The sequence below is a fragment of the Mobula hypostoma genome, chromosome 7 (genome assembly GCF_963921235.1).
Source record: "Mobula hypostoma chromosome 7, sMobHyp1.1, whole genome shotgun sequence".
Classification (NCBI taxonomy): domain Eukaryota; kingdom Metazoa; phylum Chordata; class Chondrichthyes; order Myliobatiformes; family Myliobatidae; genus Mobula; species Mobula hypostoma.
Window position 1 is genome coordinate 84,732,589 of NC_086103.1, and position 288,358 is coordinate 85,020,946.

Genomic DNA, 288,358 nt, shown 5'->3' on the forward strand with positions numbered 1-288,358 from the left:
AGTTTATATCCTGAAAACTGACCAAAGCAGGAGAGTAAAGAAAGTAGAGAAGGTAAAGAAGACTCCACATTAGAAATGTAGAGCAAAAGGTCATCAGCGTAAAGTGAAACTTCGTGGGTAATACCCCTCCTTAAAATACCAGTGATATCATTAGATTCCCGGAAAGCAATAGCTAAAGGTTTTGAGACCAAATCAAAAAGCAAAGGACAACCTAGTCTAGTTCCACGATAAAGTTTAAATGGTTTAGTGTACTGAGAGTAAGAACCTGAGCGGAGGGAGATAAGCAAAGTAATTTAATCCATTGAATAAAATCGGGCCCAAATTTAAATTTTTCTAAAGTTTTAAATAAATAATTACATTCAACCCAATCAAAAGCTTTCTCAGCATCTAAGGATATCACACTTTCTGAAATCTCTTTAGAAGGAGAATAAATAACATTCAATAAATGATAAATATTAAAGTGGGAGTATCAATTTTTCCAGTCTGATCATCAGTGATAATAGATGGCAAAATATTTTCAATCCTACGAGCCAAAAGTTTAGATAAAATTTTAGTATCAACATTAAGTAAGGGTTTCTGCACACCATTTTTCTGAACGATTCTAAGATGTGCAGGGAAGCGAAGGGAGGGCTTAAACCTTTTATAATAAAGCAGCGACATGACCTCTTTATACTTAGCACGTTCAGCCATAACCTCTGGTGTACAATCTTCCATGAATCTGATCATCTTCCCGTTGTAATTGATCATTCCTACCCGACAGGTGTGATGGATTAAAAGCTCCTTAGTGTGAAATTCATGAAAACATAAAATAACCGACCTAGGTCGCTCTCCTGACTTTGGTTTGGGGGCCCGGTGGGTGTGGTCCAATTTAGGCACAGGCGGCAATAAATCAGGGAATAGCTGCTTCAGGAAGCTTGCAAAGAACTCCATGGGGTGGGCACCTTGAATTAATTCTTCAAGACCCAGAATACGTAGGTTGTTCCTTCTGTTTCTGCTTTCCAGGTTGGTAATCTTCTTTGTTAATTTTTCATTAGATAATGATAATTTTTTGCAGAGCTTACTCATGTCTTCTAAGTCCGCTTCCAGTATCGACAAAGTTTCTTTATTCTCCTTAATTCGCTTTTCATGTTTGATTAGAGTTTGTTGAATAGTGTCCAACTTGACATTAAGATGTTGAAATTGTTCTTTGCTTTTTAAGGAACTGTCCAATTGATTCCAAAGTGGTTGGAGAATCATCTTCTTTTTCTTTTGCAGAGGCTTTAGTCTTTCTCATAGACATAATAGAGCAATGTTGAGATTTAAAATAAGGTTTCAAAAAACTGGTAGGAAGCAAAAAGATATATAAGGTAGGAGCAAGTTAAAAAAAATGTTACCCCATCGGCTGCCAGCAGGGCTCTCCCTGAATTCTCTAAAAGCATCGTATATTTCGAAATGATCAGATGTTTTATTACCATTAGCTTTGCAAATTTCTTTAATTTGACGTTTAACTATAAAGGTCTTTTATTGGTTAGCTAATAGTTTACCCGTTTTATCTCCATGAACATAAAACTGACTTTTATCTTTTAAAAATTGCATTTCAATTGGATAAGTTAAGAGCAGACCGTGTTTAGTTTTAATTTCAACACGTTTTTTAATATAGAACAGGATCTGAAGCCAAAACATATTTTTGGTCTAATTGTTTCAACTGATTGGCTAATTCAATTCTCTCCTTATTAGCTTTTTTCTTAACACTTGTGGTAAAAGAAATAATTTGACCTCTAATATAAGCCTTAAAAGCATCCCATAAAATAAGACTAGAAATCTCCTCTAGCATATTCTCTTCAAAAAAAGGAATAATTTGTCTCTCCAAAAATTTTTAAAAATCTTTATCTGATGACCAAGTTTGATTAAAACGCCAGAATCTGTTTACATGGGAGATATCCAGAAGATTTAAAGATGAAAACACAGAAGCATGGTCTGAAACAGGATTGAACTAATGGAATCAATTAGCTATCAACAACAAAAAATCAATCCTGGAATACGTATGATGAATATGAGAAAAAAATGAGTATTCTTTATCTGTTGGATACAAAAAACGCCAAACATCAACAATATCACATTTCATTAGAAAAGATTGGATAAAGGAGGCAGATCTACTACAAGTCAATCGTTTAGAAGAGGAATGCTCTAAAACAGGATCTAAACAACAGTTGAAGTCTCCTCCTAAAACCAAAGAATATACACTCAAATCTGGTAAAAGCAAAAAAAAGTTCAAAAAAGCCTGGATCATCTATATTCAAGGCATACAAATTAGCAAAAACCATTAATTTATTATCTAATTTCCCTGAGACTATAACAAAATACCCATTGGTATCAGACACTACATTATGTTGAACAAAAGAAACTGAATTGTCTATAAGAATCGAAACTCCTCTTGCCTTAGCCTGAAAAGAGGAATGGAAAGATAAACCCTTCCAATGGCTGAAAAGACGTAAATTATCACATTTACGAACATGTGTTTCTTGTAAAAAAAAATTGAGACATTCAATTTCTTAATATAATTAAATATCTTATTACATTTCACAGGATGGTTTAATACTTTCACATTAAAACTAAGTAACTTAAAAATATGGTCCATTTTAAATATTGCTTAAAGGAGATGTTTGAATTAAAACTGCTGGAATATATATTAAATCCAAACAATGAGCTTTAAGAAAAGGTAACCAAGCAACAAACGAAGCTAAGAGAGCCAAACAGTTGATAGAAAAAAAGAAAACCACCCCCACCCCCGCCCAAAGAGAGAAAATCGACCAAAGGGCAGTGGACAGCTAAACCTACCATTTTCTCCCAAAACAATCAGCTGGCTGATCTCCAAAAAAAAATTTTTCAAGACAAAACTGCATTCCAACAAGACACAACAAAAAAAAGAGCAAAATTAAACATATCTTAAAAAACTCATAAAAATGTCTAGTATAAAAATATAAGAAATATGAAAGTTCAAAACATATTAACTTAGAAAGTATTAATTAAGAAAACTTACTGATATTAAATCCTTTATTTTCTAAATAAGGAAAGAAAAATACAAAAAAAAATTAGATACGAAGGTATACCAAAAGTAAAAAAAAACAATTGTTCATTAAAGAAAGTAATGAACAGTTAGACTGCTGATTCTAAAAAAAAGGATCCATCAGGCAGACTCTTCCACAATTCTGAACTTCTAGTCTTCAGAATCAATCATACCTTTCCCACGAGATTCACAAATTAAAAATTCCTTTGTTTGAAAGTCGTGGAGACGAATTATCACTGAACAGGGTCGTCCTCTGAAGGAGGTCTTGGTACAGGTGATCTGTGAGCTCGGTCTATTTTAGGTGGAGACTTTAAAATATTTAGAAATAAATTCGCCAAGAGGGTTGCAAAAAATTCCAAAGGCTGATTGCCTTCCAATGACTCTTTAAAACCCAGAATACGTAGATTATTTCTTGTTTCTATTTTCTAAGTCAATAATCTTCTGTCTTAATGTTTCATTAACCTTTAACTGTTTATCATAGATCTGTTCCAGGTTGTCAAACTTCGCGTTGAAAGTCATCAAAGTGACTTCGTTCTCTTTTATTCATTTATCATATTCACTTAAAGTTTTTTGAATAGAGTCCAATTTTTCATCCATCCATTTAAATTCAGTGCTGAGTTGCTGGAACTCCTCCAAAAGTTCATTTTTATTCTTCCGAAGTGTCACCATAATAGATTCCAAATTTACAGAAGGGTCCTCTTCTTTTTTAGTAGCTTTAGCACGACTCATCATAAAGCAATATTGCGTTTAAAAGTAAGTTTTCAAAACAAGTTGGAAGCAATAAATTTAAAAAGTAGGAGCACCTATAAAAGTACTGCTACTCCATCAACAGCCAGTAGGATCTCCCTATGATTCACCTTTGATGAAGTTTTAAGGGAATTGGGATAGTAAGGGGTTAATGATTTCTGCAAAAATGTACTCCTGTCAGCATGACTGAGTGGTGTCTGCCTGGCAGAATTGTCTGGTAAACTGCTTCTCTGTTTTAATCAAGGATGGAGCTGTCTGATTCTGTAAAGTAATGGATGTGTGTGTGTCTGATAAACACTCCAAGGCTGACTACTCCTTTCTCTCATCCTCTGTACCTTGTAGTTCCACAGCTAAGAACCGGAAATACCGACCCTGTTTGAGGATGGTGGCCACAATGAGGATTGGGCACCCACCATATCCCCCACCTTACCAGGGGCCGAGTGCACCCAGTGCTCCCGAACCCCAATCCTCCCAGTACTCAGATACGGTGGCCGCTTGGGTAAAACAGCGGCGGCAGGGAAGGGGAGACTCTCTATACCCTGAGATCCAGGAAGGGAATACCGAGGATTATTCTGAGACAGGAAGAGAAGAATCCAATAAAACCCCAGCGTTAATGGCTCCACAAAGACAATTGCCCACCTGAATGCTGCCCAGTCTATGAGCAGCCGAGGAGGGACAGCCCTCAGTAATTCCTGTGTATGCACCCTGGAAGCCTCAGGAAATGATAATGATCATGTATCAGGCCCCAGACAGAAAAGAAAAACCAGCAGAGTTTGCTCAGTATGTCCGCAGTACTATACAAATGCGACACCGCAAGATTTATTCGGTCTCTGCTCCATGATTCTCTCAGATGATGAGGGGTGAAAATGGAAGGCAGAATTAAGATACCAAACCTATCAGGAGTTACAGGTGGGAATCCATTAGGAGAATGAACAGACAGACCAGATTACTCAAGCCCTGGAGAGGGCTCTCCAACAACCTGTAAATATCACTAAAGTACTAGAATGCAAACCTGTTCCCATCCAGGGGGTCAGTGCGGACATGGTGGAGGATTACAAATACCTGGGGATATGAATTGACAGTAAACTGGACTGGTCAAAGAACACAGGCTGTCTACAAGAAGGGTCAGAGCCGTCTCTATTTCCTGAGGAGACTGAGGTCCTTTAACATCTGCCGGACAATGCTGAGGATGTTCTACGAGTCTGTGGTGGCCAGTGCTATCACGTTTGCTGTTGTGTGCTGGGGCAGCAGGCTGAGGGTAGCAGACACCAACAGAATCAACAAACTCATCCGTAAGGCCAGTGATGTTGTGGGGATGGAACTGGACTCTCTCACGGTGGTGTCTGAAAAGAGGATGCTGTCTAAGTTCCATCTTGGTCAAGGTTTCCCATCTACTACATAATGTACTGGGTGGGCACAGGAGTACATTCAGCCAGAGACTCATTCCACCGAGATGCAGCACAGAGCGTCATAGGAAGTCATTCCTGCCTGTGGCCATCAAACTTTACAACTCCTCCCTTGGAGTGTCAGACACCCTGAGCCAATAGGCTGGTCCTGGACTTATTTCATAATTTACTGGCATAATTTACCTATTACTATTTAACTATTTATGGTTCTATTACTATTTATTATTTATGGTGCAACTGTAACGAAACCATTTCCCCCGGGACCAATAAAGTATGACTATAACTATGCCTGGGAAATCGGGACCAGACTATCGGGAGCGATTTGTGGCCTACTATGAGACATTTGCAGGCGATTCTGCTTTTAAATGGTGGCCAAAGGGTCCCCATTGTTTAATACAGTGTATACCTTCTGACATTGTGGACATGGTCAGAACGAATAATATGAGCTGGTCCAATAACTAGACCACAGATGAGGCGTGCCGTGGTATACTACTGGAACCGACATAGTGAGCCGAAAGTCTGCCTGAAGGGGGGACCCTGAAGGCCCTGATCAACGTTATCCAAATCGGCCATATCCTCCCTACCCTAACCCTGACGATGTAAAACCTTGGTGGCAACCACCTGGCCGTGATATGGTGCAGGGATTTCCGAGGAGGCCCCAGAGAGGTACGTGCTCATCAGAAAGACCCTGGACCAGTGAGGGGCAACGTAGGGAACCTGAAAGAAACCCTAGGCCTAGTCCCGTATCTGGAGCCTGCTTTAATTGCGGCCGCTATGGGCATTGGAGGGCCAACTGCCCACGGAAATCTGAATGTGGACAACCACCTCAGGGGCCCTCACAAGCTCCATTCTCAACAAACAACCCCTTCAGTGCCTGACCCACAGGAAGAAAACTCCCGATGGTAAGCACGTCCCCGAGTCAGGAGCCTCACGTCACCCTACAAGTGGCCGGAATCCCGATTCCATTTATGATTGATACAGGGACAACCACTTCCAACCTCCATCAGGAGACAGTGAAGGATAAGGGATTCCAGCTATTGGGTACTACCATTATCCTGTCGGGATTTGAAGGACTTGAGTGTCCCTACCCGCAAACTCAGCCGTTACCGGTCAAATATTGTGGATATTGCTGCAACGTCTCCTTTACTGTGACCAGTAATCTAGGATGCAACCTGGCTGGGAGAGATCTGCTCTGTCCTTTGGGAGTTGAAATAATCTGCACTGATGAAGGCATTACCTTGGGACTGCTTGGCTGCCGACAATACCCCCAGTTTGCAGTCCCTTTATGGTGGGGTTTGAGCATTGACCAAATGATATTTGACCTGACACTAGACTCCCATGTGACCGTATGCTATGATCCTACTGAATGCTCTGTTGAAGATAGCCAACATTATGCCCCCCTTGAGGGACAGAAGTTCTCAGTCACGGTGATTGGAGAGGTTAAAGGAAGGGAGGGCAATGCATTCCTGGCCAAAGTTCCGGATTTCCTTTGACGACAGACAGGACTGGTGGCTCCCCACACCACCATTAGGGTTTGCATTGGGTTCAAGCTAAAGAGCCTAGGGTTCCTTACCTACACCTTGATGAAACAAGCCTCCCGCATCGAGGGAGACTGGCAAGACTTGGCCGCTGGACAACTTTGATATTGGAAGGAGTCGGAGGTGAAGACGGGATATCTGGTAAGACACTCTTTTAATATTGACCGAACCCAAAACGTTGTTCCCCATCTCTGGGCAATTTCAGGCCATGAAGTCGGCCACACCAATTGCCCCCCTGTCCAGATCACCATGAAGGAAGAACAGACTCTCCCATCCCTTCCGCAATACCCCCTCAAGCCTGAGGCAACGTTTTATGAGGATGGAAGCTATTTTTGTGGATCCAGCAGGAAAACAATGTTCTGGCTATGCGATAGTGATGGACAATGAAGTAATTGAGCAACCCTCTTTTGAAATAGCTGTCTCTGCCCAGAAGGGTGAACTGTTTGCTCTGACTTGTGCCTGTATCCTAGCAACAGTCTCCCGTATGCACGGACTACGGGGCTCTCTGGGAACTTTGGGGATTCCTGACTTGCTCTGGCCACCCTATTAGTAACGCTACCTCTGTAAACAACTTACTCACCGCTCTACAGCTATCTCGAGTTTTGGCTATTATTAAATGTGCAGCCTATACTGGGGAATCTGATGAGATATTTAAGGGTAATGCTAGGGCTGATACAACGGTCAAACAGACAGCTTTGAACCCCACACTTTCGAACCCCTCGGGAAATAAGCAGGCCTCTATTAGATGTGACCCACGGACGGGTATGCCAAATGTGGGGGAAATGCGTACATTCCAGGGGACGCCCCTGAAGGAGAGCGCAATCTATGATCTCAAATGGGTTGCCACCTTGAACCTCAGGCCAATTTGTGGGTGACCCTTGAGGGATAGGTCTGTGTTCCCTCTAAGTTCTTAACTATTTTGATCCTAGAGTACATTGTTATAAGTATTGCTTAGTGATAGTAGATAGATTGAAGCTGTTCCTACAACTAATAACACAGCTATAACTGTTGTGAAAATATTGCTAAAAGAAGTAATTCCTTGCTATGGACTTCCAGAAATGATAAGCTCAGACAATAGGCAACATTTTGTTGCCAAAATAAATGAGGAAGTTTGTAAAGAACTTGCTATAAAACAGCAGTTCCACTGCACCCATCATCCGAAAGCAGCCAGCATAGTGGAACAAGCCAGGGGTACTTTGAAAGATAAGTTGGCCAAACTTACAAGAAACTGGATTGACCTGGTTGAAGGTTTTACCCTTAGCCCTATTCCATATGAGAATCATGCCATCAAGACAGGGTTATCACCTGCAGAAATTATCTACGGGAAGCCTATGAGAACCCCATTGGGGACCCCGACCTTGTTTGCCGCTCCTCCGAGAGCTTACCTGAAAAATTAAATATGCATACCTTGGGGGAGGAGATGGGAAAATATTTACGCAAATTAACTAAAATTCTCCAAAGCTTGCATTCGCAGATGCGGCAGGCCTATCGGGAAGACGAAACCCAGCCTAAAGGTGACTATCCCACGATTGAGCCTGGAGATTTTGTCCTGATCAAGAACTGGGATCGAGGGAAACTCTGACCTTGGTGGAGAGGACCATAACGGGTGTTACTGACCACTCCCACGGCTGTGAAACTGAAGGGGCAATCTCGGTAGATACATCCAACAGACTGCAAACGTGTTACTGAAGGAACTGAGTAGGACTCTCTTGGACTAAAGGAAAATGTATTGGTTGATAGTGCTGTTTGTGCTTATGTCTTTGAAAGGGCACCCCAGCATCTGGAGGACCCGATGTCAACACCCTTCTGTCTCTCTGTCACACCTATGCCATACAGGTAGAACTAAGGGCCTGCTGGGTTTGTGCCTAAAATCCACAGCATGGTAAAACTATGATTCCAATGTCAGTAATCCCACTCAACCAGAGTGAGGAACTCTCAGCCTGGGCTTTCTCAAATAACACCCAGGGAAGTGAGGTGAGGAACTGTAGTCCAGTCAGAGACTACTGTGGCTGTATTTTGAGGGATGGTATCTCAGGCCCCCACCAAACGGAACTTCATATACTGGGAGACATGCATCCTGGCCATACCTGCAGATGCCCAGCAACAGAGCGGTAAATACCACCTGCTACTGTAACTTCCAGGGAGGGGAAGATAGTTTTTCTGGGGAATAGCAGCTGTACCACTGTAGACCCTCCCCAACCATTAAATAGCACTCACTGAGTGTGTGGAAATCAGGCCTATATATGACTCTCAAGGGAAACTGCCAGTAGATGGGACCCACAAAGTTCCAGCAAAGGGCGGACTGGCTATTCTTACCTAGCATATTTAGTACCCCATCTGAGAGTCATGGCCCAGTCTCAGGATCACCCTTATTGGAATAAGCAACGAAGAGACATAATGGAAACTGAGTGATTTTGGATGATCATTTTCCCTTCCTACGGGGCAGCTAGAAATTCTAGTGAAATAATTAACTTAACAACAGCTCTAGAAGAGTTAGCCAACAATACAGCCCGTACACTGACTGATACACAAGCACAGGTAACTGAAATATCCACCGAGTGATTGCTATCCGGCAGACAGTCTTACATAACTGGATGGCCCTTGATTTTATTCTAGCAGAAAAAGAAGGGACCTGTGCTATCATAGGTAAGGAATGCTGTACTTGTATCCCTGACGAATCTTCTAATATTACTGACTTGTCTAAACACATAACCCAAGAGATTCACAAAATTTAAGATGTTGGTAGTAAACTACATGATTTTGGGACTAATGAGGAAGGGGGATGGCCCTGGCCCTTTAATACATTTGGGGACTTCTGGGGGTTGTTTTTGCATTCCGTAAGTCTAATTGTATAATTTTGATTATTGTCTGTATCTTACCGTGCCTTTGGCCATGTTTTATGTCATGCCGTGAAAGTAATAGTCTGTTATAACATGTTATCATAAAATGATAAAGGAGGGGATGAAGACGTTTTAAGGGAATTGGGATAGTAAGGGGTTAATGATTTCTGCAAAAATGTACTCTGTCAGGGTGACTGAGTGGTGTCTGCCAGGCAGATTTGTCTGGTAAACTGCTTCTCTGTTTTAATCAAGGACGGAGCTGTCTGATTCTGTAAAGTAACAGATGTGTGTGTGTCTGATTAAAAACTCCAAGGCTGACTACTCCTTTCTCTCACCCTCTGTACCTTGTAGTTCCACAACTAAGAACCAGAAAACAACTCCATATATGGATAATGATGGTTGCTTTGAACTGTATAAATGTTGCTCTATATAACCTGCTGCTAGGGGTTCGACACGAGCCCCCACAGGGAGAGAAACCCTGTCCCTCTGTTGTGTGTGGCTCCCAACTTTTCACTGACTGAGTTTGAACAAATAAACTGGTGAAAAGAATAAAGTAAAGAACTGTTTGTGGTGTGGTTATTGGTCCAGCAAACTTAAGTTTACACCTTGCATTATCATCATACATTATTCTTCAGTAGTGAGTGTACCAAGCAACAGATAATTTGTCCTTTTCCTAGAGTTTTCTATTGTGGTATACAAATGCCACTTTGGAAGTGGAAGTCCGTGTGGCAACTAAAAAAGTAATTCATTGTGTTACTTCCCACATAAAACTAAAACTTACAACTAGATTCTCCACACATTTAGTGTGCTGAACATCTGGCACATGGATCACATCTCCAGCAGCCAGAATGAGACACTAAAATAAGACCTGCACAATTCCCATCAGGAACAATATGGAAGGTTCACAACACAGAATTGTTAACAGGTTGAGCACAGGGAAGTTAAAGTACACTACATGACAAAGAAAGCATGAGGTTCAATGGGTTGTAAGGGGACTTAGGTTCTCCCCTCTGAAATGAAGCTCTGATCCAGTTGACTGCTGATATTATTGCCACACTAATCACAATGAGATAAAGGCTTGGGGATCAGTGATTGCAGGCTGCAGCTGATTTGTATTGTACTAAAAGGTTGAAGAGAAAATGAACCACCCTAGAATCAAACAGGCTAAAGAGGAATCATTTTCACACTGCACACACTTTAACTGAAGTCTTGTGGCTGGCCCCTGTGCACCATGCTTCTGCATTGTGCATGATCAACATCAGCTTCTTTCTGCCTGCAGTAAAGGATGACCGACAACAGATAAACACAGCAGAGCATTAGCTGGATTGGAACACTTCATTCAGATTCAATTGTATATACATGAAAAAAAATGATTGTTTCTTTTAAAATCAGTATTTAAACAATGACATGTACTTTATTAACCTTGAATGGAATGCTGCGGCAGTCTACCTACAATATAACTTTACATGGGGGAAGAAAAATTGAAGTCTAGTATTAAAAATGATGTAGCTAAAATTCCTCAAAGTAGGAATGACTTGCCAAGTGATGCCTATTCTCTACTGCAGTGTTGCCTTGGAATGTTTTACATCCAAAAATGCTTCTCAGTTTAACATCAAATCAAAATTCATACCAATTATAATTTCACCTTTCCTGAGTCAGATGGTTATGGACCCCAGGTTCTACATTCTACTCCACAACACCAACTTAAAACTCTTGCCCGGTTCCCCAGTGACCTGACCTTTGCCAATCTCTCAAGTGGATACTATTCCTCCACATTATTCTGAAGAGCTATGAGTGATGATAACTCTTCAACCAATATGACAAGATATTATCTAATACAATTGCTGCTCAGAGAACTTTTGCTGAATGGTAGCTAATTTCCAAATGTACCCTCACTACTGCAAAGTGCTTTGCCATAATAGAAATAGAATACTTTTATAGGAAGATAACTTAAACTATTCTCCTGTTTTGACCATCAGCTACAGAGGGATGTTAACTTTACAGATTCTAAAGTTCTTATTTGGATTAAATATTCCTTGAAATAATAGAAAAATTACATATCTGTGGTAACCCATGGACTGTACAGTTATCCCCAACACCAAAAACACAATATTCAAATCCTAACAACAGGAATTCTGCAGATGCTGGAAATTCAAGCAACACACATCAAAGTTGCTGGTGAACGCAGCAGGCCAAGCAGCATCTGTAGGAAGAGGTGCAGTCGACGTTTCAGGCCGAGACCCTTCGTCAGGATCCTACATGCTTTTGCTGTGCAAATCAAACCTTACTATACTACATATAGCTTTCAATAGTATTTGAGGAGTTCTTAATTTAAATCAAATGACATTTCACTGTTAATATTTCATTAAACTGGATAACAAATTTTTTTGAAAGTGTTACTTCCTTGGAATTTTTTTGCAGTTATGATAGACTGCTTGAAGCTGAACACAAATATAATTACAGACTACTTATATTACAGGAGAGACAAGCAATCAACTTTTATGGAATACAATATGCTTAATTGCATAATGATGCTGACGCTTTGCAATAGTTCAACTAAACTAAAATGTTTTGTTGACGACTTCTATTTATACTCTTGAGTCTGAGGCTTCTCACTTAAGAGTCCAACAAAGATCAACCAGCATTGAATGGATTCCAGTTGCCCTGATACTGTTTCTCAATGATCACAATGTCCTGGTGAAACCTTTTACCATGCTTGTCACTGACAGTGCCAAGATTTGCAGAGAAATCTAAATGGAAATACAACAAACATGTGGAGCCCAGGCTTTGTCTTGGTCGCCAATCTTTTACACCGAAAGTAGAGCTTTCTTAATCAGTCATGCTCTGTCTTTGAGATTGAAGCATATAAAAAAAAATTGTAGCTGTTGCATTATTGGCAAGACATTTTGCTATCATAAATACTCCTGAGAATACAGTTACTTTATCATAATGACTACACATAATATTCTTTGTGCAGAGAACACGTGCATCTATGTGACTGCGAACCAATTTTCATCTAAATCCAATGCAGCATCTACCCTGCCTAGCATGCCTAGACAAGACAGAAAACTTTTCAGCTTACATTGTGGGCAACATTTTAGTTGAAGAGTTATGAATTGAAAAAAACAATTACAAAAAAAATGGTGCATGATAGGGAAATTTCATCATCAGCAGCCGAAAATCTATAAGATGCACCCAAAAGTATTCAGGAAACAAAATCTTTGTTGTCCAATGTTTATTTAACTAATTGGGTCATTCTTCCACTAATACATCTGAAAACCTGAGACTCGGCAGCCATTTGCTGCCTAACACACTTGAAATTTAAGATATGGAGCATCCTCATTTCCAGGCTGGCAGACTTCTCCAACATAGGACTATAATATCCAACTCTAATTGACATGCAGCCTTTATGTATTGTCCCTGAGATTTCAGCAAATGTTTGCGATATTTACAGTCTATCTATATCTATGTAAAAAAGAGAGGGTAATTGAACTACTGCTCCAGATGCCACTATTTGAATAAAGCAACTGTGGACCTTACAATTTTGCCAAGTCCATCACCTGTTACTCAAGTACATGATGGTTCCACTGCATAAAGTAGCACTAATTTAAGTTTTTATTAATTTATTAACCCAGCTAATGCAAGTGGATTTGTTCAGTTGGGATGGAGGGCTGTGATTCAAAGGCCATGTGAGCGTTAGGAACTTAAGTGTTCAGTAGAACTGTTCAGTTGGTGATAGTTGTACTGGTACTGGTGAGCTACAGCCGAGGGAGGGATAGGAACACTTGTGTTAGAGTAACTGCAGCTTTGACTGAACTGTACTCATGGGTGGTGATTGAAAAAACCTTGCCTGATTAGGTCACTAAACAAGCCAGAAACAATTAATTTCCCCTAAAACTTGTAATTCACTAATTTGGTTCAGCTTGAAGCGATGATTTACAAATCAACTCCAATCGTAATGGCCAATGATTTTTCCTATAGGCACTAGATTATTAATAAAGTAGTTCCATTGATTAGACGCGTGCTTACTAGATTGCTAGCTGCAAGGATACCAGATGGTATCTGTAGCTATTCAGCTTCTTACAACATACTTGTATTTCTGAGAACCATGCCCACTATGGCATTCAATTTAAAAGCTGGTTAAGAGTTTCATACAGTATGACAGGGCTTTTAAAAATCTCATTTCTCAGCAACTGTGGCCCAAATGCATCTTTAACATTTAAAACATAAAGTATGTCATCTCAGTATTTCTCCAGACTGTAGTGTTATAAAGATCTTGCTTTTCACAAATGTCTGAAGTGCACTTGGAAAAGAACATCAAAAATGCACAAGTCAGCCCTTGAATGAAATTAACTGGTAGAACACAAATGTGCAGATTGCTCTGTGTTGGAAAGAGAATTGCACCTCAAGTAAAGGGTCTTAGGTATCATTTGTTTTATTTTTGACTCAAAGTATAATTTCAAAATGTTACATTGGTTTATGCAAAAGCATGTTTCTGATTCAAGGATGGGATTTATTAAAAGATCAGCATTTCATATTATTCCTCTTCCCCCCCACCCCCACCCCAACCAAGGTGAAAGATCACAGTTCATCTGGTGCAAAATAAACAATTCAGAGCACTGGCATAAGAATGGTATTGACAAAGATCATTCTTCCAGCAGACAGCAAGAGGTATAGACACTCCATCAAAATTCTCTTTCTATAGAACATTCGTGGTTTTACCCAGTATTATTTCCAGACTCAAATACAACTTGAGAACCAGGAGTAGCAGATGCTGGCGAATACTTATTTTAAATAATTCTTTTCAGTACTTTTGGTTTTCTATCACTTTGCTTGTAAAGTTGACATCTGGATTCTATTAGAGATACAGAGAATTCTTCATGGTTAATGACATTACATTAAAGAGAGAATGTGTTTTGTATAATCAAACTCACACAAGCCTTACTCATGGGATTAGGCACAAATGTTTTGTTAAATAAAAACCACTGATGGAAAAATATCATTGCATTTTAAAAGCCATGATAAACTACTAAACCATTAAAACATCTTAAGTTTAAAATCAGTTATGCCATTTATTTTGAGTATCAAAATTTAAAGGAAGGGAGAAATGCAGCAAAAACAAACATGGGTGACTACCTGTATGTAATGGAGGAAAGTGGTAACATCAGAAATAAACTACAATACTGATCAAGTTCTTTCTATGACTCCTTGCTGTGGCACTGCAGGAAACAGTGCACTGGTTTGTAGAAGAGCCCTTGAAATATTTGATTCATTCATGTACTGTTTCTGTAACTTGTGCAAATTGAACAACTGTGACCTACTCCCAAACAACCTCTAACCTGTAGCAGACAGAAATAAAATAAAATCATCTCCAAACCCAGCCCAATTTTAAGAGATAAAACCTAGTCGCATTATTTGCTGCTTTTCTCTGCGCCTTTGCTTTCCTTCCCCACCAATATATGGACACTGTGATGATTTCACTTTCCTCAATTTTAGTGAGCAGAAAACACAGAACTATGTGTTACTGATTTCTTCCATGCAGTATGTTTAATTGGCTCTTCACTCAACCCCGGAACATCTGAACAGCAGAGATGCATACATCAGAATGCTCTTTATTGACAACACAGCATTCAATACCATCATACCCTCAAAACTAATCAATAAGCTCAAAGACCTTTGCTCTACTTGCTTTACCCCTATGACTGTGTGGCTAAGCATAGCTTCAATGCCATATTCAAATTCACTGTCGTGGGATGGCAGCATCAATCTTCAGAGATCACTACCAGCCAAGTCATGTTGTTGCCATCAGGTACAAGAGCCTCAGGACTCACACCACCAGATTCAAGGACAGTTACTTCCCCTCAACCATCAGCCTCTTGAATAAAAGGGGATAACTACATTCAGCTTCTTTTGCTCCATCATTGAGATGTTCCTACAACCAATGAGTACTGCTGAATGGTTTTGGCCCAAAACGTCGCCTGTATTTTTTTCCATAAATGCTGCCTGGCCTGCTGAGTTCCTCCAGTATCTTGTCTGTGTTGCTACAACCAATGATCTCACTTCAAAGACTCTATCTCATTATTGCTATTTATTTATATTTACATTTTTGCAGATTAGTGTCTTCCACACTCGGGTTGGTCTTTCATCGATCCTGCTACAGTTACTATTCTATAGATTTGCCAAGTAGGCCCACAAGAAAATGAATCTCAGGGTTGTATATGGTGACATATATGTACTTTGATAATAAAATATTCTTTGAACTTTGAAATTCTCAGGGTAAAATATTGTTACTGCAGAAACATCTGTTGCCAGACCAGAAGATAAATCGAACACTAGCAAAAATCTCACACTATTCTAGAATTCTGCTCCTGACAAACACAAGCTTGAATTAGTATTAAAAGTAACAATATTGAAAATGACTTGTACCTCAATCAACATGAAAGGTGGCCTCTTCTCTGGAATAGTTTCATGGAAATTATTTAGCAACTAAAGAATAAAGAAACTACTGACAGCCTTAAAGCTGCTGAAACATGCACTGTTTATTTTGATGTAACTGTACATGAACGCTTTTATTCTCTGATCCCATTGAATTGCTGAATGTTTAAAAAGTGGAGTCTGTTAATTACACCCTTCATTGCTTAGTTAGGAAACAAATAACTTTTCATTATAGTAAATTTGATGAGCATTAATTTATGTCTAAATGTAAATGTTGCAGATGGGAGAATTAGGTTTGGACTAGGTCAAAGCATCTCTCCTCTTTAAATTTTGAATGCTGAATCTCTTTCATTGAAAAAGGGACAAAAGCAAAATATCATTAAGGCAATATGAATTATTCATTAAAATTACTTCCATATGATTTTTCCATCAATATCTCAATACAAAGTCATAAAAGGGCATAAAAGATTTTAAGTAGAAGGTTTTAATGAATCGTTGTCATAATACAATTGAAACATTTCTTTTACTCCTCTGTAGGTTGGGAAGCCTGAAATTTAACATCACTGGTGATTAGTGATTCCCATTCAACTAACAGAAAACATAGCTTTGCATTGTAGACTACCACGTCATAATTCAGCAGTGATCAAGGCCAAAAAATATTTGCAAACCAGAGAAAGAAAAAGGAAAATTATAGTGTCCACATTTCTCTTTTGTGTCATTGTGGAAACAAGCGTGAGTTTAGCAGAGAGGAATGTCTTGGGTACACAGCTTGCTTATGTAGCTAAGGGGATGGAAAGATTTCTGGGTGTAGGGTGCTCTTGTGGAAAATGGGAACATTAATTTGACCACGATCTGTGCATATAACCACTGCTTGAGTTGTTCTTCCCCTTCCTCTATCCTATGTTATGAAACTGTTAACATCACCATTAAAGAAAGGGGAAAAACAAACTAGATTAAAAGCTGCAACTACCACCATTTATTAATTATTAATAAAGACATTTGTATGATAAAGGATTTGATTTCATCTATTAAGACTGGAACATACCTCCAAACTATTTACATTCCAGTAATCAGGTTTATTATTTTTGGTACCTTAGGTAGACCTTTTTAATAGGTTTGCATTCATTTGTAAAGTAAAGGATATATACACAAATTGATTATCGAGTTGCTGAAGTTTGATTGTGTTCAGGTAAAGAGGTAAAGAACAACAAAACTTAATGATTCTAGTCTGGTATTTAATGGTTTTGTTGGGAACCTGAATCAAAGGCCATTTAGATAGGTACAATTTTTTTTGATATGAACTGCTTTTCCTAATCCATGTAATCCTGCCTGGCCTTTGATTTCAATAAAGATAAAATTCAATAAGATTTAAAAAGGCTTTCAAGGTGTATCTCACAAACAAGATGCCAATGAAAGGGATTTTACTTCAATAACCGCTGATAGGAACAGACATACACATTTCATAGCACAGATCTTGCCAACTACTAGATTCCTCCCCATACAAAATATGCCATTTTCTTCACAAAACTTGTTCTTTATAGCTATAAAAATTTAAGACAGCCTATCTTCATGTGTTTCAAGTACTATTTTGTGCAGCCTTCACACCTTTATCTAGATATTGGAGTCTTTCCAGCCTTTTCATTTGCTAAAGTTGGCAAAATTGGCAAAGGCATCTTGCTTGGATTGCACCACTGCAGGCGTCATACTGGCACTGAGACCCATGGCAGGAACACCCATGCCCATGGAACCCGTCATGGTCATGCCAACTGGAGCCATTCCCATGTTCATTCCCATCATTCCTTGGTTCATCATACTGCTCTGAGGAACACCCATTGGATTCATCCCTACAGTACCAGTCCCCATCATATTTTGCATCCCCATGCCCACAGGCACATTGTTAGCCATCAAAGATGATGTTCCTGGAGGTCGTGGAGGCATCACACTGGTTGGTGAGTTAATGGATATGGAGGAAAAGCTCTGGGTCATAAGGTTCACAGGTTGCTGTGCGCCTGCAAAAAGAAGTACAGATTAGATGTTTTTTTTTAAAAAAGCTTCTCTTTTAATATTCTTTTCTAAATGGATCAGTTAAACTAATTTGACAGGGGATTGGAACAGGAGTGAAGGGACTCAGGATAGGACAAATGGTAAAAAAGTAAAGGTAGCATGCAGTCAGACTGTCAGGAAGGACAGGCAGGTGATGGGACTTAGTTGCAGCCAACAGGCTAAGTATCTGTACATTAGGGATGCAGAATCAGAAAGGCTAGCAAATACAGTACTTAAGGTGTTGCACCGAAGTGCACATAGTATAAGAAATAAGGTGGATGATCTTGTTGCACTATTACAGATCGCCAGGAATGATGTTGTGGACATCACTGAATCATGGCTGAAGGATGGTTGTAGTTGGGAGTTGACTGTCCAAGGTTACATGTTATATCAGAGGGATAGGAAGGTAAGCAGATGTAATAGAGGATTGGAAGATGTTGAATCTTGTAGGTCGAGTTAAGAAACTGCAAGGGTAAAAGGATCCCGATGGCAGTTATATACAGGCCTCCCAGCAGTGGCTGGGAGGTGGAACACAGGTTACAACAGGAAATAGAAAAGGCAAGTCAAAAGGGCAATGTTATGGTAGTCATGGGAGATTTTAACATGCAAGTCAATTGGGTAAATCAAGTTGGTGATGGATCTCAAGAGACAGAGTTTGTTGAATGCCTAAGAGATGGCTTTTTAGAGCACTTTGTCGTTGAGCTGACTATGGGATCAAGAGGTCTAGAATACAAGATGCTGAGATTTTATAAGGCACTGGTGAGGCCTAACTTTGAGTATTGTGAACAGTTTTGGGCCCCTCATCTTAGAAAAGATGTGCTGGCATTGGAGAGAGTCTAGGGGAGGTTCACAAGGATGATTCCAGGAACGAAAGGGTTATCATACCAGGAACGTTTGATGGTTCTGCGTCTGTACTCAATGGAATTCAAAAGGATGAGGAGGGAATCTCATTGAAGCCTTTCGAATGTTGAAAGGCCTAGACAGGGTAGATGTGGAAAGGATGTTTCCCATGGTGGGAGAGTCTAGGACAAGAGGGCACAGCCTCAAGATAGAGGGATGCCCTTTCAAAACTGAGATGCAGAGAAATTTCTTTAGTCAAAGGGTGGAGAATTTGTGGAATTTGTTGCCACATGCAGCTGTGCAGGCCAGGTCTTTGGGAGTATTTAAGGCAGAGATTGATAGGTTCTTGATTGGACATGGCATCAACGGTTACGGGGAGGCGGCCAGGAACTGGGGTTGAGGAGGAGAACAAAAATAAGGATCGGCCACGACTGAATGGTGCAGCAGACTCGATGGGCCAGATGGCCTAATTCCGCTCCTATGTCATATGATCTTATAATGGAAAACAATTAATCTGATTGCAGGTGCTAGTATTACCTCTATTCAACTCGCAAAGTACTGCATTTGTCTCTTGTAATTTTAAAAAAGTGGTTTTGGAATACAGACATTGTCAATATTTATTGACCAAACTCAATTGCTCCTGAACTGAATAATTTTAGTTTTTCATAGCAAATTGGGAAAGGGTAGCAGATATTCTTTCCTGAAGAAAATTAATGAAGCAAAAAGGTTTTTGCAATAAATTAGTGTCTAGGTCACCATTACAGAGCAGAGCTAGTTTTAAGTATTAACTAAAAGGGCTTTTGCATGCTACTTTTCATTTAGCCTATTGAATGCACAGCTTCTGATCAATGTCAGGAAGAATTTTTTTAAATTTTACGGCATCCATTAGTCTTGCAAGACCATGGATCTGTGCCTGGAAAGTCTTCACTCTCCAGGGCACAGACCTGGGCAAGATTGTATGGAAGACCGGCAGTTGCCCATGCTGCAAGTCTCCCCTCTCCATGACACCGATGTTGTCCAAGGGAAGGGCAAGGGCCAATACGGCTTAGCACCAGTGCTGTCGCAGAGCACTGTGTGGTTAAGTGCCTTGCTCAAGGACACAACACGCCACCTTGGCTGGGGGCTCGAACCCACAACCTTCAGATCGTTAATCCAATGCCTTAACTACTCGACCACGTGCCCAAGAATTATATCGAGAAATATAACCACAATATACAGCATATTCGATACCAGCTGAAAGAATCAACTTCATGGCTTCAATTTATCTTTGAAATGTGAGTATCCTTCAATGCATTTTATATGCCTGTTATGTCACTTGCAGTGCAGCACAATCACTTAATCATTTTTCAATAATTAAGGATGCAAAATTTGTCATTGGACCAGGAATTTTTGAGGGCAGCCACTGAAGTCAATGGATGATGCAGGCCACCACTCAGCTGGCCCTGGCAATATGTTAGGTAAACAAAGAATCCTAATGGAACTAGGAATTCTTAAAGCAGCAAAAAGCAGCATTACATTCCCAGCCTCAACAGGCAATAACAAAAACATTATAAAGCATGCAAAGAAGATTGATAGCTATAATTAGAGCCCCAACTGAGACCTTAGTAAATGTTTCCCTTTGTCGTTATAAATGATTTACAAAAGAATGACTCCCAGTGATGCAAGGAGTAGAATGGTAAGTTTGACATTACTTTTGGAATATTTTTGCATTTTAATAAATAGCAACTTACAGCCACCATGTTAGATCAAGTTATATCACTGCAATGAATTATTTTTCAGTTAGTAACAGAAATATGAATAATATTCTGACAGAGAGGCTTATCCACTATAGCCACCAACCCCATATTACTGTGAGAAGCTCATCCCATCCTTTCCATTAACAGCTCCACACTGTTTCAATGTCATTAGGCTTGTGGTTAAGAATATCATTTCAACGCAGCAATGTTTGATCAGAATGCAAAACCCAAAAGAACGACACAATCAGTTTTAATTGTAACCTTCTAAAGAGAACTGGTTCAACGGCTGCAGAAAAGGAGGAAGTCATGGAGGGGTTGTCTACCGAGTCTCTGTGGGTGGAAGATGGAAACAGGAAGGGGTCAATAACTCTACTGGTTGTTTTTTTTTATATAGACCACTCAGTAGTAACAGGGACATCGAGCAGCAGATAGGGAGACAGATTCTGGAAAGGAGTAATAATAACATGGTTGTCATGGTGGGAGATTTTAATTTCCTAAATATTAATTGGCATGTCCCCAGAGTGAGGGGTTTAGATGGGGTGGAGTTTGTTAGGTGTGTTCAGGAAGGTTTCTTGACACAATATGTAGATAATCCTATAAGAGGAGAGGCTGTACTTGCTTTGGTATTGGGAAATGAACCTGGTCAGGTGTCAGATCTCTCGGTGGTAGAGCATTTTGGAGAGAGTGATCACAATTCTATCTCCTTTACCATAGCATTCGAGAAGGATAGGAACAGACAAGTTAGAAAAAACACTTAATGGAGTAAGGGGAAATATGAGGCTATCAGGCAGGAACTTGGAAGCATAAATTGGAAAAAGATGTTCTCAGGGAAACGTATGGAACAAATGTGGCAAATATTCAGGGGATATTTGCGTGGAGTTCTGCATTGGTACATTCCAATGAGACAGGGAAAGGATGGTAGGGTACAGAACTGTGGTGTACAAAGGCTGTTGTAAATCTAGTCGAGAAGAAAAGAAGAGCTTACGAAAGGTTCAAAAAACTAGGTAATGATAGATCTAGAAGACTATAAGGCGAGCAGGAAGGAACTTAATAATGAAATTAGGAGAGCCAGAAGGGGCCATGAGAAGGCCTTGGCAGGCAGGATTAAGGAAAACCCCAAGGCATTCTACAAGTATGTGAAGAGCAAGAGGATAAGACACGAGAGAATAGGACCAATCAAGTGCGACAGTGGAAAAGTGTGTATGGAACCGGAGGAGATAGCAGAGGTAATTAATGAATACTTTGCTTCAATATCCACTACAGAAAAAGATCTTGGCGATTGTAGGAATAATTTGCAGCGGACTGAAAAGCTTGAGCATGTAGATATTAAGGAAGAGGATGTGCTGGAGCTTTTGGAAAGCATCAAGGTGGATATGTCACCGGGACTGGACTGGATGTACCCAGGGCTACTTGTGGGAAGCGAGGGAGGAGATTGCTGAGCCTCTGGCAATCATCCTTGCATCATCAATGAGGACAGGAGAGGTTCCGGAGGATTGGAGGGTTGCGGATGTTGCTCCCTTATTCAAGAAAGGGAGTAGAGATAGCCCAGGAAATTATAGACCAGTGAGTCTTACTTCAGTGGTTGGCAAGTTGATGGAGAAGATCCTGAGCGGCAGGATTTATGAACACTTGGAGAGGCATAATATGATTAGGAATAGTCAGCATGGCTTTGTCAAAGGCAGGTTGTGCCTTATGAGCCTGATTGAATATTTTGAGGATGTGACTAAACACATTGATGAAGATAGAGCATTAGATGTAGTGTATATGGATTTTAGCAAGGCAATTGATAAGGTACCCCATGCAAGGCTTATCGAGAAAGTAAGGAGACATGGGATTCAAGGGGACATTGCTTTGTGGATCCAGAACTGGCTTGCCCACAGAAGGCAGAGTGGTTGTAGACAGGTCATTTTCTGCATGGAGGTCAGTGACCAGTGGTGCGCCTCAGGGATCTGTTCTGGGACCCCTACTCATTGTGGATTTTTATAAATGACCTGGATGAGGAAGTGGAGGGATGGGTCTGTAAATTTGATGATGACACAAAGGTTGGGTGTGTTGTTGTTAGTGTGGAGGGCTGTCAGAGGTTACAGCGGGACACTGACAGGATGCAAAACTGGGCTGAGAAGTGGCAGATGGAGCTCAACCCAGATAAGTGTGAGGTGGTTCACTTTGGTAGGTCAAATATGTTGGCAGAATATAGCATGAATAGTAAGACTCTTGGCAGTGTGGAGGATCAGAGGGATCTCGGAGTCCAAGTCCATAGGGCACTCAAAGCTGCTATGCAGGTTGACTCTGTGGTTAAGAAGGCATACTGTGCATTGGCCTTCATCAATCGTGGGACTGAGTTTAAGAGCCAAGAGGTAATGTTGCAGGTGACTCTGGTCAGACCCCACTTGGAGTACTGTGCTCAGTTCTGGTTCCCTCTCTACAGGAAGGATGTGGAAACCATAGACAGGGTGCAGAGGAGATTTACAAGGATGTTGCCTGGATGGGAGAGCATGCCTTATGAGAATAGGTTGAGTGAACTTGGCCTTTTCTCCTTGGAGCGATGGAGGATGAGAGGTGACCTGATTGAGGTGTTCAAGATAATGAGAGGCATTGATCGTGTGGATAGTCAGAGGCTTTTCCCCAGGGATGAAATGGCTAGCATGAGAGAGCATAGTTTTAAGGTGCTTGGAAGTAGGTACAGAGGAGATGTCAGGAGTAAGCTTTTTTATGCAGAGAGTGGTGAGTGCATTGAATGGGCCGCCAGGGCAGTGGTGGAGGCGGAAACAATAGGGTCTTTTAAGAGACTCCTAGATGGGTACCTGGAGCTTAGAAAAATAGAGGGCTATGAGTAAAGCCTAGGTAGTTCTAAGGTAAGGACACATTGGGCACAGCTTTGTGGGCCAAAGGGCCTGTATTGTGCTGTAGGTTTTCTATGTTTCTAACATCTTCTATCAGTGACAACACTTTAACAAATGTTCTTCAGTGGCTGTAGATCATTTGGAGATATTCTGGGATCAAAGGCCCAAATTATGCTGGACCTGGCCCATTTCCTGAAGCCGACAGCCACAGTGACTTCCTGCACTATTCTTATCCAATACATTGGATTGGCTAAGCTGATCATCCATAGCAAAGACACATTCACAAAATAGATTACACTACAAGTAGGCTTCAGGTAGCACATCCTGAGGCCTTTCCTTCAGAACACCAAAGTAGCCTTTTCATAGCGTGGAGTCCAGTGACAGAAATGAAAGGTTAGATGTGTTAGTATCCAATCTGTAGCTTGTATGACTTTTAAATGGAGCAGAAATTAGTACAAGCTAAAATGCAGGTGGTAGTTAGCCAACAATCCCTTACAAAACAGCTGACTAAAAGCAAGTACAAATTGTTTATCAAATGAATGCAAGTCTTTCTTCTGATTTTTTAATATATTTTAAAATGCATTACCTTGCTGCTGCATCATGGTGTTTAGTGATGGTTGCTGGGGTTTGGGAGGTTGCATGCCAGGTGTGAGAAAGTCCAGACTGATATTAACACTTGGATCTGACCAGGTGGAAGGCAAAGATGGCTTGACTACTTTCTGGTTCTCCTGCATATTTTGTGTGGGGATTGCATTAGGCCTTGTCAAAGGTGTGGGTAACATCTGCAAAGGCTGAGAAAGAACATTAGTTTGTTAACTACCATAGAACACTGAAAATTGGACGCATCCTTCCTCATCTTTTCTCTCTGATCTCCTCAACACTGCTAAGTGTCCTGGAATATGCAGTACAAAGCACCACAGGGTAGAAGAACCTAGGGTTAACATCTGATGCACTAGATAGCCAGTCATGCAGCCCTTGTTGAAGCTAACTGAAATATGATCCTCACTTTCCCATTCTATCCCATGGGCTGTACCTGGAAGGAAATGTTGGTCAAGAACAATTTTGAATTGTTTCTCACTATTGCTTAAACATAACCATGAAAAGGAGTGATACAAAGGCGGCTACAGATATTTGGTGAAATATAAGCCATCTAAAGTCCACCTTAGCGAGAGGGGAAGAAGAACATTAAAAAATAAAACAATGCACAAATTAATGGCTGAAATTATTTTAAATCCTTCACAAGTGTAGTACCAAATTGTTTACGTGGCGATTCCAATGTCATTACTTATCTTCTCTCAGGTGTGTAAAACTCTCTTCATTAAATTCTACCTTCTAGCTTCTCTCTCTTCCAAGTCACTTACCAGTATATACAGAATATATTTTAAGTCCTAGTTTTTCATGCAAAAATTAAATCACAAGAACAAGTTATAATTGCAACATTACTAACACAGATAAAACGCTGGAGGAACTCAGTAGGTAAGGCAGCACCTATGGAAGGAAACAGATGGCACAGACACTGCCTGACCTGCTGAGCTCTGTTGCATTGTGTGTGTTTTGTTCAAGATTTCCAGCATCTGCAGAATCTCATGTCTATTATTAACAGTTCAACATTATTTCAATCTAGTCCTTTGTGCCCAGTATTAATAGAGCTCAAGTTGTCAGCTCAGCTACAATTCAATTCTGTTACGTGTATCACCCCATATGGTATTAAACAATGCAATCTACCAGGTCCTGTATTGAGAAGAGCAAAATCTGAGAAAATTTAAAACATCAGAAATTTGTTTGTAAATTCACCATAGTAGAGGAAAAATGAACCATTCAGGTAGAATCTCAGAACAGAGTAATATCTAAAACCAAGGCTTGAATTGTCTTCTCTATCTATGTTTCCTGATTGATCTGAGTGTTATATTTTATTTTGGCAGCGCTGTCATAGTTGAATTGGCACATGAGGCTTCACGCAGGTCAGGGCATGGGAAATTTTAAAAAAGGATTTGGCATTTTTTGGCAGTGCAATTGCAATTCATTAGCAAGGGCAGATAAAAATAAGGTAGGGACAAATGAAGTGGCCATTCTGTGAGTGGACCAGTGTTAGAGTGGGAAGGCTTTGGCTCATCAAGCTTAGGTAAGGTAAGTACCTGGTGAGTTTCTTCTTCATTCTTAGTCTGTTAGTACACAGAGCTGGCTCTGGGGCTGTGTTGTGTTCTTCGTGTAAGATGTGGGAATTCTGGGAGACCTCCAGCCTCCTGGATAACCACACCTGCACAAGGCACACTGAACTGCATCTCCTCAGAGAACATGTTAAGGAACTGGAGCTGCAGCTTGATGACCTTCGGCTCATACGGGGAATTGAGATGCTACATAGGAGTTATAGGGAGGTAGTCACCCTTAAGCTGCAGAGGCAGAAAATGAGTGACTGACAGGAGAGGAAAGGAAAATTGGCAGCTGGTACAGAGTACCCCTGTGGTTGTTCCACTCAATAATATGCACGTTGCTTAAGATACTGTTGAGGGGGTCAATCTGTCAGAGGGAAGCCACAGCAACCAGGTCTCTGGCATTGAGTCTGGTGCTGTGGCTCATAACAGAAGGGGAGCGACGAGGACTACAATAGTGATAGGGGATTCCTTAGGTAGAGAAGTAAATATGCTATAGAGACACCTGTATGTTGCCTCCCAGGTGCCAGGGTTGGAGACATCTCGGATCAGGTCCACAATATTCTAAAGAGGGAGAATGAACATTAAGCCTAGCTACGTATTAGCACTAATTACATAAGTGGAAAAAGTGGAGAGGTCCTGAAGAAATAATTTAGGGAGCTAGGTAGAAAGCTGAAAAGCAAGACCTCCCGGCAAACTGTACCCAAGGGATGCCAATATCCTTGTGGGCAGTGATATTGCTAGAGCATTTGGGGAGGGTATAAACTAATTTAATGAGGGGGTGGGAACTGGTGTGATAGTATAGGGCTGTTGGTTTACAAGCAGAAGCAACATGTAGTGAGACTGTCAGGAAGGGATGAGTTGCAGTGTAAAGGGGGGACAAAATCAAGAAGTATGTTGGATACAGGACTGAAGGTAGTATATCTGAATGCAAGCAGTATACAGAATAAAGTAGATGATTTTGTAGTGCACTTAGAAATTGGCAGGTATAACATTGGGCATCACTGGGTCATGGCTGAAACACTGAAAGAAGATTATAGTTGGGAGCTCAACATCCAAGGATACACATTGCATCGACAGGACAGGCAGGTAGGCAGAGGGGTTGGTGTGGCTCTGTTGGTAAAGAAAAAAATAACATCCTTAGAAAGAGGTGACATAAGCTCAAAAAATGTGAATCTTTGTTGTTACAGTTAAGGAATTGCAAGGGTAAAAAGACCTTGATAGGAGATATATACAGATGTCCAAACAGTAAACAGGATGTGGTCCACAAATTACATTGGGAGATAGAAAAGGCATGTCAAAAGGGCAATGCTAGGATAGTTATGGGTGATTTCAAAATGCATGTAGATTGGGAAAATCAGGTTGATGCTGGATCCCAAGAGGAGGAACCTGTAGAATGCTTGTAAGATAGCTATTTAAAAGTAGCTTGTGGTTGAGCCCATTAAGGGATCAGCTATTCTGGATTAGGGGTTATGTAATGAACGCTGACTTTCTGACACACCACTCCATGAAGATGTCCTGGGTACTTTGTAGGCTAGTACCCAAGATGGAGCCGACTAAATTTACAACCCTCTGCAGCTTCTTTTGGTCCTGTGCAGTAGCCCCCACTCCCATAACAGACAGTGATGCATTCTGTCAGAATGCCCTCCGCGGTACATCTATAGAAGTTTTTGAATGTATTTGTTGACATACCAAATCTCTTCAAACTCCTAATGAAGTATAGTTGCTGTCTTGCCTTCTTTATAACTGCATCGATGTGTTGGGACCAGGTTAGATCCTCAAAGATCTTGACACCCAGGAACTTGAAACTGCTCACTCTCTCCACTTCTGATCCCTCTGTGAGGATTGGTACATGTTCCTTCGTCTTACCCTTCCTGAAGTCCACAATCAGCTCTTTCGTCTTACTGACGCAGACTGGTGCCGCAGCAACAACCTGGCACTTAACTAGTTGGCATATCTCACTCCTGTACGCCCTCTTGTTGCCACCTGAAATTCTGCCAACAATGGTTGTATCGTCAGCAAATTTATAGATGGTATTTGAGCTATGCCTAGTCACACAGTCAAGTGTATATAGAGAGTAGAGCAGTGGGCTAAGCACACCCCTGAGGTGCACCAGTGTTGATCGTCAGTAAGGAGGATATGTTAACACCAACCTACACACATTGTGGTCTTCCGGTTAGGAAGTCAAGGATCCAATTGCAGAGGGAGGTACAGAGGCTCAAGTTCTGCACCTTTTCAATCAGGATTGTGGGAATGATGGTATTAAATGCTGAGCTATAGTCGGTGAACAGCATCCTGATGTAGGTGTTTGTGTTGTCCAGGTGGTCTAAAGCTGTGTGGAGAGCCATTGAGATTGCGTCTGCCATTGACCTATTGTGGTGATAGGCAAATTGCAATGGGTCCAGGTCCTTGCTGAGGCAGGTGTTCAGTCCAGTCATGACCAACCTCTCAAAACATTTCATCAATGTTGATGTGGACTACTACCGTAGTCAATAAAGCAGCCCACATTATTCTTCTTAGGCAGCAGTCCCCGACCACCGGGCCGCGAGGAAGCGATATGAGTCAGCTGCACCTTTCCTCATTCTCTGTCACAGCCACTGATCAGCCATTACGCATGCGAGGTCGTGACCCACGCGTCAACTGTGTCAGGGTGGGAAGGAGATCAACTCCTCGAGCTTGTAAATGACGATGGGCTGAAAAGTATGTTTGACATAATATCTTTGTCGGCATTTTGGATCAAAGTCAAGGCTAAATATCCTGAGATAGCTACGAAAGCACTGAAAACGTTGCTTGCATTTCCATCATTTTTCTGCGAAGCGGAGTTTTCTGCAATGAATGCAACGAAAACTAAACTGCGGAACAGACTGGACATAAGGAACTCCCTTCGAGTATCGCTGTCTCCCATCACCCCTCGATAGGACCGTCTTGTTGCAGGAAAACAAGCCCAGGGCTCCCACTGATTCAGCAATATTGGTGTGTTGCAATGATTTTATATATTTATACAGGGAATTATGTGCTGTGTGTTTAATATTCAAATGTTACTTAAAATGTTATGATGCTATTGACTTATAAGTGACCCTATAAAAATACAGCATGGAAACAGGCTATCTCGGCCCTTCTAGTCCGTGCCGAACGCTACTCTCACCTAGTCCCGCCAACCTGCACACAGCCCATAACCTTCCATTCCTTTCCTATCCATATACCTTTCCAATTTTTCTTTAAATGATAATATCGAACCTGCCTCTACCACTTCTATTGGAAGTTCGTTCAACACTTCAAGCTCCCCTGTCCTCCCCTGATAATTGACTTATCACTGTATTCATGCGAAGAAAACATGCGTTGTGTGTTTAATATTAAATTCGTTAGATAAACCCTTTTAGAAACAAAACTGAGTGTATTACCCACTTACCGCCTATATTTCAGTAGTGATTAAAACCCACCCCGATGAACAGAATCGCCAAAAAGGATTTGCTGGGGGGGTGGGTGGGCAGGGCGGGAATCGGCAGGTCACGACGCGCATGTGCACTGGTGCCCGCGCAAGGCTTCATGGCCATTGTAGTCTTTCTGGGTAAACAACGCATTTGACTGCTACTCTTGTCCGTTGGCAACCCTACCCCCACCCTCCCGGTTGGCCGGTCCGCAAGAATATTGTCAATAGTAAACCGGTCCACAATGCAAAAAAGGTTGGGGACCTCTGTTCTTAGGTACTGGTATAATTGTTGCCTTTTTGAAGCAAGTGGGTTGCTGTGAGAGGTTGAAAATGTCCTTGAAAATTCCTGTTAGTTGGTTGGCACAGGTTTTCAGAGCCCTACCAGGTATTCCATCAGGACTTGCCGCCTTTGCAAGGGTTCACTTTCTTTAAAGACAGCCTAATGTCGGCCTCTGAGACTGAGATCACGGTATCATCAGATGCAGCAGGGATCTTCACAGCGTGCATAGAAGACACTGAGTTCATCTGGTAGAGAAGCATCGCTGCCATTCTTGCTATTGGGTTTCGCTTTGTAGGAAGTAATGTTTTGCAGACCTTGCCAGAGTTGCCGTGCATCCGATGTCACCTCCAACCTCATTCGAAAGTGTCTCTTTGCCCTTGAAATAGTCCTCCACAAATCATACTTGGTTTTCTGGTACATCCCTGGGTCGCCAGACTTGAATGCCAAAGATCTAGCCTTCAGCAGACAATGTACCTCCTGGTTCATCAACGGCTTTTGATTTGGGAATGTACAGTAAGTCTTTGTGGGCACACACACATCCACACAGGTTTTAATGAAGTCGATAACAACTGCAGCACATCCGGGTTTGAAGACGAATCCCTGAGTACAGTCCAGATTCAAAGCAGTCCTGTAGGCACTCCTGTGCTTCTCTGGTCCTCACTGCTGGTGCTGCAGTCTTCAGTCCCTGCCTACACTCAGGGCGTAGAAGTACAGCTAGGTGATCAAATTTCCCAAAGTGAGGGTGTGGAGTAGCACAGTAGGCATTCTTGATGGTGGTGTAGCAATGGTCCAGTGTGTTTCCTCTGGTATTGCAAGTGATCTGTGGATGGTAGTTGCTTAGTGATTTTTTTCAGACTGGCCTGGTTAAAATCTCCCAAAACCACAGTGAAGGTGTTAAGAGTGCGCTGTTTTGTGCAAGTTGATCCCATTGCTCAAATCATCTAAAGCCTGATTGGCATTGGCCTGAGGTGGAATGTAAACTGCTACCAAAATGACCCCAGAGAACTCCTGTGATGGGTAAAAAGGATGGCACTTTACTGCTAGATATTCCAGGTCTGATGAGCAGAATTGGGACAGCACTGATATATTTTTGCACCAAGAAGAGTTGATCATGAGGCATGCTTCTCCACCTCTGCTTTTGAGAGTCTACAGATCTGTCCTGGCAGTGTATAGCAAACCCAACGAACTGAATCGCTGCATCCAGTAAGGAAGGGGTTAACCAGGATTCCGTGAAACCAAGGACGCACGCGGTCCTAATGTCACTGACTCCGCACCCTAGCTCTGAGTTCGACTTTATTCACTAGAGACTGCATGCTCGCCAGTAAGATAGTTGGTATAGGGAGTTTAAAACCCCATTTCCTTAATCACACTTGTTAACCCCGCTCTACACCCGGGCTTCCTCCGAAGTGTCCTACGTGGGCGTTTCCGACCACAATCAGTGTTGTTTCCGTCACACAATAATGTGGGGAACAAAGAAATGGCAGATGAACTGAGCAAGTATTTTGCATCAGTCTTTACTCTGGAAGACACGAGCAGTATGCCAGCATCTATAGATTTGTTGATGATACAAACATTGTTGGCAGAATTTCAGATGGTGATGAAAAAGCAAACAGGAGTGAGATATACCAGTTACTTGACTGGTGTCACAGCAACAACTTTGCCCTCAACATCAGTAAGACCAAAGACCTGACTGTGGACATCAAGGGTAAGACAAGGGAACACAAACCAATGCTCAAGGTGGGATCGGAAGTGGGGAATGTGCAATTTCAAGTTCCTGGGTGTCAATATAACTGAGGACCTAACCTCGATGCAATATATTCATGCAACTATAAAGAAGGCAAGACAGCGACTATATTTCATTAGGAGTTTGAGGAGATTCAGTTTTTCAACTAATACACTTGAAAACTTCAACAAATGTACCATGGAGAGCATTGTGCCTGGCTACGTCACCGGTGGGGGGCACTGCACAAAATCAAAATAAGTTGCAGAAAACTATAAAATTAGTCAGTTCTATCATGGGTACCAGCCTCCATAGTATCCAAGATGCCTTCAAGGAGCAGTGCCTTAGGAAGGTGACGTCCATCATTAAGGATCCCCATCACCCAGGACACGCTCTTTTCACACTGTTAGCGTTGGAAAGGAGGACAGAAGTCTGAAGGCACATGCTCAGCAATTCAGGAATAGCTTCTTTGCCTCTGCCATCGGACTTCTAAATCGACACTGAACCCATGAACATGATCTCACTACTTGTTTTTGTTTGTTATGTAAGGGGTTTCTTCTTTTATGTTACTGTGAAGGCTTACAAAATGGCTTCTTTGTTATGTTATAATTAAAATGGCTTTTCTGTAATAATAACTGCGATGTAGAAAGTTCTCTCTCTTTCTCTGCTTGTTTGGGTCATATTATTGATAAGAGACGGAACGTACCAATTGGGATAGATGTTATTCTTTCTTGTGTGTCTGTAAGCTATTCTTTTCGCGGGCTTTGAGGGAGAGGAGACTCGATGTTGTAAGCTGGGCAGCGGAACGGACCTCAAGCTGGAGTCCAAGGCCCAAGGTCTTCGACGAGGAGAGGAGACGAAGACAGACTCATGTGGAGCCTCTGGCCGACCACCATGGTTGGTCCCAGGTGGCGGGTCGAGGGGTTCAGAGGGGATCAAATGGTGGAAAGAAGACCCCGTTAATTGAGCTCCAACTGTTGTGCACAAAGTGGTAGAACTTTGATAAGTTTGGCACCTTTTATTTTCCTTTTATATTTTATCTCTATTAATTACACAGTTCCAGTAAAATCTGTAAAGTGTAATTATTTAATTGCATATGGTGTATTGTCTGTTATTTGGCAGGGTGGGGTACATCACACAGCATCTACACAAACTTGATTACCCAATTTGGAGGGGCCAAAGGCTGCTCCCCCTAGACGACAGCGAGCTGAGCGAGCCTGAGGATTACCAGGGGACTACATTTGGGGGTTTCATCTGAGATTTGATTTAGTGGGTGCTGTGTAATTGCCCTGTTTAAATGAGCGCTGCTGTGTCTCTGTGGGATTGCGGTTAGTAATGCGTGTCTCTGTGGAATTGCTGATTATTACTGCATGCGTGTTGGGTGGGGTAGCTGTTAGTACCCCGGAGGTCTTTGTTCGAGTTCAGACTAGCGCTGATGAGTTGGTGGTGGGACTGCCAGTGTCCCGGGTGCCCCGGGTGAGGCGGGACCATGGGCTGTCCATACAGTTAGGAGAGAGAGGAAAGAGTGGTCTGATTCGGAGGCAGTGTCTGCAAATAAATGTTCCAGCTATGGAAGGCTCCGCCTGGCTTTTGGGATATTGTCCACCCCTAAAGGGGCGAAGGCGTACGAGATGTGGGCGGAGCGGATCTCTCAGTTGTTAGATGAGTGGCAGTGCTCAGTTGAGGGAGAGCGACAGGGATTGGTTGAAAGTTTGAGTTGGCGGGCTGTTGACGGTGTTAGAACTGTCAAGTTCAATTACCCTGTAGTGACAGCTGCCAGTGATCTGAAAGCGGGGGAAAATGCGTCTGGATCAACTGGAAGTAAAATGCAGTGCCTTGGGGGCTTTCCATACCTGTGTCAGGAGATTGGGGAAAAGCTTTCAGTGTATCTTCTCTGGCTAGGAGGGCAGCTAAATTGCTTGCAGTGCCAGGGGGATCATTAAAGGGGATCAGCCCCTCCCTCAGTTGTTCAGCTGACCAGAGAGGTGTCAGAAAATTTAGTGGAGGCCCAGTGGGGGAACGGCTTGGGGTCTCTGGGAGAGCACGTTCCCAGCAACGTACCGAGGAACTTCCGAAAGGAAAAGACCCTATTCCTGAAGGCTTAGAGGGACCACGCCCCCGTGTGTCGTTACAGGTAGATGGAAACTATGCTAAAGCCACCCTGACACCAAGGCGCAGGTCAAGTTGATGTACAGTTCGTTTTACAACCGGTTTCTAAAGCATTTACCCTTGACAACATTAAGGGCACTGGAGATTTGGAGTACCAGTGCCAGTGATTATCCAGAAGACGATTATTGGTCAGTGAAACTGGAGTTCATGGGGGCATTGTCTCTGCACCCAGTGTTTCGAGCTGCTTGTGAGGACGTGTGTAGCAGCCTTGGGCCAGTAACAAATTTAAACGAGAGCCGATTGTAGTACAGCCTGGGGGACGTATCTGAGGGGGAAGTATCTCTTAGTAGACGCTCTGAAATACCACAAGGGAGGGGAGTTGACCGCTGAAGACACCTCGGTGAGAAAGGTCGTGGCAACTGGACCCTGTAGCTGTGGAAGACATAGCGAGCGTGTATGTGGATTATAGGACTTCGAACAGGCGCAGTGTCATTGACCAGAACATAGCCCTGAGGGCTGAAGACGCTATGGTCTGTTTGTATGGTGCGACGTGGTTTAATGTGCTGGATCTGGGATCTGAGGAGTGGATGTTGCCAGATCCTGATGAGTGAGGCCAACAAGGAGAAGATAGCCATTATAGGTCTCCTAAATTTTTCAGGTCAGAAAAGATGCCATAGGGCATATCTGGAGCCCCTGCAACCTTCCCGCAGGGCATGAGGAAGACCATGGGGGATGTGGAGGTGTTTGGAGTTTTGGCGTATGTGGATGATCGCCTAGGGTTTGGATTCGCCTTGGGGAGGATGATGTGAGGTAAGTGCCGGAGCCCCAGACAACCATTGAAGAATTGGAGTTCACGCTCGTCAAAGTGGAGACGGGGAAACAGGATTCCGAGCTGAAACTGTGGTCATTTACTGATGAATTAATCCAGAGAGACGAAACAATGACCAACCATCGAAAGGATCAGCAGAAACTCAAGAAATCGATCCAGAACAGATTGGAAGACGCTGGTGGTGTAATTGCATCCCAGATGGAGATGGACATGAAGCGTGGGTCAGAACTGCTGAGACTGGGACAAGAGTTGGAGGAGTCGGAGAAGAAGCTGACGTCTCGATTGCAGGAGGCTGAAGAGGCTGCCCAGGCAGCCCAGGCTAAGTGCTTCAGTTTGGAGAAAATCAAACAGCAGCTACCGATCGAGGGAATGAGGAAGAATACGGATTCGAAAGATGATGTGCTGGATGTGAGGTACATGCTGCCTTTTGCTAACTTCTCCTTGGTTGAGGCCCTTCTCCTACTGAGTCAGATGTAGTGGGGAGGGCTAGCTGTGGGCAGCCTGGGTTACAGCAGGACCCTGAAGGAAAAGAAGCGGGGCCTTGGACACGGGACAGGGGGCTCCGAGTTGCAGTGGGGGCATGAGTGAGAGATTGAGAGAGGATTTGGCAAGCAGTCCCGAGGTATCCCCAGTAGTGTCCAAGTCTGAAGGGTTTAGGTGAGGGGGTACGGAGGTCTCGGCGGATGAGGAAACTCCCAGATAGGTTGGCCTATGTAGCGCCTGAGGAAGAGGGTGTAAGGTCTACTGTTTGGGGAGCAATGTGACTGTTTATACCTGGATTGGGTTTTTGTGTCCGCAGCAATGGTTGGCGAATTATTTAGACATCATGAGGACATGACTTTATTTGGTGGGGGGAAGAGTGGAAGGGTTTCTTCTTTTACATTACTGCGAAGGCCAACAAAATGGCTTCTTTGTTATGTTATAATTGAAATGGCTTTTCTGTAATAAAACTGTGATGTAAGGAGTTCTCTCTCTGCTGGTTTGGGTTATATTATTGATAAGAGATGGAACGAACCAATTGGGATAGACGCTATTCTTTCTTGTGTGTCTGTAAGCAATTATTTATTCACGGTCTTTGAGGGAGAGGAGACGTGATGCTGTAAGCTGGGTGGTGGAACAGACCCTGAGTGGGAGTCCAAGGCCCAGGTTCTGCGGCGAGGAGAGGAGACAAAGACAGACTCGTGTAGAGCATCTGGTTGACCACCGTGGTCGAGGGGTTCAGAGGGGATCGAATGGTGGAAAGAAGACTCCGTTAATTGAGCTCCACCTGTTGTGCACGAAGTAGTAGAACTTCGATAAGTTTGGCACCTTTTATTTTCCTTTTATATGTTATCTCTATTAATTACGTAGTTCCAGTAAGATCTATGAAGTGTAATCATTTAATCACATATGGTGTATTGTCTGTTATTTGGCAGGGTGGGGTACATAACACAGCATCCACACAAACTTGATTACCCAATCTGGTGGGGCCGAAGGCTGCTCCCCCTAGACGAAAGTGAGTCGAGCGAGCCCGAGGCTTACCAGGGGCTACAGTTATTTTGCACTACTTATTTTAACTTAACTATTTAATAGACACAGATATTCTTTAGTGTATTTGTTTTTTTTCCTACATTTATCACGTATTTCCTTGTACTGCTGCCATAAAGTTAACAAATTTCACAGCATACGCTGGTGACATTAAATCTGATTTTGAAGCCTGAGAGTGTCAGGGGGTAGAAATGAGTTCAGTTGCTATTACTAGGGAGAAGGTGCTTGGAAACTTAAAGGTCAGAAGGTACTTAAGTCACCTAGATCAAATGGACTACACCTCAGGGTTCTGAAAGAGGCAGCTGAAGAAAATGTGGAGGCATTAGTAATGATCTTTCAAGAATTTTGGAGTGGTTCCAGACGAACTTGCAGATTGCAAGGTCACTCCACTCTTCAAAAATGGAGGAAGGCAGAAGAACAGGAATTACAGGCCAGTTAGCCTGACTTCAGTGGTTGGGAAGATCTTGGTGGCAATTGTTAAGTATTGTGATTTCAGGATACTTGGAGGCACATGGTAAAATAGCCCAAGGTCAGCATGGCTTCCTTAAGGGAAGCTCTTGCCTGACAAACCTGCTAGAATCCTTTGTGTTAGTAAGCAAGATAAACATAGGAAAATCAGTGGGTGCTGTACGTTTGGATCTTCAGAAGACAAAGTCCTGCATGAGGCCGCTTAACAAGATAAGAGCTCAGAGGTGGGAATAAAGGGAACCTTTTCTGGTAGCAGCTGATGTTGACACAGTTTCTTTTTACATATGTATCAATGATTTGGATGAGGGAATAGATAGTTCTGTGGCAAAGTTTGCGGACTATACGAAGATAGGCGAAGAGGAAGAAAGCAGAAGCAGGGAGGCTGCAGAATGACTTGGACAGATTATGAGAATGGGCAAAGAAGTGGCAAATGGAATACAGTGTCGGGAAGTGTATGGTCACACATTTCAGTAGAAGGAATAAGGAAGTATAAACTATTTTTTAAATGGAGAAAACATTCAAAAATCTAAAGTGGAAAGGGCTTGGGAGTCCTTGTGCAGGATCCCGTCAAGGTTAGCTTGTAGGTTGAGTCAGTGGTGAGGAAGCCAAATGCAATGTGCATTTATTTCCAAGGACTAGAATATAAAAACAACCTGGAGCATTATAAGGCACTGATGAGGCCTCGTTTGGAGTATTTAGAGCAGTTTTGAGGCCCTTGTTGAAAGGATGTGCTGATATTTGACAGAGTTCAGAGGAGGTACATGAGAATGCTTCTGGGAATGAAAGGCTTATTGGATGAGGGGCAATTGATGGCTCTTAGCCTTTACTTAATGGAATCTAGAACAATGACAGGGTTGGAGGGGGCGGGGGGCAGTGAAATCTCATTGAAACTTATCAAATCTTGAAAGGCCTATATAGAGTGGATGTGGAGAGGATGTTTCCTATGGTGAGAGAATCTAGAACTAGAGGACACAGCCTTGAGAGAGAGATGGTGAATCTGTGGAATCTGTTGCAACATGTAATGTGGCTGTGGAGGCCAGGTCATTGAGTGCATTTAAGGCAGAGGCTGACAGGCTCTTGATTCAACAAGGCATGAAAGGTTATGGGGAGAATATAGGAGAATGGGTTTAAGAGGGAAATGGATTTGCCATGATGTAATGGCAGAGTATATTAGATGGGCCAAATGGCACAATTCTGCTCCTATGTCTTATTGTCTATGAGATCCCTGCATTTTTTACCTCCAAGTATTCCAAGCATTTTTAACAACTCTTAACAATAATATGGCCGCCATTACACTTCGTGGAAATCCAAATGCTAGCACTTCAGAACTAGCAATAAACACTTCCGGACATGACCTTTCATATTTATTTATTCATAAGGAGTTGGATCAGACAGATGAATTCCAACCTACATAACTCTAACAACTGATCACAAGCTTGTACTCACCTGGGATCTGGACATGGGCATGCCAGTGATAGGTAAGGTGTTGTTAGCTGACATTGCAAAGTTCATGCTCTGGGATGAGGTCATGGTTGACTGCATACCAATATTCAGATCAAACAGCTCCATGGTAGCTGCAGGAGGTTGGGCAACAGCATGCTGCATGTTATTGTAAAGGTCCCCACTTGACTTATTGGCCTGACCGGACTGGGCTTGGTTGAAGGCACTCCATTCACCAAAATCAGCACTGCTACTAGCTGATGTGCCTACAACAAAAAAGGTAATATTGAGCAAGCTTGGCAGATCAAAGAACTAAAGTCAATTCAGACTTGACATGCTCGCGTCTCCAGATCAGATCTCTTACAGCCCATATGCTCCTGCATAGTTTATTTGCTTTTATCAAGGTAGCACAGTATTGTGTCAAAGCTATAAATTAACTTTTCACACCCAGACTTAACTTCACAAAAATATTTGATTTTTTTTCCCTTCTTAATAGAGCCAATAAATGAAAAACTGTTTTAAAATTTTAGGTGTATTAGTTTCTTGCGGGTGGTGAGATGGAGACAAGTCTTTACCAAAGGGAATGTAAGACGCTGCTTCCCTCCACTAGCCTGCAGGTCACCCTTGGGCAAGGTGTATCACCTGCTTCGCTCCCCAATCAAGATTACGTCAAGCTAGGGGAGCAAGTGATGGACGGTTCTTTGAGCAGCTGGTGCATATCACAAACCCTGGTTATGTGACCACTGACACCAGACAGACAATCTGAAGGGTATTGATAATGGCTGGGGTCACCCGTCTTGTAAAGACACTGTACAGAAGACGACAATTGCAAACCACTCCTGTAGAAAAGATGGTCAAGAACAATCATGGTTCTGATTGCCTACTTCACTCAACATGGCACATAACGAACGACTAGTTTCCACTTGTATTTTTTCCCATTTTATATTACAAGTGAATAGTTATACTTTCAGAACAATGGATGACTCCTTTTTGGAGTAGGCTGTGACAGGGAATGAATGCCACTCTAAATTCCATTTGCCAAATGGCATATTAAATTGAAACCCTGCTTGATCTTATAAGCATTATCTCAAGGTACTAATTTTAAACTTGAAGAAACTCTCCAGGTATGTAAACATTTCTCACTCATACACACAGCCATGTACAGATTATTAATCCTTATTTCTAGTGGAAAGTTTCTCTGCATCAAATACCTAGTGACTAGCGAAACAGCAACTGTAAAACATATTAGTGGAGGGAGATGGAAGTGAGGAGATTGTGAGGGAGTTCAAACATACGTGGCGTCAGTATTACAGTAACAAAAACCAAGTTGGTTTGAGTGGGAAATTTCCATAAATCTCTATTGAAGGATCTTAAACAAAATTTGGACTGAACTGTTTTGGCAGTAAAGCTGCCCTAACTGCAAACTACCAACTCGCAGGATTCCAAAGCTAAGTAAAGCAAAACTCTTTTTTGCCAGTATTTGTCAGAATCACTTTGCTTCAAATCCAGAGTGTTTGTTTCCAAGTAATTACAGGTTATATTGCTATTAATTTTAACAATTGCAGAAACAGTTGACCTGCACCATCGACCCATTTAATAAAATCTGAGTGCAAAACGAGTAAATTAATCATGAATGAAATAGCATCTGCTACTCATCATTTTCTGACAGTATATTTCAGATGGAATTAAAGACCAAATGTCCTCACCCCTCAAAATAATTGCCCAGGTTAGATACTGCCCTTTCCAGCAATGCTCCTATGTGAAGTATCAGCTACATACACTGGGACAATCCGAATTAGTCTCCACCAACTATCTTCAGCACATAAAATTCAAAAACATCCATCCAACAGGAGAGGTTGACAGATAATTTGCTTTACTCTCCTCAATCCAAAAAAAAAACACATCTGGGTCAATTGTAACACCCAATGTTGCTTGATTGCTATTGGAGCTTGATTTAGTGAGGCTGAGGTATCATGTGTAGGATTTTTTCAGTATTTCTGTATAACCACCAGAGATATATTTTAAATGGAGTTATGTGGGTGCAGAGTGAGTGAAGGGGAGAAGGGATGAAAATCAAATGACCCTAAACTATAACATTTCTATGAGTCCCTTAGGAAGTAAACATAAACAGGTACCTATAAAAGCATGCAACAAATGATCAAGTGGAACTTACGCTACATATGCTTCGATTAGCCTTTGACCTGAATATGCACAGGTTTTGCACATTGAAGATTTGTATACTTTTATTATTTGTATTTTTGTTTTATTTTTCATGCCCAATCTTGTACTAGTCAAGCAAGAGTTAAAAACGTGAACTGATTATTTGTTATTTCCCATCATTGGAGGTATGCCAAACTTCAAATGACAAAAAAGCTGCATGGTGATGAATGGAATCGAATAACGCTCAATTGTGGATGCATTAGCTAGCTTCCACAGCTGTTTGTTTGAAAACAAAATTCAAATGCTTCAAGTAGTTTCATATTTTAAACCTGAAAGCTTCAAATTTTGCACAACATTCTTGTCTGGAAAATGTCATGGTACTACTATGATTCAGTGATTTTTTTGTTGCTGTTTAGGCCAGTATTAAAGACACATTTATGTTACGGGGGAATTTTCAGCTCCCAGCATAAAGCAACCTTTTCCAACAGCAGTCCCCCATATCCCTTTGCTTTAAATACATCTGCATAAAACATCCAACTGCCTCTATTCAGTGTACCCCAAGGTAAAGCTTTTCTAGATTTCATTACAGGCTGAGTACATCTTATCTGAAATACGTGGAGATAGAAGTGTTTCAGATTTTGGAATATAGATTTGCAAGAGTTTACGGACCCTTTGTAATTACCCGGTTTTCTGCATTAATTACTCAAAATGTGGTTTGATCTTCACCTAGGTTACAATAGTACACAAGCACAATCTGCCTAAACTAATAACACGCAAGCAATTGTACTTTTCATGTCATATTGAATGCATTGTTCAATCATTCACTGTTCAGGCTGGGAAAAGTATGTGAACCCTTGTATATAATGACTGGTAGAACCTCCTTTAGCAGCAATAACCTCCACCAAACATCTCCTGTAGCTGCTGATCAGACTTGCACAATAGTGAGGAGGAATCTTAGACCATTCCTCTATACAAAACTGCTTCAGTTTATCAATATTTCCGGGATACCTTGCATGAACCTCCCTCTTCAGGTCATGCCACAGCATCTCAATTGGATTAAGGACTCTGACTTGGCCATTTCAAAACAGGAATCATCGTCTTTTTTCTTTTAAAAAAAATTCTGTTGTTGATTTACTCTTGTGTTTCAGATTCGTCTTATTGCATCATCCAACTTCTATTAAGCTTAAGGTGATGCACTGCTACCTTGACGTTCTCCTGTAAATTGTCTTGATACAATTTTGAATTCATTGTTCCCTCAACAATTGCAAGTTGTGCAGTCTCCAAGGCAGCAAAGCACCCCAAACCATGATGCTCCTTCCACCATGCTCCATAGTTGGGACGAGGTTTTGGTGTTGGTGTGCAGTACCCTTTTTCCTCCGAACATAGCAGCCTGCATTTCTGCCAAGAAGTTCAACTTTTGTCTCATCTGTCCACAGAATGTTGTCCCAGAAGCATTGTGGAACATCCAGGTGATCTTTTGCAAACTTGAGATGTGCGGCAATATTATTTTTGGAAAGCAGTGGTTTTCTTTCGTGTCCTTCCATGAACACTATTCTCGTTATCTTTCTTACAGAGGACAAATACACAGAGACATCATCAAGTTCTAGAAGCTTCTGCAAATCCTTTGCTGTTACCCTTGGGTTCTTTTTCACCTCCTTCAGTATTGCATGTTGTGCTCTTCGTGTCATCTTTGCAGGAGGCCTACTCCTAGGGAGAGTAGCTACTGAATTTCCTCCATTTGTAGGTAAATTTCTCTTACTGTGGACTAACACTCAGTTCTTTATAAATGCTTTTGTAGCCTTTTCCAGCTTCATGCAGCTCTACAATGTTTCTTTTAAAGTCCTTAGAAAGTTGCTTTGATCGAGGTATGGTGCACATAAACAGATTGCTCTTGAGAAGAGCAGTCTCCACCAGTAACTTTACAATTACTTGGTTTTCTGCATTAATTATTTATAAAATGTGGTATGATCTTCATCTAGGTCACAATAATAGACAAACACAATCTGCCTAAACTAACAACACACAGACAATTGTATTTCTTCTCGTCAATATTGAGTACACCATTTAAACAATGATAGTCTAGGTTCAAAAAAGTATGAGAACCTCTGGGGTCATGCCTTCTACAAAAGTTATTTGGAGTCAGATGATCAGAGATGAGATCAGAGGTATGAATTGTAGAGGTGCCCTGCCCAATAAAAAAGACACACAAAGTCAGGTTACTGACAAAGCCTGCTCTTCTCAAGAAAGATCTGTTTACGTACACTATTCCTCGATCAATGCAAATTTCACAGGACCTTAGAAGAATAATTGTGGAGCTGCATCAAGCTCAAAAAGGCTACAAAAGCAGTTCTAAAGATCCGAGTGATCATCAGTGCTCAGTAAGAGAAACTGTCAGCAAATGGAGGAAATTCAGTACTGTTGGTACTCTCCATAGAAGTGGGCTTCCTGCAAAGATCACACCAAAAGTACGACTTGCAATATTGAATGAGGTGTAAAAGAACCCAAGGGTAATAGCAAAAGACCTGCAGAAATCTCTAGAACTTGCTAAAGTTTCTGTTCGTGTGTCCACTAGATGGAAAACACTGAACAAGAATGGTGTTCATGGAAGGGCACCATGGAGGAAAATACTGCTCTCCACAAAAAAAAATCATTGCTGCATGTCTCAAGTTTGCATTAGACCACCTGGATGTTCCACACCGCTTCTGGGACAAGATTCCGTGGACAGAAAGTTGAACTTTTTGGCAGAAATACACACCGCTACGTCTGAAGGAAAAAAGGGCATTGAACACCAACAACAAAACCTTATCCCACCTGTGAAGCATAGTGGAAGGAGTATCATTGTTTGGGGCTGCTTCGCTGCTTCAGGACCTAGACAGCTAGCAATCGTTAAAGGAACAATGAATTCAAAATTGCATCAAGAAAGACATCTTACAGGAGAATGTCAACGGAGTGGTCCGACACCTGACGCTTAATACAAGTTGGATGATGCAAAACAATGACCTTAAACACAAGAGTTAATCAATGGCTTAAAAAGAAGAAAATTTGTGTTTTGGAATGGCCAAGTTAGAGTCCAGTCCTTAACCGAATTATGATGCTGTGGTATGACCTGAAGAGGGCTGTTCATGCAATGAATCCCAGAAACACTGAAGAATGGAAACAGTTTTGTGTGATCAGTAACTACAGGAAACATTTGGTGGAGGTTATTGCTGCTAAGGATGTTCTACCAGTTATTAAATACAAGGGTTCACGTACCTTTCCCAGCCTGGACTGTGAATATTAAACAACGTGTTCAATGAAGACATGAGAAGTACAATTATTTGTGTGTTATTAGCTTAGGCAGATTATGTTTATTTATTATTGTGACTTAGATGAAGATCAGACCACATTTTATGAGTAACTAAACAACCAGGTGACCCATTGGGGCACCCTTTGAGAGAAAGGTAGTGCAGTTTGATGTGATGTGCTTTCGAAATTAAAGAAGAAAAACTCAGTTTATTAAAGAAGAAAGACGCGTAGCAAGACAAATATAGCTCCTCCTCATTTAACGAAGGACACTTTTGATGACAACATTTCTGGCTGATCTGCCACCCTTCAAGAATACTCTAACATTTTCATTTTTTTCCCCCGCTTAAAGCCACATATGGCTGACCATGCTGGAACACTGGTTTCTCCAAATAAATCAACACATTCTCCATGATTTGGCCTTGCGCCTTATCTATAGTCATAGCAAAGTATGACTGTATTGGGAACTGGCTCCGCTGAAGAGGGACATCTTCCCCTTCTGATAAACTGAGAGTAATTCTTGGGATCATGGCAATGTCATTTTTGAACACACCAATGTTTATCTTTGCTACAATGAGATTGCCGTGCAGTTCTTCCACCATCATTCGCATGCCATTGCAAAGCCTTGGTGGATCCAAGTTCTTCATTGAAATGATGGGAGATCCCCTCTTCAATTCAAGTTTATGTGGTGGCAATCCAGAGAGTTTGACCGAATCAAGGAATTCTGTTGGAAAATGAGTGGTGTTAGCTCCTTCACTTCCGGCATTGAAGGAACAATATTCTTTCATGATTCCAGGGAAGCGTCTAATGCATGTGAAGTTTATTTTTCCCATCATTTCATTGAGAGGAACCAAGATAGAGAATTCCTCGAGAACAGTTCTGCAGGATTGTCGGGTAGATGAAATCAATGCATTCTTCCATAGTTTTTGCTGGTGGAATCATATCTTCAGGTAATTCGATTTCATAGTTTTCATTTTTCTCAATCTTGTCTTCTCCAACATCCAATAAGAACTCAGAATATCGTCCTTCTCCCTCACTCAATCGCATGTTTCTCTTCAATTGAAACTTGAAGCTTCTCCATAAGTAGGATTTCTTTTATGCATGAATTCTCCACATTAGCATCATTTCCGCATTTCAAAACTGCTAGAAGCTGACGGAAATTGCCACAGCAAATGGTTAAAATACTCCCGAAGGCCTCATTCATGCTGCATACATCACAAAGGGTTCAGTCCACGGCTTCGAAGCTCTTCCTCCTAATCACGGGGCACTCATCCCAGACAATAAGCCTCGTATTTTGAAGTAAATTTGCAGTATTGGTGTTTTTATTATGTTACAAAGGGCATCTTCATTGACTTTGAGGGGTATTTTCAATCTTGAATGCGCTGTCCTACCACCAGGCATCAATGTTGCTGCAATACCTGATGACGCTACAGCAACAGCAACACCTCCATCTCCTCTAACTTTAGCAAGGATCAAGTTGATGATAAATGTCTTGCCCGTTCCTCCTGGTACATCAATGAAAAACATTGAAGACAGATTCCTTTCCAAGCAGTTGCACACACATTCATATACTTATACCCATATCTCGGGTAATGATGAGTTTGAGTACAGAGAGGAAATTAAGAACCTGGTGGCATGGTGCGAAGACAATAACCTATCCCTCAACGTCAGCAAGATGAAGGAATTGGTTGTTGACTTCAGAAGGAGTAGCGGACTGCACGACCCAATTTACATCAGTGGTGTGCAAGTGGAACAGGTCAAAAGTTTTAAGTTCCTTGGGGTCAATATCACAAATGACCTGACTGGGTCCAAACAAGCAGAGTTCACTGCCAAGAAGGCCCACCAGTGCCTTTACTTCCTGAGAAAACTAAAGAAATTTGGCCTGTTCCCTAAAATCCTCACTAATTTTTATAGATGCACCATAGAAAGCATTCTTCTAGGGTGTATCACAACTTGGTATGGAAGTTGTCCTGTCCAAGACCGAAAGAAGCTGCAGTAGATCGTGAACACGGCGCAGCACATCACACCACACAAACCAATCTTCCATCCGTGGACTCACTTTACACTGCACGCTGTCGGAGCAATGCTGCCAGGATAATCAAGGACACAACTCACCAGCCAACACACTTTTTGTCCCTCTTCCCTCCGGGAGAAGGCTCAGGAGCTTGAAGACTCATACGGCCAGATTTGGGAACCGCTTCTTTCCAACAATGATAAGACTGCTGAACGGATCCTGACCCAGATCTGGGCCGTACCCTCCAAATATCTGGACCTGCCTCTCTGTTTTTTTGCACTACCTTACTTACCATTTTTCTATTTTCTATGATTTATAATTAAAAATTTTAATATTAATTTTAACTATTTTTAATATTTAATATTTGTAATCCAGGGAGTGGGAAGTGCAGAATCAAATATCGCTGTGATGATTGTACGTTCTAGTACCAATTGTTTGGTGACAATAAGGTATGAAGTACTTCTCTTTGCTCATTATTCAATAGGGTACTCTTTGCTGCATATTCTCGAGTTGATCGTTCCTTTTCTCCTCTGTCTCTTCCTCTTTCCTCTTTTTCTATCTGTTTTTGTCATTCTGGAGACGTGCAGCCCTTTCATCCTTCGTCTCTTCATCTCTTCTACCATTTGTTCTTTCTCTCTGATCCTGGAGTCGTGCGGCACTGGCCTGATCCGATTCTTGTTCTCTCCTTCTTCTGTGCCTATTGTTGTCATTTTGGAGACGTATATGCCTCTCCTCTTTTTTGTCCTGACTCTTTGATCCTGGAGTTGTGCGGCCCTGGCCGTATCTGATTGTTGTTCTCTCCCTCTCCTTGAGGCTGAGGCTGGCCGTGCGCATGCTTCGCGGTGTCGCGTCGCGGTTTCCATGGAAGGTGGAATCGGCTCTGTGAGCACCGTGAGGCGCTGCTGAGGCTGACCGTGCGCATGCGTCGTGGTGTCGCGTCATGGTTTCCATTAAAGCTGGAATCGGCTCGGGTTGTGGAAAGCAGGGCCTGCAGATTGACAAGTGAGCAATTTTATATGAATATGTAACCCTGAACTTTGCATGCATTCTGTAAGTTAGCGCATTTTAAGTCGATTTAGTCAAAAAAAGTGCCGCTGTAATGCACCGTTTGGGCTAATTGGAGGACACAAACAGAAAAACAGAGCATGAGAATTTTAGTAGTACATAGATTAACGCAGAAAACAGTAATTGCAAAAGGTTCACAAACTTTTTTTCTTGCAACCGTACATCTGCAAATACACCATTCCAAACAATTTTGAAATCCCTCTTGGATCTCAGCTCTTCAGCTGCACATGGATTTGCTATCAAAGGAAAATACAATAGTAATGATGTCACAGAGCCAAAGAACGCTACAGCATAGAAACAAGCTCTTTGGCCCATCTACATGCCAAACTATTATTCAATCTTGTTCCGCTGACCTGCACCTGGCCATATCTCTCCTTACCTTTCTCATTCATGTATTTATCCAAATTTCTCTTAAATGTTGAAATTGAACTCCCATTCATCACTTCCACTGACAGCTTGTTCCACACTCTCAACATGCTCTGAGTGAAGTTTCCCTTCATGTTGTCCTTAAGCATTTCATCATTCACGTTTAACCCATGACCTCTAGCTCCAGGCGCACAACACCAATGGAAAATGTCTGCTGGCATTTACCCGATCTATACCTCTCATAATTTTGCATATATAATAGCCCAAAACAATTCAAACTTTCCCTGTAACTCAGGCCCTCAAGTATGGCAACATCCTTGTACATTTCACCTGCATTCTTTCAATCTTATTGATATCTTTCCTGTCGGTAGGTGACCAGAACTGCATACAATACTCCAAATTAGGCCTTAATGTCTTATACAACTTTAGTATACAGCTCGAACTCCAATACTTAATACTTTGATTTATGCAGGCCAATCTGTCAAAAGGTCTCTTTACAATCCTACCTACCAGAGATGCCAATTTCAAGGAATTAAGGATCTCTATTCCCAAATTCCTTTGTTCTACTCTATTCCTTAGTGACTTACCCTTAAAGTGCACAACCTTACAGGTCTGCATTAAATTTCATCTGCCATTTTTCATCTCAGTTTTTCAGATGGTCCAGATCTTGCTGCAAACTTTGATAGCCTTTCTCACTGTCCACTACACCCCCAATCTTGGTGTCATCTGCAAATCTGCTGATCCAATTTATCACATTATCACCCCAATCCTCGTAAGTGTTGTCTTGCATTTCTTGTCATCCTCAAGTATGCTATGCACCTCCTTCTTCTTAACCAGGGTCCTCATTATCTTTCGAAAACCACGGTTCCTTAAATACATTAAGCTTTTCCAACAGGATCATACAAATTCTGAACTCTGAAAATTTCACTTTTGAAGCCTTCCTGCTTACCAAGCACACCTTTGTCAGACTTGCCAGATCCTTTCTGATACCATGAAAATTGTCTTTTCTCCAATTTAGAATCTCAACCCTAGGACCAGACCTATCCTTCATTACAATTATATTGAAACTAATGGAATTATGACCACTAGATCCAAAGTGTTGCCTTATGCACACTTTTATCATCTCCTCTGTCTCATTCCTTAACAGGAACATTTTCCCTGACCAGCAAAACCACCACTCCCTCTTTAATCCCACATGCTCTATCATGTCTAAAACAACAGATCCTTGGAACATTGTGCTGTCAGTTCTGTCCTTCCTGCAACCAAGTCTCACTAGCAGCTACAATGTTCTAATTTCACAAGACAAAGGAGCAGAAGTAGGCCATTCAGCCCATCGAGTCTGCTCTGCCACTCCAATTTCACGTGCTGATTCGTGGAGTCAAATTCAATATCACTGATATATGTTGTGAAATTTATTATTTAGTGGGAGCAGTTCTTTGCAAAACATAATAAAATCTATAAATTATATATAAAATAAGTAGGTCAAAAAGAAAGGGAAAAGAAAAAATACTGAGGTAGTATTTATGTATTCATTGTCCATTCAGAAATCTAATTTACAAATAGCAGAGTTTAAAATTCAAGCTTTTTTTTTAAAAACATAAATATTACCATCAACACCAAGAAATTGTTTTACAAAATTATACAGATAACTGGGTTATTCAACTTTACACTTCTGCTGTGCTAAGGTATTCATTAGGTACAGCTGGAGAAATAATTTTTTTAAGTTCAAAAGTAATAGGAATTTATCATTTACATAATTCACTATAACCTTCCCAATCTAGGATTTTAAAATTCTTAATCTTATTTCCTCATCTTTCCATGGCTTTACTACTCCCTAGGTTTGAAACTTCCTCCAGTCTTCAATTCACTGAGGAATCCAGGGTTTTCCAGATATGACTTTACGTACCCGTTTCGTCATTCCATTATTCACAGTGGTGTCTCCATTAAACCTCAATGCATCTTAAAATGTTCCTTATTAACTTTTTCAATAATATTTGGACATCTATTCCATGCTCACCACCATTCCAATGAAGTGCCATCTAATTTTCCACTACGACTACACTGATTGTTCTGAACAAAAGGAAATTGGTTCTTTTGATGAGGAAGATGCAGATATTCCCTTACTTGCTTTTCCCTTCCCATTAATATTACTTTTCTCTCTCATTCAATGATTTCACAAGAGATATTTATTGCTTTGTCTGCAAGACCTTCCTTACCGTGAATGTCAGAGTGTTCGACCAAAGCAGTAATTGTAAGTTTCACAAGGTGTCAATGAAAAGGATTGTTCCAGGATATTTCCCAGTTCCTACCTCCATTACTGCCGACAACAGCAGCATCCTCACTCTAGGCAGTAGACAACCTAATCCAGTTCAGAGATCAAACCCGGTCTCATTGTTCAACAAGGCTTAGGACCACTGAGTAGTACTCGCAATGATTATTAAGGGAGGGGTAGAACAGAGCAGGAGGAAAGATGCAAAGATAAACAGAATTCAGATTACCTCTTTTGCAGTTCTGCAAAATCAATTGTTGCTCAAGTCAAATACACTCATTTTACCAGAATGAAACTCACAACTCAAGACACTTGCTGGACAAATAATCAGCTGTCTTTTCCTGTATTAATTTAGAGACCGCACAGCACTAGCAATAGCCCCTTCGGAAATCATTTCTCAAAGAAGATTAATCATTGCTGAACACTTTCAGTCCCTTTAGAAATCATTTTTCAAATTTGATTAATCCTTTTGTAACACTCTTGGTCCCTCTAGAAATAACATTCAACCTAGATTAATCATTTTTGAATGGTTATGAGACCTTAAAAGCATTTAGGTTATATAAACCTATTATAAGTATATGCATCAAGCAGCATTTAAAACTATGTATGTAGAATAGCACAAAATGAGCACATGTAAATCATCTTCCCGAGACTAATTATTACATATATTAAAAATTATTAACACTGGATTCTTAATAAGCACAATATTCAAGATTAGTCATGGACTTATGAATTATAAGTTTCTCTCCTTAGCAACTCCCCACACCCCACCAACTCACTTTCTTTCTCTTCATCAATTTCAACATTAAGTATTTCTGAATGGTTGCTGCCAAATTAAATTTTTTTTTAAAGAAATGTTGTACTTAAAAGGTATGAGTAACTAGTCAAATTCAGGATTTAACATTTTTAAATGAGATAAGCTTCATTAATCTTTTACTGTGTGCTGCCAGTGTCTACTCAATAGGCCTATGCACAGAATTACTACCTGGAAGCAAACTGATAGGCTATAACCTAACGCTGTAGAATGAATTAGATGCCGCATACTAGGTTCCCCCAGCATCTGGATTTACTGCTCTTTTTCACAAATACACGATGCACTGTAAGAACTAAAGCTGTGGAAAAGCAGGCTATATTGCTGCTGTGTGCAGTGAATGCATTCAGAGGAATGACACTGATATTTTTATAGTTGGTTTCTAAGGATGGTTTTATTTTGAAGAGCCGAGTAAAATTCTAGCTCAAAACTGGCACAAAATCTCAGTGATTGCAGTGCCAACAGAATCTCAAATTTAAGACCGTGTTTTGGTGATAATTTCAGCAAAACCTTTTAGAGCAACAATGAATCAGAATCAGAATTAGAATCAGGTTTATTATCACTGGCATGCGTCATGAAATTTGTTAACTTAGCAGCAGCAGTCCAATGCAATACATAATATAGAAGAAAAAACAGTAAGAGATAAGTAAATCAATTACAGTATACATATATCCAAGAGATTAAAAATCGTGCAAAAAACAGAAATATATATTTTAAAAGTGAGGTAGGGTTCACGGGTTCATGTCCATTTAGAAATCTGATGGCAGAGGGGAAGAAGCTGTTCCTGAATCGCTGAGTCTATGCCTTCGGGCTTCAGTACCTCTTATTTGATGGTAACAGTGAGAAAAGGGCATGCCCTGGTTGCTGGAGGTCCTTAATAATGAACGCTGACTTTCTGACACACCACTCCATGAAGATGTCCTGGGTACTTTGTAGGCTAGTACCCAAGATGGAGCCGACTAAATTTACAACCCTCTGCAGCTTCTTTTGGTCCTGTGCAGTAGCCCCCACTCCCATAACAGACAGTGATGCATCCTGTCAGAATGCCCTCCACGGTACATCTATAGAAGTTTTTGAATGTATTTGTTGACATACCAAATCTCTTCAAACTCCTAATGAAGTATAGTTGCTGTCTTGCCTTCTTTATAACTGCATCGATGTGTTGGGACCAGGTTAGATCCTCAAAGATCTTGACACCCAGGAACTTGAAACTGCTCACTCTCTCCACTTCTGATCCCTCTATGAGGATTGGTATGTGTTCCTTTGTCTTACCTTTCCTGAAGTCCACAATCAGCTCTTTCATGCTACTGACGCTGAGTCCAAGGCTGTTGCTGTGACACCACTCTACTAGTTAGCATATCTCACTCCTGTAATCCATCTGAGATTCTACCAACAATGGTTGTATCATCAGCAAATTTATAGATGGTATTTGAGCTATGCCTAGCCACACAGTCATGGGTATAGAGAGAGTAGAACGGTGGGCTAAGCACACACCCCTGAGGTGCACCAGTCTTGATCGTCAGCGAGGAGGAGATGTTATCATTAACCCTCACAGATTGTAGTCTTCTGGTTAGGAAGTCAAAGATCCAATTGCAGAGGGTGGTACAGAGGCCCAGGTTCTATAACTTTTCAATCAGAATTGTGGGAATGATGGCATTAAATGCTGAGTTATAGTCGATGAACAGCATCCTGACATAGGTGCTTGTACCAGGTGGTGTAAGGCCATGTTAAGAGCCAATGAGATTGCATTTGGCATTGACCTATTGTGGTGATAGGCAAATTGCAATGGGTCCAGGTCCTTGCTGAGGCAGGAGCTCAGTCTAGTCGTGACCAACCTCTCAAAACATTTCATCACTGTGGATGTGAGTGCTACCAGGTGATAGTCATTAAGGCAGCCCACATTATTCTTCTTAGGCACTGGTATAATTGTTGCCTTTTTGAAGCAAGGAGATTACTGACACACAACAATGTTCATTGTGCAGTACTAATGAGGGGTCAACATGCAAGATAGACTGACTCTTATCAGTTTTGCTGAGATGGTTGATAATGCTCCCAAGCCACAAGAACTATTGCATCCCTAATCCTTTTACTTACCATAAAGGGAGAGAGTTCATGATAGCGATGGGCAAAAGGACCATGATCAGAGGTACAGATGGAGGGACAGACAAAAATATAATATATAAAATATAATATCATACATCAAATACAAATAAAATAGTTATAATGCTGCCCAAATGCAAGGACTTTACTGACTGCACATAACCACTTGTAAATAAAACAACCATGAGTGAGATAGAGGATCTGTTCAGTGCTTGCTTATGTAACCATGTATTCAAAAAAGCACGAGCTAAAGAATGTGGGGAAACATAGATAGAAAACAAACTAGTGAATAATCCAGATATGAAAATACACACACTCTCGTACTCTAGTACTAGACTCTAGTACTGATTTAAAAGAGTAATTAATGGAGCTGGGAAACTGCCTAAAGAAGTAGATTTATATACTTCTGTGAAGTAATGGTCCAGAATGATATACCATTCTTCAGATCATGTTGAACTAGGATCCACTTTCCTATTTCCATTGTTACCAAAAATCTCAAATTCTTCCAAAGTCCACTCCTACATTCTTCCCTTAACACTAACACAAATTATACAACCCAATTATATATTCACTTTACTGGCATTTACAGTACAATTCTCAATATGACATATCTTCATATTGTATTTCAGTGTATGAAGTTTTATTACCAGAATTAAAATGAGTTATACAAAACAACAAAATGGCATTCAGATTTGAAATCTGAAATCTGTTTTGTAGTATGACAGAATACTCTTGTGTGCCAGTAAGCTTATTTCACCTTCACACTCGTATACAACAACCTTAAGGCTATTTGGGTAGTGGAAATTTGCCTTTACAGAATTCACAAATTACTACTCAAAATTTGTAATATGAAATCAAATTCACTCTCATGGAATGTGTGTGAAAAGAAGGGAAGAAAATGAATAATTTTCTTTCAACACGTGTAAATGATGAGTTGTCATGTCATGGAAAATCATGATATAGACTATTTTCCAGCAAGTACACACCCCATCCCTGCCGACGAAACGTGGGGGTTGACTGTATTCAATTTGACAACAAAATATTTGCTATAACATCAACAGGCATTTTCACAATTAAAATGAGTACCATGATGAAACAAACTTGCAGCATAACTGGAGAAGTATCAAGTATATCCAGCTACAGGGCTGTTACAGGGTGCAGCTTTCAGATGACAGCATACATTGTTACTCTTGCATTCCTATGACCAGAAAAAGTGTTGCCAATTTGTTTCATAATTGCTCTGAAGAGCAGAACAGGAAGGAGCCTTGATGTTCTCAAAACATCCAAACTTCCAGTTTAATTTTACTGGATTTTAACCAAGGGAGCTTCTGGAGCAGCTTCAGAAATTTTTGGGTAACACTATAATGTAGTGGTTGTCAACCCGTCGATCGCGATCCACTGGTCGATCTTTTTAGACTTTCCCAGTAGACCCCGAAAAAAATCAAAAATAAATACACAAATCATCAAAGTTGCTGGTGAACGCAGCAGGCCAAGCAGCATCCAGAATGGGAAGAGGAATTTCTATTTACCTTGGTGAAAGACAAGTGTGTATGTATGTTGTGCCACCAAACACAAACACTGACTAAAAGAGGGAATCTGGAGCGGCACAACACCAACCACCAGGAATTTAAAGACACCTACCCCCAAAGAGCGCAATTCATGCCAGGAAAGTTGAGGAGCTGAAATCTGGGTTGAAGGCCCAGCAATCGTGCAAAACATGCTGCTCAAAATATGGCTGCTGTTGAAGCATCATTTCGTGTAAGTCACCTTTTGGCTAAACACAAGAAGCCTTTTACAGGTGGCGATTTATTCAAGGAAGCAACGGCCATTACCACAGAGACTGTTTTTAATGACTTTAAAAACAAAAACGGCATCACAACCGCAATACATAATATACCGCTTGGCCCTGCAACAGTGACAAGGAGGGTAGAGTCACTGTCAGAGTTCCTGAAGCGACTTGTCACACAGTGAATATTTTTCACTACAGTTCAATGAATCCCTGGATGTAATGCAAACAGCTCAGCTTGTTGTATTTGTCGGAATGGCTTTCCAGGATCTTACGACAAAGGAGAATTTCCTCACTCTTTTGCAATTAAAGGAGAGAACGAGAGGCGAGGATATTTACAATGAGTTTAAAAAATATGTCCATGAAAATGACATCCCCATTCATAAACTGGTGGCAAATACAACTGATGGGGCCCCAGCAATGCACGGTGTGCGCAGTGGTTTTATAGCACTAAAAGTCAGTGCCTACTTCGGGTCAACTTATCTATGTGAAATTGCATTTTCCCAGATGAAAATTATTAAATCTAAGTACAGGAGCTGTCTTACTGACAGACACCTCACAGACTGTCTCAGACTGGCTGTCTGTAGTTATGAGCCAAATTTCAGGGAACTAGCAGAAAGTATTCAGCCCCAGTCATCACACTGAGTGCAACATTCAATTTTTATTCATTTATTTTTTGTGTTGAAATAAAATTAAATAATGAAACTTAGAATTAAAGGTGTGAAGTATTGTAATATTCTTAAAGAAAGACAGCTATGGCCTGTTTGATATGCTAGTTACAGTGCTTTCTTGTTTGAATTAATTTAAAAGTTTGACAAATGTATTTTGTGTGATTCAAATACAATTAGCCCAAATAAAAGGCCTCAAATTGGAAGAACAATCTGAGCTGGTTTTTTCTCTAAACGATTTAAGTAGGTAGATCTTGCCTTTCACTAAGGTCGAGGTAGGGGATCTTGGGCTTAAAAAGGTTGGTGACCACTACTATAATGGATGTAATCCACACTTCGCAAACGCATTTCCTGAGAGAGGAAATGCATCAGGCTTTCACTTTCCAGAGTTAAATCTGACTGGAAATGTCAATTTTATACCAAAAAGCATGATTTTAAAACACAAAGTTTTAAAAATAAAGTAAATATTCTCAAAATAAATAAAAACACTTAAAATCATGTAAATACAGGAAATAGGAGAGCCAATTTTCTCACAGCAGGGTGCTCTGAAGATAATTACTGCCAGAATACTTGGGATAACATTATTCCATGAGTACTATTCAAAGAATTTTGCATAACCACTGTTGGCCAGAAGGAACTACATTCTACAAGTCAGTGAATTTGAATGAATCAAGGACAGTGGAAGTAAATAGAGCAATTCTCTTTGGTGTTGTCCTGAGGTCGAAGGAATGGAGGTTGCCACTTTATGAAACTGCTCTGCATCCTCCATTTTGTGAAATGGTTTTGCCTGGCTGAATCAAAGTTTTAAAGCTGACACAATGATGCTCCAAGTAATCTACTGGACTAACAATCATTTCCAAATAAGAAGTTATCTGTGAGGTGTTCTTTGGTATGATATAACATGCAGGTTTTGAATGGTGGCATGTGTGTCTGCCCTGAGTGATTCAAGGTAGTTATTGGCTTGGTAACTGATTTAGAACAAAGAGCCATAAATTATCAGTTGTTACTTGTAGAAGAGAGCAATAAATGGATGCTGGTTTAGACCAGAACATACAAAAAGGTGACAAGTCAGTCAGATGACCTTGAGCCAACGAGATTGTAACACAACATTTGAACTGTTAAGGAGTGTTTAAAAGTAAGGAACTTCAAATGCAAAGCAGCGACAACCTGCCGGAGACCAACGTGGATGTGGAGGACACTATGTCAGAGCATAGACTCCTCTGAATCAGGTTTATTATCACCAGCATGTGTCGTGAAATTTGTTAACTTAGCAGCAGGAGCACATAATGTAGAAGAAAAATAATAATAATAAATAAGTAAATCGTTCACAGTATATGAATACTGAATAGATTATGTGACCAGAATACACATAGATTAAGATGTTAGCTGTCCTGTGCTGGCACCAGTGGGATCAGCAGTTGGTCTGCCACCTGTCTTCAGGAGAGAGAGAGATAAGGAAAACAATGGAGCAGCATTTGGAGATGTTAATGAAGGGACGGGAGAGAGTAACGGAAGGAGAGAGCTGTCAAGATCGGCTCCCCCTTTGAACCCTGAACTGTTTGAAGTGATGGACAGGCGATACCCCAGCAGGGGGATAAAAAGGGACAGGTTCGCTAAGGCAGGACACACACGACACCCAAGGTAACGAGACCCTGGAAGCGGCGCGTCTCTCACAAGTCGGTGGGAAGTTTTGGACGGCTGATCGCGGGATCAAGCCATAGACGCTCAGGGTGGAAAGGCACGATCGGCGGGAACCTGGTGTGTGTCCACCCTTGCCTGGGTGCCAGGTTCACTGCAGAGAAACGATCGTATTGGGAAACGGAGGGGTCACGGTCTGTGACCTCAAATGACATCACAAAGGACTCGCCCGAAAGCTGACTGCGAAGGTCTGTGTGGAAGCCGTTTTGAATATTCATTCGTTTTGCTCTCTCTCTCCCTCCTTCCCCCCCACTGTCCATCGCCACGACAGCAATTACTGCGAACTGAACTGAACTAAATTGAACTAAACTTTGCGTCACTTTGAAACTGGTCATTTACCCCTAGACAACGATAGAGCTTGATTGATCCTGTTATCTTAATTCTGTGTACATGTGTGTTTAACATTGCTGAACTGTTGCATTTATTATCCTTTTGATTAGAGTACTGTGTTGCTTGTTTCTTTAATAAAACTTTCTTAGTTCTAGTAATCCAGACTCCAACTGAGTGATCCATTTCTGCTGGTTTGGCAACCCAGTTACGGGGTACGTAACAATTAAAAATCATGCAAGAACAGAAATTATATTAAAAAAGTGAGGTAGTGTTCATGGGTTCAATGTCCACTTAGGAATCGGATGGTAAAGGGGAAGAAGCTGTTCCTGAATCGCTGAGTGTGTGCCCTCAGGCTTCTGCACCTCCTACCTGATGGTAACAACGAGAAAAAGACATGTCCTGGGTGCTGGGGGTCCTTAATGATGAACACTGCTGTTCTGAGACACCGCTCCCTGAAGATGTCCTGGGTACCTTGTAGGCTAGTATCCAAGATAGAGCCGACTAAATTTACAACCCTCTGCAGCTTCTTTCGGTCCTGTGCAGTAATGATTGTCTGTCAAAATGCTCTCCACTGTATATCTATAGTCTTTTGAGTATATTTGTTGACATATCAAATCTCTTCAAACTCCTAATGAAGTATAGTTGCTGTCTTGCCTTTTTTATAGCTGCATCAATATGTTGGGACCAGGTTAGGTCCTCAGAGATCTTGACATGTAGGACTTGTACTGCTCATTCTCTCCACTTCATATTCCTCCATGAGATTGGTGTGTGTTCCTTCGTCTTACCCTTCCTGAAGTCTAGAATCAGCTCTTTCGTCTGACTGAATACCCTTTCCCAGGTATTACCATCTCTATTCTCAGACTGTTCATGGAGAATCAGGCAAACTTGGGTGTGCACACAGGTATGACAATAAAGGTATTTGCCAGTAAATACACATTCTCTCTGTGTCTAACTGATCATTATTAAGGGGTAATCCTTATAAAACCACACAAAAGAACAGTTGGAGCCCTGGCTTAATGAATCCACTGAAAGGCAGCATCTTTGTTATCGCAGTAAAGTACCTGGTTAACCAGCTTCACAAACACATAACTGCATGTGTCAGGATCATATACATCTTGAATAGCTATTCATGTTTGGGTTGGGCCAAGTTGATCTGGCTCAGTACTTTATCGGGATATTTTGCTTAGTATTAACACGTGACCTACTTTCTTGTACAAAGTAATGCATGTGCAATGACCAAGTCATTTACACATTTTTCTGCAAATGCAAGTAGCTGGATGAGTGGTGTGACAACAACAACCTTGCACTCAATGTCAGAAAAAACAAGGAATTAATTGTGGATTCAGGAGGGGGAAGACAGGAGAACATACACCAGTCCTCATCAAGAGGTTAGCAGTGGAAAGAGTGAGCAGCTTCAATTTCCTGGGTGTCAACATCTCTGATGATCTATCACCTGTCCAACATATGGATGAAATTATGAAGACATGCCAGTGACTATACTTCATTAGGAGTTTGAGGAGATTTTAGCAAATTTCTATAGATGTACCAGGGAGAGTATTCTGACTGGTGTCATCACTGTCTGGTATGGAGGCTTCAATGCACAAGAGCAAAAAATGCTGCAGAGGGTTGTAAATTCATCCAGCTCCACCGTGGGTAATAGCCTCCTCACCATTGAGAACATGTACAAAAGATGATGCCTCAAGAAGGTGCAGCCTGAACATCCAAGATATGCCCTCTTATTACTATCAGCAGGGAAAACACAGACACAAACTCTATGTTTTAGGAACAGCTGCTTTCCCTCCACAATCAGATTTCTGAATGGTCCATGAAACCAATGAATACTACCTGACCATTTTGCTCTCTTGTTGCACTGCTTATTTTTAAATACATTTTTATATTTTGCAGCATTTTTATGTACAGTACAGCATGCTGCTGCAAAACAACTTTTACAATATATGTCAGTGATAATAAATCTGATTTTGACAGAGTGACTTTCAGAAACAAATATTTAGGCTCTGATAGAATATGGTTAGATTTTAATTTTGTAATAATTTTATATCTGAGCACTTCCAGTTCAACATTACATTAGAATGTTAGCAAAATTGTTTCATGTCCAAGCCATGTAACCACATTTGTGTAATATCAACATTTTGCGCCAAGACCCTTCATCAGGACTCATGAGTCTTTACTCTTTTCCATAGATGCTGCCTGGCCTGCTGAGTTCCTCAAGCATTTTATATGTTGGTTTGGATTTTAAGCATCTGCAGACTTTGTGTTTTTGATAACTTTAACTTGACTTAGCTTTCTGCATTGAAGATAATGTCAAGGTAATTGAAAGGGGTATTAGCAACTTCCGCATTAAGCAACCGAAGAAAATATCAGGAGAAAGGTCTTTCAGGTGGTCAAAACAATACCACAAAGCATAATGGCACAATTCAGTAACAAATCTTTGGGAGCCCAGAGGGGTTTCTATCTTAGGCTTATGAAGGAAACTGGTGAGAATACTTGAAATACTCAAGCTCTATAGGTTCGGGAATCATGCTTTAATTAAAAACTAGGCACACAACTCTGCTAGAGCGGAAAGATGACGGGGGGTGGGGGAGAGAAATCAGGGAATTGCAGGTCTATTAATTTGACATTGAATGATGGAAAAATACAAGAGACAATAATTACAGACCTTAAAAATTTTCAACTGATCAGTGAACCAGTATGGATTTGGAAAACTAAGATGGAGTAACCTTTTTGGAGGGGTCTCTGAAGTAGTGGATTGGGAATTGCTATGGATGTTATTTATATGTTATTTTGTAAAGGCATTATAGGGAAAGATTACATAAACAAGGGTGATGGAACTTGGAAGGAAGCTTTGCAAAATATAAAAGGAAAATGATATGACAGACAGAAAATGATTCAATTCCTCTGAGGGCATAACTAAGAAATTAAAGGTTCTGAATGATAGGGCACTGAGTTGTGGAGATGAATAAAAAGACCTGGGAATATAGATCCTTTGAAAGTAGCACCACAGGTAGATAAGGTTTTAAAGAAAGCTTTTGGTATATTCAGCTTCATAAATCAGGATAATCAGGATACTGAATACAGGAGTTGGGATGCTACATTGAAGTTGTATACGATGTTGGTGAGGTGAAATTCAGAGTACTGTGTGGAGTTCTGGCCACCCACCTACAGGAAAGATATCAATAACCTTACAGAGTGCAGAGAAAGCTTACATAGATGTTGCCAGGATTTGAGGATCTGAGTTACAGGGACAAGTTGAATAGGTTAGGATTTTATTCTCCGGTGTGCAAGAGAATGAGGAGAAAAAATATGAGAGTTATAGATAGGGAGAATGTATTCAGGCTTTTTCCCTTCAAGTTGGGTGAGACTAGAACTAGAGGTCATTGGTTTAAGGTGAAAGATGAATTATATAAGGAAAATCTGAGGAGAAACTTCTTCACTCAGAGGGTAGTGTAGGCTGTCAGCAGAAGTGGGTTCAATTGCAACACTTGAGAGGTTTGGTTAGGTACATGGATGAGAGAGATACGAAGGGCTATGAGCTGGGTACAGATTGATAGGAATAGGTAGAAAACCAGACTAGCATGGACAAAATAGGCCAAAGGGCCTGGTTCCATGTTGTAGTGCTCTCTGACTCTATGAAGTAAAAGTAACACACAAGAGAGCTAGTTATCAGGAATGCAAGAAAAAGACAGGTATGCAGTTATGACAGAGGAGGTACAATTCTATTGAATGAGAAGATTCAGCATTGGGTCTAAGATAATGTTATGACGCAACTTAAAGCAGAACTGGTAGAGGTAAATGCTTAGGCAATAATTCCAGAGATTTGGAGCCAAACAGCTGCAGGCACAAAACTTTACAGTAAAGCTATTAAAAATATTGGGAAGGTTTAAGATGCTAGAACTGAAGAAGTATAGAGGATGGCAAAAGTTTAAGGGCTGTGAGGACATAACTATGAATTTCAAAATGAGGATAATTTTGAAAACTAAAGCTTTGGGAACTAGCGTTAATTCAAACAGTTCAGAAGCAATGGATGAACAAGATGGTGCAAAATATAGAGATATTTGGATGCGCACGTGTCTATGGGGGGGGGGGGGGAAGAAGCCAATCAAGAAAACACTGGAATAGATAAATGAAAAGATTCAAAAGTACTTTTAAGGTCTCTAGCATATGAACTGAATTTCAAGCAATTGTTACAAATGTGGGAGGGCCAGTCTTGAAGGTGGACTAAATAGAAAGGTGGAAGCTTATTCCAGGGGCAAATAATACCATGACTGCAAACAATCTCACAGCTTCAAATCACTGACTACTCCAAGTATGACAAGAGTAGTCCAACAGAGCTTATTACAGGAACTAAAGAGAATGACTTTATGCTCACTAATACTCTTGACGTCCCAAAACTTAATAAACCATTTTTCTGTCCAAAAGTTGATGCCCACAAGTCAGATCTTCCATAACATGGGGAACCCACATATCTTTCAAACTAAATTTCACATCCAACATTAAATTACTTTTCTTTTACTTTCTCCTTAACACAAATTACATTCGTAAAAACATCCGCTAGAGGGCTTAAAATGGATTAAGTTGTATCCTTATTTTTCAAATCAATGTTGAATGGAGCATCAGGAGCACAATGGGATACAGAATGAAGGCACTGCTGAATGTGTGTTCAGCCATATTGGCTGAAAGCCATGGGATTCACAGAACTTCAGTAGATTAATGTGTGTTCTATATTGTGCATGTCCGGTTTTCACTACATAATGAATTATGCTTCTTAATTAAAACATTTTATTTTAAAATAATTGACTCATAATATACCATTTTAACACTAGATAAACTGAGAGAAAGTTGATGTGAAGCTCTGAAATTTAACACCACTTTCATATTGAAACATGTCAAATGGCCTCAAGACCCAAGTACAAGACATGAAAATCAATTAAGTCAGCATTCATTATTAGCTTCTAAAAGCTTACACCTCTATACATCCTGGTCCTCATTCTTCACCACCTTAGGCTCTGCTGCAATACCAGTAATTTACCAGTGATCTTAGCTAATTACCATTTTAGAACAATTTCACCTCATATGATAAGAGCCTTGGAAAAGCAAAGGAAGTTTTTTTTTGTCTTTAACAACTGTTTCTTGTCAACTGTAATGGTCTTTAACACTCCGATGGATCATCTCTTTGATCCATAAGCCTCTAACTGCAGCTACTGCCTGATTACATTAACATTATATCATTTCAGACACGCATAGCATTTTGCATCTCTGATACAAGCTCATGGCAGCAATAATGTACAGTACCTGGTGTCAAAGGGAAGTTACTTGGTGTGGTATTTGCTGAGGAGAAGTCTGCAAATCCTCCAAATTGTTCACCTTTCCCACCTGTAAGTCAAACAAAAGTCTTACATTGCCAAGTGCCAACTAGTCTTTTCTTATAAAAAAAAGGAAGGCCATTACAAATACCAATAAAATGAATTGCAGGGTATGGTCACTTCTTTGTCATGTGCCTTTGTGGCTCAAATGATTGGCTGGTAATCAGAAATGTCCACTCTTGGGGTAATTAACACATGTTGGTTGGGTAATACAGTACACTGAAAATGGCTACATATCGGAAAAAGGGTTTTCATTTTTGAAAATAAATATTTCTAGTTTCAAGCCATTTGTTTCCATACCAAAACGTGCATTATTTGCCAATGGAAGTCTATTTTAGTCAGGGTGTCTTAGTTCTCTTCCAAGTGTCTATTATTAACTACAACCAACAGACTGTGAACTGCAGTCTTTAAGCTCATACCACAGAGACCAAGTAATAACTTAAGAGTGCAAGCCCAAAAGCCAAGAGCCTGGAATGATAATTGGAAGATAGCTTACACTATATACCTGAATTTAACTTTAGTTTGCTATTCCTGATCAAGAAAATATTCAGCACTTGGTTCTGAAAATGAACTTAGTGTACAGAATCAATCAATATGTTCATTTTCATTTATTTATGGGACATATACATTTGTGGCAATGTCAGCATTTATTATCCCCTCTAACTGGCTTTTGTGCTACACTGCTTGCTAATCAACCTTAAAAGGCAGTGTGAAGCAATCACGTCAACAGGTCTGAAGACCAAACAAAGCCCACAAATTCCTATTCTGAAGACATATTGAACTAATCTAATATTGATGTGGCTGGTGTTTGACATGAACTTCGAGTACGATGGGATTCAAGTTTATGTCTCTGGATCAATGGTCCAGGTTTCGAGGTTGCTACACTGTTAATCACTGTACTACACTTGTATCTAATCAAAACCTATATATGACAAAATAAATAGCAGGAACCAAACAATACACAATGGATTATTGTATTAACTGACCAGCCTTTACCCTTTGGACAACAACCTCCATTAAGTGTTAAAATCCTCAGTTCCAGAGGAGCATAATAAATTGACAAGTTTTAGTGCCATTGAAATAAAGACTAGTATTTTCAATAATAAAACTGGATATATAATAGACAGCTCTATTGCTCAAATATTAAATGTAAAAAATAATTAAAAACTAGAAATAGGGTAAAATAAGAAAGTAAGAGAATGAATTGGAAGAGAAGCAACCAAAATCTTTTTTAAAAATCTTATGCTAATTTTAAAAAATTTAATCAAAGGACAATTAAATCCCCACACTCCATTTAATACCTCAAAGTCTAACTATTCATTTTAGAAACTGGAGCTTTTTAAAAATAAACAGTTCTGATTGGTTCCAGAAACATAATTTCATCATACAAAACGCAAGTATCCCAGTAACCCTGAAGTTGGGCCAGCAAAACAGTATACTTTCTGAGAAACTGAATAGTACATAGATCAGTAAATAGATCTGTGAAATGTTAATATGTTGAACAGGAAGCCTACCATCTTTTTATCATTAAGATTGCATACACTTAAAATGTGAAGTTCACTTCTGAAAATACAACAATGGCTAAATAGGGGATTTATCCCAGCTTTAATTGCCTCAAGACATCAAAGACCTCCTCCTCTGCAATTTCTATAGCACCCAGGACTTCACTGCTGCACTGCTTCACAGCTATAGACTGTCTCCTGAGTAAATAGTTGAAAAAAAATCCATCTCTTTCAGCTCTGCATAGATCTCAACTCTGATCTTCCAGAGGATCAATTTTCTCCCTTGATATCATTTTACTTTTAACATTTCTGTAGAAGTGCCTGGAACAGAACATGACGTTATACTCTGTCTTCATTGATCTGATGAAGGCATTTGACACGGTCAACAGAAACGTGCTGTGGATCATCCTTAGAAAGCTTGGCTGCCTGCAGAAATTCACTACACTCATCCGCTTGCTCCACGATGGTAAGACAGAAGTGTTCTCAGATGGTTCCCCATCTGAGACTTTCAACATCTCAAATGGCGTGAAGCAAGGGTGCGTTCTAGCACCAGTGCTCTTCAATCTCTTGTTCACCGAAGTGCTGAAGCATGCTGTTAAGGACCTAGACGTGGGTATTTACATATCGCCTAGACAGATGGATGTTTGACCTGTGACGGGGTCCCGAATTACCCCTATGAACTGTGCTCGTTTACCCCTGTTAACTGTGCTTTTGGGGAGGGAGGGGTAGAGGGGGGAAAAGAGAGAGAGAGAGAGAGAGACACACACACACACACAGAGACAGACACTTTAAGGCACGAGAAAGAACTGGCTCACTTTTGGATATCTGCTGAGTTGGAGATAGCACCGAGCAGCTCGTAAGTTGCTATGGTGACCGAAGGCAGCGTTATTTATTGGACACTCGAAGTTATGATTTTTCGGCAGCGTGTTGATACTTCCCAAGGACATTTCCTGCTTACATTTCTTACACAGACAAAGGAAGGAGGAGTTATTTGAGTGACAGTTAATGCTCAGCATGGGAAGATAAAATAGAAACACGTCCTAACGAAGGGTCTCGGCCTGAAATGTTGACTGTACCGGATGCTACCTGGCTTGCTGCGCTCACCAGCAACTTTGATGTGTGTTGCCTGAAATAAACTAGGTCAGATGACTGAATGAGCTTTGTCGTGCCCACAGAAAAAGTGGGTTTTTGGAGGATCGATCAGTGGCTCTTGCAGTGAAAAGGAAAGGGGTTGACTGGTGGGGAGTTGCCCATGTGTCCACCCTTGCCTGGGTGATAGCTCCATCACAGAAAACCGGTCCCCTTTGTTGTGGTCACAGTCGGTAACTTATAAAGGATTTCGGAGGAAAACAAGAAGATCACCTGAAGACTCAAACCTCTCCCTCTCTCTCCATCACTACTCAACTCAATACCACGAACTGAACTGGACTTTACTCATCATCATAAGACTATCTTTTTACCCCTAGACTTGAAGAAGCTTGATTTTCATATATATTCCACACTTACTTTTATATAATCATTGCTAACCTGTTTGATTTATCTACATTTATATTACTGTATTGTGTAGTTACTAATAAATATTAGTTAATAGCAATACTGGACACCAAAGTGTTTTCTATTTCTGCTGGTTCTTTATTCCCGTCACGGGATACGTGACAGACCTGAGACGCCATGCTGCAAAGACCAAAACTTTGAGGAGGCTCATCACTGTTTGCTGATGACTGTGTCCTCATGGCCCACCAGGAGAACCACCTGAAGACGATTGTTGACAAGTTCTCTGCAGCCTCAAAGCTGTTCAGCCTGACAATCAGCCTCGGTAAGACAGAAGTTCTCCTACAGCCTGCACCAAACAGTTACCCTCCTCAGCCATGCATCACCATTGACGGCACTGTCCTGAAGAATGTGGAGAGCTTCAAGTATTTAGGAAGCACCATCTCCAGTGACGGATCCCTTGACAAAGAGATCATAGCAAGGATCCAGAAAGCCAGCCAGGCACTTGGGAAACTCCCGTGTCAAAGTTCTGGAGCACAAGGACATTCAGCTTTCAACCAAGCTCAAGGTGTACAAGGCTGTGGTCCTCACCTTTCTCCTGTATGACTGCGAAACCTGGACCCTGTACCGCAGGCACATCAAACAGCTGGAGCAGTTTCACATGTGCTCTCTGCGGTCGATCATGAGGATTCGATGGCAGGACCGTATCACCAACCAGGAAGTCCTTGACAGAGCCAACAGCACAAGCATTGAGGCATGGATCCTCCAGGCCCAGCTACGCTGGACTGGCCATGTAATCCGCATGGGTGAAACAAGAATCCCTAGGCAGCTGCTCTACGGTGAGCTTGAGCATGGCAGTCGCAATCAGGGCCGCCCCAAGAAAAGATTCAAAGACAATCTGAAATCGTACATCAAATGGGCAGACCTCCAGCCTCAACAACTTGAGGTGTCCGCAGCCGACAGAGCTGCATGGTGCGCCCTGACCAGAAAAGCTGCATCTGACTTTGAGGATGACCGAAATTAGCGCCTTGCAGCAGCACAAGACCAACACCACAAAGCTATGTATGCACCTGTTCTAACAACCGCCATTCCATGTCCAACCTGCAACCGCATGTGTGCTTTGGCATTCTGCCTCCAAAACCATATGCGTATCCACAGATGACTGCATGTTTAGTCCGACCCTGAGAGACAACCACCACCAGAAGCCCTTAGTATTCTCCTTCGTCTTGACTGCCAGATCAACCTTATGCTTTCATTTAACCTTTCTGTGTTCCCTGTTAAGTATTCTCTTGCATTTCTTAAACTCAAGTATCTCATTTGTTCCTGCCTGCCTATATGTGCTATGCACCTCATTCTTTTTCTTAACCAGCACCACAATATCTCTTGAAAACCAAGGTCACGTAATCCTGTTATCCTTCCCCTTTATTCTGACAGGAACATACAAACCCTGTGCTCTCAAAATTTCACTTTTGAAGGTCTCCCACTTACTAAGTATACTTTGCCAGAAATCAACCTGTCCAAATCCACACTTGCCAGATCCTTTCTGATACCATCAAAATTGGTCTTTCTCCAATTTACGAACTCAACCCAAGGACCAGACCATTCCTTTTCCATAATTACTTTGAAACTAATGGTATTATAATCACTAGATATACAGTTTTCCCCTACAGGAACCTCTGTCACCTGCCCTGTCTCATTCCCTAATAGATCTAGTACCATACTCTAATTGGGACTTCTAAGTACTGATTGAGGAAACTTCCCTGAAAACTTTCCCTCTCCCATACTGCTGATCTTTGTTAGGCAAGTTTTCCATTAATTTGCCTAACAACCATTGACACAGCATAAACTTTGGTGTTGAGTACAAACCAAAGCATCACAGTATACCCAAATAATGTTGCTGCAACTATACTGGCACGAGTGATTGCTGAACAAATGACCATGATTACATTGAATAGTGGGATAGACTTGAGAGGCTTGAGGGGCTGAGTGGCCTCCTACTGATCATATTTTCTTGTGTTCTTAGAATATAAGATTTGAGTTGAATTAAGCACTAATTTGCCAAGATCTGTAAACTCATTAACCCAGGAATTAAATTTTGATTATTTAAGAGCTGATCACTGGACAATATATAATCCCAATTAGTCCCATCTGAGGCTTTGAATCGGCAGTTGAAACTTGGGAGTAGCATTGCATCTCACATCTGTGATGCCAAAACTTGCAAATAATTTACATAAATTCTACACCTTTTAAAAAAAGTTATGTTTAAATGCTGTAAGAAATGATCCTGTGCACACCTCAGCCACTCCTCCCTCCCCAAACCCAGAGCTTCAATACTGAAATCCAACTATTTTCAATTCTCAGGCGCTAATTAGAAACAATTTAAAATATCCAGAGATAACAATTGAACTACATTTTTTCCTCACGCATATTATAATTTACCTTAAAAAGTGGGAAGATATAAATTATATTCAGGACTTAATATCCAGGTTTTCCCCAAACTATAATATCCAGTTTCGATGAATAGTGACACATCATCTTTGCCTGCAGTGCTTATGAACCACTCAGGTGGGAAAGAAACATCTGTACACCCATCATGTGCACAGGGGGACAATGTCCAACATCTGGTACATTTTCTAAAAAGCCATCAGATAGCTGCAAGATACCCAGCCCATCTGCCACACTTTAACACATTAGTTATTTCAATAGAATATGACTCTTGTATGAATAGCTCAGGAGCAATGATATGTCAAATCAGAATGTCTTTTCAAGTGCATGTGTGGTATAATGAGTTGATTAGTCTTAAAGAGTCTTCCATTGTTTCTTACACAATTTGTCATCTCACTACAAATGTAAATGCTTTATATGATGCCTTGCTGGCTGATTATGCAAGAGTCAGCTGCATTGGCAGGTGAAAGGGATACTATAATTTTAACTAATTCTGCACTTTTATTTAGTTTTGACTCTGAACAATATTTTGCTTACCTCAAAACTGATTACAGAATCCCATTACCAGCCTTACTCAATCTATCTATAACAATAGATTGTAAGATGAATTAGATGTTTTAAAATAGTGATTATCTTCTTGTGTGACGCTCATCATTTTGTAAATGCTCCACTACAAAATTTCCCACAGCTTGCCTTTCCCTCTACTCCACCATATTTCACTTCCAGCCGAGCAGCCTCAAGCCACATCCTTAGGGATTCAGCAAAGCCTTTAAGATATTATAGTACCAAATACGGCGCTGGACCACTCATCCAGAGACTATATCCTGCAAAGTCTACTTTGATGGACAGTCATCAAACTTTAACCCTTTCTGTCTCCACAAATCCTGTCCAGTCTGCTGAATATTTCCTATGTTTATTTCAGATTTCCAACATTTGCCATACTTTACCTCTAAGATTTACTGAACAATTAATGGATTTAACCTTCCACAAGCTAATACAGTATAAAAAATTGAGCAGCTAAGTAGGAATTCAACCTGTTATCATAGAAGGTCATAAATTGTTGCTAAGTGTTTTTGTTTAAAAATTGGAAGTCTACAAAATATCTGGACTTCATAGAAAAAAAAACTTGGCTATAAAAAAAAGACCAATTCAAAAGATTAGTTTTAATCCCCAGTTTATACTAAGTCAGAAGACCTTCACACACAGCAGCAGTTAAGATATATATTTCCTCTACTGTGAAACAGGAGGTAGTGAAAGGTTTGCATAGTTGTTATCATAACAATGCAGACTTTTAAAAAATATATATATGCACAACTGTGATCCATATAAATGAAATAGGAAATAGCTTTCAAAATAGCACACTTGTTAGGAAGTTAGCAGTCATAATGCAGATTTTGTGTATGTCTAATTAATTTCTCGTTTTGGCTGGATACCTGTTTTTTTCAGGGGACAAATGATCCTTAGGTAACAAGTTTTAATTAAAAACAGGGTAGAATTGTTAGAAACATGCAGCAGGTGCAGTGGCCCAATCAATATGATGATTGGAAACTGGCACATGTGCCAATAGCTTCTGGATAAGAAATAGTCAGATGCCTCAAGAAAATGTCTCTGATAACTTAATTGGTCATTGTTGCTATTCAAGGCAGGCTCAGGTACAAAAAGAAGAGTCAAACATTACCTGTGGAGGTAATCTGATTAGATTCAAATCCTGTGTCGAATAGTAGGTCCACTAGGTTATTTGATGACTTGCTGTTAACTGTGCTTGGTGCTGAGACCTAAGAGGAGGAGGAGGTGGAAACAAACCAGAGACAGTAAGACACAAACCCATCAAAGTCAAAACAATTAGATTCTAAAGTGTAGGAACATGTTTTCTGTTATTGTACACCAAGAGAAATACTTATTTGTTTTCAGGGTATCATCAGCAAGATCAGCATTAATTGTCCTGCTATAAACGCCCCTAAACAGAGTGGTTGGACTATGATGCCATTATAAAATCATATTGCTGTAGGTCTGGAGTTACATACATACCAAACCACAAAGGGATGGCACAGACACCTTTCTCAGAAGGGCACTGATATCATTAAAGCCCATCTTGTTCTTTAATGATGACTAGAAAACTAAGTTTTTTTTAAATTGAAAAACAGTTCCCAGATTATTAACAAAGTTAAATGCCACAGGATAATATGAACTCAGATCACCGACTTAACACTGCCTCACCCAAAAAATTAAGTGATGTTGCTTTCCTTTTGAGTAGCTATCACTGTTAAAAGGTTAAGGATAATATTTCTTGCATAAGATTCCTGATTCTCAAAATATTAAGGACCATTCTGCATGACATTATATAGTAAAACTGGCAAGTAGTATTATTTCAGGGACTACACAGTATCAGAAAAGACAATAATTTCTCTAGTTCCAATTACTTGGTATTTGTTGAATACCATTAAAATACAATGGACCTCCATGGCATTGTGGTATCTACCATAAAGGCCCTCCGCCATTTTTATTCAGTTCCAGAACTCTAAGTTCTTGAAATGCTAACAAAATAGCCCCAGTTACATCTTCCTAGTTTGCTACTTTGGAAAATAATTCAAGAATCCAAACTATAGGTTAATGTAGTGCATAAAAGGCAAGAAGTTTGTGCACTCCTGCTTTAAGATCACAATATAACCAATAAGTTTCCCTTGAGTTCAATACTAGGTTAATTTCTCTGTGAAGATCCTTGTGAATTACTACTATAAATTACCAAATTATTTTAAAATGAACTCAACATTTCATTATCTGTTGGCAAATGAAGTCCTCATTTAGATTGGAAATGTGCATAAAGGATCATTGAAAATTCTTCACTAGTTTAAACAACAGTATAAGTCAGCAGAAAAGGCTAAACCATTGGGGTACAATTATAAATTTGATGCACATTTTCTAGCTTCCTTTGTTTTTAAACTTCAACACGAAAATAAGTCTAATACTATTGTAAAATGAATGCAAGACAAGTCATCTGACAAGAAGCAACAGCAAAAACCCTTATGAATTTCAACTGAAGGTGATATACTGCACAAATTCTGCACCATGACATAAAAAGCCCTGGAGGCCTTACTGATTGCTTGCCCTGCATATGCCCAACAGATTGAGACCAAACCAATCCAAATAATTTTACGAGCTTAGTGGACTTTCCATTATAAAACGCTGTTATAGAAAAAAAGTCCTTAAATTCACATTCACAGCACACAACAGTCTTATGAGCATCTCCTGTACTAGTGAAATGGTCCTCACTACCTCTTCTCTAATTTCTGGACAGTAGGCAAAATGGGGGAAAAGCTATACTTTCAAAGAACCACAGATTTGTGTGGATTATTCCATTTTTTCATTTCAAACACATTTGCTGAATGCCTTCATGGATTGTAAGTATTTTGCGAACTATCCCTATTTAATAGAGAATAGTGTTTTGGGTAAAAACAAATACAGAAAATTCCAATATTGCTTAAATTCATTATGATGCAAAATCTAGTGTAAACACTACTAAAGTGTTCAGAAACAACATGCTTCTAATTACAATTTGTGGTGATGCATCTTAAAACATCCAGCAGGTAGCAGTAGAGACCCACATTTCAGCAAAAGGAAAACACCACAGATCACAAGAATCTTAAAACAAAAATACCAGAAATACTGAGGTGAGGCAGTAGAGATCAGTGACATAAAACATTGACTGCTTTTCTCCCTGCAAAGATTTTCTCTAATCTAAATACTTCAAACATTTTCTGTTTTTTATTTCATAACAGACAATCAAAGCATCTCAGTTCTCTGATTATGTATCCTATTGTGCATAGTAGATTTCTTCGGCAGGAGATTGCTTGCATGAAGAAAGATTACAGAATATTTCTGCAGAAAGTTAGCATGCTGATATAGCAAGTAGTTAGCAACTTTGACCATTACTACAAGACAATTAAGATGTAAAAGGGAAATCTTGCTACAACTGTACAGGGCATTAATAAGACCATGCTTGGAACAATGGACTTCCAAAGTTAAAGAAATATATATTAATATTGAAAATGCAGGAAGCTCAAAGAAAATTCACTAGAATTTCTAGGATGAAGGTATTTTAATGGGGAATAGTGGAGCTGGTTAGGCTGATATTAATTTGAGTTAAGAAGAATGATAGGTGACATTATTGAAACACAAGTTTCTGAGGAAGCTTGACAGGGTAATCTTTCAAAGGAGATCTACATCTAGGAGAGAAAATTACAGAAAATGCCATCATGCATTTATGATAGAAATTGTTTTTTTGTGAATCACAAAAAACTTTGGAATTCTCTACCTGAAAAGCTATGGCACCTGAATAAAATAATATACGCAAGGCTGGATGGTCATATTTTTGGACCACGAGCCTGGAGATATGGGGCAACCTCTGACTCAGTCCAAAACTGGAAAAATCAAATTAGCCATCATTTTCTTGAAACCGTGGCAGGTAGTTTTGGCTAAATGGCCTATACCTGTTTCCACATTTCCTATAACAGCCATAGTTGAGAAGTACAAAAGCAGGCAATGATGGTAAATGTCTTGTAATCACCAATTAATTTTGGCTAAGGCAATACAAGAATCAAGATTACTTCATATTGATTCCTATCTTATGTTCTTCCCCCGACTGAATTCAGTTTTCACAAATGTGGAATTTATTGGCAGTCATTTGCATCTGTTTTCCTTTTAACGAGCTACATTTTATGGGGAAAATAATCAGCTTCAATAAAAGAAGCTTTCCATTTGACGAGATTCAACGAATTCATGGTGAGATTGCCAGAAAGATGATAATGGATGTAAAAAGAATAACCCTACCCCTTGGGAGAAGGAGTAAATTTGCAATCATCTTATCTGGAAGAAATGATTGAGAAACAAAACATTATCTATTAGATCTGCAAAGTCAAACAGCACAAGAGAAGCTAAAGATGGCAAAAGCAGTTTTATGACTAACAATGCACAATCATTTCTGTATGTGAAGCTCATGACTCATTTTACTTCAAGTGACTCCTACCACTTATACCACTGAACAAAGCAAAATGTTCTCATCTAACACAAAAGTTTAAGACAAAATCAGTTTAGTTCCACAAATACCTGAGTGGATGCAGCATAAAAATTTCATTCAGCTACAATTACTATTTACCATGATTGTATTAATTCATAAATTACACTTGCAGAACTAAGATGAATAGAAATACTAAAAGAAAGCTAAACAAATAAAATTCATTAGCAAAGACAACCCATGTCATACAACAAATCTCCCAATCATAGGAATATTGATTTGATTTAATGAATGAGAGACTTAAAGTAATTCTTGCAGAAAGAACTGTGGATAAACAGTCTGCAATGCCAATCAGTAATATTTACCCAAATCACTCACACATTAAGTAATGAGCCAACACAAATCTAGCACTCATGGCGAATCACTAGGGCTTACTGCAATTATTTATGCACAAAATTTAAATATTGCATTAATATTGAAAAGAACTTCCTTTTGAAAATTTGGCTTAAAATCATAATTAGCAATCCACAAGCTGAAAGTTCAACCCATGGCAAATTGGGAAATGAAATTTAGTAAATCCAATCATTCACATGGAAATAATCACAAAAGCTGCCGACGTATTGTAATAATCCAACAGTTTTTTTTAAATGACCTTCTGAATGCTTTCAGGGCAATAATGCAATAAATACAGGACAGGTGGTGCTGTTCACATTCCAATCTATTATAGTTTTTAAAAAAAGTGACACAGGATGATGAAGAATTGAACTGGAAGATGCATTGCACAAACTGTAAAGGCAGTCTCAGGCATAGTGGCAGACACATGTTAAACAAAGTGAAAACGAAAATGTTTTAACATTCCCCACACCCATCTCTAATCCTGAAGTACATTAGCAAAACAACTGGGCGGGGGTAGGGAGGAGTGACACTGATGTACCTGTCCCTTTAGTGGTGGATGAAACAGCAAGTCCAGAAGCACAGGATACAGAGAAAAAAAATTACCACCTACACAAAACAACCTTTGTTAAAAGACCCTCATGCTGAGAATCATGATGCAGACACTCTAAAGGCACAACAAAATACACATTTCTGCACTCACAGCTACTGTTACAGTAGGTTAGCCCAAGAATGTCCCAACTTGCAAGTGACCTCATTTAGCTCAAGGTTGTACTCCTGAGGCAGTGGTACTGGTTATCAACACACTGAGACATTGACACGTGAAGACTGAAAAGCTGAAAAAGGTCGAGAAGACTATTATCCCACCATTATGACTTGGCAGATATTAGAGGAGAGTAATAATATTCAACTTATCTCCAATGAATGGAGGTACAATTTACATAAATATAATTATTTCAGTTTAGCCAACAGTATCTTTACAGTGGTGCTAGAAACTTTCTCTATTTCTGCATAAATATGACCAAAAATGCAATCAGATCTTCACACAAGTCATAAAGCAAGGTAAAGGGAACCCAATTAAATAACACAAAAACTTTATACTCGTTCATGTATTTATTGAGAAAAGTGATCCAATATTTACATGTATTTGTTGGAAAAAAGTATGTGAACCTTTGTTTTCAGTAACTGCTGTGACCACCCTCACCCCCTTATACAGCAATAACTTCAACCAAATGTTTCTAGTAACTGTTGATCAGTTCTGCACATCAGTTTGAAGGAATTTTAGACCTCCTTACAAAACTGATTTCAACTATGGAATGTTGGTGGGCTTCCCTGCAGGAACTGCTTGCTTCAGGTCTTTTCACAATGTTTCTATAAGATTAAGGTCACGAAGATTAAACACGAATTTTCTTCTTCTTAAACTATTTTGTTGTTGATTTACTCTTGTCCTTAGGATCATTATCTTGCATTCTCCAACTTCTATTAATCTTCTGGTATCAGCCTGCTGCCCTGACATTCTCCTGTAAAACGCCTTGATACAATTTTGAATTCATTGTTCCCTCAATGATCACAAGCGTTCAGGCCCTGAAGCAGCAAAGCAGCCCCAAAGCATGATGCTTCACAGTTGGGATGAGGTTTCGGTATTGGTGTACAGTGCACTTTTCCTCCAAACATAGCAATGCCAAGAAGTTTAAGTTTTGTCTCATCTGTCCATAGAACCTTGTCCCAGAAGTGTTGTAGAACATCCAGGTGGTCTTCTGCAAACTTGAGACAGGCAGTAATGTTTTTTTTGGAGAACAGTGGTTTCCTCTGTGGTGTCCTTCCAGGAACACCATTCCTGTTCAGTGCTTTTCTTATAATAGACACATAAACAAAGACATTAACACGGTCTAGAGATTTCTGTAGGTCTTCTGCTGTTACCCTTGGGTTCTTTTTCACCTGCTTCAGCATTGCACGTTGTGCTCTTGGTGTGATCTTTGCATGATACCCACTCTTAAGGAGAGAAGCAACAGTACTGAATTTCCTCCATTTGTGTGCAATTTCTCTTACTGCAGACTGATGAACACTCAGGTCTTTATAAATGCTTTTGTAGCCTTATCCAGCTTGAAGTATCTCTACAATTCTTCTTCTAAGGTCCTCTGAAAGTTGTTTTGATCATGGCATGGTGCACATAAACACATCTTTCTTGAGAAGAGCAGGCTCTGTCAATAACCTGACTTTGTATGTTTTTTTTTAAAAGAAAAGTAGGGCAGTCACCTCTACAACCCACACCTCCAATCTCATCTCATTGACTGGAACCAGTAATTCCACATAACTTTTGTAGAAGGCGTTACCCCAGCGGTTCATGCATTTTTCCCAACAAATATTTGATCATTTTTCTCAATACGTAAATGAACAAGTATAATTTTTTGTGTAACACACATCAAAGTTGCTGGTGATGCAGCAGGCCAGGCAGCATCTCTAGGAAGAGGTACAGTCGACGTTTCCGGCCGAGACCCTTCGTCAGGACTAACTGAAGGAAGAGCTAGTAAGAGATTTGAAAGTGGGAGGGGGAGAGGGAGATCCAAAATGATAGGAGAAGACACAAGGGGGAGGGATGGAGCCAAGAGCTGGACAGGTGATAGGCAAAAGGGATATGAGAGGATCATGGGACAGGAGGCCCAGGGAGAAGGAAAAGGGGAAGGGGGGAAAACCCAGAGGATGGGCAAGGGGTACATTCAGAGGGAGAAAAAGGAGAGAGAGAGAAAGAATGTGTGTATATAAATAAATAACGGATGGGGTACGATAGGGAGGTGGGGCATTAGCAGAAGTTAGAGAAGTCAATGTTCATGCCATCAGGTTGGAGGCTACCCAGACTCAACACACTCAGGTTGGAGGAACAACACCTTATATTCCGTCTGGGTAGCCTCCAACCTCATGGCATGGACATTGACTTCTCAAACTTCCACTAATGCCCCACCTCCCTCTCGTACCCCATCCGTTATTTATTTATATACACACATTCTTTCTCTCTCTCTCCTTTTTCTCCCTCTGTCCCTCTCACTATACCCCTTGCCCATCCTCTGGGTTTTTCTCCCCCCTCCCACTTTTCCTTCTCCCTGGGCCTCGTGTCCCATGATCCTCTCATATCCCTTCTGCCAATCACTTGTCCAGCTCTTGGCTCCATCCCTCCCCCTCCTGTCTTCTCCTATCATTTTGGATCTCCCCCTCCCACTTTCAAATCTCTTACTAGCTCTTCCTTCAGTTAGTCTTGACGAAGGGTCTCAGCCTGAAACGTCGACTGTACCTCTTCCTAGAGATGCTGCCTGGCCTGCTGCGTTCACCAGTAACTTTGATGTCTGTTGCTTGAATTTCCAGCATCTGCAGAATTCCTCGTGTTTATAATTTTTCGTGTTATTTAATTGGGTTCTGTTTTTCTAGTTTTAGGACAATGTGAAGATCTGATCAAATTTTAGGTCACATTTCTGCAGAAATAGAGAAAAATCTGCAGGGTTCACAAACCTTCTAGTACCACTGCATATATTTCAAAGTAATAACTAGTTATTGCAGAGAAAATTGATATATTTCATTATGGTAAATTCTAAGAGAATTGAGCAGAAACTTTAAACCTGTTGTAGTGCCTTAAATCATAGGAAGTGAGAAGCAATGAGTAACATGATGTGCAAACAGACTGCCTTGGGTGAAAGGAGGTTCTATTACAGGCACTAAATAAACAATTTAGCAAGAATCAAAGCACAAATACCCAGACCTTGTAAGGTGAAGTTTCTAGATTTGCAGCTCCCCACCTTTGCAGCAGAATTTACTGCTGAACTGGGACTGTCTCCTGTGTAATGGGCCGCCGCACCAAGGTCAACAGTTTTGGAAGGCACCCCTGAACGTTTATGCCGAGTGGTTATGGTTTCTGTTGCTTGGGTGATATGGACTGATTTGGTCGTCACTGTCTCTTCGTTATCCTTGTATTCAGATTTCCCAATTTTGCCATTGTTCCTGGATTTTCTTTCTTCCTCACTATCACTGAAATACATAACAAATGCAGCAACAAAAGCACATTGAAATTAGTAAAACAACTGATTACAACAGAAGAATGACAAGTCAGATCAGTAACAAAAAATGAAATACATGTACCATTAAATATAAAAATAAAATAGTATTCCATAATACTGCACATTCCACTACCAGCAGACACTCCCATTGTTTTATCCACCATTCAATATGCTGAAAAAGTTACCACAGGTTGGCAAATCCTTCTATATGGAAAGAAACCTTTCAAGATTACTCAGTCTCAGGACCATATAAATCTGTAATATAAGGTGACCCTGCCCAATCTCAAAGTTCCAAGTAAATTTATTATCAAAGTTCATATAATGTTACTATATGCGAAGAAAAAGCATTTCAGGATGATAGCACTGATGCCAGTGCTATCATATCTGCTGTTGTGTGCTGGGGCAGCAGGCTGAGGGTAGCAGACACCAACAGAATCAATAAACTCATTCGTAAGGCCAGTGATGTTGTAGGGATGGAACTGGACTCTCTCATGGTGGTGTCTGAAAAGAGGATGCTGTCTAAGTTGCATGCCATCTTGGTCAATGTCTCCCATCTAGTACATAATGTACTGGGTGGGCACAGGAGTACATTCAGCCAGAGACTCATTCCTCCAAGATACAGCACAGAGCATCATAGGAAGTCATTCCTGCCTGTGGCCATCAAACTTTACAACTCCTCCCTTGGAGGGTCAGACACCCTGAGCCGATAGGCTGGTCTTGGACTTATTTCATAATTTACTGGCATAATTTACACATTACTATTTAACTATTTGTGGTTCTATTACTATTTATTATTTATGGTGCAACTGTAACGAAAACCAATTACCCCCGGGATCAATAAAGTATGACTATGACTATTATATACATTTCTCTGATGTTAAATATACCTTTGAAACCTATATACTGAATGTTCCAAGATTCATTTTCTTGCATAGTCATTTTACAGGGGGAAAAAAAAGCGCAATGGAATTTTATCAAAAACTAACTAGATAAAAACTGACAAACACCAATGGAAAAAGACAAACTGTGTAAATAAAATAATAGTGTGAACATGAGTTGTAAAGAATCCTTGAAAGTGAATCTGTAGGTTGTAGAATCAGTTCAAAACAGTGGTGAATGAAGTTATCACGTTGGTTCAGGAGCCTAATGTTTATAGGGTAATAACTGTTCCTGAAACTGGCGGTTTGGGACCTAAGGCTTCTGCACCTCCTCCCCGATGGTAGTAGTGAGCAGAGGGACTGATGGTGGTTGTCTCTGATGATAGATGCTGCTTTCTTGTGGCAGCGCTCCATGTACAGAAAATATATTCAATGTTGGGGAGGGCTTTGCCTGTGATGTATCCACCACTTAGGAAGTCTCTTCCACCGTAGGGCATTGGTGGCTCCATACCAGGGCATGTTGCAAACAGTTAGGATTCTCAGCATTGTGCATCTAGAAATGTTCATCGCAGTTTTTAGTGACATGCCAAGTCTACACAAACTTCAAAGAAAGTGGAGGTGCTGTCATTCCATCTTTGTGATGACACAAGTGTTGGACCCATGACATCCGATTCTCTGATATGCTGATGCCAAGGAAGTTGAAGATACTGATCCTCTCTACCTCTGTTCCCTTAATGATGACTAGCTCAAAGACCTCCGGCTTAGTCCTCCTATAGTCGATAATCAGCTCTTTCATTTTGCTGACATTGTGTGACAGGTTCTTGCTGTGGCAACACTCAACCAGATGTTCAATCTCCCTTCTATATTCTAACTTGTAACTTCATTTGATTCAGCCAACAACAGTGGTGTCATCAGCAAAGTTAAAGACAGGATTGGAGCTGTATTTGGCCACACAATCACAAGTATAAAGTGAGTACAGCTGGGCACCAAGCACATAGCCGTGGTGCACCTCTGCTAGTGGTAAGTGTGGTGGAGATACTATTGTCAGTCTGTACTAACTGGGGTCAGCCAGCAAAGAAATAGAGGATCCAGTTGCACATGAATGTATCAAGCCCCAGGTTTTGTTGCTGTCGAGGGAATGATGGTGTTCAATGTTGAGCTGTAGTCAATGAAGAGCATCATAATCTATGCATCTTCTTTAACCAAGTGTTCCAAAGCTGAATGAAGAGCCAAGAAAATGGCATTGCTGTCACCCTGTTGTGATGGTCAAGATGGACTGAGATGCACATAAGGTGTATCCGTTGCATCTTTGAAAAAGGAATCAAAGCTGCAAGTTTCTCATTCTCAAGCTTCTGTCCCTTTTAAAGTACAAGGTTCCTGATCTAGCAATTCCAAAAGGGAAAGACTTCCTCTCCCCACTACATCTTTTACCAATTCTATTAAATGGGCAAATTTGGGGAGGCACAGTAGTATAGTGGTTAGCACAACGCTTTACAGTACAGGCAATGCAAGCTCAGCTCCCGCCACTGCCTGTAAGGAGCTTGTACTTGCCCCATGGGATCCAAAGGGACACTGCTTTGGGGATCCAGAACTGGCTTGCCCACAGAAGGCAAAGAGTTGTAGATGGGTCATATTCTGCATGGAGGTTGGTCACTAGTGGAGTGCCTCAGAGATCTGTTCTGGGACCCTTACTCTTCGTGATTTTTATAAATGACCTGGATGAAGAAGTGGAGGGATGGGTTTGTAAATTTGATGATGACACAAAGGTTGGGTGTGTTGTTGTTAGTGTGGAGGGCTGTCAGAGGTTACAGCAGGACACTGACAGGATGCAAAACTGGGCTGAGAAGTGTCAGATGGAGTTCAACCCAGATAAGTGTGAGGTGGTTCATCTTGGTAGGTCAAATATGACGACAGAATATAGCATTAATGGTAAGACTCTTGGCAGTGTGGAGGATCTGAGTCTATAGGACACTCAAGGCTGCTGCGCAGGTTAACTGTGTGGTTAAGAAAGCATACGGTGCACTGACCTTCATCGATCGTGGGATTGAATTTAGGAGCCGAGAGGTAATGCTGCAGCTATATAGGACCCTGGTCAGACCCCACTTAGAGTACTGTGCTCAGTTCTGGTCGCCTCACTATCGAAAGGATGTGAAACCATAGAAACGGTGCAAAGGAGATTTACAAGGATGTTGCCTGGATTGGGAAGCATGTCTTATAAGAATATTTTGAGTGAACTCAGCCTTTTCTTCAACATGTGAATAATGAAGCAAAGTACTCGTTAAGTACCTCTGCTATCTCTTCCGGTTCCATACACACTTTTCCAGTGTCACACTTGATTGGTCCTATTCTCTCACATCTTATCCTCTTGCTCTTCACATACTTGTAGAATGCCTTGGGGACTTCCTTAATCCTGTCTGCCAAGGCCTTCTCATGGCCCCTTACGGCTCTCCTAATCTCTTTCTTGAGCTCCTTCCTGCTAGCTTTATAATCTTCTAGTACTCTATCATTACCTAACTTTTTGAATCTTTCGAAAGCTCTTCCTTTATTCTTGACTAGAATTATAACAGCCTTTGTACACCATGGTTTCTGTACCCTACCATCCTTTCCATCTCATTGGAACATACCTATGCAGAACTCCACGCAAATATCCCCTAAACATTTGCCACATTTCTTCCGTACATTTCCCTGAGAACATCTGTCTCCAATTTATGCTTCCAAGTTCCTGCCTGATAGCCTCATATTCCCCCTTACTCCAATTAAACGCTTTCCTAACTTGTCTGTTCCTATCCCTCTCCAATGCTATGGTAAAGGAGATAACAGTTGTGATTACTATCTCCAAAATGCTCTCCCACTGAGAGATCTGACACCGGACCAGGTTCATTTCCCAATACCAGATCAAGTACAGCCTCTCCGCTTGTAGGCTTATCTACATATTGTGTCAAGAAACCTTCTTGAACACACCTAACAAATTCCACCCCATCTAAACCCCTCACTATAGCGACATGCCAATCGATATTTGGGAAATTAAAATCTCCCACCACAACAACCCTGTTATTATTACATCTTCCCAGAATCTGTCTCCCTATCTGCTCCTCGATGTCCAGGTTACTATTGGGTGGTCTATAAAAAAAAACCCAGTCGAGTTATTGACCCCTTCCTGTTCCTAATTTCCACCCACAGAGACTACGTAGACAATCCCTCCATATCTTCCTCCTTTTCTATGGCCTGACACCATCTCTTGATCAATCACTCAAGAGAACCCTTATTATGAAGTTCTTTTTTAAATTACAGAACTGTGTTTTCAGGTGCACTCGAAGTAACGCAGAACATTAAGTAAAAAAAAAAGACATTCTCTTTGTGCCATACTCTTGATCTGTTAGATCAAGAGTACTGCAGCTGGTGTTGAGTAAGCTCATCGAGTGTGAGATTGAAATTGTATTAGCAATAATCACAGATAATGCCACACCAAGATGTAGCCTCTTCATTTTATGAGATTGTAACCAGTAATTCAAGAACATGACCCACCTTCATCTCACAGAAATTAAAATATATGCAAAGAATTCTGGAAAATCCAGAAACCTCCATCTTATACCCTGAAAATTATTTTCAATTCCTACATGCAAGGGTAGATTTTAGAATAGTAAGCAAGTAACTGATTTGCTTCAGCATTTTGTGCTGAAAAATTGCCATTAGGATCTTTTGACTTCAATTGTCCAGATTCATAAGGATTTTTCCCAAGTAAAATTAGTTTTAAACACAACTCATTGCAGGGTATAGTCATTGTTCTTTGACGTTGAAATTTCAAAAATTTTGTTCTGCCTTTCTTAAATTTCTAAGGTGTCTCATTCCAAGTTTTATTTCATTACAATTCACTTTAATCCCTATTTATAGTTGACACAACCGTAATCTGTGGTGAAAATATATGACCATAAGGCATACTGTAGTAGCAGAATTAGGCTGTTCAGCCCACCGAGTCTGCTCCACCATTTGATAATGGCTGACTTATTTATCTCATCAATCCCACACTCCTGCCTTCTCCCTGTAACATCTGATACCAATACTAATCAAAGCTATAAATCTCTGCTTTAAATACACTCAATGATTTTTCCCTCTCCAGATGTCTGGAATTAATCAATTCCACAAATTCACCACCTTCAAGCTGAAGAATTTCCACATCTCAGTTCTACACAAACTTCCATCTACTCTGAGGCATGCCCTCTGGTCCAAGACTCTCCCACTATTGGAAACATTCTTTCCACATCCACTCTATTCAGGCATTTTAATATTCAATAGGTTTCAATGAGTCCTTCCACCCTCCTCTCATTCTTCTACACTCCAGTGAGTACAGGCCCAGAGCCATCAAAACATTCTTGATGCATTAACCCTTTCATTTCTAAGATCAATCTCATGAATCTCCGCTGGACCTTCTGCATTGCCAGCACATTCCTTCTTAGATATGAGGCCCAAAACTGCTCAGAAAACTCCAAATGTAGTCTGACTAGTACCTTATAAAGCTTGAGCATTACATTCTTGTTTTTTTTTAAATATTCTAGTCCTCTTGAAATGATTACTAACATTTCATTTGTCTTCCTTACTATCTACTCAACCTACAAGTTAAACTTTAGGAAATGCAGCAGTAGGGCTCCCAATTCCCTTTGCACCTCCAATTTCTGAATTCACTCCCCATTTACAAAATGGTTTAAGCCTTTATTCCTTTTACCAAAGTAGCCAGTGTTACTTTTATTGGTTGGTCTCAAGCAACCCAGGACATTTGATCATTTTTTCCCTAGAAAACATTGGATTTTAATTGCATTTGAAGAGCTCAAGTGTATTACAATTGTGAATACTCAGCAAAAAGCTACAAGGCCTCAAATAATATTGTATGTATTTTAGTGGAGGATGATTACTAAAGAGTAATATTTTTTTGCCCTGACCGGGTCGACAACAGACAAATGGCAGACTGGACCTGCAGCAAGTGATGAGAGAATCAGGAGGGGAAAACTTATTTGACCCCACACTCAATAAGTTGGCAATCACAGATGCATAAATTCACAACTCAAAACTGAACATTATGGGGGCAAATCAAATATATAATTATTCATTAACAACAGGAATTCTGCAGATGCTGGAAATTCAAGCAACATACATCAAAGTTGCTGGTGAACGCAGCAGGCCAAGCAGCATCTATAGGAAGAGGCGCAGTCGACGTTTCAGGCCGAGACCCTTCGTCAGGACTAACTGAAGGAAGAGTGAGTAAGGGATTTGAAAGCTGGAGGGGGAGGGGGAGATGCAAAATGATAGGAGAAGACAGGAGGGGGAGGGACAGAGCCGAGAGCTGGACAGGTGATAGGCAAAAGGGGATACGAGAGGATCATGGGACAGGAGGTCCGGGAAGAAAGACGGGGGGGGGGTGACCCAGAGGATGGGCAAGAGGTATATTCAGAGGGACAGAGGGAGAAAAAGGAGAGTGAGAGAAAGAATGTGTGCATAAAAATGAGTAACAGCTGGGGTACGAGGGGGAGGTGGGGCCTAGCGGAAGTTAGAGAAGTTAATGTTCATGCCATCAGGTTGGAGGCTACCCAGACTGAATATAAGGTGTTGTTCCTCCAACCTGAGTGTGGCTTCATCTTTACAGTAGAGGAGGCCGTGGATAGACATGTCAGAATGGGAATGGGATGTGGAATTAAAATGTGTGGCCACTGGGAGATCCTGCTTTCTCTGGCGGACAGAGCGTAGATGTTCAGCAAAGCGATCTCCCAGTCTGCGTCGGGTCTCACCAATATATAAAAGGCCACATCGGGAGCACCGGACGCAGTATATCACCCCAGTCGACTCACAGGTGAAGTGATGCCTCACCTGGAAGGACTGTTTGGGGCCCTGAATGGTGGTAAGGGAGGAAGTGTAAGGGCATGTGTAGCACTTGTTCCGCTTACATGGATAAGTGCCAGGAGGGAGGTCAGTGGGGAGGGATGGGGGGACGAATGGACAAGGAAGTTGTGTCGGGAGCGATCCCTGCGGAATGCAGAGAGAGGGGGGGAGGGAAAGATGTGCTTAGTGGGAAGTGTTGCAGCCTCACAGTTCTAGCAAACAGGATTCAATGCTTTGCTTCTGTGTGAGATTGTACATTCTTTCTGTGGCTGTGCAATTTCCCCCAGGTACTCCATTTAATAAGAAGTGTTTTTAGTAGATTGGTATATTAATTAACGACACTAGTGTAGGTGGGAGGATAAAATGTGGCTGAGAGGGTGGGAAGGCAAGAGAGAATAATGAATGTGATCAAAATAAGTTAAGGGGAAGTGGGTGGGAATTATGTTGGTCTGAGAGTTGACATATTTGATGGGCTGAATGGTCTACTATATTGTAAAGAAACATGAAATCACACAGGACTACATGCATGCCAAAAAACAAAAGCTACACACTCAACAGTACTGAGTGATACTAAGATCAAAGCTCTGTCAGTTGTGAAATATTAATGATCAACACCTGGAGGTCATTCTAGACAGATTATGACAGATCAGAACACAAGCTCTAAAGACTCAGCTCAAAAATTGTTAACCTATTTTAAAGTGCCAGAGTATAATCTTAGACACTACCCAAGATTCACATGATGATATAGTCATATGCTAATTAATTAGATCCAGATTAACAACAGACCACATTCAAAATAGCAAAGGTTTTGGGCCTTAACACCCCAGCTGTGGCATTGCACATTTGGGTTCTAGAAGTAGCTGCCCCAACCTAACCACTTCAGTCAATGGTTTCTACCCAATGATGTGTAAAGTTGCCTGGTTATATCCAACCAACTGAAAGCAACCCATCTTACTTCACTGAAACATCAGGGTCCGTGTTGGAAGGTTGCATCAAGCACCAAGTTCACTACTATACTTCACACTGATCCTTAAATTGTGATCCATCAGGAAGTCCACCAAACATCATTACATACTACATCTAAAATGGTGACTTCTGGAAGTGATACAAGAACCACTGTTCTGCATGTCAAGGCAACATTTGGCTGAACACAGCATTAAGACGTTCAAGTTCAATTATCATTCAACCATGCATGAATAACCATGAATACAACCAAATGAAATAGCTTTCCTCTGGGGCAAAGGTGCAAAACATAGTATCAGCAGTCATACACAGCACAAGGCACACGTTGCACATATAAGATAGCACTAAACATACAGTCATACAGAAAATAATATAGCCAAAATTCCTGAGTCCATGAATGTTATCGGCAAGCCACAGCTGTCGCAGACTAATGCAATCCAGCTCGTCTTCCACCAGGAGAACAATGCAGGGCAGCACCAACAGGAGGGACTGGCACTTAATCTAGTATGGACACCATGCCACACTGCCTCCAGCGTCACCTCTTCTGGGCAGTTGCAACAGGTGACAACTCAGCACAAGGCCAAGTCTACATTACAATCAAGATCACTCACTCAGCTCCCCCAGTGTCTGTACCAGTGAACTGGCTGCAGTATTTGGCATCAACAATGTCCAACAGGGTCCTGAGGTTCCAAGAAAAATGTCCAAGACAATCACTTGCTGTTGGACTGCACATAGCCTTCATGCACCGACTCCAAGGCCTTCCTGCAGCAAGCAGCAAAACAGTCCACACCAAGTCCAGCTCCTCCATTAGTGAACAACTCACTAATGGGGTAAACCTGTAGTACTAGGAAGTTCTTAATGTAAAGCAATGTCTTGCTATTGTAAGAAAATACATTAAAAAAAAAGACAATAACACCTTTGGTTGGAACCATAGAGGCCATGGTTTCCAAGTGTGCCGCCATCTTACCTGAAAATACCACGGCAAGACTGAAGTCAATGGAAACTTGTCAATGATTGGAATCATAAAATCAAAAAAGAAGTTTAATTCCCCTCAAATACCACATCCAACAAGACTTAGATAATATTTAGGCCTGAGCTGATAAGTGACTTTCCCAACACAGATAATGCCGAGATTAGTAGGCTGAGATATGTATTAAGATTAGAAATAGAAAACAAAACTTAAGTTCTCTTTATAAATCAGAAAATGATGGAAACATTCAGCAAGTCAGGCAGTAACCATGGAAAGGGAAACAGAGTTAATGGTTTTCTTTCCACAGATGCTGCATGACCCGTGAGTGTTTCCAGAATTTTTATTCAGAATCTATATTTCTTGTGAGAAAATTCTTTAGTTTTCTTTTTACAAATTAAATGATGTGAACACACAACAGTAATTTCACTTTACACATCTTCAACTCATTGGACTACGGAGAAACACAGCCCAGAAGAAAAATCTGCACATGAAATATTAATATTTAGTTTACCTTTCTGGTGAGTCATCTTTGTCTTTTTTTCTGAATTTGTTGATCGTATCGTCAATTGTGGTCCCAATTTTATCGCTTATTTCGCCTAACTTTTCACTGAATGGAAAAACACCTTTGTTGCCTTTGTCCCAGTCATCATCCCACTTGGACTTTGGCTCTGAATCGTACCTGTCACCTGGATAACACAATGGAATACAGTAACAAAAAATTAGCAACCATTTTCAGCCTGTTTCAGCATTCCACAATTGTTAGCTTTGATTAGATGAACCATAAACTTCTGAAATAATGCTTAAACTGGTCTCTGAGGATTGCAGGTAGTCTATAAGTCTTTTAACAAGAAAAACAAAATAAAAAATGTTTTTATAGCCTTAACTGAGAAGTTAGTCATGTTACTGGCAACATAGATACATAGCCTGTTTGTCCCTGTGCTTTTTAAAATGAAATATTACCATGTTTATTTTAAATATGTTCTTCTTCATCATTCTACTGGGATTGAAAAGGACTTGCTTTCACTCCTGTTCTACACATTCTGCATCACTCACTCACAACAGATGGGATGTGCAGCTTGTGTGGTGTTGTGCTCTTTCTGCCATTTACACAAGTAACCCTTTCACCAGGCTCATATGCAAACTTAGCTCATTAGCAGGCTCTGCTAACAGCTACATGACTCAGTGGTGAGATGGCCACCTTTCACAAACAATATACGTCTAGAGTTGATATGATTTGGGGTTTAACCAAACGGGAATGCTGTGATGTTCTGATTAAAGAAACCTTGATTGGAGCGGATGCTGTGTAAATACTGCCCATACAAAATTGTTGGTCAGCAAGAAATAACAGATTGTACACCACAAAATTATAAAGTGTATTTGCAAATTTCAGCTTTGTCAGTTAATAGGAAAGAGGAATGAATAAAAGGGCCATTACAGTTAAACAAGTCCAACGTGCACATAAAGTTGTATCTCATCCTGGAGTTGCCTTTATTCGCGTGCTGGGCCCACAGTCTGCGTGAAAGCACACACCACATTCCAAACTTCGCTCAAAATCAATCTCAAAGAAACAGGCTCTCTCTTGGGAGTGTTGGCCCTTCTTCCTTGGAGCCATTCATCTGCACAAAGCACTTTGGTGCAATGGGCAGTTGCCTTCCAACGGCATTCTGCAGTATCTTCCTTTCTCTGCAGCTCCCACCATAAGCCCCGTGAACCAGATGCCTATCCTTCAGAAAACCCTTTCCCGCAGGTCTCTGGAACCTTCTCTCACATCCCACAAACCTGATTAGCTGACTCACGTTCCCAAGTTGGACAACATATCTTTGCCTTTAGCCGAAGCCAAAATACAGTTTCCAGCAAAGCAGTTTTCACAGAAAGCTGCTGATACAAACTACCCCACAGCATAGCAGTAGAAATCTTAACCAGGGTATTACACACAAGCTTCATGTCATACGGACTCAAGGCTCTCAGGACCATCCTAAATGCTCCTTTCCTACACCAGGCCATGACAATTCAGTAATTCACTGGATTACAGGAATGCTGCATTTCCTCCCAAAGGAGACTTTAAGGGCATCCTTGCATCTTTTTTTTTTGCCCACCCCTGTGGTAATCTGTTCCCCAAGTTTAGAAATGTGTACATGGTTCAGGATCTGATACTAGATGCACATAAAATGAGGCCTGCCCAAAAGAGTCCACCAAGCATGAAGGACATTGTGCTGGTTCAGGATGCTGATGATAGTTTCCCTTATCCTTTCAATAGACTTTGGAAAGCTTTCACCAATACTCTCTCTGTCCTCTACTGTGAAAGCAGATAGGGTTACTTAGGGATCATCCAATGTGTTCACAGTTAATCTTTACCAGAGGCAGTACATTGCTCTGTACATTCAGATAGACATGAACCAAATGTCACTGGGGCTATTTTTTTCTTTAAATATTAATCTACACTTCATTTAATGAAAAAAAAATGACAAGACTTCTCAGGACAAGCAGCAACAATGGACAATGAAAAAGAGGTGATGTTTCATGTCATTAACTACTTCAATTAATAGATTTAGAGACTTCCAAGTCACTGATAATCCATTGAGATGCAGGAGACTGCAGACGATAATTCTTCAGATTTAACTTCTGATATTATAGTTATTTTATCTGTGAGGATAGTAGAATTCATATTGAGACCACAGAGTATTTTAAAACTCCTTTTGATATTTTAACCTATGCAGAGGGTCACCCTCCTAACATTAATATTTGAAAGGAGGGTTTTAAACTGTTAAAGCTAAGAATTTTTTTTTCCTTACAAGGGCAATAGCAGTCTGGCAAAACCACTAGGATCTCAGTCAAAGCCGCAAGAATGGTATGACACTGATGGAATAATAACAGAGATGATAGTCAGATGGTTGCGACCTTGAGGTCATAAAAGTGGAAATGATGAGTGGTTAAGATGTCAATAAACCGAACAATGGCAATAAGGAGCTTGTGAGCAACAATTTACCCTTGTAAATAGTTCTTGTGTCCAGACTGTAGTGAGGACTGTAGTATAGTTTTATGAAATTATGAGGGGCCTAGAGAGTAGGAATCATTTTCCCTTGGTAAGGCTGTCTAGAATTAGAGGTACTAGGTTTAAGGTGAGAGGAGAGAAATTTACTTGTTTTTCCACACATTTACTTGTTTTTCTGGAATGAGCTGCCAGAGGAAAAGCTGGAGACAGATACTATCAAATATTTAAAAGGCATTTGAACAGGAAAGAAAAGTAGAGGGATGTGGGCAAATAGGATTAGCACAGATAGGCATCATGTTCAGCACAGACGAGGTAGTTACAAGGCTCCATTTCGATGGTGTACCTTTAAGTTCACATTCAATTCTTCATAACTTCTGATAAGAAACCAACTGGGCAATCTGCACTATTGAAATTCATAGAGCACTTCATATACAATTAAACCTTTTTAAAAACTGCAGAAAATGTTGTTTATTCAAAGACATTTCTACAGGGATTATTTCTGAACTTACAGATGTCAATCCTTTTTATATACAGAGCTGTGGCGAGAAAAAAAAAACAAAATCTGGACAAACAACCTCGATTTTTAGTATTGCTGACTTACTGGCAGATGATTCCTGAACTAGAACTTCAAAATCCATTAGCATGCAAACCAGAATTATCACAGACATATGATATGAAATGTATTGTTTTGTAGCAGCAGTACAGTGCAAAACAAAGATTTAAAAATTTTAAAATAAATAGTGTAAAAAAAGGGAATAAATGTGGTAATGTTCATGGTTTCATGAACCGTTCAGAAATCTGATGGCAGAGGAGAAAAGGCTGTTCCAGAATCAATGAGCAGGGGCCTTCAGACTCCTGTACAACCTCCTTGACAGTGGTAATGAAAAAAATATGTTGAAACGAGTAATGTGCTGTACGAATTGGAAGGAACATTCACTTAACAGTTATAAACACCTCTCAAGCTTCAGCAAAACATAGTTTGAACAACTTACATTTAGAACTAGGAAAATATCATGTTTCTAAAATAATAAGATGAAAGAAGAAATGGACTACAAATAAAATTTACAACTTTAAATGTCATTGTTAGATTTGATAATAGTCTCATAGTATCAGGTATAAAGCCATGGGGACATGTAAACAAGCCACCTGATATTATAACGTTATTCAATCTTTCAATCAATTACCAAAAGGTGCATACTCACCCAATGAAAAATATTCAGTTCCCCCCCCCCTTTTGTTTCTTTCTCAATCTTAAATTTCTCGGATATAGTGTAATGGTCTAATGCAGTGCACCCCATATGTAAAATGGAAAAAAATACTGGAGTTTAGACCCCAAACTACATGAGCACCCTAAGTGTAACGTCCCAACCATTGGAAGCAGCAGGGCTGGGTCCAAAAACCTGGCAAACTGAGGAAAAGAGGATCAAGTTCTGAGACCAGACTGAGCACCCAACCTGTGAGGGCGCCTGATGCCAAGCCTCCTCCAGATCAGAGGCCCGACCCAACAGAGCAATAGGGGTAGAGTCCTAACTCCTAGGCCACCTTGAACAACCCCACTTACCTGCTGCAGCAACCTACTTACTCTTCTGGATTTTCAGACCTGTAGGGGAACAGTTTAGCTTACAAGGCCTGCTGAATCCACTCCAGGTCTTTCCAAAAGAATTCACTTGTGTCCTAGTACAGATGAATTCACTCCAAGACCAACCAGATACAGTCCACTTACCAGAGAAACATGGTCAGAAGGCTGGGGCTGCAGGTAAGGCTGAAAAGTGTGGGTTCAGGTACCATCTCCCCAGCATACTAATATCTAACGTTCAAGTGACTGAGATCAAAGCTGAACTAAAATCAAGACTAATCCACCAGAGAACTGTGCGCTATGTCTAACCAAAACATGACTTACCTGCTTTGCCTGACTGCGCCATACAGCCCGAGAGCTGCTCAATTCGATGTACAGCATCGTTGGTTAAAGTTAGAGGAAGAGGGTTTCCTTCCTAATCAACACCTAATAGTTTCCAGATGTGACAGTCCTAGCAAGTTAGTGTATTATTGTCACATATACCAAGATACAGTGTAAAGCTCGTCTTTGCACACCATTTAAATAGATAACGTTATCAGTGTATTAAACAAGGTAAAACAATAAAAATGCATAATATAATGCAAAAGCTACAGAAAAAGTGCAGCACAGGTGAACAAAGTTTACAGAAGAGTTCCTGCTCACCCAGTCTGGAATATGTAATGGAGAAGTGTTGCCCATATTAGCTATGTAGACAGGGTATTTCAGCTCGCAAACATCAGAAATTCTGCAGATGCTGGAAATTCAAGCAACACACATCAAAGTTGCTGGTGAACGCAGCAGGCCAGGCAGCATCTCTAGGAAGAGGTGCAGTCGACGTTCAAGGCCGAGACCCTTCGTCAGGACTAACTCAGTTAGTCTCGGCCTGAAACGTCGACTGCACCTCTTCCCAGAGATGCTGCTGGCCTGCTGCGTTCACCAGCAACTTTGATGTGTTTTGAGGGTATTTCAGCTATCCTGATGGCAGTTTACATCTCATGTCAAGCAGATGTGATGCCTGCACTCAAAGAGCTATACTCTTTGGTCAACAGTCTTCAAATGGAATACCCTGAGGTCCTCTTCATCATTGCCATTGACTTCAAGTAGGCCAACTTGAAGAGTATGTAACTAAAATACTACCAGCATGTAGGATCTGTAAAAGCTGCACAAGCTCTAAACTCAGCCAGCTCCATCATGGGCACTAGCCTCCCTAGCATTGAGTATATCTTCAAAAAACAACGTCTCAAAAAGGCAGCATTCATCATTAAGGACTGCTACCACCCAGGAGCCTGTTTAATTTGTACACCGAACAAAGATGCGACTTGTGCAGGTCATGGTGTTCTCTCTGGCTGAAGAAATTCCTCATCTCCATTCTAAAAGGACTCTCCTCCATTTTGAGACTTCCCCTCTGGTCTTAAACTCCCCCACCATAAGAAACACCCTCTCCACATACACTCTATTGAGGCCTTTCAACATTCGATAGGTTTCAATGAGGTCACCCCTCATTTTTCTGAATTGAGTGTAATGCGCTGTAAGGATTCACTGCTAATGTAATGGCTTCTTTGTAATGTTCACTGCTGAGGTAACGGTTTCTCTGTAGCAGCAATGTTTGGGTTATGGCTGGAGATAACAGGATTATGGTATGCATGTTAGCCAATAAGAGATTGTTGCTCTGTCTTGTGAATCTGGAAGGATGCTTTCTCACGGTCTTTGTCAAGGAGAGATGAAGAGGGAAGGTGTTTGTGGAGAGAGCTGGTAGACCACCGGACGAAGTGGACTGGGATCTGAGGATCCGAAGGTCGGCGATGCTCGGAGATCCATGGTGGAAGAATGACTACGGAGTGAGCTCCAATGTGAACTTTTCACTTTTCCTTGAATTGGGCCCTTTTTTAATTTTCATTACTAACCCTATATTCAGCTTAAGATTCATCAAGTTCAATCATTTAATTGCATATGGTATACTGTCTGATATTTTGCGTTGTGGGTTTGTAACTGGGTGGTACATTACACAGCATCCACACAAACATGATTTCCCAGTTTGGCGAGGCTAGAGGCTGTTTCCCTTAGATGAACACGAGCTGGGCGAGCCTGAGGGTTACATGAATATAGGCCCTGAGCCATCAAAATACTCCTCATATCACAAGCTTTTCAATCCCAGAATCATTTTCATGAACCTCCTTTGAACCCTCTCCAATGTCAGCACATCCTTTCTAAGATAAGCAGCCCAAAACTGCTCACGATGCTCTAAGTGAGTCCTCACATTATAAAGCCTCAACATTACATTCTTGCTTTTATATTCTCGTCTTCTTGAAATGACTGCTACTATTGCATTTCCCTTCTTCACCACCAACTCAACCTGCAAATTAACCTTTGGGGAATCCTGCACAAGGACTCCCAGGTCCATTTGCTGCTCAGGTTTTTGAATTTTCTTCCCATTTAGAAACTAGCCTACCTTTTACTTCTTCTACCAAAGAGCATGACCATATACTTCCTGACACTGCATTCCATCTGCCCCTTCTTTGCCCCTTCTTCTAATCTGTCTAAGTCCATCTATAGCCTCTCTACTTCCTCAAAACTGCCTGCCCCTCCACTTGTCTTTGTATCATCTACAAACTTTGCCACAAAGCCATCAATTCTGTCATCCAAGTCATTGAAACAAAGTAAAAAAGCAGCGGTCCCAACACAGATTGCTGTGGAATATAACTAGCAATTGGCAGCCAACCAGAAAAGGATCCCTTTATTCCCACTCTTTGCCTCCTGCCAATTAGTCATTGCTCTATTAGCTTTAATTAACTTTTAGTCCATGTTAGCGTCTTTCCCAAAATACCATGGGCTCTTAACTTGTTTAGCAGCCTCATGTGTGGCATCTGGTCAAAGGCTTTCTGAAAATACAAGCACACAACATCCACCAATTCTCCTTCATCTATCCTGCTTGTTATTTCTTCAAAGAATTCCAACAGATTTGTCAGGCAAGACTCTCCCTTAAGGAAACCATACTGACTGTGGCTTACTTTATCACGTGCCTCTAAGCATTCCGAAACCATGTCTTTAACAATCAACTCCAACGTCTGCCCAACCACTGAGGTCAGACTAACTGGCCTACAATTTCCTTTCGTGTGACCCTCCCCCTTTTTGAAGAGTGGAGTGACATTTGCAATTTTTCAGTCCTCCAGAACCATGACAGAATCCATTGATTCTCGAAAGATCATTGCTAATGCCTTCACAATCTTTTCAGCTACCTCTTTCAAAATCCTGGGATGCATACAATCTAGTCTAGGTGACTTATCTACCTTCCCGACCTTTCAGTTTCCCAAGCATCTTTTCCCTAGTAATTGGAATTTCACATACTTCCGTCCATTGACACTCTGGAACTTGTGGGATTCTGCTAATGTGTTCCAGAGTAAAGATTGATGCAAAACATTTATTCAGCTCATCCTCCATTTCCTTGCCACCATTAACATCTCTCCAGCATCATTTTCCATCTGTTCAATATCTACTGTCGTCTCTTTTACACTTTATATATCTGAAGAAGCTTTTGGTATCTTCTTTAATATTATTGACGAGCTTACCTTCCTATTCAATCTTTTCCTTCTTAATGACTTTTTTTTTGTTGCCTTTTGTTAGTTTATAAAAGATTCCCAATCCTCAAACTTCCCATGAATTTTTGCTTTATTTTATGCCCACTCTTCGGCTTCTCTTGTTATCCACGGTTGTGCCATTTTTGCCTTTTGAATACTTCTTCCTCTTTGAGATGTACATCTCATGTGCCTTCCGAATTGCTTCCAGAAATTCCAGCTATTGCTACTCTGCCATCATCCCTGCCAGTGTTCTTCTCCAATCAATTTAGGCCCGTTCCTCTCTCATGCCTCTATAATTCCCTTTACTCCACTGTATACTGATACATTTCAGCTTCTCCTTCTCAAATAGCAGGGTGAATTCTATCATATTATGATCACAACCCAAAGCAACAGTGGCACCAGCCTATCTTCCATTAAGTACCAGAAAAGGGCGAGCAATATCATGAAGGATCCCACCCACCCTGCTCATGACCGTTTGTCTCACTCCCAACAACATCCACATCAGGACTACTAGACTCAAAAATGGTTACTTACCACAAGCCGTCAGACTGATCAACACCTCTACTCATTAACCCACCCCATCAACACCACATGCACATCAGTCACACCTCTCCTTTCCTATCAGATTCCATAACCTGTAGCACCCTTTTGCTGTTTCCACATCTTCTTCTAGCCTCTAGCTATCACTTTCCTAACTTGGTTCCACCTATCACCTTTCTCACTTCTCCCTGTCACCATTTTATAACAGGAATCTCCGCTCCACAGTTTCAGTACTTGTGCAAAGTCTCAACCAGAAATGTTTGTCATCCCTCTGCCTCCACGGATGCTGCCAGGTCTTTCAAACTCCTCCAGCTCTTTTTCACTTCAGAAACTAGTAAGTTTCATCTTGTAAGTTTCAACTTGTCAAACCTACTTGCATTTTTCATCCCTAGTGATCCCTATCCTGGCTCCAACTTCATACCCACTTTATACTTCGACAATACTCAGCTGACTCTCACGTGCAAATCTGGATACCCGCAAGTCCACAGTTTATGAGGACTTGGCGTACTTATGAGTCAGCAAGAAGCCTGACTCATTCTGGCAGCAGAGAAGACCAAGGACAGACAGGTCAGTGTGGAAATGGGAAGGGGAGTTTAAATGGACTGCAACTGGGAGTTCAAGATGGCCATTGTATTCTGAGTGTACAGAAACAGTCACCGAGTTTGTGCTTGGTCTGGCCGACATGGACAAAGCTATATGGGGAGCACCAAATGCAGTAGATAAGGCTGGAGATAATGGGATAGAAGTTCACATTTTCGTGTTTCGCAAATATAATGATTGGCGTTTTAATTTAAATCTGCTGTTTACAAACACAAAAATTAAATAAATAGTCTAACATGTGGCAAATTATATTATTTAGAAAACAATCTGATCCATTCTTTAAATTCAAGACATTTAGATAGCAAAGTACATAAATCATTACAATGTCATCTATGGAAAGTAAGTCAAATGGCAACTAGAATATTTCCTTCCTATCTAGAGAAAGATAATGCAATGGGATGGAGTTACTTACAACAGCTTATACAAAGCCTCGCTTTGACCACAGTTGGTTACTGGGAATAGTTGTGGACAGGAGGAATGGAGCATGGATTTACAAGAATTATAAGGAAATATCATACAAATTAAATTTAATTCTCCAGAATTTGTAATAAGGATATTTTAATGAAACCTTTCAACTATTGAAAGGAATTGATAACAAGATGGGAGAAGGTACTTTTGCTGAGTAGGGAGTTAATAGAAGGCATATCTAAAAATAATTTTTCCACAAATGAAGTTCAGAAACACTTTGGAATCCTCTTTCATAGAAGGCAAATAATGATAAATGAGTTATCAAATCTCAGTCGTTTTTTTTTGCCAACGATAGTATGGAATTGAGGGTAACTGGGTACATGGAGTCAAGTCATAAACCTGCCATGAATATAGAACGAGGCTGTAGAATTGAATGGCCAGTCCTCTGTGCTTTTAAATGTAGATTGTAAATCCAAAGCCAAATCAACAAATCTCTAATGTTTTTGCTTCACCTAGATGTAAACCTAGAAGGTATCAAAAGATTAATAAGCTTTCTAGATTAAGCACAGCCAAGCACAATCCTGTTCACATACCATAACCAGCTAAATGCATTAAAAAACACTAAATAACACCATTGTTTTAGTATGATGACTCCCTGCTAGAAGTATGAGTGCATTGCAAATAACAACCAAATGACCCAACAATTCTAGCATCTGAAGAACAAGCACATGGGATCTCAAAAGGTCAAAGAATGGACACAGAATATAGCACAATTGTCTTGACAATTAGGACCATTCCTAGGCAGACTGTATAGCAAAATATGCTTTAGTACAAAGTTTTCATAATTTTATAGTTACTCTGGTATTATCCATTAAATTATTCAGGTATAAATATGTGGGAATGCATGTCAGAGACAATTACAAGGATAGATTTGAAATCTTTGTTTCCAAATGTACAATAGCTCTGTTTCACTTTTGTTCCTTTTCAGAATTCTAAAGGATTCTTCAAAATAAAACCTTGAAAGTCAGATGCTTAACATTATTCCTCTTTTTTTATTTCACAAACATCTCAATACTCACTGTATCTAAAGCCTCCCAAACTGTCTGAAGAAACACCAATATATTTGTCTTTGTTCCGCTTGGCTTTTTTCCGTTCTTCTCGCAAACGGTCATCATCCTGTATAAATTCGACCATTTCTTTCACTTTCTGTCGCACATTTACTCCTTGGTCCTTGCCATTTTCATCTGAAAATAGCCAGGTAAACAGACAGTGAATAAATCAACAATCAGACAACATAAATTGTACTCTGCAGGAATTAAAATTATGGGATCAAAGGTTTCCAGCCAACTGTGTAGAAAATATAAAATATGTAATTGTATATGTATGATAAATGTATTAATTATCAAAAAGATGTTCCAGCAATAGTAACATGGTGTTAGGCACAGCTTAAAAGATCAATACTGAAAAACAACAGTGTGAAGCTGACATGCAGCTGGCTAGAGGCAAGTTTCATATTGTTAACACATTTTTAAATTATCAAGTCAATTCTTTGCTGTTCTAACTATTGTTATTTTTTCATCCAGGGGTCACATTACAAGTCCAGGTAGGTCATCCACTCTCCTGTGCTTCTCTTACATTTTTGTTAAAGTCCACACTTTGCAATTATTCGATTTTCCCCAATGTCTTCAAATGAACACTTAAATCACAATTACTAGACACTGATAGGAAACAATAACTACTGACAAAGTCTTCATTTCCTTAATCTAGGTCAAAACCATTTGTAATACTTTCACTGCCTGCCTCAAAATACCCATTTTACACCTGCCATGCCTTAATGCTAATTTTGTTTAAAAAAATGCAGCGTATAAACTTTAATTTCAAGCTTAGTGTCATGGTGGATATACCAATTAGATTTTTGCAGCATGTGCCTTTCTAATATTGGCAGAATGCATGAGGCTGCACTGCTAATTATTGTAAGCAATAAATGACAATATTTTGATAAGGCATTGTTCCCAAATATAGCTATTAGACTTGCAATTGCAGAGCTCTGACAATCTAGCAGAATTTACCCACATAAAAAAGGCACCTAGATTATTATTAGGTTGTACATTTAAATCTGACAAAGTACATCAGTTTTATTTCAATCTCCAAGTTTTAACTTTAATGTCAAAACAATAAAAACATGGCCTTATTGCCATTGCATTGTAAATATTATTTGCAGATATTCTTGCTTCTTCAAACAGATTAGTCTGTGTTGGTGTCTAACCTTTCCTTCCTATGTAATTAAGGCAATTTCTTTATGAGCATCACAAGGGAGTCATAGCTGTTGTGTTTTTTTTATATAAAGAAAAACCTGAGCACTCATGTTGTGCTAGTTGTGTTGTTATTACCATGTCCTTTCTGCGAGTTCTTGTCTTCACTAATTAATACTCTAGGGCCCCCAAATCTCAGATTCTGTACACTTCAGATAGTGCCACCAGTCACATTCTAATTAGTGAAGGAAGCTGATCTACTGGCTCAAGTGACTGACAACTCTGCTTGCTGTTATAATTTGCTCAAAGCTTTTTTTATTTTGCTCCCTAGCACCAGAGGTGTGCTTACCTACGAAGTGATAGTTTTCCATCGAACGCAAATCGTAAATGTGTTCTCGGGCGCTGGTAACTACTCGCTCTGACCCATTCCTTATGAGATAAGCCAAAAGAAGCAAGGACTGTAAAAAGGAGAAGAAGACAATGAAAGGAAACGGACCAAAGTGTTTTATGTTTGTGAGAACAAAGTCACATACTGGCACATTGTAATGATTGCTTTCTACTTTAATAAAATACTATGAACATCAGTCTGTGGGAATTCCCAGCACAAATCAAAATTGACAGCGGCAATATTAGTTTACCAAATAAACAGAACATAAATAAAACTGACCTTCCACACTGGTAAAAATTAGAGATGCCTGTTCACAATGAACTAATCACATGCTCATAAAACCCCATCCCGATTTCCCAATGAGTTGATGTACAGAGAAAACATTTTCACTGTTATTTACATTAACTTAATATATCTTTCCACTTGACAGTGGCCTTGCACAATTATGGCTATACAATTCAAGATCCTTTAATTATAAAGAGTAAACCATCAAAACAGTAATATTTAATTATCAAATTCAGAAACTGCACACCAAATTACAGGACGTGTTTAAACTTTAAAATTTAAACACAATCCTACAAATCAATACCACTTTGGGGAAGATATTCTTTACACTTTCCCCTTTAATAAATGCTCCTAACCCCTTCTAAACAAAAGAAAGCAAAGCTCTCCATCAAACAATGTGTCAAATCTGCCACATCATATAAACCAACAAATTATTTTTTGAATTATGAAGCACAAGATCAGCAGCCAACTAGTCATTAGGGAGTTTCTCTTCAAGTATAGAACTTCCTCCCAATCTAAAATTTCATTACAGCTGACACCAAAAGGAAGAGGCAAGTGGGTATTAAGAGAAAAATCTACACAATGATATAATATACAATATTTTGCACTTCTGCTACAACCTGTAACTAATGCAGCTTGTCAAAGGCTACGCAATAACAAAGTAGGAGGTTAAGGAAATGCACACACACAACTTTTTCTGATCCAATTCTATCAAAAAGGTCCACTGAATAGAACATGAAAACAGACCCTTTAGCCCAAGTGCTACATGTCAAATAAGATGCCTCATTTACCATTGTTTGACCTATAACCATCTAAACCTCTCCAATCCATGTAACTATTAGACAGTCTTCAAAGTTGCTGTTGTACCTGTCTTAACACATCCTCTAGCAACCAATCTCACATAGATACCTCCTTTTGTGGGAAAAAAAGGTTGGCCCTCAAATTCTGATTAAATTTTTCCCCCTCACACCTTAAACCTGTGCCCTCTAGTTCTTGATTTCCCAATCCTGATGAAAAGACAGAGTGCACTCACCCTATTTAAGCTGATTTTATACACCTCTATAAGATTACCCTTCAATCTCTTACACTCCTAAGGAATAAAGTCCTTAGCCTGTCCAATCTCTCTCTATAACTCAATTCAAGCCCTGGCAGCATCCTTCTAAATCTTTTCTATACTTTTTCCAGTTTAACAATATCTTTCCCACAGCAGAGCACCTAAACTGAACACAACACTCCAAGTGTGGTCTCACGAGCATCCTGTACAACTGCACTATGACCGCTCAACTTTTACACTCATATCCCTGACGTACAAAGGGCAATGTGCCAAACCCCGTGTCTGCCTGTGACTCCACTTTCAGTGAACCATGAACTTGTACTCAGAGGTCACTCTGTCTACAACACTTCTCAGGAACCTGCCATTCACTGTGAAAGTCTTATTTGGATTTGACTTCCCAAAATGCAACATCACATTTATTTGAATTGAACTCCATTTATTATTCCTCAGTCCAACTACTCAGGATCTCCATAATTTCTGATAACCTTCTTCATTGTCCACTACACTATCATCTGCAATCACATCAACCATGCTATATACATACTTATCCAAACTGTTTATATAGATGGCAAACAAGAATGGGCTGAGCATCAGCCCCAAACACACCACTAGTCACGAGCATCTAAATGGCAAAACAAACTTCCATCACCCTGATTTTTTTTTTATCTTCAAGCCAATTTCAACTTCCTTTGTCGCTTCATCAAAAATCAAGTTCATAAGACAAAATTTCCCATGCACAAATTCATGCTAACTACCCCAAATCAAGCCCTGTAATCAATACCTGTCTTTCTGGAAGTATACCTTATCCCTCAGAATCCTCTCCAGTAACTTACCTACCACAGACGCTCTCATTGGCCAACAGATCCCATGTTTTTTTCTGACCACCTTTCTTTAATAAAAATACAACATTGCTACCTTCCACTGGCACTTTGCCTATGGCTAAGGATGATGCAAATATCTCAGCCAGGGCTCCCACAATTTCTTCTCTAGCCTCCCACAGTGCTCTTGTTAAGCTTGTTAAGCCCTGGAAATTTATCTACCTTCATACCTTTTCAGACATTCAGCTCCTATTCTTCTGTAACGTGGATTACCACCAACACCTTCCCATTTACTTTTCTTACTTTTGATGTGTTCATGTCTTTCTCCACAGTTATTAGAGGGGAAGTATTCTTTAAGAAACTTCATCTCGTTTAGTTCCACACTAAAGGTGTCCCCTTTGGTCTTTGAGAGGCCTTATTCTCTCTATTCTTTCTAAAATACAATGGCAAGCAAATGTTTGGGCACCCCAAAAGATTTAAGCTCTCAGATAACTTTTACCAAGGTCTCAGACCTTAGTTAGCCTGTTAGGGCTATGGCTTGTTCACAGTCATCGTTAGGAAAGGCCAGATGATGCAAATTTCAAAGCTTTATAAATACCCTGACTCCTCAAACCTTGTCCCAACAATCAACAGCCTAGCACTCTGAAAATTAAAATAAATTATGCCCTCAAAGCCGGAGAAGACTATAAGAAGATAGCAATGAGTTTTCAGGTAGCTGTTTCCTCAGTTCGTAACGTAGTTAAGAAATGGCAGTTAACAGGAATGGTGGAGGTCAAGTTGAGGTCTGGAAGACCAAGAAAACTTTGAGAGAACTGCTCGCAGGATTGCTGGAAAGGCAAATCAAAACCCCCATTTGACTGCAAAAGACCTTCGGGAAGATTTAGCAGACTCTGGAGTGGTGGTGCACTATTCTACTGTGCAGCAACACCTGCACAAATATGGCCTTCATGGAAGAGTCATCAGAAGAAAACCTTTTCTGTGTCCTCACCACAAAATTCAGCGTCAGAAGTTTGCAAAGGAACAAGCCTGATGCATTTTTGGAAACAAGTCCTGTGGACTGATGAAGTTAAAATAGAACTTTTTGGCCAAAATGAGCAAAGGGTGCAGAATTTCATGAAAGGATACCTCTCCAACTGTTAGCCACAGGGGTGGATCGATCATGCTTTGGGCTTGTGTTGCAGCCAGTGGCATGGTGAACATTTCACTGGCAGAGGGAAGAATTAATTCAATTAAATAACAGCAAATTCTGGAAGCAGACATCACACCGTCTGTAAAAAAGCTGAAGATGAAAAGAGGATGGCTTCTACAACAGGATAATGATCCTAAACACACCACAAAATCCACAATAGACTATCTCAAGAGGCACAAGCTGAAGGTTTTACCATGGCCCTCACAGTCTCCTGACCTAAACATCATCAAAAATCTGTGGATAGACCTCAAAAGAGCAGTGCATGCAAGACGGCCCAAGAATCTCACAGAACTAGAAGCCTTTTGCAAGGAAGAATGGGTGAAAATCCCCCAAACAAGAATTGAAAGACTCTTAGCTGGCTACAGAAAGCGTTTACAAGCTGTGATACTTGCCAAAGGGGGTGTTACTAAGTACTGACCATGCAGGGCGCCCAAACTTTTGCTTTGGGCCCTTTTCCTTTATTGTTATTTTGAAACTGTAAAGATGGAAATAAAAAGTAATCTTGCTTAAAATATTAAAGAACTGTGTCATCTTTAACTTTATGCCTTTTGGAAATCAAGTCATCTTTTACTCGCTTAGCTAATCACAGTAACAGAAATTTTGACCGGGGGTGCCCAAACTTTTGCATGCCACTGTATACAATCTCTTTGGATTTTAAACTTCATTGGCAAAGTTATCACATGCCCCCTTTTGTCCACCTGACTTTCTTCTTGAGTACTGTCTTCCATCCCATATACTCTTCCAGAAATTTGCTCGATCCCAGCAGCCCATATCTCACCCATGCCTCTTATTTCCTGTCCAGGGCATTTCTCTCATTATTCAGGGTTCCCTATACCTATCAGCTCTGGATTTCACTCAGGAACATACAGACCTTGAACTCTTAACTACTATTAAAAAAAACCATCCACTTGCCCATGGTCTATATTGCAGTTCTATAAAACTCTGGTTAGGCCACACTTGGAGTACTGTATCCAGTTCTGGTCGCTGCACTATAGGAAGGATGTGGAAGCATTGGAAAGGGTACAGAGGAGATTTACCAAGATGCTGCCTGGTTTAGAGAGTATGGATTATGATCAGAGATTAAGGGAACTAGGTTTTACTCTTTGGAGAGAAAAAGGATGAAAGGAGACGTGATATAGAGGTATACAAGATATTAAGAGGAATAGATAGAGTGGATAGCCAGCGCCTCTTTCCCAGGGCACCACTGCTCAATACAAGAGGACATGGCTTTAAGGTAAGGGGTGGGAAGTTCAAGGAGGATATTAGAGGAAGGTTTTTTACTCAGAGAGTGGTTGGTGCGCGGAATGCACTGCCTGGGTCAGTGGTGGATGCAGATACACTAGTGAAATTTAAGAGACTACTAGGAAATGGAGGAATTTAAGATGGGGGAGTTATATGGGAGGCAGGGTTTGAGGGTCGGCACAACATTGTGGGTTGAAGGGCCTGTACTGTGCTGTACTATTTTATGTTCTATGTTGTTCCATGTCCCTTCCCCTGTAAACCGCCTACTCCAATCTACCTTTGCAGGCTCATATAATCTCATGCCATCAAAGGATGGACCAGCTATAATCTTGAATATAGCTGAATGTAGTAGCAAGCTTGAGGGGCTAAAGTCTACTTGTGTTCCCATGTCTAAAGGCTTTAATGAATGCTACCCCATTGGTGCCTTAAAAACGGCAACTGGAAGGAAAGTACTACATCTACTCAATTACATTCTCTGGAGTACTGTGCCATTATTTTCGTCTAGGAATGACTCACGGATTAGAAGAAATGTGTTACTACAGCAATGTGAGGCAAATGCTTTAAATATCCTGGAACTGACCCATTAATTGATGTTCAACATAATCTAAACCATTTACTGTTGCCTTCCAGCAAATTAGTTTCTCTGGTGAAACATCTCTGAATGCTGTAACGTTTTCACAGCATTGCTAAACACCAAGCTCTAGCTTACTAAATCCACACAGTCTCAGGAATACTTCAGACTTCAAATTAATCTATTGTTATTTTAAATTCAGCTCCTCAGATTGTGATGGCCATCAAATGTCTTATTTCTTAAAAAAATATCAAAACTTAAGAATATAAGAAGGTCCTCCGACTTTCATGCCATCTAGCAATCTAGAGCATGGACTACAAAAATATTAGTAACAACATGAACACGAGGAAATCTGCAGGTGCTGGAATTTCAAGCAACACACATAAAGATAGCTGGTGAACGCAGCAGGCCAGGCAGCATCTCTAGAAAGAGGTACAGTCGACGTTTCGGGAAGAGACCCTTCGTCAGGACTAACTGAAAGAAGAGCTAGTAAGAGATCTGAAAGGGGGAGGGGAAGATCCGAAATGATAGGAGAAGACAGGAGGGGGAGGGATGGAGCCAAGAGCTGGACAGTTGATTGGCAAAAGGGATATGAGAGAATCATGGGACGGGAGGCCTCAGGAGAAAGAAAAGGGGAGGGGGAATTTGATATTGCTACATCTGATTGCAGTTACTTTTAAAATGTAATACCATTTTCATGACTGCCAGACTTTCACAGTGGACAATACTAACTAATGTTGAGGGATATAGATATATAGATATATAGAGAGAGAGAGAGATATATATATATATATATATATATATATATATATATATATGTGTGTGTGTGTGTTTGTGTTTTTAAAGATTTAAAAATGATAAGTACTGTGGCATGTATGATATCAAAGCATCAAATCATATGGTTGAAGCAACAGCGTTTCTCTATAAAGGCAAAACCAAAGTTGAGCTTATTGCCATACGCAAAAGTACAAGACACATTCACAAGAAAAGCAAATTAAACATAAATATACTTTTTTTAAATACAAGAAACACAATTAGAACAAGAAGTTCATTTTACAAACGTAGTACCAAGTCATTATTGTGTTGCTAAACTGCAGTGCTCATTGTTGTACTGCTTTTTTAACAACAAAATATACTTTATTCAAAAATAAAATTATGTACAATAAACCATTCAATGACTCTCCATCCTTTACAGATGTTTCCATTACGGTCTATACATTTCCACACTTTCAGCCACCCACATGGCACTCTGTTGGTTCATCGTTCCACACCATTGTTGAGAGGTATACTCCCCACCACCCAACAGAACTGAATGGTGGTTAGGGCAAAACAGCTGTTCTTGAACCTGCTGGTGTGGGACTTCACACTTTGCTCATAAACAGGTCATTGTAAGCTCGTCTCAACCAAGTATACACAATGTATAAGGTATTTTCGAAGTACTAAGTTTGCAGATTGGTCCTTTGTAAATGGGTATTTGAAAGTTATTTTAGTTATTACAAAAAAGTTACCTATGAAGTTCAATGTTACAGATCAAATTCAAAATTTCAGTTTGCATACTAAACAGCATGTCAGCCAATCAGCATCAGAAAAAGAGCAAGACTTCACACGTTAGAAGATAAATAATGAAAGTGCTACATTCTCTTCAACACAGGTGTGCAGCATTTGAACATCATTAATTACATCTGTGGCTGTTTATCATCAAATCTCTGCCGTGAAACACAATAGGATTACTGCAGCTGTCCACTGCACTTAAAATATGGAATTACTATTCCTGTATGTTACTATGCAATCGGCAATCGCCTCTGATCTGGGCTGACGTTTACGTGCCAGGCGGCACCTAATCAATTAGCTTGTTATTTCGGCTTTTTTCTTAAAGGTGTGCCAGGTGCGTTCCGACTACCGCTGCATTCTTCGCGGCTCGGAGGCTTAGGACCACTGTTACAATTGACATCACTATATTCATGCGAGGAATATATGCGCTAGGTGTTTAATATTAAATTCGTTAGATAAGCCCCTTTAGAAACGAAATTGAGTGTATTAGCCACTTGTAAGTGACTTATAGTTGACTTATCACCTATATTCCGGTCGTGTTTAACACCCACCCCCCCGCCGTCGGCCGGTCCGCAAGAATATTGTCAATATTAAACCGGTCCGCGGTCAAAAAAGGTTGGGGACCCCTGCTCTAGAGAATAAAATTCCTAACCAATTCAACCTTTCCCTATAACTTATGTTATTAAGTCCCAGCAATATCCTTGCAAATTTTCTCTGCACTTTCAATCTTATTTACATCTTTCCTGTAGGTAGGTGACCAATACTGCACACAATACTCCAAATTAGGCCTCAACAACATCTTAGACAATTTCAACATAACATCCCAACTCCTGTATTCAAAACATTAACTTATGAAAGCCAAAGTCCCAAAAGCTTTCTTTACAACATTATCTACCAGTGATGGCACTTTCAATGAACTAGGGATGTATTCCCAGATCCCTCTATTCTACCACACTTCTCAGTGACCTACTCCCAAAGTGCAACACCTTGGACTTGTCGGCATTAAATTCCATCCGCCATTTTTCAGCTGATTATTACAGAAGGTGCAGATCCTGCTGCAGGCTTTGATACCCTTCCTCGCTGTCCGCTATGCCCCCAATCTTGGTGTCATCTGCAAATCTGCTGATCCAATTTATCACATTATCATCCAGATGGTTGATATAGATGACAAAAAACAATGGACCCAGCACCGATTCCTGCGCCACACCACTAGTCACAGGCCCCCAGTCAGAGAGACTACCATGTACTATCACTCTCTGGCTTCTCCCATGAAGCCAATATCTAATCCAATTTACTACCTTATCCTGAACTCCAAGTGAACAGACCTTGGTCACTAGCCTCTCGTAACGGACCTAGTCCAAGGCCTTCTTAAAGTCCATGTAGACAACATCCACTGTCACCGTCTTTCCTTCATCGACATTTCTGGTAATTTTCTGGACATGACCTACCGTGCAGAAGTCCATGTTGACTATCCCTATCCTTCTCTGTCTATCCAAATATTTATATATCCGGTGCCTTAGAATATTTTCCAATAACTTTCCATTACTGATATCAGGCTCACTACACTATAATTTCCTGGCTTATTCTTAGAGCCTTTCTTAAATAAGTGAACAACATTAGCTATCCTCCAAACCTCCAGCACACCAATAGCAAAGAATGTTGTAAATATCTCTGGCAGGGCCCCTGCAATTTCTGCATTAGCCTCCCATAGGATCCAGGATACACTTTGTCATGCCCTAATCTGCCTCAACACTTCGTCCTCTGTAATCTATATAGGGTCCATGACTTCACCAAAGTTGCTGGTGAACGCAGCAGGCCAAGCAGCATCTATAGGAAGAGGCGCAGTCGACGTTTCAGGCCGAGACCCTTCGTCAGGACTAACTGAAGGAAGAGTGAGTAAGGGATTTGAAAGCTTTCAGTTAGTCCTGACGAAGGGTCTCGGCCTGAAACGTCGACTGCGCCTCTTCCTATAGATGCTGCTTGGCCTGCTGAGTTCACCAGCAACTTTGATGTATGTTGCTTGAATTTCCAGCATCTGCAGAATTCCTGTTGTTTCCATGACTTCACTGCTGCATTGCCTTACATCTACAGACTCTGTGTCTGTCTCCCAAGTAAATACAGATGCAATAAAATGCATTTAAGATCCCTCCCCATCTCTTTTTGCTCCATGCATAAATTCTGATCTTCCAGAGGACCAGTTTCATCCCTTGCTATTCTTTCGCTCTTAATATATCTGCAAAAGCCCTGGGAATTCATCTTCACCTTGTTTGTCTTCTTTTAGCTATCCTGATTTCCATCTTAAGTTTTCTATTGCATTTCCTATACTCTTCAAGAACCCTTGTTCCTACCCTCCGATACCTGCTATGCACCTCTTTCTTCTTCTTAACTAGCGTCTCAATATCTCTCAAAAACCAAGGTTCTTTAAACCTGTTATCCTTGCTTTTATTCTGACAGCAACAAACAAATTCTGTACTCTCAAAATTTCACTTTTGAAGGGCTGCCATTTACCAAGTACACCTTTCTCAGAAAACCACTTGTTCTAATCCATACTTGGCAGATCATTTCTGATAGTATCAAATTCGGCCTCTCTTGAATTAGAACCTTAACCAGAAGACCAGACCTAACCTCTTCCATAATTACCTTGACACTAATAGTATTATGATCACGAGATGCAAACTGCTCACCTGCACAAACTTCTGACACTTCCCACCTCCATACTTTGATGTAATAATTTTCTTCTTATATATTTAGATACTTGTTTTTAAAATCTTCCTCATTTCTTTAAAGCCCATACTCAGCCAACTGTGACTTGCAAAATGTTGCCAAGATGCACTTAAATACAGGTGTCCCCCGCTTTTCAAACGTTCGCTTTATGAAACCTCACTGTTACAAAAGACCTACATTCGTACCCTGTTTTTGCTTTCAAAAGGTGTTTTCACCGTTACGAAAAAAAAAGCAGCAAGCGATAAAAAATCAGCACATGATAAAAGGCAGCGCGCGCCCCAAGCAGTCGCTCTCCCCGGGAACGGCATTCTAGCCGGCATTGCTTAAGCACGTGTCTGTGAGCAGCCGTTTGCAATTTGAGCTCCATGGTATCAGAAAAGCCTAAAAGAGCTCGTAAGAGTGTGATACTTAGAGTAAAACGAGACATAATTAAGCGTTTCAATCGTGGTGAACAAAGTAGGGACAAAGTGAGTTTGGCTTGTGCAAGTTGATGAAGATGATGTTGAAGAGGCTTTGGCATCCCATGACCAAGAACTGATAGATGAAGAGCTGATGCAATTGGAAGAAGAAAGGATAACAATCGAAACCGAATACAGTAGCGAACTGAACGTGAAGCAATTATAAAGTACGACTTTAATTTTGAAAGGGTACATAGGTTTAGGGAATATTTTCAGGGATGGTTTGAGTGCTTACAAAGAACTGTATGATAGAAAAATGTGCGAGGCTCAGCAGTCAAGCAAGCCTTCCACATCAGCCACAGCAGACGACGAACCTCGACCTTTGACATCGAGGCGGGCCGTCATAGGAGAAGATGAGCTGCCCGTCCTAATGGAAACAGACGACGAGATGACACCCCAGTGTCCCACCACCCCAACCCCCGGGCCACGGACAGATACCAATTCGCAGAGAATGCAGCAGTAGCTGGGAGGCACACAGCACATCTTTAAGAAAAAAGCCGAAATAAACATGCTAATTAATTAGGTACCACCTGACACGTAATTGTCGACCCAGGTCAGCGACGACGCAATCGGAATGCTTCGCGGCAATGTATTGGTTGGCGGCCTAGAGGGTGGGGGCCACTGCACCACCCCAGCCTGAGACGACTCAGTCTAACACACCACCATCAGTGTGTTCGGCGCTGTCTTCCCAATTCCAGTAAGTGATACTACACTGTACATACATTATTTCTACTTTATATAGGCCGTGTATTTTTATGTGTTATTTGGTATGATTTGGCAGTTTCATAGCTTAAAGGTTACTGGAGAGTGCTTGCACCGTGTTTTTGCCAGCAGCGCTTGCGTGAGATGTTCGCTACGGAGAAGGGTAGTAATGATTGTGGAAATGTATTTCTACTTTATATAGGCTGTGTATTTATCATATCATTCCTGCTTTTACTATATGTTACTGTTATTTTAGGTTTTGTGTGTTGTTTGGCATGATTTGGTAGGTTATTTTGGGTCTGCGAACGCTCACAAAATTTTCCCATATAAATAAATGGTAATTGCTTCTTCACTTTACAACATTTCGGCTTACGAACCGTTTCATAGGAACACTCTACCTTCGGATGGCGGGGGAAACCTGTACACCACTTGCAGCAATCAAGTCATAAACACAAAATCTGCTTTTTATATACATTGTAGCGCTTGGGGTGGGGGGGATGATCGACAACCCCCCCCCAACTTTCCTAGTGGCCAGCATTTATAGTTCTTGTTTTAAAAATGTTTTTGTGGGATTATAGTGGGATGATCAGGTTCATTTATTATTTCATTTTAGTTTGGGTTATACAGATATTCACATGTTTGTGGGTCACCCTGAATGTAACTGGTGTGTGTAATAATCATCCCCCCACCCCCACCTGTATGCAACTGAGTGAGCTCTCTCCCCAGGACATAGCGCCTGTTCTATTTTTGTGCTTGTTTCAATAACACTAGCAGTTGAGATAAACGAGTTTTTCTTGTCTGTCATCATGGGCCAATTGCTCGCCATGATATATAAAAAGTTGACATGATAATTTTTGCAAATTTTAAATGAATAGCAGTAATAGTGTGTTCCCATACAAAACAATTCCACAAAGTGTTTAACATAATTAGTATTTTTAAGTCACTTCTGTTATGTTAAGACATGTGACAGACAGTCTGTGACAGCAAGCCCCACAAACAGCATTTGGTTTGTGTATAATTGAAGTCAAACAAACCATCTGAATAGCCTTCATGCAAACAGCTTACTTCAAAACAAATGTACATTATACTCAGAAAGGAAGTTGTAAAAAAATTCTTCCCCGATCTATGAACAAGCTTAAACAAGAAAGTGGAAAGAAAAAATGAAATGATATTTTAACTTTCCAGCATTCATAAAAGAAAATTTCCATAAGCTAACATGTGAAAGTAGTTTAAAATAAAAAATGCAGAGAACACAAAACACAGACACTGATGCAAGGGAACAATCATACACTGAGAACAGTCACCCTTTAGACAATGGTGCAGACATAGTAGAAGTGCTCCCACTCAGGTCTAGAGCAGAGCTTAAAATATCCAGTCCCATAAAAGAGAGGTACCATTTTGCGGAGCAGTCATTGTGGGAGTGATCGAGTTAGAGTGGCAAGGCTTTGGCTCAACAGGCTTCGGCGAGAACAGGCAGAAGTGAGGTAAGTAGCTTAGTTCATTTCTTAATTCTTTTTCTTATTTAACTCCTGAAAGAATAGGGAGAATGTCTGCAGGGCCAGCATTCTGTTCTGTTCTGGGTGTCAGATGTGGGATTTCCAGGAGACTTCTAGTCTCCCCGATGGCCACATCTGCACCAGGTGTATTGAGATGCAGCTCCTTAGAGACCGTGTTGGGAAACTGGATTGATTTTCGGCTTGCTAGGGAAAGTGAGGTGGTGATAGGAGTTACAGGGAAGTAGTCACCCCAAGGCTACAAAAGACAGATAAATGGATGACTGTCAAGAGAGGGAAGAGAAAACATCAGATAGCAGAGGGCCCTCCTGTGGTCATCCTCAAGAATAAGTACTCCATTTTGGGTACTGTTGAGGGGGGGGCGGGGAGAACGACCTCCCTGGGGGAAGTAACAGCAGCTGCGCCTCTGACACGGAGTCTGGCCCCGTGGCTCAAAAGGGTAGGGAACTGGCAGCAGTAATAGGTGACTCAATAATTAGGGGACAGATAGGTCATTCTGTGGATGCAAAAAAATCACAAGTATGTTTATTTGCCTCACATGTGCCACAGTTCGCAATGTTTCGGAATGCATCCACAATATCCTCAGCAGCCAGAGGTTGTGGTACATATTGGTACCAATGACATAGGCAGAATAAGGGAGGAGGTCCTTAGAACAGAATCCAGGGAGTTAGGAAAGAAGTTGAAAAGCAGGACCTCAAGGGTAATAATCTCAGGATTGCTGCCTCTGTCATGTGACTATGCAGATAGGAATAGAATGAGGTGGCAGATAAATGCGTAGCTGAAGAATTGGAGCAGGGGGCAGTTGTGACCTCTACAGAAGGGATGGGTTGCACTTGAATTCAAAGGAGACCAATATCCCTGCGGGTAATTTGCTAGAGCTATTGGCAGTGTTTTAAATTAACATGGCAGGGGATGGGAACCAGTATGAAAGAGCCGAGGATGAGCCAGCAGGTTTATAGGCAGATGATGTAATACGTAATATGAAAGTAAGGAAGGACAAGCCAATGATTGGGTACAAATGCAGACAGTACAGAGTTAAACTGTACCATAGAGGCAAAATTCAAAAGCAGGAATGGAGGATTGAAGGTGCTATATTTAAATGCACGTAGTATTCAGAAAAAGGTGTATGGACTCATGACGCAGTTAGAGATTGGTTGGTAAGACGGTGTGGACATCACTGAGTCGTGGCTGAAAGAAGGTCATAGTTGGGAGTTTAATATCAAAAGATAAACTTTGTATTGTAAGGACAGGAAGGCATAGGCGATGGTGTGGCTCTGTTGATGAGATAGAATTACATCTTTAGAAAGAGGTGACATAGGGTCAGAGAATGTAGAATCTTTTTGGGTAGAGTTAAGAAACTGCAAGTGTAAAAAAACCATTATGGAAATCATATATAGGCCTCCAAATAGCCAAGATGTGGGGCTGAGATTGCAAAGCCAGCTGAAAAGGGCATGTAATAAGGGTAATGTCACAATTGTAATGAGGGACTTCAATTTGCAAGGGGATTGGGAAAATCAGGTTGGTGTCGAATCACAAGAGAGGGAATTTGTTGAATGCCAAAAGATGGCTTTTTAGAGCAGCTTGTGCTTGAGCCTACTCAGAGAAAGGCTATATTAGATTGGGTATTGTGTAATAATCCAGAATTTATTAGGAAGTTTAAGATAAAGGAACCCTTGGGAGGTAATGATCATAATATGATTGAATTCATACTGCAATTTGAGAGGGAGAAGCACAAGTCAGATGGAATAAAGGGAGTTACAAAGACATGAGAGGGGAACTTACCCAGGTAGATTGGAGGGAGATACTGGTGGGGATGACGGCAGAGCAAAGTTGGCCGAAATTTCTGGGAATAGTTCATAAGATACAAGATAGATATGTCACACAGAAGCTCTCAAATGGCAGGGGTAGGCAACTGCTGTTGACGAGGACTGCATAAAAGCCAGGGAAAGGGCACATAATGCAGCAAAAGTTAGTGGGAAGTTGGTTGATTGGGAAGTTTTTAAAATCCAACAAAAAGCAACTAAGAAAGCTCTAAGAAGGGGAAAAAGATGAAATAGGAGGGCAAACTAGCTAATGTTATAAAGCAGGATACCAATTTTTTTTAGTTATATAAAGAGTAAAAAGGTGAGAGTTGATATTGGACCACTGGAAAAAGATTTTAATGAGATAGTAATGGGGGACAATGAAATGTCGGATGAACTTAGGTACTTTGCATCAGTCTTCACTGTGGAAGACACTAGCAGTGTGCCAGGGGTCCATGAGTGTCAGGGAGCAGGAGTAAGTGCCACTGCTATTACAAAGGAAAAACTGCAAGGCAAACTCAAAGATCTTAAGGTGGATAAGTCACCTGGAGCAAATGGACTACATCCCAGAGTTCTGAAAGAGGTTGCTGAAAAGATAGCAGATGCATTGGTTATGCTCTTTCAAGAATCTGGCATGGTTCCAGAGGACTCAAAATTACAAATGCCACTCCACTCTTTAAGGGAGGATGGCAAAAGAAAAGAAATTATGGGCCAGTTAGCATAACCTCCATGGTTGGGGAAGTGTTGGAGTTCATTATTAAGAATGAGGTTTCGGGGTACTTGGAGATAATGATAAAATAAGTCAAAGTCAGAATGGTTTCTGTAAAGTGAGATCTTGTCTGACAAATCTGTTACAGATCTTCTAGGAAGTAAAAAGCAGGGTGGACAAAGGAGAGGCTGTGGATATCATTTACTTGGATTTTCAGAAGGCATTAGATAAGATGCCACACATGAGGCTGCTTAAGCTAAAAACCCTATGTCATACAGAGAAAGGTTGAACAAGTTAGGTCTTTATTCTTTGGAGCGTAGAAGGTTGAGGGGGGACTTGATAGAGGTATTTAAAATTATGAGGGGGATTGATAGAGTTGGCGCTGATAGGGTTTTTCCATTGAGAATGGGGGAGATTCAAACAAGAAGACATGAGTTCAGAGATAAAGGGGAAAAGTTTAGGGGTAACATGAAGAGGAACTTCTTTACTCAGAGAGTGGTAGCTGTGTGGAATGAGCTTCCAGCAGAAGTGGTTGAGGCAGGTTCGATGTTGTTGTTTAAAGTTAAATTGGATAGATATATGGACAGAAAAGGAATGGAAGGTTACGAACTGAATGCAGGTCGGTGGGACTAGGTGAGAGTAAGAGCTCGGCACGGACTAGAAGGGCCAAAATGGTCTGCTTCCGTGCTGTAATTGTTATACGGTTATATGGTTATTACAGTAAAAATACTGGCATGGAATGAGGAATGGCTGACAGGCAGGAGGCAGTGAGTGGGAATAAAGGAGGCCTTTTCTAGTTGGCTGTCAGTGTCTAGCGTGTTCCTCAGGGGGCAGAATTGGGACTACTGCTTTTCACATCGTTTGCCAATGATTTAGATAATGGAATTGGTGGCTTTGTGGCAAAGTTTGTGAATGATACGAAGATAGGTGGAGGGGTAAGTTGTGTTGAGGAAGCAATGCGATTGCAGAGGACTTAGACAAATTGGAAGAATGGGCAAAAAAGTGGCAGATGGAATATAGTGTTGGCAAATGTATGAAAATGCAGTTTGGTAAAAAGGAACAAAAGTGCATACTATTATTTAAATGGGGAGAAAATTCAAACATCAGAGATTACAAAGGGATTTCGAAGTTCTTGTGCAAGATTCCCAGAAGGTTCATTTACAGGTTGAGTCAGTGGTAAAGGAGGCAAATGTAATGTTGGCATTCATTTCAAGGGGAATAGAATATAAAAGTAAAGAGATACAGGTGTCCCCCGCTTTTCGAACATTCGCTTTACGAAACCTCACTGTTACGAAAGACCTACATTAGTTCCCTGTTTTTGCTTTCAGAAGGTGGTTTCACTGTTACAGAAAAAATCAGCGCGCAAAAAAAAAATCAGTGCGCGCCCCGAGCAGCTGCTCTCCCCAGATTCAGAACGGCATTGCTGAAACACGTGCCTGTGAGCAGCCGTTTGCAAGATGAGTTTTAAGGTGTCGGAAAAGCCTTAAAGAGCTCGTAAGGGTGTTACTTAGCGTAAAACGAGACATAATTCAGCGTTTCGATCGTGGTAAACGAAGTAAGGACAACGTTAGTTTGGCTTGTGGAAGCTGACGAAGATTATGTTGAAGAGGTTTTGGCATCCCATGACCAAGAACTGATAGATGAAGAGCTGATTCAATTAGAAGAGGAAAGGATAACAATCAAAACCGAATGCAGTAGCAAAATGAACGTGAAGCAACTGCGTGAGATTTTCGCTGCAAAGATAAAGTACGACTTTAATTTTGAAAGGGTACATCGGTTTAGGGGATATTTGCAGGATGGTTTGAGTGCTTACAAAGAACTGTATGATAGAAAAATGCGCGAAGCTCAGCAGTCAAGCAAGCCTTCCACATCAGCCACAGCAGACGACGAACCTCGACCTTTGACATCGAGGCGGGCAGTTATAGCAGAAGATGAGCTGCCTGCTCTGATGGAAACAGACGACACCCCAGTGTCCCACCACCCCAACACCCAGGCCGCGGACAGATACCGATTCGCAGAGAATGCAGCGGTAGCCGGGAAACACACATCTTTAAGAAAAAAGCCGAAATAAACATGCTAATTAATTAGGTGTCGCCCAACATGTAATTGTCGGCCCAGATCAGAGGCGATGCAATCAGCAATCGGCACTGATCTGGGCAGACAACTATGTGCCGGGTGGCACCTAATTAATTAGCATGTTTATTTCGGCTTTTTTCTTAAGGATGTGCTGTGTGCCTCCTGGCTACCACTGGACCCCTGCATGCTTCGCGGATCAGTATCAGTCAGCAGCCCGGAGGGTGGGGGTCACTGCACCAGCCAAACTCCGACAACTCAGCCTAACACACCACCTCGGTGCTGTCCCAATTCCGGTAAGTGATACATTATTTCTACTTTATATAGGCTGTGTATTTTTACGTGTTATTTGGTATGATTTGGCAGCTTCATAGCTTAAACGTTACTGGGGACAGTGTTTTTTCCAACAGCCCCTGTGAGATTTTCTGCCGAGAGCGCTTGCGTGAGATTTTCACTTCGGAGACCAGTACCGGCAATGATTGTGGAAAAGTATTTCTACTTTATATAGGCTGTGTATTTATCATATCATTCCTGCTTTTACTATATGTTACTGTTATTTTAGGTTTATGTATTATTTGGCATGATTTGGTAGGTTATTTTTGGGTCTGCGAACACTCACAAAATTTTCCCATATAAATAAACGGTAATTGCTTCTTTGCTTCATAAGACGACATGTCGGCTTATGAACCGTTTCATAGGAACGCTCTACCTTCGGATGGCGGGGGAAACCTGTAATGCTGAGGCTTTATAGACACTAGTCAGGCCACAGTTGGAGTCTTGTCAACAGTTTTGGGCCCCATATCTCAGAAAGGATGTGTTGTTATTGGAGAGCGCCCAGCGCAGATTCACAAGGACGATTCTTGGAATGAAGAATGTTTGGCAGTAAGGAGTGTTTGGCAGCTTTGGGCCTGTCTTCTTCTTCTTCATGTGCCTTGCACGTTACACGCTTGGGCAATCATGGCTCTCCACATCGAACGATCCCTCACAGCGTCAATGATATCTCACACACTTAGATCTGTTAGTTCTTTCCTTGGGCCTGTACCCACTGGAATTTAGAAGAATGCAGGTTATCTCATTGAAACTTACCTAATGTTGAAAGGACTAGATAAGGTGGATGTGGAGAGGATATTTCCTATGGTGGGGGTGTCTAGAATTAGAGGGCACAGCCTCAAAATTGATGAGTGACCCTTTAGAACAGAGGTAAGGAGGAGCTTTTTTTAGGCAGAGAGTAGTGAATCCGTGGAGTGCTCTGCCACAACCAGCTTTAGAGGCCAAGATCATGGGTATATTTAAAGCAAAAATTGATAGCTTTCTGATTGGTCAGGTCATCAAAGGTTATGGCAAGTAGGCAGGTGCATGGGGTTGAGTGGGATCTGGGATCAGCCATTATGGGATGGCAGAGCAGATTCGATGGGCTGGATGGCCTAATTCTGCTCGCATGTCTTATGGTCTTTCTTTATTCACTTTTTTAAAATTCGATTAAAACTTGAAAAATACATAAAAATACAAAGTATATTAAATGTGATGGATATCAAGATTTTAGTGCTTAAACCTTATTATAGCATTATTAATTAGACACTGTGCTATTAATTGGCAGGTAGTTTTGGCAGCACAAATATTAAATTTGTTTTGCTTTGACTTTGAAAGCTTCACTGAAACTTAAAATCTGCTTGGTTTTCTGCAATATACAGTTTCTTTGGAAAAAACACTGCATCTAGAAGTTTTGTAATGTGCCAAGAAATAAAAACTGAATGCTTAGTTACCCCACCTTATACACCCGCCTCCAGTTCTTTTTATTGTCTTTTAGCATACGATTCCAAAGCATATTCATAACTTCAGGAAACTGTTCATACATAAATGTAGACCTACAAGAAAATAAAACAGCCTTAGCATTTCCAAATGTGTACATTAAAAAAATCGAAAACAAAGCAAGAGGACGTACAGTGTGTGAAAGGGACCTTAGGCGTCTACTTTGTGCTATTTTTGCTCTTGAAAAGGAAATCCATGGGTGGATGCTCCCACAGAAAGTAGTAATAAATAAGGACTGACTGTAGATGGCAGAATAGGTTTGGCATACACACACTGTTTCCTCTTACAAATAGCTTTATGAATCAAACATATCACAAATTACTTTCAACATATTAACAAGAAAGGTAAATGTCCCTTAAAGACAGCAGCTGGCTTATAAGTTTTCAATACTAATATGGACCATATTATACCAAATATTTAGTTTTATCACATATGTAACAAATGGTCTGGGGCATGAACTGTAAATACAAACTCAGTCCTACATTGGCTTTGGATACATTTACACATGGGTACACCTACCAGTTCTAAGAAGGAAGTAAATAAGTATATATAGAAAACACAAAATAATCTGCAGATGCTGGGATCAAATAGATATATAGATATCTGGGATCTGATATATAGATATCAGAAAACAGAATTAGATACCTCATTTCGGGAAAACAAACTGACAAAAAAAAACTTTACAACTGACTTTATATGTAGAGATGGGATAGTCCTACCATTAACTGTTATCATATACAACTTAAGTGGAATTTCCTCACAAAATCTTCAGCAAATGGTGAATCTGTGAAATTCTCTGCCACAGGAAACAGTTGAGGCCAGTTCGTTGGCTATATTTAAGAGGGAGTTAGATATGGTCCATGTGGCTAAAGGGATCCAGGGTATGGGGGGGAAGGCTAGTACAGAGTTCTGAGTTGGATGATCAGCCATGATCATACCGAATGGCGGTGCAGGCTCGAAGGGCTGAATGGCCTACTCCTGCACCTATTTTCTATGTTTGTATGTAAGAAAAATAAAACAGAACTCTATGCGTAACTCAAGAGAACTTAATCATCTTGTGCTATAGATTATTATTTTCTTTATTACCAAAGGGCCCAATATTTGTAATGGGCTGAAAGCTTAAATAACTTGGTCAAGGGAAGGGAAGTGGGTCCATTGCAGAGTTTTGATCCAAATATCCCCTATTCTAAACCAATTTCTGCTCATTGTCACCTTTAACATAGAACTTTTAATCCACTAACATTCAGAGCCATGATATAACGTTAAGTTCATACCATGGTACTCTCATAATCCAAAATCTGCAATCCCTCAAAATTCAAGCATAGTATTACTGAAGTACCCAGGCTCTTACTTTATTTGGTGGTCCTTTCTGTATCTTGTGTTTTATTCATCTAACAGCATATTCAGGTAACATTTCTTAACAAGTATTCAAAATGCAGAATTAGCATTAATATCCCAATGTTACATCTATCCTGGTAATGGAAGTACATCCTTACAGGGTTGAAAAAAAATTCGCTACCTAAATTTGAGACAAAGAGTTTACTCTCATAGGGAAAAAAATCAATACACATTTTTCCAATGCAGATAATACAGCTTTGTGTTGTAGAAAAATCACAACTTGGCCTGCTTTCTAAGACCAACTACCAGCCCAACAATCCTAACACCACCACTACCCCAATGCAGACCTCAGTGCACAGTCAAATCTCTTTTTAAAAGTATTTTAGCACCTGTTAATGAATGAAACAAATGCAGGAGACAATCCAGTTATTTGATTGTTCTAGTATACTCAAACAGATTAAATAAGGAACAAAATTTGAAACAGAATATTTAACATCTGTTGGAAATCCTACTGTAAGCAACTATCCACCTAACTGGAATGAAATGCACTAACTAAAAATAAAAACCCTCAAAAAGGATGCTCTTAAAATTTAATTCGAATCACCCAGGACGATTACAACTCACTACTCTTTCTCCCATGTTAGTTTTCTCACAGAGAATGGGATCACATGTACAAATAACACACATCAAAGTTGCTGGTGAACGCAGCAGGCCAGGCAGCATCTATAGGAAGAGGCGCAGTCGACGTTTCAGGCCGAGACCCTTCGTCAGGACTAACTGACGAAGGGTCTCGGCCTGAAACGTCGACTGCGCCTCTTCCTATAGATGCTGCCTGGCCTGCTGCGTTCACCAGCAACTTTGATGTGTGTTGCTTGAATTTCCAGCATCTGCAGAATTCCTGTTGTTCACATGTACAAATAACAGCTTAACAAAATCACTGCAGTAACATTACAGGGGCCAGCTGTAATCACAGGCATTTAGGTACAGAAACATAGAAACATAGAAAATAGGTGCAGGAGTAGGCCATTCGGCCCTTCGAGCCTGCACCGCCATTTACTATGATCATGGCTGATCATCCAACTCAGAACCCTGCACCAGCCTTCCCTCCATACCCCCTGATCCCCGTAGCCACAAGGGCCACATCTAACTCCCTCTTAAATATAGCCAATGAACTGGCCTCAAATGTTTCCTGTGGCAGAGAATTCCACAGATTCACCACTCTCTGTGTGAAGAAGTTTTTCCTAATCTCGGTCCTAAAAGGTTTCCCCTTTATCCTCAAACTGTGACCCCTCGTTCTGGACTTCCCCAACATCGGGAACAATCTTCCTGCATCTAGCCTGTCCAATCCCTTTAGGATTTTATACGTTTCAATCACATCCCCCCTCAATCTTCTAAATTCCAATGAGTACAAGCCTAGTTCATCCAGTCTTTCTTCATATGAAAGTCCTGCCATCCCAGGAATCAATCTGGTGAACCTTCTTTGTACTCCCTCTATGGCAAGGATGTCTTTCCTCAGATTAGGGGACAAAAACTGCACACAATACTCCAGGTGTGGTCTCACCAAGGCCTTGTACAACTGCAGTAGTACCTCCCTGCTCTTGTACTCGAATCCTCTCACTATAAATGCCAGCATAAATGATTGGCATGCCAATTTTTTCTTGCTGTGTCCCTTTCAATACTGAAAAATATACCGTGCAAAATTAGTTCCCTCCCTCTAAACTTATGGTGAATCTAGAGAAAGCACTTCAGCTGCATATCAGTGGCATGCAACACTGTGGTGGACTGTGTTGCAGCCAGTTTGAGAAATGCACAATTTTGCTGGCATTCTGCCTCAAGAATAGCAAGTTTGTTAACCTAGGTGACAAAACAGTTAAAGTAATTTGTTTGCACTTTACGGATTAAAATACAAAATAATGCTTACAAAATAGCTCATTCAACCCAGTTACAAAATATGCACTGTAATAGAGAGTAGGATTTAAAAGAAAACTCCTTAGCACCCACTGATCCATTTGTAAAATATTACGCATTTTAAATGTAAGCATTATTTGTATTGTTAACCACTGGGAGTGGCATTAAAGTGGTAAGACTTTTCGCTTGTCCTTTGCTGCTGTAGAGCATTAGAAACAAAACAAAACATGCAATAACAAACATCATGCTATTCATAAAGAGTGGTATTGGAGCTGCTTTAAAAATATTACAAGGTTTTTTTTTCTCATATGCTTTTCCCAGCCCATTTCTATTCCACTGAGTTTTGCTCTTGAAGTGAATGCAGTGTAAATTCAATTTCATATTTTGAAATTCAACTTCAGGACCAAAACAGTGAAATCAAGTTTTACTTTTTTTTAGCAGCATACTCAATCTATACACATTCAGCATTACCCCGAGAGCTCAGTAGGATTAGTACTTACTTGGCGATCTCTGCCATTAGCTGCCCTGAAGGTCCCCACGGATCATCATTGGTTGCTTCTCGAACCTTAGACTCAATCTCTGAATAATTCATAACCACATTTGTGCTGAAATGAAACAAGTCATACACATTACATTAGCATCAAAACACACAACCACATGAAAACTTAATAATGACTCACTGACAGCTTTAATGAGATACCTCAACAGGGTGGGGAAAACATTTTTTGTCAGGTTGCCCTTAGGACACATCAGTACACATTTAACTTGTTTTAAATCAAATGTTACTGTCCCATTATTTGAATTATCAAACAGGATACAGCAGCCCGTACCAAGTCTGAATTTGGTCCAAATTTTACAAAGGGAGGTAAAATGAGTTCCAAAAACATGGCCTGCTACTAATCATAGTTCACTATACTTTACTAGGTATAATAGATATTGGAACAAATGGGTAACTCTTTTCAAGTATTCTGATTCATCCAACCAAAGGATGACACCACAGAAAATATTAACATAAAGCATAAAAAACACATCACTGGCTCAATAAATGTTGTGTACATAGATATTAAATAAATTAAAAACACTAGATCTAGAATGATACCCAGCATTTACCAAATCAGGGCATTGTGCTAGAATACAAAGACAATTTCCAAGCTAGTTTTAAAACTTCAGATCATATCACTAGTCTACTTTGGAAATCCCTCTAATAATGGCTGAGCTACACAGTTATATTTTGACTTGAATTCTACACGTATTATGGCATGCATAGTGTAGTCACTGAAATTTAGTATTAATTTACAGCAATTCATTTTATTATCTACAAACATGACCCCCTTCTATCTAGATCACTGAGGAAATTTGTGCTTTGTTATCTTCATTGTAATGCACAAGTTTGAAAATAGTCACATGGCATATCATATTGTATTGATGACTTCATACCATAACACTATGCTCACTTTTAAAATGCCCTGTCCATCAAGTCTTTTTTGCATAGCAATTTAGTAGTTAGATGTGCTATGGTTGAACCAAATTATAAGAAAGTAGTACTGTCACGAAACACTTCACCTTCTCAGAAAATATAACAGCTTTTATCACCCATACAGAAAGTATTGCTTCCAAATCATACCATCCACATTTAAAACACTTAACAAAAATCAATATCACAATTCAAATATGGCATTTCAGGTATATTTGAAGGGTACAAACTTGAAAATGCTTTATTTCTCTATTGCTTAACCTTCATTAGACAAATGTGTCATTTAAAGTTGGTTCGTTTCTCTGCTTTGACATTTTACTTGCACCAGGGGGCACTGTATAATGCAAGTGACCAGCCCATCACACTTGCCCAGCCCCCACCCTTCCAGTTTCCTATTTTAAAAGATCAACTAATGAATCAGTATGGATGGGAAATATCCAGAACCACTAATAAATTTGATTAAGTACAAAAAAAACAGGAACGTAAATAGAAATAGCTGCAACACAAAAAACAAATTTGCCTGTAATGGAAGTAATTACCAAAAATAAATTGGCTCATCAACTATAATTATTTTAGAGTCAAACTTCTATAGCACAAAAAACATTTAATCCCACTTTGTCTATACCTACCTTTCTCTGCTTCTACACTAATCCTAATATGCCCACATTAGGAGTGTATATTTCAATGTCTTACTCCTCAGATCTACTTTCAAACTATTTCCTCTCACCCTAAACCTATGTCCTTAAATTTCTGATACTACTATCACAGGGAAAAAAAGCTTCAAATTCTATACTTCAATCAGGCCAATCTTCAGCCACTTACTTCACACAAGCCTAGCTAATCCCATCTCTCCCCACAACTAAAGCTCTCCATTCCAGGCAATGCCCTGGTAAATCTCTGTATTTTCACTAGTGCAATCTTTATCTTTCCTCCAGTTAGTGAGCAGGTGTTGAACACAATACTCCAAAGTACAGCCAAGCTGCTGCTTAGATAAAGTATGCCTATCGTGCCACCCATTTATACTTGGACCCTTGATTCTGTTCATCAAGATTCTTTACTGCTCTCCCAGTATTGTAAATGTCCTACCCCTATTTGATTTTCCAAAATGCACCACTTAGTATTTGTTCAAATTCCATTTTCTAATGGACCCAACTTTCCATCAGACCTACAGTAGCCTTAGGTAAACTACCTCGCCGTCTACAAGACCACCAATTTTTCTGTCATCTGCAAACTTGCTCACATCTCTTACAGTATATCCAAACTGCTAATATACATCATACTGAAAGGTCCTTACACTGATCTCTATGACACACCATTGTCACGGACTTCCAATCAGAAAAACAACCTTCCACCTCTACCCTCAGGATCTACAATAGGCTTGGTGATGGTTCACAATTAACCATCTCACCCTAGATTCCATGTGCCTTAACCTTCTGCCAGCCTATTATGCAGACTTTGTTAAATGCCTAATTAAAGTCTACACAGACAACTGGTCCAACTCCCTTCATTAGTTCTGGTTACATCCTCAAAAAACACAGTAAGAAAGAATATTTCCCAACTCATCTCCAATCCCCACATTAAGAAAAACTATGCTAACTATCCCTCATCACTTCCTGCCTCTATCTATCTATCTATATCTATCTATCTATATCTATATACATACACATACATATATACACACACACACACATATACACACACACATATACACACACATACATATATATATATATACACACACACATACACATATATATACACACACACACACACACACATACACACACACATACACACACACACATAAACCTTGTCCCTTGGAATTTCATCCAATAATTCCCCTAGCACTAATATAAGGCACAATGGGCTACAGTCACCTGGCTCGTCCTCAACAGGAATAAAATTAGCTATCCAGTGAAAAAAAACTTAACTTGCTTACTGTTGCCATCAGTTTGTACATTAAAAAAATGGAAACCCTCCAATGCATAAAATTTTGAAAACACAAGTCCTCATTATTAATTAATAAAACCTGCATCTTTGATCAAAAAAAGGTAGGAAAAAATCTTAACATCACTCATTAGTTTGATTTCAACAAGCATACAAGTAGATGATCTGGTCAATTTATGCTCTGAACTGTGACACACTGGGCATAAGATTCTATTTGGTTTGCACGATTAACAATGGACATCCTGCTACTGCTAGATTTACGCTAATTGTGCTTTCCCTCTACTTCTCTAGAGTTAATGCAACTTTCCCATATGTAATAAATTTGAGTAGAATAATCCCAAAACCGGGTCAATGCTCCAATGATTTTTTTTTTCGAAGAGTCTTTGATTTATTTTCTTAGGGCCAGGAGTACTTTCCCCCCCTTCCTTGCCATGGAAGCTCGATGCCAGTCACTGGATATCATAAGGCATAATCAGCAAACCGGAGATACTTGGCAATTGTTCTAGAAATAACTAACAGTAAAACTGAGACTGAAATCAGGCTAAGAGAACTGTAAAAATGAATAATTTGGCAATTAAACAAGATGTTTTATTGAGATGCTCATAATGCACACAAATTAAATTTCACATTTAAGTGAAATAACCATTTGAAAGCCGTTTCATTTCCAATTCCACTATCATACAGTTATGGGCATTCCAGAAACTGGAGAAAATTATTTAAAATACTGTCACACATGTAATTAATTATACAATAAAAATTTACTTCAAGACATTTATACCACTTTGTTTTTAATAGATCCTTTTATTTGAAAAGGAACAGAATATAATTATGTTTTTGGACACATCTGATAATTAAAGTTAACAAGATGTTTAATGATAAACTCCAAATAACATTTGCAAACAAATAATCTTGTTTTGGATACGAGTAGGAACTGTTGGTATTAGACTTGTCCATACCAATAAGTTAACTATAAACAGGAGAAAATGCTTTAAAAAAACATTGCAAACATATTCTAATTTTGCACCTACGTAAATCAAATCAATCATCTGCCTTACTAGTGATATTTTTGTAACCACCCAAATATTACATACTGCCCTCAGAGTTACAGAATTTAGTACTAATCAAACACAAAGTAGGTAATGATCTCGAAACTAGCTACTGCCTTTATTTTGTGAATTCATGGGGAGCCATTCCTCACAATGCCTCCACCAATGCAAGGTTACAATTCAAATTTACACAGTAAATCTATTTATACTAGGTCAACCGGAATCCAGACAGTTTCTGCTATTTACATAAAATTACCACATATACAATTAATTCCTCATTGATGATATGATCTATACGATCTACAAGGAAGATAGACCCATTCTGCTTATCATACTATCCCCACAATTGGTCCTCAAACTTAATTTTTGCCCCACACTCAGATAAGGTGGACATGTGGAAACACTTGTCTATGTGTTTTCTGTATTTGAAATGGACATGAAGGAATGATGAAAACACAAGGAGACTGCAGATACCAGTGGATGGAACAAAGGTGCTCAATGAAACAATCCCCTCATCTGCGTTGGGTCTCACCAATGTACAGGAGGCTGCACTGTGAGCACCGGATATAATAAACAACCCTTTGGATTCACATGTGGAGCACTACCTCACCTGGAGGGACTATTTAGGGCCCTTTACAGTGCACAAAGTGTTACAACTGTCCCTACATATCCTCCCTCACCATCACTGAGGGCCCTAAACAACTAATAACTGCTTAACAGTCAGGATCTCCTGATAGCCAGTCACTTTAATTCCATCTCCCATTACCACACTTATGGCTATCCATGGCTTGCTTCCTCTACTGCTACACTGATGCCAGATGCAGATTGGAGGTGAAAAACCTCATATTCCCCAAACTGATGGCATCAACATCGATTTCTCTAACTACTGGTAAGCGCTCCCCTCAGTCACCAACCCCTCTCCCTTTTGTTTTCCATATCGCACTGACCTTTGTACCCCTTCTCTTTCCCCACTACTATCCAAAAACTTCAGCTTGCTCCTTTTATTCCATGTCGACTGCCCTACGCTATCAGATCCCTCCTTCTTCAGCCCTTTATCTCTTCCATCTATCACCTACAAGCTTCTCCCAAACTTCCTGCCTCTCCCCCTCAACTGCAATTACCTATACTTGCAAGCCTGAGACAATCCTTTTATTCTGGCTTCTGCCCTGTATTTTTCCAGTTCTGATGAAGGGACATGGGCCAAAATATCAACTATTCATTTCCCTCCATAGATGTTGCCTGAACTGCTGAGTTCCTCCAGTTTTATGCGAGTTACTTGAGGAAAGATGAAAACCACTATTTGCAGAATTCTTTTATCTCATATGACTGGGAACTTACTGCAGGACTTCATCTGGTTTAACCATACATTGTACCTTCAAAAGCAACCATGGACATTATCACAAATTTTGGAACAGAATAATTCATTTCTGAAAAATCTGATTTCAAGTTCAACTTCATTCAACCATCCATGAATACAGCCAAATAAAACATTATTACTCCCGTACCAAGGTGCAAAACACAGTACCAACAGTCATACATAGCACAAGGCACATATAGAACATATAATGTAGCAAGTAAACATCAGTCACACAAAAAAATATAGTCCAAGACCTTAAGTCCATGAATATTGCAGCAGCCTGCAACCAAACACAATACATACTGTCTTCTGCTGAGTGAACACCAGAGAGCAGCACTGGCTCCAGCATGGACATTGCGCCACACCACCACTGGCACTCTAGTGCAGTGCGCCAATTCTGACACCTCCCCTGGGAAGTGCAATCAAGCAACAGTGCAGCTTAAGCCTTGTCCTTGCCACGACTGAGGACACGCAATTCCTCCCACCCCATCGTCCACCCCCACCATTTGCCAACAAATCAGTGAATCGGACTTGCAGCATTCCACATTAACAATACCCAAAAGAACCTTACAAGAAAAGCAACCAAGTTGACCACTTGCTGCTAGACTCCACACCTCCTTTGTTCACCAACTCCAACTCTCCAACACATGCAGTAGCACAATCCTTGACAAGTCCAGTTCCTTCAGTTTCTCTGCCAATAAGCAACTTGCTGATTGGATAAACCTGCAGTACTTTAAAGTTCTTAATATCCAGCAAGGTCTTGTGATCATAAAAAACTACAACACCACCATCCGAGAGTGCCTCAAATCTTACCCGAAGTCTTTCTGTGCCTAGCTATATTGTGTACAAGTTTTGCTGTGTTTATTAATTTCAATGGACAAATGGTCGTTTGTACACCACCAGCAATTCTTTAAGAGTGTTTTCTTTTACACCTCCACCCCCCCATCCTCCCCTCAGTAGCAAATATGCTTGTCCCTGAAATTCGACAGCCCAATAAAAGGCTCCCCCAGAACATCATTTTCATGTACCAAAATATGCATAACAAAGCATTGGGGTGGGGTTTATGGGGCTCAAATCCAGATACTATACCTGTTAATCATGAGATACCTTGAAAGCTAATACTGATCAGTACTCGGCCAGGTAAGAAATATGATCTAAGTGTCTTTGCATTCTGATTTAGACTTTATTCTCAAGAGTACACAGTGCGAACTGAAACATTTTCCCAACCAAATTTCAGAAAGAATAATTCAAATTACTTAAGTAAATTTATTATCGAAGTATGTGTACAGCGGTGCTAGAAAGTTTGTGAATCCTGTAGAATTTTCTCTATTTCTGTATAAATATGAACTAAAATATGATCAGATCTTCACAGAAGTCCTAAAACTAGATAAGGAGAACTGAATTAAATAAATAACAAAAAGCATTATACTTGTTCATTCATTGAGAAAAATTATCCAACATTACATGTATTTGCTGGAAAGAAAGTATGTGAACCTCTAGGATTATCAATTCATTTACAGGAGAGTCAGGTGCTGCAATCAATGGGATGACAATTAGGTGAGAGTGTGGGAGGCCCTGCCCTATTTAAAGCACATAAACCTGCTTCACTATCAAAGACTGATCTTCACCACACAGGTTTTTGGAAGTGTGCCATGCCTCAATCAAAGATTTGAGTACCTCAAAAAAGTTGTTGATGCTCACCAGGAAAAGGATACAAAACCGTTTCTAAAGAGTTTGGGTTCCACCAATCCACGGTCAGGCAGATGGTGTAGAAATGGCGGAAAGTAAAACAATGTTGTTACACTCCCCAGCAGCGTTCAACCAACAAAAATCACTCCAAAAGCAAGGCATGTAACATTCCAGGAGGTCACACAGAACTCAGGATAACATCTAAGGAGCTACAGGCCTCTCTTGTATTGGCTAATGTCAGTGTTGGTGAGTCTACCATCAGGCAAACACTGAACAATGGTGTGCATGGCAGGATTGCAAATAGAAAGCCACTACTCTCCAAGAAGAACATTGCTGCCTGTCTAAAGTTTGTTAAAGACCACATGATTACACCAGCAGGCTGTTGGAAGAATGTTCCGTGAACGGATAAGTCCAAAATAGAATTTTTTTTTAGCTTAAATGAGAAGTGTTATGTTGCAAACACTGCATTCCAGCATAAGAACCTCATCCCCTCAGTGAAACATGGTGGTGATGGTGTCATAGTTTGTGCCTGCTTTGCTGCCTCGGTACTAAGAACTATAAATCCTAAATTGTACCAGCAAATTCAACAGGAAAATGTCAAGCGATCCGTCCCTGACCTGAAGCTCAGGAGAAAGTTAGTCATGCAGCAAAACAACAACCCTAAACACACAAGCCATTCTACCAAAGAATGGTTAAAGCAGAAGAAATTTCACATTTTGGAATGGCAGAGTCAAAGTACCGACTTTAATTCTATAGAAATGTTGTGGAAGGACCCAAAACAAGCAGTTCCTGCAAGGAAGCCCACCAACATACCAGAATCAAAACCGTTTTGTAAGGAAAAATGGCCTAAAATTCCTCCAAGCCAATGTACAGGACTGATCAACAGTTACCGGAAACTTTTGGTTGAAATTATGCTATATGAGTTATTGAAAGCAAAGGTTCACAACAAATACATGTAATATTGGATCATTTTTCTCAATGAATAAATGAAAAAGTATAATTTTTTGGGTTATTTGTTTAATTGGGTTCTCTTTTAGTTTTAGGACTTGCGTGAAGATCTCATCATTTTGGGTCATATTTATGTAGAAATAGAGAAAATTCTAAAGGGTTTACAAACTTTCTAGCACTACTATATGCCACCACATGCTACCCTGAGATTAATTTTCTTGCAGGCATTTACAGGTAAATAAAGAGACTAAAATTTTATGTAAAAATTATATTTAAATGATAACTAACAATGTGTAAAAGACAAATTGTGCAAATAAAAAATTAAATAATACCATGAACATGAGCTGTAGAGTACTTGAAAATGAGTCTATAGGTTGTGGAATCAGATCAAGGGTTTGAGTTGAGTAAAGTTATCCATGTTGGTTCAGGATCCTGATGGTTGCAGGGAAATAATAATTCCTGAATCTGGTGGTGTGGGACCTAAGGCTCCTGAACCCCAGGCCCAATGGTAAGGCAGGGGAAAATCACACACTCTTGTAGTGCACTTGTTAATGATGATTGTGGAGAAGATGTTGTTGCCAATCTGCACTGACTGGGATCTGCAAGTGAGGAAATCGCAGATCCAGCTGCACAGGGAGGTATCAAGGCATATATCTTGGAGCATAGTGATTGGTTTTGAAGGGATAATAGTGTTGAATACTGAGCTGTAGTCAATTAAGATCATCCTGATGTATCCATCTTCATTGTCTCGGTGTTCCAGAGCTAACTGAAGAGCGAATTAAATGGCACCTGTTGTTGACCTATTATGACGGTCAGCAAGTTCGTGGGGATCCAGGTCACTCCTCAGACAGGAATTGATATGCTTCATGTTCAACCCCTCAAAGCAATTTATCAACGTGCATGCAAGTGCTACTGGGTACCAGTATGACCAATGCTTGCTTGAAGCAAGTGGGTACCTCAGACTGCAGAAGCAAAAGGTTGAAGATGCTTGCAAGCACTCTAGCCAGTTGAATAGCACAGGGCTTCAGTACTCGGACAGGTAAGAAATGTGATCTAAGTGCCTTTGATCATGGAATCACTGTCGGTGCCAGATGGGTGGTTTGAGCACCTCAGAAACTGCCAGTCTCCTGCGATTTTCTCACACACATTCTCTAGAGATCACAGTATGGTGTAAAAACAAAAAAAAATCCCTGAGTGGCAGTTCTGTGTGCGAAGACACTTTGTTAATGAGAGGTTTGAGAAGAATGGCCAGACTTATTCAAGCTGACATGAAGGCAACAGCAACTCAAATGACCATGTGTTAGAAAAGCACCTCTGACTGCAAAACATATTAAACCCTGAAGTGGATGGGCTACAGCAGTAGACCACTGCAAACATACACTCAGTGGCCATTTTATTAGGTACAGGGGGTACCTAATAAAGTGGCCACTGAGCGTCTATTGTATGTGTCCAACATATGCATTTATTAGTGTTGGGAAAATGTGTCCTACTTTGCATCAGGAATGTCCACTTTTAAAATTTACATGATTTGCCACATTTTTCACATGTAGGCAACTTTTGTTTATATAGCTCCAACCTTTCAAAGATAGACTTTAGAAGTACAATGAGCTGTACACTCCTCTCCTTTCAATCTATTAAATCCTTCTTACACAGGACATTAAATACGATAGCTCTTGGTGATAGTTAATGGGGCGCAATAGAAAAATTAAATACCCATTAAAATCTATTTTGCACTGCTGTTCACAACTCTTCTCCACAATGAAAAAAGATCACAAAGAGTGAAAGTTGTTATTCTCTAGGGAAAGCAATATTATTAAAGAGGTCTACTGAAGCGCACAATTCACAGCATATCATTGTTTTTAAAATCATGCATGGCATTCTGCACTGAGCAAAAAAAAATCTATCCCTTGAGCTTGGCAACTCAAAACCATTCAGAAATAACTGTTTTGGAAAGGTAGAGAAGTAGTTTATTTATGGCTGGCTGGTGGCGCAATGACATCAGCGCCGGACCCGGGAGCGGAGGTTCCCAGGTTCAAAACCAGTCGGGTCCACTCCCAAGTACGCTTTCCATCTGTGCCGGGTTGAGTGTCGAGATCGTAACTCGACCTCGTAAAAGGAAAAAATCTTGTGAAAATGTCTGTGTGAGGAGTGGCGCACCACACAGTCTCTCTCTCTCACACTCTGCGCCTTGTGAAAACCATGAAAAAGACATCATGCACGCACACGCCAAAAAAAAATAAATAAGAAAAGCAGTTTACTTCTTCCTTTCCCATGCTTTGTATGCATGGCTCTCATTTCTGGCCCTACCCAGAATCCCTGAGCTTTTTGGTGAAAAAAAAATTTCCCACTTCTAGATGCAAGGGAAAAATGACTGAGTGTAAAGGTTTCCTGCGACTGGTATAAAATTAAGAGCCGTAGGCAGCTCTGGAGGCTAGGGGGAGCTGTTAGATTAGTTTATATTGGGCTTCCTCCAGAGAACTTTATTCTCTCACAAGGCAGGCAGCATTAACACCTCCCCATCCACAAAAATCACTCAGCTATGAACACATCTGACCTGCTTGCGCACCATCTATTCCTGTTCACAAAGTCAATGCCATTTGCATTTTATTAACCCTTATTTTGTTGAAGTTTTATCACTTGTCAAAACATGAGACAATTTAGTTTTTTAAAATTTATTTTATTATTCCGGAATTGCTGGCAAGATTACTTATTGCTCATCTCTCATTGCCCTTGGTGTTGAGCTACCTTCTTGGAAGTGCTACAGTGTTTCCAACAAAAGTACTTCAACTGTGCCATTAGAACAAATACAAGGTTTAGAACCTGAGGTAGCAAAAGCACAGTGATATATTTCTGAGGCAAAATGATACGTGGCCTGGAGGGAAACCCCTGGATAGTAGTGCTCCCATGTGCCTGTAGCCTTATCTTTGGTGATAATATATAATGTCAAGTTCATAGAGCCATTGATATGTGCTGGGCTAAGCATTGTACTGTAATTTACAGATGGTACATACAGCCACTGTATGTGATAATAGATGAAGCGTCAAATGTCAGGAGGTATGTCACTTGCCACAGGATGCCCAGCCTCTGGTCTTCTCTTGTAGCCATTGTATTTATGCAGTTGATCAAGGTGACTCCTCCAGGATGTTATTCACAAAGGACCCAGTGATGGTAATTCCATTAGATGTCAATAGTAGATAGTTTGCAGATGGTCACTGGCAGACACTTTTGTGGCAAAAATGTTATGTGCCAGTTATCAGCCATGCCAAAATGATGCCCGTGTCTTCTTGTATCCAGGTATGACAACTTCATTTGCTGAGGAGTCATAAATACATTGAACTTTGTGCAATCATCTGCAAATTCACCAACTTTTGACCTAGATAATGCACCTGAAGATGACATCCAAATATCTCCAGCAATGATGTTCTGGTTTTTGGTTGACTGACCTCAAACAATCTCAACCATTTTCCCTTGTGCAAGATACACCTCCAACAGTGTTCCTTCTTGATTCCCAATGACTTCAGTTTTATCAACACTTATTGGTGCCACACTAAACGATGCAGCACTCCCATCTCATCTCTGAAATTCAGCCTGGGCAGTTGCCTTGAACTCTTCAATGTAACTGTAGTCTGGCATAGATAATGACAATAAAGTTAAATAGGGGGGCATTGAAGAGCATGGGGAAAGTCCAAGTGGTAATAACCAAGAAATTAACATGAGTCAAGCACAACGAGAGTTAATTGCTTAACACTGATAAACTTAAATACAATAAAAATGGGCTAGTGACATAGTATGGTTAATAACTTAGCAACCCACCTGATGTTAGAAAACATTTCACACTGGTATTCTGTCCTTGGTTTCAGGAAATACTTAAGAAAATGCTTGTACTGTGAAAGCAGCAAACACTGATAGCAAACTACACAGTGCCCCCACTTACACCTGACCATACCTAAAACTTTCCTTTCACCAAACTAAATTGATGGTAGTTGCTATAGAAACCAAGCATGCAGTCCAAATCTAGCAGATGGATTTTTTTGTATTAAATTCTCAATATCTTATCACAGGTAATCCAAAACAGCAAAGCATGATAATGATGGATTTCCACATGTCATATGCCTAACAACAAAAAAAGGTAACTAATGGATAATTGTAATAAATAGACCCTAAAGGCAATACACAGCACGATGTAAAATTAGAAGTAAAGCATATACAGTTTTCTGCTCTCTGTTGAGAGAATTCTGGTTCTAATTAAAAGAACCAGAAACTTGACGTGACAATGTGCTTTTTCCAATAATTAAAAACTTCAAAGATTTGAATCGTACTGAAGTTAAAGTTTACAAACTACTATTCTCGATAGTTGGGGTATACTGCTATTGGTTTGAAGCCATGTTACTGCCACGTGATTTTAGAAAAATTGATTTGGTTGCTTCGAGCTGGAGTCATTCTGTATTCTACATTCATGGTGAAAACATGGAACTCATTAACATGAGGAAGGCTTAACACATAGAAACAATTAGGGGAGCTTGGACATGCATTGACAAAATAAATAGAAGATTATGATGAGACACTTAGAGGAGGAAAGAAGGGAGGAGTCTCAATAGCAGCAAAACCATGGAATCGTCCATTTTGGAGTTACATGTTCTTTAGTTAGGATATATTTGAAATGCTAGTACTTAAATTTGAGTTTACATTTCAAAATTCCTGTTGGATCATTGAAGCATTGATTGTTTAATTGGCACCTTATCAATAAACCAAAATATTCCTTGCCTCCATTGCTAGCATACAATGCTCCAGGCCACATACCATTCTGCCTCAGAAATATATCACTGTGTTTTTATTAATTGGGATTATGCCCAATCCCAAAAGCGAATTTAAAAAATCATGCATTTATGATTAGCATGAAAACTCAGAAATGCAAGCAAGCATGAGACTGATCTTAGTTCAAATCAATCCGACCAATAACTATTGCCATTATATAGTCCCAACAAAAGAGATGATCCAGTATGATCAGTTTATGCTGCCTCAACTGTGTTTAGCATTTTAAATTCTTTAAATCCTACAAAGTACTCATCCAGACTACTCTGACAGCACGCTCCTACAGCCATGACATATACCATCAAGGACAAGGTCAGCAAGAGCAAGATAGCATCACCAGCTGCAAGTTTCTATCGCTTGTAGCTGCTGGAGCCAAATTCTGGAATTTCCTTTCCAATACCAAAAAAAAAATGGATAACTGATAAGATAGTTGTAATGTAGAGCCCCCAAGATGGTTAGCAGCTGTTTAAGGCAGCAGCTCATCACCACCTTCTAAAGGGAACTGCAGAGAGGTAATTGGGGATGGGTAATAAGTGCTCGCCTTGCCAGTAATGCCTAATCCCAAAAGTGAATTAAAAAAACATGCCTTTGCAATTAGCAAGAAAACTTGAGAAATGCATGCAAGTACACAGAAAACATATGAGACTGATTTTAGTTCAAATCAATCTGAATAACAACTATTGCCATTATATGGACCCAACAAAAGATATGATCCAGTATGATCAGTTCATAATAGCTCAACTGTGTTTAACATTTTTAATTCTTGACGTCAATAGCAAGGATCAGTTTCTTAAATGTAGAGCACAGTGATCAGGATTACACATCACAGACATAAGACAGAATGAGTCAAAAGCACAACTCAAATTATTTTTAAACATTAACATTTACACTATAGATTTATTCTTTAAAAAATCCGAAGCATCCTCAAAGTTTTTGTAATCCAGCATTTGATTTTTTTTGGCATGTGCGCACGCGTCTGCATGCATGCGTCCGTGCGCGTGCGATGTTGGTGGGACGATGTCTTTTTCATGCCTTTACAAGGCAGGGGGCGAGAGAGAGAGAATGTGTGGCGTGCCACCCCCCACACAGACATTTCGCAGCATTCTTCCCTTTAGTTTACGAGGTCAAGTTGTGATCTCGACACTCAACCCGGCACGGATGGAAAGCATACTCAGGAGTGGACCCGACTGGGTTTGAACCCGGGAATCTCCGTTGTAGAGTCCGGCGCTGATGTCATTGCGCCACCAGCTGGCCCCCAACATTTGATTTATGCCTATACATTTTTGCCAAGTTTTTTTTAATATAAAAGTGCACCATAGTTTGAATCACCCTTCTTCTAGGATACTTATAGCACAAGTTCCCCAAAACAGAGAATTGTTAAATGAATGAATGAATTGAACTAAATTGCTTCAATCAACAAACACCTTTTGCGACTGGTCCACTGTATCCTTAGCCAATATATTCTGCAAAGCATTAGTCAGAAATATTTGGCTACTAGTTTTTTTAAAAAAGTAGGTATTTGTCTCAATAATTCTCAAGGTCTTTGCTACAGAACAGGTAACCATGACTGTAAAATGTTCAAAATTTGATGACTGTTTAAAGTCAACATGAGCTCAAATCTTAATCTCAGCTATTATTGCACAGCAAAGGATCCTTTTAATTTTACCTTATCAATTCACTCCAGTTACTTTGCTCATCAGTATTTTTTCATCCTGTAGCATTTCCAGTGTCATGGTTTATTAAATACTGAATAAGCTTTTATGCTCACTATGGAATGGGTAAAAGACAACCAATAATAATTTCAATGGGATTGTCACATCCCAATATGCTACATGATGACTTAATTCTTGATTCAAAGGAATACATTCAACACAAAAAAAAACCTTCTGTTTTAAAGTGTGCCTTGAGCATACATTGGAAATTAAATAGAAATGTCCAAGCAACAAGATTTTCTATTTGATTTCTTCTTCAATTAATGTTCTGGTCATAACACTGAAATGCCAATGATAAAAATCAAAATCACACGAACTCTGGAAATTTGAAATTAAAAACAAAAATCATGTAAGCATGCAGGTCCATGGAAAGAGAAAAAGGTAATGTATGTGGCCAAAGACCTAACATCACCATGGAGGAAAGAAAACAAGTTAGTTCCCAGTTGCAAAGAGGATTGGATAGAATAAAGGAAATCTCTCTGAGAGGGCAAGACCAGGATTTCTGTGGAACAAGGGAGAGGGCCAATAAATAAGGGCACAGAAGAAAACAAAAGACACTAATGAAAGTAAAATCTGCAGAAGTCAGAACCATAAGAAATGTCTTGTAGATGAGGCTACAAGAGGACAGAAAAAAAAAACTGAGCTAATATTATAGATGGATGACCTACAGCAGAAATAGCAGGTTCTGAAACAACAGCATTACATTTGTTTTTTTAAATATATAAGGAGACCCAAGGTAAGCTTGATAAATAGTACTTAAATCATCTGTCTAGGCGTACTGCAACCATCAGAATCTGTCTAGACTACCTACCTATAATATGAGCTATTTTTTCTCTCTGTGCTAATTTGGCCAAACACTGGACATTTCTTGCAGCTCTGCATTTCCCAGCTTTCATGTTCCTTTGAACTTTCTCTACCTACTCCCATTATAACAATCAACTTCCCCTCATAGCAACCTTTGTCTCTCCTTATATGCTCTATAACCAACTCTCTCAGCAAGTTATAAATAACTTGTTTTCTCTCTTTCCCAGTTCTGATAAAGGGGCTTCAAGTGGATATATTAATTAGTTCTCCTTCAAAAGATGTTGTCTGGCCTATCAAGCTCTTTTTGGGCATTTTCTAAGAACACAGTAAAGATTTGTATGAGTCGGCAAGCTGGTCCTTTTGAACCTAATCCAATATTATTTTAAGGTCTTTTTTGACCTTTTACCTTAACTCCACCTTCCTGCACTTTTCCCCAATTGCATTGATTTTCTCAGTAGTCAAAATTCTATGATCTCTAATGCTGAATTTCGTCAAAAACTAAGTACTCACAATCCCAAAGGTACATAAGTTATAAAAATTTCTCCTTTCTTGGGCTAAATTAGTCAAACCTTCATTCTGAGAATAAAACTAGTTGCTCTTGCTTTAAATTGTACAAACAGGATAAAGCATCATCCACAGTGTCAAGTCATTTATGAATTTGGTGTATTTCATTAAATTAATTTTCATTCTAAAATCTAGGGAATAAAGGCTTAATTTAAAAGATTTTTTTCCTCCACTTTCCCAAAAGCAGTCTACAAAATCTTTGTGATATTCCCTCTGAGGCAAGTGTGTCCTTTGCTTGGCAGTAGGCCACAACCATATTCAATACTCCAGGTGTGGATTCTCAAGTTTTTTTTTACTTTTACAATGTCTCATTATCACTTAGCCCAACCTAAAGAGCATACAAGGTAGTGGTCATTCCATCCTTCAAGCCTGTTTAGCTATTCAATAACAAAATGGCCAACATTTTACTTTGGTGAAATTCTCCTACAATAAACTATATCCATAAATTTTTTTTTACCTAAACAACTACTGATGTCAGTTTTAAATATTCTCATCACCCAAACTTTAAGTGACTTTGAACAGAGAATTTTTAAAATTCACCTCCCCTTAAGAAATTTCTTTTCATCTTAGATCTGAATAAGATCTATTCTGATGGTGGCCTGGTCCCTGATACCACATTGATCCATGTAGCCCTGTAAAAATTTCATACATCCTCTAGCCCTGTACATTCTCTACATCCTCAGATTAAGAGAGTTTATCTATTGGACCAACAGTAAGCAATGGTAACTATTCAGCTTCGATTGTGCTCTACTTCTAGGGTTGGGGAGGGGGAAAGAGTGAAGGAAATTGGCAATTACATGTATGAGATAGAAAAGCCTAGAGGGATTTTCTTGTATGGGTTAATATTACAGCTACCTAACATGAGACAAATCAAAAGCACAGAAAACAGAGGTAGCATGGAACTCCATGAATTACATGAAAGATCTGGAATGTGAGTAAGGGTATGGGTACTGAAAGTCAATATAGGACTTGGTTTAAATAAATATACATCCTGCTTGCGATAATCTACTCAAATTAAATTAATATGTTGATTTACTGACATGCTCAGCAATGTATCAATCCATTGATTACTATTTCCTCTGTGTCAAGAGTTTATCCATAGCAACTGAACAAACATGATTAAATTATTGATCCTAACTTTACAGTTGTGTGAGTAAATGTCAAAATCATGTTATGACAGATGCACCAAACCCTCTCAACTTAACTATTTCTCACACAAATTGCAAGCTATTTAAGGTTTTTTAAAAAAGGGCAATGGATGATGGAAAATGCATCTTTTTTCCCTTTAATCTTTTCTTCACCTGCATATTCCATTCACTAAAGAAAAACAAGAATGACAATAAATTATCTTCTCTTATCAGCTCAGTTGATCTCAGGTGTCCTATCATTCTTCCCCACTTCCCATCCCTGGAGTTCTTGTTCTGTATTGGGCATAGCAAATCAAATCACCGGTAAAAGCCATTGAAATATAATTCTTCTTAATTTAATAAAATATTTCTGCACAAGCTGTTTTGGATCAAGTTTACACTTTTACAACAGGAAAACCGCTCATGAATACAGAAATTAATAGATTTCAACTGACAAGGGCTACATCTGTTTTCATCATACAAGTAGGTCAGGGTTTTTTTGATAAATGAGATATAATCTTTTTCACAATGGCTGCAACATCTAATATCCCACTTGGTATGGGAGGTATTCAATTTTCACTGTGGGATGGCAAATGAACCAGCAAAATGAACAGCATGCACAATAGTGAACATCATGGAAATAGTATTGGCATCTTCACTGGAGAGAATAACTAAATGAAAACATAACAACACTTTCCCACGTTACTGTCAGCCATGTAATTACAGGAGAATCACTGAACCACTGGAGCAGGTTTCATTACCACAGGAAAAAAAAGTCGGCACCAGCAAATCTGTGAATCACCTAGGAGTTTGAGTTAGGTAGTCATTTTGCCTGAGGGGAGAGAAATTCCACAATGGCAACAACACTTGTCTGTTCAGATGCATCAAATTGAATCCAATATTTAACATTTTCTACTTTGATAAAGTACATTAAAGAATTACATTTTCATAGTTGCACTTCAGCAATGTGCTCAGGATTTGAAAGTAGCATTACACAGTTTAAAAAAAAAACAAATTTAACTACAGCGTAAGCATTTTGAACATTAAGAACAATGGAAGATACAGCACTAGATTAAATAAGTAACAAAGATGTTGGTATAACATTTTACATGACCATCAGCTTATATACAATTGTCTGAATAGCTATAAAATCACTTTCTCTCCTCCACCCCCTCCCATGTTCCGCTTTTCCCCCATCAAATGTCCAGCCCTAGTTTCATTGTAGTGCCCAGAGATCACAATCTATTCTGTTCAGTTAAATCACAAATCCAATATTAAAAATATGGATATTGGCAACACAAAATAGCCTTCAACCATATACCCAACACTAAGAACATTAGAAATTAAAATTTTCTGTAGAAGTATTGTACTAGAACTAGTTGGCAGCAACATTTCAAGTTTCTCCACTTTAGCTAGAAAATTGCAAATTATCACTTAAAATCACACAAAAAAAATAAAAAAAGAAAATAATCACTTAAGAAATGTTACTTTTTTGTCTCTAAATTATTGAAGGAATTAAATCCAACTAATGCAAAAGAAATTAACTAATGCTTATTGGTGCATTTTCAGGCCAATTGAGCTATCTGGAGCTTTGCTGTCTCTGAGGGGGTTTTGGTGAGGTTCTGAGCAAAACGCGTGGCCTCAAGGCCAAGAAACCTGAAAACAGGCTGAGCCCATGACTGACTTCATTTCTCACAGATCTCGCTGATTAAAGCATTGAGAAAGATTGAAATAATCAGGGTGAAGGCAGAAGGCAAATGAATGTTGAGCAGTACCTTCCTTCCTGCTGCCAGAGGAAAGTGTCTGCGTGTGACAGCCTCTCTCGCTGCTCCCAGAGGAAGGTCCCTGCCTTTGAATGGTCTCCCCGCACCACCCCCCCCCCCCCCACCAATGCTGGCGGAGGATGGTGCCGGAGCTCTGGGTCTTAGGCAAGTTTTAATTGACACAATTTGTGAATTGGCCTCTAGCTCATATTATGATGCGTTTCTGGTCACTCATTCTTTTGTTGCTATTTTGTGTGATTTTGATTGGGGCAGATTGGCCCAACAGCCTTCAGGTAACAGGCGACAGTGCTAGACTGAACAGAACTGAATATGCCTGGATTCTTTCGATGACTTTGTGGTTTGTTGTTTCACATTCAATGTTTTTTGGGTTTTTTTGCTGTTTTCAAAATTTGTTCTTTTTTTGCATGTTAGGGGTTTGATGAATTTCTTTGAATAGGTTCCACAGTTTTCTATGTTTCACAGCTATCTGTAGGAAGACGTACCTCAGGATTGAACACTGCATACATATGTTGACAATAAGTGTACTTTGAATCCTTGATACAATGGAGCATGCCGACAAATTACAACAACTCTCCATTGTTAAAACCTAGAACTTCAGTAAATTCAAAGATAATGCAACAAATATGCACAGTTCTGGCCTTCTCTATCTCTGGTAATCATTTTGTAACTTGCCTGTAGTTGTGTGCTTTGGTCAAATGTAAAAATTACATTTTGCAATCAAAATTTAAACCTTCATTACACAAGTAGCAAGAAATTATACAGGTGACTCCCACATTACAGAAAGGGATGGTTACATTCCTAGAAAATCGTCCATTTAATGACTTGTTGTAATGTGAATTCATGTCATCAGCGTACAAGTGTCAGGAAACAAAAGTTGAAACAAAATTTATTTCTCTTCTTTCACTTCACATAAATTATGAATTTCATTTAATTTATCAGTTTTGGGTAGCTATTTGTGAATTCTGTAAGGGTAAATTTCTGTTACCTAAACAACCATAAAGCAGGAGCTTTCCTGAATATTCAACTGCTCAGTTAGCCCTACTAGCTTGTACACATTAAGTGAGAAAGGAATCAACCAAAAATGACTTCAAGTTCAGTTGGGAAATCTAGTTAAATAGCTGGTCAAAGTCTGCCTTCATTCATATTCCAAGCATAAAGCAGCATATATTTGCTACCACTAACTCATTACAATTCACAACTATGTATTTTGTACATTCAGCAAATCTGAACAAACTGTAATTTGTAATCGAAGATTTCACACCTTCTCCAATATTATTGTATTCTTTTATTTTAATATAATTTTTTATTGAGTTTTTGAAAAGATTACATAGAAAGATAATATCTACCCTCCCCCTTCCCCTTAACCCTTCCCGCCGATATATACCTCTACCTGAAAAAAAAGAAAAAAAAGAAAAGAAAAAGAAAGAAGAACTGCCTGGATATTGGAAAATTTCCACATGCTCCATGGGATTCAACATAAATTTAGTATATTTATTACTTTCCCCAAGGGACCAACATCTTTATCATCGGAGCAACTAAATATGCCATCCTATCTTTTGTAAATATGGGCGCCAAATATTCAAAAATGTATCATATTTATCTCTTAAATTATAAGTAATTTTTTCGAGTGGAATACAACTAGAAATTTCATTATTCCAACGATCCATACTTAAATACGAATCCGATTTCCAAGTAACTGCTATAGCCTTCTTGGCTACTGCCAATGCAATTTTTATAAATTCTTTCTGATATTTATTCAGTTTAAGTTTCGGTTTTATTCCTTCAATATCACCTAATAGAAATAATATAGGGTTATGTGGAAGTTGAGTTCCAGTAATTTGTTCCAATAAAACTCTTAAATTTATCCAAAAAGACTGAATTTTGGAACAAGACCAAGTAGAATGTAAGAAAGTACCAATTTCTTGATTACATTGAAAGCATTGATCAGATAAGTTTAAATTTAATCTATTTATTTTTTGCGGTGTAACATATAATTGGTGTAAAAAATTATATTGTACTAATCTAAGTCGTATGTTTATTGTATTTGTCATACTGTCAAGACAGTCTTGACCAATTTGTTTCATCAATATTAATATGCAGATCTGATTCCCATTTATTGTATTCTTAATTCAAATGAAAAAGTTGAGTAACTCCAGCAATCACATTTTGCAGATTCCCACATCCTCCTCTTCAGGATAGTCAGTTTCTCCAAACCCTCTAAACAGCAACTTAAAATGAAAGAATGACCCTGGCTCTTTTGCCTAAGTAGACACGTATCCCATTAGGCCTTTAGCATTCATGCATTTCTTCTTCCCTGTACAGTGCACATAATCTATATTTGATTCTCTGAAGAAACCATTGATCAGGCTATTAAAGAATCCAGGGAGCGGAAAGCGCAGAATCAAACATCGCTTTGATGATTGTACGTTCTAGTATCAATTGTTTGGCGACAATGAAGTATAAAGTAAAGAAATACCCTCAGTAGATGACATCACTAATATGATCTTGCTCTGGTAATTATCAAATGTCAACATCAAACATGAAGGACAGAAGTTATAATGTTCATGATAAAAAAGTGCTGAAATGGCTTTATGAAGTATATTAAACAAAATGTGGAAGTTAAAATATTTAGGCCTATTATTTCCATACATTAAATAACTACATTATTTTTCAGGAGCAGAAAACTGCTCTAAAAAGACAAAGTCTATTACTTCAGCCTTTTGTTTTACAGAGCACCTAAAGTGGATAGTTCTTTTCAAAACAGAAGCAAAGTAACAGTGCACCACTAAATTATTAATAGCATCAACACCGTCCAGGTTCATTAACTTTTAAAGCAGACAGCGAAAGAGAAGGGAAGCATGTGTGGAAGAAAACATGGGGGGTGGGGGGGGGGGATCAGAATCAGAAGGTGAAGCTGCAGGGTAGTACAAGGCCAGCTTCCAATACTTTATCTCATCATGGGGCCATTCTGGTAATCTAGTTTTTTCATATACAAAAAATACAGTAAATCAAACACCTGTAAATTACTTATGCCATTAAATATTAGGAATAAGGGGGAAGCACATTCACTAGAATGAAATTTTAATAGTTAGTCCACCATTCTGCAGCACTGGAACTGGGAAGAATAATTGGTGTACATACAACAAAAAGAGTCATGGTGGGGTGGGAAATGAAACAATCTCTCAGGCATAGAACTGAGTGCTGCCTCCTGTACAGTCAATCCTCATTAGTTGAAATTTGAGAGGGACTGGCAGGTGAATTTTTTTTTTAAATCCTTGTTGTAGTTGACTACAGTTGAGCTGGAGCACTAATTTCTAATGCAGCTTCAGCCATGGCCAAAATGAAAACTTGGAACAAAAGTGTAATTATAAAAAATTTATTACATGCTAGTGTGATCGATTTAACTGCAGAGGAAGTTATTGAATTATTTACTTCACCAGTAAAGGAAATTACGCAAGGTATGTGACATACAGCAATCCGTTTACATAATGCTTGCTCCAGTTTCATGATGTTACTACTACTTTAAAATAAAACACCAGAGGCCAGTGGTACCTGGGCAAATTTAAATCAGCAGAGATCATCAACCAGGAGCTTTTACTTTGCTGTCTAATTTGATACCTTGACTTGGGGGCAGGGGAGAAAGAAGGAATAGAAATTCAACAAATCAATATCCATAGAGGATAAAACTGCAGAAAAGTTGCATTTCATTTCTACTTCACTTTTGAAATTCACTTCAATCACATCAATTCAATACAGATGTGTTTCATAAGTGGAGTAATGTAGTTTATCAGTTAGAACATTGCTTTACAGAGCCATCTTTAACCGACTGGGGTTCAATTTCTGCCGCAGCCTGTGTTGATGACTGTATTGGTGCAGTTTCCTCCACCCATGCTGAACTTGCCTCAACTTTGCCCCCAACTTCCACCCTAACCTTAAATTCATTTGGTCCATTTCTGACACCTCCCTTCTTTTTTTCCCCCCATCTTTCTGCCTGCATTTCTGGAGGCAAACTGTTAACAGAGAACTTTTCTAAACCTACCAATTCCCACAGCTATCTTGAAAATACCTCTTCCCACCGTCACCTATAAATATGCTATTTTCTTTTCTCAATTCTTTCACCTCCGCCACATCTGTTCCCAGGCTGAGGATTTCCTTTCTAAGGCAACACCTTCCCCCAACATCCCCGCCCCCAACTTTCCACAGGGATCGCTCTCTCCATGATTCCCTGGTCCATTTCTCTCTCCCCACTAATCTCCCTTCCGGCACTTATCCTTGCAAAGAGCCAAAGTGCTATTCACCTGCTCCCTCACCATCTATTGTCTCGGTGCTCCTGATGCAGCCTCTTCAACATTGGTGAGACCTGTGGCAGACCACTTCATCAAGCGCCTCTGCTCCATCCACCAAAACTGGTACATTCCGATGGCTGAAGATTTTAATTCTGATTCCCATTACTGTTCCGACATGTCTGTTGTGGCCTTCTCTTGAGCGACGATAAGACGATCCTCAGGACAGAAGAGCAACACCATATATTCCATCTCGGTAGCCTCCAACCTGATGGCATGAATATCGATTTCTCCTTCTGGTAAAGAAAAATTCTCTCCCCATCCCTCCTCCTTCAATTTCCCACTCTTCTTACCTGCCATTCACCTCCCCATGGTGCCTCCTTCCCTTTCTCCTATGGTCCACTCTCTTCTCCCATCAGATTCCCTCTTCTCCAGCTCTTTACCTTTCAGACCCAACTGGCTTCAACCTGCCACCTTCTAACTATCCTTCTTCCTCTCACACCACCTATTTCATCTGGCATCTTCCCCTTCTTTGCCAGTCCGAAAGAAAGGTTTTGGCCCAACACATTGATTGATCATTCATCTCCAATTATGCTGCCTGACCTGCTATTTCAGCAAGGCATTTGACAAGGTACCCAATGCAAGAAAGTAAGGAGGCATGGGATCCAAGGGGACATTGCTTTGTGGATCAAGAACTGGCTTGCCTACAGAAGGCAAAGAGTGGTTGTAGACGGGTCATATTCTGCATGGAGGTCACGCACCAGTGGTGTGCCTCAAGAATCTGATCTGGGACCCCTACACTGTGTGATTTTTATAAATGACCTGGATGAACCACCTCACACTTATCTGGGTTGAACTCCATTAGTGGGGGGATGGGCTGGTAAGTTTGCTGATGACACAGAGGTTGAGGGTGTTGTGGATAGTGTGGAGGGCTGTCAGAGGTTACAGCGGGACATTGATAGGATGCAAAACTGGGCTGAGAAGTGGCAAATGGAGTTCAACCCAGTTAAGTGTGAGGGGGCTCATTTTGGTAGGTCAAATATGATGGCAGAATATAGTATTAATGGTAAGACTCTTGGCAGTGTGGAGGATCAGAGGGATCTTAGGATCCGAGTCCATAGGACACTCAAAGTTGTTGCGCAGTGGTTAAGAAACCATACGGTGCATTAGCCTTCATCAATCATGGGATTGAGTTCAGGAGCCAAGAGGTAATATTGTAGCTATATAGGATCCTGGTCAGACCTCACTTGGAGTACTATGCTCAGATTTGGTCGCCTCACTATACGAAGGATAGAAGGAAACCATAGAAAGGGTGCAGAGCAGATTTACAAGGATGTTGCTTCGATTGGGGAGCATGCCTTATGAGAATAGCTTGAGTGAATTCACCTTTTTTTCCTTGGAGCAACGGAGGATGAGTGGTGACCTGATAGAGTTGTACAAGATGATGAGAGGCATTGATCGTGTGGATAGTCAGAGGCTTCTTCCCAGGGCTGGAATGGCTAGCACGAGAGGGCACAGTTTTAAGTGCTTGGAAGTAGGTACAGAGATGATGTTGGGGTAAGTTGCTGTTGTTTTTTTTAAAAACGCAGAGAGAAGCGAGTGCGTGGAATGGGCTGCCGGTGACGGTGGTGGAGTTGGATACAATTGGGTCTTTTAAGAGACTCCTGGACAGGTACATGGAGCTCAGAAAAATAGAGGACTATGGGTAACTCTAGGTAATTTCTAAAGTAAGGACCTGTTTGACACAGCTTTGTGAGCCAAAGGACCTGTATTGTGCTGTAGGTTTTCCATGTTTCTAGGTATAGGCGAGAACAAAAAAGATAAAATGATGTGATTGGAAACTCAGGGCAATGCTTGTGAACTGAGTACGTGTCCCACAAAGCAAAACACCAAATCCACGTTTGATTTTCTCAAAGAGAGAGGTAATTTTTTTTTTAATTGAAAACAAAATTGATAGTACTACAAATAAATCACAACTTGGCAATGGTGGAGGAGAGTCAACAGCTTTAAATTCCTGTGTATTAAAATATTGAGTGACCTGCTCTGAGCCCAGCACATAGATGCAATCACAATGAAGGTGTGTCTGTATCTTTTGTAGGAGGCTCTGCTCATCACCAAGCTCTCTAACGTTTATAGATGTCTGAAAGTATCTGGTTGCATTGTTGTCTGGTACAGTAATTCAAATGCACAGGAGCGTAAGCTGACTGGACTCAGTCCAATACATCATGGGCAATCTTCCCTATCAGTACTATCTACAGGAGGTATTGACTTGAGAAGGCAGAATCAGAATCAAATTTACCATCAGTGACATATGAACTGAAATTTGTTTTGCAGCAGCAGTACAATGCCACACATATTATCATAAATTATAAAAATAAAGAAATATTGAAAGACAAAAGGAATAATGAGCTCATGGACTGTATACAAATCTGATGATAGAAAGAGAGCTTTTACTGAATTGTTGAGTGTGGGTTCAGGCTCTGCAAACATCCAAACATATCCACCATCTGGACCCTGCAATCTTCTCACAGCTACCCACAGACAGGAGGTATATAAGCCTGAAGTCACACAACAACATGCTCAAGAACAGCTATAATCACTACAGCTTAACAACACTATGACCATTTTGATCACTTTGCACTAAAATGGACTTTTTTTTGTTCTGTTCCTCTTGTAAAACATTGTGCATGATTTATGTTTTTACTGAATGCTGTTTATATGACGCTTTATGCCTGTGATACTGTTGCAAGTAAGTTTTTTCCACTGATATACACCTGCGCATATGACAATAATCTTGACTTTCCGACTTTACAATTAAAGTTCTTTTTTTGGGGGCTCTGAATGGTGGGAAGAGAAGTGTCAAAAAGATCCAGTATTATATCCCTTGTAGATGCATGGGAAAAGTTCAGCAAAATTCTTAAACTTTAGATGACTTGCTCCTTCCTTCTCTTTGTATCAGAACAGGTCACTGTTGCCTGCATCCCTTCTTCCAACTTATCCCACCGTCCCCCCACACCAACCTGCTGGGAATACATATTTGCAACACTTTAAAAAAAAATAGGTTAACCACTACTTCTACATTATTTCACTTTATTGGTCAAATTTGCTTTGTTTCACCCATTCTTACCCACCTTCTCTACTATGTAAACCAAACTGTCTTTCTCCCCACAGATGCTGCCTGAACTTTACCAGCATCTGCAGTTTCTTTATTTTCTAACCTCCCAATCTTTGCTTGGCAAACAAAAGAATCAAAACAACATTTTAAAGCTAATGTCCATCTGACTATTGTTTTTGAGGGCACAGTTAATATTCCCTGATGCTAAAAACTGCAAAATTGGAGGCAATCGAATTGACAGCAAAATTACTACAGCATCAATTCTATCACACAAAAGAAGGTACAAAGCTAAATTCACGAAGTAACAGAAATATTACTTCCATTAGGGAAATTGCTGTAAAAGCATTGCTGTTTTGAAATGGACAGATAAGAAAGCACTATTAAAAAAATCAACATTTTCAAAAGGGCAAATTCCTGTTTTTATCTCCATCAATTACAAGTTCACAATGGTGTGCTGTAACAAACCCCTGACAAAAACCCACTTCAGAGGATTTCTGCAAACTGGCATGCTAGTTTCAGAAGCTACTCACTTTCATTCTAAACATTAAGAGATGAACGTGCCAAGTTTTCGGTTATTCTCTTTTACCAATATAATGCATGTACTTATGGACTACAAGTAAACCAAAAACTAAGTGTTAAAAATTGCTAAGGCTTCCACGTAATTTGTTCCAATGACACATTACTTTTTCCTGATCTAAAAGACAACCATGCCATGAAACCTAATCCAATGTGTTTTTTCAGCCACTAGGAAGTGTCTAGCATTGTACATGGTGAAATAATAAACATCCTGACACTGCATGTCGTCTTCCCTCTCAAGAAAAAGAAAATGATTGGAAAGTCCATTGATCCAACTTGGATTATAATCATAAATAATGTGAAATTCAACACACTCTCATTTAAATATACTTGGAACAAAGGAACATTGACTTTCACTTTGCAACCAACTCTACCTGGTATTAACATATTTAAGTTGCTCAATGATGTTGGACTTTGTTGCCTGAAAAGGACATGCCAGTCTATATACAGTACATTAAGTAACATACTTATGCACAATGTATTTGCTGATGCAATATTGTTGACTGAAAACAGCACATCAGAGCATAAGCAGCAGTGAGAACAGGCTACATTCACCTCTAAGTTTGCTCTATTGTTTGCTAAGTTCATAGCAGATTTCTGAACCTCAGCATTCTTCCAGCATTCTTCCTCTATTCATTGATGTCCAAAACTCATTGACCTGTTTTGTTTAAATGGCATGACTGAGCCTCCAGGGTAGTGAATTCCAAAGCTTCACTGCCATCTCTCTGAATGAAGATAGCTTTCCCCACCCTCTTCTCAGCCCTTATGCTCTAACGATGCCCCTCTTCAATTTGGAGAAATATCCTTCCTGCATCACATTCTTTCCAAACCTTTTATTAAAATGTACAGGTATAAGAGTTGGCAGTCCGTGTAGGTTGTTCCAAATGTAGGTTAGGCTGCACATGGGAATGCTGTGTGCAGATCCACACTGTAGAATGGGCATGGTTAAACTGGAGGATGCAGAAAAGATTCACAAGGATGATACCTAGATTGCAGGGCTTGAGATATCAGCATAGATTGGATAAGTTAGGTTTAAAGAAGGCAATGAAGGCTGAGAGGTGACAGTGGATTTCTATCATCCATTGACTGTAAACGAACAAAATTAGCGCACCTAGCGCAGAGAAATAGACTGCCTTCATACAATGCATTAAATGATTGCATTCTCCAAATCATCCAATGTTGAATTTATTGTAACATTCAAGATAAGTTTTGATACCTTCAACTTCTCCATATTTCCCAACTTGAAGTTGTGAAATTTTTCTCCTAGCCATTGCTGGCATCTCCAAGCCTCAATGCTTGAAACTGGGTTGAGCAAAACAATTTTGAAATGTCTTACTTCTTATTTCTCATCAACCATCAGGGACAAAAATTAGTGCTTTTAGAACACAAACACACATAACTGTTTAAAAACTGTTCACTCTGTGCACGTGACCACTAGAAACTGTTTGACAACAGTCCCCCATCCCAATTAAGATGCAAAGTGTCTCAAATAAACAAAGGAAATCCCAGCTATTTTCTCAAACACAAAATAATCTGCAGATGCTGGGGTCAAAGCAATACTCACAACACACTGGAGGAACTCAGCAGGTCGGGCAGCATCCGTGGAAAAGATCAGTCGACGTTTCGGGCCGGAACCCTTCACCAGTCCTGACGAAGGGTTCCGGTCCGAAACGTCAACCGCTCTTTTCCACGGATGCTGCCTGACCTGCTGAGTTCCTCCAGCGTGTTGTGAGCTGGCTAATTTCTCATTGTTTCTGTTCTTTAAGAGTTGTCTGAAATAAACTGCCCTAATTATCCGGAATCTACTGGATATAAGATTATGAAAGGCATAGACAGGGTAGATAGCCAGTGCGTTTCACTTGAGAGGGATGTCTACACCTACATTCAAGGTGACAGGGAAGGCATTTAAAGGAGATCTGAGGGATAAACTTTTCCACACAAAGTAGCTTGTTTATGGATAGCTTTGCCTCTGCTATCTTTGCATCTGTGGCCTACTTGTTAATTTGTGATAAGCAAACTGTCTAAAGATGACATCAGTATAAAAGCTATGTGGAGTTGATAACATATAGCAAATTTGTAATATCTTATGGAGGTCAGTTGGAAAACACAAGTCTGTCAATCATCCTAACTATATTTCGAGCAACCAGAGGCAATTGTAGCATTCACAACCAGAAATCGCTAGAAGGTGCAGGCAAGAGAGAGAGTGAAAATGCATGCAAACAAGGTATGAGAGCGAACACAGAGCATGCGGGTGTGAAGTTTGGCTACTGCTGACAGTTCAGCTTTTTTAAAAAAACAGTGGATTCCAGTTAACTGGGACATATTGGGACCAGTAGATTTCGGTCCAATTAAATGGCTAATTCAATTAGCTTAAGATTCATGGAAATAGTTAAGTACAAAAATGACAAACTACTGTTTAACCGAGTAACAATTTATGTATATAAATGAAATATAGAACAAATTAGAACACTACCAATACCTCTACAATATGACATCACTGTATTAGTTCCTAATAGTTATTGATAGAGGAATTCATGTCATGTTTTCATTTGATTGACCGAAGATGAACAAAATCAGCAGACATTTACTGCCTTCATAAAATGCTTAATATGATTGCAACCTCCAAATCTTCACTTTCATTGTAACATTCAAGATCATTGTTGCTGATACCTTCAAATGCTTCACATCTCCTAAGTTGAAGTAGTGAAATTGTTTCATTTTCACTTCCAGCCATTTCTGACATCTCCAAGCCTCAATGCTTGAAATTGGGTTGAACAAAACAATTCCAAATGGCCTTACTGCTTATTGCTTGCCAACTATCAGTGACAAAAATCACAGCTTTTAAAACTCAAACACACACAACTGACACTATTTTAAAAAATCACTCTAAGCATGGGGTAGTGTCTTCTACGGCAAGGCCACACAAGTACACGCAATTGACGCTAGTTAGAAGCTGTTCAGCAAGTCTCCTGTCTTAAACTAAGTGGCGTAATGGCCCAAATGAACAAAGGGAATCCCAGCTATTTTCTCCATCTAGTTTTTGCTCTTCAAGAGTTATCCCAAATAAGTGGCTGTCCCAAATTTACAAATTTATCCCATTAACCAGAATCCACTGTGCAGAACATGTAAACTGGCCCTTTAGCCCAAGTGATCCACGCCAATCAAGATGCCCCCATTTACCAGTGTTTGACTTGTAACCTTCTAAACCTCTCCAATCCATGAAACAATTAAGACAGCCTTCAAAGTTGCTATTGTACCTGTATCAACCCTTCCACTGGCAACCAATCCCACACTGATACCTCCTTTTGTGTTAAAAAAAAGTTGTCCCTCAAATTCTGATTAAATGTTTCCCCCCATACCTTAAACCTGTGCCCTCTAGTTCTTGATTTCCCCTCATGATTTTATACACCTCTATAAGATTACTCTTCAATCTCTTACACTCTTAAGGAATAAAGTCCTAGCCTGTCCAATCTCTCTCTATAACTGGCAGCATCCTTGTAAATCTTTTCTATACTTTTTCCAGTTTAACAATATCTTTCCCATAGCAGGGCACATAAACTGAACACAACACTCCAAGTGTGGTCTCACGAGCATCCTGTACAACTGCACTGTGACCTCTCAACTTTTACACTCATATCCCGACGTACAAAGGGCAATGTGCCAAACCCCGTGTCTGCCTGTGACTCCACTTTCAGTGAACCATGTACTTGTACTCAGAGGTCACTGTCTACAACACTTCTCAGGGACCTGCCATTCACTGTGAAAGTTCTATTTGGATTTGACTTCCCAAAATGCAACACCTCACATTTATTTGAATTGAACTCCATTTATTATTCCTCAGTCCAACTACTCAGGATCTCCATAATTTCTGATAACCTTCTTCATTGTCCACTACACTATCATCTGCAATCACATCAACCATGCTATATACATACTTATCCAAACTGTTTATATAGATGGCAAACAAGAATGGGCTGAGCATCAGCCCGAGGCACACCACTAGTCACGAGCATCTAGCTGGCAAAACAAACTTCAATCACCTCTGCTTTTTATCTTCAAGCCAATTTCCATATACACCACACCTGCTGCCTTGTCCTCATCAACTTTCTTTGTCGCTTTAAAAAAATCTCAAGTTCATAAAACAAAATCGTCCATGCACAAATTCATGCTAACTACCCCAAATCAACCCCTGTAATCAATACCTTTCTTTCTGGAAGTAAGTATACCTTATCCCTTAGAATCTGCTCCGGTAACTTGCATACCACAGATGTTCTCAATGGCCAACAGATCCCATGTTTTTTTTTGGCCACCTTTCTTAAATAAAGATACAACATTGCTACCTTCCACTGGCACTTTGCCTATGGCTAAGGATGATGCAAATATTGCAGCCAGGGCTCCCACAATTTCTTCTCTAGCCTCCCACAGTGCTCTTGGAAATAGCTTGTTAAGCCCTGGAAATTTATCTACCTTCATACCTTTTAAGACATTCAGCACCTATTCTTCTGTAACGTGGATTACCACCAACACCTTCCCATTTACTTCTCTAACTTTTGATGTGTTCACGTCTTTCTCCACAGTTATTAGAGGGGAAGTATTCTTTAAGAAACTTCATCTCCTTTAGCTCCACACTAACAGTGTTCCCTTTGATCTTTTCTCTCTATTCTTTCTAAAATATACAATCTCTTTGGATTTTAATCTTGTCTGGCAAAGTTATCTCATACCCCCTTTTGACCACCTGATTTCCGTCTGGAGTACAGTCTTCCATCTCATATACTCATGAAATTTGCTCGATCCCAGCAGCCCATATCTCACCCATGCCTCTTTTTTCCTGTCCAGGGCATAGCTCTCATCACTCAGGGTTCCCTACACATACCAGCCATGGATTTCACTCAGGAACATGCAGACCTTGAACTCTTAACTACTATACCTTTACAAGCCATCCACTTGCCTACTCCAATCAACCTCTGCAAGCTCATATAGCCTCATGCCAAAGGACGGACCAGCTATAATCTTACTGAATGGAGTTACAGGTTTAAGAGGCTAAAAAGTCTACTTTTGTTCTCATGCCTAAAGGCTTTAATGAATTCTACCACTGGTGCCTTAAAAACTGCAAACTAGAAGGAAAGTATTAAATCTATACAAGTAGGGACTCTGGATTTACTATGTTCTAGAATTTCATCTAGAACAACTCATGGGTTAGAAGAAATGTGTTTCTATAGCAATGTGAGGCAAGTGCTTTAAATATCCTGGAACTGACCCATTAATTGATGTTCAACATAACCTAAACCATTTACTGCTGCCTTTCAGCAAATTAGCTTCTCTGGTGAAACATCTCTGAATGCTGTAACTTCTTCCACAGCATTGCTAAACTCCAAGTTCTAGCTTGCATTATGTTCTAAATCCACACAGCCTCAGGAATACTTTAGACTTCAAATTAATTTGTTGTTGTTTTAAATTCAGCTCCTCAGATTGTGATGGCCATCAAATGTCTTTTATTTCTTAAAAAATATCAAAACTTAAGTAGTCAAGAAGGTCCTCTGACCTTCATGCCATTTAGCAATCTAGAGCAGGGACTACATAAATATCGGTAACAACACGATATTGCTACATCTGATTGCAATATAAAATGTAATGCCTACAAAGCAAAACCCAACAACATGAAAGGCAGTGGCGCTTCAGTACCAGATGAACTCAACACCTTCTATGCCCACTTTGAAAAGGAGAATATAACAACAGCTGTGAAGTCCCTGCTGCACCCGGTGACCCTGTGATCTCTGTCTGACGTCAGACTGTCTTTAAAGAGGGTGAACCCTCGTTAGGCAGAAGGACCTGACAGAGTACTTAGTAAGGCCCTAAAAACTTATGCCAACCAACTGCTCTGAGTACCCAAGGACATTTTCAACCTCCCATTGCTATGGGTGAAAGTTCTCACTTGCTTCAGAAAGGCAACAATTATACCAGTGCCTAAGAAGAATAATGTGAGCTGCCTTAATGACCATCGCCCAACAGCACTAACATCTACAGTGATGAAATGCTTTGAGAGGTTGGTCATGACTAGTCTGAACTTCTGCCTCAGCAAGGACCTGGACCTACTGCAATTTGCCTATCACCACAACAACCGACACAATCTCAATGGCTCGTCATATGGCCTTAGACCACCTGGACAATACAAGCACCTATGTCAGGATGCTGTTCATCAATTACACCTCAGCATTTAATACCATCATTCCCACAATCTTGATTGAAAAATTACAGAACCTGGGCTCTGTACCTCCTACAATTGGATCTTCGACTTCCTAACCAGAAGACTACAATCTGTGAGATTGGTGATAATATCTCCTCCACGCTGACGATCAAGACTGGTGCACCTCAGCAGTGTGTGCTTAGCCCACCGTTCTACTCTCTCTATACCCATGACTGTGTGGCTAGGCATAGCTCAAATACCATCTATAAATTTGCTGATGATAAAACCACTGTTGGTAAAATCTCAGATGGAGATGAGGGGGCGCACAGGAGTGAGATATGCCGACTAGTGCAGTGCTGCAGCAGCAGCAACAACCTTGTGCTCGACATTAAGACGAAAGAGCTGATTGTGGACTTCAGGAAGGGCAAGACGAAGGAACACATACCAATCCTCAGAGATCAGAAGTAGAGAGAGTGAGCAGTTTCAAGTTCCTGGGTGTCCAGATCTCTGAGGATCTAACCTGGTCCCAACATATCAATGCAGCAATAAAGGCGGCAAGATAGCAACTGCACTTTATTAGGAGTTTGAAATGATTTGGTGTGTCAACAAAAACACTCAAAAACTTCTATTGGTGTACCATGGAGAGCATCTGACAGGCTGCGTCACGGTCTGGTATGGGGGGGGGAGGGGGATGGTGGGAAAGACAGCTACCGCACAGAACCAAAAGAAGCTGCAGAGGGTCATAAATTTAGTTGGCTTCATCTTGGGCACTAAGCTACAAAGTACCCAGGACATCTTCAAGGAGCAGTGTCACAGAAATCAGCATCCATTATTAAGGAACCCCAGCACCCAGGGCATGTCTTTTTCTCATTGTTACCATCAAGTAGGAGGTACAGAAGCCCGAGGGCACACACTCAGCAATTCAGGAACAGCTTCTTCCCCTCTACCATCCAATTCCCAAATGGACTTTGAATGCATGAACACTACCTCACTTTTTCAATATGTATTATTTCTGTTTTTGCACAATTTTTAATTGTATTGAATTGCATTGAACTGCTGCTGCTGCTAAGTTAACAAATTTCACAACACATGCCAGTGATAATAAAGCAACATACATCAAAGTTGCTGGTGAACGCAGCAGGCCAGGCAGCATCTATAGGAAGAGGCGCAGTCGACGTTTCAGGCCGAGACCCTTCGTCAGGACTAACTGAAGGAAGAGTGAGTAAGTGATAATAAACCTGATTCTGATGTTCCTGACTGCCAGACTGCACAGTACTAATTACTGTTGAGCCATTGTTTTTTTTAGAAAAGGTTTTATAATGATAAATAACGGGGCATGTGCGATATCAAAGCATCAAATCACATGGCTGAAGCAACAGCATTTCTCTTAAAGGCAAAACCAAAGTTGAGCTTATTGCCATATATGCGGCTGATCCAAATGAATTTTCTGTGCTATGTACACCATAGGGATAATCAGGGATTCAATGGTTTTACCACCGAATATCAAGGTTAGTTAGTCAAATTCTTTTTCCAACTGAAAATGATCATCTCGCTCTTTAAGTGGCACGAGTGCCACTCGTTACATACAAACAGAAACAGGTGAATTGATTATGGGGAGCAAGGACATGGCAGACCAATTGAATAATTACTTTGGTTCTGTCTTCACTAAGGAGGACATAAATAATCTTCCAGAAATAGTAAGGGACAGAGGGTCCAGTGAGATGGAGGAACTGAGCGAAATACATGTTAGTAGGGAAGTGGTGTTAGGTAAATTGAAGGGATTGAAGGCAGATAAATCCCCAGGGCCAGATGGTCTGCATCCCAGAGTGCTTAAGGAAGTGGCCCAAGAAATAGTGGATGCATTAGTGATAATTTTTCAAAACTCGTTAGATTCTGGACTAGTTCCTGAGGATTGGAGGGTGGCTAATGTAACCCCACTTTTTAAAAAAGGAGGGAGAGAGAAACCGGGGAATTATAGGCCGGTTAGCCTAACGTCGGTGGTGGGGAAACTGCTGGAGTCAGTTATCAAGGATGTGATAACAGCACATTTGGAAAGCGGTGAAATGATCGGACAAAGTCAGCATGGATTTGTGAAAGGAAAATCATGTCTGACGAATCTCATAGAATTTTTTGAGGATGTAACTAGTAGAGTGGATAGGGGAGAACCAGTGGATGTGGTATATTTGGATTTTCAAAAGGCTTTTGACAAGGTCCCACATAGGAGATTAGTGTGCAAACTTAAAGCACACGGTATTGGGGGTAAGGTATTGGTGTGGGTGGAGAATTGGTTAGCAGACAGGAAGCAAAGAGTGGGAATAAACGGGACCTTTTCAGAATGGCAGGCGGTGACTACTGGGGTACCGCAAGGCTCAGTGCTGGGACCCCAGTTGTTTACAATATATATTAATGACTTGGATGAGGGAATTAAATGCAGCATCTCCAAGTTTGCGGATGACACAAAGCTGGGTGGCAGTGTTAGCAGTGAGGAGGATGCTAAGAGGATGCAGGGTGACTTGGATAGGTTGGGTGAGTGGGCAAACTCATGGCAGATGCAATTTAATGTGGATAAATGTGAAGTTATCCACTTTGGTGGCAAAAATAGGAAAACAGATTATTATCTGAATGGTGGCCGATTAGGAAAAGGGGAGGTGCAACGAGACCTGGGTGTCATTATACACCAGTCATTGAAAGTGGGCATGCAGGTACAGCAGGCGGTGAAAAAGGCGAATGGTATGCTGGCATTTATAGCGAGAGGATTCGAGTACAGGAGCAGGGAGGTACTACTGCAGTTGTACAAGGCCTTGGTGAGACCACACCTGGAGTATTGTGTGCAGTTTTGGTCCCCTAATCTGAGGAAAGACATCTTTGCCATAGAGGGAGTACAAAGAAGGTTCACCAGATTGATTCCTGGGATGGCAGGTCTTTCATATGAAGAAAGACTGGATGAACTGGGCTTGTACTCGTTGGAATTTAGAAGATTGAGGGGGGATCTGATTGAAACGTATAAGATCCTAAAGGGATTGGACAGGCTAGATTCGGGAAGATTGTTCCCGATGTTTGGGAGGTCTAGAACGAGGGGTCACAGTTTGAGGATAGAGGGGAAGCCTTTTAGGACCGAGGTTAGGAAAAACTTCTTCACACAGAGAGTGGTGAATCTGTGGAATTCTCTGCCACAGCAAACTGTTGAGGCCAGTTCATTAGCTATGTTTAAAAGGAAGTTAGATATGGCCCTTGTGGCTACAGGGGTCAGGGGGTATGGAGGGAAGGCTGGGTTCTGAGTTGGATGATCAGCCATGATCATAATAAATGGCGGTGCAGGCTCGAAGGGCCGAATGGCCTACTCCTGCACCTATTTTCTATGTTTCTATGTTTCTATACCATCCCTTCCATGAAAACTGCCTAAGTCTCGCTGTACTCAGGCATGGAGTGCTTCATTTGCTGAGTCATGCACAATGGAAATGAACATCAGTGAATGACCTTTGAATAGAGTACATCTTCCAAGATGGCTGCACTTCAGGCACCGTCTTTCCTTGTGTTTTATCCCTGCAGTACACATTCTCCCTCTTTGGCTCTTTTTGGTTATGCGGAACACATCTGAAGCCAATAAAAAATTTTAGACCTCAAGTTAAGCAAGAGTATATCGAGGAAATCCAGGTCTGCTCTTGCCACAGATACCTACATTCAGAAATCAAGTGAAAGAATGGCTTTGCACCTGGCTTGAGATGCATTTTGTGAAGTATTCAGATTAGGTGAAGAAGATTATGTTTATGGATGCGAGTTTAAACCCAATAATCACAGCTGGGGAGTTTTAAATTCATGTAATTAAATGAGGGGTGCAGATAAGGTGAATGAATGGTCTTTCTTCCAGGGTAAGGGAGTATAAAATTAAAGAACACAAGGTTAAGATGAGAGAGGGGAAAGATTTGAAAGGGGACTTGAAGGTCAACTTTTCCCACATAGAGAGTGGTGGATACATGGAATGATCTGCCTGAGTAAGGAGCTCAGGTAGCTACAACTATATTTAAAAATATTTGGGCAGGTACATGCATAGAAAAAAACAAAGGGATATGGCCAAACACAAGAAAATGGTACTAGCTCAGATAAATGTTTTTGTCACCATGTACCAGTTGGGCCAAAGGCCCTGTTTCTGTGCTGTATGACATTACAGCTCAATGACTGTCCTTAGTTCTTTGTTGTATCTAGTGCTCTTTTGCCTTTTTTCCAAATGACATGTGTAATTAATCAAATTAGCGCAAGAATGACCTCTGAAGGTGGGTATTCCAGGTGGAAGTATTGATGGATCGCCCACATAGGCCCCTCATGCTAGATAATGATTACAAATACATCAACTTTGCCTTTAGCACTTTTGGTGGGTCGCACCACCACTGAGGATGGTAATGTATTTGTAGCATACTCTCTCCTTATCTGCGTAACAGATTCAGCAAGACTACAGTGTTTTGCTTTGCATGTTGCATTCCATGTTGTTTACAATGCTTGTGGTTCTGCTTTACCAGATTTGGGTCTGCTTGGTACTTCTGCATTCCTCACTGAGCCAGTGTTGTCCCCTAGTTTAATAGCAAGTGGTAGAAGATCTATTAAGGAAACGTGAAGGTTTGGTACCTCACACCAGTTTCTCAAATCATTTCAAGCTGTCTGGAATATTCCACTCTTCATTAACCTTTCCTAACTCCACATATCAGGTTTTACTGGCTTAATTTTATTTGAAATCAAGTGATCTTTTACTTTTTTTAAACAAAAAACCATTGTTATGCCTTCACACTCAAATTTTCTTAGCAACTTCTCTCATACTTTTATAAAATTTCCATTACTTTGTCAATAAAAATACCATCCAAATCCAACTTCAACCACGACATTCCAGACATCATTAATGTTTCTATTTTGCATTTTACAGCAATGTTAAGAACTCCATGTCAAATGTTAACACAATACAATGGAAATAATTACTAGATTTACCCCCAAAATAATGGAGGCGGAGAAACCTCAAATTTGTATAGAAGCAATATCCTTGTCCTTTAATAGCAGTATTTCTGATTATAAATGAAATAAAGGCAATAAAGGCAAGCATATAAAACCATGAAATGTTGCATTTCATGGTTTTATGCGCTTGAAGTATGCTTTCAACCAGCTGCATGTAGTTTGGTGCTCTGTAGATGTTGAGAAAAATTTCAACAACTCCCTTGAACGCCTTCCATGTGATTTTCTCCGGTCCCACTAGAAATTCTTCAAATTGCCTGTCATTGATAACCTGTTTGATTTGTGGACCAACAAAAATGCTTTCCTTAATCTTGGCATCAGTTATTCTGGGAAGCATCTGTCTCAAGTATCAAAATCCTTCATAGAAACTTTTGTGCCTGGTGATAGCAAATCCTTACAGTCCTGAACCCAATAATTATTACTAAAACCTGTCCTGCCACGTAGCATCTGCCCTGCCTAAGCACACCCAGGCATGCCTGGACAAGATAAGGAACTTTTCAGTTTACATTGTGGCCAACATTTTAATTGACTTGAATTATAAATTGAAATGATAAATATAGAAGATTTCAAAAATTATACGTGATAGGGAAATTTCATTGTGATTTTCATGATCAGCAGCCCAAAATCCATAAGATACATCCAAAAGTATTCAGGAAGCAAAATCTTTGTCGTCCGGTGTTACATTTAGACTTGTGAGCTAAGCTTTATTCTACTGCATGATGTTACTAGCATTGCTTCAATTTTTTATTTGAAGGACAAGAGTGTAGTTAGGAAAACAATGGTGTGTTTAGGCAATGTCATCAGATGATTGATTAACATTCTAAATATATAAATGGAGCACATTGTGATTGATGCACATTTATGATTGGCTTGTGATTATGTCATGCAATATGCTTTTAACTTCTAGGGAATTTGTCTTTTAGAACATTAAGTTCCTAAGAAGATGTGCAAGATATGCCCAGCGTCATTAGTAAGGTTCTTGTCAATTGATAAATAGCACCTCACCTTTATACCAAGCAGTTAAATAATTGCTTTTATTAAAGCAAACTAAAGTTGAATCATTCCCTATGGAAGGAAAGCATTTTATAGGCAACGTTACTAAATCCACACCAGTTTTATTTCCCTATTATTTAAATAAAATAAATTGCACATAGTGCATTTCATAATCTCTGGACATCAGTGAAACATTATAGTTAATTGAGTATGTCTTGAAGTGGAGCCAATGTTGCAACGTATGAAACCAATGTAGGACAGCCAACTTGCACATTACAAACTCCCACAAACTGAAATAATCACTGGAAAACCCTCTCATGATGTTGATGACAGATTAAATATTGGCCAATTCACAACAGCCCTGCTGTTCTTCAAACAACAACATGGCACCCTTTACACCAAAGAGAGAGTAAACAGACACGTAGCAGATAGCATCATGCTATTATAGCTCAGGACATTGGAGTTCAGAGTTCAATTACAATGCCGTCTGCAAGAAGTTTGTACTTCCTTCCTGTGAGCATGTGGATTTCCTCCAGGTGCTCTGGATTCCTCCAACATTCCAAAGATGTATCGGTCATTAGGTTAGATGGTCATTGTAAATTGTCCTGTGATTAAGCTAGGGTTAAATAGGTGGGTTGCCGGGCAGTGCAGTTCTTTAGGACGGAAGGACCTGTCCCACGATGTATTTCAAAACTGGGCTGGGTTACAGCTGGATATTTTATCCTCAAATCTCCAAAACAGAGTAAGATTAAATTCCTTAGACATATGACACATTCCTTAACACATCTGAAGAGTAATACAATACACATCGTACTCTTGTTGAATGCCCCATTAATGGAATTTTAATATGTTAATTACAATATCTGATAGATCTTACAGTTTCAAAAGTGAGTGCAAACAGCTGCACAAAGGAAAATGCAGACAATAAGAATATGAGACAATGCTTCTTCCAAAGATTAATATAACTAGATAGTTTCTGTTGTGAATACTTAAACTGCCAGGTGGGAAGTAAAACTGTCTCAGTTAATTAAAACAAAAGTTGTGAGAATATCAACACTTCAGATCATTTTTTTTTGGTCATAAAGATGGTTGGTCTTTGTAATTAGAAAATTCCTAAAGTTCAAGCTTTAATTCACACCAGAATTAATGGTCTCTTCTGAGGGATACGTAGTTCTATAATTAAACTCACTGTCTTTGGGTAACTGGTTGGAAAAGTCAGCAAAGTATTATTCTTGCACTCTACTTACATTACCACAAAGCTCCTATATTTAAGCAGTGAGCTGAGAAAAGGGGCAAGGATTATTGATGTGGCAGGCCATTATACCCCAGCACCTTATTGAAACTCCCAAAGGGCATTTAGAAACAAAACCAGATTTTAACCTCCTAATGCTTAGTCAGCCTACAAATGATTCCAATACATTTCTTCCAGTTCTAATGCGCCTTGTCTTTTTATCTGGTTTGTAATTGCATTTTGCTTTAGTTTTTACTTCTCACATCTGCACTTTCCAGTTTCCATAATTAAATTAACATTAATATTATCTGCAAATCAAAAGCATAACCAGAAATCAAAACCGAACAGCAATGCTTAGCAAAACAAATTTTGGAAACATTCAGCAGGTCATGCCTTAACTATGGAAGAAGAAACATTTAACTTCACATTCTGATGAAGGGTATTATAGCCAAAATATTAACCGTTTCGGTTCCACAGATGTTGCCTGACATGGTGAATATTTCCATTTCCTGCTGAAATGACACTTGAAATATTTCAATACAAGTGTTCTGATTGAAAATCATCACAAAGGCTATGTGTCAGAACTTGAAATACCCTTTTATTTAGTAAAATCACGCAACTACAAAATCTCAAACCTGAACTATACATCCTAAAGCACGATTGTTTAAATGGTTTACTCAAGAACATTCAAGACAATGATCAGAGCAATGACCAATCAGTGAAAGTCAGCCTAGAATGGGCTGCCTGCAATAGGCATTGGTTGTTTTAGCTCACTGTAACAAGAACATATTTAACAAAACCTTGAACTAACTTCCAATTCTCAAATCTTGCACAATCCATAAAACTACATTCCTTAAACATAATTCAGCCTATCTGCATTCTGCTCAAAGGATCTTGATAATGCAGTAGAAGCAACAAAAAGATCACTAAGATTTCAACTTCATGTTCATTTCAAGTGGAGCTGAAAATAACTTTGCCAAAAACTTGAATTAAAAATTTATTGAAAAATGTTATATTGTTAATAGGGGATCACTGTGGGTAGATTGAAATGACTAAAAAGAATTTACTCAGACTTGTAAAACAGACAACTCAGCAATGTCTTGGCATGGTAAAAGACCTGTGTAATATAACTGCATTCCAAAATCAAATATGCCAGAATTCATTAAACACAATAAAATATATCCCCCAAATCCTGGTTTCATACTTAGCTGGAAATTATTCACCTAAAATTGTCATTTAGTAACCCAGAATAATTAAAGATAAATTTATGAAAAATCATGTAAGAAAGAATATTTTAGTACAAAATTATCATATTATTGTGATACTGAGGCAGTGATTAAAGTTATGCAATTTGATCAAGAACACAATGATCAATGGGAAATAGCTGCTCTTGAACCTAGTGTTGTGAGACTTCAGCTATGATACCTGCAAGGAGATGGCATTATCTATTGGTGAGGGTCCTTGATGATACTGCTTGCCTTCTTCAGGCGGTGCAACCTACAGGTACCACCAATGTTAGGGAGGGATGTATCCATGACGTACTGGGCTGTGTCCAGTACTCTCTGCAGCTTCTTGTGATTAAGATCTGCCAATAAGTCAAGGATCCAGCTGCAGAGGGAGGTAGCGAGTTAAATTTAGATAACTGTTGCAATCTGAGCTGTAGCAATGAACATCAGCCCAACTCAGGTGTTCCTGTTTAGATACATAAGAGCAGAGTGAAGTGCCACAGAAGTAACATCTGCTATTGATCTGTTGTGGTGGCTGGCAAACTGAAGTGGATTCAGGTCATCTGAGGCAGTTGAATCGTGCCAAAACCAAGCTCTCAAAACGCTTCATTACAATTGACATAAGCGCTACCGCATAGCAGTCATTGAGTCAGGTTACCAAACGCTTCTTGGGCATTGGTAAAACAGATACCTTTTTGAAGTGGAAACCTCAGACCGCAGAAGTGAGAGGCTGAATATATCCATTAATACTCCAGCCAGTTGATCCAAACAGATCTTTAGTACTCCACTAAATGTGCTGTCGTTGTGGGTTCGCCACCTTGGTACCTGGATGTTGGCCCCAAAACTGAGATTACAGGGTCATCTGGAGATGTAGGAGCTAGTGTGGATATATCATAGTTCTCTTTATCAAAGCATGCATAAAAGGCATTGAGCTCACACTCATGCTGGAGTGACAGGTCATTGCCACTTTATACTAACATGCCGTGCCAGTTGTCAAGTGTCCTTCTATATGGCGAGTTTAGTCTGAAACTGCCTCATAACGCTCATAAAGGTCCCCGGGAGGTCATACCTGGATTTATACAACTCAGGGATGCAGCCCTAAATGCCAGAGATTAATCTTTAGTTAATTATGAATCACCTAAATCATCCACAGCTTCCCATTGGGGAACTTTGAATATTTTTGTGGGTACACACATGTCCTTAGGTCCCCTTGACAGATCCTTGAACATAGTTCAAGCCATCAACTTGAAGCAACCTTGAATTCACTCCTGTACCTCTCCCGTACAGCTCTTCACAGTCCTCTTCACTGGTGCTGTGCTTTTCAGACTATCTGTACACAGTGAGAAGTTGCACAGTCAGGTGGTTAGATTTACCAAGTATAGGCAAGTGACAGACATTCTTGATAGTTGCACAGCAATGGTAGAGTGTGTTAGGTACTCTAGTGTTACAGGTGATGTGCTAATAGTACTTAAGACACAGAATTCAAGCTAGTCTAAATGAAGTTCCCTGCCACAATATGACAGGTGTTCGGGCATGTTGCTTCCTTGTTGACGATGGCACTTAGTTCCTCAACTGCTAGTTTAATGTCTACCTGAGGTGAGATGTAGACAGTAGTCAGGATGGCAGCAGAGAACACTTCAGTTGATGATGTTCTGCGGGGGTGGGGGGGGGAGAAGGAATGGTATAAGACTACCATGTCTGAGCACGAGTTGATCATAAAGCAGATACAAATGTCTTTTCCCTTACCTGACACCGCTGTCTGGTCCTTTAAGACTGGAGCACCATACTAGGAGAGTTGAGAACAAGCAGTGTCTTTGAAATAATACAAAGCAGTTCCTCATGTCTCTCTGATATAGCAATCTTGTGCCCAAGTCCTCCTCTATCTTGTTTTCTATTGCCTGCACATTAGACAGGAGGTTGCTACAGAGCGGAGGGAGGTGAGTGGTGTAATGCTAAGCACCTATTGTCCAGTCTCATCTGCTTTTCTATACTAAATGCATCTTTTCAATCCACCTGGCTTTAACCAATCGTAACAGCACAACTTTTTAAGCCTCTTACCTTCGACATAATTATTTAGATTATAAATATATCAATACAAAAGGCTACAACCACTACTTATAGCAATAAGCTTCTCATTCCCAGCTATCTCAGTAAAGATTTCCCTAAATTTCAGCAAGGTAACAAAAAAATATATATTTACAGTTTATCTATGCTTACACTCACGCAAACCAATTCCTTCATGATTCAAAAGACTTTCAGAAAGGGTCTTTCTTACCCTCCTTTTGAAAATGTATCCCAGTCTGTTCAGTCTTATTCTGGGGTGTCCATTATTAAGGACCCGTCACCCAGGGTATGCCGTCTTCTCATTGTTACCGTTGGGAAGGAGCTACAGAAGTTTGAAGGCACACATTCAGCAATTCAGGGACAGCTTCTTCAGAATCAGAATCAGGTTTATTATCACCGGCATGTGACGTGAAATTTGTTAACTTAGCAGTAGCAGTTCAATACAATACATAATCTAGCAGAGATAAAATATAATAATAAATAAAATAATAAGTAAATCAATTACATATATTGAATAGATTAAAAAAATGCAAAAACAGAAATACTGTATATTTAAAAAAAATGAGGTAGTGTTCAAAGCTTCAATGTCCATTCAGGAATTTGATGGCAGAGGGGAAGAAGCTGTTCCTGAATCACTGAGTGTGTGCCTTCAGGCTATTGTACCTCCTACCTGATGGTAACAGTGAGAAAAGGGAATGCCCTGGGTGCTGGAGGTCCTTTATAATAGACGTTGCTTTTCTGAGACCCTAAAGATGTGCTGGGTACTTTGTAGGCTAGTGCCCAAGATCGAGACAACTAGATTTACAATCTTCTGCAGCTTCTTTCAGTCCTGTGCAGTAGCCCCTCCATACCAGACAGTGATGCAGCCTGTCAGAATGCTCTCCATGGTACAACTATAGAAGTTTGAGTGTATTTGTTGACATGCCAAATCTCTTCAAATTCCTAGCAAAGTATAGCCGCTGTCTTGCTTTCTTTAGAACTATATCGATATGTTGGGACCAGATTAGATCCTCAAAGATCTTGACACCCAGGAACTAGAAGCCATTCACTCTCTCCACTTCTGATCCCTCTATGACGATTGGTATGTGCTCCTTTGTCTTACCCTTCCTGAATTCCACAATCAGCTCTTTCGTCTTACTGACGTTGAGTGCCAGGTTATTGCTGCGGCACCATTCCACTAATTGGCATATCTCACTCCTGTACGCGCTCGTCACCAGCTGAGATTCTACCAACAACAGTTGTATCATCAGCAAATTCTTCTGACATCCAATTCCTAAATGTACATTCAACCCATGAACACTACCTCACTTTTTTTTTACTATTTCAGTCTATGCACTATCCTTAAATTTAAACATTTAACATACATACTTAGTGTAATTTTTTTCTACATTTATCATGTATTGCATTGTACTGCTGCCATTAAGTTAACAAATTTCATGACATATGCTGGTGATATTAAACCTGATTCTGATTCTTAAGAGAGATAAAACTTTTTATTTCTGGTATCACATTAGTGAAACTCTATTATGTGGGGTTTTTCCCCCTTTAAAAACAGGCATATTTTCCAAGTAGCTGGACAAACTTGCTACTTTTGAATTCCATTCTTTTCTAACCAAAGTCCAGTAACCACTTTTAATGATTATGTTAGTTAACATGCTAATTTTAATTTGTAACTTTGGATCTTTGTACCTTAACTGCATTTTAGACTGATAATATAGATACAAGGGAAAATAGGACAATTATTATTTATTTTCCATGTTGACAAAATTTGAAATGTAGAAATATTATATAATGTACATTTTGGCTTCCAGGTGTTGTCCATTAACAATGTTATGAATTGAACAGCTTTCAAAACTAACTGTGGTTTAGTTTATAGAATTGTTTAGGTAAAGAATTCAATAACAATCCAAACCAGATCCAAGTCAGATTATGTATAAACCTCTCCATACCTAACCCAACCATCATCCTAAATATAACAATATCAAACATATTATTGATATGTTTGATGATGAAACACCAAATACTGATCTAAGACAGAGGACACAGGCATTGATCCAAGGACAGGACACGGGCAGTGACAATGAACCAAGCATCCTAACATAAACTATGTGCTGCAGCTTCCCAGTGTGATACTATCCAAATAGACAGAAGTCTAAATAGTTAATCAGAGAAAACACCTTAATATGATCAGGTCTCGTTAGGTAACCAGGCTCTAGTTCACTTCATTAATCATAAAAGCAAAGAATCTTGTAAGTTACATAGCTTTGTTTCATAAACAACACTTAAGGATAATGTCATTTTTGTGCCTTAATCCAATGCTTCAATAATCCTGGTTTTCAGGCAATTCCAAACATTCCAACTAGGATCACAAAGTTCAAACCCCATTTCCTAATCAACATGAAGTATAACCAATACTATACTAAATATTCCTGTACATGGAATGTACCAAGCAGAATTCAAGTCAAATTCAGCAAAACATGAGAATAAAAGTCAGTTGTCACATCAATACTTCAGCAATGAAAACTTGTCATTCTTACTTGTGTTAGTATCATTTCCAACACAGGCCAGACCAATACATAAAACTGACAAGGACTCATGGCATTTACTCTTAGCAATTTAGCTTTCTTAATTGAAATCACACAAAGCAAAATAAAGGGAAAAATGCAGAGAGATTTATTGTTCCAAGTCAGAAACTAAAATTTAGAAAACTGAAATATTAAAGAATGAGACTCAACAATTATAGAAAGTTAGGTTTATCCTTAAATTCAGTTGGCTCCCAAAATCATTGTATACATATCTCTGAGGTAGTTCCTTGGGATTAAAAACGACTTGCATCCAGTCTGCTTTTATACTTTCAGATCATGGTTTGCACACAAGCAACAAATGCAAATTAGAGATGAATTTACATGCCTTAGAGTTAAAGCCTTTACTGACAGTGGGGAAAAAAGCCCAAACAGTATTGGTACTCTGCTCCAATTTTTTTTTGCATTTCTCACAGACTGAAAATCATATCTGTGCTTCTGAATGGATTATCATTTTTTCAGCTTTTCGGCCACTGGAAAGAGGCATTTAAGTATTCATAGTATACACACCAGAACGGGTGGATTTAGTGGATATTTGCGGAATAATTTGGCCAAAGAATTGCTGATTTCTGCTTTTAAACCTACATGTTAAGTTGCCTTCTAATTACTTTCTTTTAATGGGTATCACTGTCAAGTTAAATCAAGTCAAGTTTATTGTCAACTAACTACATACATGTATACCGTTAAACAACATTTCTCCAAACTGGGAATCCTACACAGCATCCGGACAGAGTGGTAACTATCACTCATGAGCCAGATGCTGAACCATTGGGATTTGAGTAGTCAATTAGTAGATTAGCAGGTATCACAGCAGGGGATTCCAAATGCAATAGGAACCGTCAAGCAATTAAAAATGAGAAACAAAGTAAAGGACAAGGAAAAACTATTGAAAAGCCAACAAATCCCCTGAAATTTAGAACTCAAATCCTGGAGTCCTAAAAAAAAATGTTTGCAACAAATGCAATAGTTGTGATCAACCAAAATTCTTTGGGATTCTAAAATAGTTTCAGCAAATTTAAAACAGCAAATACAACAATACTATTCAAGAAAAAGCAGAATGTAATGAAACTACTGGCTAGTTAGCCTGTCAATGGTTGTCAGAAAATGCTGGAGTATATTATTAAGAAAACGATAACAGGCACTTAAAGGATACGATTAGGCAAAGTCAACATGATCTTGTGAAAACCAAATCATGTTATGGCAAACTTAAGAGCCTGCATAAAGGATGCAAATAATGAGAGCAAGGACATACATTTAAATGAGACATTTGATAAGGCGCCACATGAAAGGCATTACATAAGATCCTGTAAGCTTGGAGTAATATTAACATGGATACAGACTTGATAAAGGGCAGAAAACAAATTTAAATGATGAGTTGATAAGCTGCAACCAATATACTGCTGCAGGAATCAGTGTTATGATCTCATATTTACAATCTACATGGTGACTTAGTTGAAGGTACTAATTCTTTCATTTTCCAACAAACAAACAATGCAAAGCCAAGTCATAGAAGGAACAAAAAGTATTGAGAAGGAATACAGTCGGCCCTCCTTATCTGCGAGGGATTGGTTCCAGGACCCCTCGCGGATACCAAAAAACACAGATGCTCAAGTCCCTTATTCAACCTGTCCAATGCGGTGGACCTTAGGACCCAGCGGAACCCCTGACCTTATTTAACCTGTCTCATTGCGGTGGACATTAGGACCCAGTGGCGAAGCTCTGAATCGGCAGTGTTCCTGTTCACAAAAATAATCACGATCATGATTGAAAACAAAATGGAAATAATGAAGCGATCGGAAAGAGGTGAAACGCCATTGGTCGTTGGAAAAGTATTAGGCTACAGTCGGTCAACGGTCAGAACAATTTTAAAGAATAAACTGAGAAAGGGCCTGCCCCGATGAAAGCTACAATTATTACTAAGCAACACAGTGGTTTAGTTATTGGGTTTTGGTTTTTGATCCTCCACATCAACCCAGCACAGATGGAGAACGCGCTCGTGAGTGTCTGTCACTGGATCAAACTCGGGAACTTCCGTTCCCGAGTCCGGCACTGAGACATACATTTCTTTAAGTGTTTTATATGCACAGAAAGGTAAAATATACACTATATACTAAGACAAACGTTTGACTAACTGACGCTAAATAATACCGGATGTACCTGTTCCGACTTGCTTAGTAAGAGAACTTCCGGTTTTTTTGCAATCCCGATCCACGATAACCTATGCACATCCTCCCGTATACTTTAAATCATCTCTAGATTTCTTATAATACCAAATAAAATGTAAACGCTATGTAAATAATTGTTATACTGTATTGTTTAGGGAATAATGACAAGAAAAAAAAGTCTGTACATGCTCAAACAACAAGTGCTGGGAGAGCACTTCCGGGTTTTCTCGATTCGCGGTTGGTTGAATTCGCGCCTGCAGAACTCGAGGATAAGGAGGGCCAACTGTATAGACAAGTAAAGCAGATGAACACAAAGAGTGCAGAATAGGCACATTAATGTGAAGTTAATGATTTTGATTGAAAAGTGAGTGATTATTAAATACTCTTTATCAAAGAATCTTGGTATCTTCACCCATGAGTAGTATAAAGTTAGGATGCAGATAGTAAGCAAACAGGAAAAACTATGATTACTTTTATTCCAAATGAGAAACAAGAGTGGAAGAAGTCAGTCATAGAGAACTGTTACCCACAACTGATAAAATTGATGGCTGAATGCCATTTTTATACGCTACAGAACCTATAGCTCAGGAATATAGTCTCAGGATTAAGGGGCTCAGACATTTGAGACCAACATTAAGAGCAATTCTTAACTTGGGATTGTGAAGTTCCGCAACTCGCCATCCCGAAGGAATGGTTATGATCAATTGAAAAAGTTCAAGGGTAAGGTCAATAGATCTTTTGAAATTTAGAGTCAAGATTGTGATCCTGCCAAATGATAAAGTTCGTGAGAGGATGTGAGACATCCATTTCATGTTTAATGTAATTCAGCATTGGGAAATTGGCTGTTCGACAAATAGCCTCTACTTTACTGACTAAACCGATACGATGCACAATTCAGAATGCAGCCTGGCTAAAGTAAAGAACATGTTCATATGATAAGTATAGAATTCTACTTAACTAAGGGTACTTTACTGCAGTATAATTTCATTGACTGATTGCTTAGATTCAATGAAGATTCAAAAACACCATTGCTCCTTCATATCTTCCAGTTTCTTTAGTTGAAAACTACTACGTGTTGAAGTGGCTCAGTAGGATGCACTCTGTCAAGCAGCAGATCAGTACAAGTTTCACTACGAAGAACCAAGCACAAAAATCAGACTCACTTCAGTGCAGTACACTTCTGCTCTCATGAGGTTGATGTAAAAGATACAACCTCTTTGGAAAAGACAGACAGTTACCTTCAATGCTCTAGTGAAAAATTATCCACAAAATTATTAAAAGTGCTTAATTGTTACAGTACTCTTTGTGGAAGTTTTCTTAATATACTAAAATTTCCCTCAGTAGATCTCATAGAGCTACTACCTTGGTTCCTGCAACTCCAATCCCAACCTCCAGTGCCGTCTGAATGAAATTTGCATGTGCTCTATGTGACCATGAGCATTTGCTCTGGGTGCTCAGTTTTCTCCACATCACAAAGCTGTGAAAACTGGTAGGTTAATTGAGCACTATAAATTATCCAGGTATGTAGATGAACGGTACAATTAGTGAGGGTTGATGGGAGTGGTGAAAATAAAAAGAACAGGATTCCTGCAAACTGTGTCTCATGTTTGATGCCATCTCAGTGGGCTACTGGACGTGATTTTGTGTGGTATGACTATTATACTTCAAAAAAAAAAGTGTATATGCCCGAAGTTTTATAACCAATTAACAAAATCTTTCCTTTAGTTCTCCAAATTTCGCTCCACTGACAGCCCTTCAATCCTAGTTCTACCTTTAGCTACATAACTTACGTGGTGTAATTTTACTTACTTATAGATCCTTTAATAATTTCAATCGATATCACTCTCTTCCTGTTTGAAAGGATCTCAGCATTTGATCAACTCATTTTGGGTTTTTGAATTCCCAATATCTCATTCATTTGTGGAACATTGACATTCAAAAGATTCAAAGTACATTCATTATCAAAGGGGGTAGAGCTTAGGAGACAAAGGTGCCTAACGGCAACTTCTTTGCTTGTTTCTTCAGAAACAGCTCTATTTCTATCTTCAATATCTTTATATTTTCCTTTCAGGGTTTGTTTTTGAAGACCCTGAGCTGGAGTGACACACTGACTTTAGTTCTTTGCGGGAATGGGACCTGCTGTCCGGGTCTCACCACTGACCAGTATTCGATATACCAAGGACACGGCCTAGAAGATTAGCACGCCTTCGGAGTTTCAGGATTTTGTGGTTCTGGAAGCAGGCGGACTCGAGGTCAGTGCCTCTGCAAGAAATCGGTGTGGCGTGAGAGATGGAAGACCGAAAGCAGCAAGCTGGCTGCTGGCTGTGTGCCCAGATACCCAAGTTCTTCGGGCACAGAGCTCAAAAAATATGATGCAATGAACTTTTAACATTGTAAATCAGCGAGTTGTTTGTTATGTCTCCCCTCTCGCTGTGAAACAGAGACAACTCTTTTTCCTTTATTAGGGAAAGAGAGAGATCGCCTGTGGTATGCTGAATTACTGGATGAACAAGTAGTCTTTGGGGTACTGCAAAGTTTGTCTTTATTGATGTTTTGCTGCAAGCTTGAGTGCTCGGTGGGGAGTGCCAATGCTTTTTTTTTTGCTGCTGGGGGAGGGGAGAATCGTTGCTTTGCTGCTGCTAATACGTGGTGGGGGGAGCTGGCGGGCTTTGGGGTTCTAACATTTAACTGTCATTCATTCTTTGGGGCACTCCTCTTTTTATAGATGGCTGTGAAGAAAAAGCACTTCAGGATGTATATTGTACACATTTCTCCGACATTAAATGTACCTTTGAAACACAGAATACAACTTTGAGATTCGTACTCCAGCAGACAGCCACAAAACAAAGAAAAACCATGGAACCCGTTTAACAAATCAAACATCCAACGTACAAAAAAGGAACAAATTGCACAAATGGCAAAAAGTGAGCCAACACAGAATATCAAACATTAAACCAAAAGTCCAGTTGTATTCAGTTCAGCGTCATGCTGCTAGCCTACTGCAGGCTGCACCCAGAGCCACTCTTCAGTGAAGCGTCCTAATCTGTATCAATCACCCCGATCAAAAGCAGCAAAAAAATTTAACCAGAATCCAGAAATGCATGCACCATTAACCTCAAAGTCCCCCAAATCAAGGCCATATCCTCGCCAATCAATCCTTGCAGCACAGAACCCAAGGCTCCTGTACTTTCCTCCGACAGCAGCTATCAAGAGGAAAAGGAAGACCAGTCAAACACAAGTAGACAGCTCCAAACACCCACCCATCGTCCACTCTCGTCATCAACCTTGCTCAATGCCAACAGAGTAGCAACAGAGTTGATCATCCAGATTTCCAGGCCGCATCCTCTGCTCCAAACCTCACTGAACTCCCTCCAAGACTGCAAAACACCAGATTACTAGATTGGTCCAAAAACACACCAAAATGTAATCCACAGGTTCCAATCACGCAGAGCTTAGTAGTAGAATCATATTTGAAATTAGTTTCATGAACTGTCGGCAAGACCTCACCATTGGTAGTGTTGTTCATTGGTGCCATCTTGTCACTAATATCTTTGTCAAGATCAATGCTGAATACTCAAACCTTGTTGCAATTTGTCATAAATGCATGTTATGAGACACTAGACTGAGTGGTAAAATACTCCAAAAAAATTCGTCTAAGATTTTGATCCAGCATTAACAAATCATGATTTATTTTCAAATCAAGAAAGTAGGTATCTATAAACACTGTGGTGCCACCTCTAATAGAACTGATTTGCTGACTGGATGAGAATTAAACAGGAACTATAATGGAGCATTTGAGGCATTGTCACAAAGGCTTTTGAATACTTTTCATCAGCCTCATTCACTTTCTCCATTGTCAGTAGTGGATAATGCATGCAAGTTACGTAATTCATTGCAACTCTGCTGAGATTTCTTTGATATCACATCCCATACTTTTTCTGTCTATCAGGATAAAAACAGTAAGCCTTTGAATATCAGTTAATATAAAACTTGTACAAACTCACAATTACTTTCAATTGTACTACAGTTCCTTGAAGATAATCTTAGTCAAAGCAACAACTACCCTTTCCACTTCTCCGGATGTCAGTGTTTTTCCCCCACAAGTAATGACATATGAAGCAAAGAGATTCAGACTGAACTCAAACTGAACATTAGGAAGTTACTGCTAAGCACAATGTGACACTTGCCAATGATAGCTTTCACTACACTGCAAATGATCAAGAGCAAGTTTTTGGCTGTGAACAGGTTAACATGATTTATGATTTGTACGTTTAGGCAGGCCTGGAAAATTTTGCAGTTTACAAGCAAAGTTCCATGCTGTAACTGTTATCAAACAGTTTGATAAAGAAACAGCTTTTTAAAAAAAAATCACAGGTAGAATATCAGGCCCATGCCTGTTCTATTCAGAGTTCTATTGCTTAAATTAATCTATGGTGGTGTGGATCTCAGGAATTAGTCAGTGCCAATCACCAGTTGGGGTTGGTATATCAGGCTGAAAATGGCTGAGAATCGTTCGGCCTATTCCTAAGCACCACGTTGGGCTCAGCTATCGCACTCTTCCTCCTGCAACACACATCAAAGTTGCTGGTGAACGCAGCAGGCCAGGCAGCATCTCTAGGAAGAGGTACAGTCGACGTTTCAGGCCGAGACCCTTCGTCAGGACTTCGTTAGTCCTGACGAAGGGTCTCGGCCTGAAACGTCGTCTGTACCTCTTCCTAGAGATGCTGCCTGGCCTGCTGCATTCACCAGCAACTTTGATGTGTGTTGCTTGAATTTCCAGCATCTGCAGAATTCTTGTTGTTTGCACTCTTCCTCCTGTTGACTGCTTAACTGCAAACGAGACACAGTAAAGACTGAGCAATTGACACATTTTTCAAACCTATTTACTTAAATTAAGGCCAATTACGTTCTTTCATTGAATCTATTTATCTTAAAAATAAACTCAGCATACCCACTGCCAATAGTTTTTGCAGCTTGTGTCTTAATCAATATAAAAAAGTATATTATAAAATGCACATTCCTGTTATAAATTCATCAATACAAATCAAGGCTCATTAGTTGCTGCTAATATGTTAACATATTTAGTGGGATATTCAAAGAACTTTGCCTTTAACTAATTTGATGAATTCTATTTTCTAACTTGCTTTGCATACCCATTTTAACGTAATTAGCTTAACATGCTATCCTGATTAATAGATCCATTTATTATGCAGTTAATGGGATATACACAATAATTTCAAATAGACTACTCTTGTATCTCAAGCATCAAAGTAAAACAAAAGCATAATGCAAACTAGATGTGCTGATTAAACTTATTTCAAATATTCTTAATGACATTAAAGCTTGAATACTTCACAACAATCGAACAGCAAAATGACTTTATAGTACATCTCATAACCCACAATGTCACAGTTAGATTATTTCATGGGGTGTAATTTATGGATTTTCTACTTTAACTGGAGGAAGTGATTAAAAGAGTGATCACCAAGTAGGTTTCCAACCACCACAACATTATATTCATCATGTTCTTTTCCTGCTGAAAACAATCCTCCATTTCATCAATTGACCCTTAGATTATCAATTGAACTGGGTCCAATTCCTATTACATAACGTAGATGTTCATTTAATAATTTTCTGAGAATACCAAGCAGAATTTTGGTCCAGTTCACTTATGAAAACAAAGAGCATAGGCTGAAACCCCACAGAAATCCACAAGTCATAGTATTACTGCCCACTTCCAATTACTGACTCTTTTCAACACAATTATTTAATTTCTTCTTTGACCCTTGTTTTTCCCCATATAAACCACAGTTACAAAGACTTAAAGTACATTGCATGAAATAGATTATCCATGTTGCTCTATGAGTTGCATTCTTAAATTAGTCCAATAGATACATGGCGCAAGACCTACTGCTTCAATCCATTCTCCCTTTTACCTTTGATTCCTTTAGTTTTTAAGCTAGTACTGAAAAGACACTGCAACTATTACAGAAGCATAAAAATGGCATTATTGTTCCATACATTTTCAGACATTATAGAACAGAACAGCACAGTACAGGCCCTTCAGCCCACAATGTTGCGCCAACCCTTAAACCCTGCCTCCCATATAACCCCCCACCTTAAATTCCTCCATATACCTGTCCAGTAGACTCTTAAATTTCACTAGTGTATCTGCCTCCACCACTTACTCAAGCAGTGCATTCCACACACCAACCACTCTCTGAGTAAAAAACTTTCCTCTAATATCCCCGTTGAACTTCCCACCCCTTACCTTAAAGCCATGTCCTCTTGTACAGAGCAGCGGTGCCCTGGGGAGAGACGCTGGCTATCCACTCTATCTATTCCTCTTAATACCTTGTATACCTCTATCACGTCTCCTCTCATCCTCCTCCTCTCCAAAGAGTAAAGCCCTAGCTCCCTTAATCTCTGATCATAATGCATACTCTCTAATCCAAGCAGCATCCTGGTAAATCTCCTCTGTACCTTTTCCAATGCTTCCACATCCTTCCTATAATAAGGCGACCAGAAATGGACACAGTACTCCTAGTGTGGCCTCACCAGAGTTTTACAGAGCTGTATCATTACCCTACGACTCTTAAACTCTATCCCTCGACTTATGAAAGCTAACACTCCACAAGCTTTCTTAACTACCCTATCTACCTGTGAGGCAATTTTCAGGGATCTGTGGACATGTACCCCCAGATCCCTCTGCTCCTCCATACTACCACGTATCCTGCCATTTACTTTGTACTCTGCCTTGAGTTTGTCCTTCCAAGATGTACCACCTCACACTTCTCCGGGTTGAACTCCATCTGCCACTTCTCAGCCCACTTCTATATCCTATCAATGTCTCTCTGCAATCTTCGACAATCCTCTACACTATCCACAACACCACCAACCTTTGTATCGTCTGCAAACTTGCCAACCCACCCTTCTACCCCCACATCCAGGTCGTTAATACAAATCACGAAAAGTAGAGGTTCCAGAACCAATCCTTGTGGGAGACCACTAGTCACAACCCTCCAGTCCGAATGTACTCCCTCCACCACGACCCTCTGCTTTCTGCAGGCAAGCCAATTCTGAATCCACCTGGCCAAACTTCTCTGGATCCCATGCCTTTTGACTTTCTGAATAAGCCTACCGTGTGGAACCTTGTCAAATGCCTTACTAAAATCCATTTAGATCACAACCACTGCACTACCCTCATCTATATGCCTGGTCACCTCCTCAAAGAACTCTATCAGGCTTGCTAGACATGATCTGCCCTTCACAAAGCCATGCTGACTGTCCCTGATCAGACCATGATGCTATCCTATGCCCATAGATCCTATCTCTAAGAATCTTTTCCAACAGCTTTCCCACCACAAACGTGAGGCTCACTGGTCTATAATTACCCAGACTATCCCTACCACCTTTTTTGAAAAGGGGACAATATTCGCCTCCCTCCAATCTTCCGGTACCATTCCCGTGGACAACGAGGACATAAAGATCCTAGCCAGAGGCTCAGCAATCTCTTCCCTCGCCTCATGGAGCAGCCTAAGGAATATTCCGTCAGGCCCCGGGGACTTATCCGTAAGAATATATTTTTAACAACTCCAACACCTCCCCTCCCTTAATATCAACATGCTCCAGAACATCAACCTCACTCATATTGTCCTCACCATCATCAAGTTCCCTCTCATCGGTGAATACCGAAGAAGTATTCATTGAGGACCTCGCTCACTTCCACAGCCTCCAGGCACATTTTCCCACCTTTATCTCTAATCGATCCTATCTTCACTGCTGTCATCCTTTTGTTCTTCACATAATTGAAGAATGCCTTGGGGTTTTCCTTTACCCTACTTGTCAAGGCCTTCTCATACCCCCTTCTTGCTCCTCAGCCCCTTCTTAAGCTCCTTTCTTGCTACCCTATGTTCCTCAATAGACTCATCTGATCCTTGCTTCCTAAACCTCATGTATGCTGTCTTCTTCCACCTGACTAGATTCTCCACCTCACTCGTCACCCATGGTTCCTTCACCCTACCATTCGTTATTTTCCTCACCGGGACAAATTTATCCCTAACATCCTGCAAGAGAACCCTAAACATCGACCACATGTCCATAGTACATTTCCCTGCAAAAACATCATCCCAATTCACAGCCGCAAGTTCTAGCCTTATAGCCTCATTGTTTGCCCCTCCCCAATTAAAAATTTTCCTGTCCCCTCTGATACTATCCTCTTCCATGACAATGTTATGGGCCAGGGAGTGGTGGTCACTGTCCCCCAGATGTTCACCCACTGTGACCTGTATTGGTAGATGATAATAGGTTTAATTACAAAGAAAATCTGCAGATGCTGAAAATCCGAGCAACACACACACACAAACAAAATGCTGGGGGAACCTAGCAGGCCAGGCAGCACCTATGGAAGAAAAGTACTTTTTTTCCTTCTCCTCCCCGCCCCCCCCCCATAGATGCTGCCTGGCCTGCTGAGTTCCTCCAACATTTTGTGTATTGTTGAATAGGTTTTATTACTTGGTTTGCTCTGTTTGAAAGTTATCCAATTACCAGTACTGCTTTGTAAAGCAGCATAACTTTCACCTACTTAAACCAGAGTGTAGGAACTCCATAGATATTTGTCTCAAATTACAGAATATGCAAGACTAATCAATATTCTAAAATTAGTCAGTTAACAGCACGCAAAAAACCTAATTCAGTAATGAAGTGCAAGATGAATCCAAACGAGTTATTCAGAAATAACATCACTTACTGTTGGAATGTTGACTTTCAATACATTGTTGCTTTTGGGAGCTTCCCATGTCTAATCAGGCTTACATTTGAGGCACGGTTCAGTTAATCTATTCAAGATATTTTTTTTAAAACAAATCAGTGGTTTGTGGGGATAGGTTAGAAGAGTAAATTGTAAAAGTTATGATTTTTGAATGGGGTAACACATTTAAGAAGCTTTCAAGTCCATGCCCAATTCTTAGGATTGTTTCTGTTTCATTTATTGGGCTTTCTTATTGCTTTATGCAAATATATCATTTTGGTCAACTTTCTTGCTGATTTGTGTATAAGACTGAGGTGATGGTCATGGAAGTGTTTTAGATGAAAATGCTTCTGAAGTTTGTGTCTATAATCATGTAATTTCATTGATTGAATAAATTCAGCAACATCTAAGATGTTCTTATAGTACAAAATTCTAATGGCTATGAATAAAAAGAAACTAGTTCTCTATTGATTTCCTTACTAAGCAAAGGAAATACAATATGACTACTTCTCTTATGCACCCATGATAATGTTTAACAAAGACACATCCTTTAACATTGTGTGAACATACAAAAAGGGAAGCTGCTTTAAAATAAAAACACATACACTTGTTCAAGTAGTTTCTTGTTCAAGTCCATTCTATTAATTTCATTATTACAAAGTACCTGGTAGCTTTTGACTTAAATTCAGAATATGCAGTGATTTACCTTCAAATATGCTAATATGTTATTTACTAGGGACCTTACATGAATTTACACAACATTGCCTTTTAATATGGAACTACAGTTTTGATAAATATTTGCTCACTTAAACACCAGGTACAACTGATATATTTCTTTACACTAGCTATAAAGTGCTTGCCATTCCGGGACCATACATTGAAAGGTAAAATATAAGTTGAGGATTTCCTTCTTTCACTTACAAAATCCCTTTCAAGGGCAAATTCCTTTTCCTTTAAATTTAAAAACATCTCGGGGGCTGTTGAACTAAATCAGAGTGATCTCAGGAAATAACGTAGAGTCAATCCTAAATCTGTTTGCACCTCGCTCATTTCTCACACTCTGTTTAAACATACAGGGGTTCTGTTTCTCGCTATACCTTTAAACACACTTGGTTCACTGGAATTTTTTTTAATGCTCCAACATAACATGTAAACAAAAAAATGAGTGAAATGTTTTGGGGCATTATTAGGAGTACATCCAATATTGAACACATTTCTGCCAGTCTTACACTAAAGTCCAAAATAGTGCCAGATTGTTTCTTTCCTGTAGTATTTGTATCATAAAATGCCAACATGTGCAAACTCCTGCAAATTGTGACACTTGACTCTACACAGAGAGGCTCCACTTGGTTAGTGGTGGAGGCTCACATGCAATACAAACCACATTACAGTGGCCACAATGCCTCAGATGTTCAGACAAAAACAACAAGCTGCATTATGCAACCCACAGTTCAATAGTTCAAAGTTCATTTATTATCGAAGTTTGTATATAGTATACAACCTTGAGATTTATCTTGGAAATGTGATCCAAAAGAACACATTCAGATTGTGATTAGAGAACATAAAGTTCATTCATTCATAAAGGGAACATTGTATTCAACATAACATTACTTTGGAAATGGTTAATAAATTTAAATTCCTGGGTATTATCATATCAAAGGATCTGTCCGGGGTCACAAAAAAGACATGACAATATTTACACTTTCTTATAAGTTTGCATATGTTTCGCATATCATCCAAAACTTTGACAAACATCTCTAAAGTGCACAGTGGAGAGTATCATGACTGGTGACATCACAGCCTGGTATGGAAACATCAATGCCAGAATGGATAAGTCTACAAAAAGTATTGGATACAACACAGTCCACTATAAGCAAAGCCCTCCCATCATAGAACACATTTACAAGGAACTCTGCCACAAGAATACAGCATCCATCATTAAGGACATCTAGGCCATGCATTCTTCTTACTCCTACCATCAGACAGGTGGTACATGCCGCTGGATCCGGGAGGGGATGTCGAGAGGGTGGGTCTGGACCTGTGCAACCCTCTACTCACCTAAAATCCATTCACGCACATGCTGCTCCTTTCTGAGACAATAGACAATAGGTGCAGGAGTAGGCCATTCGGCTCTTCGAGCCAGCACTGCCATTCACTGTGATCATGACTGATCATCCACCATCAGTATCTATTTCCTGCCCTATCCCCATAACCTTTGATTCCACTATCTTTAAAAGCTCTTTTTTGAAAGCATCCAGAGACTTGGCCTCCACAGCCTTCTGGGGCAGAGCATTCCATATAACCACCACTCTCTGGGTGAAAAAGTTTTCCCTCAACTCCGTTCTAAATGGCCTACCCCTAATTCTGAAACTGTGGCCTCTGGTTCTGGACTCACCCATCAGCGGGAACATGCTTCCTGCCTGCAGCGTGTCCAATCCCTTAATAATCTTATATGTTTCAATAAGATCCCCTCTCAGCCTTCTAAATTCCAGAGTATACAGGCCCAGTCGCGGGGTGGGGTTCCCCACTAACTGACGAAAGGAACTATCACCATCCTATGGGATGGATAGCCAGAAAGAGACATGAGCCTTAGTTAACATATGACCATATTCAGGAACAGTTATTACCCTAAAACCAACAGGCTCCTGAACCAGTGTGGATAACTTCACTCACCTCAACACTGAACTGACTCCGCAATCTATAGACTTGCTCTCAAGAGCACTGCAACTCAGTTCTCAGTATTATTTATCTTTTATAAATGGTCTTCTTTCACACATCAGTTGATTGTCTTTGTTATGCAGAGTTTCTATTGTATTTCATTATTTTTCTGCAAATACCTGCAAGAACACTGCTGAGTATTCCCAGCATTTCTCCTATCTCTTTCACATTTATAGCATTTTTGCTTTTGACAATCGACTCCTATTCCCATTATCCAGGAAAAACTGAATTAGGGAATCCTGTAGCAATGTTGAATAGTACTGCTTCATCAAATAAAATCTTGCTTCCAGATTTGTTTCCATCACAGTAAACAAAAATTATAACAGTGTATATGCTGGAATTCAAAACCAAAATGCTTGAAATACTCATATCAGACAGCATCTATGAAAAGAGACACCACATTAACTAAGGAAATGACGTCCTCCTTCAAATAAAGGAGCGTCCCTTCCTCCACCATCAACGCTGCCCTCACCTACATCTCTTCTACTTTGCGCAGGTCTGCCTGCCCTCTCCCCATCCTCCTGCCCCCACACCAGTGATAGGATTCTTCTTGTGCTCACCTACATCAGTGCCACACCTGCCGCTACACCTCTTGTGAGACCTGACATAGATTGGGAGACCACTTCAACAAGCAGCTAAGCTCCTTCTGCCAAAGCATAATGTTTTTGTGTTATTTATTTAATTCTGTTCTCTTTATCTAGTTTTAGGACTTGCGTGAAGATAAGATCACATTTTAGATCATATTTATTCAGAAACAGAGAAAATTCTAAAGGGTCCACAAACTTTCTAGCACACTGTATGTCTACACCAGAAAGGCAAGATAATGATATTGTCAGCGGTCCTCACTATCAGGTGCAGGGTCCTGTGATCTGATGTATTGCAATTCCCATATGGGATGGTGATGTAGCTGGTTAGAATACTCTCTATGATGCTCCGGTAGAGAGTGGTGAGATCAGTAATATGCATGCCTAGAAAATTGGTGCTCCTGACAGTGCATGGAGAAGCCACCATTGGCCATTATAGGGAATGGTCAGCCTGCACCTTCCTGAAGTTCACAATCATCTCATTAGTCTTGTCCACACTGAGACTCAGGTATTGTATTTACACCAGTCCACAAGCTCTAACACTGCTCTACCTTCATTAATGCGTGTTGTCACATTCTCAAATACTCAAATAATTAAAATCAGGCTCATGGGGCATGACCTGCTCTTCACATGCTTCCCCAAACGCTTGCAAATCCTGTCTCTAAAAATTCTCTAATAATTTGCCCAGCACTGAAGACTCACTAGTCTATAATTCCCAGGGTTATTCTTACATCCTTTCTTGAACAAATGAAGGACATTTGCCACCCTCCAATCATCTGGCAGTACTCCTGTGGTCAGTGAAGATCATCACCAAGGTGCAGCAATCTCTTCCCATTCTCTCCATAGTAAACTGGAATATATCCATGTGGCCCCATGGCCCCAGTATATCCACTTTTTCAAAAGTTCCAACACATCCCCTTTAATGGCGACATGCTCCAGCATATCAGCTTGTTTTACCACCTCACCGGTGAATGCAAATCCCCTACTTCCTCCGATTCCAGGCGCATATTTCCTCTTTTATCCATAACCTTTTAATGCCAGATGACCATCGCTCCTGTCTGCCTGTTCATCGAAGAGGCAACATACATCCAGGAATCTCTTTCATATCCACAGAAGTTCCTATCTATTGTATTCCCTATCACCATTAGCCTGAATTGCTCTGGTCAGTACAAAGATCATAGGCAGAATAGCCTGCTCCTATATTGTACTGGTTTGAGTTCTACAATAAGTAATGTGTATTACATCTGGTAGTTAATGTGACAATAGCAATATAATGGCAAAAAATTGCAAATGATGGCTATAGACATGGAATTTTTTTTGCAACAGAATTCATAACAACTTTTTTTAAAAAAGGGATGAAACAATGAAATGGAATGTGAAATAAAGTGGAGTATACTGAGAAAATGGATCACATGAAGGAATAAGCATTGTTAAAGTGCCCTGTTGTTAGCCAACACATTATGTTGAAAAGAAATAAAAGCAGCAGATGCTGGAAAATGCTCAGATCAGGCAACATCTGAGAACATTACAAGTCAGTGAGCTTGATGAAACCAAGCTCTTATCTGAATGCTGTTTTTTTTAAACTACAGATACCTCTTTTTTAATCCAAAACTACATCTTAGCTTTACGAATTAATGTGGAGAATTATATCTATCTGGGACTAGGCCAATCTTGGTGAATGGGATCGAACCAACTACCACTACATCACAGTGGACCTTCTGCAGCTAAACTTCTAACACTTAGATGACTCATTATTCAGCTGAAATGCTTCACTGTGATCAAAATAAGATCAACTACCCTTTTTAACCCAATAAAGTCTCTTAAATTAATCCAAAGCGGACTTCCGGTAGCGCTCATGGAGGGAAGTCGCGTTCTTGACTCGCTCCATTACCTCTGAGTTTTTTTTCTATGATCAGCTATACTTTAATTAACCATTAAGGTATCAACTCTTACAATACTTTGAATTAAATTGAACTCTCCGATAACTGGATGCATCTTAGATCTGCTATGTCTAAGAACGGGAAAAACGGCAAGGATGGTAAACCTCCGGTTAAACTGAAAGGCATGGATTTTCCTCCGACTGAATCACCGGTGACTTTGAAAGCTATATCGGAGTTAATTCAGAGGGAAATTTCAACCTCTGTTATGGAGATGATTCGTACGGAAATAGCAGTCTCTGTTAAGGACCTGATTCATACGGAAATCTCAATTAATCTCCAGAAAATTGCCGATTCAACCGATAAGATGCAAACATCTATTGCGGAACATCAGTCGGCTATATCTGATCTTCAAAAATCCACGCAACAAAGTGAGCTTAAGATGGGGAAAATCGAAGAAACAATTAATGTAATGAAGAAGAAACTTGACTTTCTGACTTTTAAAAACTCTGACTTAGAATCTAGAATGCGGCGGCAGAATTTACAAATGATTGGGGTGCGTGAAGCTGTTGAATCTAACAACCCCATGAAGTATTTTTCTCAACTTTTAAAAGATGCATTCTCTACTGTATTTCCTGACCAACCACTGCTACTGGATCGTGTTCACAGAGTCCCATCATACTCGTCTAGGTCAGATAGACCTAGACATGTTATCTTACGTTTTCATTACTTTCAAGACAAGGAGAGACTGTTTCGATTCGCTCGATCTAAAGGTTTCATTGATTTTTCGGATCTTAAGTTCCGATTCGTGGAAGATTTCAGCAAACCAATCTGGGACCAACGGGTTCGCTACAGATCTGTGATGTCGGAATTCTATAAGATGGATTTAAGACCAGCGCTGCTGTACCCTGCACGTCTAAGGATTCGCATGTTAGATGGAGCCCTTCGTTTTTTTGATTCTCCATCGGATGCCCAGAGTTATCTGGATCAATTTTCACCTTCAACATCTTAATTGTTATTTTTTTAACTATCTCCGTTGATCGGAGGCTGTGAATTGGTTGGTTTTAACTTTTTCGTGCCCTATTTGGGCAGAAAAGTTTATTTTTGATTTCTTAATATGGTTGCTAAACTTTCTTTTTAACTGCGTCATTTCTTTCTTTTCCCAGGGGATTCTGGGTGGTTACTTCCTTATTGTCATTTTACGTATTTCCTGTGTGGCCTTAAATTTTGTAGTTTTTTTTAAATTTTATTTTGTTTTGCTTTTTATAACTAGTTTATGTTAATAATCTTATTTTTTCTTGTTGTTGTTTTGTTTATTCATGGGTTTGGGGTTTATTGTGGTTTTTTTTAATATATATTTTCTGGCTTTTGTTCTGTTGTGTGTGTATTTTAATTGAGTTACCTTTTTTTTTACTTTTTTACTGTTTTACAATTAGCTGATCTTTTTCATATTTATACCTTTTTTTTAGGGAGCGTATACCGGAAGTCATGGGGGTAGTTTTAGCGCTTGCTTCTTTCGGGCGGGTCTGCTTTAGATTTTGCCTTGGGGTCTTGGGGTGGGGGGTGGTGGGAGGGGCTTCATGTTTTAGTTTTTTTCTCTTTGGGCTATATACATTATTGAAGTACTGGTTGCGTCCTTTTTCCCGGTATCATTTGTATGTTCTGTTTCCTCTCCGGGTTCGTGGGTCGAGCCTATCGTCAATCCTCCTCGCTGTGGGTTGACTTTAGGATTTATGGAGTCTATTATTAATTTTGTCTCCTGGAATACTAACGGTCTTAATCATCCTATTAAAAGGAAAAAAGTTTTTAAAGTGTTCCGGAGACTTAAAGCACAAATTTTATTTTTACAAGAGACCCATGTACGGAGGGGGGACAGACTACGTTTTTTTAAATTCTGGAAGGAGCAACAATTTCATTCGAACTCCAATGCTAAGATTCGAGGCGTCTCTATTTTTATAGATTCCTCAGTTACTTTTATACAACAGGATATTTTTTCTGATCCGAATGGTAGATTTTTATTGGTTAGTGGTTTACTATTTAATAAAAAAGTAGTTTTGGTTAATGTTTATGCTCCTAATATGGATTGTCCGGAATTTTATAAATTATTATTTAATCAGTTTCCGAATTTGAATGAGTTTTCATTGATCTGGGGCGGAGATCTTAATACCTGTTTGTCTCCAGCTTTGGACCGTTCGGCTCCTTTACGGACCTTACCTAATAAATCTGCAACTTTGATTAACTCTTTCCTTTCTGATTCTGGGTCGACGGACATTTGGCGTTTTCTGCATCCTCAGGAAAAAGATTTTTCTTTCTTTTCACATGTTCATCATTCCTATTCAAGAATTGATTATTTTTTTATTGATTCTCGTCTTATTCCTTCAGTGATTAAATGTGATTATGATTCTATAACCATTTCGGATCATGCTCCACTTAAGCTTTCTATTAAAATTATGGCCAATATACAAAATAATAGACAATGGCGTTTCAATTCGCTGTTGCTTCAGGACTCGGACTTTGTTAACTTTATGAATGAACAGATTGAGCTTTTTTTTACAATTAATCATACAGAGGATATTTCGGTTAACACTCTTTGGGACACTTTTAAAGCCTATATTCGTGGTCAGATTATCTCGTATTCTGCTGCTTTGAGGAAGAAGCAGAAGCAGGAGGAGATGGTAATTGTGGACAAGATTAAAGAAATTGATAAGAAATATGTTATGGCTCCTTCTGAGGAGCTATACAAACAAAGAACTGAACTTCAAATGGAACACAGTTTACTACTCTCGTCCTCGATTGTAAACCAATTAAAGAAAACAAGAAGTGAATTTTATGTTCACAGTGACAAAATTGGCAAGCTGCTGGCTAATCAATTGAAATCTAATTATGTTAAATCTCAAATCAATCAGATTTATAACCAAAATGATCGATTGATACTGGATCATGTGGGGATTAATCAAACCTTTTGTGATTTTTATTCTTCTTTATATCAATCAGAGTCTCCTTGAGATTCTAAATATATGAATGATTTTTTAGATAATTTAGACTTCCCTCAGATTTCACAGGATATGTCTTCTATATTAGATACTTCCATTACTATGGATGAGATTAAGAATGTTATTCTTTCTATGAATTTGGGGAAAGCTCCTGGCCCGGATGGGTTTAACCGTTGAATTTTATAAATGTTTTGCTTCTTTATTGATCCCTTGGCTCTGTAGGGTTTTTGAGGCTTCTCTGAAACTTGGTAAACTTCCTGAATCTTTTAATAGAGCGTCAATTTCTTTAATACTAAAGAAGGATAAAGACCCTGCTCAATGTGCATCTTATAGACCAATATCTCTATTAAATGTTGATTCTAAAGTTTTTTCTAAGTTATTAGCAAATAGAATAGAAAAAGTACTTCCTTCTATTATTTCGGAAGACCAAACGGGTTTTATTAAAGGTCGTTACTCTTTTTATAATATTCGTACATTGTTAAATATCGTTTATACTCCCTCACAAAATGTTCCTGAGTGTGTTATTTCTTTAGACGCCGAAAAAGCTTTTGATAGAGTAGAATGGCCTTATTTATTTAAGGTGCTTGAAATGTTTAATTTTAGCTTGAAATTTATATCCTGGATTAAACTGTTATATCATTCCCCTGTAGCCTCGGTCCGTACTAACTCTTTAAACTCACCTTTTTTTCCTCTTTTTCGAGGTACTCGACAAGGCTGTCCTCTTAGTCCCCTATTATTTGATATTGCAATAGAACCTCTTGCAATTGCCATTCGAGAATCTTTAAATATTACTGGGATAACTCGGGGATTAAAGTCCCATAAATTATCACTCTATGCTGATGATTTACTTTTATATATTTCTAATCCTGAGAAATCCATTCCTGCTGTTTTAGAGTTATTAGCACAATTTGGTTTTTTTCAGGTTATAAATTAAATCTTAGTAAGAGTGAACTCTTTCCGATTAATAAACATCTTCCCTTATATTATAAATTTCCATTTAAATTGATTGATAACTATTTTTCTTATCTTGGGATTAAAATTACTTGTAAATATAAAGATTTATTTAAGATTAACTTTTTACCATTAATAGACCATATTACTCAACTTTCATCTAAATGGTTTCCTTTATATTTAACTTTGATTGGTCGTATTAATGCAGTTAAGATGTTTTTTTTGCCAAAATTTTTATATGTGTTTCAGGCATTACCAATTTTTGTTCCAAAATCTTTCTTTGATAAAGTTGACTCTAAAATTTCTTCATTTATTTGGCAGAATAAAAATCCGAGACTGGGTAAAATACATTTACAGAAAGCTAAGAGAGATGGAGGTTTAGCATTACCTAACTTTAGATTCTATTATTGGGCAATTAATATTCGACATATGAAATTTTGGTTACTTGACCAGGATATACTATCTATTCCTAAATGGGTAGCATTGGAACTACAATCTGTTCAGGGCTATACACTTGGCTCTATTTTAGGTTCCTCTCTCCCTTTTGATTCGAAACGCCTTAAGCAGGTGTCTAACCCGATAGTTAAATATGCTTTGCGTATTTGGTTTCAATTCAGAAAATTTTTTGATCTTAATCAATTCGGGTTAGCGATTCCTATTTTAGGTAACATATTTTTTCCTCCCTCTTTTACGGATCGCGCTTTTCAAACTTGGAAGACTAAGGGTATTTTACGGTTTTTGGATTTATTTTTAGATGGTTCCCTTATGTCTTTTGAACAATTATCTAGTAAATATAACTTATCAAGAATACATTTTTTTTAGATATTTACAAGTTAGAAATTTCCTAAGTACTATACTTTCTTCCTTTCCAATGCTTCCTCCTACATATATTTTAGATTCGATAATTAACCTTAATCCATGTCAGAAAGGTGCATCGGCTATGATTTATAATATTATTATGAAACTTAGGAAAGCTCCATTTGATAAGATTAGGGTAGATTGGGAACAGGAATTGGGGCTTACCATTTCTGTGGATGATTGGGGGCAGATTTTACAATTAGTTAATACTTCCTCTATTTGTGCTAAACATTCCCTAATTCAATTTAAAGTTGTTCATAGAGCACATATGTCCAAAGATAAGTTAGCGCGTTTTTACTTGCATATTAATCCTTTTTGTGATAGATGTTCGGGGCAGATAGCCTCTTTAACTCATATGTTTTGGTCTTGCCCTACTTTGAAAACTTTTTGGAGAGACATTTTTAATATTATTTCTAAGGTATTAAATATAGATATCTCTCCTCACCCTATTACTGCTATCTTTGGACTACCTAAAACTTCTAGTAATCTTTCCCCTTCAGCCCGTAGAATGATTGCATTTCTTACTTTAATGGCGAAAAGATGTATTTTACAACATTGGAAAGAGCTTAATGCTCCAACTACCTTTTTTTGGTTCTCTCAGACGATATTATGTTTGAATCTGGAGAAAATTAGAAGTAACCTTTATGATTCTTCATTTAAATTTGAACAGATTTGGGGATCTTTTATTCGATATTTTCATTTAATGTAATATATACCCTTCTTGTTTTTTTTTCACTGTTTTTAATGGAGGTCGGGATTGAGGACGTGATTTTAAGTTTAACTCTGTTTGGTTTCAAGTTAGCCCATTGCTTTGCTTTGCTTTTAGTTAGTTGCACGGTGGGTTTTTTTTGGGGGTTTTTTTTTTCTTTTTTTCTATTGATATATATATAAAATTTAGTATACTATTATGTTATCTTGGTTTCTTATGTTTAAATTACATTGTTTGTAGTATTTTTTTTGGTATTGATACCTTCTGTAATTTTATTATATTTTAACATTGTATTAATGTTTATATGGCTTACCTTTTTGTATACTTATTCAATAAAAAGATTTAAAAAGAAAGAAATTAATCCAAATCTAATCAGACACACAATCAACTGAATTTCTCAGGATGTAGAGAATTTATGGACCTTAAACAACTTTAGAAGTGTCTCCATGGAAAATGCTATTGCAACTGCCCAAATTAAACTGTACAACAATTTCATCTTATCTGTGCCAGTAATGCCATTCCTTTATCAACTAATGACCGAAGATTTATGAATTATAAACAGGATCTTGATCAAAGAACCTACCCACTTTAGGCAGAAAGTTTGAAAACATGTACCACCATGCACAAGGACAGCTAACCCACTGCTATAATACAACTGAAATATAACCTTGTATGTTAAGATCTTGTCTTGACCTCACTATCTACCTCGTTGTGATCTTGCACCTTACTGTTATCTGCACTGCATCTTCTTTGTAGGAGTAACACATTATTTTGCATTGTGTTATTGTTGTACCTTGTTCTACCTCAATGCACTATGTAATGATTTGATCAGCAAGATGATCTTTTCACCGTATCTCAGTATGTGTAACAATAATAAATCAATTCCAATTCCAACTATGTAATAGGCCAAGGAATGGTATCTGATGTTTAATTCAGATAAATGCGAGGTGTTTAATTTTGACAAGACAAAATAGGTCAGGAACTACATAGTAAGTGGCAGAACTGTGGAACAGAGGGACCAAGGCGTGCAGGCATATAGTTGCTGTATATCCCTACAACTCTATAAATCAGTAAATTCGTTTATTATTGTCACATGTACTGAGGTACAGTGAAAAATATGTCTTACACACCACGCATACAGCTCAATTCCTAACATCAGTGCATTCCGGTAGAACAAAGTAAAACAATAACAGGATGAAGAATAGTGTTACAGTTATAGAGAAAGTAAAGTGCAGTTCAATAAGGTGCAAAGTCACAATCTTATACTAAGCAACAACTCAATAGCCTTAGAATAGTGGGATAGAAACTGTCAAGCCTGGTGGTATGTGCTTTCTGGATTTTGTGTCTTCTACCTGACAGGAGAGGAAAAAGAGAATATCTGAAGAATATTCTCGACACCTGGAGGCCTATATATGCAGGTACATATACTCAGTGGCCACTTTATTAGATATCATCTGTACCTAATACAGTAGCCACTGAGTGTATTTCTGTATGTCCGTGGTCTTCAGTTGTATCCCACCCACTTCAAGGTTCAATGTGTTGTGCATTCGAAGATGCTCGTCTGTACACTGTAATATCACGTGGTTATCTGAGTTACTGTCACCTGCCTGTCAGCTTGAACCATTGTCCTCTGACCTCTCTCGAACAAGGCGTTTTCACCCACAGTACTGCCATTCACTGGATTTGTTTTTTGCACGTTCACAACAAACTCCTGAGACTGCTGTGCGTGAAAAATCCAGGAGATCAGCAGATTGAGATATCTAAACCACACCTCTATGGTGTCAACAATCATTCCACAGTCAAAGTCTCTTTTTTTCCCCGTTCCGATGTTTGGTCTGAACATCAACTGAACCTCTTCACCACACCTGCATGCTTTTATGCAGGGAGTTGCTACCTATGATTGGCTGATTAGATATTTGCAATAACAAGCTGGTGTACAAGGTGTACCTAATAAAGTGGCTACTACAGTTGTGAGAAAAAGTTGGTGAACCCTTTGTAATTACCTGACTTTCTGCATTAATTACTCAAAATGTGGTCTGATCTTCATCTGTCACAATAATAGACAAACACAATCTGCCTAAATTAATAACACAAACAATTGCACTTTTCATGTCTTTACTGAACACACAGTTTAATCATTCACATTCCAGGCTGGAGTAAGTACACGAGCGCTTGTATTTAATAACAGGCAGAACTTCCTTTAGCAGCAATAACCTCCACCAAATGTTTCCTGTAGCTGCTGATCAAACTTCCAGAACAGTGAGGAGGAATTTTAGACTATTCCTCCATACACAACGGTTTCAGTTCATCAATATTTCTGGGATAACTTGCACAAATAGTCCTTTTCACGTCATGATATGGCATTGCAATTGAGTTAAGGTGTGGACTCTGACTTGGCTATTCCAAAAAATGATTTTTTTTTTCTTTAAACCACTCTGTTCTGGATTTACTTGGCTTTTGGATCAGTATTTTGCTCCATCATCCAACTTCTATTAAGCTTCAGATGATGGACGACTACTACCCTGATATACTCCTGTAAAATGTCATTAAAATTCGGAATTCATTGTTCCCTCAACGATTGCAAGCTACCCAGACCATTAGGCAACAAAGCAGCCCTAAACCATGACACTCTTTCCACCATTGCAGAAGGTCCCGATGGAGTACCTCAGTGGTGCCCAACCACCAGGCTGTGAGGAAATGATATGATTTGGCAATATGAAACGATGAGTCAGCTGCACCTTTCCTCATTCCCTGTCACGCACTGTTGAACTTGAACCCCCCCCCCCCGCCCTGTCGGCCGGTCCGCAAGAATATTGTCAATATTAAACGGGTCCACGGTATGAAAAAGGCTGGGACCCCTGGAGTACCTAGTAAGGCTCTGAAAACCTGTGCCAACCAACGAGCTGGAGTATTCAAGGACTTTTTCAACCTCTCACTGCTACGGGTAGGAGTTCCCACTTGCTTCAAAAAGGCAACAATTATACCAGTGCCTAAGAAGAAAAATGTGGGCTGCCTTAAAGACCATCACCCAGTAGCACTCGTGTCGACAGTGATGAAATGCTTTGAGAGGTTGGTCATGACTAGACTGAACTCCTGTCTCAGCAAGGACCTGACCAATTGCAATTTGCCTATCGCCACACTAGGTCAACAGCAGACGTAATATCAATGGCTCTCCACACGGCTTTAGACCACCTGGACAACACAAACACCTTCGCCAGGATGCTGTTGATTGAGTATTGCTCAGCATTTAATATCTTTCCTACAATCCTGATTTAGAAGTTGCAGAACCTGGGCCTCTGTACCTCCCTCTGCAACTGGATCCTCGACTTCCTAACCAGAAGACCACAATCTATGCGGATTGGTGATAACATCTCCTCCTCACTGATGATCAACACTGCTGCACCTCAGGGGTGTGTGCTTAGCCCACCGCTCTACTCTCTAATATACCCGTGACCGCGTGGCTAGGCATAGCTCAAATACTATCTATAAATTTCTTTCTTTCTTTTTAAATCTTTTTATTGAGTAAGTATACAAAAAAGGTAAGCCATATAAACATTAATACAATGTTAAAGTATAATAAAATTCCAAAAGATAACAATACCAAAAAGAAAATACTACAAACAATGTAATTTAAGCATAAGAAACCAAGATAACATAATAGTATACTAAATTTTATATATATCAATGGAAAAAAAAGAAAAAAAAACCCCAAAAAAAAAACCCACCGTGCAGCTAACTAAAAGCAAGGCAAAGCAATGGGCTAACTTGAAACCAAACAGAGTTAAACTTAAAATCACGTCCTCAATCCCGACCTCCATTAAAACAGTGAAAAAAAACAAGAAGGGTAAATATTACATTAAATGAAAATATCGAATAAAAGGTCCCCAAATCTGTTCAAATTTAAATGAAGAATCATAAAGGTTACTTCTAATTTTCTCCAAATTCAAACATAAAATCGTCTGAGAAAACCAAAAAAAGGTAGTTGGAGCATTAAGCTCTTTCCAATGTTGTAAAATACATCTTTTCGCCATTAAAGTAAGAAATGCAATCATTCTACGGGCTGAAGGGGAAAGATTACTAGAAATTTTAGGTAGTCCAAAGATAGCAGTAATAGGGTGAGGAGAGATATCTATATTTAATACCTTAGAAATAATATTGAAAATATCTCTCCAAAAAGTTTCCAAAGTAGGGCAAGACCAAAACATATGAGTTAAAGAGGCTATCTGCCCCGAACATCTATCACAGAAAGGATTAATATGCGAGTAAAAACGCGCTAACTTATCTTTGGACATATGTGCTCTATGAACCACTTTAAATTGAATTAGGGAATGTTTAGCACAAATAGAGGAAGTATTAACTAATTGTAAAATCTGCCCCCAATCATCCACAGAAATGGTAAGCCCCAATTCCTGTTCCCAATCTACCCTAATCTTATCAAATGGAGCTTTCCTAAGTTTCATAATAATATTATAAATCATAGCCGATGCACCTTTCTGACATGGATTAAGGTTAATTATCGAATCTAAAATATATATAGGAGGAAGCATTGGAAAGGAAGAAAGTATAGTACTTAGGAAATTTCTAACTTGTAAATATCTAAAAAAATGTATTCTTGATAAGTTATATTTATTAGATAATTGTTCAAAAGACATAAGGGAACCATCTAAAAATAAATCCAAAAACCGTAAAATACCCTTAGTCTTCCAAGTTTGAAAAGCGCGATCCGTAAAAGAGGGAGGAAAAAATATGTTACCTAAAATAGGAATCGCTAACCCGAATTGATTAAGATCAAAAAATTTTCTGAATTGAAACCAAATGCGCAAAGCATATTTAACTATCGGGTTAGAGACCTGCTTAAGGCGTTTCGAATCAAAAGGAAGAGGGGAACCTAAAATAGAACCAAGTGTATAACCCTGAACAGATTGTAATTCCAATGCTACCCATTTAGGAATAGATAGTATGTCCCGGTCAAGTAACCAAAATTTCATATGTCGAATATTAATAGCCCAATAATAAAATCTAAAGTTAGGTAATGCTAAACCTCCATCTCTCTTAGCTTTCTGTAAATGTATTTTACCCAGTCTCGGATTCTTATTCTGCCAAATAAATGAAGAAATTTTAGAGTCAACTTTATCAAAAAAAGATTTAGGAACGAAAATTGGTAATGCCTGAAACACATATAAAAATTTTGGCAAAAAAAAGATCTTAACTGCATTAATACGACCAATCAAAGTTAAATATAAGGGAAACCATTTAGATGAAAGTTGAGTAATATGGTCTATTAATGGTAAAAAGTTAGTCTTAAATAAATCTTTATGTTTACAAGTAATTTTAATCCCAAGATATGAAAAGTAATTATTAATCAATTTAAATGGAAATTTATAATATAAGGGAAGATGTTTATTAATCGGAAAAAGTTCACTCTTACTAAGATTTAATTTATAACCTGAGAAAAGACCAAATTGTGCTAATAACTCTAAAACAGCAGGAATGGATCTCTCAGGATTAGAAATATATAAAAGTAAATCATCAGCATAGAGTGATAATTTATGGGACTTTAATCCCCGAGTTATCCCAGTAATATTTGAAGATTCTCGAATAGCAATTGCAAGACGTTCTAATGCAATATCAAATAATAGGGGACTAAGAGGACAGCCTTGTCGAGTACCACGAAAGAGAGGAAAAAAAGGTGAGTTTAAAGAGTTAGTACGAACCGAGGCTACAGGGGAGTGATATAACAGTTTAATCCAGGATATAAATTTCAAGCTAAAATTAAACATTTCAAGCACCCTAAATAAATAAGGCCATTCTACTCTATCAAAAGCTTTCTCGGCATCTAAAGAAATAACACACTCAGGAACATTTTGTGAGGGAGTATAAACGATATTTAACAATGTACGAATATTATAAAAAGAGTAACGACCTTTAATAAAACCCGTTTGGTCTTCCGAAATAATAGAAGGAAGTACTTTTTCTAGTCTATTTGCTAATAACTTAGAAAAAACTTTAGAATCAACATTTAATAAAGATATTGGTCTATAAGATGCACATTGAGCAGGGTCTTTATCCTTCTTTAGTATTAAAGAAATTGATGCTCTATTAAAAGATTCCGGAAGTTTACCAAGTTTCAAAGAAGCCTCAAAAACCTTATAGAGCCAAGGAATCAATAAAGAAGCAAAACATTTATAAAATTCAACGGTAAACCCATCAGGGCCAGGAGCTTTCCCCAGATTCATAGAAAAAATAACATTCTTAATCTCATCCATTGTAATGGAAGTATCTAATAAAGAAGACATATCCTGTGAAATCTGAGGGAAGTCTAACTTATCTAAAAAATCATTCATATATTTAGAATCTCGAGGAGACTCTGATTGATATAAAGAAGAATAAAAATCACAAAAGGTTTGATTAATTCCCACATGATCCAATATCAATCGATCATTTTGGTTATAAATCTGATTGATTTGAGATTTAACATAATTAGATTTCAATTGATTAGCCAGCAGCTTGCCAATTTTATCACTGTGAACATAAAAATCACTTCTTGTTTTCTTTAATTGGTTTACAATCGAGGATGAGAGTAGTAAACTGTGTTCCATTTGAAGTTCAGTTCTTTGTTTGTATAGCTCCTCAGAAGGAGCCATAACATATTTCTTATCAATTTCTTTAATCTTGTCCACAATTGCCATCTCCTCCTGCTTCTGTTTCTTCCTCAAAGCAACGGAATCCGAAATAATCTGACCCCGAATATAGGCTTTAAAAGTGTCCCAAAGAGTGTTAACCGAAATATCTTCTGTATGGTTAATTGTAAAAAAAAGCTCAATCTGTTCATTCATAAAATTAACAAAGTCCGAGTCCTGAAGCAACAGCGAATTAAAACGCCATTGTCTATTGTTTGGTATATTGGCCATAATTTTAATAGAAAGCTTAAGTGGAGCATGATCCGAAATGGTTATAGAATCATAATCACATTTAATCACTGAAGGAATGAGACGAGAATCAATGAAAAAATAATCAATTCTTGAATAGGAATGATGAACATGTGAAAAGAAGGAAAAATCTTTTTCCTGAGGATGCAGAAAACGCCAAATGTCCGTCGACCCAGAATCAGAAAGGAAAAAATTAATCAAATTTGCAGATTTATTAGGTAAAGTCCGTAAAGGAGCCGAACGGTCCAAAGCTGGAGATAAACAGGTATTAAGATCTCCGTCCCAAATCAATGAAAACTCGTTCAAATTCGGAAACTGATCAAACAATGATTTATAAAATTCCGGACAATCCATATTAGGAGCATAAACATTAACCAAAACTACTTTTTTATTAAATAGTAAACCACTAACCAATAAAAATCTACCATTCGGATCAGAGATAATATCCTGTTGTATAAAAGTAACTGAGGAATCTATAAAAATAGAGACGCCTCGAATCTTAGCATTGGAGTTCGAATGAAATTGTTGCCCTTCCAGAATTTGAAAAAACGTAGTCTGTCCCCCCTCCGTACATGGGTCTCTTGTAAAAATAAAATTTGTGCTTTAAGTCTCCGGAACACTTTAAAAACTTTTTTCCTTTTAATAGGATGATTAAGACCATTAGTATTCCAGGAGACAAAATTAATAATAGACTCCATAAATCCTAAAGTCAACCCACAACAAGGAGGATTGACAATAGGCGCGACCCACAAACCCGGAGAGGAAACAGAACATACAAAAGATACCGGGGAAAAGGACGCAACCAGTACTTCAATAATGTATATAGCCCAAAGAGAAACAAACTAAAACGTGAAGCCCCTCCCACCACCCCCCACCCCAAGACCCCAAGGCAAAATCTAAAGCAGACCCGCCAGAAAGAAGCAAGCGCTAAAACTACCCCCATGACTTCCGGTATACGATCCCTAAAAAAAAGGTATAAATATGAAAAGGATCAGCTAATTGTAAAACAGTAAAAAAATAAGTAAAAAAAAAGTTAGTTCAATTAAAATACACACAGAACAGAACAAAAGCCGGAAAATATATATTAAAAAAAAAACCACAATAAACCTCAAACTCATGAATAGACACAGCAACAAAAAAAATAGGATTATTAACATAAAGTGATTATAAAAAGCAAAACAGAATAAAATTTAAAAAAAAACTACAAAATTTAAGGCCGCACAGGAAATACGTAAGATGACAAAAGGGAAGTAACCACCCAGAATCCCCTGGGAAAAGAAAGAAATGACACAGTTAAAAAGAAAGTTTAGCAGCCATATTAAGAAATCAAAAGTAAACTTTTCTGCCCAAATAGGGCACAGAAAAGTTAAAACCAACCAATTCACAGCCTCCGATCAACGGAGATAATTAAAAAAAGGCAATTAAGATGTTGAAGATGAAAGTTAATCCAGATAACTCTGGGCATCCGATGGAGAATCAAAAAAACGAAGGGCTCCATCTAACATGCGAATCCTTAGACGTGCAGGGTACAGCAGCGCTGGTCTTAAATCCATCTTATAGAATTCCGACATCACGGATCTGTAACGGACCCGTTGGTCCCAGATTGGTTTACTGAAATCTTCCACGAATCGGAACTTAAGATCCGAAAAATCAATGAAACCTTTAGATCGAGCGAATCGAAACAGTTTCTCCTTGTCTTGAAAATAATGAAAACGTAAAATAACATGCCTAGGTCTTATAAATTTGCTGACGATACAACCATTGTTGGTAGAATCTCAGGTGATGATGACAGGGCGTACAGGAGTCAGATATGCCAACTAGTGGAGTGGGTGCCGCAGCAACAACCTGGCACTCAACGTTAGTAAGACAGAAGAGCTGATTGTGGTCTTCAGGAAGAGTAAGACAAAGGAACACATACCAATCCTCAGAGGGATCAGAAGTGGAGAGAGTGAGCAGCTTCAAGGGTGTCACGATCGCTGAGGATCTAACCTGGTCCGAATATATTGATGGCAAGACAGTGGCTATACTTCATTAGGAGTTTGGAGAGATTTGGCATGTCAACGAATACACTCAAACTTCTATAGTTGTATCATGGAGAGCATTCTGACAAGCTGCATCACTGTGTGGTATGGAGGGGCTAAAGAACAGGACCGAAAGAAGCTGAAGGATGTTGTAAACTTAGTCAGCTCCATCTTGGGTACTAGCCTACAAAGTACCCAGGTCATCTTTAGGAAGCAGTATCTCAGAAAGGCAGTGTCCATTATTAAGAACCTCCAGCACCCAGGGCATGCCCTTTTCTCACTGTTACCATCAGGCAGGAGATACAGAAGCCCGAAGGCATAGACTCAGTGATTCAGGAACAGCTTCTTCCCCTCTGCCATCCGATTCCTAAATGGACATTGAATCTTTGGACACTACTTCACTTTTTTTTTAATATACAATATTTCTGTTTTTGCACTTTTTAAAATCTGTTCAATATACGTAATTGATTTACCTTTTTTGTTTATTATTTTTTATTCTCTGCTAGATTAGGTATTACATTGAACTGCTGTTGCTAAGTTAACAAATTTCACATCACATGCCTGTGATAATAAATCGGATTCTGATTCTGAACATTGTTCCGAAGGTGTTGTAGAACATCCAGGTGGTCTTTTGCAAACTTGAGATGTTCAGCAATGTTTTTTTTGGACAGCAGTGGTTTCTTCCTTGGTGTCCTTCCATGAACACCATTCTTGTTTAGTGTTTTTCTTATTATGGATGACACATGAACAGAGACTCTAACAAGGATTGGAGATTGCACTTTGTGCTCTTGGTGTGATCTTTGCAGGATGCTCACTCCCAGGGAAAGTAGCAACAGTACTGAGTTTCCTCTATTTGTAGACAATTTCTCTTACTGTGGACTGATGAACACTCCAGTCTTTAGAAATGCTTTTGTAGCTTTTTCCAATTCATGCATCTCCACAATTCTTCTTCTGAAGTCCTCGTGATCAAGGCATAATGCACATCAACTGATCTTTCTTGAGAAAAGCAGGCTCTGTCAGTAACCTGAATAGAACAGGGCACCTCTACAACCCCACACACAACTCCAATCTTATCTCATTGTTTGGAACAGCTGGCTCCAAATGGTTTTTGTAGATGACCTGACCCCAGAATCCACTTACTTTTTTGAACCTAGACTGTGATTGTTTAAATGATTAGAAGTGGTACAATGGTCTGTGTGTTATTAGTTTGGGCAGATTGTGTTTGTCTATTATTGTGACTTGCATGAAGATCAGTCCACATTTTGTGAGTAACTAATGCAAAAAACTAGGTTATTGCAAAGAGTTCACAAACTTTTTCTTGCAACTGTAAGTGGAGTCCATATATAGCTATACAATTCTATAATTTTTAATGCTATTCAAAGAACATTTATTTAACAGCCATCAATTTTGAGGCACAACTAAGTTTGCATCACTGCAATGTACAGAGCAGAATAAAATTCTCATCTTAAAATTATGCATTCTAAAATCTTATGCTGTCCATTCAGAAGTGAAATATCCTGAAAAAAAACAACTGCATATGCTGCAGAGATTTAAAAAAACAGAAAATGGTGGAAATACGCAATAGGTCAGGCTGCATGCGATATTAATTTGCTTTGGGTTTTACTTCATAGGCTAAACTTTCTGAACTTTTGAAATATGCACAGCTTTGTGATGTCTAATTTTAAAATTACAAATAAAACCTTTCTTACCAGTGGTTAAGTGCCCAATGTCTTGAGCAAATAAATTAAATCCAAGGCTCAGTTTCTCACCTGTCTTGTCTATCTCATACAGGTAAAAACAATCAGGACCCTTGGCCTGAAGCAGGGGAGAGGAAATTCTTTTCATGACGTCTTCTATATCTAATGATTACAAAATTTTAGGACCAGATTTATCAAAGTGCTGTCACAGGAAATCTGATAGGATACTCAAAGGAATGAGGAACCAGGCAGGAATTAACATGCTTTGACAGACAAAAAATTGAATCACTTTTAACATGCATGGCTCAAGGCCACACAGCACAGCACACCTTTTCATTAAACTGCTGAACCATAATTAAAAGGAGGCCAACAGAAAGTCTTGAAGGATCTTTAAAATAAAAGTTTACATGTAAGGTAGGAGGGACTAAAAACTCCAAACTAGAGACCACGAACTTGAAAAGGTAATGCAACGAAATGAATTCAAAATGCATGGTTCAAGATGTAGCTGAGATAAACTGCACACACATTTAAAGAAAGCCAGATACCTGAATGAAGAATCTACAGATACAAGGAAATAGAATAAAATGAAGGGAGGGGTGGGGCAAAGGCAAATAAAGAATGGACAATTAGAGGATCTTCTCTACCTATAGACTCAATGTAACAAGTACTCCGAGGAAAGGATAGAAAGTTTGACAAAGTCTCACAACTGAAAGTTAATAGATTTCATGCAATCACTATTAGTAATTTCTTTATATTCTCAACTATAACCCCAAAATGGAGCTCAGACAGATTTAAATGGATTAGCTCCCTGTATAGAAATATCACTTAACAATTAGTTTCCTTTTTGGGAACTTCTATGGAAAACAATATGTCACATTACAGTAAGTCTCTGATAATGCACTCTGATTATTTGACATATCTGTTGGTTTCGCACCAGTTCACCGGGTGATTCTTCCCGGGGACTCTTGAAAGACACCAGGGCCCTCTTTCCACCACTGTGTAATGTCTAACCAAAGAATTATAAATGTTTTGGGCTAGTAATCCAGAAGTATCTGACCATCCAGCATCAAAGTCTTGCATGCACCAGATTATCCTTGGAAAATGAAGTGGAACTTCACTGAAACATTTCCAAATCACCAATAGTTAAAATCATGAGGAAATTGCATTAAGCCAGTTTGTAGATTCTATAGATTACTGAGTGATTTGATTAAGCTATTTAATATTTTGAAATGAATTGATAAAAGATAAGGAGAGAGAACAAAAACATTGTGCTGCCAGAGGAAACTAGGACAAGCAGACGTGACAATCACAGCTAGCTCATTCAGGAGAGGAAAGAAACACATCCAGATGAAAAAAGCAACACAAGGATGGCACCCTCACTAAAAAAAGCACAACTTAATAATTTTAGAATTACAGATAGGCTTTTAATGACCAAATGATAGTAAAATATGAACACAGTTTTGATACAGATTACACACAATCTACCTTAATGGGAGAAAAGATCCCATTAAAGATACTGAAACTGTCAACATTAATAAGCAACTACTTACTTTTGGTGTCCACTCTCCTCACCCATCAGTTCCATCTTCAGTCCTCTACTTTTTCCCTCTATCACATACTAATTTTTCACTTCACCCACCACTTTTCCACTGACCTGGCTTCATCCATCTCCTTCCACCTTGTACTCCTTCCCCTCCACACATCTTCTTAATAGTGGCTTCTTCCCCCTTCCTTCCCAGTCCTGATGAAGAGTCTCAGCCCAAAATCTTGACTGTTTATTCCTCTCCATAGATACTGCCTGACCTGCCGAGTTGCTCCACCATTTTGTAGTGAAGTAAATAAGCAAGCACAACTGATTAATGAATGAACCTGTATAGATTGCGAAATTAGGTTGCAGTGTTTTGGGTAAGCTCAAGTGAGAGTCCTGCCATGAAGTTATTAGAACAGTTGTGTTTAAAAGCAATAGAAGTATTGATGGGAGTATCAAGGGTGGACACCGGTGTGGAAGACGAACATATAGTCAAAAGCTTAGATCCAGGTCAAGATTGCACACCACCAGTTGATGAAGCAAGCTCAGGGTTGGAGCTTAGAGTTGATCAAAGTTAACCAATTTCGAATTACAGATACAGTACTTAAGAATTTCTGGTCAGTTGGATAATCCTCCTGACCAAAAGAAAAGAGAGATTAGGAGAAATAACACTGAGATGGAGCAGTGACTAATCCAACAGTGTTTTCTGATGTCAGTGAGGATCTGTATGTCCATAAAGTGACACCAGGCACAGGAGTGTCTGTTAGAGATAGGGCGTGTCTGGAGGGGTGGGTTAGAAATATCGTGGAGAGCCTTCTCCCTGGTTGTACCACCACCTAGTGTGGAGGCTCAATGCACAGGATTGAAGGAGGTTGCACAGGGTTATGAACTCAGCCAGCTCCATCACAGGCACAAGCCTCCCCACCAAAGACATCTTCAAGGTGGTAGCATCCATCATTTCAAAACATCACTGTCTAGGACACATCTCCTTCTCAGTACTAGCATCAGAAATGGCATAAGACCCACAGTCAATGCTTTAGGAACAGATTCCAAAGGTTCTATTCTTATCAAAGCCTGTATCCATATACAAGTCTGAAATTTGTCTTCTCCAGATAGCCACCAAACAAAGAAGGAACATGAAAGTCATTCATAAACATCAAACCCACCCAACCCATACAAAAAAAAAACGGCATCCCAATCATCATCCACCCAAATCCCAGCACAAAACAGAACTAGGAATATAAATCCCGAAAAAAACACCTTCCCGGAAAAAAACAAACACAACAAAACATCAACTCCCAAACACCCTCCCCTTGCACAACAAAATGGAAAAAGAACTGGCAATAAAACAAATATAAAAAACATGTCTGAAAAATTCCACAGTCCATAAACACAATGGTCCAATCCATAAATGCTGAACCACGATACCATCCTCCAATATCACCGACATTCATCGAAAGAGGGCGACACCACACGAGGCAGAGCGGTCTACCTGCCAGCCAAAGCAAACCACACAGCAATGGGCCACTCACAGATTCCTTGTCTGGCAGTGATCAAAAGGCAGGCAGGCAGTGAACTCTCTCTCACTTTCCGCATTCGCCTTGATGTCTCAATCTTCCTTGGCGTTTAATCGGCAATTACTGGACGCTTTAACTGGCGAAATGGGTGTCGAACATCAGCTCACTCCGTCTCAAAGTTTCTTCGCATCGAGGCCATCCAAGTACATACTCACTTCCCAGAATCTTCTCGGAAACAGCAAAGCGCTGGATCACTCAAACAATCTCCAAACAGCAAATTGCATACTCTAACAGTTCCAGAAATACACTTAAGGTGAAAAACAGACATAAAAAGTAAAAACACATTTTCATGAGCTATCTGGAAGATGTCAACCGAGGGAGTGTGGTACACTGGCACCATCTTGCCCCAAAGTTTTGAAGTCTATGAACACCACCTCGCTACTCTTATTTTTACAGGTTTTTTTTGTAATGTAGGGTAACTTTGTGCGCCTTGCACAGACTGCATTGCTGCCACAGAACAACAAATTTCACAACATACATCAGTGATAGTAAACTTGATTCTGATTCTCAACATCTTGGAGTTTGTTTGTAACCGGAACAAACTCCGAAATATGAATTTAACAAGCTTGATTCACTCAAGTGAATATTAACCTTGAGAAGTTAAAACACAATTTGTTCTCACAGCTTTTTTCTTGTGGCCATCTTTAACAAATAATGTTTGAATTACTGCCAGTTTGGGGATCAGTAGAACATAAAACAAATAATCATTTTTTCTACTGCTTGAGAAAATACTTTGTCAGTTGGGTTATGCATTTTTGATTGTCAGGTGTGCTGTTCAAATATATGGATAGAAAATACCAGCATCTAAATCCAGTGGTTCATTTTTCTTTTAACCAGTGAAAGGGTAGTCAACAATTAATATGATTACACTCCAATCAAAATATTAAGGCCAATTTATGTCAGGCTACAGAGCATTAAGCATCCTTTATTATCAACCACAAGTTCTTCTCAGTTTTTAGGTTTGTGAACAATTGGTTAAAGTGTGTAATATTTATTTGAATATGAAATCAGGCACAACCCCACAGAATTGAATGTAAGACAACATGGTGCAATTTAAGAATAGGACAACACATTTTTCTAGATTTGTTAAAATATCAGAATTGCGTCAGAAGGTGAAAATGATGGCATTAGACATCTGAACAAATTTGCAGGTAATGTTTCGAGATTACTTAATATACAACTACTCCACTTCAAAAAAGGTGTCAAGTGCAATCCTCTATTAGTAACCTTCTTTTGAGGAAGCAACCTTTCCAGTATGCAATAAAAGCACATTGTTATGCATGCATGTAACCTAGCAGAAAGACAGCTAGAAATTCACATGAAGTATTGCAACACGCATTCGATTGCGAGTTGCTACAATCCAGTATCACAGTTTTAAAAGCATCAATAAGAGCTCTTAAAAGTTTGAACCGGAATGGATCAAGTGCCTGACTGCCATTAGCTACCCTTTTACCACAAACACATTCATTGGGAAAATGGTTCTTTTTCAAAAATAAAAATTAAAGTAACTGTGACGGGGTCCTGAATTACCCTATAAACCATGCTCAATTACCCCTATGAACTGTGCTTTTGAAGCACGCGAGAGACAGCGACGAAGACTAACTGTTGGACTGTCACTTTAAGGCACTGGAAGTAACTTTTGGATTTCTGCTGAGTTGGAGACGGCACCGAGCAGCTCATAAGTTGCTATGGTGACCAAAGGCGGCATTATTTAATGGACAATTGATGTTATGATTTTCTCGGCAGCGTGTTGATACTTCTCAAGGACATGGCATGCTTGTACATTTCTTAAATAGACAAAGGAAGGAGGAGTTATTTGAGTGGCAGTTGATGCTTAGTACGGTGAGATAAATAGAAGGTCAGATGATATAGACCTCAGACACATGTTTGGACACTGAATGAGCTTCGTTGTGCCCGCAGAAAAAGTGGGTTTTGGAGGATCGATCAGTGGCTCTTGCAGTGAAAAGGAAAGGGGTTGACTGGTGGGGAGTTGTCCATGTGTCCACCCTCACTTGGGTGATAGCTCCACCACAGAAAAAACTTTGTTGTGGTCACAGTCGGTGACTTTTAAAGGATTTCGAAGGACAACGAGAAGATCGACAGCGTCAGCTCACCTGAAGACTCAAATCTCTCTCTCCATCACTACTCAACTCAATACCACGAACCGAACTTTACTCATCATCATAAGACTGTATCTTTTTATGCCTGGACTTGAAGAAGCTTGATTTTCATATATATTCCACACTTACTTTTATATAATCATTGCTAACCTGTTTGATTTATCTACATTTATATTACTGTATTGCGTAGTTACTAATATTATTAGGTAATAGCAATACTGGACTCCAAAGTGTTTTCCATTTCTGTTGGTTCTTTATTCCCTTCACAGGGTATGTGACATAACCAACAAAACAAAGATTATGCTCAACATATGCCTATGTCCCTCACCCCTGGCTTCAATTCAATTTAGTGGAGTACTCCAATTCTCCATATTATAAAATTATTTTATCTATAAATTATCACCATCAGCAACTTAGGCTGAAGTATTTTCCCCTCTATTCCTTCACTGTCCAACTGAGGCAATAGTCGGATTAGGTTAGAATCAGGAAAAATGCAACAAAGAAAAGCAACCAACTGCTAAATTTCATAGGTACAGAGAATATAAACTGGAATCGAGAAAGATCAGCATTAACACCTGTATTGCACTCAGCAAGAAAGGAAAATTAAAGCTGGACTTCTTGAAGTTGATTTCGGAGATATACTGATCATACATTCATCATGCTACATTTGCAAAATATGTGTACAATAACAATCTTACTTTATGCTTCAGTATTAACAAATTTAGCCTTAAGTATGGTCTTAGTTCTAAGTTTTAATAATGAAGTCCAAAATTTTAGAATCACAAAGATTAAAGCACACTGCCTCAAATAGTTAACTACATCTAGTTACTTACAAATGAAACAGCAACAATAAGTTGCTGACAGTCCATTCACAAGTAACTTGTCCATAAATCACTTTTGTTAGAATATATTCAATATGATAACCATACCTAGTAGCATCAAAAGCACACAAAACTGATAAAAGTACAATTTCTGGTGTGGACAGAGTTCTATCATTCATAGAAATGAATGTACGCTGGACTTTTGAATTTACTTATATTATGAGAGCTCATTCATATAGAATGGTGTACACATACTGCATATGCGCAAGGTAGTGTCGTGGGAAGCATAAAGCTATTATAGCATCACTGACCCAGGTTCAATTGCACTGCTGTCCAGAAAGAGCCTGTTTGTTTGCCCTGTGAATGCATGGGTTTTCTCTCAGTCCTCTGGTTTCTTCCCATAGTCCAAAGACATACAGGTTAGTAGATTAATTGGTTACATGGGTAAAATTGGGCGGCACAGGCTCATTGAGGGCACACGAGCATGTTACCGTGCTACAACTCTAAACAAATATAAAAAAAAAGTTAGGTATTGGCAACCCAAGAACAACCTATCAAATTTTGATAAATTGCTTTCAGTAAATGAACTATACCTACTGAATGCTTCGGGGAAAAAACACTTAAAGCAATTGCAACCATATTCAAGCAGAAGTACTGCCTAGGTGATCCATCAAAGTTTCCTTCCAAGTTCTTAGTCTTAACTGTGCATTTTCACAGTTTATCATCTATGCTCTACTTGATCTTTCAGTGATCCTGTTTATAGTCACTATTCTATTTATGCCCACAGGAAAAAGATTCTCAGGGTTCTATGTCGTGACATGTATGTACTGTGATAATAAATTTACTTTGAACAATTTTGATACAATACATACGACACCAAAATTTTAAGAGCTCTATATACTACAACACCAATGTAACCATCACTGCCAAAGCACTGAAACCCTACGCTCCAAGATCTTGCACCTTCTACTGCCAAGCTGCCCCAATATACTTACAAGGTGGAATATTGTCCAGTTATATCCCACCTGCAAAAAGCAGGACAAATTGTATTCAATCCACTCTCAAATCTGTGATCATGGAAAATGTCATTGACAACACTACTAATTGGCACTCATCAGATTGGGTTTTGTCAGGACCACCTGACGGACTCAGTCTAACCTGCATCAAAGCGTGAAGTGAAGTGAACTACCCTTGATATCAAGGGTAATTGATATTGTTGCAACTGGCCAGTTGCAACATCGAGGGACCCTGAAGTTACAGTCAATGGAAAACACTCCACAATTTGAAGCCCTACCTCCTATAAAGGAATTAAGAGATTAATTATTCTGGATCAAGTTCCTCAGGGCATCATCCCAAACTTTGCCTTTGTCCCTTACGGTCAGAAGTAGGAATGCTTGCTGTCCAATAGTTCAATTTTATTTGCAACTCTTCAGAAAATGAAGCAGTACTTAGCTGCATGAAGCAAGACCTGGTTAATATGGAGTCATACACAAGTAAGTGGAAAGCAACATTCATCCACGAAGTGCCACGCAATGATCACCAACAATATGGTCAGTGCCAAAATGGGATAGGCCACTTTAATGAAAGTTAAGTCCTTCACCATCAACACTGAACAGGAACTTAACTGCATCAGTGATTTAAGTAGCAAAATAGGATATCCTGCTGCAGGAGACACCTTCCGACACAAGGCCTTTCCACAATTCACAAGGTAGAAATCAGGAATGAAATTAAACTCTCCAGGTGTTTGGATAAGTGCACATCCATCAACATTTAAGCAAATCAACACTATCTAGACAAAGCAACCCATATGAGTAGATCCCATTTAATAAACATACATTCTCAGCATAATTTTTGGTCTACAGCCAAGTGGAATATTACCTACAAAGTGGTACAATTACTACTAAGACTATTCCATCACCAGCTTGCAAAGCTACAATCTTTTATCACCAAGAAGACAAAAGTCAACAAGGACATGAGATCATTTTCACTGCCAAGTTGCACACTATCATGACTTCAAAACATGTCACCAGTCCTTCATCATCACTGGGTCTAAGTATTACAGCTCCCTGCCCAATAACATTGTTAAGAGTATCTTCATGAGAAGGAACATAGCAACTTAAACATCATTATTTCTCAGTGGCAAATGAGGATAGTAATATAATGCAGGTCATGCCAGCACTGCTTGCATCCCAAAAAATTATCTCCTTGCCAAAGACAGTGGACTTATTCCTTTAACAAACAAGAGAAAATCTGCAGATGCTGGAATCCAAACAAAATGCAGGAGGAACTCTGCAGGCTAGGCAGCATCTATGGAAAAGAGTAAACAGTAGGTGCTTCAGGCCAAGGCCCTTCATCAGAACAGGAGAAAAAAAAGACAAGAAGTCAGAGTTAGAAGGTGGGGGAGGGAAGGAAGATATACAAGATAGGAAGTGATAGGTGAAACTGAGGGGGGAGGTCAATTAGTGAAAGAGATAATAGGCTGAAGAAAGGGGAATCTGATAGGAGGTGACAAGACCATGGAAGAAAGGGAAGGGGGAGGAGAACCAAAGGGAGGTGATGGGCAGGTAAGGAGACAAGGTGAGAGAGGGAAATGAAAATGGGAAATGGTGGTAGCATTACCAGAAGTTCAAGAAATCCATGTTAATGCTATCAGTTTGGAGGCTAGCCAGACAGAATACAAGGTGTTTCTCCACCCATGGACTGGCACGTCAGAATGGAATGGGAAGTAGAATTGAAATGGGTGGCACCAGGAGAACCCGCTTTTTCTGGCAAACAAGCGTATGTGCTGGGAGCAGCGGTCTTCCACTCTACGTCAGGTCTCACAGATATATAGGAGACCACACCGGGAGCACTGGATATAGTAGGTGACCCCAACAGACTCATATATGAAGTGTCACCTCACCTGGAAGAACTATATGGGGCCCTGAATGGTACTGACAGGGGAGATACAGGGGCAGGTGCAGCACTTTTGCAAGGAAAATTGCCAGGAGGGAGATCAGTGGGAAGGAACAAATGCACAAGGAAGTCAAGTAGGAAGTGATCCCTGTGGAAAGCAGAAAGTCAGAAAGTGTGTGTGTGGGGGGGGGGTGGCGGGGAGACAGAAGATGTGTTTGGTGATGGGATCCTTTTGGAGATAGCGGAAGTTAAAGAGAATAATTCCTTACTGGTCAATCGAGCATTTTAAATTTTATGAGAATGAGAAAGAACACATGAAAGTTTTCCACTTGTTTTATAAAACAAAGTCACTCTACAGATCAGATTGCTATCCCATTACTCAGTTCAAAGCTTAAAGTTGTGACAATGCAGTTGTTTTTCTTACATTCAATTGCCAGTTCAGTGAATTGATTCATATTAGTAACATAACAGTCCATATTAGCAAAAGGCAAATTAAAATTAAACCTAGATTATGCAGAGTATGAGGCTTACTGACTCATCTAGAATATGGAATCCCAAAACTTGTTTAGAGATGACCTTTGTCATGTTGCAACACTGGCTTTATAGCAACTTTAAAACCGGAAGGACCAGTTTACCCAATGTATCCGATTTGGTTAGGACAAACCTTTGAACTCTGGGCACACCTTACCACAAGAGGAAAAAAAAACACAGCAACAGATCTCATCCAGATTTAAGAGCGAGCTTGTCCCAGTCCAATCAGAGTAATCAATCTGCACACCACTGTCCTTTTCTAGCCTCAAGTACATCTGTGGCAACCTTTACAGGCTGCCCCATCACCTCATTAGATTGTGTTGCAAATGACACATTTCACAGTGTTTCAATGCACGTGATAAATAACTGAATCTGAAGTATTGCATATTACTACAATTTTAAGGAGACTGTTCATCATATTCATAGCATAATTTCCTGCAGCAATTAAGAATCAAAACTACACAAAGTAAATTATGAAATTGATAATGGCAAGTAGAAATCAAATCACCAATAAATCTATTGTATTTACCATCATACACAATGCAATGTGAAGCATTCCAAAAGTAACGACAACACACCTTGAAATATTTTCACTTCTTTCACCCATCTGTCAACATCATCTTGCCTTACACTAGTTTTTTCTGCCACATTCTTTACATATAAAGGAGCTCAATTCCTTCTTCATCTTGAGGCTTCCAGTAGTGGTCATTAAGTACAAAGGTGCATTCTAACCTTAATCATTCACCCCAGTTCTAACAATATGCTTCTCGCTACACAAATCTGATAATTTCATGGCACAGTTAGGAAGAATAAATCATTTTTGTTTTCTCATGATGAAACAGTTCCACTGAAATAACATCCTACTACCTGTAAAAGATTAGATGTATCTTCATGAAATGAAGATCTGTGATGAGTACAAATATAATCCAAATAACTACTGGAATGTCAGCATATGGATGACAGGTTCTAGACTGTGGTAACCTTTCCTGAAGAAAAGGTTAACGATGCTTAAAGGATTGGATCTAGTGATCACTCTTCCAAAGTACATTTATGAATAATGACATTTTAAGTAAAATCTACTTTTGATCTATACCGAGCAACATGTTAGGTGCATGAAGGAGCTGGAATCACTAACGGAAAATAATTAACTCAGGATAACAATGCCCAAATCCCAGTGTCTTTCTGGCATTTCTCCCACACAAACACAAGAGATCCTGCAGATCCTGGAAATCCAGAGCAAGACACAAAATGCTGGCGGAATCAACAGCAGCATCTATGGAAATGAACAGTCGACATTTTGGGCCCAGGCACTTCATCAGGACTGGAAAGAGGAGGGAGGAAGCCAGAATAAGGTTGGGGGGTGGGGGGGTAGAAGTAAGAAACTGGGTGGTGGGAAGCGGAAATGGCAAAGGGCTTGAAAAGAAAGCATCTGATAGGAGAGGAGAGCAAATCATGGGAGAAAAGGAAGGAGGGGCATTAGGGGGAGGTGATATGGGCAGGTGAGAAGAGGTAAGAGGCCAGAGTGGGGAAATGGTAAGGGGGGGGAAGGGGGGACTACTGTTCATTCATTCATTCCATCAGATTGGAGGCAACCTAGATAAAATCTGATGTGTTGCTCTTCCATTCTGAGAGTTTCCTTATCGCAGCAGATGATGAGGCCATGAACCAACATGTCGGAACAGGAATCTATCTCCTGGTGATCAGGGTGAACCTCATCTGGTGCCACTCTCCCTTCCATTTCTCCCAGTATCCACTCTCCACTCCTATTAGATTCCTTCTTCTCCAGCTTTTTGCCTTTTCCACTTATCACTACATCTTACTTCATAGCTTCATACTTCATTCCCCCTCACCTTCTAGTTTGTCCTCATTCTCGCCCAACTTCTTATTTAGGCCTCTTCCTCCTTCCTTTCCAGTCCTAATGAAGGGTCTCAGCACAAAACGTTGACTGGTTGTTCATTTCCACAAACGCCGAGTTCCATCAACATTGTGTGTGTGTATCTGACATTTAACTCAGTTTAAATGATCAAAACACATCACAACTAATTCTTATTATTTGCCTATATGCAAATTGCACTTTGCATATTGCTTTTTGAAGGTGATCTCAAGTAAATATTTTTCTATGTCATATAGCACTGTGCATAAGTCTTAACTACCCTAGCTTCTTTTAAAATGTAAATTGCATTTTCGATTATTTACTTCTGTCTTCTGCATTAGCATGTCAGTAGAAAAGAGTAAATTTTAGATTTCCAAAAAAATTAAATATTATAGAATTTTTTTTTGTATTTTGAGAAAAAAAAATACCACTATCAAATAAAAACTTCAGTACTTTAGAAGTAAATAGCCCAGGACATGATTAAACAAAGATAACAGGTGCTAATGATCAATGACATAACGAACTGAAGGACTAAACTGATCAACTGAAACAGAAATGGAGGCAGAAGGAATCAAATTGGGTGAAGGTCAACCAAACTAAACAGTGAGGGTGTGGCAGATGTGACCATTTAACCTTCAAATTATCAGTTCTTACACCATGGCAAAAGTGAGCATAGCAACAAATCACAAGGTAGTCATTCTGCATCAGCAAGATCTCTCCGAAGCACAAGTTTCATAGCAGACAGGAGTTTCAAGATGTGCTGTCCAAGCTCTTCTGAATAAGTACAAACAAACAGGCAAGGTCAAGGACCAGAAACACAGTAGTCGGTCATGGAAACTGAACGCAGCAGACAAGAGATACATCACACTGACATCCCTTCTAAATAGGAAGCAGTCCAGCACTGCTATCAGCTCTAATTCACAGAAACCACTCTAACTCAAGTGCACTCCTCTACAGTCTGGAGAAGTCTTGTCAGAAGTGGTCATGCTACCAAAAAGCCATTCGTCCACAGTGAAAACAAACTCAAGAGATTTACTTGTGCACAAAAACATAAGGACTATGGTGCTGAACAATGGCAGCAAGTGGTCTGGACTAATGAGTCAAAATTTGAAATGTTTGGCTCAAACAGGAGGTAGTTTGTCCATAGTAGAACTGGAAAGCACTACATGGATGAGTGTCTGCAGCCAACAGTGAAGCATGGTAGAGGTTTGGGGCTACACTTCTGCAAATGGAATTGGTGATCTGGTCAGAATGAATGGAATCCTCAATGTTGAGAAGTGCAAGCAGATTCTCATCTATTATGCAATACTATCAAGGAGGCATCCGATGGGTCCAAACAGTGACCCCATATAGCTAAGGTCATAAGGAATTATCTTCAGTGAAAAGAATAAGGAGTTCTACAATAGATGGTTTAGCCTACACAGAGCCCTGATTCTCAACATCAGCAAGGCTGTCTACGATTACCTGGATAGACAGAAGCAAGCAAGACAGCCAAAGCAAGTTTTCCAAGATGCTTTGAACAACCTACCAGCTGATTTTCTTAAAAATCTGCAAAACAGTATACCCAAGAGTGGTTTTAAGGCAACAGGTGCTCATACTAAGTATTGATATGAATTAGCTTTGTTACTGTTTACTGCTCTTTATAGTGTTTTTGATATTAGGAACTTCTCATTTCATTATTTTTGAAAGCATCATTTTACAGATTTTTTTAATATGTGCCCAAGACTTTTGCACAGTACTGTACATGCTTATTTCCACCCACTGTATCCATGCTATTGTCAATATAAACAAATGTAATTGATACTTAAAGAACTCTTCATTTGAGCTCCATTATGAAAGTACAGTCAATGCTATTTTGTCTGAAATAAAGAGCCTATATTTGATTTAGATGTTAACACAGATCTGTTGAAATTTATCATTTCACATACAAGAGATGACAAATTACATTCTGAAGGCAAGGCTCCAGAATGCAAAGAGCTCTACTTTTTTCCTGCCCAAATGCGAAAGGGTGAGAGCTAAATTAGTAAACTTAATGTCCACATTGGTGCCTGTGGACATTTAGAATATTCCATATAGGCTACACAAAATTAAAACTGGTTTGTACAGTCTGAACTATACAGTACATAAAAAACTAAATATCAACACCGAAAGTAAACAGGAAAATACCCATTAGACCACAAGACACAGAAGCAAAATTAGGCCATTTGTCCCATCGAGTCTGCTCTGCCATTCAATCTTAGCCAATTTATATTTCCTCTCAATTCCATTCTCCTTGGCATCTCACTACAACATCTGACATCCTTACTAATCAAGAATCTATCAACCTCTGCTTTAAATGACTTGGTCTCCACAGCCACCTGTGGCAATTAATTCATTTAACCCTCTCTGGCTCAATAAATTCCTTATCTTTGTTCTAAAAATACATCCTATTCTAAGCCCATGCCCTCTGGTCCTAGACTCCTCCCACTATTTGAAACATCCTCTTCATGTTGATTCCATTTAGGCCATTCAATATTTGAAAGGTTTCAATGAGATCTTACATCATTCTTCTAACCTCCAGCAACTATAGGCCTAATGCTCCTCATACACGTTTATTCCTTCTACCAGAGTACATAACCAGACACTTCCCTACATTGTATTCAATTTGCCACTTCTTTGCTCATTCTGTTTATCTGTCCAACTCTTTCTGCAGATGCCTTGCTTCCTCAACACTAGCTGTCCCTCCACCTATCTTTGCATGATCAGCAAACTTGACCATAAAGCCATCATCATGAAAAATAGCAGAGCTTTGCAGAATAACACCAGCAGCCTACTGGAAATGGCCCCTTTTATTCCCACTATCTGCCTTCTGCCAATCATGTATCCATACCAGTATCTTTCCTATAATACCATGGGATATTTTGTTTAGCACCCTCACATGCATCAACTTGTCAATGGCCTTCAGAAAATCCGAGTAAACAGCAACCTCTGACACTTTTGTCCACCTTGTCTGTTATTTGTTCAAAAAATTCCAATAGATTTGTCAGGCAATATTTCCCCATGTTGATTTTGGCTTATTTTATCATGCGCTTCCAAAATATCCTGAAAACTCATCCTTAATAACGCCAACCCTACCAACCACAGAAGTAAGGTTAACTGGCCTATAATTTCCTGTCTTTTGGAGAGGCATTTTCAATTTTCTAGTCCTCCAGACCATTCCAGAATCTAGTGATCCTTAAAAGATCACTACTCATACTTTCCACAATCTCTTCAATTACCTCTTTCAGAACATGGTGGGGGGAGGGGGGAGAGGGTGTAGTCCAAATGACTAATTAACTATCTTCATACCTTTCAGTTTGCCAAGCATCTTTTCATCAGTAATAGTGACTACACTCCTGCTCCCAGAATAATTTTCCACTTTTTGGCATGCTGCTGCTGTCTTCCACAATGAAGACTGGTGCATAGTACTTATTCAGTTCATATAACATCTCAGCAAATTCTAATAACAAAAGTTCTGCATTACATTGGTCTACATACAGCAAAAGTAATGTGCTGGTTAAAAGCACTGAGCTGTCCAACTTGCTACGGATTAGAGACACTGAGGCTTTAAGTATAACGTTGATTCGAAGAACTACAGGTCCCTATTTGAGTACAAAAATTATAAAGACTAAAAAAAATCGAGGAAAATGGACTTTCGCCACCTAAACAAAATACAAAAAACAAAAAAAGTTCAATTTACAGACTTGCAGGCCATCAAGATGTCCACAATATTTAACTGTCCCAAAGTGTAGTTGCTTAACAAGTGGACTTGATGAACTTGAACACAGACTCAGCTGAAGTTCATCTGGTCCACATATTGACCAGAGTCCCTGAGATTCTTTTCAAAGGGATTTCTTTAACTTAGTGCCTGTATAGTGTCTCCCTCCGGATGACACCTTAGTCTGCAACTTCAGATCGGAAAGATTCCACCACGAAACCTGCCGCACTTCCTCAGCGCTGGTTTGGGCATCGAAGCTTCAGGCTCCGCCGGAATTCGGGTAGACACTTGGTGCGAGGTGCGGCTCTGCACCAAAAATCACAAATACAGCGCAACCCGGGGGCAGGCGGGCCCAACGCTGCCAAAAGTTGGACTGGGGCACTAGCAAAGCGGACGGGAATGGGCGCCGAGCCAGGTCGATACTGATTGCTGCGGATGGTGGAAGAGAATCTGCCCGAAGTCGTTGCCGCCGCCGCTGACGTGGGGCCCCAGTTGGGGCCCGCCGTCTTGTCAGTAACAGACGCGCGTTAGAACATCTACTCACGCCTTGTCCACCAGCTCTCGCATCTTCCACATGTTCAGCATCATGTCGCTCAGGCAACGGCCACGCTTTCCAGCCCCCGACGTTAGAAAACACTCGGGGGAACACAGCCACCCGCCCCCCGTCAAACTCCAGCGCTCGGACAAAGTCAGCCGACAATTGGCGGCCCAGGAGTTGCTCAACAAAAAGACAGGGCCTCGACCTGCCGGTTACCAGCCAACCTCACACGTCAGCGCGTAACGCAACGATCCAACCACCGTTCACGTCACACACACACCCACGGAACGCATGCGCCTGTTCTGCGCAGCACTCCGGGAGCTGTAGTTTATTACAGGAGCATTCATATTAAACATGCTAGGTAGCCGCCTTTAAAACTACAAGTCCCAACAACTACACGATCCCTTCAACCTTTTACTCCCATGACAGGTAGTAAGAAAACATGAAGAGCTGGTGTTGTCGGAAACTTTTATATTCGAATGTAGTTTTTGATAGCTTTTGTTTTTGTCCGAAAAAAAACATAGTATTGTTGTGTTTCGTTCACATTTTAATAGGCTGGGGCTCCCGCTTAAATTCCATTGAGAACTCACATTGATAGTTTCATAACCCCAGGGTGTCCCAAAGTGATTCACAGCCAATTACGATGTGTCGTCACGGCTGTGGTAAACGTGGCAGCCGAAGGGTTCACGTTAGGCCTCACAAATAGTATTGGTACAAATTATTTATTCTCCATTAATTGAAAATCAAATAACCACTGATACTGAAAATGTGAAGGAAAATCTGAAAACATTTAGCAGGTCAAAAGGCATCTGTGGAGAGAAAAGCGTTTTAATTGAAGATCTTTCCTCAGAACGGGGAAAGAGAGAAATGTATTTTCCATTTTGGAATATAATGTGGAAAATATGAGATTGGCTGTTTAGATTAAACATAGAAAACCATTTTAGTCATTGTAAACATTGATATTCAGAGGCTTTTAGGTGACCTTGTACATGAATCACTCAAAGTTGACGTATAGGCACAGCTCACATATCAGACAGCTGTTCAGTCTATTGGAAATAAGGTTTATGTTCTAGGCTGGCAAGACAATTTCCGCAGTTCACCAAGACTGGAGTTTTTTTCAGAAAAATTTGATAAAATTTAAACTTGCTATTACCTGACATTGAGGTTGAACTAAATACAATGGTATTGCTAATGCTGGAACTCTATGAGGTTGTCTGAAATGATGGGTGGTGTGGAGTGGAGCTATGGTTGGTAGTTAAGGTGGTAGGCATCAAAACAAAACAGATGATGATCAAGTTTCTTCCCTTATTCTTGTAAAGTGATAAACTTAGATGTAAGGAGCTGGCGAGACTTGAATCTCAAGCTATATTCTGTGAATGGTTCCTGCAAAAGTAGAAGTCTCCAAGTTCCTTGGCCAATCAAAGCTCTTCATTGTCAGCTGTTGCTTTGGTGTGCCAATGCACTGTCTTTTGTCCAGCCCTTTCTTAATGAGCTCCGTGTGTGAACATCGAGTAGCATCTCTGTATCCATTGTCAAGTGGTTATCAACAGAGCAATCTGGTTTTGCAAACTTCAACATTAATGTATCATATACAGGAAACCATGAAGATCATTCATACCTTTTGTCACAATTTTTAACAAGAAGCCTCAAACAGCCCTCCCCACCATTGAGCACATCTACACGGAGCATTGTTGTAGGAAAGCAGCATCCATCATCAGGGACCCCCACCACACAGGTCATGCTCTCTTCTCGCTGCTGCCAACAGGAAGAAGGTACAGGGGCCTCAAGACTCACACCGCCAGGTTCAGGAATAGTTAGTACCCCTCAACCATCAAGCTCTTAAACCAAAGGTGATAACTTCACTTTATTAAGGTTATTATTCAATCATGGATTTATTGAAAATGTCTGCAAGAAAATTAATCTCAGGGTTGTATATGGTTACCTATATAAACTTTGATAATAAATTTACTTTGAACTTTGATGAGAGGCTTTCTAATATCCAGAGACCCTTTTATATTTGTAATACACTCATGTGTTGTAATTTTTCAACCACGGGATTGTGCACGGTTGTGATCATTTTTCACACATTGTGAGTATTTCCACTGAATACAGTGTGCAGTTTCTCCACTTCCTTCTGTTTCTCGATGTTTCTTCTTTAAGCTCATTTTAAACATCTACTAAGAGTGAGAAATAGTAAGACAGAGAGCGCATGATGTTCTAGAGACAACATTTGCTCACACATTGACAGCAGTGTGGATGCAAGATGGCAGGAAATAATCAACTGATTCTCTATATGTCCGGCACTTCCAGCACTTGTGTGAATATCAGCAGGTAAATGGTGAGAGAGAGAGAGAGAGAGAGAGAAATCAGTAAATTTTTGCAGATTTAGAATTTTTGAAAAATATTGGACCAGCCTGTTACCAGGTTTGAAGTCACCAAACAGGTCTCCTCATATCAGCAGAGTGTGACCAAAGTCACAAACTGTGCAGTGTGCTAGTTCAACTGAGACTATTCTATGGCAGTCCTTTGAATTCCAGTTTACATAGGAAATGGACACTATGAACACTGAAGTCACTACGTCTACATCCAACATCAGGTGCATGAATTTGGATTATGCACAGAATCCACAGACTTTTGTGATCAGTGAAATTTCACCTGAAATGCTTGTGAGTGCAATCTGGGTAAAAACATGTTTTGCATTGTTACCACTGAAGTGAGCAGCACTAATCGAATCAGGCTTACAAAAAAAATCACCCCAGCTATGTACTTAATTCTTACAATGAGGTTTGAACTTTGGGTGTTCTGCTTCAACTATCATGTTAGAAATGCCTTTCCTATTATGTGCACAAAAACAGTGTTGAACCTCATCCTTAAACAGTTTTTAAAAGTCTGGTTAAAATCCCAATCTTCAAATATGGGGTTACCAGAATACTTTTGTGGGATTTCCCAGGGAAATGTCACACTGAACCAGCTTCAATGTACACAATTCTATGACAAGGTCTCATTTTCCTGCTCACTGCCTCACAGCCGTGACCTTGGAAACCACCTTTGAATGGTTCATGTGCAGAATACAACCAGCACTCTTCCAGCTGCAGAGGAGCCCTGCTGCTTCAAGGATGGATAGTTCTTTAGTGGGCGAGGGGCAGGGCAGTATTACTAGAGGATTCTGGGCAGGTTGTCAAAGAGCAATATTCAGAGAAAGGTCATAGTCACTGTCCAGTTGTGGCAGAAGGTAGCCAAAGGGAACCATGTAATATTACACAAATGCAATATGACTACATTTTTGGAAGATTGTCGTGGTAGTACAAGCCCCCGGTTTGGTTGCCGGCCGCTCGACCATGGTTTTCGGTCGGGCGCCGGACACTCGGAGAGATTCAGCAGGGGCAGTCGGCAGCTTGGGCTGGCTCCCTCACCAGACTTAGTCTGGTGAGGAGGGTGTGAGGACACCCAGCAGGACTAAAAAAAACAAGGTTTGACAAAGGGCAGATGAACTCCTTGTGAGCCAACGGCTATCTTCCGTGGAAGAGATTAAAGCCTCACCACATATCTACGAATCGTATGCTATGCCCCTAGTTAGAAGAGATATGATGAACCTGGGTGCTGCACCTTGTGCCTGGACCTGCCCAAGGACCCTGCCTAAGGAAGGGCGGAGCTCGAAGAAGCGGCCGCGGCTGGAAGCCGACACAGCCTCGGGCTCGAGTTCGGCGGGGGCGGCGATGGGCGGTGCCAAGGTGGCCAGCGAGAACAACTGGAGGAGAGGCTGTACTTGGTGCTGTCGCAAGATGGAAGAAGATGGAGGTGCATAGCAGCCAACCCCGGATTCGGGACGGCACCCACTGACTGACTGACTGAATGGTAGTAAATCTCTGTGCTTTTGTGAACTGCAGATAAAGTAAACTATTCCTTCACTCTGGAAGTACGGAGACTAAGTGACTTCCATAAAGCAACAATGAGCCCCAGATAGTGAGATTTGGCATGATTAGTGGCAGCAACCTGAAATGATCCTGAAGCCAGAAAACTAAAAATGCCCTTAACCTTTACGTTCACAGCATTTGAGCTCACAGGAAGTTATAAATCTTGATGATAATTGTCCATGGACTGCTTCTCAGAGAAGTACTGTATAGCTATAAGTTTGGTAGACCATAAACTCTGAAGTTAAGTTCTTTTTTCCCTCCATCTGCGTGATCTCCATGGTTGCCTACAATGTCCTGTTGCTTATGATTCAGTCTCCTGTCATCCCAACCAGAAAACGTTAGGTGTAATTAAACATTCATTGAATGTAGAAAAGTTGTTGAAGGTGCATTAAAGGCTCAGTGTTAAGTACAAGCAGAGTTAAGAAAACCCAGTTGCTTTGTATATGAAGTAGAACTGTTGGTTTTCTAATCATTATGCTAATAACTAATACTGGGGATTCCACAATTATTGACGTAGTTTGAGGGAATTTCACACCCAGACAATGATCTAATGCTAATGGGAAACCAGGGTTGAATTCTCCCTAATTCAAAATAGCCTGGAAGTGGATATAATTTTGCTCAATTCTAGATTGAATTTATTTTCCAGGACACAGTTCCATTTTCTCTCAACACTGTGGGAATTTGAGGACGTGTATGTCAGACAATTCTAAAAAATTATCCAGTTGTCAACAATGAGAAAATCCAACTTGAAAACATTTTCCTCTGTCAGTTGCAGACCAAGAATTTTTTTTCTTCACTCCTCTCAACATTTCTTCTTGTTGATCTTCATATAAGACTATCTTCACAAATTGAATGCTTTTTTTTTCAGTGTTCTTGTTTCAACAGTTCTCTGCAGAAATATTTACTGCCTCCGAAAGTCAGTCTGAGTAATCATCCCTTCAGTATGAGCTTACGGAAAATGACACAATTTTGGAAGTAGAATTAGTTTATTATTCTCACATGTACTGAGATGCAGTGAAAAGCTTGTCTTGCCTACTGTTTATACAGATCAAATCATTACACAGTGCATTGAGATAGAACAAGGTAACATAATAACAATGCAGAATAAAGTGTAATAGCTCACTGCCATGCAATGTAATAACAACGTAGATAGTGAGGTCAAGAGCCACGAAAATTCAGTCCATATTGCTGTGCCAATTAGGTACGGTATACATTTTTCAAAAGGGTTTGCATGTTTGGCGCTAGAATTATTCTCGTATTAATCTCTGACTGGGAAATAGCGTTGTGTGCATAAAACCTGGAAGTCAATTCAGCAGGTCAGACTCCAGAACCTTACTGAATTCAGCAAATTTTTACTTTCGGCATTCGGATCTCCAGTATCTACCGCACAATCAAAGTTCACGGTAAGTTTATTATCAAAGTACATGTACATCCAAAAGCCCATAAAACATTGGAGAAGAATTGGGCCATTCGACCATCAATTCTGCTCTGCCATTTGATCATGACTGATTCATTTCCTTCTCCTGCACTTTCCCTGTAAGCTTTCATGCCCTGACTAATCAAGACTCTATCTACATCCACCATAAATGCACTCAATGATCTGGCCCCTGCAGCAGCCTGTGGCAATGAATTCCACAGATTCACCACGCTTTGGCTGAAGAAATTCCTCCTCATTTCTGTTTTAAATGGACGTCCTTCAATTCTAAGATTGTACCCTCTGGTCCTGGACTCCCCCATTAGAGCAAATATCCTCTCCAGATCCATTCTATCCAGACCTTTCAATATTTGATAGGTTTCAATGAGATTCTCCCTCTCAATTCCAGCAAGTACAGATCCAGAGCCATCAAACACACCTCATATGACAAGCCTTTCAATCCTGGAATCATTTGCATAAACCTCCTTTGAAGACTCTCTAATGTCAACACATCCTTTCTCAGATAACAGGTACAAAACTGCTAACAACACTCCAAGTGAGGCCTCACCAGTGCCTTACACAGCTTTAGCATTACATCCTTGTTTATATGTTCTAGTAATCTCGAAATGCTTGCTAACATTGCATTTGCCTTCTTCATCACTTGACTCCTAAATTCCTTTGCAACTCAGATTTTTGAATTTTCTCTCCCTTTAGACATTATTCTACACTTTTATTCATTCTACCAAAGTGCATGACCATACACTTCCCAGCGCTGTATTCCATCTGCCACTTCTTTGCTCATTCTCCTAACCTAGTCTTCCAGGGCGCCTAGGCGTGACTTGACTAACAGCAGTACTCTCAATGGATACAATTAAATAGTCCCGTTTCAGCCTGATACAGCTAAAAAGCACAACTATTTCCAAGGTCAGTAAGTCCACAAAGATGTCTTAATGCGTTTAGATGAACTATCATTGCTTAAAGCCGACGGAAACAATACCGATTGTGGTCTAAAGCGCCCACGAAGGAAGCGCGGGTGTAGAGCAGAGTTACAAGTGTGTTTAAGGTAACGGGGTCTTAAACTCCCTATACCGACTATCTTGCTGGCGAATGTGCAATCTCTGGTGAATAAAATCGATGGACTCGAAGCTAGGGTGCAGAATCAGAGTGACATTGTGACCGCATGTGTCCTTTGTTTCACGGAATCCTGGTTAACCCCTTCCGTACTGGATGCAGCAATCCAGATCGGTAGGTTTACTATACACTGTCAGATAGATCTACAGAGTCTCTCAAAAGCAGAGGTGGAGGAGTATACCTTATGATCAACTCTTCTTGGTGAACAAATATATCAGTGCTGTCCCAGTTCTGCTCACCAGACCTGGAATATCTAACAATAAAGTGCCATTCTTTTTACCTACCACGGGAGTTCTCTGGGGTCATTCTGGTAGCAGTTTACATTCCACCTCAGGCCAATGTCAAGCAGGCCTTAGATGATCTGAGCAAAAGGATCAACATACACAAAACAGTGCACCCTAATGCCTTCACCATCATTTAGGGAGATTTTAACCAGGCCAGTCTGAAAAAAATCACTCAGCAACTGCCGTCAACTGATCACTTGCAGTACCAGAGGAAACACCACAGTGGACCATTGCTACACCACCACAAAGAATGCCTACTGTGCACCCTCACTTCGGGAAGTCTGATCACCTAGCTGTACATCTACTCCCTGAGTATAGGCAGAGACTGAAGACTGCAGCACCAGGAGCGAGGGCCAAGAAGGTATGGACAAGGGAAGCACAGGAGTGCCTACAAGACTGCTTTGAATCAGTGGACTAGACTGTATTCAGGGATTCATCTTTGAACATGGATGAGAATTCTGCAGTTGTTAACGACTTCATTAAAACCTGTGTGGATGAGTGTGTGCTCACAAAGATTTACTGTACATTCCCAAACCAAAAGTCATAGATGAACCAGGAGGTTTGCTGAAGGCTAGATCTGTGGCATTCAAGTCTGGCGACCCAGACCTGTACCAGAAAACCAGGTATGATTTGCGGAGGGCTATTTCAAGGGCAAAGAGACAATTTCGAATGAGGTTGGAGGCAACATCGGATGCACGGCAACTCTGACAGGGTCTGCAAGACATTACTTCCTACAAAGCGAAACCCAATAGCATGAATGGCAGCGATGCTTCACTACCAGATGAACTCAACGCCTTCTATGCACGCTTTGAAAGGGAGAACACAACTACAGCTGTGAAAATCCCTGATGACCCTGTGATCTCCGTCTCAGATGCCGATGTTAGGCTGTCTTTAAAGAGGGTGAACCCTCGCAAGGCGGAAGGTCCTGATGGAGTACCTGGTAAGGCTCTGAAAACCTGTGCCAACCAACTAGCGGGAGTATTCAAGGACATTTTCAACCTCTCACTGCTATGGGCAGAAGTTGCCACTTGCTTTAAAAAGGCAACAATCGTACCAGTGCTTAAGAAGAATAATGTGAGCTGTCTTAATGACTATCACCCAGTAGCACTCACGTCGACAGTGATGAAATGCTTTGAGAGGTTGGTCATGACTAGACTGACCTCCTGCCTCAGCAAGGTCCTGGACCCATTACAATTTGCCTATCGCCAGAATAGGTCAACAGCAGACGCAATCTCCATAGCTCTTCACACGGCTTTAGACCACCTGGACAACACAAACACCTACGTCAGGATGCCGTTCATCGACTAAAGCTCAGCATTTAATACCATCATTCCCACAATCCTGATTGAGAAGTTGCAGAATCTTGGCCTCTGTACCTCCCTCTGCAACTGGATCCCCGACTTCCTAACCGGAAGACCACAGTCTGTGCGGATTGGTGATAACATATCCTCCTCACTGACGATTAACCTGGTGCACCTCAGGGGTGTGTGCTTAGCCCACTGCTCTACTCTCTATATACACATAACTGTGTGGCTAGGAATAGCACAAATACCATCTATAAATTTGCTGACGATACAACCATTGTTGGTAGAATCTCATGTGGTGACGAGAGGGTGTACAGGAGTGAGATATGCCAACTAGTTGAGTGCCAGGTTATTGCTGCGGCACCACTCCACATCAGTAAAACGAAAGAGCTGATTGTGGACTTCAGGAAGGGTAAGATGAAGGAACACATACCAAACCTCATAGAGGGATCAGAAGTGGAGAGAGTAAGCAGCTTCAAGTTCCTGGCTGTCAAGATCTCTGAGGATCTAACCTGGTCCCAACATATCGATGTAGTTATAAAGAAGGCAAGATTGCAGCTATACTTTATTAGGAGTTTGAAGAGATTTAGTATGTCAGCAAATACACTCAAAAACTTCTATAGTTGTACCGTGGAGAGCATTCTGACAGGCTGCATCACTGTCTGGTATGGAGGGGCTACTGCATAGGACCAAAAGAAGCTGCAGAAGGTTGTAAATCTAGTCAGTTCCATCTTGGGTACTAGCCTACAAAGCACCCAGGACATCTTTAGGGAGTGGTGTCTCAGAAAGGCAGCGTCCATTATTAAGGACCTCCAGCACCCAGGACATGCCCTTTTCTCACTGTTACCATCAGGTAGGAGGTACAGAAGCCTGAAGGCACACACTCAGCAATTCAGGAACAGCTTCTTCCCCTCTGCCGTCTGATTCCTAAATGGACATTGAATCTTTGGACACTACCTCACTTTTTAAAAGTATACAGTATTCTTGTTTTCGCACGGTTTTTAATCTACTTTATACTTAATTGTAAATGAATATACGTAATTGATTTACTTGTTTATTTATTATTATTATTATTATTTCTCTGCTGGATTATGTATTGCATTGAACCGCTGCTGCTACGTTAACAAATTTCACGTCACATGCCGGTGATAATAAACCTGATTCTGATTCTGACTCTGATAGTTCTTCTGCAGAGTCCATGCTTCCTTAACAGTACCTGCCCCTCTTCATGTTGTCTGCAAACTTGGTCATGAAGCTATCAATTGCATCATCCAAATCATTGACATATAATGTAAAAAGAAATGGTCCCAACACTGGGCCCTGTAGAACAGCAATAGTCAATGTAACCAATCAGAAAAGGCTCACTTTATTCCCATTTTTTTCCTCCTGCCAATCTGCCGATGTTCTAACCATGCTATTATCTTTCTTTAATACCATGGGCTCTTACCTTGCAAAGCAACCTCACCTCATGTGTGGCACCATTTCAAAGGCCCTTTGAAAATCCAAGTCCACAACATCCACCAATTCTCTTTTGTCTATTATTCCCACAAAGGATTCTAACAGATTTGTCAGGCAAGAATTTCCGTTAAGGAAACCATGCAGACTTTAGCCCATTTTATCATGTGCCTCCAGGTAATTCGCAACATCATCCTTAACAATCGACTCCAACATCTTCCAAACCACTGAAGTCAGGCTAACTAGTCTATAAATTCCTTTCTTCTGCCTCCCTCCCTTATTGAAGAACGGAGTGACATTTGCAGTGTTCTGGTCCTCCAGAACCATTTCAGAATCGAATGATTCTTGATGGGTCATTGTGAATCTCTCCACAATCTCTTCAACTACCTTTTTCAGAACGCTGGGGTGTAAACCATCAGGCCCAGGTGATATATCTACCCTCAGGCCTTTCAGTTTCCCAAGCACCTTCTCCCTAGTATTCGCAACTACACTCACTTCTACCCCCTGACCCTCTCAAAACATCCAGTATACTGCTAGTGTCTTCCACAGTGAAGACTGATGCAAAATGCTTACTCAGTTCATCCATAATTTCCTTGTCTCCCATTTCTACCTCTCCAGCATCATTTTCCAGTGGTCTGATATGCATTCTCGCCTCTCTTTTACTCTTTTGGTAGTCTCTTTGATATTATTGGCTAACTTACCTTCATATTTCATCTTTTCACTCCTTATGGCTTTTTTGGTATTTTCTGTTGTTTTTTTAAAAACTTCCTAATACAATAACTTCCCATTAGTTTTTATTCTATTATATGTCCTCTCTTTAGCTTTTATGTTGGGTTTGACTTCCCTTGTCAGCCACTGTTGTGTCATCCGGCCTTTATGATACTTATTCTTCTTTGGGATGAATCTATCCTGTGCCTTCTGAATCGCTCCAAGAAACTCAACCATTGCTGGGCTGCCGTCATCCCTGCTAGTAACCTTTCCAATCAGTTTCGGCCAGCTCCTCTCTCATGCGTCTGTAATTCATTTTACTCCACTATAATACTGATACATCTGACTTTAGCTCCTCCTTCTCAAATTGCAGGTTGAATTCTATCATATTACTTTACTTTTTACTTTATACTTTATTGTCGCCAAACAATTGATACTAGAACGTACAATCATCACAGCCATATTTGATTCTGCGCTTCCTGCTCCCTGGATTACAAATCGATAGTAAATATTTAAAAAATAAATTATAAATCATAAATAGAAAATAAAAAAATGGAAAGTAAGGTAGTGCAAAAAAACTGAGAGGCAGGTCTGGATATTTAGAGGGTACGGCACAGATCCGGGTCAGGATCCGTTCAGCAGCCTTATCACAGTTGGAAAGAAGCTGTTCCCAAATCTGGCCGTACGAGTCATCAAGCTCCTGAGCCTTCTCCCGGAGGGAAGAGGGACGAAAAGTGTGTTGGCTGGGTGGGTCGTGTCCTTGATTATCCTGGTGTCATGGTCCGGTCCGTGAAGTCCGTATTCCAGTTCATGGTCCGGTCCATCGACCCTTGCTCCAGGTTTTCCTGTCTACCCTGTTTTTGTTCTTGTTGAGCTCTAATTGAGGCAGCTGATGCTTGTTGGGGCTGGCTGCTTAAATACCTTCAGAGACCAGGGTGTGGCTGCTGGATTGTTCTTGTCCTTATTCCTTGTATCCCTTCCTCTGCCTTCTGTTTCCTCGCCTGAAGCCTTGCCGGTAACTCTCACCTTGACTGAAGTTCTTGTTTTGCCTTGCATTGCCTGAAGCCTTGCCTGGTCTTGCTGGTAACTCTCGCCTCATCTCGCCTTCAGTCTTGTCCTGGTGCCACCCCGTACCTAGCTCCTTTCCTGTCCCTTGCCTCCGCCGGGTAAGTCAGACTGTCTTGCCATTACCCTGCAGCTGGTTCTGTCCCTTCCTAACCCTTGCCTCCGTCGGGTTAGCCAGGACGTCTGGCCGTTACCTACATTTGGTTCTGTCCCTTCCTAACCCTTGCCTCCGTCGGGTAAGCCAGGCCATCTTGCCGTTACCTGCGGTTGGTTCTGTCCCTTCCTGTCCCTTGCCTCCGTCGGGTGGTGATCTGCTCCCTGCCCAGGAGCAGCCTCCAGCCTCCAGTCTTCAGCCAAGCCTCTAGCCTCTGGCCTCAAGCCTGAAGACTCCAGCCTCCTGCCAAGCCTCGCCTCAAGTCTCAAGTCTCTAGCTTCAAGCCTGAAGACTCCAGCCTCCTGCCTCCTGCCTCCTGCCAAGCCTTGCCTCGTCTCTAGCCTCAAGCCTGAAGACTCCAGCCTCCTGCCTCCTGTCAAGCCTTGCCTCAAGTCTTTAGCCTCTAGCCTCAAGCCTGAAGAATCCTGCCTCCTGCCTCCTGCCAACCAAGCCTCATCCTTGCCTAGTTCTGGGGTCCGAGCCAGAGGCAAGACCCAGGTACTGGGTCCTTTTTCAGTCTCTGGCTTGGAGTCCAAGCCTGGGCTCCTAGCTCTCTTGTCCAGTCCTGTTCCGGGTTCCGAGTTTTCATGTCCATGTCCTTGCCCTCACCCTGTATCCTAGTCCTGTCCCTAGAACTTCAGTGTCTGTGTCTTGCACTTGGGTCCGTTCCTAGCCAGCTCCTTATGACACCTGGCAGCACTGCTTCGACAGCGTGCGGTGTAAAGTGAGTCCAAGGACGGAAGATTGGTTTATGTGATGTGCTGCGCTGTGTTCACGATCTTCTGCAGCTTCTTCCGGTCTTGGACAGGACAACTTCCATACCAGGTTGTGATGCACCCTAGAAGAATGCTTTCTACGGTGCATCTATAAAAATTAGTGAGGATTTTAGGGGACAGGCTAAATTTCCTTAGTTTTCTCAGGAAGTAAAGGCGCTGGTGGGCCTTCTTGGCAGTGGACTCTGCTTGGTTGGACCAAGTCAGGTCATTTGTGATATTGACCCTGAGGAACTTAAAGCTTTTGGCCTGTTCCACTTGCGCACCACTGATGTAAATTGGGTCGTGTAGTCCGTTACTCCTTCTGAAGTCAACAACCAAATCCTTTGTCTTGCTGACGTTGAGGGATAGGTTATTGTCTTTTCACCATGCCACCAGGTTCTTAGTTTCCTCTCTGTACTGAAACTCATCATTACCCGAATATGGCCTAAAATTGTTGTGTCACCAGCAAACTTATATATTGAGTTGGATGGAAACTTGGGTACATAATCATGGGTGTATAGTGAGTACAGCAGGGGGCTGAGTACACAGCCTTGTGGGCACCGGTGCTCAGAGTGATTGTAGAGGAGAGCTTGTCCCCTATTTTTACAGCCTGGGTCCTGTCTGTGAGGAAGTTGAAGATCCAGCTGCAGATCTGAGTGCTAAGGCCCAGGTTCCGGAGTTTAGGAATCAGTTTATTTGGAATGATGGTATTAAGGGCAGAGCTGTGGTCAATGAAAAGGAGCCTTCAGTATGTGTCTTTATTCTCCAGGTGTTCTAAGGAGGAATGTAGGGCCAGAGAGATGACATCTGCCGTTGACCTGTTGCTCCGGTAGGCGAATTGCAAAGCGTCGAGGTTGACTGGTAGGCTGTGGTTGATGTGTGCCATAACCAATCGCTCGAAGCACATCATAGTGATTAATGTCAAAGCCACAGGTCGATGGTCATTCAGGCATGCCACCTTGCTCTTCTTCGGCACTGGGATTATCATTGCCTTCTTAAAACATGAGAGGATCTTAGACTGAAGCAAGGAGCAGTCAAAGATGTCAGCAAACACTCCAGCTAGCTCGCTTGCACAGGCCCGGAGAACCCGTCCCGGGACGCCATCTGGGCCCGTCGCCTTCCTTGGATTTATCTTCAGGAAGGCCCTTCTAACGTCCTCCTCGGTGACGATGAATCTCGATACCACCAGGTCCGGTTCATCCGGAGGGAGCGGGACGCTCCTCTTCTGTTCGAATCTTGCGTAGAATACATTAAGTTAGACAGGAAGAGAAGTGTCACAGTTATTGATATTCCTAGCCTTTTCTTTGTGCCCAGTGATCTCATTTAGACCCTGCCATAGTCTACTGGCATCCCTCTGGTTAGCCTGTGCTTCCAACTTGGCTAGATATTGCCTCTTGGTGCCCTTAATGGCTTTCCGGAGTTCAGGCCTGGATTCCGTGTAGCTACTGGTAACCCCGGACCTAAAAGCTGCAGCTCTAGCCTTTAAAAGGGACTTGACCGCATAATTCATCCAAGGTTTCCGGTTAGGGAATACCGGGATCGTCTTGCGAGACACACAGTTTATTTCAAAATAAAGTCCATGACAGCTGAGGCATACTCATCGAGGTTAGCTGCCAAGTCCTTGAATACTAACCAGTCCACCAATTCAAAGCAGTCATGGAGGACCTCATCCGTTTCCTCCGTCCAACGTGACACTACTTTTGACACCGTGACCTCCCACTTCAGTTTCTGTTTGTAAGCCAGGAGGAGAAGTACAGCCTGATGGTCTGATTTTCTGAAGTGAAGTCGTGGGACGGAATGGTAGGCATCCTTGACTGCTGTGTAGCAGTGGTCAAGTATATTCGGGCCTCCAGTGGGGTAGGAGACATGTTGGTATAACTTTGGCAGCGCCTTTCTGAGGTTGGCCTGGTTAAAGTCCCCGGCTGTAATGAGCAAAGCCTCCGGATACTATATTATGATATTATGATCATTACTTCCAAGGGTTCCTTTACCTTAAGCTCCCTCGTCAAATCTGTTACATTACACAACACCCAATTTGATCCTCTAGTGGGTTCCACCACAAGCTGCTCTAAAAAGCCATCTCATAGGCATTCTAGAAATTTTCTCTCTTGGGATCCAAAATCAGCACCAACATGATTTTCCCAGTCTACCTGCATATTGAAATCCCTCATGACTATTGTAACATTGCCTTTTTGACATGCATTTTCTATCTCCCATTGTAATTTGTAGCCCACATCCTGGCTACTGTTCAAAGGCCTCTATATAACTCCCATCAGGGTCTTTTTATCCTTGCAGTTCCTTAATTCAACCCACAATGATTCTACATTTTCTGACCCTTTGTCACCTCTTTCTGAGGAGTTGATTTCGTTTTTTACCAACATTTTTTTCATGCCACTTCTCTGCCTACCTGCTTGTCCTGTCGATACAATGTGTATCCTTGGATGTAAAGCTTTCAGCCACAGTTCAGTGATACCCATAAAATCATACATGCAAATCTATAACTGTGCTACAAGTTCATCTACCTTATGCTGTATACTGAGTGCATTCAAATATAACACTTTCAGTCCTGTATTCATCACCATTTTCAACTTTGTCCCCATTACACTGCAACTCATTCCACTGACTGCAATTTTGCCCTATCATCTGCCTGACTTTCCTGACAGTCTCACTATACATTGCTTCTTCTTGTATATCAACTGCCCCATCTGTTCGGAGGCCTATATATAACTCCCATCAAGGTCTTTTTACCCTTGTTGGTAGAAGATCTGCTACCTTATTACGTATACAGCATGCATTCAAATATAATACCTAGAGTCCTGTGTTCATCACCCTTTTCAATTTTTCTTCCCTGTTACTGCAAGATAAAATCCTTATCCCTTTCCAAACTTTTTGTCTTTATTTTTTATTTATTCTGGAGACTTTTGTAACCTCTCCTGCACTCTCCTTCCTTTCTAATTTGTCCTCAGTTTTCCAAACTGTTTAAGACACTCTTCAACCCATCTCACTGCCTGCAATTATGCCCTATAAACTGCCTATCCTTTCTCACAGTCTCAGTACACACTGCACCTACTTGTACATTATACTACTGCCATGTCCTCTCCCCTATCACTCCAGTTCCCACCCCCCTTCCAAATTAGTTTAAACCCTCCCCCACAGCTCTAGCAAAACTGCCCACAAGGATATTGGTCCCCCTTGGGTTCAGATGTAACCCATCCTTTTTGTACAGGTCATACCTCCCCTAGAAGAGATCCCAATGATCCAGAAATCTGAAATCTTGACCCTGCACCAATTCCTCAGCCAGGCATTCATCTGCCCAGTCATCATATTCTTAGCCTCACTGGCAAATGGCAGTGACAGCAAATCAGAGATTACTACCCTGGAGGTTCTGCTTTTCAGTTTTCTATCTAGTTCACTAAATTCTTTCTTCAGGACCTCTTCCCTTTTCCTACCAATGCTGTTGGTGCCTGCATGTAAGAAGACTTCTGGCTGCTCATGCTCCCCCTTCAGAATGCCATGTACCCGATCTGAGATGTCTCTGACCCTGGAACCTGAGAGGCATCATACTATCCAGGTGTCTCTATCGCATCCACAGAATCTCGCGCCTGCTCCTCCGACTATGGAATCCACTACAACTATTGCAGTTCGCTACTGTCACCATATACAACACTGAGATTCATTTTCTTGTGGGCATACTCAGTAAATCCAAGATCCATAATAGAATCGATAAAACACCGCACCCAAGGGGGTGGACAAACAACCAACATGCAGAAGGTAATGAACTGTGCAAATATAAAAGCGAAAAGAAATAATAATAATAAATAAATAAACAATAAAATAGGAGAACATGAGATTAAGAGCCCCTGAAAGTGAGTCCATAGGTTATGGGAACAATTCAGAGATGGGGCAAGTGAAGTTGAGTGAAGTTATCCCCACTGGTTAAACAACCTGTTGGTTGAGGGGTAATAACTGTTCTTGAAACTGGTGTTGTGAGTCCTATAGTGCACGTCAGAAATTTCAACATTATTTAAAAGGTCACTACAATATAGAATTAGGTATAATGTAAGATTAGTGCGCATATTCCATGTATTACTTTGGGCATAGTCAGGAACAAGAAAAGCAATTTCTTCGCAACTATGGGAGGAAGAAACCAGCAGCTATCTCCATTAAAGAAAGGTTGGAGGGAGTAGCAGATGGACTAAGGAGTGGAGTACTTTAAATGTATAATAATAAATAACTTCGAAGTTTTCTTCCTCTTTGGAAGATTAGAGTGAGAGTAGGATGGTAAATTATAATGGAGCTACAAGGGACTGGATATGTCGGAGCCCAGAGCAAAGAGCAATCTGCTGGAGGAATTAAGGGTCAGGCAGAATCTGTGAACAGGAAGGAATGTGGTGCTGCAATGTTTCAACCTGGAATTTGAGCAATTCTTTTCTCCTCAACCCACAAATTGTTGAGTTAAATTAATGATGTAGGCAACCCGGTAGCTCAGAGTCACTCCTTCATGGGTGTTTCACAGATAATTCCATAGATGCTGCCTGATGTGCTTGTCTGCAGCATTTTCTTAGACAACTTTAGTGAACGTATGCTGGAAGGATGCAGTGGCGAATCTGCCGAAATGATTTTTCCGACAAGACTACCCTGAGGAGCTCCCTTTGCAGTGTTCTGGAGCTGATATGAAAACCCTCCAGCAATCATAATTATCTTCCTTAATGCTCGTTACATCTTCAGACAACAGAGAGCTATCTTGGTTCCCACTGACCCAGGCTTCTTGATGCCACAGATGACTAATTACAAGTTAAGTGAATATTTTCCTCACCCATGGCATTCAGTTCTTTTATCCATGTTTTGATGAAACTAGTAATAAGCTCTGAATTCAAGTGATCCTGGTAAAATCCAATTTGGTTGAGAATGAGTGAGTAAGTGACCCTTGATCACACATTTGACAAGCCTGCAATTATTTAGTCAATTATTTCCATAATAAGGTACAGGAGCAGAATAAGGCAATTCGGCCATCAAATCTGCTCCGCCATTTCATCATGGCTGATCCATTTTTCCTCTCAGTCCCAATCTCCTGCCTTCCCGCCCCCCCCATGTCCTTTCATGTTCTGACCAATCAAGAATCTATCAACCTTTACCTTAAATGTATAAAAAGACTTGGTCTCCACAGCTTCCTGTGGCAATGAATTCCACAGATTCACCACTCTGGCAAGAGAAATTCTTTCTTATCTCTGTTCTATAAGGACACACCTCTATTTTGAGGCTTAGACAGTCCCACCAGAGCAAACATCCTCTCCACATCCACTCTACCAAGGCCTTTCACCATTCGATAGGTTACTGCGAAGTTAGTTTTATAACTTAGAAGATGACCAAGACCCAGGACGAGGAAGAAGTTTTCCTTTTTTAAAGAAAGGGGCTTCCCTTCCTCCACTATCAACTCTGCTCTTAAACGCATTTCCCCCATTTCATGTACACCTGCTGTCACTCCATCCTCCCACCACCCCACTAGGAATAGGGTTCCCCTGGTCCTCACCTACCAGCCCACCAGCCTCCGGGTCCAACATATTATTATCCGTAACTTCCGCCACCTCCAACGGGATCCCACCACTAAGCACATCTTTCCCTCCCCCCCCTTTCTGCTTTCCGCAGGGATCACTCCCTACATGACTCCCTTGTCCATTCGTTCCCCCCCCATCCCTCCCCACTGATCTCCTTCCTGGCACTTATCCGTGTAAGCGGAACAAGTGCTACACATGCCCTTACACTTCCTCCCTCACCACCATTCAGGGCCCCAAACAGTCCTTCCAGGTGAGGCAACATTTCACCTGTGAGTCGACTGGGGTGATATACTGCGTCCGGTGCTCCTGATGTGGCCTTTTATATATTGGCGAGACCCGACGCAGACTGGGAGACCGCTTTGCTGAACACCTATGCTCTGTCCGCCAGAGAAAGCAGGATCTCCCAGTGGCCACACATTTTAATTCCACATCCCATTCCCATTCTGACATGTCATGACATGACTTTTCAGAATGGCAGGCAGTGACTAGTGGGGTACCGCAAGGCTCAGTGCTGGGACCCCAGTTGTTTACAATATATATTAATGACTTGGATGAGGGAATTAAATGCAGCATCTCCAAGTTTGCAGATGACACGAAGCTGGGCGGCAGTGTTAGCTGTGAGGAGGATGCTAAGAGGATGCAGGGTGACTTGGATAGGTTGGGTGAGTGGGCAAACTCATGGCAGATGCAATTTAATGTGGATAAATGTGAAGTTATCCACTTTGGTGGCAAAAATAGGAAAACAGATTATTATCTGAATGGTGGCCGATTAGGAAAAGGGGAGGTGCAACGAGACCTGGGTGTCATTATACACCAGTCATTGAAAGTGGGCATGCAGGTACAGCAGGCAGTGAAAAAGGCGAATGGTATGCTGGCATTTATAGCGAGAGGATTCGAGTACAGGAGCAGGGAGGTACTACTGCAGTTGTACAAGGCCTTGGTGAGACCACACCTGGAGTATTGTGTGCAGTTTTGGTCCCCGAATCTGAGGAAAGACATCTTCGCCATAGAGGGAGTACAAAGAAGGTTCACCAGATTGATTCCTGGGATGGCAGGACTTTCATATGAAGAAAGACTGGATGAATTGGGCTTGTACTCGTTGGAATTTAGAAGATTGAGGGGGGATCTGATTGAAACGTATAAGATCCTAAAGGGATTGGACAGGCTAGATGCAGGAAGATTGTTCCCGATGTTGGGGAAGTCCAGAACGAGGGGTCACAGTTTGAGGATAGAGGGGAAGCCTTTTAGGAGCGAGATTAGGAAAAACTTCTTCACACAGAGAGTGGTGAATCTGTGGAATTCTCTGCCACAGGAAACTGTTGAGGCCAGTTCATTGGCTATATTTAAGAGGGAGTTAGATATGGCCCTTGTGGCTATGGGAGTCAGGGGGTATGGAGGGAAGGCTGGGGCGGGGTTCTGAGTTGGATGATCAGCCATGATCATAATAAATGGCGGTGCAGGCTCGAAGGGCCGAATGGCCTACTCCTGCACCTATTTTCTATGTTTCTATGTTTCTATGTCTATCCATGGCCTCCTCTACTGTAAAGATGAAGCCACACTCAGGTTGGAGGAACAACACCTTATATTCCATCTGGGTAGCCTCCAACCTGATGGCATGAACATCAACTTCTCTAACTTCCGCTAATGCCCCACCTCCCCCTCGTACCCCATCTGTTACTTATTTTTATACACACATTCTTTCTCTCACTCTCCTTTTTCTCCCACTGTCCCTCTGAATATACCCCTTGTCCATCCTCTGGGTTCCCCCCCCACCTTGTCTTTTTTCCCGGACCTCCTGTCCCATGATCCTCTCGTATCCCTTTTGCCAATCATCTGTCCAGCTCTTGGCTCCATCCTTCCCCCTCCTGTCTTCTCCTATCATTTTGGATCTCCCCCCCCCCCTCCAACTTTCAAATCTCTTACTCACTCTTCCTTCAGTTAGTCCTGACGAAGGGTCTCGGCCTGAAACGTCGGCTGCACCTCTTCCTAGAGATGCTGCCTGGCCTGCTGCGTTCACCAGCAACTTTGATGTGTGTTGCTTGAATTTCCAGCATCTGCAGAATTCCTGTTGTTTGCACCCAGAAATAGTTTGTTTATTCTGTTTCTGTCTGCACAAAATACATAGTCATTTGTTTAAATGTAATGAGATAGCCCAAATAGTAATTAAGCTTCAAAGAAACCAATCACTAGCTTTCTAAGATCCCCCTTGGTTAAACTATTTTTGTTTAAATATAAATAATTATCAATATAATTGAAATATGGTATGCATTACCATAATATTTCAATTTCCTATCTCAGCTTCCTAATGAAGACTCTAAGTGTTGTGTCCAAGACCTGGATAGTTTAACAATGTATGATATTATTTAAGAAAGTGCTAATTATGACATTTCTTGAAAACAAATTTTGTCTGTTCTCATATTTTGCAAAACTATCTGAGATCTGCAGGAAAAGAATACAAAATAAATGTATGAAGATATGTTATCATTAATTTTACCATAATTGAGTGGTTAATAAACTTTTTTTTTGGTGTTCCATTTGTAAGAAGTGAAATTGGCCCAGAACAAATGAGGATTACAATGGAATACAGTGGAGAAATTCTACTAACAGACAGAAAAATACAAAGAGATGACAGAAGTCTAAAGCAAAATGAAGAATTGCTGAAAATACTGAGCAATTGGAGCAGCTTATCTGAAAAATGAAACAAAGCTCATTCTTTATTGGTGATGATTTGAAGACCTTGCTTTGTGTTCTTCACAGACGTGGCCTGACCAGCTGAATATTTACAGGATTTGCTAGTTTATTCCCTTAGAATTGATTTATACAAAGCTGCAGGCCATCAACATAATACTTGGGGAAGGGCCTAGAACCTATTAGTGCCCATATTTATTTTCTTCCCTGTCTTGGAAGATCCCCGGATAATAAATATTTTGCTTTTATCTTCAAGAAGGCAAGAAGCAACTCTGACCTATAAGCACAGTGTTGCAACAAATAAAATAAGTATCAATTATTCATAATTCATAAGTTACTAATTCAGCTATTACTTTTAGTATTTTCACAAATACAGAGTTATCTTGACAAATGCCAGAAGTATCATTAAACTTCCTAAAAAAACATGCCAAATATAAAATAAAGAGTGCAAATTTCAATATAGGTGTAATTGTTAATCATTATTTGATTCAAGGCTGTAATTTCTTTTTGTGAATTGCATATTTAAAGGTAATCATAAGCCAGTGAATAGGTTGTGATGTATATTGCTTTTGATGACAGTTAGGTGTCCCTGCCAAGTTTGTCTCAGTCAAAACTAGAGAGAATAGAACCCATATATTTTGTCTAAATAAGCCGCAATCCGATCGATGGCATCCATGAATGATGCTCAATATTTAGAAGCTGCGGTTAGAAGATTGTCCGTTTAAAAAAAGCTTCACTTAGTGGGTATAGGGCATATGCATTGCATGAAGATCCAAACAATGACAAAAGATGTGAAAGTTCACTTCCAATCTGTGTTAGAGTTATACAAGATGGAAATAGGCTGTATGGCCCAGCGAGTTCATATCAGCCATAATGTACCCTTTTGCACTTATCCAACACTAATCCCATTTTATTCTCCTCATATCCCCATCAATTCACGGGACAGCACAGTAGCATAGCAGTTAGTGTACCGCTTCACAATGCCAGTGATTGGAAGATCAGGGTTCAACTCCTGCTGCTGTTTGTAATGAATTTTGAATGTTCTCCCCATGACCAACCGTGTTTCCTCTATGTGTTCCAGTTCAATTTTTCGTTTTTTTTCCCATCGGCGTTCAGAGAGGCGGGACTGCGCAGGCATGTGACGTCAGGCAGTGAAGTGCGGAAGATTTAAAAGGAACAGAGCCTTATACAGTGGGCAGCGGAGTGAGCCGGAAATAGAGTGAAGGCTTAAGGGCTTCGGCTCAACGGGCTTAGGCGGAAATGGGCGAGGTGAAGAGGGTTGTGTATTCATTTTTTGTTGTTATTTGAGGAGAGGGGCAGTATGAGTGTGAGGGCAGCTTGTTGTTCTCAGTGCCGGATGTGGAGGTCCTGGAGTCTCCAAGCTTCCTGGACGTCCACATCTGCACCAGGTGCACTGAGAAGCAGCTCCTAAGGGACCGCATTTAGGAACTGGAGCTGCAGCTCGATCTTCGTCTGGTCAGGGAGAGTGAGGAGTTGATAGAGAGGAGTTACAGGCAGGTGGTCACATTCGGGCCATGGAAGGCAGACAAGTGGGTCACAGTTAGGAAGGGGAAGGGTCAAGTACTAGAGAGTACCCCGGTGGCTGTGCCCCTTGACAATAAGTACTCCTGTTTGAGTACTGTTGGGGGAACAGCTTACCTGGGGGAAGCGATAGTGGCCGTGCCTCAGGCACAGAGTCTGGCCCTGTAGCTCAGAAGGGTAAGGAAAGGAAGAGGAGGGCAGTAGGAATAGGGGACTCAATAGTAAGAGGGTCAGATAGGCGATTCTGTGGACGCAGTCCAGAGACCCGGATGGTAGCTTGCCTCCCTGGTGCCAGGGTCCAGGATATTTCTGATCGCATCCAAGATATCCTGAAGTGGGAGGGTGAGGAGCCAGAGGTCGTGGTACATATAGGTACCAATGACATAGGTAGGAAAAGGGAAGAGGTCCTGAAAGGAGAATATAGGGAGTTAGGAAGGGAGTTGTGGAAAAGGACTACAAAGGTAATAATCTTGGGATTACTGCCTGTGCTACGTGACAGTGAGAGTAGGAATGCAATGAGGTGGAGGATAAATGCGTGGCTGAGGGATTGGAGTAGGGGGGCAGGGATTCAAGTTTTTGGATCATTGGGACCTCTTTTGGTGCAGGTGTGACCTGTACAAAAAGGACGGGTTACACTTGAATCCTAGGGGGACCAATATCCTGGCAGGGAGATTTGCGAGGGCTACTGAGGTGACTTTAAACTAGAATGGTTGGGGGGTGGGAATCAAATTAAAGAGACTAGGAGAGAGGAGGTTAGTTCACAACATGGGGATGGGAACAAGTACAGAGAGACAGAGGGGTGTAAAATGAGGGTAGAAGCAAAAAGTAGTAAGGTGAAAAGTAAAAGTGGCAGGCCGGCAAATCCAGGGCAAAAATCAAAAAGGGCCACTTTTCAACATAATTGTATAAGGGCTAAGAGTGTTGTAAAAGCAAGCCTGAAGGCTTTGTGTGTCAATGCAAGGAGCATTCGTAACAAGGTGGATGAATTAAAAGTGCAGATTGTTATTAATGAATATGATATAGTTGGGATCACAGAGACATGGCTCCAGGGTGACCAAGGATGGGAGCTCAACATTCAGGGATATTCAATATTCAGGAGGGATAGACATGAAAGAAAAGGATGTGGGGTAGCATTGCTGGTTAGAAAGGAGATTAACGCAATAGAAAGGAAGGACATTAGCCGGGAGGATGTGGAATCGATATGGGTAGAGCTGCATAACACTAAGGGGCAGAAAATGCTGGTGGGAGTTGTGTACAGGCCGCCTAACAGTAGTAGTGAGGTTGGGGATGGCATTAAACAGGAAATTAGAAATGTGTGCAATAAAGGAACAGCAGTTATAATGGGTGACTTCAATTTACATATAGATTGGGTGAACCAAATTGGTAAGGGTGCTGAGGAAGAGGATTTCTTGGAATGTATGCAGGATGGTTTTTTGAACCAGCATGTCGAGGAACCAACTAGAGAGCAGGCTATTCTAGACTGGGTATTGAGCAATGAGGAAGGGTTAATTAGCAATCCTGTCATGAGAGGCCCCTTGGGTAAGAGTGACCATAATATGGTGGAATTCTTCATTAAGATGGAGAGTGACATAGTTAATTCAGAAGCAAAGGTTCTGAACTTAAAGAAGGGTAACTTTGAAGGTATGAGACATGAATTAGCTAAGATAGACTGGCAAATGATATTTAAAGAGTTGATCGTGGATATGCAATGGCAAGCATTTAAAGATCGCATGGATGAACTACAACAATTGTTCATCCCAGTTTGGCAAAAGAATAAATCAGGGAAGGTAGTGCACCCGTGGCTGACAAGGGAAATGAGGGATAGTATCAATTCCAAAGAAGAAGCATACAAATTAACCAGAAAAAGTGGCTCACCTGAGGACTGGGAGAAATTTAGAGTCCAGCAGAGGAGGACAAAGGGCTTAATTAGGAAAGGGGAAAAAGATTATGAGAGAAAACTGGCAGGGAACATAAAAACTGACTGTAAAAGCTGTTATAGATATGTGAAAAGAAAAAGATTGGTTAAGACAAATGTAGGTCCCCTACAGACAGAAACAGGTGAATTGATTATGGGGAGCAAGGACATGGCAGACCAATTGAATAACTACTTTGGTTCTGTCTTCATGAAGGAGGACATAAATAATCTTCCGGAAATAGTAGGAGACAGAGGGTCCAGTGAGATGGAGGAACTGAGGGAAATACATGTTAGTAGGGAAGTGGTGTTAGGTAAATTGAAGGGATTAAAGGCAGATAAATCCCCAGGGCCTGATGGTCTGCATCCCAGAGTGCTTAAGGAAGTAGCCCAAGAAATAGTGGATGCATTAGTGATAATTTTTCAAAACTCTTTAGATTCTGGACTAGTTCCTGAGGATTGGAGGGTGGCTAATCTAACCCCGTTTTTTAGAAGGGGAGGGAGAGAGAAACCGGGGAATTATAGACTGGTTAGCCTAACATCAGTGGTGGGGAAAATGCTCGAGTCAGTTATCAAAGATGTGACAACAGCATATTTGGAAAGTGGTGAAATCATCGGACAAAGTCAGCATGGATTTGTGAAAGGAAAATCATGTCTGACAAATCTCGTAGAATTTTTTGAGGATGTAACTAGTAGAGTGGATAGGGAGAACCAGTGGATGAGGTACATTTGGATTTTCAAAAGGCTTTTGACAAGGTCCCACACAGGAGATTAGTGTGCAAACTTAAAGCACATGGTATTGGGGGTAAGGTATTGATGTGGATAGAGAATTGGTTGGCAGACAGGAAGCAAAGAGTGGGAATAAACGGGACCTTTTCAGAATGGCAGGCAGTGACTAGGGGGGTACCACAAGGCTCAGTGCTGGGACCACAGTTGTTTACAATATATATTAATGACTTAGATGAGGGAATTAAATGCAGCATCTCCAAGTTTGCGGATGACACGAAGCTGGGTGGCAGTGTTAGCTGTGAGGAGGATGCTTAGAGGATGCAGAGTGACTTGGATAGGTTAAGTGAGTGGGCAAATTCATGGCAGATGCAATTTAATGTGGATAAATGTGAGGTTATCCACTTTGGTGGCAAAAACAGGAAAACAGATTATTATCTGAATGGTGGCCGATTAGGAAAAGGGGAGGTGCAACGAGACCTGGGTGTCATTGTACACCAGTCATTGAAAGTGGGCATGCAGGTACAGCAGTCAGTGAAAAAGGCGAATGGTATGCTGGTATTCATAGTAAGAGGATTCGAGTATAGGAGCAGGGAGGTACTACTGCAGTTGAACAAGGCCTTGGTGAGACCACACCTAGAGTATTGTGTGCAGTTTTGGTCCCCTAATCTGAGGAAAGACATTCTTGCCATAGAGGGAGTACAAAGAAGGTTCACCAGATTGATTCCTGGGATGGCAGGACTTTCATATGATGAAAGACTGGATCGACTAGGCTTATACTCTCTGGAATTTAGAAGATTGAGGGGGGATCTTATTGAAATGTATAAAATCCTAAAGGGATTGGACAGGCTAGATGCAGGAACATTGTTCCTGATGTTGGGGAAGTCCAGAACGAGGGGTCACAGTTTGAGGATAAAGGCGAATCCTTTTCGGACCGAGATTAGGAAAAACTTCTTCACACAGAGAGTGGTGAATCGGTGGAATTCTCTGCCATGGGAAACAGTTGAGGCCAGTTCATTGGCTATACTTAAGAGGGAGTTAGATATGGCCCTTGTGGCTAAAGGGATCAGGGGGTATGGAGGGAAGGCTGGTACAGGGTTCTGAGTTGGATGATCAGCCATGATCATACTGAATGGCGGTGCAGGCTCGAAGGGCCGAAGGGCCTACTCTTGCACCTATTTTCTATGTTTCTATGTTTCCCCCACATTCCAAAAGATAGATGGGTAAAGGTTAGTAAGTTGTGGGCATGCTATGTTGGCAATGGAAGCATGACACCCTCAGCACATCCACTAACTCTGATGGTCACTGATCCAAACAACACATTTCACTGTATGCTTTGATGTACATGTGAGAAATAGCACTCATCTTTAAAAAAATCTTAAACTCCACCCCCCCCCCAGATTCTACCAATCATTTACAGATTGGGGGCAAGTTTACAATGGCCAGTTAACCTAGTAAACCAACTGTAAGTGCTCAGTTCAGGTGATACAAGCACCTTAGCTGATCAATGAATGGTGGCAGCAGCATCAGCAGAAAGACTGTCATTAGCAGGACAAACATCAAAGTCCAAAGTGTCAAAGTAAATTTTATTTTCAAAGTACATATATATCACCATATGCAACCCTGAGAGGTCTGTAGAAAGTAACTGCAACAGGATCAATGAAAGATCAACCAGAGTGCGGAAGACAACAAACTGTGCAAATACAAATATAAATAAATAGCAACATGAGATAAAGAGTCCTTAAAGTGAGATCAATGGCTGTGGGAACATTTCAATGATGGGCAAGTGAGTGTAGTTATCCGCCTTTTACTCAAGAGCCTGAGGATTGAACTGCTCTTGAACCTGATGGTGCGAGCCCTGAGGCACTTGTACCTTCTACCTGATGGCAGCAGTGAGAAGAGAGCATGGCCTGGGTGGTGGGGATCTCTGATGATGGATGTTCCTTTCCTATGGCAGCATTTTATATGGTAATGCTCAATGCTGGGGAGGGCTTTATCTGTGATGTAATGGGCCAAATCCATTACCTTTTGTAGGATGTTCCATTCAAACGCATTGGTGTTATCATGCTAGGGATGCATCTGTAGAAGTTTCTCAAAGTTTTAGATGTCATCCCAAACCTCTACAGACTCCTAAGGAAGTAGAGGCAAGGCCATGCTTTCTTCCTAATTGCACTCACATGCTGGGTCCAGGCCAGGTCCTCTGAAATAGTAACACACAGTAATTTAAAGTGGCTAACATACTCCACCTCTGATCCTCCCATGAGGACTGGCTCATGGACCTCTGGTTTCCCTCTCCGGAAGTCTATAATCAGTTCCTTGGTTTTGCTGACATTGAGTGAGAAGTTGATGTTATAATACCACTCAGCCAGATTTTCAGTCTCCCTCCTGTATGCTGATTCATCACCACCTTTGATTCGATCCATAACAGTGGTATCATCAGCAAGCTTGAATATGGCATTGGAGCTGTGCTTTACCTACATTTAGCTGGATACTTCTTCTGCGGCACAGTTAGTCCAATATCTAGGGGGTAGTAGAAGGTTTAAAACATATTGAAGTTACCCTCTCAACAGGATGCAAAATATTTCTCATAAAATACAACATCGAAGTTGAGTTTATTGTTATAAGCACAAGTACATTTGTGCACAGGTACATTTAAAACTTACTTGCAGCAGCATCATGGGAATTGGAATTGAAATTGGTTTATTATTGTCACATGTACCAAGATACAGTGAAAAGCTTGTCTTGCATTCTGTTTGTACAGATCAGACCATTGTACAATCCATTGAGGTAGAACACGGTAGAACAATACGAATGCAGAATTAAGTGTAACGGCTACGGTGAAAGTGCAGTGCAGGTAAGCAATAAGGTGCAAGAACAACCTGGAGGTCAGAAGATTGCCAGACTTGTTAGAAGATTTATAAGAACATCATTAGTAATTTGTAGAGATTTTAAATTTAAAGGAGTAGTGTGATTGTAATAGAAAGATTGAGTGGATCTGCAGGGAGCAGTTTGCAATAAGTTATCATGCTCTGGCACCATCTTGAGAAACATTTGCAAGAAAGTCATAAACATAAATTATACACCACTTTTACAAGAAGGCAATCTTTAAGGTAGGCTTTATATTGATCTTATGGAGTGATAGGTTAAATGAGCAAAGGTTATGTAGGGGTAAATCAGGTTAGGAGTGGGCGATATTCTCCAGAGTTTAGATGAACGAGAGATGATCTTATTGAAATGTATAGTTATTACTGGGCTTGACAGAGGTAGATGCAGAGTTGTTTTCCTTGGCAGGGACATCAAGAACGAGGGCCATTGTCTTAAAATGAGCAAACCAGGGCAGAGATAAGGAAAAAAATGTCTTTGCCCATGGATAGTGAACCTTTGAATTTTTTTCCTCTCCAAGAGACTTGTGGAGTCTCAGTTGCTAAGTATATTCATGTCAGAGAACAATTGATACCTTAAATACTGAAGAAATCTAGGCAGCAGCTAAATAGTCTTATTGAATGGTGGGTCAGGTATGCAGGGGGGAATGACCAATATGTGCTTCTATTTCCTATGTTCCAAATAAGCTCAGGATCAGAATCAGGTTTAATATCACCAGCGTATGTCATGAATTTGTTGTCCTTGCGGCTGCAGTACAATGCAATACATAATATTACAGAAGAAACCTGTGAATTACGGTAAGTGTATATATAGTAAATAGTTAAATTAAATAAGTAGTGCAAAAATAGAAATAAAAAGTAGTGGGGTAGTGTTCATGGGTTCAATGTCCATTCAGAAATCAGATGGCAGAGAGGAAGAAGCTGTTCCTGAACCATTGAGTGTGTGCCATCAGGCTTCTGTACCTCCTTCCTGATGGTTACAATGAGAACAAGGCATGACCTGGGTGATGTGGGTCCTAAATGATGAATGACCCCTTTTAGAGGCATCGTTCCTTGAAGATGTATCTAATATCCTTGAAATCAGTCATGTTACTTTAACATCAGCTGTAAGAGCACTTCTATATTTCTTCAAAACAGTGAAATGTAAAGAATTCTCATGATTGATATTTAGATTATTAATAATCAGATGACCTTGTTATTGTCGCGTTGCTGTTAATGCAACCTTGCTGTTGATATTTGTGTGCCATATTCCTACAACGTAATAATAAGAAATGTTCAAAGCTACTTCCTTGGCAGCAAAGTGCTTAGGCACATCATGACACATGAAAATTGCTACATAAATATAAAACTTTTTCAATGCCATTTCAAAAGTTTCCTCAGAGAGCACCTCATAATGATCACAATTGACATAGAAACACATGTTTATCAAGGTTACATTAAAAAGGAACATGCGATAATGTTTTGAAAATAATATTGTCCAGGCATTGTAGCAAATGATGTTTCCAAAGCCATGCTATCTGAAAATCTAAGTGGATTCGATGACATATTTAATTAGAAAGAAGGGACGTGTGTTCAGAAAACGTAGAATCATTGTGGGTAGAGTTAAGAAACTGCAAGAGTAAAAAGACTCTGATCAGAGTTATATATAGGCCTGTAAACAAAGGCCAATATGTGGGGTACAAATGACAATGGGAGTTAGAAAAGTCATGTAAAAAAGGGTAATCATGAAATGGTCTTGGAGAATTTCAATATGCAAATAGATATGGAAAATCAAATTGGTGCTAGAACCTAAGAAAAAGAATTTGTAGAATGCTTTCGAAATAGCTTCTTAGAGCAGCTTGTGGCTGAGCCCACTAGGGAAAAGGCAATTCTGGATTGCTTGTTATGTAAGGAACCAGATTTGATTCGAGAGCTTCAGTGACGGAACTCCTCACCTCAACCTTCACCTTCAACAGATCATAATCATAGAATTCATCCTGCGGTATGAACAGAGAAGCTAAAGTCAGATGTATCAGTATTACAGTGGAGTAAAATGATTCAGAGGCATGAGAAAGGAGCTGGCCAAAGTTGATTGGAAGCAGGGATGACAGCAAAGCAGAAACGACTGGAGTTTCTGGGAGCAATTGGGAAGGTGTAGGATTGATTCATCCTAAAGAAGAAGAAATGTTTTAAAGCGTGGATGAGGCAACTGTGGCTGATAAGGGAGGTCAAAGACAGCATAAATGCAAAACAGAGGGCTTATAATATAACAAAAACTTGTTAGAATCTAGACAACTGGGAAGCTTTATAAAACCAACAGAAAGCAACTAAAAAATGAGAAAAAAGATGAACTATGAAGGTAAACTAGCCAATAATATAAAAGAGGATAGCAAAAGATTTTTCAGATATATGAAGAGTAAACAAGAGGCAAAAGTGGATTTTGGACCACTGGAAAATGACACCTGGGAGGTAGTAATTGGGGACAAAGAAACGGCAGACAAACTCAATAAGTATTTTGCGTCAGTCTTCACTGCGGAAGTCACCAGCCATGTGTCAGATATTGGAAAGTATCAGGGGGCAGATGTGAGTGGAGTCACTATTATTAAGGAGAAGCTGCTTGGGAAGCTGAAAGGTCTGAAGGTGAATAAGTCACCTGGACCAGATGATCTATACCCCAAGGTTCTGAAAGAGGTAGCTGGAGAGCTTGTGGAGGCATTAATAGTGATCTTTTAAGAATCACTAGATCCTGGAATAGCCCCAGAGGACAGGAAAATTGAAAATATCATTCAACACTAAGAAGTTAGGGAGATTAATGAAAGGAAATTATAGGCCAGTTAGCATGACTTCAGTGGTTGGGAAAATATTGGAGTCCATAAATAAACATGAGGTTTTGGGGTATTTGGAAGCACATGATTAAATAGGCCAAAGTCAGCATGATTTCCTTAATAGGAAATCTTGCCTAACAAATCTGTTGGAATACTTTGAGGAAATAACAGGCAGGAGAAACAAAGGAATGTCAAAGGATGTGTTTACTTAGATTTTCAAAAGGCCTTTGACAAGTGCTACATATGAGGCAAGTAAACAAGATAAGAGCTGATGGTATTACAGAAAGATATTAGCATGCATTGAAGATTGGCTGACTGGCAAAAGGCAGAGACTGGGAATAAAGAAGGCCTTTCCTGCTTGGCTGTCAGAGACTAGTGATGTTCCACAGGGGTTGGTGTTAGAACCACTGCATTTCCCCTTATATGACAATGACCTGGATTTTGGAATTTTTGGATTTGTGGCCAGGTTTGTGGACGATACAAAGATAGGTGGAGGGTCAAGTAGTATTGAGGAGGCAGGGAGTCTGTAGAAGGACTTGGCCAGATTCCAAGAATGGGCAAAGAAGTGCCAGATGGAATACAGTGTAGAGAAGTGTGTGGTCATGCACTTTGGTAGAAGGATGAAAGGTGTAGCCTATTTTCTAAGTGGGGAGTAAATTCAGAAATCAGAAGTGCAAAGTGACTTGGGAGTCCTGATGCAGAATTTCCAAAATGTTAACTTGCATGTTGACTTGGAAGTAAGGAAGGCAAATACAATGTTAGCATTCATTTCAAGAGGATTAGAATATAAAAACAAGTATGTAATGCTGAAGTTTTATAATGCATTGGTCAGGCTGCACTTGGGATATGGTGAGCAGTTTTGAGCTAAGAAAGGATGAGCTGGCATTGGAGGGCCGAGAGAAGATTCACAAAAATGAACCTAGGAATGAAAGGGTTAATGCATGAGGAGTGTTTGATGGTTCTGGGCCTGTACTTGTTGGAATTTAGAAGAATGAGGAGTATCTCATTGGAACCTATCAAATCTTGAAAGGCCTAGATGGAGTGGACGTAGAGAGGATGGTTTATCTGCTGTGGGAATATAGGACCAGAGGGCACAGCCTCAGAACAGAAGGATGACCCTTTAGGACAGAGATGGGGAGGAATTTCTTCACTCAGAGGGTGGTGGAACGGTAGAATTCATTGCCGTGTATGGCTGTGGAAGCCAAGTCATTGGATATATTTAAAGTGGAGGTTGATAGGTTCTTGATTTGTCTGGGTGTGAAAGGTTACAGGGAGAAGGTAGGAGAATGAAGTTAGAAAGGATAATAAATCAGCCATGATGGGATGGTGGAGCAGACTTGATGGGCCAAATGGCCTAACTCTGCTCCTATTTCTTATGGTGTTATGAAACTTATTTCCAGTGGAATAAAAAAGTACGCTCAGTTTCTATTGCATTTCACTAACAAATAGGCTTATGCATTGTACTTTGTCAAAGAACATGCAAAACTAAAATCCATGAACAAATACATTAACAAAACACAAGGTGGATTGAACAAAGTCCTTAGTTTTCACAAGAGAATTTCTGGGACAGTTTTCACATCACAGAGATTTCCACCCTTTGTATCTGTATTTAAGGTAATTTGAATGCCAGCGTTCAGAATCAGAATCAGATTTATTATTACTGACTTATACAATGCAAAGAAAGAAAATTACAATAAATTACAACAGTAAATAAATAGTGCAAGAAAGAAATAGTGAGGTAGTGTGATGAGTTCACGAATCATTCAATAATCTGATGGTGGAGGGAAGAAGCTATTTCTAAACCCTTGACTGTAGGTCTTCAGGCTCCTGTACCTCCAATATGGTAGTAACATGAAGAGGGTGTGTTCTGGATGTTGAGGGCTCTTAATGATGGATGCTTCTTCTGAGATTCTGCAAACATCTGAGGTGTCATCAGCAAATTTATAGGTGGCATTTGAGCTATGCTTAGCAACATAGTCAAAGACTAGAACAGTGGGCTATGTATGCATCACCTGTGTTGATTGTCAGTGAAGAGATGTTATTGCTGATCCACACTGACTGCAGTCTGCTGAAGAGGAAGTCAAAGATCCCGTTGCAAAGGGAGGTAGAGTGGCCGAGGTTTTGAGGCTTTGAGATTAGCTGAGAGGATGATGGGGCTGAAAGCTGAGCTTAATTGATAAACATCAGCCTGACATACGTTTTGCAATCATGAAATATTCTTGTCCGGAAATATAACAAGTTAGTTCTCTGTCTCTTAGCACTCAGCTGGGCAAACATATTTTCAGCCAGGATCCACCCTAATAGAAAATGTGTGGGCTGAGGACCGAATTAGTCTCAGTGGCAATGTCCTCCAAGCAAATAGCTCATATATACATATTTTCTAGTTGTGTAGGAAGAATACTCATCAGCCTAATGTTCTAGATTACAGCTTTGTGTTTATATCCCAGCCATTGGAGAAAAATTGAGTTAACATTGTGTTACGTACCCCGTAACTGGGTTGCCAAACCAGCAGAAATGGATCACTCAGTTGGAGTCTGGAGTACTAGAACTAAGAAAGTTTTATTAAAGAAATAAGCAACACAGTAATCGAAAGGATAATAAATGCAACAGTTCAGCGATGATAAACACACATGTGCACAGAATTAAGATAACAGCATCAATCAAGCTCTATCGTTGTCTAGGGGTAAATGACCAAATTTAAAAGTGACTCAAAGTTCAGTCCAGTTTAGTAGTTCAGTTCGCAGTAATCGTTGCCATCGCGATGGACAACGTGGGGGAAGAGAGAGATAGAACAGGAACAACTGATCATTCAGAACGGCTTCACTCACAGACCGGCGAGATTGCTCACAAGCAACTTTTGGGCAGGTCCTTGGTGATGTCACCTGAGGTCACTGACTGTGACCCCTCCTCCAGATGCGGTCGATCCTCTGCAGTGAACCCGGCACCCAGGCAAGGGCGGACACACACCGGGTTCCCGCTGATCGTACCTTTCCACCCCGGGCGTTGTCTGGTACTTCTCACCCACTCGTGAGAGGCGCACCGCTTCCAGGGTCTCGTTACCTCGGGTGGCGTGTGTGTCCTGCCTTAGCGAACCGGTCCCTTTTTACCCCCTTGCTAGGGTATCGCCTGTCCATCACTTCAAACAGTTCAAGGTTCAAAGGGGGGAGCCGCTCCAGACAGCTCTCTCTCCCACGTCCCTTCATTACACATCTCCAGACGCTGCTCCATTGTTCCTTATCTCTCCTTCCCCTGAGGGCAGGTGGCAGACCAACTGCTGATGCCACTGATGCTAGCCCAGGCCAGCAAAATTGCAATCATGAAATATTCTTGTCCGGAAATATAACAGAGTTAGTTCTCTGTCTGTTAGCACTCAGCTGGGCAAACATATTTTCAGCCAGGATCCACCCTAATAGAAAATGTGTGGGCTGAGGACCGAATTAGTCTCAGTGGCAATGTCCTCCAAGCAAATAGCTCATATATACATATTTTCTAGTTGTGTAGGAAGAATACTCATCAGCCTAATGTTCTAGATTACAGCTTTGTGTTTATATCCCAGCCATTGGAGAAAAATTGAGTTAACATTGTAATAGAAAATATTTTAACAAATAATTCATATAGCTCTCTTTAGTATAGGGGCCCTTTTTAAGATGAAGAACAAAATCCCATTTGCAACTTTGCTCTTTTTCTAATGAGTTAAGTTGGCTCCAGGAGACTCAGATTTAAATCCAGCCTCATGTTTGTGCAACTCTCAGACCTAGAAATTCTACTGCACATGGAAGGTTTCTGATATAACTGATTTAATGATAAGATTTATAAGCTTGAAAACTATGCCACATGGGTTTGAGAGTGTGGAGTGACTAGTGGTCACTGGCCCTGTCAGGCGTGTGTTGTGACTGATGCAGGAAGCTAATGGAAGTAGAAAGAACTGCATATGCTGGAAATACACCCAGATGTGGCAAGACCTGAATATTTCCAGCATTTTCTGTTTTTATTTCAAGAAGGTAATTAGATATCAATAATGAGTAATGTATTAATCAAATTACCTGCCTGGTTATTATGCTATTTCTGATTGTGGAAACTTGCTATGTGCTAATTACCCGATATATTCCTGTGAAGATTTCCTTGGCAATAAGATGCCACAGAAATCATGAAAAATGCTACATATTGTAAATATAAGGCTTTGTTTTCATTGACGTTTGTTTTCTTAGAGAAAGCCTCAATGCTTGTTGAGGTTCAGGAGCTGGCACATTTGAAGAGTAGGGCTTTTGCCAATGCATCGCTGGGAGAGAGCAGCATTGATAATTGGGCCCTGGGTTTCTGGGTATAATGGGATCAAGTTACACCGCACAGAAACAGGCCTTTTGGTCCAGCAAGTCTGCATGGATCATCAAACATCTGTTTACACTCAGCCTTATTCCTCCAAGAATTCCATCAACCACTCACCTGCAAGACACAAGTTACCATGGCCAATTCACCCACCAACCTGCACATCTGTGAGATATGGAAGGACGGTGGAGTGGTTGGAGGAAACCCATGTGGTCATAGGGAGAATATGCAAATTTCATGAAGACAATGTCCTAGGTTAGGTCTGAACCTGAGTGACTGGAGCAGTGAGGCAGCAGCTCTGCCAGCTGTACTATTGTACTGCCCTACATAACCTGAAGAATGAAAGGTAAGTGATTCCCCTGTGATACCCAGTAATGGTGACTCCCAGGATAATCTATGTCAGGGGACAAGAATGACTGGCATTTGCAAGTGCTCAGTTAAATTTTTGGAGTGTCCTCAAGTGACCTGGGTATAGTTGTTACCAATTTTCTATTGCATACACCTGAAAAATTAGAATTTCTCAGCAGCACACTCAACCACTGAGCTACAAGCTTCAATATTTAACATCCTGACCTTGACTTTATTTATGTGCTAAATGTACTCCATCTTCTTGAGTAGAATGTGTGGCTTTGAGCAATAAATCAGACTGTTTATAATATTCTATAATTATTTACTGAACTGAATATATTTCCCATAACATAAAAAACTAAGTTGAAGGGCTGTTCTTTATAGTTCTTTTCAATGGTTCCAGTTAATATCAGAGTATGTATACAATATACAACCTGAAATTCCCACTCTCCACAGACGTCCTCAAAATAGAAGAAAAACTCCAAGGATGGAATGACAGAGATAGTGGCCACACAGGTCAAACAAAATCTATTTGTTCTTTTCATTCAGCCAATGGTGCTCCTACTAATTTCATGAGTGAGGCCAGTATCTATGGGATTAGACAGCTTTATTAACTTTCCTAGCCGTCAAGGGTGTTCCTCCAGATTTTGACCAGCTATGGAGCAGTCATTCTCTGAGCCTCCTGGTTGCGAAGTTTTAATGAGGTGCAGTGATCAAGGTTTCATGCTTTGTAGGAGAGAAAGGACAGGGGAAATGAAAATGTCTCTCAGATTGCATTTGCCATGTACTTAGAGAACTTGTTAATTGTGTCTGATGGGATCGGAGGTGGAGAGTGTCAGTAATTTTAAATTCCTCGTCTTTATCATATCAGAAGAGCTGTCCTGGGACCAACAGGTAAGTGCCATTTCAAAGAAGGCACTGCAGCACCTCTACTTTCTTAGAAATTTGCACAGATTTGGCATGTCATCTAAAATGTTGATAAACCGGTAGGTGCACAGTGAAAAGTATCCTGACTAGTTACACAGCAGCCTGCCATACAAACACCAATGCCCAAGTATGGAAAAAGCCAACAAAGAAGTGGTGGATAGAGCCCAATCCATCACAGGAAAAGCTCTCCCCACTACTGAGCACAACTACAAGAAGCGTTGCCATAAGAAAGCATCATCTATCATCAAGAACCTCCACCGCCCAGGCCATGATCTTTTTTTGCTGCTGCTGTCGGAAAGAGGGTAAGTCCGACACCACCAGGTACAGGAACAGTTATTACCCCCCAACCATCAGACTGTTGAACCAGCTTGGATAACTTCACTCACGTCAACTCTGAACTGATTCCACAACTTATGGACTCACTTTCAAGAAAGCCACAAATCATGATCTCAGTATTATTAATTAAACAATAAATTAATTTTTAATATTTGTACAATTTGTCTTCTTTTGCACATATTGTTTGTCAGTCTTTGTGTATAGTTTTTCATTGATTATATTGTATTTTGTTCTACCATGAATGCCTGCTAGAAAATGAATCACAGGTGATTCATATGGTGACATATCAGGTATATGGTGACTTATACATACTTTGATAATTTTACAGTACTTTATTTTGAACTGCAAAGGCCATATGGCCTGTGTATTAGTGTAAGTTAGCTCTGATGTTAGTGATACACAATGAATTCCACAGCCTATCTCATTCACCATAGCCTTGTAACTTTTATTCCTTTCAACTTTTTAGTTACCGTTCTTTTGAATGTGGCCATTGACTTGTATCAACTTATTAGGCAGTGTGTTCCAAATCATAACAACTTGCTGTGTAAAAACAAATGTATCCCCATATTAAAATCAACTTAAAGTGATATTTTTTCCAAAGCAGCTGTGAGCCATTGGTAATTTGTTGGCTTTTTTCAGTTATTTTTTCAGTTATCACCTTGCAGTGATATATTGGGAATATACTGGTCCTGAGAATCTAGCTAATCTTCCCTTCTAAAGTTCAAAGTTCTAAGTAAATTTTATTACCTGTATCTAAGTACGTATATGTCACCATATACAACCCTGAGGTTCATTTTCTTGTGGGCATACTCAGCAAATCTATAGAATAGTAACAGTACAGGATCAATGAAAGATCAACCAGAGTGCAGAAGACAACAAACTGTGCAATTGGAAATATAAATAAATAACAATAAATAATGAGAACATGAAATAATGAGATAAAGCATCCTTAAAGTGAGATTATTGGTTGTGGTAACATCTCATGGCACCTAATGACAGAGACACAAACAATTGAGGTTTTTTAAAACTAAAAGCTGTAAGGCTGCCCTTTGACCAGACAAGAGGTCAGAGGTTATTTTGTTAATCACATAGCTTGACCTACAGACAACATACTCAGTTTGCAAAGACAAGTTGAATTAGGTCAATGTGATCATAACAAAGCCTCTATATCTTTACTTAAGTATGATATAATGATTTGTCCTTGTTATTGCCTAACCCATTCATGTGTGTTCACCATTCACAAATTTGGAAAGGCACTGGGGAATCCAAGAGGAAGTCTGCTGTGGTAAACAAATGGCCTTTGGTCTCTCAGGTAATTGGGTAAACAGCAATAACAGGTTGATTGATGCCAGGTGATACAACACTGGGCAGCTGAATCTGCAGGACCAGTTAAATTCACAGGACATGTTCAAATTATTATTCCCAGGTGCTTGGGTGTGAGTGGGGTGTGAATGCAAGTCCACATAAACAAATGTATATTACTTTAATCAGTTCGGTCTTTGATTATGGATGTGTTGCTTGTGGGTCAACCTCACCAATGGTCTTAAAGCCACTGTGTAAAGTGCATGCTCAAGCATTGAGATTATGCTTTGGTGCCACAAAATCATCACCAATTTCAGCATTCCTGGTAGAAATGAGTGAAGTACCTTTACATCTATGGAGCAATGATTTTACTGGGTGAACATAAGAGGACATAAAGTTGGTCATCCAATATTGGGAATGCGAGTAAAATGTTAGGAACACTGTATTCATAAGGTCTTCGGTCTTGGTAGATGGAAAAGGAGTGAGTACAAAATCTTGGGTTTTTTAGTGTGGATGATGGTCCCAGTGCACCCCTTTCTGTCACTTCTCCATGTTTTTTCCCTTTGTCTGTAGTTGATTTGGAAAATATCAACATGAGGAATGATTGTATATTAGTGGCACAGAAAATTAAGCAATTTTATCGATTCTTTACGTATCTGTACAGATGGTTCAAAAGATCTATTAGAAGGTTGATTAGGTGCATCTGTTTATGTTCCAATGTTTCAGGTGATTAATAAGAAAAGATTATCAGCCAAAATATCTGTATTCACATCTGAGATGACTGCTATCATGGGTCAAAGAGATATGCCCTGATTACGTAGTGTATGTCACAACCACAGACTCGGCAGCGCAGTAGATATGGCAATTGCCCTTGTGAATTTGCACGTGTCACCTAATTATTATTTAATTGTGATAGTATTTAACTCCATACTTGTCGTCGTAGTGCTTGTCGCGACTTGGACAGAGCATAGCAACACTTTGCGGCCTGTTTGCTTTTTGACCTTCCCTGAGAAATTGAACTTTCGAGTCAACTGATTCTGAAGACTACTGGTATTTGTTTAATGCTTAGATTTTCTTTTCAGCCGCAGTTTAGGCTTCGTTTCCCATTTGAGAGTTTTAGTTAACAGCCCTTTTTGGCCCAGCATTTATTGTTTATTTTCCCTTTAACACTGTTCACCTTAAAGTTTGTGAACTATTGACCTGCTTCGGTGTCTCTCACTCCGCACTTGGGCCATATCCGAACCTAGTAACTGTGTATTTCTCTGCTCTGATTTGTTCTTGGTTTTGACACCTATCCAAATTGTAAGGCAGACAGTCTTCTTGAGATTGGATATAATTTTGTTCAGGCTGCAGGGTCTATGCTTATGTATATTTTTCTTACGGGTCCCTGCCCATGTTGGGGTTAAGGGAAACAAGGTGGCAGATATTCTAGCCAAGCAGTCACTTATGATTAAGGATATAAACATAGTGGTGCTTTTGCATATGGGGGAGATGAGATTTAATGGGTATATTTCCTGTCTCTTTACTCCACATTCCAAGTCAGTAAGAGATGGTAATGCACTTTGGTGGTCTGACAACCACCATTAAACATTACAAGAAAAAGAAGGATTTAGTACCCCTTGAGGTGCAGTGTCAATGGAGTACAGATCTTGCTGATAAAAGGCCCGAAGTGAGAAAGGACATTAGTCATGAATTAAGTAAATAAAAATAAATAATTATTGGAAGACGGGCACGTGTCTGTGATGTGTTGTAGCTGTAGTATGTGGAAACTGGTGGAAAACTGTTGGAATCTATGGACACTAGTCTTGCAGTGTCTGCAGCCTGAGGGACTTCATTTGTGGGGAGTTATCTGGATACTTTGTTTCAGCAAGCAGTCACATCCCTTAGATAGAGTACTTCCGAATTGATGAGACAAGAAACAAAAGGGTGTGAGTAGAAATGATGCAGAGGTATGGGTCTAGAAAGTAGTGTTTCCATAACCTCAGCCCTTGCATTTTTCCAATGACATGAAGTTTTACAGCTTTGTGGATGAGAGAAGAGACTGGAAAATGAACAAACTTATCACAATAACATAAGACATTTGAGTGCATTTGACAAGTGCATTTGAGTCTAAGGACTGAAAAGAAATGCAGTAGAACTTAAAGTATTCTACGCAAGATTCGAACAGAAGAGGAGCGTCCCGCTCCCTCCGGATGAACCGGACCTGGTGGCATCAAGATTCATCGTCACCGAGGAGAACATTAGAAGGGCCTTCCTGAAGATAAATCCAAGGAAGGCAACGGGCCCAGATGGCGTCCCAGGACGGGTTCTCCGGGCCTGTTGCAAGCGAGCTAGCTGGAGTGTTTGCTGACATCTTCAACTGCTCCTTGCTTCAGTCTAAGATCCTCTCATGTTTTAAGAAGGCAACGATAATCCCAGTGCTGAAGAAGAGCAAGGTGGCATGCCTGAATGACTGTCGACCTGTGGCTCTGACATCAATTGCTATGAAGTGCTTTGAGCGATTGGTTATGGCACACATCAACCACAGCCTACCAGTCAACCTCGACGCTTTGCAATTGGCCTACCGGAGCAACAGGTCAATGGCAGATGCCAGCTCTTTGGCCCTACATTCCTCCTTAGAACACCTGGAGAATAAAGATGCATACGTAAGGCTCCTTTTCATTGACCACAGCTCTGCCTTTAATACCATCATTCCAAATAAACTGATTCCTAAACTCCAGAACCTGGGCCTTAGCACTCAGATCTGCAGCTGGATCTTCAACTTCCTCACAGACAGGACCCAGGCTGTAAAAATAGGGGACAAGCTCTCCTCTACAATCATTATGAGCACCGGTGCCCACAAGTCTGTGTACTCAGCCCCCTGCTGTACTCACTGTACATCCATGATTGTGTAGCCAAGTTTCCATCAAACTCAATATATAAGTTTGCTGATGACCCAACAATTGTAGGCCATATCTCGGGTAATGATGAGTTTGAGTACAGAGAGGAAATTAAGAACCTGGTGGCATGGTGCGAAGACAATAACCTATCCTTCAACGTCAGCAAGACGAAGGAATTGGTTGTTGACTTCAGACTTCAGAAGGAGTAGTGGACCTCACGACCTAATTTACATCGGTGGTGAGCAAGTGGAACAGGTCAATAGCTTTAAGTTCCTCAGGGTCAATATCACAAATGACCTGACTTGGTCCAATCAAGCAGAGTCCACTGCCAAGAAGGCCCACCAGCGCCTTTACTTCCTGAGAAAACTAAAGAAATTTAGCCTGTTCCCTAAAACCCTCACTAATTTTTATAGATGCACCGTAGAAAGCATTCTTCTAGGGTGCATCACGACCTGGTATGGAAGTTGTCCTGTCCAAGACTGAAAGAAGCTGCAGAAGATCGTGAACACGGCGCAGCACATCACACAAACCTATCTTCTGTCCTTGGACTCACTTTACACCGCACGCTGTCGGAGCAGTGCTGCCAGGATAATCAAGGACATGACCCACCCAGCCAACACACTCTTCATCCCTCTTCCCTCCGGGAGAAGGCTCAGGAGCTTGAAGACTCGTACGGCCAGATTTGGGAACAGCTTCATTCCTACTGTGGTAAGACTGCTGAACAGATCCTGACCCGGATCTGGGCCGTACCCTCCAAATATCCGGACCTGCATCTTGTTTTTTTTTGCACTACCTTGCTTTCTATTTATTTATGATTTATAATTTAAATTTTTAATACTTACTATCGAATTGTCATCCAGGGACAGGGAAACACAGAATCAAATATCGCTATGATGATTGTACATCCTAGTATCAATTGTTTGGCGACAATAAAGTATAAAGTATAGGTATAAAGTAATAGGGGAAGTAGAGTTGGAGGGATAGTCACTGTTCTCTTTATCCTGAGAGTATGTATTGAAAGCTGCATTGCCCTGTGGTGCCATGATAAAGGACATCTCCCTGGGAATTTGCTGTGAGAGGTTGGGGGGTGGGGAAGATCTAGTGAGTATGGTAGATGTGGTAATCCTGACATGAACAAGACAAGGGGGAAGGTTTTGTTGAAAGACTGAGAGGCCAAGGTTCCAATTAAAAAATCAGAACCACAAATGGATTACCATCTGAGCCATGTGCAGACAGGCACAGGATCAAAACTATCAGAGTACAGAATATGTGGCTCATAGACTGGTTTAGGAGAAATGGGGTCCAGTTCCTGGGACATTGTCAATGGGGAACAAAGGAGCAGTTCCAATGAAATCGGCTTCAGTTGAGTTGGGCTAGGATCAGTGTCCCACCAAATTGAATAATTATGTTGTATATATGACTTTAAACCCTTTTGTGGGGAGGGTTCTGGTGAGAGGAAAATTTAGATGGTTAGGGAGAAAGGACAAAATGCATGGTAGAAAAAGCGGGTAATATAAACCAGAATTTTCAGCAAGGGAAACAGCAGGTAGATGTAAGAATATGTCTGCAATTAGTGTCAGCAGTGAAAAATAGTGAAAAGACCTTTATCCAAATGTATGCAGCTTCTGTAATAAAATAGGTGAATGAATAGCTCAAGTAGAAATAAATTACACATAGGTGCAAGCTAATAAATAACCATTATAGAAACATGGTTGCAATGTGACCAAGTTTGGGAATTAAATACTTAGGATACTTCATTTCTGGAAGAGATGGACATAATAGGAATTTGGGTAGTTCTGTTTTTAAAGAGTTTGATAAACACAACAGAGAGGTAGGATCTTAATTGAGAAAGACAATAAATTGTATCAGTTTGAGTGGAGCTAATAATCAGGAACTGGCAATAAACTTTGGTGGGAGTTGTATGCAGGTCCCCAAGTATTAAAGTATTAGTGATAATGTATAAATCAAGAAATTAAAAGTATCAATATAAGCTAATACAATAATCATGGGAAAGTCAATCTGGGTTTAGACTGTGTAAACTCAAAACCAATTTAACAGGAATATTACAAAGGATGAATAGATGGGTAAGAAGAGATCATTTCCTGGATCAGTATGTGGAGGCACCATTGGGAGAATGGGCTACTTTAACTTTCGCTATTTAGAGACTGATAGTTCAATCTAAAAATGAGGGATTAAATCAATATAAGACAATCTGAAAACTACGATAGATTAGGAAGCAATAGAGTTCAAGGGTCAAAGCTGACAGTAAAATTTATTATCAGAGTATATACATGTCACACATACAACCCCGAGATTTTTCTTCCGCAGGCAGGGTTGTATGTGGTAACATGTAATAAAAGATATAATGGTGAATAAGCAATGGCTAACGTTTAAAAGATTTACATATAGTTAACAAGTAGCATATTTCTCTTTAAGGAAAAATTCTATAGATAAAGCGGTCGAATAATCTGTAGAGGAAAGAAAAAGAGGAAAGTGTTGTGAAAAAGAGCTGTAAACCTGACGATTCGGATAATCTCAGAATTCCACAAAGAAGGATTGGTACATTGATAAGCAAAGTAGAGATAAAGAACGTAGAATATGAAGATTCAAAGATTCAAAGATTCAAACAACTTTATTGTCATTCTACCCGTACATCAGCTCTGCAGGGCAGAATGAGACAGCGTTCCTCAGGGGCAGTGCAATCATAACATAACAAATGCAACACTAAATAATAAACATAACAATAAATAGTAAAACACAATAGCCACATGTCAGTTACAATCAGTTATAAGTGTCCAGTGCAAGTTAAAAGTGTCCAAAGCAGAGTCAGGTGGAGCAGCTATTTAGCAGTCTGACTGCCTGTGGGAGGAAGCTGTTTAGTAGCCTTGTGGTTTTAGTTTTGATGCTCCTGTAACGTTTGCCTGATGGCTGAAGAAAAAACAGTTAATGGAGAGGGTGTGAGGGGTCTTTAATGATGTACCGTGTCTTCTGGAGGCATCGACTCTGAAAGAGGTCTTGGACAGAAGGTAGGGAGACCCCAATAACCTTCTCTGCTCCCCTAACCACCCTCTGCAAGGCTCTTTTGTCGACAGCACTGCAGCTGGAGTACCAGGTTGTGATGCAAAAGGTCAGCACACTCTCAACCACGCCTCTGTAGACTGTAGTTAAGATGTTAGTGGGGAGTGATGCTTGTTTAAGCTTCCTCAGAAAGTGCAATCTCTGCTGGGCCCGTTTCACAATTCCAGTGGTGTTCCTGGACCAGGTGAGATTGTCCGAGATCTGCACCCCAAGGAACTTGATGTTTTCCACTCTCTCCACTGTGGAGCCGCTGATGCTGAGGGTTGTGTGCTCAGGCTGAGACCGTCTGAAATCGACGATCATCTCCTTGGTTTTGGTGACATTAAGCATCAAGTTGTTATCCCTGCACCAGCTGTCTAGGTGTTTGACCTCCTCCCTGTACATAGTTTCATCATTTTTGCTGATGAGCCTCACCACTGTGGTATCGTCTGCAAATGAAGACTAACAGGAATTTAGCACAGACTTTAAGAGCTTCTGAAGAAACGCAAAGTAGAAAAGATTTGCTAAAGTTAATAAGAGACTCTTACAGAGTGTACCAGGAGAAATTATACTGAGAGATGAGAATATTAAACAGATATTTTGTGACTGCCTTCAAGAAGACACAGAAAACCAGCTGGAACTACACATCTAGAAAGAATGAGAATCTATAAGAAAGGATTGAGAAAGGACATGAGTGTTTATGCAGATTCTGGAGATCTTGAGCCACACACACAAAATGCTGAAGGAACTCAGCAGGCCAGAAAGCAGCCAGGGAGAGAAATGATCAGTCAGCATTTTGGGAAGGGTCTCTGTTGTCGCGTGAACAAAGTCACTGGAGAAACTTAGCTGGTGGACGTGAAGTAATGACTTTATTTGACAAAATGAGATACAGCAGGCATCATATGGAAACCCTTTTGAAGGAAGAGGCTTGCTTGACCCAATGATACATGACATTTTATGTGCTAAAGATTCAGAAGAAAATTCCATGTTTACATTGTTTCCTTTGAACTATACAGAAACTTCACAGTTCCCACTTCACAGCCATATCACAGACACCTTTCAAAGCATTTTAATCAGCATTGTCCGGTCTTCCCATTAAATGTGATTCAGGGCTTTTAGGAGCACATTGTTTGGACTTGCATCTTAAACTTAATCTACAGTCCATATTCATATTTGAAGATCGGTGGCTGAAGTTAGTTGCTGAAGCTCTTTGCTATATGTGTGAGTCACACATGTTGCCTGTCCCTGCCTTGCCCATGTTATTTCTTCTTTTCCTTAGTCTATGGTCTCATCTGCCTTACTCAGTGTGTCTATTCCCAGGATAGTACCTTCATTGTTTGGGCATACACAGTAAGATGCACTCCCCCAATCTCAAGTACCCAGGGCTGATTTATCTCTGTCCTTGTTGTTTCACCTCCTGTACTGGCAATGTAAATCACCTCTCCAGTTGTGGGCAAGGGTAGATCAGTTACTGATATTGATGATCCCATTACCATTAACACTTTGCATCGCTGGCCCCATAATAAACCTTGTGTACATCCATGGATTACCACTACTGGCAACAGAGGCTGCTGTCAGCAGTTTGTTTGACCTCCCCAGCTCTATAACCTTGTCAGCAGCCATATTGGAAAAGATGGTGCTACTGTAGATTCTGCTGGTTTTGGTGAGTGATTTTTATATTTTTCTGTTTTTAGGACACTACCTCCAACCACAGCCCGAAATGCCACAGCTGTAATGAATCATCTCCTTTACCCTCCCATGTCTATTCCAGCAGTTCCTTGCCTTGTGCCCCAGCTGTTGGCACACACAGCAAATTCTCTGTGATGTCACAGCAGCTACATCCACTACAGCCACTTTCCGACTTCTCTTACCCCTCCTCTGGTCTATCTCACCGGCCCAGAATACTATCACAGAGTAGATTGATCCCAACGCTATCCTCAAATCTAAAATTTCCAGCTGGGCTGAGCTCAGGCCTTCCTTCAGCATTTTCGGGAAGACTGGGTCATGCCTCCCTGGTTTATCCAACACTGAATGCTCCTCATACACTCGATATTTACGTTCTGCATAATCCATGGTAGGCTCCTCAGCTCTCTGATCCACTGACATTATCGTTCCCTGGTTGCTCTCACCTCCCCCAGTCACTGTCTCACTTCCCCTTTAAAGAAGCGATAGCTCCCTTCACTGCTGGCTTTCCTGGTAGTTGCCCACGTACCATTCTGCATCCCCTAGGCCATACTGTCCCACATATTCCTTGGGCACTTCGCTTTCACCAAAACAGGTATAACTTTCAGGTGCATCTGGTGAATTTCAACCATTTCCTCGAGCTTGCACCAAAATTTTGAATTCCCACATGCAACTTTAAGTGAGGGCAACTCTACCAAAATGCTCTGCTTCTCTACAGTAATGAAGGGCTAATGAATGGTCGTAATCAGAGTCAAGAGGTAGCTCAGGTTATCGGGATTCTCGACCTGACATTGCTTGACCTCAGATGGTGCCATCCCAACAGGTATATCTAGGGATAACCTCTCCCTGTAATATCTCCCACAAATTCCCACACTACACAAAACATAAATGACATATACGAGATAAACAGTACAGACTTAAAACCTCAGAGTATGTACTCTGCAATCTGCCACTTATGTGTGTTTGAACTCATGATACCTGCTGTATTTCTTTGCATCTAACTGTTATATCAAGGCACACACACTCGCAAATGTGTACGCTAAAATACAGTTCCCGGTTGAGTATGTATTGGCTTCCCAAATCTTCAATAAATGCTCTTTACAACTGGTGGACCCATCTCACCAAATTAACACGCAAAGTTTAGTCTCTCATACATACCACACTACTTTTATCTACAAGTTCAGCTCTTTGCCATGTTCGTAGTACCTCATGATTCCATAGTACCGACCTGAACAGGTCCAGGTGTGAATGCTAATTTAAAAAATACTCACCCACTTAGACTGCTGAGATCGCTGGCCACACGATAGGTCGCAAAAGGTATCCCAATCCTGGCACCAAAATGACATTATGTGAATGAAGTCCCCAAAGAGACTTTGCTGGTGGATATGAAGTAATATCTTTATTCGACAAAATGAAGCACAGCAGGCATCATATGGAGACCTTGTGAAAGAAGAGGCCTGCTTGACTCAATTCTACATGACATTTTATGTGCTGAAGATCAAATGACAATTCCATATTTACAATACGTCCACAATCTTTCCTTTGAACTACACACAAAATTCACACCTCCTGCTTTGCACCCACACCACAGTCATATAAATGCATTTTAATCGGCATTGTCTGGTCTTCCCATTAACTGTGATTCACGGCTTTTAGGAACCTGTTGTTCAGAGGTGTATTTTAAATTTAGTCTACAGTCAGTATTCGTGTTTAAGATTGGTTGTGGAAGTTAGTTGTTGAAGTTATTTGCTACATGTGTTGACCCCAAACATGCCCTAACAGTTTCGGCTGAAATATTGAGTGTTCATTTCCCTCCATAGGTGCTGCTTGAGCTGCTGAGTCTGTCCACCATTTTATACTTGTTAATTAAAAAAGTTAAACCATGAATGGCAAAGCAGGCACAAAGAGTGAAATGGCTTTCTGCTGCTCCTGAGACTGAATGTTAATAAGTTGCTAGAAGAATATGCCTGCATTCCAAGGTTTTAAAGGCAGTTGCCATGGAGATGGTGGGTGCTCTTCCAAAATGCCATTGATTCCAGTATGGTTCCCATAGATTAAAAGATAACAAATGTAACCACAATATTTAAGAAAGGAGAGAGATAGAAAGCAGGGAGCTCCAGGCCAGTTAGCCTTCCATTAGAGGTGGAGAAATTACCGGATTCTGTTAGTGAATTTAGGAAAAATCTTATGATTGGGCAGAGATAATATGGATCTTTGAAAAAGAAATTATGTTTGACAGATCTCTCATTATATTTTGAGGTTCATATTCACTATGAAGATAAGGATAAATTGTTTGATGTGTATTTGTATTTTTGGTAGGCATTCAATAAGATGTCACACAAGAGATTATTAAACAAAATTACAATGTACACTCACAGAATGATGGAGGAAATTAGCAGGCCAGGCAGCATCTGTGGTAAGGAATAAAGAGTCAATGTTTTGGGCTGAGAACTTCATCAGGACTGGAAAGGAAAGGGGAAGAAGCCAGAATAAGATGGTAGTGGAGGGGAAAGAGTACAAGATAGAAGATGATAGGCAAAGACAAATGAGGGAGAAGGTAGGTGGGTGGGGGAGAGGTGGATGAAGTAAGAAGCTGGGAGGTGATAGGTGGAAAAGGTAAAGGGCTGAAGAAGGAATCTGATAGGAGAAGAGAGTGGAGAATGGGAGAAAGGGAGGGAGGAGAGGTACTAGAGGGATATGATAGGCAGGTGAGGAGAAGAGAAGGGATAAGTAGAAAGCCAGAATAGAGAATGGAAAAGGAGAGAAGGGGGAGAGGGAAGAAATTACTGGAAAGGAGAGAAATATATGTTTCCAGGAAGGACATGTGGCTGTGGTATTGACTCTACCCGAGCCCACCTATTCACAAACTATACCTATGATTTGTATTGTGGACTTTTGGAAGGGCATCCATCAAGAGTAATGCATCCTTTACGCTTGATCAATAGTACAAAGTTGGATAGTAATAGCTCTGAGCAGGATACAGGGAGGCTTCAGCCTATTCAGACAGGTTAATCAATAGGCAATAAGATTGCAAGTGGTGTACCATGTGGAAAAATGTAACATAATTCATTTGGATAGAGAAAATGGATAGTGGGAGTTGTTTTTAATGATGAAAGATTGCAAGATGATGGTGATTAGTGGACCCTGAGCATTCTTGTGCACAATTAACTGAAGCTTAACATGTGGTTAGGGCAAGTACACATTCTCCTTTATTGCAAATGGATGTCCAGTACATATTGAGGAAAACTATCTTGTTCCAGTTGATACAGGGTCCTGTCGAGACGGCATCTTTAATATTGCATACCAATACGGTCTCTTCGCCTGATCTTGCTATTTCCCTATGGTACAGAGAGTATATTGATGGTTTAACTGGTGATTCCTGGCATGGGTGGCTTTTGTCTCCTCAGAGAAATTAAGACAATTGGGGCTATACACTCTTGAATTTAATAGAAAGAGAAGTGACCTTATAGAGACATACACAACTCCTAAACTATTTCACAGGGTATAAAGTGGAATTAATGTTTTCAGTAGCTGTGATTTCCATGGAAAAAGACTGTGTGCATCCACTCTATCTCTACCCCTTTCCACACACCCCTACAATACCATCTCTCCAATGAATAAAGTCCCAGCCTGCTGAATTTTTCTCCGTAACTAGAGTCCCAGCAACATCATTGTAAATCCCCTCTGCACTCTTTACAACTTAGTCTAATCTTTCTTACTGAAACAATACAATATTCCAAATGCAGCCTCATCTACATCTTCTACCAATGCAACATAACATCCAATCTGTTATGCTTTGTAACTTCAAAACATTAAACTAATTAAAATTTAAAAAATGGAGCTGGGATACTTCATATACATCAGTTTCCTTTTTTTTAGTGCAACAGATATGTATGATGTGGTGGTGTAATGACGTATGCCATTTATGTGCTTTTACGTATAACCAGCAATGCATTATGTAAACAACAAAGAATGCTTAATCAAATAATATATTTACAATATTACTGAAATATTAAATACACAACATTATCTTCTATACTAATAGACTTGACTGATGAAGGCCGGCATGCCAAGACTATCCTGACTACTTGTGGTGCTGCTTTAAGGGAAATACATCCTTGTACTCCTATGTCCTGGTGTTCTACACTACTCTCCAGTGCCCCAAAAACCCAACCCTCACTGGTCTTCCCATTTGATAGTTATTCATCAAACATCATGAGCACAATCTGCTGTTTTTTCCTCTGTCAGTAAGACCTCCTGTGTAGGTGCCTTTAGAATGTTTTTCTTCTCCTTGAACCTGTGGGCTTCCCCTCTACTATAGTGGATGGAATAGAAACATAGCAACCCTACAGCACAATACAGGCCCTTCAGTACAGAATGCTGTGCCAAACATGTACTTATGTTAGAAATTATCTAGGGTTACCCATAGCCCTCTATTTTTCTGAGCTCCCTGTACCGATCTAGGAGTCTCTTAAAAGACCCTATCGTATCTGCCTCCACCACCGTTGCTGACAGCCTATTCCATGTGCTCACCATTCTCTGTGTAAAAAAACTTACTCCTGACATCTCCTCTGTGCCTGCTTCCAAGCACCTTAAAATTATGCCCCCTCATGTTAGCCATTTCAGCCCTGGGAAAAAGCCTCTGACTATCCACACAATCAATGCCTCTCATCATCTTATACACCTCTATCAGGTCACCTCTCATCCTCAGCAACTCCAAGGAGAAAGGAATGATAGAGGTTTCTCCTAGTTTCATTGACAAACTTTATCACTCACTCAAAAAAATTATATTGTTTGGTTATTATCACATTCCTAGAGTACAATGTATGAAAAATGAACTGTTCTGTTTCCTACATTATAAGACTGATTCTATTTTGAAAGGAGTATAGATGTTAGCACTGTTCCTGCACAGCTCCAGTAACGGTTTAATCCGGATTTCAAGAATTTGCCTGTAAGGAGATTCTGTCAGTAATCATGTGGGTTTCACCAGACTGCTCCGGGGTTCTCCTATATCCCAAAATGTGTGGTAGAATAGTTGACTACTGTGAGTTATCCCTTCACATAGGTGAGGTCAAGGAAAATTGGAGGAGTTGGTGGGCATGTTAGAGAGAGCAGACTATAGGCAAGTAAGTGGCGATAGTGCTTGTGGGGATGTTCTGAGATCCAGAATCAAGGAGCTGATTAATGTTGTGTTTTTGTGTAGATTTATCATCAACAACATATTCATTAATTTCCTGATAGCAATATGACTGTGTTAAGGGTTTTTCATAGAAGTCGATGGAAATTTTAGAGGGAAATCCAGAGAGGATCAGTGCAAATAGATCCAATGGAAAAGTCCAGAGGTTTAGCCTAGAGCAGGGATCGTTGGATGAGTTGGACACTAGGAACATTAGAATGACTGCTGTATTGTTATAGAAATGCTGCTGATGTCCTTTCGTAAAGAGTAGAAACCACAGAAAAACTACAGCACAGAAACAGGCCTTTTGGCCCTTCTTGGCTGTGCCGAACCATTTCCTGCCTAGTCCCACTGACCTGCACACGGACCATATCCCTCCATACACCTCCCATCCATGTATCTGTCCAATTTATTCTTAAATGTTAAAAAAGAACCCGCATTTACCACCTCATCTGGCAGCTTATTCCACACTCCCACCACTCTCTGTGTGAAGAAGCCCCCCCCCACAATGCTCCCTTTAAACTTTTCCCCCTTCACCCTTAACCCATGTCCTCTGGTTTGTTTCTCCCCTTGCCTCAATGGAAAAAGCCTGCTTGCATTCACTCTATCTATACCCATCATAATTTTATATACTTCTATCAAATCTCCCCTCATTCTTCTATGCTTCAGGGAATAAAGTCCTAACCTATTCAACCTTTCTCTGTAACTGAGTTTTTCAAGTCCCAGCAACATCCTTGTAAACCTTCTTTGCACTCTTTCAACCTTATTAATATCCTTCCTGCAATTTGGTGACCAAAACTGAACACAATACTCCAGATTCGGCCTCACCAATGCCTTATACAACCTCATCATAACATTCCAGCTCTTATACTCAATACTTTGATTAATAAAGGCCAATGTACCAAAAGCTCTTTATGACCCTATCTACCTGTGACACCACTTTCAGGGAATTTTGTACCTGTATTCCCAGATCCCTCTGTTCTACTGCACTCCTCAGTGCCTTACCATTAACCCTGTATGTTCTACCTTGGTTTGTCCTTCCAAAGTGCAATACCTCACACTTGTCTGTATTAAACTCCAACTGCCATTTTTCAGCCCATTTTTTCAGCTAGTCCAAATCCCTCTGCAAGCTTTGAAAACCTTCCTCACCGTCCCCTACACCTCCAATCTTTGTATCATCAGCAAATTTGCTGATCCAATTTACCACATTATCATCCAGGTCATTGATACAGATGACAAATAACAATGGACCCAGCACTGATCCCTGTGGCACACCACTAGTCACAGGCCTCCACTCTGAGAAGCAATCCTCTACTACCACTCTTTGGCTTTTTCCATTGAACCAATGTCTAATCCAATTTACCACCTCTCCATGTATACCTAGCGACTGAATTTTCCTAACTAACCTCCCATGCGGGACCTTGTCAAAGGCCTTACTGAAGTCCATGTAGACAACATCCACTGCCTTCCCTTCACCCACTTTCCTGGTAACCTCGTCGAAAAACTCAAATTGATTGGTCAAACATGACCTACCACGCACAAAGCCATGTTGACTCTCCCTAACAAGTCCCTGTCTATCCAAATGCTTGTAGATCCTGTCTCTTAGTTCTCCCTCCAATAACTTACCCACTACCGACGTCAAACTTACCGGCCTATAATTTCCGGATTAGTTTTCGATCCTTGTGACGAGAATACACATAAAATTAAGATGTTTGCCGGCCTGGGTTAGCATCAGTGATATCAGCAAGTGGTCTGCCACCTGCCCTCAGGGGAAGGAGAGATAAGGAACAATGGAGCAGCGTCTGGAGATGTGTAATGAAGGGACGGGGGAGAGAGAGCTGTCTGGAGCGGCTCCCCCCTTTGAACCTTGAACTGTTTGAAGTGATGGACAGGCGATACCCCAGCAGGGGGATAAAAAGGGACAGGTTCGCTAAGGCAGGACACACACGCCACCCGAGGTAACGAGACCCTGGAAGCGGTACGCCTCTCACGAGTCGGTGGGAAGTATCAGACAACGGCCAGGGTGGAAAGGTACGATCAGCGGGAACCCAGTGTGTGTCCGTCCTTGCCTGGGTGCCGGGTTCACTGCAGAGGATCGACCGCATCTGGAGGAGGGGTCACAGTCGGTGACCTCAGGTGACATCACCAAGGACCTGCCCAAAAGCTGCTTGTGAGCCATATCGCCGGTCTGTGAGTGGAAGCCGTGTCTGAATGATCAGTTGTTCCTGTTCCCTCTCTCTCTCCCCCCACGTTGTCCATCGCCATGGCAACGATTACTGCGAACTGAACTACTAAACTGGACTGAACTTTGAGTCACTTTGAAATTTGGTCATTTACCCCTAGACAACGATAGAGCTTGATTGATGCTGTTATCTTAATTCTGTGCACATGTGTGTTTATCATCGCTGAACTGTTGCATTTATTATCCTTTCGATTACTGTGTTGCTTGTTTCTTTAATAAAACTTTCTTAGTTCTAGTACTCCAGACTCCAACTGAGTGATCCATTTCTGCTGGTTTGTCAACCCAGTTACGGGGTACGTAACACCTTTTTTAAACAATGGAACAACATGAGCCATTCTCCAATCCTCCGGCACCTTACCCGTAGACACTGACATTTTAAATATATCTGCTAGTGCCCCTGCAATTTCAACACTAGTCTCCTTCAAGGTCCAAGGGAATACCCTGTCAGGTCCTGGGGATTTATCCACTTTAATTTGCCTCAAGATAGCAAGCACCTCCTCCTTTTCAATCTGTACAGTTTCCATGATCTCACTACTTGTTTCCCTTAATTCCATAGACATCATGCCAGTTTCCTTAGTAAATACAGACTCAAAAAACCCATTTAAGATCTCCCCCATTTCTTTTGGTTCCACACATAGCCGACCACTCTGATCTTCAAGAGGACCAATTTTATCCCTTACAATTCTTTTACTCTTAATATACCCATAAAAGCTCTTTGGATTATCCTTCAATTTGACTGCCAAAGCAACCTCATGTCTTCTTTTAGTCCTCCTGATTTCCTTCTTAAGTATTTTCATGCACTTTTTATACTCCTCAAGCACCTTATTTACTCCCTGTTTCCTATACATTTCATACAACTCTCTCTTCTTCTTTATCAGAGTTGCAATATCCCTTGAGAACCAAGGTTCCTTATTCCTATTCACTTTGCCTTTAATCCTGACAGGAACATACAAACTCTGCACTCTCAAAATTTCTCTTTTGAAGGCTTCCCACTTACCGATCACATCCTTGGCAGAGAACAACCTGTCCCAATCCACGCTTTTTAGATCCTTTCTCATTTCTTCAAATTTGGCCTTTTTCCAGTTTAGAACCTCAACCTGAGGACCAGATCTATCTTTATCCATGATAAAGTTGAAACTGATAGTGTTATGATCACTGGAACCAAAGTGCTCCCCTACACACTCTTCCTTCACTTGTCCTAGCTCGTTTCCTAATAAGAGATCTAATATTGCATTCCCTCTAGTTGGTACCTCTACATATTGATTTAGAAAACTTTCCTGAACACATTTTACAAACTCTAACCCATCTAGACCCCTAACAGTATGGGAGTCCCAATCAATATGTGGAAAATTAAAATCCCCTACCACCACAACTTTATGTTTCCTGCAGTTGCCTGCTATCTCTCTGCAGATTTGCTCCTCCAATTCTCGCTGACTATTGGGTGGTCTGTAATACAACCCCATTAATGTGGCCATACCTTTCCTGTAGCAAAATAAATAAAGCTGAACTGCTGGAGTTTGAAACAAAAACAGAAAATGGTTGAAGAACTCAAGCAGCAGCTGTGGAAAGAAAAAACTAGTTAATGTTTCAGCATTGGTTGAGGGTTATGAGAATCATTAATCTAGAGATAAGATCATATTGTCAGGGGTCAAAGAATGAGCGAGTACAGCAATAATGACGTGGAAACAATTAGAGCTATGGAGGATATACTATATTTGAAACAAACCCAAGTGTATCACTGGTTGAACTGGAAAGGCTGGTTTGGTCTCTGGGAAGAGAGGATATTAAACATTCCTTGCAATTCCATTTGAAAATTCTACAAGACAGGGAGTTCAATGCGAAGAGAAGTCAAGTACAAAATAGTGCCTTCAAAATGCTGAAAGGGGAGGGGCAGTGCAATCTTGTCGAGGTTTGCAAGGGATTATTTGTCGAGTGCAGGGATGAATCACAAACTTTATCTTTGCTTGTTGGCAGAGGGAGGATTTTGTAATTTATATTCTCAGTACATCGATTTATTTTTAATTTTCAGCTTATCTCCTTGCAGATTGATTGTTTGCTAGTCTTTGTTTATCTGTAGTTTTTCATAAATTCTATTATATATTTTTATTTTCCCATAAATAAGTGCAAGAAAATGAATACCAGTGTTGTATGTTTTGCCCGACGCCAGCCCCCTAGGCCTGCGTCAACAGTGTTGTATGTGGTGACATATATGCATTTTGAAAATAAATTTACCTTCACTTTGACTTGAGAAAAGGAAAGTAATTGAGATGCAGCCAAGGGCATCCTTATGATGTCCTCAACTAGATCTCAGGGAACCTTCTATGAACTTTGAAATAGTGCCCTGCCATTTTATAAGTTGGAGGTAGCACGTTACTTGCAATGTTGACCTAACATCCAGAAGGATGGACTATTGATCCAGAGGCAAGAGTTTCTGTAACTTTGAGTAAGGGAATTACATTCATCTAGGCTTAAAAGAAGTATTAGTAATGGTTACTGTGAAACTACTGGATGCTATTAAAACAGATTTTTCATAGAGTGAGGCAGCAAATCAACAGCCCTAATGAAAGGCTTCAGCCTGAAATGAGACTGTTCATGTCCTTCCATAGAAGCTGCCTGACCTGATGAGTTTCTCCAGAATTTTGTGTGTAGCTTGTGTATTCATACCAGCCACAAAGTACCCGTTTATAGTATTACTGCACTTCTCACAGCTTTTGTTCTCCCCTCATTCCCATCTGATTCTAACCATCACCTACATATTAGGGCAACTTACAGAGGCCAGTTAACCTACCAACTTGTCACCTTTGGAATTTGGGACGAATCTGGGACACCCAGAGTAAGCACAAGTAGTTGCAGGTAGAACATGCAAACTTCTCACTGGCAGCAACCCTTGAACATCAGGGTTGAGGTCAATGCATGATTTTTAACGGAGTTTTCCCTGAGATGGTAGGGTAGACTGACAAAGCTTAGGCTTTGCAGTTCACAGATGCAGATGGACAGGGTGCCTACCAAATGCTTCCAAAACCATCTTTTGGCTTATGTTCTTGACCAGTGAAAAGAAGCAAAGGTGCTCCACCTGTCTGCTCACTACTCAGATGTTTCGCTGAATAGATGTTCTGTCTGATGCAGCTTTGAGAGGCACAGAACAGGAAAGGCCTTGGCCATCAAAGCCTTTCATATGTGATTTTAGCCGTAGGCACTAAGGTTGGCCTTGATACTCGGCACCTTGAAGAGAGCAGGGTTTGATTGATCTAAGCACTGGGCTGATTTGGAAATGCAGACACGAGGCACATGAACTTCAGATTGCAGCCCCCGCCATTGATCTCGCCGGCTCCAGCACCCTAGGGCATATTCAAAACCTGGACTCCAGCAACGACCATGGACACATTCAAAGCGATTGTGCAACCACCAACTGAGACTCTGGCCTTGAACTCCAGACCAGGTCTTCACGTCCTGCTATTGTGACTCCCGTCTCCCCTTCCGCCACTACCACTCTGTAACCCCATCTCCCTCAGATCCCACCGTCAGCTCCTGGGCCCTCAGAGGCTCCATCTTCCTGTCACTCCAACCCTCCCCTCTCCATTGACACCACTAGCCTCCCCCCTCCCCCCTCTGATCCCAAGTCTCATCCGTGCTGGGTCTTTACTATCCCCTCCAACCTTCCACTCTCTGAGGTAGAGCGCTCTGTCCTCAGTAAGGGCCTTACCTTTGTCCCCATTCGCCCACTCCTCAGTGAGTTCCGTGTACACCGTAACACTGAACTCTTCTTCCACCGACTCCGTCTGTGAGCCCACTTCTGCCGCAAGGACTCTCCCATCCCCACCGATGACCCCTTCTCCTGTCTTCAACCCTCCTCCTCTTCATGGACACCCCACTCCGGTCTTCTGCCTGCTCTGGATCCCTTTATTACTAACTGCCGACAGGTCATCAACCATCTCGACTTCACCACACCTTGTCCCCATTCCAACCTCACTCTTTCTGAACGCTCTGCTCTCCACTCCCTCCGCACTAATCCTAACCTTACTATAAAACCCGCCGATAAGGGGGGTGCTGTCGTAGTCTGGCGTACTGACCTCTACCTTGCCGAGGCACAGTGACAACTCGCGGATACCTCCTCTTAATTACCCCTCGATCATGACCCCACTACGGAGCACTAAGCCATTGTCTCCCACACCATCACCGACTTTATGCGCTCAGGGGATCTCCCATCCACTGCTACCAACCTTATAGTTCCCACACCCCGCACTTCCCGTTTCTACAACCTACCCAAGATCCACAAACCTGCCTGTCCTGGCAGACCTATTGTCTCAGCTTGCTCCTGCCCCACCGAACTTGTTTCTGCATAGCTCGACATGGTTTTATCCCCCCTTGTTCAATCGCTTCCTACCTATGTTCGTGCCACTTCTCACGCTCTTAAACTTTTCGATGATTTTAAGTTCCCTGGCCCCCACCGCTTTATTTTCGCCATGGATGTCCAGTCCCTATATACCTCCATCCCCCACCAGGAAAGTCTCAAAGCCCTCCACTTCTTTTTGGATTCCAGACCTAACCAGTTTCCCTCTACCACCACTCTGCTCCGTCTAGTGGAATTAGTCCTTACTCTTAATAATTTCTCCTTTGGCTCCTCCCACTTCCTCCAAACTAAAGGTGTTGCCATGGGCACCCTTATGGGTCCCAACTATGCCTGCCCTTTCGTTGGCTTTGTGGAACAATCCATGTTCCAAGCCTATACTGATATCTGTCCCCCTCCTTTCCTTCGCTACATCGAAGTCTGCGTTGGCGCTGCTTCCTGCATGCATGCTGAGCTCGTTGACTTCATTAACTTTGCCTCCATCTTTCATCCTGCCCTCAAGTTTACCTGGTCCATATCCGACACCTCCCACCCCTTTCTTCCCCTTTCTTGATCTTTCTGTCTCTATCTCTGGAGACAGCTTATCTGCTGATGTCTACTATAAGCCTACGGACTCTCACAGCTACCTGGACCATTCCTCTTCTCACCCTGTCTCTTGCAAAAATGCCATCCCCTTCTTGCAATTCCTCCGTCTCCACCACATCTGCTCTCAGGATGAGGCTTTTCATTCCAGGACGAAGGAGATGTCTTCCTTTTTTAAAGAAAGAGGCTTCCCTTTCTCCACCATCAACTCTGCTCTCAAACGCATCTTCCCCATTTCACGCACATCTGCTCTCACCCCATCCTCCCACCACTCCACCAGGAATAGAGTTCCCCTTGTCCTCACCTACCACCCCACCAGCCTCCAGGTCCAACATATAATTTTCCGTAACTTCAGCCACCTCCAACGGGATCCCACCACCAAACACATCTTTCCCTCCCCCGCTTTCTTCTTTCCGCAAGGATCGCACCCTACGCGACTCCCTTGTCCATTTGTTCCCCCCCCATCCCTTCCCAGTGATCTCCCTCCCAGCACTTATCCATGTAAGCGGAACAAGTGCTACACATGCCCTTACACTTCCTCCCTTACCACCATTCAGGGCCCCGGACGGTCCTTCCAGGTGAGGTGACACTTCACCTGTGAGTCGGCTGGGGTGATATACTGCGTCCAGTGCTCCCGATGTGGCCTTCTATATATTGGTGAGACCCGACGGAGGCTGGGAGACCATTTCGCTGAACACCTACACTCTGTCCGCCAGAGAAAGCAGGATCTCCCAGTGGCCACACATTTTGATTCCATGTCCCATTCCCATTCTGACATGTCTATCCACGGCTTCCTCTACTGTCAAGATGAAGCCACACTCAGTTGGAGGAACAACACCTCATATTCTGTCTGGGTATCCTCCAACCTGATGGCATGAATATTGACTTCTCTAACTTCCATTAATGCCCCTCCTCCCTTTCACACCCCATCCCTTATTTATTTATTTTATATATTTTTTATTTTTCCCCCCTTTTTTTCTCTCTCTTTTTTCTCCTTCTGTCCCTCTCACTATAAATCCTTGCCTGCTCTCCACCCTCCGGGCTCCCCTCCCGCCTTTTCTTTCTTCCCAGGCTCCCCATGATCCTTTCCCTTCTCCAGCTCTTGGCTCCATCCCTCCCCCTCCTGTCTTCTCCTATCATTTTGGATCTCCCCCTCCCCCTCCCACTTTCAAATCTCTTGCTAGCTCTTCCTTCAGTTAGTCCTGACGAAGGGTCTCAGCCCGAAACGTTGACTGTACCTCTTCCTAGAGATGCTGCCTGACCTGCTGCGTTCACCGGCCATGTGTGCCTTGGCCGATTTGGAAAGGTCAGGTACGGGCCAAAATGAGGGAAACAGCCAACGTTTCATTTCATAGAGACATAATGAGAGTTATACAGAAACAGGCCTTTGGTCCATCTAGGCCATTCTAACCACAATGCACATCTAAACGAATGCCATTTCCCTGCGCTTACCCAAAAAGGCCTACAATCCTTTATCAGAACTGAGAAAGAGAAAAACAAGTTAGTGTCAGTAGCAGAGAAGATGAGGGAGGGGACAGATGTAACAAAGGAAGTTCTCTGGCAGAGTGAAACAGTGTGGTTATTAAGTGGCAGGTAAGCTCTTTTGCTTGTGTATATGTTACAGTACTGTATAAATGGAAAGAAACGAAGCCAGATGGCCAAAGTGGTCAGTATGAATGCAAATAGAAAGAGAGAGCGAATAGTGAAGCACAGGGGAATTCAATATTACTAACACATTACACAGGAAAGGAACTTACCAGCTACATTATTTCATCAGCAAAATTTCCTTTGTTTCACCCATCACTCTCTCCACCATGTTGGCGATCTACACCAGCTTACTTCCCTTTTTTTGCAATTCCAATGAAGAGTCTCTGCCCTGAAATGTTATTTTTGTTCTTTCCACAGATGCTGTCTGACCTGCTGTGTTTCCCACCATTTCCTGTTTCTATTTCTGATTTGTTTGTGATGTTTATTGTGAAGAGTAGTAGCTGGCATAATAATTACTATTTAAATTCACACATAGAAGCTGGGTACTTGCCTGAGATACTGGAGAGTATAAGTATCCAAAAAAAGTAGGAAAGAAAGAGAACGACAAATTGTAATTTATCTCTGATATTACTTAGATACATTAATTTTAAAACTGAACAACAAAAGAAGGTCTTTTATGTAACAAAAATAAAACATCCTGTAAACACTCAGCAGGTCAAGCAGCATCTGTGGATAGAGGGACAGCTAATGTTTCAGGCTGAAGAGCATTTCTTGGGGTGAGGAAAGAGAGAAAGCAAGTTAACATTTAGTGCACATTGAGTGTTCATACAGTACAAGGACATAACACCTCAGAATGAATCAGACCTTCCTCCCAAGAAAAAAAATAGACAGTTGTTTCTTTGAGGATGATAAATAACATTACCCAATTATTCACAAAAACATGTGACATTTTAGATTATGGGGAAGATATAATTCAATCTGGTTCAATATCCATTGGAGTGGCTTCATATTGTCTATGTCAATGGTATATGGTGAATACCTTTAGGACAGATTGTGGTGCTGAGTACTCTGCCACCTGAGGCCTACTGGCTGTTCACAGACCGTTCTGTGTTTTGGAGTGGCCATTGCCATAAAGTTTTGAATATATTTGGCCTGCAGAGCTGCAAAATTTAATGCTGCTCTGGGAACAGTAAAGAGGGCAAGGGGACGTCAGGCCAAGCTGAGCTCTAGCTAACCCAGTATATTGGTATTCTCACAAAGTTTTATTGAATACTTCTCTATAAAAAGATATTCCATTGAAAATACCCATGTTAAAATTCTCACTTCTTTCTGGTTTAGATGGTGTTGGTGCTGCTTATTGGCAGCAACAAAACAAACCAAAGAAAGCTACTAAATACCTTATTAATAACACATTATTAATAATGATCAGTGCTAACAACGGAGAGGTGAGCGGTGACGGTTGCAGAAGCTGAGGCAAGAAATAGTCAAGAAAAGTGGAGACGTGTGTGGCAGACGTGGAGGAGCAAGGTGGAGGCAGGCTCAAGGCAGAGGCATGGCGTCTCCAAAAGCGAGGGAAGTCCTGATGTCTGATCAATTTATGCACTGTGCTGAATTGGAAAGGTTGGGTACAGACCAAATTATGGCTGCAGGGTTCTGACCCCAGAACAGTCTGAGAGGTGAGGAACAACTCAATGTTTGGATGATTTAAGCACCAAGTCAGATTGAAAAGGTCAGAGTGTTGGGACCAGAGGTGAGGTGAGGGATGGTTCTGCCTGGTTTTGCTCAGTTCTGCTTGCTGCTCTACAACGTTTACTCAGCTCCAGCTGTGGTGATGCCTGGTTTCATGTCTTTCATAAAATTTCAGTTCTGAAGTTATTTGCTTACTTTTATTGTTTGCATGATTTTATTTCTCTCTCTGCGCATTGGGTATTTGACAGTCTTCTTTTTATTGGTGTGTTCTTTTGACATTTCTTTGTTTTGAGGCTGTCTGTCATGAGACAAATCTCAAGGTTGGATAATGTGTACATAATTTGATAAGAAATAAACTTTGAACTTTGTTACGTTTTCCTGCAACTGCAACAGGTATCTCCAGTTGGATTTAGCACAGCAGTGTTAAATCCCACCAGAGATAGAAAGTTAAGAGTTTGACATTGGTTGGACCAGTTACCAGATACCACACCACTGATTCTGAATGCTGAGCTGTGCCAAATGATGATAACCAGGCTTGGCCTCTACCTATTGTATAGAAGTGGTAGGCACGTTTTCACCTTGCTTAGATTATAGACAGGCAAAAACTTATCCAAAGACTCCATCAGGTGAATGTTTGGTGTCACTATGAAGGCTGTGGTTTCCGCCCTGAGCTTTAGTTGGGGAATGGATAGCCAGATAAAATCTAATCATTATCGTTCTGCATATAACTATAACACTGCTACCCAAATGCAAGTTGCTTTGTGTACTTGATTTCAATATATATCGAACAAACATATGATTTTCTGGCAGCCTCAGATGGAAATCGGTGTGAGCAGACAGAAGTTGGGTGGGTGGCGGGTGGAGAAAGAATGGGAATGGAAAATTTAAAGCAGGACTTTGCTGACTCTTGAGGATATTGAATTGGGGACCGAGAAGGTAACTGATTTAAGGTGGCAAGGGGAAAGAGGATTTAGGGGTTGCGATTGTCGTTCAAAGAGGCAGAAATGGGGAGAACACTGGGATTGGAAAAGATGGTAGAGAGGTGAAGGTCGACTGGGAAGATGATGGCACAGTAGATGCAATGAAGTCAGTGGAATGGCTTATTGCATGAGTAAGTACAAACGTTTGTAGAAATGTGAATAGCAGTAAAATTTCATGGAGCTGTGTGCAGAACAAACTTCCACAGCAAATCCCATTGAAAATTGTTTTGTTAGCTTTATAGAAAATGGGCTTTAAACAAAGTCAATTTAAGTAAGTGAGATGTTCATTCTGTAAGTTTTAAACTAAGCATTTTAGAACTGGAAATAATTGTGACATTTGTGGTCACTGATTTATATGCCAAGACAAAGCTATCTATTTAAACCAACAATAGTTTATACATATGATATTTGCACTGATGTTTCATGTTATATGAAACATGGTTGAACTCAGACATTCTAGTTTAGTTGCGTTCAATAAATGACATCCTATTTATAGATCTACCTTCCTGGACATCTCCTATGTTTTATAGTCTTATTTGCTTTTACAAACAGTGGCAGATGGAACCTACAGACTTGACATTAAAAGAAGCTAACAGTCAATTATTATGTTTCAAACTTTGCTCGTGGGACCACCTCAGAGATACTAACAAATAGATTTTGAAAAAGGAAACTCAAACCCATATGCCCAATACAATGCAATCCATGCTCTGACCAAGAGACATCACAATCAGATTTATTATCACTGTGTTATATGATGTGAAGCTTGTTGTTTTGTGGCAGCAGTACAGTGCAAAGAAGTAAAATTACTATGAATTGCAAAGTAAGTAAATAGAGCAAACTAAATTAGGTAGTGTTCATGGGTTCATGAACCATTCCAGAAATCTGATGGTGCGGGGGAAGAAGTTGTTCCTGATCATGGCGTGTGAGACTATAGGCTCCTGTACCTCCTCCTGGCAGCAGTAACGAGAAGAGAGCATGTCCCCGGTGGTGAGGACTCTTCATGATTGATGCCACATTTTTGAGGCACCATCCCCTAAAGATGCCCTTGCTCATGAGGAGGGTTATGCCCATGATGAAGCTGATTGAGTCTATAAGCCTCTGCAGCCTCTTGTGATCCTGTGCAAAAGAACCTCTGTACCAGGCTGTGATGTAACCAGTCAAAATGCTGTCCACTGTACATCAATAGAATTTGCAAGAGTCTTTGGTGACAAACCAAATCTCCTCAAACTCCTAATGAAGTAGAGCTGCTGACATGCCTTCGTAACAATTGCATCAATGTTTTGGGACTGGGTAGATCATCTGAGATGTTGACACCCAGGAACTTAAAGCTGCTCACTCTTTCCATCGGTGATCCCCTCAGTGACGACTGGTGCTCTCCTGACTTCCACTTCCTGAAGTCCACAATCAGTTCCTTGGTCTTGCTGCTGTTGAATGCAAGGTTGTTGTAGTGACAGCAGTTAACCAGCCTACCTAAATTATTCTTACAGAACATAGAAATCTACAGCATATTACAGGCCCTTTGGCCCACAATGTTGTCACAACCACGTAACCTACTCTAGAAACTGCCTAGAATTTCCCTAGTGCATAGCCCTCTATTTTTCTAAGCTCCATGTACCTATCTAAGAGGCTCTTAAAAGACCCTATTGTATCTGCTTCCACCACCACCACCGGCAGTGCATTTCATGCACCAACACTCTGCGTGCAAAAATTTACCCTGACATCCCCTCGGTACCCATTTCCATTATCCATTCCCCTCATATTAGCCATTTCAGCCCTGAGAAAAAGCCTCTGGCTATCCCCCGCATTATCTTATGCACATCTATCAGGACACCTCTCATCCTCCTTTGCTCCAAGGAGAAAAGGCCAAGTTCTCTCAACCTATTCTCATAAGGTACGTCCTCCAATCCAGGCAACATCCTTGTAAATATCCTCTGCACTCTCTTTATAGTATCCACATCTTGTATGCATCTTCGTTGCCTTCTGAGATTCTACCAACAACTGTGGTGTCATCCGCACATTTATGAATGGTGTTTGAGCTGCAGTTAACCACACAGTTATAACTGTAGAGAGAGTAGAGCGGTGGATTAAGCATGCATTCTTGAGGTGTGCCTGTATTGGTTGTCAGCAAGGAGATGTTACTACCGATCTGCACTGACTATGGTATCCTGTTGAGGAAGTCAAGTAGCAGAGGGTGATACAGAGGCACAGGTTTAGAAACTTAGTGATTAATACTGAAGGGATCATGGCAATGAATGCCAAACTATAATCAGTAAAGAGCAGCGTGACATATTTTTGCTATTGTGAAGGTATTCTAAAGCAGAGTGGGGAATCGTTGAGATTGTTTCCACTGTAGACCTTCTGCAGCAGTAAACACCTTGCAGCAGGTCCAGGTAACCGCTCAGGCAGGAGTTAATTCTCATAACCAACCCCTCAAGGCACTTGTGTGTCTCTGGTTGATTGTTGTCGATGCAGCTCACACTGCTCTTCTTCAGCATCGGCATGATTACTGTGCTTTAGAAGCAGATGAAAACATCAGAATGCATTGGTGAGAAGTTGAAAATGACTTTAAACACTACAGGCAGTTGATCATCCTGGTTTTCAGTACCCGGTTAGATACATCATTGCAGCCTGATACCTTGCAAGTTTTCACCCTTGAAAGATATTCTGACATTGACCTCTGAGATAGAAATCACTGGGTCATCTGTCGGGATTTGCACGGGTGTAGTAGAATTCTCCCTTTCAAACCATACTTAAAAGATGTTGAGCTCATTGGAGAGTGAACCATCTCTGCCATCTAGGCAGTTAGGTTTTGCACTATTGGTAGTAACCGTATGCAAACCCTGACATGGCTGTGGCACACTCATTTGTGTCTTTAGCTTCACACAGAATTGCCCTTTTACTCTCAAAGACCTTCCATCGGTCATACTTATACTTTTGTAGGATTCTGAATTACTGGTCTTGAACACAACAGATCTAGCCATCAGCAGACTGTGAATTTCCTGGTTCAACCAGGGCTTCTGATTTGGGAAAACTTGGTATGTTCTTGGTTGATGATCCCTTCAGACCTGAAGAGAAACTCCAGAATGTGGTCCAATTCGAAGCAGCAGAGGAAAACTTTGTAAACTTAAAGGAGAATCCAAATAGAAAGTGGATCTGAAAAGCACCTTATTCCTTCACTTTAAAATTTACTGCTGATGAACGATAAACATTTGTGCAACACTTAATGGAGGGATGGGAGGAAACACTTAGTTTAGCATGCAGTTTATAACAATAGTAAGACTGAACTAGTATTTAAAGATAAGGAGATATGTAGAACTATAGATACTGTATGTACATAGAAGTAGAAAAGGAATTATCATTTAAGATTATGAAAGAGAAACTACATAATAAACACGAACGAGTTATCAGCTGCAGCACCAACTTAGCAAAGTAAATATTTCCCCATTGTTGACTTTTCCTGTAATGTGTTCCAATAGAAATCAGTTAAATGGAAATCAATTGGATTCCATAAAAGGCTAGAAATTGTTTAACCAGATGGCCACCAGCACATTTATAAATGGCATTGATGTTTGGTAATCATTAGTTCATAAAGGCCAAGTGATGGAAAACAGCAACTCATAAAATGAAGCACGTGGATAATCGTAATTGTCTCTTGCATAGTTACCTTCAAAGGCAACTTTGAAGTGTTTCCCAGCAAGGAGTGATATCAGCAAATCTTTGCCATAAGCAAACTTGAACCTTATAATAAGAGCCAAAAGCATGGAAACCCCAATGCATTCTAAAGAATATACTGAAATGCCATAGATTGATGGGAAAATTACCCCTTTGACTGTTTCTAATGATGTGCCATCTTTCCTAAGAATAGATTCAAGTGGTTTAGCCTGAGGGAGTGGGGAGTTCTGGGTTGGAGATTTGAAGGTATAGATGGTGGCCCTAAAATCAGGAATGTATGTGCACTCTTCAGGAGGAGAGAGGGAAGGAATCACATCTACACACGTGGAGATGGGGAGGGGTTAGATTGCCATTAGGTGCAGGTGATTACTGGAGGAAGAGTAAAGCTCAAACCAGCTCTTGGGCATGTAGCCTTGGGAAGGAGCAAATATAGGAGATAGAAGATGGTCTCATCTTGGCAGGGAGCAAACAACTGGTAGTTGGAGAGTGGAGGAGTGAGGGATTGACGAGCATAGGGGATGAAGGGAGGAATTTGTGGGGAGGGCAGGGTAAAGGATTAACTCAAGAAATTCTGCAGATGTTGGAAATCCAAAGCAAAACACACAAAATGCTGGAGGAATTCAGCAAGTTAGGTAGCATCTATGGAAATGAACCAACCGTCAATCTTTCAGGCCAAGAGCCCTTTTCAGGACTCAGCAAGTTTAATTCTTGAGGAGTGAGCACATGTGTCTTTAGCAACCAACCATGTTTTGGAGGAAACTGGGCTGGGCAGCGTTCATACAGGCATTGTCCAGTTGCAGGGAATGAAGCTGCTTTGAGGATCCTGTCTAAAGTTTAGCTCGGGGTGGGGGGGTGGTCGTGGGGGAGGATTAGGGAGAATCAGGACCAGATTCTGGCAATTCACTGGGGGAGGAGCTGTGAAGAGAGGAGAGGATGAATTGGGAAAGATGGTTTACTGTATATCAGTGGGAAGGAGTGTAGTGTTGTGCCATAGTTCACAGGGGGTTGTGGAGAGGTCAGGAGTGATAGGTGCAATGTTGTGATTGAGGAGCCCAAGAATGATGGTAGGTAACTTACTTACCTTGGATGCACTCAATTTGGCTCAGGAGGGAGTAGGATTACAACATCCCAAGAGTATCCAGTAGCAGATACCTCAGAATACTATGATCTGGGTTTTCCAGCTATACTCCTGGGAATGGTGCGTGTCATCCCGAGCTAGTATAATGAAAACATGACAGACAATGCCTAGTGGAATGTTTTGAGAGATGCAAAACGACATGGAATTGTTCAGTCATTTCAAGTTGCACAACACTGATTAAAAGTGTTATGCAATTGGATTTCTCAATACCGTGTCTCCAGACATTTTCTGACTCATACCAATTTCGAGTATTTTCTGTTCTGGGTGTGTAGGTGAGCTGAGCTGTAAACAAATGGGAACATATTGATAAGGCATTGTATTGCCCTTTGAAATGAATAAACTCACTGGATTTATCTCAGTTACTCTAATGTTCCATATGTAGCTATTCAAACAGAACCTTCATGATGAGTTATAACGTGAGTATTGTAAGAAGATATTAAGTCCAAGAATAGACTGTTTAAGTGAACTTTTGTATTTAAATGATGAGACTTGGAAACTGGGTGTGATTTTCTGCCCATTGAAATCACTGGATAAGTTATACTATGCTTTTCCACCATTGTGTATTCAGATAATACTGTGATCTGTTACTATGTTAGATGATCTCAGAGCATTTTGCGTAATACATTAATTTTGAATTATAGTTATTTAGATACTGTATGTATGCAAAAATAACAGCATTCCTTGACACAAATAATCATAGAGGTTGGTTAAGTGGGGGAAAATATCAAGGATGTCAGTAAATGGACTACAACCAGAGGTCATGTGTTTAGGGTGAAAGGTAAAAAGTTTAAAGGGAACATAAGGGAGAACTTCTTCACTCAGAGGGCCATGAGAGTGTGGAGTGAGCTGCCAGCATAAGTGGTGCATGCGAGTTCGATTTCAACGTGTAAGAGAAGTTTGGTTAGGTACCTGGATGGGAGGGCTATGGAGGGCTATTGTCCCAGTGCAGGTTGATGGGAGTAGGCAGTTTAAATGATTTCAGCATGGACTAGATGGACCAAAGGGCCTGTTTCAGTGCTGTATTTCTCTATGACACATAAACACAAGAGATTCTGGAGATACTAGATACCTTCAGCAACACACACAAAATACTAGAGGAACTCAACAAGTCAGGCAGCATCAATGAAGGGGAATAAATAGTTGACATTTTGGGCTGAGACCCTTTACTAGGATGTTGGCAAAACTGATGTTCTTCCCTTAGTAGAAATAGATGTATAATTTCTATCCAAACCCTCAGAATTGATTAAAATGCCCTTTGATTAATTGCACCTATGACATTGGAACATGTCCTGAATATTATAAAGAAATGAGAGCCTAGATTTTTACTGACGACCCAGTGCAGTGAAATGCAATAATTTTGACATTTGTGGAGTTAAACTTTAAAAGTCCAAAATTAAAACGTATCAGCAAAAAACATTGAATTAATTACCTGTCTTAAATGTTTTTTCCAACATGCAGGTTTACATCTACATTTTAGTCCGGTTCAAGGAAAACAGAGAGCCCAATAAAAGTGCACAGGAATCTGTACCTTCATCAGCAACTGTTTGCAACTGTACCTTCCATGGACTGTGTTCAGATTCAGCATCGTGTATAATTGAAAAAAGATATCCTATAATCAAGATCTTGTATCTATTTAAAACTAAGTTTTTGAAAATAATAATTCCAACCACAGTATGAAAAAATGTTACAGTTTATATAAATCAGCATATGCAAATAAATTGGTGGCAATTTAATACCTGGTGTGTTTCAGAGGAAGAAACGATGAACTCTCTCACTCGTGTTGTTCTCCTTCTACCTATATGTACTGGGTATTGGTACAGGGCCAGTCATTTCAGTAGGTTAGTGAATTGTAGTGAATCTGGCTTCGATGACATTGACTGGAATGTCTTCCATGATGAGGATGTCTCCAAGTTCACTGGTGGAGCCATATGCTTCATCTGGAAGTGCATCGACGATGTTGTTTCCCAGAAGTCGGTCAGAGTCTTTCCGAACCGGAAACCCTGGATCAATAGTTCCATGCGAGCAGCACTTACTGCGCGACTTAAAGCTTATATCACCAGCGTTCAACTAGAGCTCAAGAAAAGCAGCTATTATCTGCGTAAAGCTATCAAGGCTGCGAAGCAACAATATAGGGAGAAGATTGAGTCAAGATTCACTACAACTGTAGTGAATTCAACATTCATTACTGTACGCCAACATCAGTGAACTTGAGACCAGGTATCCAAAGGATTTTCTCATTACATCCGGGCCGGGGTCTTTAACCAGGCCAACCTCAGAAAGGCGCTGCCAAAGTTATACCAACATGTCTCCTGCCCCACTAGAGGCCCGAATATACTTGACCACTGCTACACAGCAGTCAAGGATGCCTACCGTTCTGTCCCACGACCTCACTTCGGAAAATCGGACCATCAGGCCATACTCCTCTTCACTGCTTACAAACAGAAACTGGAGCGGGAGGTCACGGTGTCAAAAGTAGTGTCGCGTTGGACGGAGGAAACGGATGAGGTCATCCGTGACTGCTTTGAATCGGTGGACTGGTTAGTATTCAAGGACTCGGCAGCTAACCTCGATGACTATGCCTCAGCTGTCATGGACTTTATCTGGAAATGCACGGAGGACTGTGTGTCTCGCAAGACGATCCCGGTATTCCCTAACCGGAAACCTTGGATGAATTATGAGGTCAAGTCCCTTTTAAAGGCTAGAGCTGCGGCTTTTAGGTCCAGGGATACCAGTCGTTACATGGAATCCAGGTGTGAATTCCGGAAAGCCATTAAGGGCGCCAAGAGGTAATATTGAGCCAAGTTGGAAGCCCAGGCTAACCAAAGGGATGCCAGTAGACTGTGGCAGGGTCTAAATGAGATCACTGGGCGCAAAGAAAAGGCTGGGAATATCAATAGCTGTGGCACTTCTCTTCCTGACAAACTTAACGTATTCTACGCAAGATTTGAACAGAAGAGGAGCGTCCCGCTCCCTCCGGATGAACCGGACCTGGTGGCATCGAGATTCATCGTCACCGAGGAGAACGTTAGAAGGGCCTTCCTGAAGATAAATCCAAGGAAGGTGACAGGCCCAGATGGCGTCCCAGGACGGGTTCTCCGGGCCTGTGCAAGTGAGCTAGCTGGAGTGTTTGCTGACATCTTCAACTGCTCCTTGCTTCAGTCTGAGATCCCCTCGTGTTTTAAGAAGGCGACGATAATCCCAGTGCTGAAGAAGAGCAAGATGGCATGCCTGAATGACTATCGACCTGTGGCTCTGACATCAATTGCTATGAAGTGCTTCGAGAGATTGGTTATGGCACACATCAACCACAGTCAACCTCGACGCTTTGCAATTGGCCTACCGGAGCAACAGGTCAATGGCAGATGCCATCTCTCTGGCTCTACATTCCTCCTTAGAACACCTGGAGAATAAAGATGCATACGTAAGGCTCCTTTTCATTGACCATAGCTCTGCCTTTAATACCACCATTCCAAATAAACTGATTCCTAAGCTCCGGAACCTGGGCCTTAGCACTCAGATCTGCAGCTGGATCTTCAACTTCCTCACAGACAGGACCCAGGCTGTAAAAATAGGGGACAAGCTCTCCTTTACAATCACTCTGAGCACCGGTGCCCACAAGGCTGTATACTCAGCCCCCTGCTGTACTCACTGTACATCCATGATTGTGTAGCAAAGTTTCCGTCAAACTCAATATATAAGTTTGCTGATGACACAACAATTGTAGGCCGTATCTCGGGTAATGCTGAGTTTGAGTACAGAGAGGAAATTAAGAACCTGGCGGCATGGTGCGAAGACAATAACCTATCCCTCAACGTCAGCGAGACGAAGGATTTGGTTGTTAACTTCAGAAGGAGTAGCGGACTGCACGATCCAATTTACATCGGTGGTGCGCAAGTGGAACAGGTCAAAAGCTTTAAGTTCCTCGGGGTCAATATCACAAGTGACCTGACTTGGTCCAACCAAGCAGAGTTCACTGCCAAGAAGGCCCATCAGCGCCTTTACTTCCTGAGAAAACTAAAGAAATTTGGCCTGTCCCCTAAAACCCTCACTAATTTTTATAGATGTACCATAGAAAGCATTCTTCTAGGGTGCATCACGACCTGGTATGGAAGTTGTCCTGTCCAAGACCGAAAGAAGCTGCAGAAGATCGTGAACACGGCACAGCACATCACACAAACCAATCTTCCGTCCGTGGACTCACTTTACACCGCACGCTGTCGGAGCAGTGCTGCCAGGATAATCAAGGACACGACCCACCCAGCCAACACACTTTTCGTCCCTCTTCCCTCCTGGAGAAGGCTCAGGAGCTTGAAGACTCGTACGGCCAGATTTGGGAACAGTTTCTTTCCAACTGTGATAAGACTGCTGAATGGATCCTGACCCGGATCTGGGCCGTACCCTCCAAATATCTGGACCTGCCTCTTGGTTCTTTTGCACTACCTTACTTTCCATTTTTCTATTTTCTATTTATGATTCATAATTTAAATTTTTAATATTTACTAATTTTTAGTATTTTAATATTTAATATTTGTAATCCAGGGAGTGGGAAGCGCAGAATCAAATATCGCTGTGATGATTGTACGTTCTAGTACCAATTGTTTGGAGACAATGAAGTACAAAGTATGTTGTCTAACTCTGGTTCTCACTTTATTTACAGTAATTGGGCACCTTCCAAGAGTAAGTAAGCAACGTACACTAGTCCAAGCCATGCATTTGCTGTCCCAGTTTTGTACTCAAAGACAGTATCAAACAAAGCTCCTTGGGAATAGGATTCTGATAAACCGCTGAAAGAATAAATTTTCATTTGTATAGTGCCTTTCACAGCTTAGCAGGGTCTCAAACCACATCATAATCATTATAACCTATTTTAAAGTCTGTGATATGATGACATAAGCAAATATGCATAATTTTTTGACGATTTTTATATCAGAAAATGATGAGCAATTTGTGCTGCCGAGGGAGAAATGAGGGTGCAAATGCTAGCAGAGCAAACTTTATCATCTGTTGTGCCTGCCACAGAGGACGGGTGAAGCTCAGGTTTACCCAGAGGCAAGTGTGTTACCATAGGTGGAATCAGACTGGTGTTCAAGACTCAGTGGCAGCAGTGATCCAATATGAAGATCTTCTTTTCTCCCACGATTGTAGAATGTTATATAAAGCAAACAGACCTGCATGGCAGGGATATTGGTCAAAGTTGGGAGAGTTCGGAGTGATTATAGCATATATTGTTGTCTCCATATTGATGTTTCCTGGATTATCTTGAATGACAACCACAAATTTTCATTGTGCCATTAGCAAGCATGGGAAATGGAGATACTTACTTGGTAGAGTACAGTGCGAAGATTATGGTTTAGGGGGATATATGGGGTAAAATTCAGGAGTGCTATTATGGGGTAGGGGTGATGTGTTGAGATTGTATGGAGTATAATTCATAAGTGTTGTGTTGAGACTGTGGCTGTAGGGTGTGTATGGAGTAGAATTGATCGAGCCTGTCTCTACATTGCACTCTGGCTTCACTCAAACTTTGCAGTTAAACTGGTTTTAATTTTTAAGAGTTAATTCAGCTACACTGCAACACCTTTATCAGCTGATGAAGATGTAGAGTGATAACATTGCACTATGGCTTTGACCTGTTATCTTGTTGAGTGCCCTCCCTGCAGGGAGTACAAGTTCATCGAATTCATCCATTTATCTCCTTGCTATTGGCAATTTTTAACAACATTGCCATTTTTAAGTACTTTGGAGCGACTAATACATAGTCACAAATTTAACTTACGTTTGCCATGATCTTGCTTTTGATGTATAAAAAATGTCACAATTCCTGTTTTCCTTCCTGTGCAAAGTATAGCACCGCAAAGAACACTGAGAGGTAATAAATTGTGACTCGAACACCGACAGAGATGTTTATTCATGTCTTTCAATTTCCAACATCTGTTCCTAACATTGTGCACGGTAAGGGGTGAATCTCAGCTGCATTGTCAGTGTGAGATGCAGAGTGAAAGTTCGATCTTTCAGCGGGTGAATTATTACAACTGTGGTCATTCTGGAGAGCAGTGCCCTAAAGATGAACTTAGAATCAGAATCAGCAGAGATGAAATGTCTGTATTAAAATACAAATTCCACTTTTCTAATGCACGATGTTTAGTGTTTGTGTAGAAAGTGAGGGAGAGAACCAGTTCATTCAAAACTTATAATGGTCACTAACCAGCATTAACATCAATTTAAATAAAACTGTTTATAAGTCGTCTTTTCACACTTCTCCCCTGGTTGTCCTTCAATCAGTAGGAATTTTTTATGTCAGTGAGAAAAGAAATAACAGGCAACATGCTGGACAGTTCATTTGGTTTTTGGATCACTTACACATGGCACAATTGGAAGCACTTGTGTGCTGTTTTGTAACTCAATCTCACTGCTTTGCCCCGAGGTAAATTACAAGAGGGTGGGAATCAAGAAGCTAGTTGATCACATGCTAGCTCATTCAACACACAGACATGATGTCTATTTGAAAATATTTGCTCTCAGGTCTGCTTTAATTCTTTCTCTTCTCACCTCAAACCTATGCCCACTAGTTCTAGACTCCCCTATTCTGAGAAAAACACTGATCATTCACCTTATCTACAGCCCCCATGATTTTATACACTTTTATATAATCATCCCGCAGCTTCCTATGCCTGAAGGAAAAATGATCCAGCCAGACCAGTCTGTCTTTATAACTCAAGCCTTCCAGTCTCGGTAGCATTTCTGTGAATCTTTTATACACCCTTTCCAGCTTGCTTTGTGGACCCAGAACTGGCTTGCCCACAGAAGGCAAAGCCTAGTTGTAAACGGGTCATATTCTGCATGGAGGTCGATCACCAGTGGAGTGCCTCAGGGATCTGTTTTGGGACCCTTACTCTTCTTGATTTTTATAAATGACCTGGATGAGGAAGTGGAGGGATGGGCTGGTAAGTTTGCTGATGACACAAAGGTTGGGGGTGTTGTGGATAGTGTGGAGGGCGGTCAGAGGTTACAGCGGGACACTGATAGGATGCAAAACTGGGCTGAGAAGTGGCAGATGGAGTTCAACCCAGATAAGTGTGAAGTGGTTCATTTTGGTACGTCAAATATGATGGCAGAATCTAGTATTAATGGTAAGACTCTTGGCAGTGTGGAGGATCAGAGGGATCATGGGGTCCCAGTCCATAGGACACCTGACTGCATGTGTCACTAATTTTAGGGAACCATGTATTTGTACACCTAGGACTTTCTGTTCTGTTTTATGCCATTTTTAATTTGTAAACGTAAACCTATCGAAAACTAAAAGACCTTTCTTTCTTTCTTTTTCAATCTTTTTATTAAGTTTCAAAATTAATAAATGTAACAATAATAGTAATGACACATAGAGATCGGGATTACAATACAGTTAACATGTACAAGCACAGATTCCAAGTAACAAATATAAAACCTCTGAACTAAAAAAAACAACAAAACTAAAAAAAATACAAAGCTTGGGCTGTCATATTACATCGGCTAAAATTATTATTTGTCATTAACTCCGCTCCTCTATACCTGAACAAAGAATTACTACAAAGGATTCAGAAAGGGAAAAGACCTAGTTAGAGTGGATGTTTCCAATAGTGGGAGAATCTAGGACCAGATTCGAAGAAAATTTCTTTAGAACAGAAATGAGGAAGAATTTATTTAGTCAGAGGGTGGTGGATCTGTGGAAATCATTGCTGCTGACAGCTGTGGCAGCCAAGTCATTGGGTATATTTACAGCAAAGGTTTTTATAGATTCTTGATTACTAAGGGTATTAAAGGTTATGGGGAGAAGGCAGGGGAATGGGGCTGGGAGGGATAATAAATCAGCCTTGATCAAATGGCAGTGCAGATCAGCTGGGCCCAATGGCCTAATTCTCCTTCTATGTCTTATGGTCATAAATGATGTGCCAATGCATTTAATTCCATTTTTGCATCACCTTTGGTAATTGATTTTTTACTATCAAGTGTATAATGATAAGCTTATTTTGTCTGCCATCCATACAAATCATTCCAATCATACAGGAACTATATCAAGGTAGTACAAAAGGAAGAGAAATAACAGAGTGCAGAATATGGTGTCACAGTTACAGAGAAAATTTAGTCTGGGTAGACAAATAAGGTGCAAGGCCATGATGAGGTAGATTGAGAGTTCGAGAGATCGAGTTAATCTCTATTGCTTACATGGTCCATTCATGAGTCTTATAACAATGGGACAGCAACTTTTTTTGAGCCTGGTTCTATGTCTTTTCTGCTCTTTGCATCTTGAACTGCTTGGGCCATTACAAGCTATTTTATCGTCTCCCTACATCATGAGCATATACAGAACATCAATCACATTGAACTGAGAACACGACATCATTACATTGAATGAGGAACTTAAATAAAGCAGATTCGTACTGAAGATTTGAGTAAAAAGTCTGCTTTAGTTTTTGGGCAAAAACATGATTACAGGCTGATAAATTTCAGATTTCAAAAAAATGTATTCACTTGGAAGGCCAGCATTAATTGTC

The 288,358-nt window shown here is 40.5% G+C and overlaps 1 protein-coding gene across 1 annotated transcript; it reads right to left on the reverse strand.

The window, feature by feature from the left end:
• Positions 1–13,990: 13,990 nt before the first annotated feature.
• Positions 13,991–213,591, reverse strand: clint1a (clathrin interactor 1a). Its single transcript, XM_063053688.1, has 12 exons — positions 213,368–213,591; positions 119,479–119,583; positions 115,692–115,788; positions 97,193–97,301; positions 95,671–95,835; positions 85,433–85,607; positions 75,985–76,213; positions 68,474–68,570; positions 61,287–61,367; positions 37,434–37,693; positions 24,061–24,265; positions 13,991–18,021 (listed from the first exon to the last, which is right to left on the reverse strand). Exons 1-12 carry the CDS (start codon positions 213,409–213,411, stop codon positions 17,651–17,653), a joined length of 1,938 nt encoding a protein of 645 aa, XP_062909758.1. The 5' UTR covers positions 213,412–213,591; the 3' UTR covers positions 13,991–17,650.
• Positions 213,592–288,358: the final 74,767 nt, after the last annotated feature.

Bases quoted from the DNA above. Each gene is read 5' to 3' on its own strand.
- clint1a (XM_063053688.1), bottom strand. From the start codon at position 213,411: ATGATGCTGAACATGTGGAAGATGCGAGAGCTGGTGGACAAGGC. The intron at 115,789-119,478 runs GTAAGTACTAAT...ATTTTCTTGTAG, and splicing joins CTAATGGCAGAGATCGCCAA to GTCTACATTTATGTATGAAC. The intron at 24,266-37,433 runs GTGAGTACAAGC...GTTCTTTCTCAG, and splicing joins TGCCCATGTCCAGATCCCAG to CCTTTGCAGATGTTACCCAC.